This window comes from Crocuta crocuta, unplaced genomic scaffold, assembly GCF_008692635.1.
Source record: "Crocuta crocuta isolate KB4526 unplaced genomic scaffold, BGI_CrCroc_1.0 scaffold56, whole genome shotgun sequence".
NCBI classification, from domain to species: Eukaryota; Metazoa; Chordata; class Mammalia; order Carnivora; family Hyaenidae; genus Crocuta; species Crocuta crocuta.
Window position 1 is genome coordinate 6,565,835 of NW_027531334.1, and position 288,358 is coordinate 6,854,192.

At 37.1% G+C, this 288,358-nt stretch overlaps 3 protein-coding genes and 1 pseudogene across 4 annotated transcripts in view; 2 read left to right on the plus strand and 2 right to left on the minus strand.

Moving 5' to 3' along the window:
* Positions 1-42,622: 42,622 nt before the first annotated feature.
* Positions 42,623-48,835, minus strand: LOC144238122 (proteasome subunit beta type-3 pseudogene; annotated as a pseudogene).
* Positions 48,836-55,981: 7,146 nt separating this feature from the next.
* Positions 55,982-145,171, minus strand: DZIP3 (DAZ interacting zinc finger protein 3). Of its 2 annotated transcripts, XM_077771796.1 has the most exons (32): positions 145,077-145,171; positions 131,739-131,838; positions 129,708-129,780; positions 127,867-128,022; positions 122,945-123,061; positions 120,324-120,404; positions 119,864-119,988; positions 116,879-116,993; positions 111,480-111,599; positions 110,738-110,839; positions 108,894-108,986; positions 108,098-108,150; positions 99,669-99,745; positions 97,360-97,977; positions 95,266-95,298; positions 94,242-94,408; positions 93,408-93,452; positions 88,931-88,956; positions 86,561-86,726; positions 85,108-85,203; positions 84,825-84,952; positions 76,604-76,672; positions 73,775-73,871; positions 72,220-72,323; positions 70,647-70,734; positions 69,129-69,230; positions 65,028-65,153; positions 62,747-62,889; positions 61,350-61,470; positions 60,745-60,888; positions 60,557-60,658; positions 55,982-58,849 (listed from the first exon to the last, which is right to left on the minus strand). In XM_077771796.1, exons 2-32 carry the CDS (start codon positions 131,768-131,770, stop codon positions 58,739-58,741), a joined length of 3,630 nt encoding a protein of 1,209 aa, XP_077627922.1. In that variant the 5' UTR covers positions 131,771-131,838; positions 145,077-145,171; the 3' UTR covers positions 55,982-58,738. The 2 variants fall into 2 exon arrangements, with proteins under 2 accessions (XP_077627922.1, XP_077627923.1); XM_077771797.1 differs by lacking the exon at positions 97,360-97,977.
* A 352-nt stretch (positions 145,172-145,523) lies between these two features.
* Positions 145,524-180,402, plus strand: CIP2A (cellular inhibitor of PP2A). The gene is made up of 21 exons (XM_077771799.1): positions 145,524-145,684; positions 152,273-152,420; positions 154,094-154,206; positions 155,046-155,140; positions 155,651-155,747; positions 156,643-156,765; positions 156,913-157,058; positions 161,208-161,283; positions 162,432-162,650; positions 164,159-164,318; positions 165,846-165,987; positions 167,103-167,202; positions 168,960-169,078; positions 171,690-171,885; positions 172,438-172,512; positions 172,609-172,719; positions 175,014-175,210; positions 177,845-177,958; positions 178,202-178,284; positions 178,970-179,109; positions 180,116-180,402. Exons 1-21 carry the CDS (start codon positions 145,583-145,585, stop codon positions 180,284-180,286), a joined length of 2,727 nt encoding a protein of 908 aa, XP_077627925.1. The 5' UTR covers positions 145,524-145,582; the 3' UTR covers positions 180,287-180,402.
* A 44,000-nt stretch (positions 180,403-224,402) lies between these two features.
* Positions 224,403-288,358, plus strand: part of MYH15 (myosin heavy chain 15) — a 150,184-nt gene continuing 86,228 nt past the window's right edge. Inside the window, exons 1-21 of the mRNA XM_077771823.1 lie at positions 224,403-224,490; positions 228,666-228,772; positions 231,543-231,686; positions 233,389-233,545; positions 234,189-234,216; positions 235,525-235,618; positions 237,602-237,694; positions 240,301-240,364; positions 240,455-240,550; positions 249,501-249,604; positions 250,867-251,005; positions 261,117-261,235; positions 266,272-266,421; positions 267,034-267,204; positions 274,324-274,500; positions 275,572-275,704; positions 278,723-278,790; positions 279,582-279,669; positions 282,491-282,608; positions 283,514-283,637; positions 287,302-287,438. Of these exons, the coding sequence (XP_077627949.1) occupies positions 224,403-224,490; positions 228,666-228,772; positions 231,543-231,686; positions 233,389-233,545; positions 234,189-234,216; positions 235,525-235,618; positions 237,602-237,694; positions 240,301-240,364; positions 240,455-240,550; positions 249,501-249,604; positions 250,867-251,005; positions 261,117-261,235; positions 266,272-266,421; positions 267,034-267,204; positions 274,324-274,500; positions 275,572-275,704; positions 278,723-278,790; positions 279,582-279,669; positions 282,491-282,608; positions 283,514-283,637; positions 287,302-287,438 (2,399 nt within the window). The remainder of the gene's footprint in view (positions 224,491-228,665; positions 228,773-231,542; positions 231,687-233,388; positions 233,546-234,188; positions 234,217-235,524; positions 235,619-237,601; positions 237,695-240,300; positions 240,365-240,454; positions 240,551-249,500; positions 249,605-250,866; positions 251,006-261,116; positions 261,236-266,271; positions 266,422-267,033; positions 267,205-274,323; positions 274,501-275,571; positions 275,705-278,722; positions 278,791-279,581; positions 279,670-282,490; positions 282,609-283,513; positions 283,638-287,301; positions 287,439-288,358) is intronic.

The window sequence follows — 288,358 nt, forward strand, 5'->3', positions numbered from 1 at the left end:
AATAATTATTTATAAACTCTGAGAAAGAGTTTGCTTCCTAGATGAAAAACGGAGACTCAAAACTGTCCCTGACAATTTTGTTGCTTTGGATTTGGGTGTGAGAAGATGAGGTCTGAAGCTGTGACCATGAAGTTAGTCAACCATCTTGTGATCTTTGAGGATAAACCACAAGGATAGTGATGAAGAAGCAGGGAAAGAATCTGAAGCTGCCAGAACAGATTATCTGAACAAAGTATAGAATCACTGAAACCTCATGTCTTCATAAATAAATAATCAATGTTTGTATTCATTCATTTTTGCATTTGTTGACTTCTGTGTGATCAGCAGTGGGATTCGTTGGTGGCTAAAATAGGCAAAAATTACTGCATTCATGGAGGTTCCATTCCAATACTAAGCTTTGTTAGTGTCCCACAGACAGAATTAGTCAAGGATAACGTAATAGTATCTGAGCAGATGACAACTAGAGTCCTAAGACCAAATCTTTCTGTCTCTTCCAGTTGAAGGAATGAACAAAAGGTGTGTAATGAGAGATGTCAGCAAACTTGGCAATTCCTGCAAACCAGAGGCCAGGCTTATGGGACTGCCAGAAACAGTGGGGTGGGGGGAAGAGAGAGATGGAAAGACTTCCCCGGCAGAGAATCAGAGAAGAGGCAGCTCGTCCCTCTCTTGACACAATGGAGATTGTTTCGGTCTCTTTCTGAAAGCTTGACCCTTTTTGGTTGCCTTAGATCCCAAGTACAGCCTGTGTTTGTTGGTGGAGGGGAGGGAATACCCTCGTCACATGCTGCCATGTTGAAAAGCATCCCTGCACTCCCAACCTTGGCAGCCCTTTCTTTTTTTTTTTTTTTTTAATTTTTTTTAAATGTTTTTTTTTTATTTTTATTTATCTCTAGGAGAGAGAGAGAGAGACAGCGTGAGCAGGGGAGGGTCAGAGAGAGAGGGAGTCACAGACTGAAACAGGCTCCAGGCTCTGAGCTGGCTGTCAGCACAGAGCCCGACGCGGGGCCCGAACCCACGAACCGCGAGATCATGACCTAAGCGAAAGCCCGATGCTTAACCGACTAAGCCACCCAGGCGACCCTTGGCAGCCCTTTCTTAAACCTGGCTGTGTAAGCCTGATGCGGAGCTCTCTTCCCTGACATCTCCGCCTCTCCCTAGTCTGGCTGCGGTCCAGCCGTCCTTTCCCACGTCTCCCCACTGGACCCCAAATTGTTTTCATCTTCTCTCCATTTTTTTTTTCTCATGGCAGGACACTGTCTTCCATCAGGATGAAGACCTCTGTTCATCTCCTTCTCTTCCCCCCTTCCAACTCATGAGCTTAGGTGACGCTCTCAGTGCTGCTGACCCTTCAGCAGATGAAAAGGTAAGAATAGCTCTGGGTGAGCTGGCTGACTAATAATGGAGGTGGGGGCAGTTATATCCCAAATTCTCAATCCTACTATTTGACTCTGTTCCATTTCCTAACCCATCTCCAGATGGCAACCTCTAACTGGAAGATTTACACCCAAACCCCCTGCCTTCGATGTGCCTAATGGGCTCTTAGAGCTTTTAGTGACTCAATGATGAAGTCTACATCTAACATTCTTGAGCACTTAGCATGTGCTAGGCACTGCTATGCATTCTGTTATTATTTTATAAACTTCTCACTATAACTTTATGAGGAAATACTGTTATTTCCATTATACAGAAGAGAAAACTGAGGCGTATACAAGTTCTGTAATTTATCCAGCAGTACACAACTATAAGCAGAAGGGTGATGTGGGATTGGGGGTTGGGGGCTGGCCGGAGTGCGTCCTGTCCTACCTTTTTGTCTCTCCTATATAATGTAAGCCCTCAGACTGCATGAAACAGCTCTTCTGTAGCAGTGTCACTAATGAAAAAAATCTGTCCTGCCTCTCATGTAAGTAATTATATGAAGACGGCAATGCTTGCTAATCCCATGCCTTTCCTCACGCACCTGTGCTCAGACCGCCAACACATTACTGTACCAGCAGATTGTCTCCAAACTCAAGATTATAATGTCATTGGGTTGGGTCATAACTCCAATATCCATCATTTCCATCCCTCCCTCCCAAGGGGTTACTTAGAGACCTGAGATTTCTTTCCACTCCTTTCCCTCTTCCTTAACCGTCCCCCTCCAGCCTTTCCTTTCGCCCAGTACTCTGCCATATCACCTCCTTCCTCTTTCGTGTCTTCCATTTCCTCCTCCCAATCTAATCCCATGATGTTTCTGCCCCACCCGAAGGGAGGAGGGAAAGGATAATTGGGGAGGGCTTGCTCCTGTGCCTATGCCTGTGGCTCCTGGGATGTCCAAGGGGCTCCTGGGATGTACAATCCTGTAGGATGTACACTGCCCATTGCTGCTTCCTCATCGGTGTAAAGGAGGTGAGGTCTGAGTCTGGATACCATGAAGGCAATAAAACCATGACCCCAACCAGGAAACCTCCACCCCTCTTCTTCAAGCCATGACTTCTCAAGTCCCCTTTACCTGTGATATCCCTGCTTCACCAATAGTAAAGATAGTCCCTTCATCTCTTTGTGTCTTTGGTGTTACTAGCCCCTGCTGAGGTGCTGGGAGAGGGCAGAGAGCATGTAATGGGTTGGAGGAAAGATGTTGTAGCTATCAACCACAGCCTGTGACCAGCTACACAGGCAGAGACATTAGAAGTTATGTTTTACATTAATTAATTATTTCTTCCTTTTTTCTCCCCATTAAGTTTTATGGAGAGCACTGGGTGGCAGCTAATGTTTTGGGTTTTAGTTTTCATTGGGGAAAAGAATATATAGCTAGGCTCCTTCCACACTGTCTTCTACCAAAGCCAGAATTATTGTCAGAGGGTTATTTCTATGTTGTTCTCTCTCCTGACCTGCTCCTTTTCCTGCCTTTCGTTGGACTCTCCTCAGTTACTCAGCTTGGGTGTACATCTATCTTCTGCTACAATTCTGACAGATATAATCACCGCTAATAAGTCTGTCCCTCCTCCATCCCTTTATACCTAAGGGAGTATAAGGCATTTAGAACCTTCATAGAACTTACATACTCTAGATAATCATATATTTTAGCCCTGACTGCTCTCTGTTGATGAGAGCTCAGGCTGATGGCTTCATTTATATTGCATTGCCACAAACTAAGCCCAGGCTCTTAGTTTTTTGAGGAACATTAGCACATACTGACATACCACTATTTACGAAGTGCTACGACAGGACTTTTACACACAGTATATCATTTAAAGTCACAAGAATGGCAGATACACTGTACTCATTGCTCAGGCCAAATATGTTGGAGTCATCCCTGCTACCTCTTTTTTCCTTATCTGACACATGGTGGTACTCAACAAAGGTTTTGAATGGATCAATACACACTTCTGTGATAAAGGCGTTATCTACATTTTGCAGTAGCAATTGAGGCTGAAGGCCATTGAGAAAACTGCCCAAAGTGACACGGCTGGGAAGTCAGAGTTGAGAGACTGTAACCCTGTTCTGTGTCATTCTGAAGCTGCATTTCCCTTACACCAGGCTGTGCCCCAACGTGAACCTCCACATTTGCCTCTGCTCTTTCTCATCCTGCCCTACCTGCTGCAACCCACTGTGCCCATCTGGGTAAGGTTCTTTCCTGAAATCATCTCTTTTCAAATCACTCAAAAAATTTCACTGTTTCCCTACCCCTTCCATTGCCTGTATACCAAGCTTACCATCCTGAGCTTTGCTTCATTGTCTTCCACAAGCAACTTTTGTATCAGTTGAAAATTATACAGCAGCTCTGTATAAAAACTGAGGAATTGTTACAAACTGAAGGATACTAAGGTGGCATGACAAATATAGTATGGGATTCTAGACTGGACCCTGAGAAAGCAGGATATTAACAAAGAAACAAAACTGGAAAAATCTGAGGAAAAATCATCTGTAGTTTATTTAATAGTATTACGTTGATGTTTATTTCTTAGTTTTCCTAAATCTGATTATACAAGATGTTAATATTTGAAAAACCTGAGTGAAGAGTGGAGAACTTTATTATTTTTGTAGCTTTTCTGTAACTCCAAACTATTTCAAAATAGAAGTTTTAAAAACTTTTTTTAATGTTTATTTATTTTGAGAGAGAGTGAGAGAGTGAGCCTGCAACTGAGGAAGGGGCAGAAAGAGAAGGAGAGAGAATCTCAAACAGGCTCTATGCTGTCAGTGCAGAGCCCAAGACAGGGTTTGATCCCACAACCCTGGAATCATGACCTGAGCCAAAATCAAGAGTTGGATGCTCAATTGACTGGGCCAGCTAGGGGCCCCTACATCTACTAACATCCATAGCAGTCTATTTTCAGTCTGTCTGCTTCAGGAAGAAGCAAAGTATCTGTGAAATATCAGGCATCAAAATTTCATTTTAGGTGGACAGAAGGGAGAAGTCCAGAATACACACTTAAGTCAGGTAGTCATCTTCTTTCTCATGCTGGGATATCAGTCAGACCACTTACAAATGAGTTACTTTCTTATCTGGACAGAGTACAAATACATTCAACTATACTGATGTCATAGTCAAACTAAAGAATACAATGCCAAATTTTCGATATGCTTATACAAACATTGATCTTGGCCCTGAATATACTACCAGAGCTAATCATGTAACTAAATCAAAGAAAGGTATATAAAGAGTTGATTGTTTTGCTTTTTCAACCCAGTGAGAGGGGGATGGTCTTTTAAGGTAGAAACAGTCCCTATAAAATTTTAAATGTAAGGAGTGGTCAGCAGGATGGTGGAATAGGGAGTTTCAGCCCTCATTTCTCCACAGAGACACCATTTTGACAATGATATACACACCACAATACCTTCATGAGAAGTCTAAAATCTAGTTAAGAAGTTGAAGTACTCAAGATGAGTGTAGAACCTTTGGTAGCTGCGTTGAAACACCTAAGAAGAGAAATTTCACTCTGGGCACATCAGCCCCTCTCCCAAGCCAGTACAGCATCAACACCAAGATGGTCTTAGACTACAATCTCTCCCTGCAGGGCAGGGAGGGAAGTGTGCATGCAATGTCTTGACCTTTCAGCATGCTGCCCGAAGGGCTGGTTTCTGTCTCGCCTCACCCAGAGCACTGATGAAACCAGCGGCTAAGACCAAAGGAAAAGAGAAGGATGGTTTCTGTGCCCAGCACTGCTCTACAAGCTTGGGGAGAAAAAAATAAACCAAAATAACTTGAGATTTCTCTATAGGAAAAAAGAAAGAGGAGTGGAGTGTGGCTCCAATGTCCTAAATCTTGATATGGCAGTCAGACACCAAAGGGAGCAAGAAATTATGGGCTCCTGAAAAGAAACCAAGAAATCCTTGAAATTAGGAATTTATATGCATAAGTCCAGAGAAGACAAATTCATAGAAAAGGTTTGAGAAACACGCAGAATCTCTATCAGCGCTTATTGGTGAAGGAAGTTCTTCTGACCCTATCAAACCCTGTCCATAAAAACTGGGAGAGGTGGCTGTTTCTTCCAATGCACAGGCACCAGCACAAACTACAAAGAACATGAAGACTCAGAAACATGACCTCAAAGGAACAAAATAAATCTGCAGCAACAGATTCTAAATAAATGGAGATCTGTGAATAGCCTGACAAAGAATTCAAAGTGATCATCTTAAAGAATATCAGTGAATCAAAGGCTCAAGCTTTCCTCATTGTTATGAATAATGCAAGCAACTGTGAGTCAGGCCATGCCTGGATATTTCTGCCAAATATCTCCCAAATAGTTGTTCCTAATCAAGGCTGGAGTCTGGCTGGTAGTAGCAAGGCGTGTACAAATTATTATACAAATTCCCAGGATGGAGGAAGAAATAAACTGAATTTTAAAAGATAATGAGTTGAATAGGAATCTCAGGGGGGAATCCAGCTGTCAAATAGCACAGTTCTTCAGCTGTGAGTTAGGTAATATGTATGTGTGTTGGGGGGGGGGGCGGTATTCTGACCAAAACCTCTCTCTTTTTATAATCTAAAATACCAAAGGCATTAGAGCACATCTAAGGTGGATGGGATCTCTTCGCAAGGATCTTCCCCTTACCTTTACAGGATTTCAGAGGGACCTCCTGTACCCTAGTCTCCAGTAAGTCTGATTTTTTGGTAGGGTAGATCTCTATGATCACCTAAAACCTCATCAGCTTATGTTAAAAGGGAACAACTGAAGGATGGCCATGTGATGACAGGACAGTCTGGAACCAGCAGAATTGGAAAGTTTCACCCTGCCTTGTTTCTCTTCACTGATCCCCAAAATTAGGCTGTTGAGCACCAAGGGCTGCACTATGGTTTTGAGTGCCTTCTAAATAAATTTATGATTTGGGTTCCAAAAAATTGCCAAGTATTCTTGACTTAGATAAATGCAGACTGTTAAAGTGTATGGTGGATTAGGCCTGATTAGAATGATGATGAACCATTTCCCAGATCTACAATTGATCGGATTTATCAGGCCCAATGTATACTGCACCTAGCATATCCACTGACAGACTTTTTAAAGACCGATATCACTCTTCACCATGTCCATTAGCCCTTCTAGCACAGAGGAGGAGTGACTGATGTACAGAGCTGGGATGGTACCATCTTCTGGACACAGCAAAGGAAAACACACCTGAACATATGAGCTTGAAAGGTCTCCTGGGCTCAAATATGTTTAAAACATATTCTTGTGTTTGGAAATGTCTATACTTACTGGATATTGACCTAATGTCTTAAAGTTCTCTGACTAATCAGAAATTACGTGGGCTAAATTGCCATGATAATTGAAAAACTGAAACAAAATTTAAGAAAACACCTGCCATCTGATGGCCTCAATGCTTATCTTTAAGGGTATGAAAGCATTAATATAATGTTCTTTTGGTGATTGGGGGTAATAAATGCCACAGAGAATAAAATAGTACCAACCCCATCAGTAAGGGTGTTTAGATAGAATAATAGTGTTTTGGTCTCTTTCTCTGTTATGAACTTGTTTGTGACAGGTGAATTTTTGACTGGATTCCAGCCTAATCACTTCAGAATAATGGTTGGATATGAGGTAACTGAACAGTAAGAAGTAATAAGTAATAAGCTCCCAGATATTGAGCAGCTGAAATCACCACCTGGTTGTAAATCATAACCATGACTACCCCTTCAGATGAAAATGGGCTCTGGTGCAAAAATTTGTTCACCTCACCTAAAAATGTCTGAGGTCAATAAAAACATTACCACTGTGAAACTGAACATTAAGCCTCCATCCTTTGGGTAATTCTGAGTTCAGTGACCAGACCATGGTTTAGATGTGAGAAACCAAAATGACCATAAAACGTGATTAGAAACATCTGGCAATAATGAAGAGTGTCAGTGAGCAAAAAGCACTGGGCTTGAGGAATGCCTTGGTAAAATGTCCTGTAGTACACTGGTTTCGATAGATGCTCTTTGCTTCAGATTTTGTTATAAATGCTTTATCATATGATTTAATTCTTTGTGATGCGATAGGTCTTTGGCTTCAAGCCTTGTTAAAATAATTTTACAGCTGTATCATAGTTGAGGTTTTCCTGCAGAATGACCAAGGGATCAATTTCCATCAGCTACTGAAATGAAAAATAAGCAAAATTATAAGCTAGAGATAGTTGGACAATTACAGACTTGAAGGAAAGATATGAAAGACAAACAAAATGAACTGTAATCATATGCTCAAGACAAGGGATGCTCTGTGCTTCCTGGTTAGATATGCCAAGCTCTTATGTAGGTAAAATTTGAACAGGCTAAACGATAGAATCTGTCTAGCAATATAGGCTCCACATAGGTTCACATTTATGTCAAAGCAGAAGACAGGGAACTGCCCGTGGCATATATGTAAGTCAAATGATATCCATGGTATGGATCCCAGAAGATGACCTTACTCAACCTGGAGAATTAGCTTAGCTTGATAACTCAGACCATAGGGAGACTAATGTTGTTCTTGCCCTGAATTATAGAGGTCTTGAAGTGGTTGTGCAAGCTATATGGAAAGATGGGGCTGGCTTGAGTAGGAATTTCTGCAAATATTAGGAATGAACTCAGGAGAAAAAGGAACTACTCTGTCTGAAGGTGAACTTTAGAGCCAGTGTTCCTCTTTTGGCTATTCAGGAGTGACTTCCACCATCACATTAGACTGAAGTTCCCTCTAAAAGGCCAGCCCAAGTGATGTACCTCTTTACCAATACCTGGTCAGTGACATTGTTCGTTTCTTTCTTTCTTTCTTTCTTTCTTTCTTTCTTTCTTTCTCTCTCTCTCTCTCTCTCTCTCTCTCTGTCTCTCTCTTTCTTTCTTTTGACATTGCACTTTCTTCCCATTATTTTTCTTCTTCCAGCTGTCTCCTGAGCACTCAACCTGCTATAACATGGTTGCAAGGCTTTCCAATCCCTATTCTTCCAAGAGTATCCATGTCCCCAATCCCAAGGCATCTTCTTATTTTTCTCTTCATTTCCTGTTCTGTTCCAGGATATAAAAGATAAAGCTCTTTCTTCTGGTAGTCATTTTCATCTTCCTTGAGCTGGTGGCCCTCGAAGGGGCCCAGAACATCTCAGGAATGGCTGTGGGTGAGAGTATAGATACAATAAATGATTCCCATATCAAGTGACCTGGGATCTCCCACCCATATTCAGCTCCCTAGACTCCACGACATATGAACGTCCAGATTCCAGACACCAAGTCTAGCACAGATTGTTCTCACTCTTCATGGAATTCATGACCGAGATGTCCCTAGAATAACTTTGGACACAGTGACTTCTTGCAGGGACTCAAGTAGGTGAGATCTCTGAAAAATTGTCTTGACACCAGCTCAGGAACCTACCCCAATTCCCAAGCACCTATTTCCCCTCCCCACCACCTCATTGCACCAGACAAGTACATCTGAGTCACAATCCCCAACATGTCTTCCCTCATCCTTATTTCCTTGGAGGGTGATGCTGATAGAGCTCTAGTTTCTATCCTTTTCTTCTTCTTCTTCTGTATATTAAGGTCTCTTTTGTCTCTTCTTTCAAAGACATTTTGCCACCTGTTTATCTGCAAGTCTATCTCTTCTGTTCTCTGGCTTCTTGCCCTCTTCTTAGATGGTACTTTAAAAAATTAATATTTATTTTTGAGAGAGAGAGAGAGAGAACATAAGCAGGGGAGGGGCAGAGAGAGGGGGAGATGCAGAATCCAAAGCAGGCTCCAGACTCTGAGCTGTCAGCACAGAGCCTGATGCAGGGCTCAAACCCGTGAACTGTGAGATCATGACCTAAGCCAAAGTCAGATACTTAACCAACTGAGCCACCCAGGTGCCTCTTACATGATACTTTTTGAACTCCCAAAGGTAGAGATAGGAAAGCCACAAGGTGAAAAATGGTTGGCAGGATTGAGGTAGGGTAAGCAGAGTTAAGAATTTCTCTCTTCCCAAATTTAAGGGCTCTATTGTCTGTCCCATATTCCATGAGGGGTAACCTCATCATTGGTTTTACTTGTGGCTATGGCCATTTCTCCTGGAATGTCCTATGGGAAAGCATCTGCACTACCAGTGTGCCATTAGACTAGACCACTGCCTGTTGCTGCCACCGATTCTAGAAGAAGACAGCTAAGGTATTGCTCTTGTGATGCTTAAATAAATCTCAGCTCCAAGCAGGAAACCATAAGTAACCTAAGGTATATCTTCTCAGCCCAAATTCCCTCTGCCTGTGACATTGGTGCCCAGCTAATACATATGGTCTCCACATTTTTCTGCCTCTATGCCTTTCCTTGCTCTAGGAAATGGTAATTAAGAACTAAAATAATTACTTCTTTTAATTTTCTCAATGTTTTCCCTTTCTCCCTCATTTCAAGCTGTTGTCCGAGTTTTGTTAATCCTTGCTTCAAGGCCTTTGGCTAGACAGAAATATGGAGTGCCAAGTACATGATTCTTCTAGTACCCATTAAAGAACCTGTGGCTCTTCCCATGTGAACCAGTCAAGGTGTTATTGAGTGCACAGGAAAAGAAGGACATTTTCTCATACTAAGGACAAGGAGAATACACTTCCTGGGTCTAGCTATTGGAAAGAGGCCCAAGGTCATTCCTAGTAGTAGGAATGTCCTTACTTCCCCTTCCTTATTCCACCTGGATGAAGTCAAGCCACCTGGATGAGGTCAAAACACCTCAAAAAATAAAGACCTAATATTTATCAGGGAGATTAGCATCCAGAGCGCTTAGTACCCTAAACATGAAACAGCAGAATTGGTGTCCACAATGGGATCATAAAATAAGGACAACTCTGGTCTCTGGTAAATGACTGATGATCAAAGGGGATTTCAGTATTTGTTGGCTTTAGATGCTTACTCCATTATGAAGTGTGTAGCCCCAGTAAAGAGCAAATGAATTTGCTACAAGCCTGGAAGAATGAGGGATGAGTCAAAATTAAGTTGACTTAGAGAACATAAAGAAAGGAACTTCTTGCATATCCCAGTTTGTGATCATGGAGGATGCTCCCAGCCACATCTCCTGGATCCCAAGTGTTCTCAATTCAACTCAAGAGAATTATGCTCTGGGAGCCAAGAAAGAAACCCCATCATCCCAGCCCTCTCTTTATTCCAAAAGCCTTTACTGAACCTGGTTCTGAGCACTATCTAGGTTTCAGGGACACACAGAGGAATATGAACCAGCAGTTCCCCTGAATATGGTGAGGTTCAGGGTGCCAGGGTTAGTTTGGTCACAGCTCACACCCTTCTTTGTTTGCTGCTGGTCACATCTGCTGCCTCACCCTCACCCGACACAAGTAGGATGTTTCTCTTGTTCATGCAGAGACCTGGCCACAACCTGGCACATATTCTTCAGGGTAAGCCATTAGTTCAGGCAGACCTTTGGAAGGCTCACCTTCTCACATAATGAGGATTTGAAAGTGCTAAGCAAGTCGTAGGAAATCAGCTCTCCCAGCGCCAGTGATCAGAGTCCTTCCCATCTGAGGAGGAACAAAAGCAATGAGATGATACGGAAAGAGGATTGGTAGGATTTTACATCTTAGACAAGGAAAAGGTTGACCCAAAAGAGAGATTATTTCCTCAACTTCACTTTTTCCTTTGTGGGGAATAATTGAAAGTTCAACTCAAAAAGCTATTGTGAATTTTTAAAATATCTGTTGATTAAAACATTTTTCAACAAACACTTATTTAGTGTCTGTGGCAAGTATTTTTGACAAGTATTAGGTATACAACAATGACGAAGATACAGCTATTGCCCCTGGGTATTCATGGAGTAGTCAGGGTGATAAAAATATAATTTCAAAATAATGCAGTAAGTGCGGGATGGAAAGGCTGCCCCAGATACGAGAGAAGCGCTGATTTAACCACCTGAAACATGCTGAGCAGGTGAGAAACCATTGAGGTTGGATGACTGGTAGAACCTCTCACATAGTAAGTTCTCCACTAGCACCAGCTCTTACTGTTGACTCGTCAGTTAGGCGGGCTTATGGGCACATGGGCCCAGGTCTCATGTGATAAGTGAAGGTGACTTTCATGCTTCTACTTTCAGTGCCTCTATTATTCTTTTCAAACATACTTGTGAAAGATTTTTCATTTATTAGTGAAAACCTAAACAGTCTGTATGACTCCGGTTTCAAAGGAAATGAGAGCTTTTTCCTCTTCTTGGACATTTTGTGGTTTTGCTTTGTTTTGTTTTGTTTTTGTTTTGTTGTGTTGTGTTTTGCGATGGACCTGTACACAGGCAAGCCAGAGAGAAGAACCACTATTTGCCTTGGTTACCTGGACCTAACCATATTCCTTTCTATTTTCTCTCATGTGTCTCTGTTCAGAATCATTACCAAAATGTCCTCTATAGCTAATGAGGATTAAAAAGAAAACACCTAAATGTTAAGAAAAGCATGAGCTTGAGATAGTTGTATAATCTCTCTATGCCTGTTTCCTCATGCATGAAATGGGGATAGTAATAATATGTAGCTGATAAGGATGTTGAAAGATTGAATAGATAGCATATATAAAGCATTACATAAATATTAGCTTTGTTTATGCGATTAAAGTATTTGTAAACTGGCTTTTCCAAAGTACCAATTCAGAGCCTAGTGCATAGTGAGTGCTCTAGAGTATTATTTGTCTTGCCAAATGTACCACTTCAATAACATTACTATCTGCCATTGACATTAATCCCTTTCTTGTCTATACCAAATCATCGCTTTTTCCACTGTAATGAGTCTGGCAGAATAAGGCCTTCATCAAAAGCAAAGTGATCAAGCAAGGAGATGAGGAACTGTGCCAGGGATCCATCCATTTATCATTCTAGAAAAGATAAAGAAGACAGTTCTGAAGCATTAACTTATGAGCCTAGAATTCTAAATTACTTCACCTATAAATCTAAGTGCCCCATGAGTGAGACTTACACCTGAGCTGAGAGCTGAAGAATAATGATGTTATTTATCTGCCAGGGCCTCACGGATAGTAGAGGTCTCAGAATTAACACTGATAATCAAGACTGCTGAAGAAGTGCTGACCACTCCAAATAAGCCCAGGCATTTTATCTGGCAATAGCCTCTGTCGAATACTTCAGATAATTCTAATTGTTGTATAATTCTCAGGAAACAAGAGTGCCATCAACAGGAAATTCTCTGGTCATAGTTTGTTTTGCTGGCTTTGGGTGGTTTTAAAGGGAATGATATTTCTTTTTCTTCCCAATGAAAAGCAATTTGTAATTAGTAGGATTAAAAAAAGCTTTTCATTAATGGTTTTAGTCGTCTTTTTCTTCCTCCTTCAAGAATTTAACAACCTGTGGTGGTTTAAATGTAGTCTTTACATTTTAGAAGAAAATTGGAATTGATCATTGGTATTGTTTATAGCAAAAAATATATATATATATATATATTTTAATTTTAGATTAAGCTGTCTGGTTAGTAAATGGAAAAGAATGAGGGATTTAAAAACAGTACTTGCTGTCTAAGGACAAATACCATAAACTTTAATGATGTTCTTAACAATTGTTTTTAGATCACCAAATGAAGCCAAGACGAAATTGAGCACAGTCCAAATCACCTAGTGACTATTAAAGAAATGCCCCAGCAGAAGGAGAAAAGCTGTTTCCTTTGAATTCAAGATAAAGTAACAACATATAACAAATAATTTCCTGATGTTTTGATTAAAAAGTGTTTAATACAGTCAATGAAGGCATACCATTTCTGAGACAAGATAACTGGAAAGGTGCCTTGATTTTTGATACTCTAAAAAGCAAGTTGCTGGGAGATTTGTGAGGGGTTTCAGTCTGGAAAAGATAGAACTGTAACAGGACTGCTGACATAGACATGGCTTCCCCTAAGCAAGTGGTAATTGAACGTCACTTGTCTTGGCCACCCCATGTTAGGCACAGCGATGCAAGGATATTTCTGCAAGTGCTGAAAATTGACCTTGAGAGCTATCATCAACCCAAGGGCAGTAATTAAAATGGAAAATTGAGAACAAGTTCAGAAGCAAAAGGCATCATTTCGGTCCAGATCTGAGGTAACGTAAGTCACAGGAAACAATGTTACACACAAGAAGAAAGAAAAAGGCACAAGAGCTAGTCCTGGGTCTGCCATTAATTCATTTTTGGCTTTAAACAAGTTACTGAAACTCCCTGGACTTCTAGTCCATATCGTCAAGGGGTAAAATGTGGGGCTGAAGCTTGGGCTCACCATAGGAGAGCACCTGCTGGGTGCCAGGCAACCCTCTTTCGATGGAAGACTTCCCTAGATGACTGTATCGGTCTTAGAATCCAAAGAAAATGGGAGTTTCTGGAGATGATGAAGAAAGATTCTCTCTCCTGTCTAGATTTTCACTGATTGGTGGAGAGGAAAAACTTTTAACAGTTAAGCACATAAAAGGCACATAATAAATGTTGAAGTGAACCGTTTGTTGTGGTTCATGCTAGTCCATTCACCATGATTCCTTATCATTGAGGGACATACAAGGATGCTGCATTTATTTCCTATAAAGTGGAAAAATACCTGCCTTGACAATTGCTTTCAGCCTCACTGGTAATTAAATGCAAATTAAAGTAAGATAACATTTTCATTTATCAGACTGGCAGCGATGAAAAGAATAGTGTTATCCAGTGTTCATATGAATATGTAAGGGAAAGGGCACTTTCACATACTGCTGTTGGGAGTGGAACTGATTCTGTTCTTTCCAGAATGACAATTGGACAATACAAGTTTCAAAAGTCCTTCAAAAAGAGTGTATTTTCTAGCAATTTCTCCTGAGGAAACAAGAGCCCCTAAATATATAGAAGATTGTTCCTGCCACACTATTTAAAATTGTGAAAGTTGGAGACACCCACCTCTGATCCTGGGTGAGTAACTGGCCATGTCCGGCTAGTCTTCTTGCAGATTGGCAACGCTGGGCCTCAAGCCCGCCAGCATTGGAACTGGAATTACAGCATTGGCTCTCCCAGATCTCCAGTTTACCAGCAGCAGCTTCTGGGGACTGTCAGCCTCTGTAATCGTTCCACATTGGAATACTGCAGTGGTGGCTGGGGAGGGATCTTCATGGGGCATCACGGGCATCCATGGTGACTGCAGAAGTTTGCAGGCTTCAAGAGAGAAGTAGAGCAGCCAGTTCTGCAACCTCAGGACAAAAAACACACTCCAAGCGTGGTGGATGAGGAAGGAAGAAGCTCTACTTCTGAAGTAAGCGCATCATCCTTGAATTTCAGTCCACACTTGGCCAGCTTGCTTTTAAAACAGAAGCAACACCCTCATGCTGTGAGTGGTCAAACCCTAAGAAGCAGGTTTCTGTTATATGCAACTTATCTTATATGTTAATAGGATGTATATGTTAATNTGCATCATCCTTGAATTTCAGTCCACCCTTGGCCAGCTTGCTTTTAAAACAGAAGCAACACCTCATGCTGTGAGTGGTCAAACCCTAAGAAGCAGGTTTCTGTTATATGCAACTTATCTTATATGTTAATAGGATGTATATGTTAATGCACCATCTTACATGTAAGTTCTTATAACTAAAATCTATGTCCAGCTTGTTTATTATGTTCTATTGGGGGGTGTTGTCAAATACAGTAACAACGACACTCTTAAAATTATTGCACCATGCACTAAGTTTTGTTATCGGATAGGGCCAGTGCCTCTTTATTACCTCACTTTTTAAAAACTATCTGATCTATATTCAAAAATTTATTTTTCTTTATTTTTAATTTTTTAATGTTTGTTTATTTTTAAGAGAGCGAGAGAGAGACAGAGCACAAGCCAAGAAGGGGCAGACAGAGAGGGAGACACAGAATCCTAAGCAGGCTCCAGTCTCCAAGCCATCAGTACAGAGCCCCATGGGGAGCCTGAGCCCATGAACTGTGAGATCATGACAGAGGCTCAACCGACTGAGCCACCCAGGGGTCCCTATATTCAAAGATTTATTCTTCCTGATGAACCCTGGACTTTTCAAGTTGGCCCAACCCATTTTATCTTTTGGATGGAACTATATTAAACCTATAGAGTAATTTGGGGAGAATTCATGCCTTGACAACATTTCATCTTTTCATTCTTGAGCATGGTATACCTTTCTGTTTTTTCCAAGCCTCTATATCTCTGAATGAAGGTTTGTAGCATTCTTCACATATATATTTCTGAACAATTCTTTTTATGGTTACTGCTAAATATTTTATGTTTTATTGCTATTATAAATAGAATTTATTTTCTATTATATTGTATAACTGGTTATCGCTAATGGAAAAATCATTGATTATCAAATATTCTCTTGTATGTATTTGACTGCTCACTTATCCTACGGGTTTTCAGTTGATACTTTTATGTTTCCTAGATATATAATTGTATTATCTGTAAGTAATGATGATCTCACCTTCTTTTTAATAGACCACTTCTCTCTGTTTATATATTTTATTGCATCGAGCAGAAAAAATGTTGAATAACAAGGGAAATAGTCATGTTTATTTTGCTCTTGATTTTATAAGACATCTATTGTGTCCCCATATATACACTGTACTGTTTTAAGATAAATATTCTTTTTTATGCTAACAAATATTCTCCTATTCCTGGTTTTTAAAGTTTATAAAAATTTGAAAAAATAAAATAATGAGAACTATAAACCTAAATGCCCTAAATTAGTCAAGTAAATTTAAAACATGCATAAAATGGAATATCATACACCCATTAAAAATAAAGAGAAACATTAAATTGTTTATAAACTAATCTGGGTCTGTGGGTGATAAAATTTGTGGTGAGAGTAGATTTATTTTTTTCCTTTACCCATTTTTGAAATTTCTCCAGTGATGACTGATCAATCATTGACTTAACCACCTGAAAAATGTTGAGAGAATCAGAAACAGTTGAGATAAGGTTACTGGTAAAGCCTCTCAAATAGCAGGCTCTCCATTAGCAATAGCTCTTACTATTTTCTCATCAATTAGATGGACTTATGGGCACATGAGCCCAGGCCTCATGTGATGAGTGAAAAAGGAGATTCATCCTTCCACTTTCAGTGCCTCTATTACTTTTAAAACATTTTTCAAAATATTTGTAACAGATTTTCTATGTATTAATGATAGCTTAAATGAATGGCCTGTATGATTCTGGTTGTAAAGGAAATTAGTGCCTTTGCCTCTTCTTGGACTTCTTTTTTTCTTTGCAGTGGGGTTATAGGCAAGCAAATGAGAAGAACCACGATTTGTCTTGGTGACCCAGAACTAACCATTCTCCTTTGTGTTTTTTCTCACGTCTCTGCTCAGAATCACTACCAAAACATACTCTATAGCCAATGAGAGAATTAAATAGCAAACACCTAAATGTTATGAAAAAACATGGTATTTGAAAGTTATTTCCCCTAGTTTCAGAATTTTAATTAAGAAATACTGTGAAACCACAAGTTTCTATATGATGTGTGAATCACATTCTAGAACTGCAGGATCTTTTGATAAAATATTGACTTGTGCTACTTAACAAGGCCAATATGTCATAGGACATGGTCACCCTGCCTTTAGTTCACTTTATTGAATGATATAAAGACAAACCATTTCTGTAGCCATTAAGAATTACAAAGAAGAGTTGACTCTGTCCCTCGATTATTTGTGTTTTCAAAGCACTAGATTCCTCCCTCCCTCATTGACCCTTCCTTTCCTTTCATTCTATTACCTCCTTTTCTTTGTCCTCACTCCTTTCTAGCATCTTCCTAACCTGCGCTGCACTTAGCCTGCTGCTTTCTCTGAGACTCACGTGGACAGGCCATTGACGCAGTCAATCTTACCTGTGAATCTTCACATTGGAAGCAATCTTGGTCCTTCTCTGTAGAGTCTAAAAACTGTCTATTATTGATATTTTTCTTCTGCATAAGAAAAACATGGTAATCATTAAAAAAAAAGTACAGTCAAGCAAAAAAAAAAAAAGAAAAAAGAAAATGAAAGCATCTGTACTCTACCATCCAGAAAACCACTGTTATATTTAGAATGTACATTTCCAGTGTGTTGCTATGCATATAAAACAATTCTTTTACAAAAACTAGATCATAATCTCACACAATTTCCTAACCTATTACCTTTTCACGTAATCATTATACAAAATTTTCCACAGTATCCACAATTCTCTTTTTTCCCATTTCAGTATAACAAATGTTGCTTTAGAGCTACAGTAACAACTCTGTTACCCTACACAAACCAGAGGAGAACCAGACAAACAATAGCTCTGTTTGCAGACACAAAACAAATACAAGTCAGGTGTTAGGAACTGGGTGGACAAGGTGTTGTAAAAGTAAATGCCCAGGTGATTAAACCTTGACCAAAGGCTAGGAAAGGGCTCCCAAGGGAGTGGCTCTACCTTCTACTGAGAATGTAGGTATTTGGGTGCATATATGCTCACAGATATGTTATCTACTTCTATCTGATGCTTTCTCCCCTAGTTAGGTCTACCAGGTGTTGTATATTTTAACATTATGTTTCATAACTCCTATTAGCCATCTGTGTGTAGATAGGCTTGTTTCTTTGCCCTTGCCAATCAAGGGGGTATTTGCTATCAAACAGGTAGCTAGTCTACTAGACCTGTGATTTTAAAAAAGTATATATAGAGAAAATAGTAACTGACTATGTCTCCAGTCTGGCCCCAACCTCAGAACTGCCTGTTGAATGTACTGTGGGCACATTGTCTGGGTTCAAATTCCAGGCAAGAGGCCTTGGGAAAAGTTTCTCTCCTTCTCTAAGCTTCTTTACTCATCTGTAAAATGGGGGTAATTATTCCACTTCACAAATATATCATGGGGATCAGATTAGAAAATTTATGTTATTATCTGGCTTAAAGTTAGCATTTTTATTTATATTAGTAATAGTAGCTGTATTAATTCATCTATTTGGCTGACAATGGCAGGAGGAGAGACGAATGGAAGCCTAGTGTCTCATACAACAGGATATTCCCAAATGACTGGTGGTTTCCTGTCACAGAAATGGTTTCCGGATTGCTCCTAGCATCTCTAGAATGGGATTCCTCACCAAGACCGTCTAGAGAGGTCATAGGGTCACCCTCCTGCCATGCTCCAGACCAACTTACTGCCTGAAGAGTTTTCCTTCTTTCTTGTCTACTTTGCATTGTTTCTTCAGATTATTGTCCTACTCTCCATACAACTGGAACTCACTCCCTTTAAGAAGTACTCTGAGTAGGAATATTTGGGATAAAAGCACCTTGACACCAAGGAAGCCCCAGAATCTCTTCCATAAGCCAGTGCTTGTGCTCTCAGCTATGTATCCTATTTGGTCCCTCCTTCTTTTGCCAGCAGAATCTGGACCCATGATCCCTCTTCTCCATTTCTCCCGTGTTTTGTGAGTTATCTTATTTACATTATATATATATATTCTCTGACTAAATTTGGAGATCAGATGCTGTCATTTTTTTTCTGTCCAGTAAATATCCACCTTTAGGTTTACATTGAGAGAGAAAGAATGGAATGAGGAAAGCAGATACTTGAAATATGCAATTCAGGATAACATTCAGGACATCAAATTATGCAGGAATTGCCCATTTAAATATTAAGGTCAACAAATTTCTTACTTCTCCAAAAGGGAAAGAATATATTTATAATCATAATTATTGCAGTAAATGTTTCTCTGCTTTGATATGGGGACTTGGGAAAGCAGAGGAGTAGTTTACTGCTTTGTCACCATTTTTGAGGGTAGGAGTTAAAAAATTTTTTTTAATGTTTTATTTATTTCTGAGAGAGAGAAAGAGAGAAACAGCGTGAGCAGGGGAGGGCCAGAGAGAGAGGGAGACATAGAATGGAAAAGCAGAGGAGTAGCTTACTGCTTTGTCACTATTTTGGGGGTAGGATTTAAAAAAATTTTTTTAAATGTTTTATTTTTGAGAGAAAGAGAGAGACCGTGAGCAAGGGAGGGTCAGAGAGAGAGGGAGACACAGAATCTGAAACAGGCTCCAGGCTCTGAGCTGGCTGTCAGCACAGAGCCCAATGCAGGGCTCGAACTCACGAACCATGAGATCATGACCTGAACCAAAGTCGGACGCTTAACCGACTGAGTCACCCAGGCGCCCCAATGGTAGGATCTTAATTATGGGTCTCAGAGCCTTAATGTCCTCATCTAAAAATGGATCAAAAGTACCTGCCAACATCACAGAAATGTCCTGACGCTCACACAGTGTTTCTGAAGGGACTTAACAAATACTGAAAGTTTTATAGATTTAATTATTAGTTATTTTTAAGGAGTTTGCTCTTTCATAGGTAAAATATTTTAAGAAGTCCATGGAGAAGATGTTGTAAGTTACCTTCCAACAAGTTTTGCTGGTGTTTAAGAAATAAAATATATTCCTTTCAAATTCATTTCATGTATTCCTGTTGCCAATTATTTCAGGAAGTTTTAAATTTGGTTTCAATATTATTTCATACAGACAGCTAAGAATATTTAACAGATTTGATTTCATCCGTCAATTAAAGAGAATTTTTGTGCATTTCATATTTTAATTCTTTCACGCTATAGCATTAGCACTTCTGATATGGTTTCTCTACAGGCTGGGCACAGGAAGCAGATGGCAGGTACAGTTGCTGAGAGCGGACGTCTGGTCAGAGCAAAGCGGGTATTGCAGTGATAAGATTCGCTTCTGCTGACCTGCAGGTGTCTCTCCTGCTTTGTGACAACCTTGCAGGAGAGGAGCAGAAGGGGCATGGCTTTTGAGTCACACTGACCTGGCTTCAAATTTTTGATAGGTCTTTTCATTCTAGTTTCTATTTTTTTTTTTTTTTAATCTTTAAGCTGTAGATAATAAGTCCTACCTTGCAGCATGTTTCAGGACTAAATAAGATGAAGACTATTAAGTAACAAACCTGAAACTTAGAGATTAAAAAGAATGCTTCCTTTCTTCTTCCTCCACCTCCAAGCTGATGTTCTCATACCTCCTGCTGAGCCCCCAGCCACTCTGTTCCAACAAAGTGAGGGTCATGTTAGCATCAAGCTCAGTTGCTGCACGTCTCCCATTTGGAAGGATTCTGCTGTACAAGACTATTTCCTAGGTGGGTGCTAACTGGCTGGTCATATGGAATACAAGTGAATTCAAATCTGTGTCTTGATGAATGCCTGCTCATTGAATATGCACCTATTTATCATAAGATAGCAATGACAATTTTTCTCAGAAACAAATGTTTCTGAGTTACATATATGTGGCTGATGCATGAAGTGGGTTTTATAAATCACTATGTCACCACCACCAAAAAATGCCCTCTAGCCATATTAAAAAGAGCCCATGACAAGGGGCCTATCAAATTGAATGGAAAGGCCATAAAACCATCAGTTCATTTGACATAAAACTGATATATTATGTGATAATGCTTCAAGTAGAACCCGGGACCCCATTCATCACACAGGCTGCTCGTTGGCTAGGTTCTGAGCTGTGTGTTAATGAAACCTTCGCGCTTGGCCCACACTGCAGATTGCAGGGCCCAATCAGCACCGGGGACCTACACACCAGAAAATGTTCCCGTGGAAAATATGTTGTTCACTAATGAGCTTTCCTGGGAGAAAGTTGTATTAGGACAGAGGTCCTGCAGATCCATGGGGATAATGTCTTCACGTGTAAAGGGTGAGAGTAGATCCGTGGCTCTCTGTAAGAGAAGTGCATTAAGACTCATCTGGCTGATCTATAAAAGTGCAGGGCCTGGGCANGCCCTTTACCATATTAAAAAGAGCCCATGACAAGGGGCCTATCAAATTGAATGGAAAGGCCATAAAACCATCAGTTCATTTGACATAAAACTGATATATTATGTGATAATGCTTCAAGTAGAACCCGGGACCCCATTCATCACACAGGCTGCTCGTTGGCTAGGTTCTGAGCTGTGTGTTAATGAAACCTTCGCGCTTGGCCCACACTGCAGATTGCAGGGCCCAATCAGCACCGGGGACCTACACACCAGAAAATGTTCCCGTGGAAAATATGTTGTTCACTAATGAGCTTTCCTGGGAGAAAGTTGTATTAGGACAGAGGTCCTGCAGATCCATGGGGATAATGTCTTCACGTGTAAAGGGTGAGAGTAGATCCGTGGCTCTCTGTAAGAGAAGTGCATTAAGACTCATCTGGCTGATCTATAAAAGTGCAGGGCCTGGGCATCCCCAGCTTTAAAAAGATCTCTAGGTGATTCTGATGCTCACCCTGGGTTTAGCCTTTTTACTCAAAGTGTCATCCCACTACTAACAGCATCAGCATTTGCTAGGAGCTTATTAGAAATGCAGAATCTTAGACTTATGACATTAGAATCCGAATTTTAACAAATTGCCCGCAACTCAATGCACATTAAAATTTTAGCAGCATTGGGGCACCTGAGTGGCTCAGTCCTTTAAGTGACCAACTCCTGATTTTGGCTCAGGTCATGATCTCACAGTCAAGATGTCACTATTGCAAGATAGAGCCCCGCATCAGGCTCTGCACTGAATATGTATTCTGCTTGGGATTTTCTCTTTTCCTCTCTCGGCCCTCCCCCACTTGTGTGCACCCTCTCTCTCTCTGCCCCTTCCCCATCCGTGTGCACCATTTTTTTCTCTCTCTCTCCCTCTCTCTCTCTGAAAATAAATAAACATTTAAAATTTGAGCAGCATTAGAGAAGCCTAGGCCCCATATTAACATCTCTTGGGAAGCTTTTAAAATCCCAGTGCAGGGCACCTGGGTGGTTCGGTCAGTTAAGTGGCTCAGTGGGGCTCAGGTCATGATCTCACCATTTGTGAGTTTGAGCCCTGCATCGGGCTCTGTGCTGACNCTCTGCCCCCCCCTCAAAAATAAATAAACATAAAAAAAATTAATATCCCAGTGCTAGGAGCACCTGAGTGGCTCAGTCCTTTAAGCATCTGACTTTGGCTCAGGTCATGATCACCCTGCTCAGCCGAGCTCGTGAGTTTGGGTCCTGCATTGGGCCCCTGTGCTGACAGTTCACAGCCTGGAGCCTGCTTTGGATTCTGTGTCTCCCTCTCTTTCTGCCTCTCCCCTACTCATAATTTCTTTCTCTCTCTCAAAAATAAATAAACATTTAAAAAATGGTAATAAAAATCCCAGTGCTCAGCTGTGCCACCGACTCTCATCAGAGCCCTAGGGGTGGAATCCAGGCATCAGGCTTTAATCTCCCCAGGTGATTCTAATGTGTAGACATGCTTGAGAACTACTAGCTTAGAACCTCATTTATGGTTTACACCTGAGGCGTAAGCTGGTCCTGAATGCATGACGTCAATGATGGAAATGCGCAGAATCACTGATTTAAGGAAGCAGCTCCAAGCAACAGCAGAAAGGAAAGAAGCATTCTTTATTGAGTTCCTCGTTCAGCCAGGTATTGTTTCATTCTTTTTTATATACCTTCAAGACAACACTGCCAGGTAGGAATTGTTAAATGTTTTTAAAATGAGAAAATCGTGGCTCAGAGAGGTAAAATGATTTGCCCAAGGTTGTGTAGCTAGTGGACACTGCATCCCACAGCAAAAGTCATTCTGTGTTGCATTACCCTCTCCTCTTTTGGTTCCATTGCTCCTCTCCTACTGTGCCTCTGAGGATATATTAGCTTCTTTTTTAATGGGAGCAAAATTTCAGAAGTGATAAGGTAGAAATAAGGTGACTGCCCTTTCCAGGGTCATTCTACAAGTATCATCAGAACGGAATGTAGAGAAATATCCAAACTCAAAGCTATCTGGGATAGGATCAATAGAAGGCTCCTGAAGGAGCAAAGATTTGCTCACCTGAATGGTGGTGCCAGGTGGGATCTTACTTTAGTGTCTTTACTCCGATTGACAAATGCAGTCTCCTTAGAATGTAATGCCCATACTTCTAAGTGAAATTTAGTGCTCACTTGAAAAAACAAAAACACAGCCTGATATAATTGACAATCAGCTGTACATACTTAAAGCCTACAATTTGCTAAGTATTGATATATTTGTATATTTATGAAACTATCACCACTATCACAGTAATGAACTTATCTGCCACCCACAAAATATTTCTTTGTGTTTCATTGTAATAACTCCTTCCTGTCCCTCCCCACTTCCAGGTAACCAGTGATCTGCTGTCAGTATGGATAAGTTTGCCTTTTCTAGAATTTTGTGCAAATGGAATCATATAAGGTATACGCCTTTGTTAGTCTGGCTTCTTTCAATAATTATTTTGAGATTCATCCAAATTGTTGCATGTATCTAATGTTTGTTCTTTTCGTCATTTACCCATTTACGTGGTGAGAGGTTGTGATACAGGAAGAAATATATATTTATTTGGGTTTTGTCCCTGGTTCCTGACACAGAGATCGTAGAACCCTTGAAATTCTCTGAGGGATGCCTGTCTTTGGGATGTTAATGAGATGACTCTTGGCTAAAAGGACCTTAAATAGAAGCTGGTCAACAGAGAGACCAAGGTGTTTTGGAACATTCAGCCCCGTTCCACTCCTGTCTCCAGGGAACGGAGAAGGACTAGAGATTGAACTAATTGCCAATCCCCAAATCAATCATGCCTGTGTAAGAGAACCTCCATAAAACCTCCTAAATTATAAAGTTCAGAAAGCTTCCAAGTTGGTGAGGACCTCTAGATCTTTGAAGGTTATACACTCAGAGAAGACATGGAAGCGTCATGTCCCTTCCCCCCATACCTTGCCCTAGTCATCTCTTCCATCTAGCTGTTTTTGAGTTGTATGGTTTATAAAAACTGATAATAGTAAAGTGCTTTTCCCAGTTCTGTGAGCAATTCTAGCTAATTATCAACCCTGAGGCAATGGAGATGAGAACCCCTTTAGTCCAGTCAGTCAGATATACTAACAGGGACTTGTGATTGGAATCTGAAGTTTGTAAAGTCTTCGGAGCCTAAGCCCTAACCTGTGCGGTCTGTGCTAACTCTAGATAGATAGTTTCAGAATTGAACCAAGTTGTAGGACACCCAGTTGGTGTGCAGAGAGTCAGCAAATTCATTGTTGGTTTGAAACAACATTATTGGTGTCAAAGTGTGGTGAGTAAAGAGCTCAGACAGGTGTGTTTGTATTACCTCTAAGCTGGAAAACCCAAACAAATCTTCTATGAACATAGAATTATTATGTTCATTATAGGATCCCTCCCTCCCCCTCTCCCTCCCCCTCCCACAAATAAAAAAATGTATATATTTTTTCTTCCAGTCTATGGCTTACCTTTTTATTCTCTTAATATCATCTTTCAAAGAGCAGTTCTTTTTTTCCATTGAAGTCCAATTAATTGCTCCTTTTGTGGATTGTGCTTTTGACATTGTATCTAAGAACACTCTGCCTAACCCAGGGGCACAAAAATATTCTTTTATATTTTCTTCTCAGATTTTTATAGTTTTATATTTTCGTTTGAGCCCTATGATCCAGGCATAAGCTATGGATTAAAGTTTATTTTTAATATGGATATTTGTTTCAATACCATTTGTTGAAAACATCCTTTGTCTACTGAATTGATCTTGTCAAAAAATGATTGTCCTACATGTATGGGTTTATTTCTGTACTCTGTTATTTTCCCACTGAAATATTTTCCCACTGAAATATTTTTCTATCTTGACTGATGCGTCTCTGTCTTGACTACTGTAGCTTTAAAATTAGTGTAGAAATAGGTAGTGGAAGTTCTCCAGATTTGTTCTTCTTTTTCAATGTTTGGAAATTCAGTTAAGATTGTGTTGAATTTATAGATCAATTTGGAAAAAAATGGTATCTCACCAATATGGAGTGTTCCAATCCATGAAGATGGATTCATATTTTTAGGTCGTCTTAAGTTCTTTCAGCAGTGTCTGTAGTTTTTAGTGTAAAGGTCTTGCACATCTTTTGTCAGATTTACTCCTAAGTATTTATTTTGATTTTATCATAAAGATACTGCTTTTTAAATTTGGCTTGTAATTGTTCATTGCTATTGCATAGAAATATAATGGATTTTTGTTTACATTCTGCAAACTTGTTAAACTCATAGATTTTTGTATTTGTAGATTCCTGCATATTTTCTATAAAGAAAATGTCAGGGTGCCTGGGTGGCTCAGTTCAATAAGCATCCAACTGATGGTCAGGTCATGATCTCACAGTTTGTGGGTTTGAGGCCCGTGTTGAGCTCTGTGCTGACAGCTCAGAGCCTGGAGCCTGCTTCCAATTCTGTTTTCCCCTCTCTCTGCCCCTTCACTCCTTATGCTCTTTCTCTCTCTCAAAAATAAAATAAAACAAAAAAATTGGAAAATGTCATCTGTATATAAAGAAAATTTTACTTCTACTTTTCCAAATTGAATGTCTTTCTTTTTTCATGCCTTATTTCACTGCTAGAACATCCAACACTATATTGAATAGACATGACTGCAGATATCTTTACCTTTCCCCTGAGCATAGTCATTCAAACTAATTGTCAGCTATAGTTTTATTAGCAGATGGTCTTTATCAAATTGATTATGTTTCTTTCTATTCCTAGTTGAGTGTTTTTATAAGGAATGGATGTTGGCTTTTGTCAAACAGTTTTTGTGCATTAAGATTATAATATGACTTTTCTTCTTGTCTGTTATTAGGATGAATTACATGTAAAACTCACCAGCCGTGAGATCATGACCTCAGCTGAAGTCAGATGCTCAACTGACTGAGACACCCAGGTGCTCTTCCATACAAATTTTAGTACATATTTGTTCTAGATCTGTGAAAAATACTATTGCTATTTTGCTATAGAATTCATTGAATCTGCAGATTGCTTTTAGAAGTATGGACATTTTAACAATATTAATTCTTCCAGTCTATGAACATGGATTATTTTTCCATTTGTTTGTGTCCTCTTCACTTTCTTTCATCAATGTTTTACAATTTTCAGAGCATAGGTCCTTCACCTCCTTCATTAAGTTTATCCTAAGTATTTTATTCTTTTAGGTGTAATTATAAAGTAGGATTTTTAAAAACTTCTCTTTCTGTTACTTTATTATTGGTGTGTAGAAACAAAACACATTACTGTATTAATTTTGTATCCTGCAAATTTACTGAATTATTTCTAAATTTTTTTTGGTAGAGTCTCTAGGCTTTTTAAAAAATATATAGTATCAGGCTATCTGCAAATAGTAACCGTGTTACATATTCCTTATCAATTTAGATGCCTTTTTTTCTTGTCTGATTGCTGTCACTCAGACTTCTAGTACCATGTTAAATAAAAGTAATGAGAGTGGACCTCCTTGTCTTTTCCCTTATCTTAGAGGAAAAGCTGTTTTTCACCACTGAGTATGATGTTAGCTGCGGGTTTGTCATACATGGTATTTGTTTTGTTGGTGTATGTTACCTCTAAAACGATTATATTTTTATTAAAGGATGTTAAATTTTATCGAATGCTTTTTCTGAATATTTTGAAGTGATTGATTTTTACCCTTCATTTTGTTAATGTGGTATATCACCTTACTTGAGTCACACATAGTGAACTATCCTTTAATCCCTAGAATAAATCCCATTTGATTGTGGTGAATGTTCCTTTTAACGTATTGTTGAATTCAGTTTGCTAATATCTTGTGCAGAATTTTTGCATCTATGTTCAACAGGGATATTGGCCTGCAGGTTTTTTGGGGGGTTCTGGTTGTTTTTGGTAGTCTCTTTGTCTGTTTTTGTAATCAGCATAATGCTGGTCTTGTAGAATGTATTTGGAGGCTTTCTTTCCTTTTCTGTTTTTGGACAGTTTGAGAAAAATATGTATTAACTTTTCTTTAATTCACCTATGAATCCAGCTGGTCCTAGACTTTTGTTTGTTGCTTTTTTGATTCCTGATTAAATTTTGTTACTAGTAATCAGTCTGTTCAGATTTTCTATTTCTGTATGAGTCCGTTTGGGAAGATTGTATGTTTCTAGGACTTTATCCATTTCTTTTAGGTTGTCTAATTTGTTGGTATATATTTTTTCATGTTAATCTCTTATAATCCTTTGTATTTCTATAGTATTGGTGGTTTCTACTCGATTCATTTCTGATTTTAATATTTGAACCCCCCCATTTTCTCTCTCTCTCTCTCTCTCTGTTCATCAGTTTTCTTTTATCTTTTCAAATAAACAGCTCCTGGTTTCACTAATCTTTCTACTGTTAGTCTATATCTTATTTATTTATATTCTGATCTATATTATTTCCTTTCTTCTATTAACTCAGGGTTTTGTGCTTCTTAGTTTTTTAAGTTTACTTATTTAGTTTGAGAGAGACTGAGACAGAGTGGGTTAGGGAGGGGCAGAGAAAGAGAGGGAGACAGAAAATCCCAAGCAGACTGCACTGTCAGCACAGAGTCCAATGCGGGCTCAAACACAAAACTGAGAGATCATGACCTGAGCTGAATTCAAGAGTTGGATACGTAAACAACTGAGCCACCCAGGAGTCCATGTTCTTCTTTCTCTAGTTCCTTTGGGTATAACATTAGAGCCTTCATTTGAGATTTTTCTTATTTCTTGAGGTAGGCAAGTATCACTATAAATTTCCTTATTAGAACTGCTTTTGTTGCATCACAAAGATTTTTGGCCATTGTGCTTCTATATTCGTCTGTTCAACTCTCAGTTTGTCAGTTCAACCCTCAGTTCTTCTTCAGAACGACCTCCTCTATAAATAAGTGTAAATTTGGTGTCTATGGAGAAGATAAGCTCTGAGTCTTCCTATGTTGTCATTGGAACTACTGCCCATTGTTATTAAAATATGATATAAATATGGTAGAGTACATACATCTTAAATGTAAGTTCAAGATACATAGAACATAAACTCTAGATTCTTTCCTCCTATCCATTCCTGCACTTGCCCTTTCCATCAAGTGTTAGTTTATCTTATCTTTTTGAATTTTCTATAAAGGGAATCTGTCGGAAGCTGCGCCGGCTCCGACAGGTCCAGGGGTCCCTGAAGGATGGACGGNTTTAACCTCACCAGGAGTTTTCTCCACTAGTGGGCTCAGAATGGCTCCCAACAGGAATCATACAGTATGTATTCACTTTTATCCATATTATTCATTAAAATTATGTCTACATTATTTATCCATATTGTTGTCAGGAAAAATAGTCCTTACTTTCCCCCTTCTTTATAGTACTCTATTATAAGAATATACAACAATTTACCCATTCTCTTGTTAATAAGGTTATTTCCAGTTCAGAGCTATTATGGATATTGCTGTTGAACTTTCATGTACATGTATTTTGGTGTACATACGTACACATTTATGTTGTGTAGATTACTAGAATAAACATGATGAATTGTAGAGCAAGTCTATTCTTAGCTTACGGAGATCTTGCAAATCAGTTTTCTAAAGAGGTTAGGTCAATTTATATTCCTATAAGCAAACTCAATGAGAGGTTCATTTGTTTCACATTCTTGTCAAAATCTGGTAATTTAGGTTTTTGCTTGCTTATTTTCATTTTAGCCATTCTCTGTGTGTAGTGGTATCTCTTTGTAGTTCTATTATTTTAGCTTTCTGAAAATTAATGATGTTGACTGTTTTTTATATGCTTTTGGTTATTTGAATATCCTCACTTATTAGGTATGTTTTTCTCTTTTGTTTATATAAAAGTTTACTTCTTATTTATAGAAGTTCTTTATATAATATGAATAGGAGTCCTTGTCTTATACTTGTATTTCAAATAACTTATCCCTGATTGTGGCTTCCCTTTTTTTTCTCTTAATAGGCCTTGTAAAAAAGGTTTTCTTGAGGTATAATTTACATGCCATTAAATCCGTCCACTGTAAGTTTATGGTTTGAAATATTTAGTGAATTTGTTCAGACAACCACGACTACAACCTAGTTTTAGATTTCCAGAGCCAAAAATTGGAGGGGTAAAATTTAGCGTAGTCTATACTTTGTTTTGTAGAGAGGATTCACTCCACAAGGAGAATTCATTTCATTGTAGCCAGATGTCCCACAAGTCAAGGTTTTTATAATAAGCATAAAATCTTAATTGTAATGAAATCTAGTTTATTAATCCATTCCTACCTGGCTATAACTTCTTGTGTCTTAAGAGAAAATTCCACTTGTACTTCTTATCTTCACCCTGAGAAGTTGATAGTGCTCCTGGAGATAAACCTCACAAAACTCATGGGCTTGGGGGGAGGGCTCTCTCTTATGCTGAGGCCCCAGTTAGTGTTCATTTCTCAAGCTAGTTCACACAATCTTCAACAATTAGCCATTTTCCCTGTTAGTGATTTACTCTTGCTGGTTCCAGTAGTGTCGTCTTCCAATAGGCTCTGATTCTATTTTCCTGTTTCCTGTTTTTAGAAAAGTTTGCCGGTGACTTCAATTCTCGGATGGATTTAAGAAGTGTCCTTGATTTTTGGTTTATTCAGATTTTCCTTGTTATCAGGCTGGGAGTGATGATTTCCAGGCTCTTTACATGTTGGCCCAGAAACTGGAAGTCCTTATGTTTACTTTTGATATCTCTAGCTCAATATTATGATCAGAGAATATACATTATTACAACTCTTTGAAAGTTGTTGACAGTTGCTTTGTGGGACATGGTATGGTCTGCTTTGATCACCCTTTCATGTGTAACTGAAGAGAAAATGTATTCTGCAGTTGTTGGAAGTAGTAGTAATATACAGGTCAATAAGGTCTGTTCTGTCACTTATTGAGACAAGTATAGAAAATATCCTAAAAGGATTATGGATTTATCTATTTCTAATTGTACTTATGTTAGTTTAACAAAGGCTTTGTTATTAGATATACCCAAATTGAGGATTATAATATTTCCCTTGAAATGAGCCTTTTTATCATGGTATCTTATCTCTAACCCTAGTAATATTTCTTAAGGTCTATTTTACATTAATGCAGTTATGCCAAGCATATTTAAGTTAGTGTTTGCATATGATTTTTAAATATATTTTTAATTTCTACATTTTTGTGTTCTTACATTTAAGGTGATTCCTTTCAAAATAGAAAATGGTGGTGGTTTTCATTTCATTTGTCTTATGTTTATAATCGGAGTTTGCAATACTGAAAATACGGAATTTTCAGTTAGAAAATTAAGGTTCCTGCTAGCTAATGTAACTACTAATATATTTGCCATTCAAATCTACGATACTTCTATGTCATTTATATTTGTCATTTTTGCTTTGTTCCTCTTTTCTTCTTCTTTTTTTTTAAATGTTAATTTATTTTTGTGAGGGAGTGATAGAGAAAGAACAAGACAGATTCCAAGCAGGCTCCTCACTACCAGCATGGTGTTTAACACAGGGCTCAATCCCACAAACATTGAGATCATAACCTAAGCTGAAATCAGGCTTTGGATGCTTAACCAACTAGGTCACCCAGGCACCCTACACATTTTCTTATCTATATAGAAGATTTATATTATATATAAGCTGACACAAAATTTTCCACTTTTTTATATCTCTGTATTTTATGTTTTTTCTTTTTCATTTTCTTTTTTTAGAATAGTTTATTGTCAAGTCGGCTTCCATAGAACACCCAGAGCTCATCCCCACAAGTGCTCTCCTCCATGCCCATCACCCCCCCTTCCCCTCTCCCCGACCCCCACCAGCCTTCATTTTGTTCTCTGCATTCAAGAGTCTTTCATGGTTTGCCTCCCTCCCTCTCCCCAACTATTTTTCCCCTTCTCCTCCCCCATGGTCCTCCGTTAAGTTCCTCCTAATCCACCTATATGTGAAAACATATGGTATCTGTCCTTCTCTGCCTGAATTATTTCATTCAGCATAACACCCTCAAGTTTCATCCACGTTGGTACACATGGCTAGATTTCATTCTTATTGCCATCTAGTATTCATTGTATAGATAAACCACATCTTCTTGATCCATTTGTCAGTTGGTGGACAAATTCCTAGCAGTGCTATTGCTGGGCCATAGGAGAGTTCTATTGTTAATTGTTTGAGGAACTTCCACTCTGGTTTCCAGAGGGGCTGCACCAGTTTACATTCCCACCAACAGTGTAGGAGGGTGCTCGTTTCTCCACGTCCTCGCCAGCATCTATAGTCTCCTGATTTGTTCATTTAGCCACTCTGACCAGCATAAGGTAGTATCTCAGTGTGGTTTTGACTTGTATTTCCCTGATGATGAGGAGCACCTGGATGTCAGGCTCTGCACTGAGTGTGGAGCTTGCATAAGATATTCTCTCCCCGCCCTCCCCCCACTCTCCCCTACTCACGCTCTTTCTCTCTCTAAAATTAAAAAAAAAAAACAAAAACCTCTCTCTTTAGTAAATGAGAGTCTGTAGGCAATAAATTCAGTTTACATTAGTCTCAGAGATAATGATTCATCCTGAGTTTTAAAGGATATGTTAACTGGAAATGGAATTCTGAGTTGGCAGTACTATCTTTGAGCATTAAACACATTAGTGCTTTATCTTCTGACTTCCAGTGTTTCTATATAAAATTAGCTCTCGGTTTTATTGTAGCTTTTAAACATCTCATAATACTTTAAGATGTCTTATTTTTCCAGCAGTTTTTCTATGATGTACCTGAATGTGGCAGCAGCAATTTCTTCTTTTTCCCTTCCCTCTCCTTTTCCCTCCTTCCTCCTTCTTTATTGTCTAAATGTTGCTTGGGGTTTCAATAACTTCTTCAAATTATGACTTGTGTGTCATAGTTTGTGTCATTTTACACACACACTTTGTGTCAGTTTAGAAAATTCTTAGTTACAATCTCTTTATATAACATTTATAACATTCTCATTCTTTTATCCTTCTGCAAATCCAATTACATATATGTTAGATGTTTTCACGTTTATACTTTTTTGCATTTTCTGTTTTTTGCTTTCTAAGCTTCAGCCTAGATATTTTGTACTGTTGTATCTTCCTATTTACCAATCTTCTCCTTTGCTATTCTATTAAACCCTTTAATAGTATATTACACTTAATTTTTAGTTTTGAAATTTTAATTAAATTCTTCTTTTAATCTGTCTCCCTGAATATATTGGTCTTAATTATTTAAAAGTTTTGTCTTATAATGAAGTCTGGGATACCTGTGATTCTGTTTCTGTTGTCTGTTTTTTCTCTAGTTTTCCAGTCCTTTAGTTCTGTTTATTAGCATGCTTGGTAATTCTTGTGTGTGTATGGAATGGCATTTAATTTGTATAAAAAAATTAAGGAGACTCCAAATTATGGTTATCTTCTTCTAGAGATTTCATCTTCTAGAAGACCGAACATAAGCAGATTGCTTTGATCCAATCAAGTCTGACCTATTTCTGGTTTGTCCTTACCCTGTGTTCTTATGGTTCTCAAGGGAATGCCTGTATTAATTGTGAGCCCTGAACTTCAATTTTGAGATATTGTGGTTTATCATATAAATTATATACTTGGTATTTTTCCTTATTCCTAGCACAGAGCCCTTAAGACCCTTAGAATTTCTTAAATGATAAGAATAAGTGTCTTTTTACTCATAACGAGCCTCTTTCAACTACACGTTGCTTTATGTTAATGAGAAAAATTTTTCCCTGTGTGAGAGAGAGAGAGAGCACGAGCGAGCGAGCAAGCACATGAGCAGGGGAGGGTCAGAGAGAGGGAGACACAGAATCTGAAACAGGCTCCAGGCTCTGAGCTAGCTGTCAGCACAGAGCCCGATGCAGGGCTTGAACCCACAAGCCGCAAGATCATGACCTGAGCCGAAGTTGGACTGGTAACCTACTGAGCCACCCAGGCGCCCCAGTTTTGGAAAACCCCTAAAGATAATAAGGACTAGTTGCCAGGGGAACCAATCATTTGATTAGAAAGTTGGACCATTCAGGGAGTGAGAAGGGTTAGAGTTTAAAATTGGTCATTAATGACTAATTTAATCAATCATGTCTATGTACTGAAGCTTCCATGAGAGTCCCTGAACTACAAAGTTCACAGAGCTCCTCAGTTGATGAGCACATGGAAGATCTGGGAGGGTAACTCACCTAGAGACGGCCTGGAAGTTCTGTCCTCCTTTCCACTACCTTGCCCTGTGCATCTTTTCCATCAAGCTGTTCCTGAGTGTTATCATTTTATAATAAACCAGCAACCTAGTAAGGTTGCTTACTCAAAACTCAAAAATGCTTTCTTGAGTTTTGTGAGTTATTTAGGCATAGTATCAAACCCCAGGGTAATGGAAACCTCTGATTTATACCTGGCTAGTTGAAGCTCAGGTGACAAACTGGACCTGTGATTGGCACTTTAAGTGGGAAAGCAGACTTGTGGAACCGAGCCCTTAACATGTAAGATCTGATGCTATCTCCAGGTAGCTAGTATCAGAATTAAAATTGTAGGACACCAAATGTGTGTCCACCAGGAAGTGGGGAAAATTGCTTGGTTTGTGTACGGGAAGGGAACACTCCCCGACAAATTTGGGTGGCTAGAGTATTCTGTGGACAGAAAAAAAAAAAGAGGTGTTTCCCCCCTTATTTTTAAAGAAAGGCAGATTGTGACCTGCAGCATCTCATTTGAATGTGTCTGGAGTCTTGGAAGCTTGACTGCCCTATATTCTCCTATAAATTGACCTCGAGAGCTTGTTTGGAGATTCTAGCAGGGGAGCGCAGCTACTCGTACACCTTTGATCAAAGAAAAGGTCCTCCTCTATCAGAGAAGGCCATCCTCTTTGACCAAGTGTACAGCTGCTGGGAGGTGGGGGAGGAAGGGCACACCTGCCTAGCTGACCAGATCAGCCAAATTAACCCTGGTGATCAATAGGGTAACAGATTTGCAGCCACATTGCCCTCATATCTAGGAGGTGTTTTTGCTTTATATATTTTCTCTAGAACCTTGGCAATTCCTAAATCTTCACTTAGCATTAAGCTTCAGCAACTCATTTCTTTTTGATTTCTGGATTCTTGTCTGACACATGTGCAGTTAAGGAATTGGCCATTGCTTCAAGGGGGTGGAAATGCAGTAAGTTCAGTCTCCCCTATCTACAGTTTTGTCTCTTAGACACTGGTATGGTATCTTAGGTTCTGGTTGTCATTAGCCATGAATTCCGCTTTGTTGTTTGTGTTCCTTATCTAATACTTTCTTGAGCAGTATGGAGTTAGTTACTTCTCAGTATCTATGCCTACAAATTCCTCCAGGAAAAACTACAGCTTTGCTTTCTCTCTCGAATCATGGTTCCTCGACTCCTGGCTATCCTCATTATTCTCCAATGCTTTTAATTAGATGTTTTGAAAACATTTTTTAACCAGATTTTATGGCTTTTCTCAACTAAAGTGTTAGTGATCCCAACTTCTCCAGCAAAACCAGATGTAGAAGATTTAAAATGCATTTTTATTTCATTTTAATGAAATTTCTAATTTTATAAACCCTAAATTCTAAACATATGAAAAATGTCAGTCCTACTTCTCTAAGGATTTTTTTGTCTGGTACATTGAGTACTTTAAGTTGTGGTTATTTATTAGTTCTAAGCCCTACTATTAACCACCAGGTAGTTATAACATTTTAAAATAATTATTTCTAAGAAAAAATACTTTGAATTTATATTCTGCCAAATATCGACATATGGTCATGCTTTAGAAATGAGGTACGAGTTTTAGGAGTCAATTTCTTTTTCTAAAATAAAAGTAACAAAGAACTTTGGCAAGATGCATAAATAAAATTTATTAAATATAAAGAAAAATCCAAACCTTGCTTATATCCTATTACTTAAGAAGGAAAAAGAAGGCTTTCTTATGTCCAAAAGATACTAAAATTGATGAATTTACTAAAATTCTACTCTGGAAACCAATATGGCACCATATGCTAACTAATTAGAATTTTTAAAAAATTTGAAAAGGTACCAAAGAAAGGGAAATGAGAAAATAAAAACCTGTATACGACAAAGAGAAAATCCCATTATTATAATATTAGACTGAATACATTTAGATCTGGGAAACCTCAATTTCTTGCTAATACCCATTTACCTTAAGAAAATTGAAAAAATATTTTTCCCAAATCAAAGACTAAAATTGGAGGTCTAAGGATAATTCTCTAGGGCATAAGAATTATAAATCTGGATGTATTTGTTTCATCCTTGTGTTTACACAATAACAAAGATTGTTCTTACTATGAAAAATGACAAAAATAACGTGCACATAGATCAGGACTAGAAAAAATTAGTTCAGTGACAGATTTACAAGAGCAAGTAATTGAGAGTGATCATTAACGGTTTTATTATTATGTTTATACACTGATATTTTACATTAAATATAGATTTAAAGACAGATTATATATACATAAAAGTTGGAATAAAAAATATGCTAGGGGCTGGAACTATGGTGGTATTTTTTCTCTTTTAAATTTTACTGTATTCAGCATGCATTACTTTCTTAATAAAAATACTATTGGGGTGCTTGGGTGGCTCAGTTGGTTAAGCATCTGACTCTTGATTTAGGCTCTGGTCATGATCTCCTGGTTTATGGGGTTGAGCCCCATGTTGGACACTGCTGGCAGTATGTAGCCTGCTTGGAATTCTTTCCTCTCTCTCTCTTCCCCTCTGCTGTTAGCATTCTCTCTCTCTCAGATTTAAATAAACATTTAAAAATACTATTAAAATAGTTTAGTTTTTAGTAAAATTCTGTGAAAGCTGTAATATGTTGGTGTTTAACCTCACTCTGTGGTGGCTGCCCGTTACCATCCTAATCAGCCTTTGATGAATCTTAACCATTCAGAACACTAAGTGAGAAGACCCTGTCTGCTTCTTATCTCAAAGGAAGAAATGGAGATACTTGCTCACCTATACAGACCAGAGATGATCTCTGGCATAGACTGAGCAGCACTGATTTTTGACAATTAATGATGAGCAGTCAGGTTTGTAATTTCTTCAGTGGTTTTTTGGCAGTTTTGTGGGATTTTATCTACTTAGGCCTGGTGGGAAAGAGAAGATTGGCAGATACCTAGTTGTCAAGCAGTAATTGGGGAGAAATCTGAGTAAACTGCCAAAATATGGTTCTGAAAAAAAAGTTTTAATCAAAGATGCAAAAGCAGAGTGCATACCACACACCTAAAACACTTCCTGAAGTGCCAGGTCCTGGTCAGTGTATGACACCTTTTTAATATAGTGCTATTGTAGGTGCAGGACACAAAACAAGCTATTAAAACACACAAAAGACAGAAAATGAGCCAAAATGATGAAATGAAAGAATTCTCCTTAAAAGAAATTCAGGAAGAAATGACAGCCAGAGGATTGCTCAAAACAGATACAAACAATATATCTGAGTAAGAATTTAGAATAATAGTCCTAAGACTAATAGCTGGGCTCAAAAAAGCATAGACAGAAAAGAATCTATTGCTACAGAGATCAAGGACCTAAGAAATAGTCATGATGAATTAAGAAATAATGTAAATGAGATGGAAAATAAACTAGATGGGTGACAGCAAGAATGGAGAAGCAGAGGAAATAGGTGAAATAGAAGATAAAATTATAGAAAATGATGAAGCTGAGAAAAGGAGAGAAAGTAAATTACTAGACCATGAGAGGGGAATTAGAGACCTAAGTGATTCAATGAAATAAAATAATATCTGTATTCTAGGAGTTCCAGAAGAAGAGAGAAAGGGAAGCAGGTTTATTTGAACAAATTATAGCTGAGAACTTCCCTAATCTGGGGAAGGACACAGACATCCAAGTCCAAGAGGCACAGAGAACTCTCTTCAAAATAAAAAAAAACACAGGTCAACACCATGACCTTCCACAGTAGAACTGACAAAATACAAAGAAAAAGTGAGCATTCTGAAAGCAGCTAGAGGCAAATATGCCTTAGCCTACAAGGCTAGACGCATAAGGGTAGTTACAGACCTGTCCACTAAAACTTGGCAGGCCAGAAGGCAGTAGCAGGAAATACTCAATGTGCTGAATAGGAAAAATATGCAGCCAAAAATCCTTTATTCAGCAAGGCTGTCATTCAGAATAGAAAGAGAGATAAAGGCCTTCCTAGATAAACAAAAACTAAAGGAGCTCATGACCACAAAACTAGCCCTGTAGGAGTTCCTAAGGGGGACTCTGTGAGTGGAAAGCAGGGGACTACAAACGTCCAGAGATATCACCACAAGCACAAAACCTACACATAACAATGACAGTAAGTCCATAATGTTTCAGTAATCACTCTGAATGTAAATAGACTAAATGTCCTAGTCAAAAGACATAGGGTATCAGAATGGATTAAAAATATATATATAAACAAGATCCATCTATATGCTGCCTACAAGACACTCATTTTAGTCCTGAGGACACCTGCAGATTGTGAGGGGATGGAGAATCATCTGTCATGTTACTGGATGTCAAAAGAAACCTGGAGTAGCCATACTTGTATCAGACAAACTAGATTTTAAACTAAAGACTGTAACAAGAGATGAAGAAGGGCATTATAATTAAGGGGTCTATCCATCAAGAAGAGCTAACAATTATAAATGTTTATGCCCCCAATGTGAAACACCCAAATATATAAATCAATTCATCACAAACATAAATAAATGTATAGACAATAATACAGTAATTGTAGGGGACTTTAATACTCCACTTACAGCAATGGACAAATCATCCAGGCAGAAAACCAATAAGGAAACAACATCTCTGAATGACACATTGGGCCAGATGGACTTAACAGATATATTCAGAACATTTCATACAAAAGCAGCAGAATTCACATTATTCTCAAGTGCATATGGAACATTCTAAAAAATAGATCACATTCTGGGTCACAAAACAGCCCTTAATAAAATATAAAAGGATTGCTATCATACCATGTATATTTTTAGATCACAGCGTTAGGAAATTTGAAATCAACCACAAGAAAAAATCTGGAAAGCCTCCAAATACATAGAGATTAAAGAACATCTTACTAAAGAATGAATGGGTCAACCATGAAATTAAAGAAGGAATTAAAAAATCTATGGAAGCAAAAAAAAAAAAAAAAAAAAATCTATGGAAGCAAATGAAAATGAAAACATGACGGTCCAAACACTTTGGGATGCAGCAAAGGCAGTCCTAAGAAGAAAACACATTGCCATCCAGGCCTGTCTCAAGAAGCAAGAAACATCCCAAATACAGAACCTATCCTCACACCTAAAAAAAAAAATTAGAAACCCAGCAGCAAAGCAAGCCCAAAGCCAGCAGAAGAAGAGAAACAAAAAAGATTAGAGCAGAAATAAGCAATATAGGATCCAAAAAAAAAAAAAAACCAAACAAAAAAAAAACCCACAGTAATATAGATCATTGAATCTAAAAGCTGGTTTTTTGAAAGAATAAACAATTGATAAACTCCTAGCCAGACTTCTCAAAAAGAAAAGAGAACCCAAATAGATAAAAGCACAAATTAAAGAGGAGAGATCACAACCAACACCCAGAAATACAAATGATTATTAGATAATACTATAAAAAATTATATGCCAACAAACTGGACAATCTGGAAAAAATAGACAAATCCATAGACACCCACACACTACCACAATTCAGAATTGAAGAAAAAAAATTTGAATAGACCCAGAACCAGTGAAGAAAATGAATCAGTTATCAAAAATCTCCCAACAAATAAGAGCCCTGGGTCAGATGGCTTCACAAGGGAATTCTACTAGACATTTAAAGCAGAGTGAACACCTATTCTTCTCAAGGTATTCCAAAAAACAAAAATGGAAGGAAAGCTTTCAGACTCGTTCTATGAAGCCAGCATTACCACAATTCCCAAACCAAAGACCCCAAGTAAAAGGAGAATTACAGGCCATATCTCTGATGAACATGGATGCAAAAATTCTCAATAAAATTCTAGCAAATTAAATTCACCAGCATATTAAAATAATCATTCACTATGATCAAGTGGGATTCATTTCTGGACTGCGGGGCTGATACAGTATTCACAAATAAGTGTGATACATCACATTAATAGAAGAAAGGATAAGAACCATATGATCTTGTCAATAGATGCAGAAAAAGCATTTGATAAAATACAGCATCTTTTCTTTATAAAATCCTTTAAGAAAGAACAACATACCTTAACATCATAAAAGCCATAAATAAAAGGCCAATAGCTAATATCATCAAGACCAGAACATGATATGGATGTCCACTCTCACCACTGTTTAACACAGTGTTGGAAATCCTAGCCTCAGCAATCAGACAACAAAATAAAATAAAAGCATCCAAATGGGCAAAGAAGAAATCAAACTTTCACTTTTCGCAGATGACATGATACTCTGCGTGGAAAACTTGAAAGACTCCACCCAAAAACTGCTAGAACTAACGCATGAATTCAGCAAAGTCACAGGATATAAAATCAATGTACAGAAATCATTTGCATTTCTATACATCAATAATGAAGCAACAGAAAGATATCAAGGAATTGATCCTATTTACAATTGCACCAAGAGCCACAAAATACCTAGGAATAAACCTAGCCCACAAGGTAAAAGATATGTACACTGAAACCTATAGCAAACTTATGAAACAAATTGAAAAGACACAAAGAAATGGAAGAACATTCCATGCTCATGGATTAGAAGAATAAATATCGTTAAAATGTCGATACTACCAAACACAATCTACAATATTCAATGCAATTCCAATCAAACAGCACCAGAATTCTTCAGAGAGCTAGAGCAAACAATCCTAAAATTTGTATGGAACCACAAATGACCCTGAACAGTCAAAGTAATGTTGAAAAAGAAAACCAAAACTGGAGACCTCAAAGTCCCAGACTTCAACCTGTATAACAAAGCTATAATCATCAAGACAGTATGGTACTGGCACAAAAACCAATAAAATAGATGAATGGAATAGAATAGAGAACCCAGAAATGGTCCCACAAAAGTATGGCCAACTAATCTTTGACGAAGCAGGAAAGAATATCCAATGGAAAAAACATAGTCTCTTTAGCAGCTGGTGCTGTGAGAACTGGACAGCAACATGAAAAGAATGAAGCTGGACCACTTTCTCACACCATACACAAAAATAAACTCAAAATGGATGAAAGACCTACATGTGAGACAGATAACCATTAAAATACTAAAGGAGAAAACAGGTAACACCGTCTTTGACCTTAGCTACAGCAACTTCTTACTTGACATGTCTCTGAAGGTAAGGGAAATAAAAGCAAAAATGAACTACTAGGACCTCATCAAGATAAAAAGCTTTTGCACAGCAAAGGAAATAATCAATAAAGCTAAAGGGCAACCAACAGAATGGGAGAAGACATTTTCAAATGACATATCAGATAAAGGGTTAGTATTCAACATCTGTAAAGACCTTACAAAACTCAACATCCAAAAAACATATAATCCAGTGAAGAAATGGGCAGAAGAAATGAATAGGCACTTTTCCAAAGATCTCCAGATGGCTAACAGACACATGAAAATATGCTCAACATCGTTTATCATCAGGGAAATATAAATCAAAACCACACTGAGATACCATCTCACACTGGTCAGAGTGGCTAAAATTAACAACTCCGGAAACAACAGATGCTGGTGAGGATGTGGAGAAAGGGGAACTCTTTTACACTGTTGGTGGGAATGCAAACTGGTGCAGCCATTCTGGAAAACAGTGTGGAAGTGCTTCAAAATAGAATTAGCTTATGACCCAGCAATAGCACAACTAGGAACTTCTCCAAACGTTACAGGAGTGATGATTCACAGGGGCACATGTACTCCAGTGTTTATAGTAGTGCTATCAACAATAGCTAAATTACAGGATTATGGAAAGAGCCCAAATGTCCATCAACATGAATGGATAAAAATGTGGTATGTATATATTACCCACACACAACGGAATAGTACTCTGTGACGATAAAGAATGAAATCATACCATTTGCAGCAACGTGGATAGAACTGGAGGGCATTATGCTAAGTCAGTCAGAGAAAGATAGATATCATATGTTTTAATTCGTATGTGGAATTCGAGAAACTTAGCAGAAAAGCATAGGGGAAGGGAAGGAAAAATAAATTTCAGAGAGGGAAGCAAACCATAAGAGACTCATAAATACAGAAAACAAACTGAGGGTTGATGGGGGTGGGGGTCTGGGAGGTAGGGAAAATGAATGATGGGCATTGAGGAGGGCACTTGGGATGAGTACTAGGTTTTTATATAAGTGATGAATCAAGAGAATCTACTCCTGAAGTCAAGATGACAACACTGTAGTTTAGCTAGCTGGACAATAAATTATTTTTAAAAAAGGAAAAAAGTTTTCATCAACCTTAATAAATTATCCCTTGGCTTCATTTTCACTTTCGTCATAATTTTCAGTCTTTCTTTTTTGTTCACGGAAATCCTGAAAAATAAGCCAATCATTTTGAACACCTCATCAACACCTTTGTCTTATCGCTTGTAAAATTTTATTTCTAGGGATCTAACCAAGTCCTCTTTAACAAGTTTTATTCTGCGTACTCAGGGATAATTGAAAGACTCAGGAGAAGGCTCACTGGCTACAAATTGACTAGGGATTATTACAATACTGTCAAGCCCAGTCATCTACAGTATCAGTGATACTATAAGTACTCCAGGTTTTACTGAAATTTCCAGGTAGGGTATAGAAAGTCACCTATAAACCATGATTGAAAGACGCTCTAGGCTGCACTTGTTTTTTAAGCCATTGTCTTTCCCTAGAATGGCTATTCTGTCCTATTATATAAGTTTCATTTGATTCACAAGGCCCGTTTACTCAATGAATATTTGCTGAATACCTACATTATGGCAGATAACGTTTTAGGCAATAGACAAATAATAAACAAGATAACATGAAGATTTCTGTTGTCATGAATCTTATATATGAAAAAAATAATAAGCAAACAACGGAATTTTAGGTGAAAAGGAGAAAATGGTATCTGTGGTAGAGAAGAGGTCTGTTTTCATCACAGGAGTCAAAGAAAGCTATTCTGAGGTCACATTTGAGCAGAGAACTGAAAGAGGAGTGAAGCATGTAGTCTAAAGAAAGAATGTTCCATGTGTAGAGTACCTCAGGTAAGTCCTAATATGATTGAAAATCAGCAAGAGCTAATTCAACATTTACAGTGAGAAACTCTGATTCACCCATCTCACAATGACCAAATTCTTATAATAGCACTTGTCTGTGTCATTCATTTGGCACCAAATGTATGTTGCATTATAATACTAGCTATCTTTGAGAACTTGAGATGCTTGCTCTCCACTTTAGATTCAGCTACTTTCTCCCAGGAACCTTGTCCTGTGCCTCTTGATACACTCAAAACCAAAAATAGTACTCTCATACAATATTCATTAAACACTCATGATGACCATAATCTGATGTAATGACCTGCAGTATTGTCATGCCCTCAAAGAGCTTATCAACTCTTGACTTATAGAGTTGGGCTGAGAGCAGTGAGAGGAACTGGTTATCTGGAAAAAAAAAAAAAAAAAAGTACCCAATAAACGTATGTTGGTTTTGAACTTTTGTTTAGGTTTATTTTGTAATGATTTGATAATTTTATAAATGTGTTCACAATTAAAACAGTACACTTAATTGGAATTACAGTTAAAGTGAATCACCGTTAGTTGCTGAAACATGGTTTTTGTGACAGCCATTTAGCATTAAAATGGTTTTTCTGGGACTAAAACAATACAAACTTCATAACTATGGCTTATAATTAGCCTTGCTTTTTGTCATATAACAAAGACAGAAATCAAGGCCTATGATGCTAGTTTCTTACACCACTGCTATTTTATCTAAGCTGAGATAACACATTGACAGATTATTCATAATGCAAAAGTGTGTAACTGCAATATTGGAATCCTAATAGTGGTTGTAAAATTTCATGGTTTAAGAAAATGATACAACCCCATAGATACATGTTATAAAGAAGAATATGAGGTTTGAAATTAAAAGGTGAAGCATTTGTATACTGCCTTTTAAAAGTGCTAATCATACACCATCAACTTTGAAATAAAAATACTATAATTTTGGCTTTGTTCTGAGTTAGAAAAGTAACTCCCTACGATAATACTATTCTAAAGTTGTTTTACTTCTGCACGTATCCATAGAAACAACCTGGTGATTTGCAAGTTGTGTGTGTGTGTGTGTGTGTGTGTGTGTTGATTGATCTACAATATTGTATTAGTTTCAGGTATACAACATAATGATTCAATATTTATATACATTAAGAAATGGTCACCACAGTATGTCTAGTTATCCATTTTCCACATCTTTACCAACACTGGTTATTATCAAAAGGACAAGAAACAACAATTTTGACAGGTATGAGCTGATATCTCATGGTGACTTGCATTTCCCTGATGGTTAGTGATGTGGAAGATTTTTCATGTGCCAGTTGGCCATCTACATGTCTTTGGGAAAATGTCTATTCAGCTCTTTTGCCCATTTTTAATTGGATTTTTTATATTGAGTTTTAGGAGTTCTTTCTATTTTTTGGATGTTAACCCCTTATCAATTATAGCATTTCCAAGTATCTTCTCTCACCCATTTGGGAGAAGGTTGCCCTTTCATTTTGCTCATGATGGTTTCCTTCACTGTAAAATCTTTTTAGTTTGATGTAGTTCTATTTGTTTATTGTTATTGCTTTTGTTGTCCTTGCCTGAAGTGACAGATCCAAAAATATTAAGACCAATGTGAAACCTACTATTTATGTTCTAGGAGTTTTGTGATTTCAGATCTTATATTTTAGTCTTTAATCTATTTTGAGTTTATATATATATGATATAAGAAAGTGGTCCAGTTTTCCCAGCATCATTTATTGAAGAGACTGTCTTTTCCCTCATTGTATGTTTTTGACTCCATTATTATAGATTAATTGATGATATAAACATGAGTTCATTTCTGGGCTTTGTATTCTGTTCCATTAATCTATGTATTGGTTTTTGTGCCAGTACCAAATTGTTTTGAAATCCAGGAACAAGACACTTTGAGCTTTGTTTTTCTTTCTCAACATTTCTTTGGCTACTGTAGGTCTTTTATGGTTCTATACAAATTTTAGGATTATTTGCCCTAGTTCTGTGAAAAATGCCATTGGGGTTTTGATAGAGATTGCACTGAATTTGTAGATTGAGTTAGGTAATGTGGACATTTTAACCATATTCTTTTAATCCATGAGCACAGTATACCTTACCATTCATTTGTGTCATCTTCAACTTCTTTCATCAATGCATTACAGTTTGAGTCTAGATCTTTCACCTTCTTGGTTAAATTTGTCCCTAGGCATTTTATTCCTTTTGATGTGATTTTTTAATGGGCTGTTTTCTTAAATTCTCTTTCTGATGATAGCTTATTATTAGTGTGTAGAAATGCAACAGATTTCTGTATATTAATTTTATATCCTGTACCTATACTGAATTCACATAATAGTTCTAATTTTTGGTTTTGTTTTGGTGTAATCCTTAGGAGTATTTTTTTTATGTATAGTAACCTGTTATCTGCTAATAGTGACTTTTTCCTTTCCAATTTGGATGCGTTTTATTATTTTTTTGTTGGCTCACTGCTGTGACTAGGACTTCCAATATTATGTTGAATAAAATAGGTGAGCGTGAACATCCTTGTCTTGTTTTTGACCTTAGGGGGAAAGCTTTCAACTCTTCACCACTAAGTGTGATAGCTGTGAGTTTGTCATATATAGACTTTATTATGTTCAGGAATATTCCCTCTATATCCACTTTGTGGAGAATTTTATCATGAATGGATGTTGTACTTTGCCAAATGCTTTTTCTAATTTTATTTAGATGATTGTAGGATTGTTATTCTTCATTTTGTTAAAATGGTGTGTGTACCACATTCATTGATTTGCAGATATTGAACCTGGCTTGCATCCCTGGAATAAATCACACTCGACATGGAGTATGATCCTTTTAATGTATTGTTGAGTTCCATTTGCTAATATTTTGTGGCCAAATTTTGCATCTATGTTAATCAGGGATATTAGCCCACAATCGTTTTTTTGTATGGTCTTTGGTTTAGATACTGGCTTCACAGAATGAGCTTGGAAGCATTCCTTCCTCTTCAAATTTTTTGGAATAGTTTGAGGATAGGTGTTGGCTCTTTAAATGTTTGGTAGTATTTACCTGTGTAGCTGTCTGGTCCTGGACTTTTGTTTTGGAGTTTTTTGATTAGATTAAATTTTGTTACTAGTAATCCTGTTACTAGAAATCATTCTGTTCAAAATTTTTATTTCTTCCTGATTAGTCTTGGTAGATTTTATGTTTTTAGGAATCTACCCATTTCTCCTAGTTTGTCCAATTTGTTAGCATATAATTGTTTATAGTAGTTTTTAAATGATCTTTTGTATTTCTGTGGTATTAGTTGTAACTTCTCTTTCATTTCTAACTTTATTTGTTCCCCCCCTTTCTTTTGACTCTGGCTAAATGTTTATCAATTTGTTTATCTTTTCAAAGGACCAGTTCTTAGTTTCTTTAAACTTTTCTATTTTTAAAACCTGTTATTTATTTCTGCTTCGACTTTTATTTCCTTCCTTCTAACTTTGGTCTTTGTTCTTTTTCTAGTTCCTTTAGATGTAAGATTAGATTGTTTATTTGAAATTTTTGTTTGTTTGTTAGTTAAGGTGGGCTTCTATCATTATAATCTTAGAATTGTGTTTGCTGTGTTCCATAGACTTTGGAGTATTGTTTTCAATTTTATTCGTCTCATGGTATGTTTTTATTTCCTTTGATTTCTTCACTGACCCAATGATTGTTTAGTAGAGTGTTGTTTAGTCTCTGTTTTTTTTTGTTTGTTTGTTTTGTTTTGTTTTTGTTTTTCAGTTTTCTTGGAGTTGATTTTTAGTTTTATACTGTTGTAGTCAGAAAAGGTGTTATGATTTTAATCTTAAATTTTTGAGACTTGTTTTTGTGGCATAATATGTGATTTATCCTGACAATTTGTTGTTTAAAAAGGTAGTTTGATGTTATAAAGAGAAAACACTGATTCTGATCTCAGGAATCTAGATTAGAATCATGGCTCTACTGCTTAATAGTTGTACAAACTTGGGTAAACCACTTCCTCAGTATTCTTATCTCCTAAGTGGAAATGGCATCTTTCCTACATACCTTCAAAACTTTCAGTTTCTTTGATCATTGTCAGTTTTCAACCTTGTTAGGCAGTATTAAAAATTATATTAAAGTTCATGTAGTTCAAATGGATCAATCAAGTGTTATGGGGTGTAATATTTTATGTAATAAAATTATTTTTAACATTCTACTGCTATGTGAAATTGGAAGTAAAACTAATGGTCATATTTTCTTCTCAACTTCATCTTTAAGAGAGTTTTTAAAATTTTCTATTGAAATATAATTGACATGTGACATTAGTTTCAGGCATACAATGTAATAATTTGATATCTGCATATAATATGAAATCACAGTAAGTCTAGTTAATATCTGTCACCATTCATAGTTAACGTTTTTTTTTTTCTTGTGGAGAACTTTCAAGTTCTTTAAAAAACATTTTTTAAAATGTTTTATTTATTTCTGAGAGAGGGAGAGAGACAGCATGAGCAGGGGAGGGTCCGAGAGAGAGGGAAATACAGAATCTGAAACAGGCTCCAGGCTCTGAGCTGCCTGTCAGCACAGAGCCCAGTGTGGGGCTCGAGCCCACAAACCATGAGATCATGACCTGAGCTGAAGTCGGATGTTTAACCAACTGAGCCACCCAGGTGCCCCAAGAACTTTCAAGTTCTATTCTCTTAGCAACTAACAAATATAGAATGCAGTTTACTAACTATAGTTGTCATGCTGTATATTACATCTCCATGACTTATATTGTAATGAAATTTGTACCTTTTGACTGCCTTCACCCATTTTGACACTCCTCCCCTGCCATATACACATGCAACTACCAGTCTGTTCTCTGTACCTATGAGCTTATTTTTTTAAGATTCCACATAAAAGAGAGATCATATGGTATTTGCCTTTTTGTAATAGCATTATGCCTTCAAGGTCCATTCATTTAGTCACAAGTGCCAAGATTTCATTCTTTTTTTTATAGTTGATTAACATTTCTGTGTGTGTGTGTGTGTGTGTGTGTGTGTGTGTGTGTGTGTCCCTTCATTCATTCATTGGCGGACACTTAGGTTGTTTCCATGTCTTGGCTATTGTAAATAATGATTCAGTGAACATGAGTAGCATATATCTTTTCAAATCGGTGTTTTCATTTTTTAAGACAAATACACATGAGTGGAATTGCTGGATCATACGGTAGTTCTACTCTGAATTCTTTGAAGAAATCCCACACTGTTTTCCAGTGGTTGCACCAATTTGCATTTGTACCAGCAGTGCACAAGGGTTCTCTTTTCTCAACATGAATACCTGCACTTGTTATTTCTTGTCTTTTTGATACCAGCCATTCTTATATGTATGAAGTATCTCTCTGTGGATTTGCATTTCCCTGATGTTTAGTGATGTTGAGCATAACTTCATGTACCTGTTGGCTATCTGTATGTCTTGTTTGGAAAAATGTCTATTCAGATCCTCTGCCCATTTTTTAATTCAAATTTTTTTGTAGTTGTTGTAGAATTTATGTTTTGAATAGTTCTTTATCAGATATGTGATTTGCAAATATTTTCTCCCATTCAGTTCATTGCCTTTCCATTTTGTTGTACAGTAGCTTTTTTTTTTTTTTTTTTAAAGCTACTTTAGCTTCCTTGGTTGTGCAGTTGCTTTTTAGTTTGACGTAGTCCCACTCGTTTTTATTTTGTCTCCTTTGCTTTCGGTGTCAAATCAAAAACTCACTGACAAAACTGATGTCACTGAGATTACTGCCTTTACTTTCTTAGAGTTTTATGCTTTTAGATCTTCAAGTCTTTAATCATTTTGAGTAAATTTTTGTGTGTGATGTAAGAGGTGTTTTTGTGTGTGTGTGAAAGAAAACTTTTTTAAAGTGGGCTCTGGGAACTGAGGATAAGTCCCTTTCAGTGTCCTAGTGGTGATTTTGTCCTTTTCAGTGATGTGACCAATGACTCCCATGTCTGACACTGCATTCTGGTCCATAGCTTTCAGCATAGCTTGTAATGTGGATTCAAACAGGTGCTCTAGATTCATGTTTGTCTCCCAAAGGGACTCCTATATCCCATACATTTGTTTATTGCATGTGCTGCTGACCACAAAGTTGTCAGTCACCATCGGGTAGCTGATGAGATCTAGAGGGCACTGAAGGGCCTAAAGATCTTTGGGACCAATTGGGCAATTACTGGCTCAGTGTAGTACTAGCCAAACTACTTCTCAGAAAGGAGGTTGCCTACTATGTTCATGAGGGTTTCAGGCTTGATCTGCCAGCCATACTTTACTCATATAGGTTCATCCAGAACTTGAGGTGCAAGGCAGTAGACTGGACATTCATGGTGAGTCCAGCCAATCTGATATACAGCCAGTCAGCCATGGGAAAGATGTTCTGGAAATCTGTGGTCACCACCTGGACTAATAATTGTATTATTAGGAAATAATCCAATAATTATTATTAGGAAATTGTATTTCCTCTCTTTGCTTTATTTTTTATTGAGGTGTAATTAACATAAAATGTTTTATTAGTTTCAGGTGTATAACACTGGTTTAAGAATTCTATACATTACTCAATACTTACCATGATCATTATAGTCACTATCTGTCACCATACAATGTTATTACAATATTATTGGTTATATTCCCAATGCTCTACTTTTCATCTCCATGACTTATGTATTTTATAACTGGAAATTTGTACCTCTTGATCTCCTTTATTTCACCCAACCCCTCCTCTCTGGCAGCCACCAGTTCTGTGTATGTAAGAGTCCTGATTGTTTGTTCATTTGTTTTGTTTCTTAGGTTCTACATATAAGTAAAATCATATGGTATTTGTCTTTTTCTGTCTGACTTGTTTCACTAAATGTAATACCCTCTAGGTCCATCTATGCTGTCACAAATGACAAGGTCTCACCTTTTCTTTTAATTTTTTAAAAAATCATTTATTATGGAGAGACAGAAATAGCATGGGCATGGGAAGGGCAGAGAGAGGGAGACACAGAATCTGAAGCAGGCTCCAGGCTCCCAGCTGTCAGCACAGAGCCTGATGTGGGGATCGAACCCATGAACCGTGAAATCATGGCCTGAGCTGAAGTCAGACGCTTTTTTTGGGCTCCATACAAGCTTTAGTGTAAGTTTAGTTCCGTGAAAAGTGCTCTTGGTGTTTTAATAAAGATTGTACTGAATTTGCAGATAGCTTTGGGCATTGCGGACATATTAACAATATTAATTCTTCTTAAATACATTGGCATGGAATATATTTCCATTTGTTTGTGTCATCTACAAAATTTCCATCAGTATTTTATGGTTTTCAGAGTATGGATTTTTCACCTCCTTGATTACATTTATTCCTCGGTATTTTATACTTTGTGGTGCAACTGTAAATGGTTTTTTTTCCTTAATTTCTTTTTCTGCGACTTTGTTATTAGTGTATAGAAATGCAACATATTATTTTGTATTCTCCAAATTTACTGAATACTTTTATTATTTCTAATAGTTTTTAAGTGGAATCTTTAGGTTTTTATATAGAGCATATCATGTCATTTACAAATAGTGACAATTTTACTTTTTTCTTTTTAAGAAAAAGCATTTTATTTTTATTTTTCTTCTCTGATTGCCACAGCTAGGATTTCTAGTGCTATGTTGAATAAAAGTGGTGAGAGTGGATAGACATCCTTTTCTTGCTCCTGCTCTTGGAGGAAAAGCTTTCAGTTTTTCACCTTTGGGTATGATATTAGCTGTAAGTTTTTCATATATGACCTTTATTATGTGGAGCTATGTTCCCTTTAAATTGACTGTTGAGAAACCATCATGAATGAATGTATTTTGTCAAATGCTTTTTCTGTATCTATTGAGATGATCATATAGTTTTTTAATCTTTTGTTAATGTGATATATCACATCAATTGATTTGTGAATACTAAACCATCCCTGGAATAAATCCTACTTGATTGTGGTGAATGATTTAAAAATGTATTGCTGAATTCAGTTGATAAGTGTTGAGGATTTTTGCATCTATGTTCATCAGAGATATTGATATTGGTCTGGTTTTCTAAGTTCATTTATTTATTTTGAGAGAGAACGAGAGCGAGAGAGAGAGAGAATGAACATTAGTAGGGGAGGGAAAGAGAATGAGGGAGAGAGAGAATTCGGGTCAACACAGAGTCAGATGTGGGGCTCAATCTCATGAACCCATGAGATCATGACCTGAGCCAAAAGCAAGAGTTGGACACTTAACTGAGCCACTTAGGCGCCCCAGCCTGTAGGGGGTTGTCTGTTTGTTTAATAATGCCTTTGTCTGGTTTTGGTATTAGGATAGTTGGCTTTGTAGAATAAAGTTGGAAATTTTCCTTCCTCTTAATTTTTGGAATAGCTTGAGAAAAATAGGTATTAATTCTTCTTTAAATGTTTGGCAGAATTCACCAGTGAATGAAACTATCTCATCCAGGACTTTGTTGGGAGTTTTTTGAGTACTGTTCAATTATGTAACATGTAATCAGTCTGTTAAAATTTTCTGTTTCTTCCTGATTTAGTTTTGGAAGAGTCTATACTTCTAAGAACTTATCCTTTTTTTTTTTCTTTGTAGGTTGACAAATTTGTTGACATAAATTTTATAATATTCTCATATAATTCCTTGTATTTCTGTGGTGTAGGTTATTTTCTCTTTTTTGCTTATGATTTTGAGTCCTCTTTTTAAATTTTTTCATGTTTATTTTTGACTTTTAAAGTTTATTTTCAGAGAGAGAGAGAGAGAGAGAGAGAATGGGAAAGGGGCAGAGATAGAGGAGTGAGAATCCCAAGCAGGCTCCACACTTTCAGCAAGGAGTCTGATACAGGGCTCTAACTCATGAACTGTGACATCATGACCTGAGATGAAGTCAGATGCTTAACCAACTGAGCCACCCAGGTGCCCCAAATGTTTGTTTTTGAGAGAGAGAGTGCGCATGTGAGAGCAGAGGAGGGGCAGAGAGAGAGGAAGACACAAATCTGAGCAAGCTCAGGCTCTGAGCTGTTAGCATATAGCCTGGCGTGGGTCTGGATTCACAAACCACAAGATATGACCTGAGCTGAAGTCAGATGTTTAATGGACTAAGTCATTCACGTGCCCTACGTCCTCTTTTTTCCTTGATGAGTTTGGATGAAGGTTTATCAATTTAGTTTATCTTTTCAAAGAACCAGCTCCTGGCTTCATTGATCTTATCTATCTATATATATATATTTTAGACTCTATTTCATTTATTTCAACTCTTAATTTTCCTTCCTTGTAATAGCTTTGGTCTTTGTTAGTTCTTCTTTTCCGAACGCTTTAGGTGTAAGATTAGGTGTTTGAGATTTTTTTTTTTTTTATAGGTAGGCCCATATCATGATAAGCTTTCCTCTTAGAATTGCTTTTGCTGCATCTCCAAGATTTCAGGCCATTCTGTTATTTTTTTGTAAATTTCCTTTCTTATTCATGGTTAACTCATTCATTGTTTAGTAGCTTGTTTAGCCTCCATGTCTTTGTTTTCCAGGGTTTCTTGTAATTGATTTCTAGTTTCATACCATTGTGGATGGAAAAGTTGCTTAATATGACTGCAATATTCCTAAATTTACTGAGGCTTTTTTGTGGTCTTACATGTAATCTATCCTGGAGAATGTTCCATACACACTTGGAAAGAATGTGTATTCACTGTATTTGGATGGAATATTCTGAATATATCTGTTCTATCTGGTCTAATGTGCCATTCAAAGACACTTTCCTTGTTAATTTTCTGTCTGAATGATCTATTAATGTAAATGGGTTGTTAAAGTCCTCTACTACTACTGTATTACTATCAATTTCTCCTTTTATGTCTGTTAATATTTGCCTTATGTATTTAGGTGCTCTTATGTAAGATACATGGATATTTATAACCATTATATCCTATTATATTGATCCCTTATTATATAGTGGGGTTTTTTTTTTTTGTCTCTTATTACAGTCTTTGTTTTAAAGTATATTTTTTCTAAGGATTGTTGCCCTGACTTTCTTCTTTATTTTTCCCTTCAATTTGCATGGTATATTTTTCTAGCCCTTCACTTTCAGCCTGTCGGTCTTTAGGTCTTAACTGAGTCTTTTCTAGGCAGCATAAACACATTTAATTTTTTAAATCTAGTCAGTCCCCCTAGGTCTTTTGATTACAGCATTTAGTCCATTTACATTTAAAGTAGTTATTAATAGGTATGCACATATTGCCATTTTGTTATTTGTTTCCTGGTTGTTTTTGTAGTTCTTCTAGGTTTCCTTCTTTTTCTATTGCTCTCCCTTGTGGTTTGATGGATTTCTTTAGTGTTATGCTTTGATGCATTTCTATTTTTTGTGTATCTATTATAGGTTTTTGACTTGGGTTACCATCAGATTCATTATAACATCTTTTGTGTACAGCAGTCTATGTTAAGTTGATGGTTGCTTAAGTTTGAACACATTCTAATGGCATGAATTTTTAGTCCCTCCTCCATGTTTTATGTATTTGTTGTTATGTTTTATAACTTTTTATTTTGTGTATCATATCCCTCAACTGTGTGTGTGTGTGTGTAACTGACTTTACTACTTTTGTTTTAATTCCATACTAGCTTTATAAGTGATTAAACTACCTTTACTACATGTTTGCTTTTAGTCATGAATTTTTTTCCTTTCATAATTTTTTTTTTTAGTCCTTATTATGGCCTTTCTTTTCTACTCAAAGAATTCACTTTAACATTTCTTATAAGGCTAGTTTAGTGATGATCAACTCATTTGTGTGACTAGGAAACTCTTTATCTCTCCTTTTATTCTGAATGATAACCTTGCTGGGTAAAGTATTCTTAGTTGCAGGGAATTTTTTCCTTTAGGTATTTTGAATATATCATGCCACTCTATTCTGGCCTGCAAAGCTTCTGCTGAGAAATAAGCTAATTGCTTTATGGGTTTTCCCTTGTATGTAACTATTTTCTCTTCTGCTTTAAAAATTCCCTGTTTATGATTGCTTTTTGCCATTTTGATTATTTTGTGTCTTGGTGTGGACCTCCTTGGGTTCATCTTGTTAGGGACGCTCTATGATTCCTGGATCTGAATAGCTGTTTCTTTCCCCAGATTTGGTAAATTTTCAGCATTTCTTCAAATAAGTTTTCTGCGCCCTGCTCTTTCTTCTTCTGGGATCCCTATAACACAAAGATTATTATGCTTAATGATGTTGCAGAGTTCCCCTTAACGTATTCCCATTTTAAAATATTTTTCCCTTTTTGCTGTTAGCTTCGTTGCTTTCAATTATCCTGTCCTTCAGATTGCTGATTCATTCCTTTGCATCTTCTAATCTGCTGTTATTTCCTCTAGTGCATTTTTATTATTGAATTCTTCATCTGTTACTTTTTTGTTTTCTACTTGAAGTTCTTGTTGAGTTAGTCCATTCTTTCCTCAAGTCCAGACTCTATGACCATTACTTTGAATTCTTTACCAGGAATATTGCTTATCTCAGTTTTTAGTTTTTTCCTTGTATAGTCTTATTCTTTCAGTTGGTACATGTTCCTCTATCTCATTTGCTTAACTTTGTTTGTTTCTATGTATTAGGAAAGTCAGCCACATCTCCTTGTCATGAAAGTAGTGGCCTTGTGTAGAAGAGGTTCTGTGCTGGCCTGTAAAACAATCATCCCTAGTCACCAGAACTGAGAGCTGCAGTGGTGTCTCTTCTGTGGGCTACTTGTGCCCTGTTGTTGTGGCTAAGTCACTTGTGTTTATCTCAGCCTACTGTAATGACCCACTGCCTGCTGGGTTTGGTCCCTCTGTTGATAAGAGGACTGTCAAGGCCATTGTGGTGGGCAATGCTGGCAGTCAGGGTAACTGTCTGCAATTAAACTCTCTGCCAGTTGCAGGCACACCAAAAGGTAAGGCTTGCTTCCTGCAAGGCCAACTGAAAGGCTTTCATTGGTAGCCTGCAATCAGATTAAGCATCCACAGTTACCCTCTTTGCCACAGCTGCAAGTGCAAAAGCAGCTGAGCTTGCTCCCTGTGCAGCCAGCTAAGAGGATCAGTTGGTACACTTGCACGCACACTGGTATGTGGGCATATCCCCCTTCTCCTCATTGCAGAAGACACTTTGTGGAGTGGTGCTGGTCCTGGCTTGTGGGACTTGCAGGGTGCAGGATGCCTCCTGAGGAGCGTGGGTCTGTGGGGCAACCCAGGGGCAAGGCATGCAGTGCTAGCAAAATCGGTGGAGAGTGTTAACATGGGCTCACACAAGTATCTGGTTTTCCTGTCTGGAGAAGAGAAATGGTGCCTGCAGGTTCTTCCCATCACTACACCATCAAGCCCCCAGAGAAGTCTCCTGAAGATCTTTGCCCTTTCAGTGCACATTGTGAAATTAATAAATAAATCCCCTTTACGTATATCCCAGGCTTCTGTGCTGTCTTGAGTGAGTTATTAAGCTGGCTCTTTAAGGGCAGGGACTCAGTTTCTTATTGCCCTCCTTTTCTCCCAGAGTTAAGGTGGCTGATTTTTAAAGTTATGTTTTTAAAGCCCTGTGATTTTAAATGCTCCTGAAGTTAAACATCACTGGTTTGCAAGGCAACATGTTAAGGGGACTGGTCTTCCCAGCGTGGGCCCCCTGTGCCTGGAGTGCCTGGTATGAGGTCTCATCCTTTTTGCTTCTCCATACTTGAGGTATCCCTCCCATTTGTGGTTGTCTCATAGGGGTTTTGGTTTCCAACCAGTTTTCTAGCCCTCATACCTTTTTTGATGTGACCTCCTCTCTACAATGGACTGTGGAAGGTCTCTTCTGTCAGTCAGTCTTCAGGTCGTTTTCAGAGTTTGCTGTATAGGTGTAGTTTTTACGTTGGTGGCCTGTGGAATGACGTGAGCTCAGGTTCCTCCTACTCTGCCATCTTCTCTGAACTTTCTCTCTTCCATTCATTCAATAAGGGTAGTTGAAGATTTAAAGAAAATTTTTTAAAAAATTTAAAGAATTTTATCGAGGAGCAAATTCAAACAGGTTAATGACTAGTGGAAGGTTTGCTATTTTAGAACATGAACTCTATCAGGCAAGTAGTCTTCCCCCATTTTACGTAAGTTTTGGATGAGATAAGTAATTTGTTCATGATTATACAATATGCCAAAGATGAGAGTTCGATAATTCAAACATAGATCTGCCTGAGAAAGCCACTTTCTACTAATCCAATAGCAAACAAATTTTAGCATGCTTTAGGATATCTAAATATTGTGCTCATTCCAAATACAGATTCCCAGATGGCCTCTTGGAATATGTATCTTTTATAAACTCACTAGGTAAATGTGATGTGATCCAGGATCTATACTTAACTAGAGTCCATTGCCTGTGAAAATTGCCTACTCAAGAAAATCAGAAATCATGTATCTTTAAATTAGTATTTGTTATTTTTATCTGGCTATACACCAGCTATTCCTTAGCTACTATAGTCCTAGAAGTCTTACTCAAGACGCTGTATGATAAAGTATCCCAGGAACATTTTATAAGTATAGAGGATTCTTGCTAAATTTGAATCTGGTAAAAATAATAAGCCTACCTTCCCTGACTTAACCATAAGATATAATTCATCATCATGATTGAGGCACTAATAATTATGTCAAAACAATAGGCATTAATTACTTGGAACCATCCTGAGCAAACCAAGATATCTGAAGGAAAAGTTAAACTAAGTTTTTCTCCCCATGTCCTACCACTATTATATATTTTTATATTCTCAATACCATGTTCCTATTCCAAAAACAAAAAATCAGTAGGTTTACCATGTTTCATTTTATTTATTTGTACAAAGTTAATCCAAAATGGAGATCTACCTGTGAAGTACTAAAAGAGAACACTAAGGGACAGAAGATCTGCATTCAAATCAAAATGCCACTTTGTAGATATGACCTTTGATAAATTATTTCTTTTACTTGGGCCTCAGTTTTATCATCTGTAAAGTAAGGAACACCCACTAAACATTCACTTTAGAGTTATTAGTGGACCAAATGAGGTAACAAGCAGTTTGAAAGTATCTCAAAATAGCTGGAAAATGTTATGCCTGTGAAGAAAATAAATTTGAAGAGAAACATTACAAGACATATCTTCTGACCGCAGCTGTAATGATATTACTAGATGTTTACAGATAGCTTTGATGTAAATGTTGATACTTCTGTCATTGTATTTCTGGGAAAGATGGGATTCTAGATCTCCCAGGAGCCACAGGATTGGCAGTGAGTACTGTTTAAGACAGAATGTTCCCGACCGTTGTCTTTTATCAAAAAGAAAAAAAATACCATTACCTTTAGCATCTGCAGAAGTGGACATAACTTTCAAAAGTACAATCCTACTACATTCTCACTGCATATCAGCTACTGTGTCGTGTTCTCTGGCCCTATCCTTAGATCCAAGAATGGTCAGGTCAGCACCAATAAAATCTTGCAGCCTAATTTTGTGAAGAATGCCTGTCACCAAGTGCCAGGACTTTCAAGAATTAGAACTGGCCCAGGGACTAATTAACCATATGATGTTAGGCAAGATGTACTTATAAAATGAGGTGATAGTCTAGAGGATAATTTCATGTATCTTTAAATTAGTATTTGTTATTTTTATCTGGCTATACACCAGCTATTCCTTAGCTACTATAGTCCTAGAAGTCTTACTCAAGACGCTGTATGATAAAGTATCCCAGGAACATTTTATAAGTATAGAGGATTCTTGCTAAATTTGAATCTGGTAAAAATAACAAGCTTACCTTCCCTAACTTAACCATAAGATATAATTCATCATCATGATTGGGGCACTAACAATTATGTCAAAACTATAAGCTCTGACATTCTATAAGTCTCAATGACTGCCTTCTTGGGTATTATCCTATTCTTTGTCATAACAGGAAAGAAAACTATAACCACAGTTAAGCAGATATAGATGTTTTAAGTAGATTTAAAATACTTTCAGGATACATTTAAACTGATAACAGATAAAATCTTTTCCACACAGAAGTGAAATTGTAGGTGTAAACAAACTAAGAAACAGTTGTTTTACAAGATAATCTGCCATATGACCATGACCTCAAGGTGTTAGACAATTATTGAAGGCCTTATAATTTCTGAATTTTTCAATTTTGAGAGATTCTTTGCATTTTAAGTGTCAGAAGACTGCCTTAATTTTTAGATATTTTCCTTCCACATTTCCCAGTCTATTATAATCACAGAAGAAAACATTTAGCATACAATTAGAGAAATAGCAGATTATTAAATAGAGATTTAAAGTAACTCCAAGATACAAAAACAGCTGAGTCAAAACACTTATTCACAGTCTCAATTTCATTAATTTATGGAATCTATTTAAACATGACCCAAGTAACATCTTACATGGTAACTGAATTCTTTAGATTTGTTTAACTAGAGTCATTTTTAAACACAGCATTTACACAATACTGTTTTCAAAATAGGGATTTTACCTCTAGGAATGAAAGTTCTTAGTGACAAGCCTAAGATAGCAGCTTAGCCCAGTGGATGTCAACTTTTGTCATAAGAAGCAACTACATATAAACAGTCCCCCATACCCTGCAGCAAGACAAAGTGAAATTAAGAAACTTTTAAGGCAGAAAAAAAAATCCTACATTGTAAGGTCCAAGTGAACATAAGATCTCAATTATTTAACTCAGCAAGTGACTTAATTTACACATTACCTCCTTTCCTATTTCCTGATTTCTGACTCTGGGAATATTTATACTTTATCTAAATGTGCAAGGCATTGAGAACACAGAGGAGGATCAGACATGGTTCCAGTGGTGGGCTGGGAAATGTTTAACAAACCCATTCTTGGGAAAAGAAGACTTATAATATTTATGAATCTCTATGTGTAAATACTCCCACTGTGTCAGATTTCAAGGTACTAATGATTTGGTAACTAGCTCAAAAAATTCCTGAAGATTCAACAGTCATCTCTTACAAACTATTATTAGCTAAGCTCCAATACATTATGGATGGTCCCCAGCCTCAAGTAGCTTATAATCTCTCTGTGGGTACATAGTTAGAGGTTAGACAAGAATAGGGAAGATAGGGATAAAATTTAGATAATTCAGTTATAGAATTTGTAAGAAGTTTTAAAAGTCAAAAGGAACAATACAATCTATGGAATTTTTATACTTGTTTGCTATTCCACTTTTTCTCTTTAATTTATTTCAGGAAATTAAAATGAAGCATATTTGCAGTAAAGGATAAGTGGAGTAAGAAGGGAAAAGGCAAAAAAAAGCATCCTATGATTTATGTTAACAGTGATGTTTACATCAGAAGAAAATGCTTACTAAGGGCAAATATAATGTAACTTAAAATTCAAGCCCTTTCAGTTTAGTTCTGAGTCCTGAAGATTTGTCCTGTCCTCTTTGGCTGCAGCTTTGATGACATTAGCTAGCTTCTTTTGTACAATACTAAAGAATACACTTCTTCACACCACTCACACTATCAGCTCACAGTAAAAGGCAAAACTAAATTCTGCAATATGATAACTGAACTTTTTTTTGCACAGTCACCTCCTTGGATCAGATCTTGGGTAAGTGCCGGCCGGGGTGACCAGGAAATTCTTCTGGTAACAAAACATGAAGTCTGCAGGTTGGGCATGTCCCCTGTTGCATCAGCCACGGTCTAATGCACTAAGGAGCAAAAATATTCACGTCAGACTCTCAGAGTTAGCCTAATATATAATCAGTTACCAGCCAGCATGTCTTCTGGTAGATCTTAAAACCTTTTCTAGTAGATTGCTAAGCCAATTGCTGGAATAATGGTACCTTGTCTGTGATTCGCTGAGCTATATAGCTGGTGATTTTAGAATAAACTGGCTGAAACGTGTTCTGCTAAGATCCTTTCCCCAAGACCAATTTTCCGGATGAGTAGCACTTCTTCCTAACAAAGAGGCTGAGGAAAACTGCTACATCTTTTTCCTCTAGTTTATTATATATTCTCACTTATAATCCAGAAAAAAACACAAAAGTGACTAACACCTTGTACCAAGTGCTAATGGGTGTTTTGAACTTAAACTCCCTAGATGATGGATACACTATTCAGATGGCTCTTTGGTGACAAGAGAAGTATTCTTTGGCAATGAACTATCTGTTAAGTGATTTGCTTGAGTACTAACTCTCCAAAAACAAATTTTACCTGTATAAACAATGAGAGTCAGATGAGGTGAGAGAAGATTAAGAATAGGCACTATAGGGGCACCTAGGTGACTCAGTTGGTCAAGCATCCGACTTCATCTCAGGTCATGATCTCACAGCTTGTGAGTTTGAGCCCCACATCAGGCACTGTGCCGACAGCTCAGAGCCTGGAGCCTGCTTCGGATTCTGTGTGTCTCTTTCTCTGCTCTTCCCCTACTCATACTCTCTCTCTCAAAAATAAATAAAAACTTAAATTTTTTTTTTAAAGAATAGACATCATATATTAGGCTCACTAACTGTAACTCTAAAAAGTAATCTCAGTGGGTCACCTGCTTTCTCTTCTATGGGCAACGGCAAAGTATATTAAGTTTCATTTGTTTTCTGAATGGACAGGACTTTAATACTTCAAATGACTAAGTATCTTTCCTGGTATTTTGGGATTAGTCATTCTGTTTCTATATCTTCATATCTGAGTAGATACAAACTATAATTCTGTGCTAGGTGTCACTATCTTTGAAACAGTGTTTTACATATATGGCTTGAATGAGCCGGCTATGTTCACTTCCCTGAGGCTTTATGTACAATTATCTTTTCCTGGGTCAGATTACAGCTTTGCACCAGAATACTTGGATATAAATTGTATGTCAATAGCATGTGCACAGCAACACCACCAGAAATTAATCTATACAAATGCCAAGAATCAACAAAAGATATGTCAGTCTTATATTTTTCTAATATCAAAACTGAAACTTGAGCATCTAAAGAGCAAATACAAGGCCCAGACAGACTGTTACCGTAAGTCTTTTGCTTTCTAATGGAAGGGGTCATCAGTAAATGGGGACAAAGGACACTATACATTATTTATAGCAAATTGAGATGAAGTGACGCTGCTTCTATGTCAATCTACATTCCCTCTAGTTCTATTTGAAACTACTCTATATTATTTCAATCTCATCATTGTCTCCTCTTTTCCTGTAAAGTGTATGGAGATCTGAGACAGCACAGTGCAAACTGGGGCTAGGTATGGGAAAAATGGGTGTAAATGTTTCTGTGTGATTCTCCAAAGCCGAGAGTCCTTTCTTGTGGGACTCGTGACACAGCTATAGCTGATGATACATGTATATGATTTCAAGTAAGGCAGTATGAATCTTGCTTAGTTGAATAAATGGCAAAATGTTTAAGAAGGTAAGTTTAAAGGGTTACCTGAGAGTGGAATTTGTGGGCACAAGGCAAAACTGAGAGGTTTTCTGGAGAGAGATTCTCATGACAAATCACACAAGGCTCCTCTTCATCCTCCTCTTCATCCTAAGGAAAATACACAAAAGGCTCAATTCAGCTCCTTTCTTTCTCCCAAATTTAAATGTATTTAGAATTAACAGTCTCATTCTCACCAAATTATTGGCTCCTTCCCATGTGGCAGGCCCTTGGGAACTGAGGGGCCTCCAGGCTGGTTTTGGGGGCTGGGAAGCATTAGACTGTGGAGGAGTGAGGCTGGGTGAAACACAGTTACCGTTTGGCACAGATTTTCCTTGACTCTGAAAGTAAGAATATTATACTTTTTTTTTTTTCCAGAAGTGTTTTAAAACAGGAAGAACTGATATGGTAGCATAGAAAATAGGGTACAGTGAGAATTAGAAAAAGGATAAAGGTTGATTAGATTCGTAAGAAATCTTGAAACAAAATGTTAGCAATATTACTTGTATACTCAGAGCCAGGTTAAACAACTCTATATGCCCTTTTAATTAAAACAAGTCTTTATAAAAATTAGAACAGTGTCTTCCTTTAGAGTCAAAGTAACCTAGAATCAGTTTCAGGAGGTTCAGTTTTATTCTAGAATGATCAGGCAGTATTTTAAAAAGACTTCCTATACCATTTGTAAAGTTGAAGTTCAATTGTTAATCGATGTTTAAGATGATTACAGGATATTGATAACAGACATGAAGATAATTAAGACCGCTAACTACCTGATACAGAGTTTGTTTTGTTTTGCTTTTACCTGTGATCTCTTGGGGTCAATAAATTGGGAAATCTTGTATACAATTTCATCAAATGTCAGTCCAGATAGGGATTTCCCATGAATGTCCTTCAATTTCCGTAAGAAATCCGTAAGCTCCTTCCTGGAAGAGGTCAAATAAAGAGCAGTGGTGATTTTCCTACTGCCTTGAGGGCATGCCCTCTATACAAGTTACAAAATCCTATTCTGTGACTGGTATGTAGAATAGAGATGTAGCCCTACAGATTTCTGATCTAAAGTCTACCCACATTCATCTTAAACCAATATGAAAACCCTTGAAGTTTAATATTTCTTTCCAAAAAGAAATTTTACCTGTTTTTGAGAACTTACTGTATGAAAATAGAGTTATCTACTTACTTATGTACTTACTGAGCTCTTTATATCATGTTTCTAACTGTTCTTACTCAGGACTAAAATATTACTTTTAACTTTGTTACTGTAGGTCTCTCTTCTGTGTTGACAGTTTAATCTTTGTTTTGTTTCTGAGTTTTACAAAATTAAAACTGAACAGAGAAGCTAAAAGACACATTAAAATAATGTACATAATTAATCAATACGTTCCTTTTAAAACCCACAGTCCACTGACCCAAAGTCTGTATACATTTTTTGGTAGGATAGAGTAGGAGGAAATATTTTCCTTCCCAAATGAAGTGTCAGGTCATCAGCCTTGTAAAACTACCTTGGATTTACTATTCATTTCACACATACTATATGTACATATAACTGTATTATAGTTCTATTTTCATTATCTGTTCACTATATTTATAAAACGATAATCTAATCCTGAAGCATAACAATATGTTCATTAAATCAAAGTGTTAGCCTTCAAATAAAAATACTGGTTAAAAACTAGAATTATTTCCTTAAATACAAAGGGATAAAAAAACTTCATTTCCAGAGAAGAAAAATATCTTCCTGCTAAAGTCAGAACTGTGAAAAGCACAGCAAAATAATTATTTCTTGCACTTAGCTGTGCTCCCTAACAAAAACTAAGAGCCCTAAATAAAATTAAGGAAAGTAAAACCTAATGTCTGAGCTTATATATATAACATACAATCAAAATTCACTTATGAAAGAGGTTATTAAGATAATTATTACAGTTGGTGGCATTAAAATTGGATAGGTTTATGACTAGTTACACTTTTTAGTAAATGAACAAACCTAAATTTAAAAATCTTTTCTCTCATAACTTGAGACTAATAAACTTAGTGGAGAGGTTTAGCATTTATATTGAACACTATCCCTTTAAATTTCATTTTCCTTACCAAGGCCCTGGAAAGGAAATATATTGGTGAGTATGTTTGTTTCATTCCCCTAATTATGGCTGTGGCAACTGTAGAGTATGATCTGTACTCACAACTAAATAAAAATTAAAGTACCTGGTTTGTTGTGGAAAAGCAGTTTTCAGCCTGTCTATAATCCTCTCCCAATTCATCATGGGGGGATCACTTCCCAGACCTGCACTGGGAGGAGGCATAGCCTCTCCCACAGGCGCCGGTACAGTCCAGGCTATGCCAGTCATCTGTAAGGAGCACAGAGTTATAACCCATCAGCTTCAGTTATTAGGAAGTAACATTCCATGACAACATGGTATTTCCATACGTCATAAAATGGGTAGAATGAAGAGGAAGAATGCTGACCTATACATTTCCTTTTTAGAGTTTTTTTTTTTAAATTTAACTAGCACAGTAATACTACTTCTTGTTTTTAATTACTCTTATTTTAAAAAGGGAACATGCGAGTCTTCTTAACTGCAGAAATTACAGAAATAGAGTGTTTACTGCTGTATTTTTAAAACAGTAAAAAACTAGAAACAACTAGTGTGCTAAGAGGAGAATGGGTGAATTAGAGTATATTTAATCAGGTCCTTAGAAAAATAGATTTCTGAGTATAACACATGCCCATGAAAGGCTTTTTTTTTTGTTTTTTGTTTTTTTTGTTTTGAGAGAGAGAAAAAGAACATGTACAAGTGAGCAGAGGAGAGGGAGGGAGAGAGAATCCTAAGCAGGTTCCATGGCCAGCTCAGAGCCTGATGAAGGACTTGATTTCACAGTTGTGAGATGATGACCCACGCCGAAATCAAGAGTCGGACACTCAACCAACTAAGCCACCCAAGTGCCCCATATGTTTCAGTTTGTAAAAATTCTGTGGTGTAGTATTTATGGTAGGGCTTGTTTTTATATTAAATTTAAAAAAGTGCATATGCATAGAAAAGGTCTCAAGTTACAAATAATCTGTAAACACTGATTATTTCCTAGGATTTATTTGCAGAATAATTTTGCTTTCTACTTTGTATATTTCTGTTATTTGCTTTTTTAATGATTTTTCAAATTATAAAAGTAGTTTATACTATAGTTGAACTTTCAAAGAAATAAAGATGAGACTACTAATAGAATGTCTGCCCCATGTCTCATGAATGTAAAAGGTGGTGGGCAAGTTGTAGTGACAGCTCTGAGCCATGAAACCGTTAGTTCTGTCATATTTTATGAGTTTCTTCTTAGAAGCTTTAAGATTCTAACATCAGAAGTGATTTTTTTTTGATTATAACTTTAACTATAAATATAACTTCTCTTAAGGCTTTACAGGTTATTTTCAAATATAAGATTACTCATGAAAGATTAGCAATTACTACCAGCTACTGAAGTAACTCATACAAAGCCTACTTAGACAAAACTGCCCAGAAATCTGGGTTTGCCTTAGTATCAAGTTTTCCCCAGGAATCAGAAAACAATCTTATGAGGTTGAGGTACTTTAAGGTTTTCAATAAAGGTGTGTGTGTGTACACACAAAACTATCTTTAATATAATGGTGGGGGAGCAAACCACATGAACAACACTGTGATATCCTGGGGACTAAAGAGATGTGGTACTCAGTTACATGTTAAGGCCTATGTACATATTTGTTTGCAGAGTCAGCCTCTACAAAAATAAGAGTCCATCTGACTATGTATTTCAACGGGACACTATTTATAGGTACAAAAAACTGACAAGAATGTGCTTATGGAAAAGTCAAAATTAGAGAATTTTCCTTAATTATATTTAACATTAATCTTCTGGGAGATTTTTTTTTTCATTAAAAGACATTTACCTTTCTCAAGATTACAACTAATAATCCTGGTCATTTAAATTTTCTCTATTGCCTCTTCAGGTTTGGATAGGACTTATCTGGCTAGTTGTAGCTAGGGTAATTCATCACTTTACAGTATAATATATTCCAAGGTGATGCTATTTATATTGTGTTTGTGGGTTACTATACATATGTCTGTGCATGTTTGTGTAAATAAAGTTCTTCTTTAGCTTTGTGGCATAACTTTGTTGTGACTTGGCTTCTTTGCTTTCTAATCTACCCATCAAATATGCTAAATATAAATTATCTACTAAAAATATTAATCTACCCTATATTGTTGCCTATTACAGAAGCAAAACTATGAAATCCTATAAGGACTGTCTACTATAAAAAGGTACTTATCTTTGTATCCGAAAGCTAAACTAATAGCAGCTAACAAAATAATATATGCAATGCTCTTAACACAGCACTTCAAATGGAACTATTCATTCACCTGTCATTCAGTTACCCTCCCCTCCACTACTACCACCATCACCACCTATCAAATAAACAGAGCACATTCATTCAGGAAGTCTTCTGTGGNGGGATCGGTACCAGTGGGGCTCTAGGTTGGCCAGGCGCAGAGATGACTCCAGGGCAAACAGCAGGCATCTGAGGAACAGTGAGTATAGGTCTGAAGAAAGATTCTTTCACAAGGGGTCTTCCTAAGAATTGCTGCATCTAAAATAGAAAGGTTAAACAAAAACCCCACATATTTATATATTATATAGGCAATGATCTAAATTCATAGAGCAATGTTTGGGGGAAAACAACAATTTGAAATCCAGATACAAAGCACTAGCATTAGAATCGGTGTTGTCATAACAGTTAAGTGTATGAATATTTGGAAAAGCAAAGGGTAGTGAATATACAAAAGAAGAGAGAAAGAAGAGAAGTCGGTTCTAGTCTCACTTTCTTTTTATCTGGCTGGGTAACCATGGATGCCAAGTTAGTAATCTATAAAGCAGAGGGTTATTAGGTTAAGTGATGTTTAAAGTTCCCTCCCAAATATAATACATATAAAATATAGGACTATGCAAAGAGACTCCTCAATGAGTACTGTCCACATTGGTGAACAATACTGATACTCAGAAATTCTACTAAAGAACCAAAGTTGCCTATAGAAAATATTACTTTCCTTGGTTATGTATTGGAGAGAACTTGTACCACATGATGGATTTTGACTTTATGTTTAGCTCCAATGAGAGTAGAAAGCTATAGTGGAGTGGCCCTGGGGCATAAATCCCCTTACAATGACTTGTAGACATGCTTATAGGTGTTACTGCACCTTCTAGGGGGTTGTGGAAAGCTAGCCCTTCTAAGCATCTAGCAATGGGATGGATACCTTACCGACTAGACTATAGAAGAGGACAGATTAAATTTCTACCATGTGCCAGGTCTAGCACTGTTATTAACAGAAATTCAACTATCTTTTGAATTAAAAAAAAAAAAACCATCAACATAGCTCTTAAGTAATGATCCTAAAACCAATAGGTGACAGATAGATAGGTTAATAGAAAACATTAAAATGAATACATGAGGTTGACACTGGATTCTTATTTAATAGCACTAAAGCAAAGGGGCACCTGGGTGGCTCAGTCAGTTAACTGTGACTTCGGCTCAGGTCATGATCTCTCAGTTTGTGGGTTTGAGCCCCATGCTGGGCTCTGTGCTGACAGCCCAGAGCCTGGAGCCTGCTTCAGATTCTGTGTCTCTCCCTCTCTCTGCCCCTCTCATACTCATGCTCTGTCTCTCAATAATAAATAAAACGATAGGGGTGCCTGGGTGGTTCAGTTGGTTGAGTGTCCGACTTTGGCTTAGATCATGATCTCATGGTTTGTGAGCTCAAGCCCCTTGTCGGGATCTGTGCTGGCAGCTCAGAGCCTGGAGCCTGCTTCAGATTCTGTCTCCCTCTCTCTTTGCCCCTTCCCCACTTGCCCTCTCTGTCTCTCTCTCAAAAATAAACATTAAAAAAAAAATAAAACATTAAAAACATTTTAATAGCATTAAAGGAAAAATACTGTATATATCATTGTCTATAAAGTACTCTTGCTAAAAATATTGAACCTGATTCTAAGTAACCCTCTAGATATAACCAACAGTTTATAGGAAATAGAACATGTACAATGACATCACAGGATGCAATCAATTAAATCAATAATGTGGGAAATTGGACTTTTTGAACAAATGACATGAATGAAGGAGACGGGGTAAGGTAGCTGTTAGAGACTTAAATAACGATGAGCCAAATGCAAAGTTTAAACTTTATTTTGATTGTTTTTAAAAATAAGTTTTGAGAGTAATTATAATCAAATTGGAAATATTGCAAACTAGATAACAAAAAGACATTTTTACGGCTATTGGGAAATATACATTTTAACTGGATTTTAGATATTAAAATTTTTAATTTTCTTAGGTTAAAAAAATGGTGTTATCATTATATCCAATAAAAATAATATCCTCATCTTTTAGCATGAGGTATACATGGATGAGATTATATGATACGTACTTTAAAATACTGCAGTAGGAAGAAGAGGATGACATGAAATAAGATTAACAAAATGTTGGCTCTCTTAGTTCACAGAGGTTCATTATACTATTTTATTCTTATGTATGTTTCAATTTTCATAATGTAAAGGTTTTAAAGAATGAATGGATGGTGGGTATGAGTCAGTATTCCTGCTCTCTTTGCAGACAACTATTATCTAACACTTCTTGGGAGGATTAGATAGCCAAGGCACAAAAATCAAGATATAATAAAACATATAAAAAATACTGGGTTAAACTGGGAAGAGTACCCATTATTTCAGATTTCTCGGGTTAGACTATACATTTAAAGGCTATTGACTATTCTTTAGAATACTAGGATCTCAGAGATAGATGGACTTTCTTTTTATGTATGTTTTAAGTTTTTATTTAAATTCTACTTAACATATAGTGTGATATTAGTTTCAGGAATAGAATCTAGTGATTCATTATTTACATACACACCACAGATGTATTTTAGTAACCAGACCATCTAGTATAATTTCCCGCTTTATACATGGAAAAAACAGAAGTCCAGCATAGCTGATTCTTCCAAGAACAACACAGTTATTCACAGTGTTAGGAATTAAACCCACATCTCTAGTTTGTTTCCACTGAATGATACCACCTCAACTTATGGCAAAGAGCAACATTACACTTCTAGCATTTGCACTCTCAAACTGCTCCACTAATGTTTAGTGGTTGCTGATGCTTGCACTTGAACACAACTGTTAGCACAGCAGTGATGCTGGTTAGGAAACACAAAAGATACACATGTACATCTCAGATGTTAGCAGAAGGATGCACAGAGCTTAACTTTAGTTAAGTTTTGCCCTTAACTAAACTTGGGTAAGCCCCATCAGACATAAGAAAGCCTCCAAAGAGACGAAGATCGAGAGGTCAAAGTTTAAGTACATATGTCAGCTATGCAGTTATCACTGGTATCAGACTGATACCAGTCTGATCTGGTTTCAAGAAACTTCAAACAACTCTGTACCTGGCTTCAGAGTCTCTATACCATTTTATATTTAGAGTCATCAGAGTTTAACTACAACCTATAGGCAGTAGTTTGAATATGGGCAGAAAGCACAGAGTTTCTAGAAATCTAGAAGCACATGTGTTACTTCCTGTAGAACTAGAGGGACTCTTTGGATTTCTCCATCATTTACATAATATATTCATTATCATGGTAGTTGACTATGATGAAGTTCCAAGCCTAGAATAATGTTCATAATACAGTGCTCCTATAAAAACTGAACTGATTAAAAATATAAAAGGCAATACTGCATTCTGAAGACCATGGTGTATACAATACAATGCTTTTAGCTGTGGATTCTGCTTTTGAAACACAGTGTAACTCCACACAAATCACATAATTTTCAAGTTCTCTGATACACTCAACTATTTACAGAAATAACATTTCAAAGTTCTACTGCAAGCAGAAGTGCTGGGGGTGAAAGTGATTTGCCACTAAATTTCTCATATCTTCTCCTTTTCCTATTCCCAGATGTGTTCTGATAATAAAAATTATCACCTAATGGTTCTTTCCTGAAAGATCTTTTGGAAAGCTGTGTGAATTTATTGGGTTAAGGTACTATGTTTCCCAGAAGGATAACATAAATAGTGCAACAGAGAGATAGCTGATTGAGACTCACTGATTCCCAGCAATAAGCAGGAAAGGGGCATATATGGAAGCTTTTAAAGGTACAATGATGATAAAACTTAAGGACAAAAATGTCTAAAGTAGAAGTGGAGGGGTGAAGTCTAGCCTGCTAGGGTAACTATACTGAGATGTTTCAGTCTTCTAGGGGTAACCTGAGAGCACTGGGAATTCTGCCCATCCATTAGTTTTCTCTTACATTACAGGTGATATTGACAGGTTGAATGAGAATACATTACCTCTTTAGATACCAAATATATCACTAAAATCCAGTGACCCAACTATGTACTGACCTTGACTAAGTCAGTCAACTAGCTATATCATCTGGAGATAATGGAGCAGGAATGTGCATAAATACAAACAATATGCACAACATGTGCCTATTTTAATTTGAACACACATTAAACAGATAGCTCTTACCATTTCATCAAGATGAAGATGGCAATTCTTCAAAATGTCATATTTCTTACCAGTATCTCAGGATTAGGTGGTGGTGGAGGAAGTTGGATTGGAGGCAGGGTACTCAAAGCAAACCCTTGCTTCACCTTGTTAATTTGTTCATTATACTGTGTCTAGTAGAACAAGACAAACGATGTTTTAGAACAAAATAAACTTCAAAGAAATAGCATATGGGAACACTTGATGCAGCTTTGAATAATAAAACACACAATAGCGATTCTCAACCAATTATGTCAGAAAGAACATAAAGACAATTTTTGACATAAAGTAACTCTATAACACACTATCCCCAAATGTACTGGCAAGATACAAAGACATATAATTACAGATCCTGTGATAATTCTTCAGTATTTCCAAAATTTTCAGCCTCCAAATGGGAATCACTGATATAAAGTGAATAGCGTCTAAAGATTTAAGAAGCTGTAAATAATACTGGGTTGATAAATATGGGAAAACAGCATTTGTAATGAAGAGTTGAGCTACTTGCAAATGTTCACTTTAAAAACTGGAGAGGAAATTTTATGGCATACTCATTAAATATCCACATTTTGTTTATCTCAAAGTTATACCTCTAGCTTTCTCTAGTTTTATCATCTTGGATTTTGCCAAAACTAGGACTCCAATCCCTGAAGCTTAACTACATGCTTTCAAAAGTTTTTAGCATTGTCCACATTTTACTTCACAGTATTATTTTGTAGACAACCCACAGAGACTGGAAAAGAAATAAAACATTAGAAACTTCACACAGAAGACCCGTGCTTGAAAGAAGACAAGGATGCAAGCTGTTCTTGTTAGGCCAGTGAGTAAACCCAACAGAAATGCTAAGCATCACGGAAGACTGCTTAAGAAGAGTCTGGGAGAGAAACAGTCAAGACCACTACGGGAAAAGCTGGACAAGTAGGTATTGCTCTGAGGCAGTTGTCATGATTAAATGTCATTGTTTTGCTAGCAGTGTTGTGAAATCACAAAATAATGAACATTATATATTTACCTGAAGTTATAAAAAATATTCTAAGGCCAAATGAAGAAATTATTAAATATTCAGTGAGTTACCTCCTTAGAATACCTTAAGCATAGTCCTAATTCTATTAAACTAATAATGAATAATTATTTTGCATCATGGAATAATGCCATAAAATCTAAGACTGAAAACGAAGACAGGTCTGTTTGATCTTTCTTTCAATTACATATACACAGAATTAGACCCAGTTAATACAATTATTTTTGACTGGAGCAGAATCAGCTTCAGAATTATAGGAAAACTAGGCATGAAGCACAATTTTTGAGTTTATCCTTTATTGTACAAAGGACTTGAAAGACCTGAAAAACCCACATGCAAAAGTCTACGATTTTGTCTACAACCAACTACATGGAAGTATCAATATCAAACCTTAAAAAGGCATAAATTGTAATATCTGAAAAAAAAGTTCTTCCTTAAATTTCTCCAGTAATTGTTAATGTTAGATGTTTTCTTTATGTGTATACCTCCTACAACATTCAATTTACTCTGCAGATACTTCAGCACTTACCCTGAGGAATGCAATCTTGTTTCTAACATCTGTTACAATGGCATTCCAACTCTCTACTGCAGCCTTTAATTGAAGTGATTCCAGGTTGCTGATGTAGGGAAGGAGACACAAGAGGAAGTTCTTTCTTTTTATATACAACATAGGTCTCTAAAAATTTCCATTATATTCTTTAGCATGTATGTAAATAACATAAAAGAGCAAAAAAATTACCTCATCACCAATAATTACCTCAAATGAGCATAAAGTTGTATGGAAGGGTTTGTTATTAAAAATAAAACAAAGATGGGGAATATATTTCTTTTTTCAAGAGCAAATACAATGTCTGCTTCCAGAACACCAAGTGTTTTTCTATTTGGCAATATCTTTTAGAACATATGAAACCTTTACACAGGAATCCCTCCAGTGAAGGGGGCCAGAGAAGGCTGAACAGGGAAATGCCCTAGCCATCCAATGTGGGAGCATCCTCCAAGTGGCTGACTACTCTTGGAAGCAGGTTTTCGACTATCTTCACAGTGGCCCCGACATCAGAGGGCCACAGGTGGCCTATGAGCTCTTCTGCAAATTACTAAAAGATATCCTTATGGGAGGGCAAATCAAAAGGAAGTACCCCTTCTGGGAGGATGAATTAGACTGCTGCCTCAATGCAGTACATAAATTGCACAAACAGCAGCTCTGCCAAACATACCCACCAAGTGACTTAAGCAGGAACAGCTTTGAGGTGTGTAAGGTCTGCCATCTCTAGAAGAGAGATTTCATGAGGCCTTTCAAAAGGCTCTATTATAACCTCCCCACCCCAGGATCACCCAGCACACCAGCTTTAAAAGAGCAGAACAAGTTATCACTGAGATTATCTTATACAAAGAGGCTTGATAATATTTTAGTTTATAGAGTACCTCTTCTCCCTGTAGCAAGCAAAGATAGACTGATCACTTACAACAGGGCTTCCCGGACCTGAATGCACATCAGTATATCCTGGGATTCGTGCTAAACATCAGAGATTCTGATTCTTTAGAATTGAAGAATAAGGATGCCTTGGTCCCAGAAATTCTAATTTAATTAATTCTTCAAGCATGAAGGTATACTCCATAAAATTATAAATTTAAGGATAGTCTCATGCAACCTGCCCCAAATTTGAAAATCACTTATTATCACACAACAAGAAATTGGCCTTAACATATGATTTCAGGTGTTAATACTCATCTTTCCCTCAATGTATTCCAAAGGTATTTAAAATCAAGCATTAGAAGAGAAATTTATTAGAAAAAGGTTTCCACTTAGAACCCACCCTGTTTTGTAAATATATGGTCTTCATGCATGTTTCTGAGACTTTTCATCTACTTCAGAGGAAGGGAAAAATCTGTCTGCAGCTATGATTGTGCTCAGTAGATTTCTAAGTGCTTCGGGAGAAGCAACCAAGCAAAAGCATCAAAGGGACTAAATGACTTTTGAGGTTAAAAAAAAAGTTTGTTCACTCCAAAGACTTTTACATGTAAAACACAGATTGTGTTCAACCTGAAGGTCTCTTGTTAGTATCTCTGAGATAAAGATGCATTAAGGAAGAGAAAAATGTTACCTTGCCGCCATGTGAGTCACCCTGGCAAGCTGACTGAGGCATTCCTTTTCAGTCTGCTCTAGGTGGAGCAAACCAAAATCTCTACGACACTGTAAGAAATACACCTACAGATTTTTGAGAGAAAAAGAAGTTCAAGGTGTCCTTGCAAATGAACACATTCTTTTCACCTTCAAGTAAAGGTGAAACTATTTTCAATCTCTTCTAGCACCTGAGCCTCTTGACCGTCCATAATACATTAGAAAAACTGTGATTAATTCTGCAACTCTAACTTTTTTACTCAATGGTTACTGAGTTGGTAACCATTCCAGAACATTAGTTTTTCAAGCTTGAACATACCCTCAGAACATATCATCTCAGAAACTTCAAAAAAAAATGGTGCCTTGGTCCCAGAGATATAATTTAATTGATACCAGACACAGCCTGAGTACTAAGATTTATAAAAGCTCTCAGGTAACTCTAATGTGCAGCAAAGTTTAAAAACACTCAAGAAGTCCTGCTAGTTTCTTTTTTTTGTTTTCTTCTAACTGAGGAAGGGATAAGAAAATAATCAGACCACACAGGAAGACCATGGAGTCCAAATGGACTTTGGAAAGTCAATAGGTCCAGTGTCTCCCCCATAGCCGGAATTCCTTCTACCATGACTGTTGCATGGTTACTTGGTCTGTTTTCTCTCACTAATCACTCAATATTCACTGAAAGTAGATTACATTCTTGGACAGCATTAAGGGTTTCTAAAATTAATCACGGAAGAAGAACGAAACTTTCTGAGTAAAAGTAGTGAGAAAATATACAAACTTGAGCTCTTAAAGTAATCTGAGAATTTGGTTTTTCAGTTATAGCTAGCATTTTAGTTTCCAGATATGCTTGGTTCAGGCATCACTCCTGATTGTTGACCTCCAGATTCCCAATTATTCTACTAAGGAATAGAGTTTACCTATGACAGAGGTAGGAAGGTATATAATCCTTTTAATGTTAGTGAACTCTCTAAAAATTTGAATCTTATTGTATATCAAGTTTGGATATCTGTAAGTAAAAATTACATCTATAAAGATAATCACATATTTTTTGGAAGAGACCTTAGTTGTGGTGTTCTAAGTTAACTTGGAAGAAACTGAGTGACATTCTGGGGGTCTAAAAGGTAAGTTTGTTTTTGAAATTGCAGTGTATGATGTGTAAGTGGATTGGAAGATCTACATAGGAAGTAATAAAGAAAGGAGATATTATCTCTGACAGCAATAAAATGTTATTCTTAGAAATTTGGCTTAGAGACCTGGCTTCATGAGAATTTTCCTGTATTTCCTATACATACTGAAGCAGATCAATTTCCTGAAGTGATTTGGAGGGAAAACAACATAAGATCATCAACAATGAAGTAATCTTGTATAAAATTCCAATGAGTCAAAAGAACACAAAAGTTGGAGTTATGTTTTCTGGCTGGTCTTAAGATGACTTATTTCTGTTTATTCAGAAAAAACTTTTTAAAAATTCTTTAGTATACTAGTATGCAAGCAAATCTTCCCTCCCCAATCCCATCTCTCTCTTTTTTTTTTTTTACCTCAGCTGTTAAAGCTCTGCTAGTTTCTGCATTCAGTTTGTTTAAGTATGTTTTTATTGTGCTTTCCAGATTATGCTTCTCCATTTCCCACTGAGATCTGAAATATATGACCATTAAAGAATTAACAACACTGTAGCAAGGGCAGACTTTTCCACCTTATTCAGTAGGAAGAAAGATATGAAGCTATTCAAGGAGTAAGAAATAATTTATTGTAAAAATTTACAACATATAAAAGCAAGAGAAGACATTATTTAACTCTTACTGTTATCCCTTTCTATTAGGAGTACAGAAGTCTTAAAGTTGTCAATATAGGGACTAGGATTTAAAAGTTGGCTCCAAGAGGCACCTGGGTGGCTCAGTTGGTAAAGCATCCGACTTTGGCTCAAGTAATAGTCTTGTGGTTCAGGGGTTCAAGCCCTGTGCCAGGCTCTGCACTGACTACTTGGAGCCCAGAGCCTGTTACCGAGTCTGTGTCTCCCTCTCTCTCTCTCTGCCATTCCCCTGCTCACACACTGTCTCTCTTTCTCCTTTTCAAAAGTATATAAGCATCAAAATTTTTTTTTAATAATAAAAAAAAAATAAGGCTCTGAAATAAAGTTGTCCAAGGATGAATCTGAGTTTCGAAACTTAACTAATATGAAACCAGGGCAAGTTACTTTTCTCTACTTCAATTTCTATTTGTGTGAAAATGGAGAATACTGTAGTAATTACCTCAAAGACCTGTTGTGAAAATTAATTCAGATTATATACATAAAAAGATTTTATGTTTAGTACACATTAAGTAGTAAATAAATGTAAGCTATTATTATTTATAAATTTCACATAAAGTTTCTATGACCTTTTTGTATCCCCAAACAGCAACTACAAAGGTTTTTATTATCCCTGCCATCACTGCACTAAATTTAAATCACTGCATTAAAATATTGCACTGGCTGTCTCAGTGCTCACATTCAACACCTTAGATTGAAAACAAATCCTACAGCTTGAGAGGGAGAGAGGGAGACGATAAGGACATTATTTATGAAGGACATTGTGGAGAAAGGCTACCTCTAAGGTTTCTCTTTTTCCCATCCCGTTTCAGATTCCTACACCTGAGCCCCCAACTCTAGAGCATACAATGTAAATTATTACTTTAATGGAAAAATAATATTGTAATAGGGTCGTTTCCAAAGCCTAGTCTCATAGCTTCATTATTAGAAACATTTGGATGCTTGCATACTTAACAAACATTAATGAGATGCTTGATAAAACAATATACCATATTGTTAATACCACTAAGGCTAGAGTGTTTTCAAGGAAAAATAATATTCAAGGACATATATTAATTCAACCAAGGGGAATTATTATGCCACTGAATATTGTACAAAATTGCCTATAAGAACAAGAGAGAAAATAGATTGGAAAATAAATTAGACTCCATCAAAATTAAAAAATTTTATGATTAAAGGACATCGTCAAGAATAAAAGACAACTCACAGAATGGGAGAAAACATTTGCAAATCATGTATCTGATTAAGGACTTGTATCCAGAACATGCATAGAACTCTGAAAACTCAACAGAAGACAACCCAATTTAAAAGATGGCCTAAGGATTTGAATAGATATTTCTCCAAGTAGCCAACAGACACATGAGAAGTGTTCAACATATTTAATCATTAAGAAAATGCAAATAAAAAAACACAATGATCTACTACTTCACATCCACTACAATGAATAAAATAAAGACAGATAATCTAACAAGTATCTGTGAGATGTGAAGAAAGCAGAACCAACATGCATTGCTGGTGAGATTGTAAAATGTGCAGTCACTTGGAAAATAGTTTGGTAGTTTCTCAAAAAGTTAAACAGAGTTTACTGTATGTCTCAGCAATTCTACTCTTATGTATACACCCAAGAGAACTGAAAACCTTACCTTCATACAAAAATTCGCTTACAAATGTTCATAATAGCATTATTCATAATAGTGAAAAAATGGAAGCAAATGTCCATCAGCTGATGAAAAGGTCAACAAATTTTGGTATATCCCTACAATAGAATATTATTTACCCATAAAAAGGAATGAGTACTGATAACATGCTACAATATGGGTGAACCTAGATAATTTTATATTAAAGAAGTTAATCATAAGAGGGTATTTATTATATAATTACATCTATATGAAGTGTTCAAAATAAGGCAAATCCAGAGAGACAAATAATTGATTAATGACTGCCAGAAGCTAGGGGAAGGGAGAAGGAGGAATGACTTCTAATGGATCCAGAATTTCTTTAGGGTGATAAAAATGTTTGGAAATCAGACAGAGGTGATAGTTCTGTGAACTATCCTAAAAGATAGATACCTCTGTGAACATCCTAAAAGTCAATGAATTGTATAATTTAACACAGTGAGTTTTATGCTATTTTTATTAGATCTCAAAAAAGTTATCAAAAAGTTACCTATAGGCAAAAATTTGTCAATGAGAATTAAACTCAGCCAGTTTCATAAATCAGTCACACCTAGCACTATTGATTAGAACAAAGAGATGAAGAACACATAAGCTCTAGACCCCGGTTAGTTTATTGGGGGACTGTAACTTTGGTCACCTAATCTCCCTCAGCAGTTTTCTAGGGCCAGAACTAAGGCAAACATATCTCCCAATTTGCCTAGAGCATTTCTAATTTATAAGTATTGTCCTAGTGTAATTAGTAATAATGCTCAATTTCATGCTCAAAAGTGCTCCAGTTTGGATCATAAATTATATGACTACCCTGGCCAGAACATACTGAGTGGAATATCTAAGAGTTTCAGAGATGCACATATCCTCAACCAAATCAACAGCCAAGTTTGTACCTTTTCATGGAAAGTTGCTCCTTAAGATTCTTGATTTCATTATCTTTAGCATGGCTCTGACGCTGCAATCTAAGAAAAAATGAAAGCCATAAATATTAGAAATTATTTGTCATTAATACAGTCAGAACAGCTCTACCTGTAGCTGAAGAGGGACTAAATATGAGCATTTTGAACCACAAATATTGGGCTTGAAAATGATTACACTCCTATAACTAGGCTTTCTGCAATTTATCTTTTCTTTTGGTGTCTGATATACTGACTTCCCAAAGAAAATACTAAGTTCTAACCCCATCAATTAGAAGCTAAAGAGAACTTGTACCCCCACTTCAAAGACTCAGCAATATGTTTTTAGCTCTTTGTACTTTAGTTTACCCACTACAAAACACAGACGGTATGTTTTAATTTTCTAGGCTTATGATAGGATTGGTAATTTTAACTTCATTACAAAGTTATATGTCAAGTCATATGAATTCATACAAACTATTAAAGGGTTAAGGTCTGAAAGAAATCAGATTATTAAATATAGAAGTAAAAAGGCTATGTGCAAATAAGAATTTTATTAAAATAGTAAATTATAATGGGGGAGTCACCGACATCACCTAATTATGGGAAGACTGGGTAAAAATAAATCAGAAAACATAACCTGCAGTTAGCTTAAAAAATTAATATCCAAGAAGCTACTAAGAGAAGTACAAAGTAATACTTTTTGGTTGATATGTGTTCGCAAACCATTCCTGATATTCCTTCCTTGTGCTGCTGTAGTTTTCCTCACAACTAAGTTTTTACACAAACCATTGATTTGCTACAATATGAAAACATTTACAGCAAAAGCACATTTCTTTTTAAGCCTCTGTAATGTTCAGACACTTAGGATACATAAGAATTTTGGTTAATATAAATTATTAGAATGACTGCCGTAAAACAATGACTTTTTAATTATTTTTTAAAATATATTTTTAATGTTTATTTTTGAGAGAGAAAGAGACAGAGCATGAACAGGGGAGGAGTAGGGGGAGAGGGAGACACAGAATTTAAAGGAGGCTCCGGGTTCTGAGCTGTCAGTACAGATCCAGACACAGGGCTCAAACTCCTAGACCATGAGATCATGACCTGAGTGGAAGTCAGATGCCTAACCGAGTGAGCCACCCAGGTGCCCTAAAACAATGACTTTAAATGTTGGTTGCATTGCTTAGTATTAAATTTCAGAGATTATCCACTCACCTTTACTCCAAGGTTCTTAGAAGCTACAGACTTATAATCAATGTCCTACTGAACTGAAAATGCAAAGAAACCAGATCTGTTTCTATACAAAAGAGATCATGTTCTCAAGTAAAAAAGATAAGCTTTGTTACAATGGTATGCAGGAGAATGCAGAGAGTTGAAAAAGGGGTAATAAGATTTTTAAAATTGACATCCTCCTTTCCTTTATATGTTTCCATTTCATCAACATTTTACCTAGCTATAGTTTAGAGTGGGCAATAAAGAGTTGACAGAGCTTGGTGGGGAATTCAGAAGATCTGGATTCTTAAATAATAGAAGATAAGGTAGGCATAGTTTGTCACCCAGCTTGGATAGGAAACAGCTATTGATGATCAAGCAGTCATAACTTTTTAGTTCTATTTTTCTCATGAATAATATGAAAGCAGGATTAGATGTTCTTTTCTGAAAGATCTCAAGTTACTCTGGCTATCATGCTTATTATATGGGTTTTACTGACAGCCATTACTTAACATTTATTAAGTGCTTATTGTAATTTGTGCAAAATATGTTGCTATCATATAAATCTTCTTTGCTGATTCTGTAATTATCAACATTTACCAAACATTTAGTGTAGGACTGGCATTGAATTAGGCCAAACAAAAAAGACTTTTTTGCTTTCTAACAAGCATCATATTCTGAAGTAATAGAAATCAACATTTTACAATTTAAAAATACTAATATATTTATCATATACTTTCGGGATATGTTCAAGTAAAACAAAGGCTCACCAGTTATATGAGAACATACACTGTGCTTGCTCATGTTTCTTCTAAATGCCCTGTGTCTTCTCCCATCTCATTCTACATAGTTGAGGTTCAATACTGTCTTCAGTGAAGTTCTTTCTTATCACAACAATCCAAAGTACTTGTTTTACTCTACAAAATCCCTATTATAGCTCCACTTGACAGTTATTTATATGTACAGTGGACCCCTGAACATAGGGGTTAGGGAGGTTGACACCTATCCCTGACAAATGCAGTTGAAAATCTGTGTATATAACTTGACCCCCCAACAACTTTACTAATAGCTTACTACTGACCAGAAGCCTTATTGATAACAGTTAATTAATACATGTACTGTATGTGTATTATATACTGTACTCTTACAATAAAGTAAGAAAAGTTACAGAAAAGTTACTGTTACAATAAAGACAATGTTACTAAGAAGGTCATAGAAAAGACAAAATACATTTACAGTAATGCACTATATATTTATCAAAAAATTTTGCATATAAGCAGACCCACATAGTTCAAACCCACGTTTAAGCATCAACTGTACTTTAAAAAAAAAAAAAGTTGAACTTTTTGAGATAATCATAGATTCATATACAGGTGCAAGAAATACTATAGACAGATGCCATGTGTGCTCTACTCATGTTCCTCCAATGTTAATATCTTGAAGAACTATAGTATAGTAACCAGGATGTTGATAGTGATGTAATTAAGACACTGAACAGTTTTATCACAATATCTCATTTTGCTCCCATTCCCTCCTTATAATCTTGGATCACTAATATTTTGCATTTTTATCATTTTTTCATTTCAAAATTTTTGAGGGGCGCCTGGGTAGGTCAGTCAGTTGAGCATCTGACTTCAGCTCAGGTCATGATCTCATGGCTCATGAGTTCAGGCCCCATGTCAGGGTCTGTGCTGACAGCTCAGAGCGTGAAGCCTGCTTCAGATTCTGTGTCTCCTCTCTTTCTGCCCTTCCCTGACTCGTGCTTGCTCTCTCAAAAAAATAAACATTTAAAAGCTTTTTTGAAAATTTGAAAATCTGTCATTTCAAGAATGATATAGGAATGGAATCAAACAGTAACATAAGCTTTGGGGATTCACTTCTTCCACTGAGCAGAATTCTGTCTACAGAGTCTGTAGTGTTACCATGGATTCATTCCTGGTGGTGCTAACATGTGTCTTCTTTCTTTGTCAGTTTTGGTAGAGGTTTGTCAATTTTATTGATATTTTCAAAGAAATAGCTTTCTAATTCATGAATTTTTATTGTTTTTCTGTCTGCCATTTCATTACTTCTAATATTTATTAATTTCATCTGCTTGTTTTGGGTTTTCTGCTTTCCTTTTTTTAGATTCTTGAGGAGGGAGCTAAGATTAGATTAGAAAAAAGGAAAAGTCTCAATGTGTTAGTCAGTTAGTGCTATAAATCTTCTCAGAACTGCATTAGCTGTGTCCCACAAAGTCTGATATATTGCATTTTGATGTTAATTCAGTTCAACATATTTTTATTTCCCTTAAGAACTCTTTTTTGACCCATGGATTAATTAGAAGTGTTTTTTGTAGTTTCCAACAGATTTTCCTGTCATCTTTCTGTTACTAATTACTAGTTTGACTCCATTTTGATCTGAGTGCATGCTTTGCATGATTTCAACTCTCTTAAATTTTTTGAGGTTTTATGGGCCAGCATATGTTCTATTATGGTATATTTTCCTATGGCCACTTGCAAGCATATATATTCTATATATGCTGTTGTCTGGTGAAGTGTCCTATAAATATTGATTAGATCCTTTTGGTTGATTGGATTATAGAAGTTCTTTATCTTTGCTGATTTTTCTATCTGGTTGTTCTATAAATTGCTAAGAATAGGATGTTGAAATCAACAACTCTAATAGCAGGTTTTTCTTTCTCCTTACAGTTCTATCAATTTTTGCTTCATGTACTTTGAGGCTCTGTTGTTTGGCATATACACTTTTAGGTTGTTGTATCTTCCTGGTAGATGGATCCTTTCATCGTTATGTAATGTCCCTGTTTGTCCCCAATAGTTTCTCTGCTCTGAAGTCCATTTTTATGTTGTTAATATAGCCATTCATGCCTTTTTTGTTTTGTATATATTTTACCATCCTTTTCTTCTCAATGTATGTTGCTGCAACTTAAGTTTTTAGTAAACAACATATTGTTGGATTACAGTTTTGTTTTTAAAATCTACTCTACCAGTGTCTTTTAAGTATTTAGATCATATATATGTAAGGTAATCAGTGATATTAGGGCTTAAGTCTGCCATTATTTTGTTTGTTTCCTATTTCTTTTTTCTTACTTTCTTGTGGATTATTGTAACATTTTTTAAGGATTCCATCTTGACTTATTTATAGTGCATTTTAATACATTTATCTCTTAGCTTTCTTTAGTGGTTGCACTAGGTATTACGATATGTATATGTAGTCTACTGGTATTGATATTTTCCTTCTTTTCATATAGATCTCTTTAGCCTCTAAAGTTTTAAAATATAATTGTTGTGTTTCCTCAACATAAACTTCACATAAGATGGTATTATAATGTTTGATTCAAGCATCAAATATGATTTAAAATATTAATGAGAATAGAATGGACTCTTATTATTTACCCCTCTCTTTACTCATTCAGATGTTCTTTCCTTTTTAAAACAATTTTTAAATGTTTTATGTATTTTTGAGAGAGAGAGATAAACAGCATGAGCAGGGGAGGGCCAGAGAGAGAGGGAGACACAGAATCCAAAAGACAGGCTCTAGGCTCTGAGCTAGCTGTGAGCACAGAGCCCGACGCGGGGCTCAAACCCATGAACCGTGAGATCATGACCCGAGCTGAAGTCGGACGCTTAAGTGACTAAGCCACCCAGGCGCCCCTTTCCTTTCTGAAGTTCTAAGTTTCTATTATCATTTCCTTCATGATTATAGACCTTCCTTTAGCTATTCTTTAATCGTAGGTTTAGTAGCAACAGATTTTTATAGTTTTTCTTTGAGACTTGTCTTTATTTCCCTTCAATCCTAAAGGATATTTTTGCTGGGTATAGGATTCAAGATACTTGTTTTCTTTTAGTTTTGTTTTTTTTTTCTTCCAGTACTTAAATAATGTGCCACTTCCTTTTGGCCTCCATGGTTTCAGATGAGAAACTGATGTCATTTGAAATAATGTTCCCCTGTGTGTTTTCTCTGGTTGCTTTCAAGATTTTTGTCTTTAGTTTTTTGCAATTTAGTTATGATATGTCTTGGCATGAATTTCTTTGGGTTTATAATACTTTGGGCTCACTCAATTTCTTGAATTTGTAAATTTATGTGTTTCACCTCAGATGAAATTTTAATACTTTAAAGCTTTGAATNCACTCTTCTCTCTTTTGGAGAGTCTGATAAAAACTTCAATTCTTTTATTATTGTCCCACAGGTTGCTGAGACTCTGTCCTTTTTTATCTTTTCCCTAGTTTACTTCCTCTGCTGTTCAGATTAGGTAAAGTCTTCTGTATTTTCTCAGATTCACCAGCTCAATCCTCTGTCATCTTTATGTGATTATATCCAGCAAGATTTTATTTCAGTTATTATATTTTTTAGTTTCGTAATTTCCATCCTTTATTATATTTTTTTTTGCTAGGACTTTCTAGGCTCTCATCTGTTTAAAGAGAATTCAATTTTCCTGTTGAAGCATTGTTATGATGGTTGCTTTGAAATCTTTGTCAGGGAATTCTCAAATCTCAATTTTCTTAATGTTATCATTTGTTGACTGTATTTTCTTTTTCATGTTCTAACTGTCCTCATTCTTGGTATAATGAGGGTTTTCTATTTTGCCTAGATATTATGGATATTCTGAGACTCTGGGTTCTAGTTAATTTTTTTTTTAGCAGGAAGATCCCCTATTGCTGTGTATTGAGAGCTGAGTGGGTGTGTATGTTTAGCTTCCCACCCGGCCCTGCTAACAACATCCCACCAAAATTGGATACTGACACACTGCCTCGATGCAGATGAGTGATGTGGAAGTTCAGTGCCCCCCAGGCCATGACATTTCCCATGAAAGTGGGGCACCAACTTACTCTGTTCTTTGCCTCATTAGCATACAAGATCAGCTTCCTGCGGGGCCCTGACACCAGGGAAGGAGAAAGCAGATGGCTGACTCCTATTGCTTTGTGGTTACAGGGTGGAGAGCAGGCCCTCCCCTCTGGCACCAACTGGAGAGAGGGGAGAAAATAGAGTGCCAACTAGCCCCGAGGGTGGAAACTCAGCTCCCCATGAGGAGAGTAGAAGGGAAACCTATATTGAGTAGTCCCACCTCAGATTACCTTAAGTTTCATTGAGGCTGGGTAGAGGTAAAGGCTTAGACTGCTACTGGATCACACCGGCCCTATCCTGGCAGAGGAAATGTAACACTTCTGCTTCTGCCCCATGGGGAACAGGAGACTAGCTGCAGATACTACTCCAGCAAGGAAATCTGGCTTGTGCTATCTGCTACTGTCAGAACACATCACCTGGTTCCCAGGGGTGGTGTGGGACCAGACTAGAGTAGGCTGGATAGTGCCAAAAAGGTTTTATGTTGTTTTATCTTCCTTTTCCTGATCCTTTGGCTAGAGCAACTGGTTTTTCTTGGACCTCCCCAACCCTCCACCTCTGCCTACTGGCTGTTCTAGGTTGGTGATTTCTGCAGCACACTGTCTAAGATATATAGGAGGAAATAAAGAAAATTCATGCCATATCATTCCTCAAGTACCAAAGCCTCTAGACAGTCTGCTTTCTTCTGCCTTTTAGAGTCTTCCTATGCTTGTTTGTTGTATTATGTCTTGGGTAGTTTAGTAGTAAAAAGGATGACTGGCAAGGAATAGAGCTACTTCTTGGCAGAACTAGAAGTCCCTCTGTTATAGGTAATTTTAAGCCCTTCACATTAATCTATACTCTCCATTAGCTCTCAATGTCTGACATGTGTTGGTATCTTCTACATGTGCCTTACCTAATTCTTCTCACACAGTGGGCCCTTGATAAATGTTTGGTGAATGTTCAACACTGAATGCTCATTGTATGAAGACATATGCATCCCCTAAAATGGTCAAGCATACAAGGGTACCTGGGTCAGCTATCAGGCTTTAGGAAGAATATCTTCAGATGGTAAAGGAGAGAGGAAGCTCATCTGCGTGCATGGCATTACTTCTCTGATCTCTGATATTATATAACATATATCTGGATTGGTCATTGCCTTCTAAGCTAAAAGACAAAGTTTTGAACCCTGAAGTGTGGATTCTTAAGTAACTGTAGCCAATTTAGATTTTTTCAAGCCATCTTAGGTCTTCACCTCCTTGAACTTGAAGGATCTAACTCTAGCAGGGATAAGTTACAAAGTGTTTGTAACTGATACTATGTTGCCAACACTATGGCATCCAGTTCTTCCTAAAAATTCCTTCAAGGATGGATGATATAATATGTGGGAGAAAATTTAAGACTTAAATCTCTGCCAAATATTTCTCCAATTTCATAATTAGTACTGTAGACTCCTTACTCTAAGATATTCTCTAGAACTTGTCTACTAGCAGTCTAGCAACTAATGGATTTCAAATCAGACTTCATGGACAAATGGTATCTGTTGCATTACGACATATTACAATGTGTTACAAATCATGTTAGTATTTCAACTGATACTGGTTGGAGACACTGATTAGTATAAAAGGAGTAAAGCAAGGTTGCTCAGTTTCTCCTATTAAGTTATAATTTTTAGTTTTAGGTATTTAATATTAGGATTGTTAAGGGAAATGAGATTGTTGGGAGGGAGCAGTCTTCAGGAATTTGATTCATTTTCAATCTTTTGGTCTTGGAACACAAAAACTGAGAGACCAATATAAAAAAAGCATTTAAGTGATTTCATGGTGTCTTTGAGGAATGTATTCATCATATGCTATAAAGAAACAGCAAATCATTGGTCATATTTTTACAAATTAGAATCATGACCTGAAAGTTAATTATCTTTCTCATGTAATTCTATTATAATTGCACTTGTTCAGCCAATACATGTAAAGCTTGATATACAGAGTGAGCAGTTGCTTATTTTTCAATCCAGCTGGCTAGACAAATATATAGTCGGTTTTTAAGCAAGTACAGGCCTGTAGTCAACTGTTCCTAATGTGTAGTCACAATGACACCTAGTGGCCACATGGGTATTATCTTCTAAAGACCGCGTTCATTATGAAGCAAATCCAGAATTACCTGTGAACAACAGACTTGCACTTACTTGGAAACCTTATTGACTCCAAAAGCCACTTGTTGGTTAAGAGATGCAATGATTTTATCTTTCTTCTTAATCTGTATTTGGTTTTCTTGCCACCGAAAAGTCACTGTTTTCAACTGTCTTTTGAAATCCTGATTAATGAAAAATATAATTTCATAGTTAATTCTGTTCAAATTACCAGAAATTGAAAGAAAAATAGGTTCCTTAAAAAGAAAAGAAACTACCATTCACCTGAACAACTGAACTAACTCTGACTTGCTTCAGATATAATGGCACAAATACTTACTTCACACTGATAGTGCAATTTATAAAGCTGCTGTTGCCGAGCAAGCTTCTCCTTCTCAGTTTCTCCATATTCTGTGGTTACTTTGCTGGTTGAGCCCTAATGAGCAAACAGAATACACGTGCCTTATTTGCCTCTAAAAAGAGCACTAAGACTTTAAAGGAGATTTAAAGTTGCCATCTAATTCCTACTTGTGCTCTGTATCTCAATACAAACATCACTTCTCTGATTAGTTCAGATAAACCCACCTCTCCCCAGTTACAGCATTCACTAAACAGTACCACAGTTATCTGTCTACTGCTGCTACTACTGGGTAACATTACCTGTATGCTTACCACATTTTTAAGCTTTTTTGGGAGGGGTAATGTTTTTATTGTCGTAAAGACCATATGAGGTAGGCACTTATTATTCCCATTTTAGAGATGATAAAACTAAGTGAAGTACCTCATCCAAGGTTATACAGAAAGTGGAGAAGCCTGAATCCCAACTCTCAACTGCCCAAACACTTAATTAGTACTCAGTCTACCTTAGTTTAATATTCGACTTATCAACCAGATTATAAACACTGTGATCACAGGGACCATGTCTTAGCACAGGTCTGATAAAAAGCAGGTGCTAAATGGTTTTTGAATATATGAGGGCATAAACATTTTCCAAAATGCGTGTGACATTTTTATTCTATTTTGGATACTGAATAAAAATCAAAGGCCTCATATTTAAACTTTAAACAATGTATCAGTTCAGTTAAAATATATTCTAATATTATATTTGCAATGGAAAAAGGAGATATGACAATTATATGAATGTTGTACTATCAGCCAGGGAATCATTTTTACTAACCATACCCTTAGACAATCAATATTCCTAACATACTATGAAACAGGTTATAAAATTACCTTAGTATAGAATTCTCACTTAAATCAAGTGATTAAAAAATCTGTCCTATGCTTTGTCTAATTTAGTGTTCTGCTGAGCACTCAGATCATGTTCACATGGACCTTCGCATACACAAACATCATTCCCAGCAGTGACTGCTACAAGGAAAGGAACCAGAGGGGGAAAATCTGTTGTACAGTAATGTTTTGTAGACATTTCATGTCTATAACCAGATTAATGTTTTAAAAATGAAAGTCCCCCCCCCTTCTTTTACAAAACTATTTTCTCATGAAAATTAATCCAAGGTCTTTGGTTTTTTGTTTTTTTTTTGTTTGTTTTTTTGCAAGGAAAGCATTTCTAATCAACACTGCCCAACAATTAAAGCCAGGAAATGGTTTCAGGGCCAAAGTGAAAGTTTTCAGCTTCTAAGGATCTTTTTCCCTCTAACTATGCCTCTGACCCACCCTTCTTGTTTTTTATTGCCCCTTACAAGCACAGCACAAAACACTAGGCTAACAGAGGTTAACGATGGTTTCTGGAAGAAGGGAGGTAGGTCTGTATCCTCTCCAATCAAGCTTACCTGTTCTATCATGTCCAGAATATGCAATTCATCCAGGCTATAGAACTTGTCTTCTGTTGCAGAATCCTCTTGAATATCACTTGCATCATCTTTCATAAATCTACTGACTGGGTGTAGATTTGCTTGCTCTTTCTTCAACTGCTCTTCCTTTCCCACCATATTTGGGCTATAGTGGTGACATAATCAATGTAATCTTTTATAATGGTATATAGTGTTTCTTACCTAAGCCATTGTTTCCCAAATTAATATTGTATTAATCTCATGAGATAGGAGATTGATGGCCAAGGTTAGACAGCGCTTATACACAAGAGTGTATTTCTCTTGATGATTCATAATGAATTTATTTAGCATACATAAGACAGCACTCTCAAGGTACCTATTCTGTTCATTCTAGTGTTTTCAAGAATTGTGAGACCATGGAGTTCATTTGTCAAATTATTAACATCAGTTACTTTGGGAAACAATACTTTGGGAAATAGTGACAAGCATTTCCGCATCTGCTATACTATTTTATCATCATAGCATTCTTGAAAAGTAGGTTGGTTTAATCAATTTCATTGCTTAGGTCCAGTGTACATTTAAATAGTGGGCTGCAAATATCAACATAAAGTAGATTTTAAAATGGAGATTCTATGGTAACAAGACTTAAAAAAACTGTAGGGGTAACAGGAAACTAGTTAACTAGGAACCACTAAAAAAATGAAAATACTGTAAGTGCAATGGCAACTAACTCGTTTTTATACCCAGTTAGTAGCTATAAATCTCCTTCCTAATTTCATTAAATAGCAACAAGAAATAGTACTTTTATTTATAACATGATATAAATGACGTGATTAGTGACTAGAAAGAAAATAGGTAACTCTAAGATGCATTATTACTTCTTTTAGGTCACAGAAACCTAGAAAAAAATGTCATCTAATGTTTGTAGAGTAACTTGCAAAAAACTATAAAACACTGAGGTATTCCAAATGACTGAGGTATTCCAGAATGACTCAAATATTTTGGAAAGTTCAATGAAATCAAATGCTTGTGTAGACCACTAGTTCCCAACCCCAATTTTCCAAATTATCTGAAGAACTTTTTAAAATTGTATTTTTCCAGCTACCCTGACAACTGTAAATATATACATGAATCTGTATTTTTGAAAAGTTCTAGAAGATTATTCTGAAATGTTTAAAGTTTAATAATAGCATTGCAATAATACAGGAAAATGTATCAGTAAGAGATGCAAACTGAAGCATGTAGAGGTAAAATTACATGATATTTGGGACTGAAAACACTTCAGCAAAGAACAAAATGTTAAAGGAAAAAGTGAAGCAAACGTGGAAAAACAGTGTAACTGTTGAATCAGGATGATAGGTATATATATTAATGTAGATACATTATTCTCTTTACTTTTGTGTATATGTGAAAATTCTCGTATCATAACAAAGCTCCCTGGGTGATCTGATGATCTTCCAGTTTGTGTCTACGCTATAGGTAAAATAAGCAAAATGATTGATAGCACTGTTTGATTTGTTAGTAAGTTGTTTTTATGGCTTCTAGACATGGCTTGAAAAAAGTAAAAAACCAAAAACAATAAAAAAAATTATTGCTCTAGTGGCTCAACTTGTTGACAGAGAAAATGAAAACCTATCCTTGGATGATGAACTATTAGCAAGTAGCTCACATCCATTATCAATGAGAAAATATCAACTACAAGTGATGACTTTCAAGTTAAAATATGTTCTTGCTACCAATTTAAAGATATCTTAATAATTTATGTCCTCACAGTGAGTTCTCTAAAGTTAGCAACTTTCAATTAAACTTTCTGGTGGGTATAATGAATCTCTTCATTACTATCTCCCCGACTTCCACCCACTAATCCTCTGTCATCAGTCACAGAGTTGTATGCCACAATGATCTTTAGACATTAAAAGGTTTCCCATAAAGATTCAGAGTTCGCGGTTAACAACTGGAATTAAAAACCACCACTGCCACCACCACCTGTGTGTTTATTAAACAAACCAAAACAAAACAAACTCTTTTGTAAAAGAGGCCAGTAGGACAAAGAATAATCTGATTTTTAAGGTTAAGTCTTACTTAAATTTAGATTTGGCTAACCACAATCCAGACTATATTTTAGAAGATTTTATGCTGGATCCAAATTAGTCTTTAACTCTTGAACAGCCTTATAGAAAAATGGTGAGAGATTCTATTCTCCCAAATTAAATGATAATTCAACTTTTTGTTACTCTTAAGTGACAAGTTATTAAGAAAAGGAACTGTACTCTCTTCTTCCAGAACACTTCCCGAGGCCAGGCTGTGTCACACTGGTAAAGCACACTTTGAAAATACTCAGAAAAATTTAAATATTAAATAAATACTTACACCTGTTCTTCTTTTGATTCCTTATTCTGAAAAACAGCATCAAGAATTAGTAATCTATATCAACTAGGCCAGTATAGTACAGTGAGGTGACTGCAATTAGGTCAGTGTGTCTCAGTCTTTTTTGACCACAACCAAATTCAGAAATATATTTCACATCATGATGTAAATGCACTTATATAGAGATCTTATTAAATTTCAGTTTTATACTTATGTATAAGTCACTAAATAAACTTTACCCATATTATAGATGTTATAGACTGCAAGTTTATGCTTTTCCCAAATTCATATGCAGAAATCCTAACCCCCAATGTGATGGTAAATAGCAGTAGGGCCACTGGAAAGTAATTAGGTTTAGATGATGCTATGAAGTCTTCATGATAGAATTAGCGGCCTTATCAGAAGAGACCAGTGAGCTAGGTCTCTTGCTCTTCTGTGTGCTCTCGCTACCATGTGATGACACAGCAACAAGTTAGCCATCTGAAAACTGAGAAGAGGGCCCTCACCAGACACCAAATCTGTTAGCACCTTCATCTTGGAGTTCCCAGCCTCCAAAAGTGTGAAAACTGTTTGTTGTTCAAACTACCCAGTCTATGGTAGTTTGTTATAGCAGCCTGAACTAAGACAATATATAATTAACTCTGAAACTTTTTTTACTCTAATTCTATTTATTTTATAAAATGGTAGTTGTGACCCACTACATTGATTTTGTCATCTACCAATGAGTCAGAAAAAACTTAAAAATCATTGAGTCAGATATTGAAAGTAAATATTGGGGTTGAGTTCGTACCTACTGGTAATCTTGGGACAGGGTATGTGTAATTCTCCTTTATGGAATACTGTACTAACTATAAGAGTTCTTGAAAATCTACATACAAGGTGAAAGCAGGCTGATATATTAAGAAATATTATAGAAAATGAAGTGTCAGGGAGATGACAATTAGAAGGAAATGTTATAAAAAAACCTAAATTTTGTTTATTAAAGTAAAACTATAAAAGCAACATAGTACATAAAGGTAGTATCAAGGACACTCAACACATATTAATTGTATTAATCACTCTTATACATTACCCTTCTATTGAGTATTAACTACTTTTATATAAATTACAGTATTAACTTCTACCACCACCTCTTGTCTACAAGAAACTTCAGGATCTCCCTCCCCATAGATTCCATGATGTATTTACAAATTTGTTCTGCTTTATTGTCTGTAAACTAAGAGAATTTTGCATTTCAGCATCTGATCAATGTCCTGTGTCAATTAGATTCCACAATTTAGAACTACCAACTCCTACCTTGGTTCCAGTATACCTGAATAACTGAACTGAAAGACATTTATTTGGTTGTTCATAATGAACATCTAGTGTAACTGCATAGTTTCTGAAACTTTTTAGCTCTTCCCATGACAACTTTTTGTCAACACAAGAATCAGCCTGTTTTACATGAACCTCAGCAACTTCCCTGCTGTAGAGAGCACATCCAATTTGAAGGGCTAGATTTATTTTCTGCCATGTTTCCTTCCTTCCCCAAGGCTTCATCACAAAGCCTTCTGTTCTTCTGCCATCTGCTTTACCTCCTTTTTCTATTCTTAACCCTCAATTCCCCTGGGTGGGAAGTAGGAGTGGGAAGGAGGATCTATTTAACTCCCAAAAGAGTTATTTATAATTTGGATATATTAGAAGCTAAATACTAAATTCCTAACTGAAAAAAAGTAACTATTAAGTCACTATATATGCTAGTTAGAAGTTACCTGCACTGTCTCCTCTATTTGCTAGACAAATATTTCTTTTTCATCATATTCTTCCAGGGTCCCTGATAGATCTTTTTAAGACTTCAACTAATGTTAGGTAGAGATATTACAAAACAAATAATTAACAGAGGACACGTTTCATTCATAGAAACTTTGTTGTTATTCTGTATAACATAAGGTAATTTATGTATGGTAGAATTTTTCATGAGGAAAACTCCTCATTAGAGAATGTGATGTACTCAGCTTTTTACAGCTGGCTCCTTACCACTATAACTAGACAATTCTTTGTACCAATGATAATGTATATTACTAGGACTACTGTATGTGAACTTCTCATATGCAAACATTTCAGCATTTTTAGGTCCCATACTTTAAAATTTAGATAATAGATAGCTCTCTTCTAATGTCCAAATCTTATATTCATAAAAATATCTTATTTTCAAAGTATCTCAACTTCTTCTAATAAAATAAATTAGAAAAAAACTTAGGTCAGGGTACCTGGATGGCTTAGCAGGTTAAGCGTCTGACTTTGGCTCAGGTCATGATTTCACAGTTTGTGAGTTCAAGCCCCATGTTGGGCTCTGTGGTGACAGCTCAGAGCCTGGAGCCTGCTTCCGATTCTGTGCCCCTCTCTCTCTCTGCCCCTCCTCTACTCACATTCTGTCTCTTTCTCTCAAAAATAGACATTAAAAATTCTTTTCTTAAACTTAGGTTGTTATAAACAATAATAANTTCTGTCTCTTTCTCTCAAAAATAAACATTAAAAATTCTTTTCTTAAACTTAGGTTGTTATAAACAATAATAAAAGCTTCCTGACATTCAATGAGATACTTTTACTATTATTAGCATATGAATTTTTGAGCTGTATTTACATTTATTTTCCATTGTGTTTATTACCTGTTTAATTTCAACTTAACATAAAAGTTGGGTTTTCCATTTAACTAAAATTGAAAATCTGAATAACCATATTTTAATTTGTTGTAAGAGACAAACTATATACCTTTGGAAACAAGAGTTATGGTCTGACAGCTGCAGATTTAGTTGGCCAGCTTTATGTAGTCTCAGACCTGGGATTTACTAATGTTTTGGTAAGAATTAAAAAGTATCAAATTAATAGATCAGTGTGTGTTTTATTATACAAGAGCTGCCTAGAAGTAAGTCTTCTTATTCATGTCTTTTAAAAACATACTTTAATTTTCAGAATAACTTTTGAGTGAATAAATTATAATAAATTATGATAAATATGAAAATTATATTGATATTTTATGATCAAAGCATAATCTTTATTCTGTTTTTCACCTAAGTGTTTTGTAAATTTGCCTTCATTATGCTAAATTTCATTTATGACTAAAATTTATGTATACCTCCAAAATTAAATAACATTGGCTTACCAGATTGTATAGTTGGTCAAATATTCTCATTGCATTAGTTTATAATATAATCTACAGATTATACTTAGATTTTAAATATATGGTTCAGGCCAGAAAAACATTTTTTCTTCTTTTTTACCATAAAGCTTGCATAGCATAGTGGTTAGCTACATACTTGATTTAAAGGAAAAGAACCAACCAATCAAGAAAAAACTCTTGAGTCCAAATCCATAGGAATCTACAAACATCAAGAGTGAATTAAAACTTAAAGTATGAACTTTGGGTGATTATGATGTGTCAGTGTAGGTCCATCAATTGTAATAAATGTACCACTCTGATGGGGGAAGTTGATAATGTGGGAGGTTATTCACGTAGGGATGTCAGAGATATATGGAAAATCTCTACCTTCCCCTCAATTTTGCTTTGAACAACAAAAATTGCTCTAGAAACATAGCCTTAGTTAAAAAATAAAAACAAAAAAAGACTCAAATTTCCTTTGTAATTTCCCAAGCAATTAAGAGACTTTCTGCTAAAACTCTGCTATAGATCATAACAGTAAATTGTTCATTTGTAATTGGCAAAACGCAAAGAAAAAGCATGAATTAAGCTTCTTGCATTTGTACAATTTTTGCACATTATTGCCCTATTGGCAGAATTTTGGACATAAGGAAGAAAATCAAGATTTCTTAAGGTTGTAAAAAAATACTTCTGAATATATCACTGGAAATATGATGAAAGGCTTTTTATAAAATGCTGAGTAGGCATTTTTAAAATGAGAATGGAATGCAGAAATTTCCAAGTAACTCAGTTTCTTACTTGTATGTTTAAATGTATAATTATCATTTAGGGAAGTGAAGTAGGACACAATGGGAGTTTAAATCATTCAGGGTCTCCCATATATAGGCTCCTCTATAACCACATATTCACTAAACTATTGACATTTTTTTAAGTTTGTTTATATATTCATATTTATATTTATGTTCATATTTACTTATTTATATTTATCTATCTATTGATCTATCTAATTTATTTATTTATTTATTTAAAGAGACTGCACACGCTGGGGAAAAATAGAGAAAGAGGGAGAGAGAGAATCCCAAGTAGGCTCCGCGCTGTCAGTGCAGAGCCTGATGTGGGGTTGAACCCACGAACCATGAGATCATGACCTGAGCCAAAATCAAGAGTCAGACGCTTAACTGATTGAACCACCCAGACACCACTAAGCTATTGATATTTATAAGTCATTTATGCTATATGCCTACTTGAACTAATTTTAAGTTCTAACAGTGAATCCATGTATTAAACCTATGTGTTCATAATCAGACATCTCTCTATAATAATGCTAATACAGTCACTTACCTTTTTATTCTTAGTCTTTTTCTTTTTCTTTGGTTTACTCTTAGCCTGACAAGAAATAAGGTAATTAACATGCAATGCAAATCACACAGTAAGTTATTTTGCAAAATATTATTTCCTCTAACCACTGAAATATTTCATCTTTTAATATTATATGTCACATTTTCTTTCTAGATTCTATAGAAAATTATTTTCACTTTCACTCTTATTTTAAATAATCTTAGTCTTTTGCTCTTGAGAGATCATTGATCTCTAAAGGAATAGCATAATATCAATGAGGAGGCTACAGAAAAAAGCTCACAGATCCTCACTTGCATATGTGCATGCATGAGCAACAAAGGAGGAAGGGAGGGACCTACAAAAAATCAACATATTCAGTTCCATAAGAGAAAAAATTAAGCCCAGGAGTAATTTAGTGACCTTATAAAACTAACGTTAAAGAAACAGAGAGATTCCATCCTGCATGACTTTAATTCTACCCCGTGTAAATGGCATTGAAATATCATGGTTTCCTCTTTCTTCTTCTTTCCCCAATATTTTCTCCTACTTTATATTAACTTCCCACTTCCATTGTCATCACTCAGGATGAAGAAACATTCTGAAATCTAGCATAGTAACTGACACATAACAAGTGTTCAGTAAATGCTGGCAAAATAAAAGGTTAAGGCAGGGAAGATTTTGGAAGTACTAGAGAAAGAACTATTCCAATTCAAATTCTGTGTGAACGCTGATAAATGTAAACTAAGATTGTCTGGAATGCTGTAAATACAGCACATGTAACAAAGTACACGCCCTGATTTAAGTTCTTCTAATTTAAATATTAATGAGAGCTTATACTTCCTGGAGATCTTTAGTAGATTCTGTTGAAGATTCACTGGGTATGGATGCTCCGTCTTTATTCATTTCTGCTAACTGTATTTCAGGGTTTGATTTCACATTTATATTGTACTCCATAAGAGGTGGACTTAGTTCTTCCTCATTCTGTAACTCTTCTATTTCAATACCTAAATGTTAAAAAAAAAAAAAAAAAAAAAAAAAAACCANAGCCTCTTATCACTATTATAAAGATATTTTTACCCCCCTAAAACACTATCCCAGGAACAGAAAGAAATCTTATTTTCTTCATTTACTAGGTGAAAATAAAATGCCCATTTATCAGTGACCAAAAAGGTACTGATACTAGCTTAGAACCAATCAGTACAAACCCAAATGCTAAGATACTTTATTGTTATGTTAAGTTGACTCTAAATATTAGATATTCTAGAACTTAAGTTGACCCTAAATACTAAGTTTTTTGAGGATTCTGACATTGATCCAATTAATACTGCAACTAGTAAAATTTTAGGATAATGAAATAGTTTTTAACTTAAATATTTTTATTAATTTTACTTCAAACAAAACCCATGGTGTTGTTTTCTAAAGTATAATTTTAACTGCAGGATATGAATTGCTTTTAAAAAACAACAGCACAAAAACGGAAATTAAAAAAATTAGCAACTCACCACATGGCAAAAAGTACATAGTCTAACAGTGGAGAGTTAAATAGATAAAGCTACATAAGCCAAAAAATAGCATATTCACGTGAGCAGGTAGAGCAAGCAGTAGGCATTTTTGCTTGTTGAAGTGTCCAGTGTGCCAAAAGTTAATCAACTATACTCGGGTAAATTGTGGTGACGTGCATTAAGACCAAAGAGTAAAAAGGCTCATACTACATTCAGCTGACCAGTAGTAGTTTGACCACATGATTTTCCAAGCTTATAACAAATAATAGTTTAGCTGACCAAGTAAAATATCTAAAAGTATCCCTTAGCTATCCCAAGTTGAAAGGTCACTGAGGCATTTTGTTTTTCAACATACTTACGTTGACTGCCCGTTATGGACTGTAGAGCAATTCCTATGATACATAAAGAAAAAATTTAGATGTACAATTGCAAATATAACCAACAAATATCTGACTGGGACTAAGAAAAGTCCGAACATTTTTACATTGCACCAATTACTTTCATAACTGTAAATACAACCAGGTTCACTCATGAATCCAGTTTAAACAAGGCATAATCTTTAAATTGTAACATAAAGGTTATAAACTCATGTTTAGAGAAAGAAAACAAAACTTTAATAGTTCATAATAGATAATGCCTAGAATATAAGCACTTTAAAACAAGCAGCAAATTCTTACAATTTAAACTTTTAAGGTCACAAAGTAATAATAGTCAATTATGAAACAAACGTCCATTGAAAGTCTGAGCATTTTTTTAGCAATATGAATTATCCTGATCAGCCCTCCCTCTCGTCCATTAATATTTATTAAGTACCTACAATGCATAAGGCTGTATTAAGCTCTAGATATTGAATGGTGAAGAAATAAGAACCTTAACAGTGATTCAGTGAGAACAATGGATATTAATCAAACAAATGAAAACAGGAACTGTGATAATTACTAGGAAAGAAAAGATGCTAGGGAAGCCTCTATTAAATTAGGGACTGAAGCTTTTGGGTCTACCTAAGTGAGAATTGCTTGAAATGCTTTGAATTTATTTAGTGTTTAAATATTTCCCAAATATTACCTTTATTCTCATTTGTTATTAAGAATCATAATGAAGTGAGGAGCCTAGGTGGCTCAGTCAGTTAAGCCTCTCTGACTCTTGATTTTGGCTCAGGTCATGATCACATGATTGTGAGATCAAGCCCTGAACTGGGCTCTGCACTGGGCATGGGGCCTGCTTGAGATTCTACCTCTCTCCCTTCCTCTTCCTCCCCCCCCCGCCACTCCCCTGCTCATGCTCTCTCAATAAACAAATAAATGAATAAACCATAAATAAATAAATATCTTCTTAAAGTAAGTGTTAAAAAAAGCCTTTTTTAACTCAAGGGTTCTTGCATGACTTTCTTATATCATCAAAGTCAGCATTCTCTTCTCTTATACTCAAAGAAGGCTCTGAAGGGTTAAGCAGGAAAACACAATGGTATCCCAGGACCTTAGTAAAAGGACTGTTATTGGGGCCTAGCAATGATCAATGATAGTAGTTCAACAATTATGAGAACCTGGTAAGTTGTATCTTTACAAAGCATCAGTGTGGTCATCAGTTGCTCCCTAGGTAGTATGACTAATAACTTGGGACCAGGAAAAGTCACCTGGAATAGCCAAGTAAAGGTTTCAGTGATGCTGACATGCCTTGAACTCCACTCCCCATGATGACAACTGGGAAGCCACCCAGGAATGTGGGAGAGGAGGTCTGAAGTCTTTCCCATATGAAGAGACAATATCTGAGAATGGCTACTGCTGACCTCAGACATTACCTGATTTTTAAAATTACCATGGGCATGGCCAATGGATAGCTGCCAAACTTTTAAATTAATTGTCATGGTTCTGCTGGAAAGGAGGAGAACACATATAACCATGTTATCTAAAAGGCCATACTTGAAACATATAGTACCTGTATTTCATGGTTTTAAGCATCCTTAATTTTATAGTAGTGATAAAACTCCTTTAGTTAAAAATCTTCAACAATTCCTTTCTGAAAACAAAAACTCCTCAACATGGCAGGAGAGATCATCTTGAATGTATTCTCTTTGTTACCTCTCTCCTACTATGATTTCAGTAAGGCCAAACTTTTTAGTTCCCTGCATTACAATATATTTTTATGTTTCTATACCTTTGTTCTTGTTTCCTTCTGAAATGTCCTTCTCCATCTTCTTCACTGGGCTAACTTTTACAGGTCATTTAAGAATTCCTTAAATATTACACTCTCCAGAAAGCTTTTTTGGACTCTCAGGGTAGGATCTCCCATGGTATTCTGGAACATCTCTAGTACTATAATTTTTAGTAGTTTCTTGATGAGTCTATCCTCCCAAGAATGTGAGCTCACTGAATCTCCTGCCCTTAGCACTGTGTCTGGCACATGGCAGACACTTAGTGAAGGCTTACCAGCTGAAGTAAGTAATTATTTTGTACCTTGTTGATAGCAGGATAACATCCTCTGGATGATTTCTGGTACTGGTATACCTAGATAGATGGACAGTTGATGGTAATCAAGGGAGATATTCTCAATGGGATTCTCTTTCACCTTGTCAATATCTTCTTGCTTCATCCCAAGGCGCAGAAGAATATCTGAAACTTTTTTCCAAATTGAATTGAACTGTGACTCAGTGAGACCATTCATCAAAATCTCACTAAGGAGGATATCCCTGTATTTGCACAGCCTCAAGATGTCAGCAGACTTAGAGAGATCAGAAGATGGTGGTTCCATATTCCAGCCTTTTTTGGGTGCAGGGAATACATTCAAATGTTTTATAAGAGCTAATAGGAGATATAAGTCAAACTGTTTGGACTGTGGTAGCTCCTTGTTTGGGGGATAAAGCAGATGCCATGCTCCACCCAAAGGGTGATTGGTCCAAAGATGGTTGTAGTAGGGTTCCAGCACACTCTTGTGTATGAGAAGCTCTTTTTTCAAAAGAAGGGGTGGCATAGCCTCATCAAATATTTGCCGGACAGTATCAGTACCAGAAATGATAATTATATGAAGCAGATGATAGAAATAATTATAATCAAGTTTGAAGATAGGCATTTCATCTGAAAATGAATTTTGAGAAGTCAAAACATTCCACATTAATGCTTTTTTTCTATGTGGTCTCTCTTACTACATCCTAAGCTCCTGCAGGACAGGGACGATTCCAAAAGAATGAAACACAGAACACAGTATAGTGCTTTGCCACAGCCAGTACTCAATAAGCATGCTGCTGTCTCGCTGTCAAAAAATCCCAACAAAAACAGTATGTTCCCAAGCAAAAGTAATCACAAAGACTAATCACCACAGAAGCCTTTCAACCATCCAGGGTTTTGTTCAAGTAAATGAGCTTTTGCAACCAAATGGCATAAAACTTAGGCCTTTGGAAATTCTGAAGACTTATAAAAATGTTAACTGTCAGTGTTTAATTATACTTTATTTAAGCAATTATATTTTATCTTTATCAGCACTGCCCAGTAGAACTTTCTGTGATAAAAATGTTTTAGATGTGTACTATCTACTAGCCACTGAACACTGGAAATGCTGTTTTGACAAATGAACTGAATTTGAAATCATATCCAAGTTTTATTAATTTAAATAGCTGCATATGGCTAGTGGCAACCATATCAGACAATAGAGAACTATATAAAAAAACATTAAGTGATCTAATGCCTTGCTATCCCAAGTGCAGTCCACAGACCAGCAGTGGCATCCCCATGGGGGCCTGCTAGAAAGACAGATTCTTAGCAACCACCTCCCGCCCTCACCCAGAGCTACTGAATTCGCACCTACATTTTAACAAAATCAACAGATGATTTAAATATATATTAAAGTTTGAGACACACTGGCCTGATGACATATTAATGATTTATCTCAATCAAATAATATACTAAAAATAAATTAATGATTAAGTAGATATTTCATCAATGAAGTGGAATAAGGCATGAGAATGAACTATTTGAGATTTTTCTGGTTGAATAGCACTTCCAAAGGAGGAAACTAGACTGTAGTGAATCTAAAAGTAGTAAGAACTTGATATATGATGGTATATTTTTTGTATGAATATTAAAATATGTACGTATCATAAATGGTAGCTTTATTATTTTATCATTCATGATTCTGCTTCCTTCATGACTCTGCTTCAAGAAATTTAAAAACTAATATTCTTGTTTGATATACTTGACATATACTGTGGAGGCAAGCAAGGTTACAAAGCAAGTGACCCAAGGAGCTTTCTCTGGGTGGCCACATAAGAAGCTGGCTAGGATCACGGACACTCATTTCCCCTAGCAAGAACTGACATCAAACTATTCTTCCACGCGACTCGGAGCCCTAAAAGTCTCCAAGTGGCATTGCTGACCAGCTGACATTCATAAACAGCTGGCATTTAAGTTTAGACTACCTGGCCTTGAGTCCCAAATTGTCATGCCTTCCATTTCGCTCTATTAACAGGGAATGCAGTAAGAGAGGAGGGTTTGGTAGGGAAAACCTGCTGGAGTCTAATCGCACTGTGTAGTCAGCAGCGATATACCAGACTTGACAAACCTCTCTAGAATGCCAAGGTAATGTAAGACCCATACACCTGCTGATCTTTCTGTCCATGAATTTCAGCCTATGACAAGTGATACTTACTTAGTGTAAACCCAAGCCCAGTGAATGACAAACATAAACACATGGTTGTCAATGGTATGATACTGCACAAAGCAAGTCAAACTTTAATACGCTTTTCAAGAGACATATAAGAATAAAACAGTACCTTTTGCACTAAATTTTAAACTGATCTTCGGTCTTATATCAGTATCATTAATTTTCAGAGACATCAACTTTTTATAACTGCAAGTAGAAAAAAATAAGTTACAGTTAATACCAAAGTTAGTCAAGATTTCTGATATCCGCATGGCTAAATAAGTGAATAGTGTCCTCTCCTCCTTCTCCTGGAAAAATTTAAAAGCAAAGGAGAAAAGGGAATGAACAAACAAAACCCACCAACAATAAGCCCGTACTGTCATTTTCGTTGGAATTACCAAATAGAATTGTTAGATCTCGTACAGAAAAAATAAAAGAAAGAAAGGCTGTGTGACAGCAGAAATACTGTAAAAAAACAGCCAATCTATAACTCCTCCCAGACCCTTCTCCAACATAAGATCTTCTTATCAGCCACTAATCCAAGAAAACTCATTTAATGACTAGTGATTTTTTAAAAGGACAACAAATTAATTAGCATAATAGAAATAACTTTAAAAAATGAGGGTTAAAAGTAGCAAAATTTATTAAGTAGACTGAACACTATGTAAATGCTGCCATAAAACAGATGCAAAACTTGAGACCTGGCACTGAGATGAACTCTCCCACAGAAAACAAAACAAAAATGGGACAATACCACCAGAATGTTTTAAGTTTAACAAGGACAGAGCTTTAGGTGTCAGTGGTTGTTAGGTGTTTTATCTCCAGCATCAAAACACTGCCAACCATACACTACACTGGAAACATCTTAAACTAACAATATGAAGTACTGGCAAAGATAATGAGTAAGAGAAAGATATTCTATACTGCTGGTGGGAGTGTAACTAGATAAAACCACTGTGGGAAACAATTCAGCAAAACCTAGACAAGTTGAAGGTATGGACAGATGGCCTACTGACTCTACTCCTAGGGATATATTCTGGAATACTTTCTATACATTTACATCTGGAGAACATCCAGGCATGTTCATCATAGCACTGTTGTTATGGTTATAATTCAGAAATAACTGATATTTCTACCAGTGTAATTAACATAGTATAACCATACAATAACATTATAATAGCATTATAGTAATGAAATGGAAAAACTCTGAGAATTCATTATACAAATAATGTATAGTTAAGTATAAAAAACTAAAGTGTTTAAATGTATATAAAGTTCAGAACAGAAAAATTAAACTATATTAATAAGTAACAATATATTATCAAATTTATATCCAGAAGTAAAGCATGACAACAAATGCACTAAAAGGTGGAATGATATGGAAACATTATTGTAAGGTTCATACAATACTTATACTATACATACAACAGTATAGTGCGGAAAATGAACTTTGACAAGTTAAAAACGTATATGTAAGTCTTAGAGCAATCATGAGAGAGAGACAGAGACAGTGAAAGACAGAAAGAACAAACAAATCAAGGAAAGACAACACAAGAAACAGATGGGAAAAATTGAAAACAACCAGGAAGAAGGTAGATTTAAATCCAGCCATATCAGTAACTACAGCAAATTTATATGGAACATCCCCATTTAATAGACAGGCATTGTCAGGTTGGATATAAAGAAGGAAGGCCTATGCTGTCTATAAGCAACTCTCTTTAAATACAGTCATATGTAGGTTGAGGTAAAAGATGCAGAAAGATATACCATACAAATATTAATCTAAAGAAGATACAAAATGACTAATAGGTACATGAAAAGGTGCTAATGTTACTAATCATCCAGAAAATGCAAATCAAAACTACAATGAGAGATCATCTCACACCTGTTGGAGTGGCTATTACTGAAAACACAAGAAATAAGTAATGGCCAGGATATGGAGAAAAAGGAACCCTGTGCACTGCTGATGAGAATGCAAAGTGATATAGCCACTAGGGGAAACAGTATGGCAGTTCCTCAAAAAATTAAAAATAGGGGCACCTGAGTGGCTCAGACGGTTGAACATCTAACTTCGGCTCAGGTCATGATGTCTTTCGTGAGTGTCAGCCCCGTATCGGGCCCTGTACTGACCACTCAGAGCCTGGAACCTGCTTGGGATTCTCTCCCTCTGTCTGCCCCTCCTCCACTTGAGCATTTTCTCTCTCTCTCTCTCTCTCTCTCTCAAAAATAAACATTAAAATGGGTGCCTGGGTGGTTCAGTCAGTTAAGCATCCAACTTGGCTCAGGTCATGATCTCAGTGTTTGTGGGTTCAAGCACCGTGTCAGGCTCTGTGCCTGACAGTTCAGTGTCTAGAGCCTGCACCAGATTCTGTGTCTCCCTCTCTCTGCCCCTCCTCTGCCTGCATTTTGTCTCTCTTTCTCTCAAAAAATACGTATTAAAATAAATAAATATATATTTTTTTAAAAACTTAAAAAAATTAAAAATATAATTAAGCCAGCAATCCTCTTTGGGGTATATATTATATATCCAAAGGAAACAAAATCTCTATCTTGAAGAGATAGCTACATATCCATGTTCACTGCGGTATTATTTACAATAGCCAGGACATGAAAACAAATAAATGTCTATCAATGGATAGATAAATGGATCAACAAAATATGATTTTTATACACACACATGCATTAGAATACTATTTAGCCATAAAAAGGAAATCCTGCCATTTGTGACCACATGGATGAACATGGAGAGCATTATACTAAGTGAAGTAAGCCAGACAGAGAAAGACAAGTACTGTATGATCCCATATATATAGGAGCTAAAAACCCCAAACACACAAAAACAGAAAGTAGAATGGTGGCTGCCAAGGATGAGGGTGTGGGGAAAATGATTAAGGGGGTCAAATGGTACAAACTGGGATCCAATTCCAATGTACAGCATGGTGACTACAGTGAACAATATTGTTTGTATATTCAAAAGTTGCTAAGAAAGATCTTCAAAGATCTCATCACACATACTCAAAAAAAATGTTAACACATCCATCATCTCACACAGTGATTCCCACCTCATTGTGGGAATCATTTCACAATATATAAATATCAAATCATCACTTTCTATACCTTAAGCTTACACAATGTTCTATGTAAGCTAGGAAGAAAATAGCAGCAATATAGAAAAAAAATAAATAGATCATGACCAACTATTCTTTATCACAGGAAATAAGGTTGATTCAGCATCTGAAAATAATGTATTCAGCATATTAACAGGTTAAAGAATAAGAGGAAAACCATATGATCATCTCAATGCATACAGAGAAGCATTAATTCAATACTCACTCATGATAAAAAGAAATTCAGAAAACCAGGAAAACAAAAGAATTTATTCAACCTGAAAAGGGGCAACTATAATCTATAGCTAGCAACACACTAAATGGAGAAAACCTGAAGTCTTCTCCCTAAGATCTAGAAAAGACAATAATGTCTTTTTAACATTGTACCAAAGGACTGAGCCAGTGCAGTAAGAAAAATAAACAAAAAGTATATAAATTGGAAAAAAGAAATAAAGCTGTTTTTAGACACAGACAATATGATCATCTACTGAAAACCTCAAAGAAGCTACAAAATGATATTAGAATTATTAAATACCAAGTCACAGGATATATGTTCAATATATTCAAATTGATTTCATATAATACAAATAAGTAGAAATTAAAATTTCAAAAGTACTATTTGCAACAGCATAAAAAACAAAATACATCTGGATAATTGGACAAAATATTTACAAGTCCATACAGAGAAAACTACAAACATTCCTTTGAGACATTGAAGAAGTTATAGTTAAATGTAATTATACTCCATGTTCATGGATAGTAAGCCTCAATACTATTAAGATGCAAATCAGCTACAAACTGAGCTATAGATTCAGCATAATCCCAATCATAATCCCAGAAAAAGTTTGGGCACATTTTTAAGATGTTTCTTAGATTCATTATTGAACAGCAAAGGATCTAGAACAGAAAAAACTAGATTTGAAAATTAAGAATAAAGTTGAGATCACACCACCTAACTTTAAAAGATAATAAAAAGCTATAGTAATGAAGATAGCATGGTATTGGTAAATGGACAGATACACAAATAAATGGAATACAAAAATGAGTTCAGAAAAACAATACATATAGTCTACAGATTTTAGACAGATATAGATGGGACAGAGTGAACCTTGACCCTTATGTCACACCACATGCAAAAATTAACTTGAAAATGATTATAAATCAGTGGCTCAGTCGGATGCGTTCAACTCTTGATTTCAGACCAGAGTTTGTATGTTGGGCTCCTAGCTGACAGCATAGAGCTTCTCTCTCTTCTCTTTCTGCCCCTTCCAGACTCTCAAAATTAATTAATTAATTAATTTTAAAAAGAGAAATGGATTATAAATCTAAGTGTAAAACCTAAAACTAAAAAACTGTTAGGAAAAATATAGGAGAAAATTTTTGAGATTTGGGGTCGAAAAAATTTTCTTAAAACATGAAAAGCATTAGCAAAAAAGAAATGTTAAGACTTCACTGAAATTAAGAATTTCTGCATTTTGAAAGATACTTCTTAGAAAATAAAAAGGCAAGCCATGGCCTGGGATAAAATATTTTAAAAATACATATTAAAGAATTTGTATCTGGAATATACAAAGGAATTTTACAACTCAAAGTAAGACAAACAGTCCAATGTAAAAATGGGTCTAAAATTAGAATACACAATTCATCAAAAGATATATAGGTGAAATAACACATGTATAAACATGTGGAAAGATACTCAACTTCATTAGTCATTAGGCAAATGCAAATTAAAACCACAGTATACTATTACACACCTGCAGAGAAACTAGAACTCTCCTCCACTATTGGCACAAATGTAAAATGTATACCTATGTTGAAGACCATTCAGCAGTTTCTTATAACATTAAACATACACCATAAGACTCATCACTCTTGCTTCTAGGAATTTATGCAAGAGAAAGGAAAGCATAAGTCTATACAAAAAGTGTGTAAGTGAATATTTACAGCAGCTTTAATCATAATAGCCCAAGCCAGAAACAACTCAATGTCATCAACTACTGAATGAATAAATAAGCTGTGGTACATTTATACAATGGAAGACTACTTAGCAATAAACAAAAATAAACCAGTTTTGGGGTGTGAAAGTGGCTCAGTTAAGCGTCCGACTGCAGCTCAGATCATGATCTCATGGTTCGTGGGTTTGAGCCCTGCGTCAGGCTGTGTGCTTGACAGCTCAGAGTCTGGAGCCTGCTTCAGATTCTGTGTTTCCCTCTCTTTCTGCCCCTCCCTGGCTCGTTTTCTCATTCTCTCTCTCAAAAAAGAATGAACATTTAAAAATTTTTTTAATTAAAAAAACCCTAGTGATACATGCAATAACATGGATGACTCTCAAAAGCATTATGCTAAGTGAAAAAGTTCAGATACAAAAGGTTTCCCTATTAAAGGAGAGTCAGTAAAAAGCAATACTATGAGGACAGAAAGCACATGAATGGTTACCAGTGTCTCGAGGTTAGGTGAGGGGAATGACTACAAAAGAGATTTGGGGGAACTTTTTGTAAAGATCAAAATATTCTGTATGTTGATCATGGTAGTGATTACCCAAATGTATACAAAGAAACTCATTTAAATGTGTATTTCTAAAGAGTTGATTTTACTGTATATAAACTACACCTTGAAAAACTTGACTTAAAAAAAAACTTCAGTGTTTAGAAATGCATTTATAATTGGCACTTTCATAAAAAAGAGCAAGGGAATGATTACTGTGAAGGTCAGGATGAGTTACCTAGGGAGAAGATGAGGAGTCGGGGAGAGGGGCGCACTGAGTGCCTCTGGAGTACAGGCAAAGTCCCATTTTGGGTAGGGCTATAAGAGTGTTTGCTTTATAGTATTTCTTAAACTCTGAATTTATATTTTGTGAGCTTTTCCTTATACTTTAATTACAATAAAGCATTTTAAAGTTTAAAAAATAGCCATTCTGTTATTCATTTGTATAATTCCATAAAGTAGCTCTTCCAATTTTGATATTGTGATCGAGTTACCAAAGGATTCTCCCACAGAAAACTAAAAAAGCCTGGGCAAATTACAGAAAGTACCTCCCTATGGCACTAGAGAGTAGAAGGAAAAGACCAACTCTGCTGAGCTGGTACGTGCTCAGAGAAGAGGTAAGGGCTGGGTGGAATGTTAGTAAATTCACCAAGCCTAGAGCTTTTAACCTGGCACTAAATATAGCCTGGAGGAAAACAAAAGTCTGCTAAGCTGTAGGAACAGAAAATTGAAGCCAGGGGACCATAGCTATTGAAGAGAGTGGGGGGATCCCAGAAGAGAAAGAGATCCCCAGTTATTTCTACCCACATCTCTGACTGCTGAACCACATGTCTGGAACAGACTCAAAGCAGTTCCGGTGAAGGCCAAAGAACTGAATTGAGACTGGAACTACTACCTGCCTCCCCCAAAAAGAGTTCACAGTTCATATACAAGTTAATTGTTAAGACAAAGTAACATACCTATTGCAGAATAATGGAATTCAGAACTTCTACCTGTCATGTATTCATTGGGTACCAGCTATGTCAGGTGCCCATATGCCATTATGCTACGCATTAGGAATATTCTAGTAAGCAAGATAAAGTTTTTGCCTTCAAATGGCAGACAAGAAAGTATAATAAAATTTAGTACACCTGACCTTTGAATTGAACATGGGTTTAAACTTCTACATGGATCTTTTTGATACAGTGCAGTACTGTAAATGTATTTTCTCTTTCTTATGATTTTCTTAATAACATTTTCTTTTCTCTAGCTTAGAAATTTCAATATACTGCTCTGTAACTTTAAGTCCAGTCAATTCAGCATATAATACACATACAAAATATGTGTTAATTGTCTGTGTAAGCTATCAGTAGGTCTTCCAGTAAAAAACAGGCTATTAGTAGCCTGTTAAGTTTTTTGGGAGTCAAAAGTTATATGTAAATTTTTGGCTGGTGGGGGGTGTCGGCACCCCTAACCCCCATGCTGTTCAAGGGTCAATAGTAAATTTTTTGATAGAAGTAAAGGGAACACGTGATAGAAACACCTAATCTAATGTAAGTCTTTACAAAATTTTTAATCAGGCAAAGCCAAAGGAGTAGACTATTTCAAGCAAGCCCTAGAGGTAAAATAGATGGTATATTCAAGAACTAAAAGAGGCTCAGTATACATGGTATATATATTTTAAGAAAAAAATGACAAGAGAGGACACTAGTGAGTGTAGCAGGGAAAAAGGGGTCTGAAAAGCAAACCTAAGAAGTCTGAACTAAATTAAGAGCAATGAGAAGCCTCTGAAAGATTTTTAAACAGAGAAGTGATATGGTTCACTTACCATTTTTTAAGTGTTCTTGGTGGCTATGTAAACAATTGGCTGAAGAAAGGTAAGTCTTGGGACAAAAAGACCATTTCAGAATTCCAAGTGAGAGGTAATGACTTCATTTAGTTTAGTGCAAACGTAGGGGCAGAAGTAAGGAGGCATTTACATTTTTAAGAAGGTGTATTGACTGGGCTTAAAAAAAGTTACAGAGCAGTCCTGGGAAGGAAGATTCCAAGTCCAATTGTGGACATGCTGAACTATAGTTATTTCTGGAAATAAAAGTGGAGCTTTCTGGGGGTGCCTGGCTGGCTCAGTCAATTAAGCCTCTGACTCTTGATTTTGGTTCTGATCATGATCTCGCAGTCTGTGAGTTTGAGTCCTGCATCAGGCTTTGCACTGGCAGTGTGGAGCCTGCTTGGGATTCTCTCTCAAAATAAACTTTAAAAACTTAAAAAAAATAAATAAATAAAAGTGGAGCTATTTAGTATGCTGGTGGATAGATCTAGATTTTAGGAGTGAAACCTATGCCAGAGATAAACACTTGGGTTTCATTAGCTTATAAAGGAAAACTGATGCTTACATATTAATGCCATATTCCTGGTAGTCTGAAAAATGGTAGACATTTACACTTTCAACAGAAGAAAACAGACTCAATGAATTAGGAGAACTTTTTATATTGAAATTTCTAATTTCAATACCTATAATGCTCTATACCTCTATGAGTTCCCAGTTTACACTAGATCTTCCTGTGCAATACAGTTTTCTCATCCAAGAAATAAGATGATTCTAATTGTTCAGGTAAGCTTGAAGGACTGGATGAGTTTTGAAAGCTAGGAGAAAGTTTTACATCAATAACAATTTAAATGACTTTAAGAAAAATATGTTTTGTTTTCAGGAAAGGATTATTTTCATATTTAGGGGAAGCATCCACATAAATAACCCTTACTTCCTTTAGAATTTAATTGCCTGCAGTGTAGGGAGAGAGGAGGAGACACACGTCAATCAAATAAAATTTTTGCATAGAATACTCCTTTAAACTTAATAGAGCTCCTAAATAAATAAATAAACAAACACACAAACTTAATGGAGCTCCAACAAGTGACAGAAATAGAAAAAAAGCAGCAGCTGAAAAATACATACATGCTCAGGAAAAATGATAGTTTATATCAAGCTTACCTTGCTCCTAAATTTTCAATGGTTATATATTCATCCTTTCTCACAACTTCAAACTGCAAGTGATGGAAAAAAAATAGCCCTAAAGTAGTTCAATTTTCAAAATTCTTTAATGCTACTTCTTAGCCTTACTATATGAAAGAAGACAATGAGAAGCTAAACAGATTTTAAAACAAGTCAAACAGAAGTAACAAGGTGAGCCATAAACAATCCTAATCAAACAACAAACTACAGTGGATCTTAAAAAGCAGTCCTACTTTATAGCAGTATAGAATTTAAAACACACAAAAATACATATGTAAAAAAAGAAATAATACATATTTATCACTTTGGTCTACTTACTTTTAAACTGAAAATTTGACGAGATACTTCACTAATTAGAAAAAATTAAGTATATACAATTTGAGTACATTGTACATTGTAATAGGAACAATATCTGATGTTCTACATATATTTTCATGGAAAATGCTTACAAACTGAAAGAAGTTCAGAAAGTCTAAAATTGTTTTAATCTTAGATGCACAGAATTAGATAATCATCCTGGGTTTATTACAACACTTTCCCCATTGGTACAGCCATTGCCTGCTTTGTTTCTCTCCTTCCCTCCCCCTGTATGTGCATCTTTAAAAAAAAAAAGGTTTTTTAATTCTTAAGGACCACATAAATAAAGGCCAGAGAGCTTAGTCATCATCAAAGAGGAAAAAGTATGACTAGAATACTATTATGATTCCCAAATCTGTTTGGTAAAATCTATCATTTCAATGAAGGAAAGCAAGAAAAGTAAGAGAAAGATACTTACCAAAATTTTAACAATTCCAGGTACATCACATTGTAGCATCCTTACCATGTCACCTGTACATCCTTCCTTCAAACATTTCCTCCCACTAAAACTCTAAAGTTATCAATAGAAAAAACAATTAATAGAAGAAAAACAAACAATAAAAATAGAAAAAAATCACTAATGTACAAAATTGATTAAAGTTAAGTGCAGATGTTGCTAGATGGTAAAATAAAAGATGTGAATAAACACTTGAGAGTTAGCTGTTTAAAGATGGTCCTGGGGCACCTGGGTGGCTTAGTAGGTTGGGCATCTGGCTCTTGGTTTCTGCTCAGGTCATGATCTCACGGTTCATGGGTTTCAGCCCCACATCAGCCTCCACACTGACTGTGTGGGGCCTGCTTGGCATTCTCTCTCCCCCTCTGCCCCTCTCACTCTCTCTTCCTCACTCTCTCTCTCAAATTAATAAATAAAAACTTAAAAAAAATAAAATAGTCCAATTTGTATATTAATGGATTTCCTATTTAAAATGCATGATCACACTTTTCTCTCTCATCATTTCTACTTCAAAATCTTCAAGAAGCTATATTATAGCCTAAAATGTACTTGCTGCCCCACAGGGAAAGCAACTTCAAGTAAACTGCACTGATTAAGCAAGTATAAAAAGGAATACTGAATTTTTATCAGATATATGAAGATTCTGAGGAAAGGAATAAGAATGTTGAGTCCTTTCTTTGGCTCTGATCTTGCTACTTCCCCTGGTTAAGTTATGTAGTGTTCTTTTACTTCTCTTTCTAAAGTTGAGCTATACTGAATGCCCTCAAAGAAGGTGAAAATTATGCACATGTTGCTTAAAAAAAAGGCATAATGCTTCATACAATGATGTTTAGTGTACAATGTAAGTTCAGCTTTTATCTGTTAATCCTCACAACAATCTTAAGAGGTAGGTATTACTATCCTCACTTTAAATGGTTTAGAAAACTGAGTCTTAGAGTGGTTAAATCACCAGCCTAATGTAAAAAAAAAAAAAAAGTAGGTGGCTCAATCTGCACTTGAACCCAGATCACTCAACACCATATACAATAGTCTTTCTACTATACCATAATTCCTATATAAGGGGTTTTCTGCTGTGTGCAAAACATAAACACTCTAGAACCAAACAGTACAGACCCAACTTATGGCCATTAGCTCACTAAAGAGTAATCAATATGGAATTGGGCTTTGGAATTCCACTTTCATAAGAATTCCGTTATATTACCTTAGGTAAATAGAAATCATTACAAATAGGGGTGCTCAGTTGGTTGAGCATGTGACTCTTCATTTCGGCTCAAGTCATGGGAACAAGCCTGCATCAGGGTCCGTGCTGGTATGAAGCCTGCTTAAGATTTTCTCTCTCTCCCTCTGTCCCCTTCCCCCATGTGCACTCTCTATAAACAAATAATTGCAAATATATGATGGAAGACTATTACATTTATTATTGTCCCCTACTCCTTAAAATAGAAACTGTCCTTAAAATTATATGTATCCTTTCCATTTTTTTTGTTTAACAAATATATTCTTTGACTTTATGTTCTTTATATGAATATATCCAACAATATTTCTATTTTTAGGAATATAAACTTCTAAAAGGGAGGGAACAAATTGATAGAAATCACTAAACAAAGGAACTAGCAGAGTATCCCCAACAAAGATGTGTTTAATAAATGGTGATGATGAACAAACAACACTGAGGAGAAAAGCATCAGAGACAATAGGCAAAGAAAAATAGAGGGAAAGGAAAAGGAGAGATGGATATGAACAGAAAGAAATGAAGAGAAACAGATAAAGGAAGAAATGCTGTGAAGTTCTGAAGGAAAAACAAATACCTGATCATTTTCACCTGGATATTTTAAATTCTTGAACTTTTTCCAACAAATTTTATGGAAATAAACACAGCAACTTTTGCTGCACATTAACTGAAAAAATCCCTGGAGAAGATAAAAGTAACCTGTTTACATGAAAACAGTAATTCATACACATATAGAAAATACTACCATAAGTCTCATTCATTCATTCATTCATTTATACATGAATACCTTAAGTCATTTTCAAAACTATGCTATAACTAGATGAGCTTTACATGGCATTCAAAAATTGATCAACAGCTCACTGGTCGTCAAAGAACTTTATAGGTCATTTTGTATAGGTACATTTTTCCATCACTAAGACAGTGTATTAGGACAGAAGGAAAAGGCAATCAATTTGAACAAGTCAATGTAATCTTTTCCATATACCGTATACAACAAAATATCAGAAATTTGATGTGTGGTCTTTTCAGAGGAACACTCTCTCTGCCCCTCTTCTACTCCATTTTTACATTTCTCTTTTCCTTCAGCCTCAATTTCATACCATTTTCTCCTGCATCTCTGCTAATAATCACCAGACCTGATTTGTTCTCTTACTAAGAATCTAAGTTCTCAGAGATATTCAACTTCTTAACTGCATGCATTAATACTGTAATTAAACTAAGGACTCTCTTTAAATAATATTTTGAGGCATAATAAAAATAATTTTTATCTAAGAATTTTATAATCATATTAATTTAAAATCAGTTAATAATTATATTACCTTGTAATTGGTGTTCTTTAAAATGTCAGCTTCACAAGATCGCTCACAATCTAGATAACTGCAAATCGTCTCCTTCATTATATTACTTTCAGTTGTCTTGATAAAATCATTAAGAAGATCCTAGATTAAAAGTTTTTTTTAATTTTATGAACTATTAGTAACAAGACTGCAACACTTCCAATATTTTACTTTATATGTCCATTTTATTATCTCCCTTTTTGAAGGCATCATGTTTTCTTAAAAAACAGTATAGAACATATTTCCCTCATTCAAAGTAAACAATACATGAGGAGGCCCTAAATTAAAAAATACTGGGCTTCTTACTGAACATAAACATGGAAAAAGGAAAAAGTCTGTATTTGAGTCTGTACCTCTATTCACCATCCTAACTCCCAGCATAACACCTGGCATGTTCCTGTTAAAAATTACTTGCTCTGATATACATACAGAGACAACAAATTACTGGGAGCCCAGGAGGCTCTGCAGAATTAAATTGATGGCTGATTTTGAAGAATAAAGATGCTCTGACCAAATTAACTAAAACATTTTAGTATCAAGAAAAGAGAGAAATAAATGAGAGGCATTTAAGGACCTGTCAGTAGGAGGGTAGTATATCCTGTCAGCATAGCCAATAGCTAAATGGAAACGCTAAAAACAACAACAAAAAAAGGACTCACAGAATGCATGTAACTACTAAAGTTTCACAGATCTCAAACTTAATACTTCAGTATTGATCTACTGATATTCCCATCAAATATATGCTGCACATACATATAGGCATATATACATATGGATATACACAGCTAGTTATAGGAGTGTGTATCTCTGTGTTCTCCATGTTCTCTACTCCAGCCCCTTGCCTTCTTTAGAACACTAACTACAATTTGTAACTATTTATTATTACTTTTTCCCCTTTTTAATCCTTTTCTTCTTTATTCTTTATTCCTGATCTTTTGCCTCCCATCTTTGGCATTCATTCAACATATTTACTGAGTGCCTGTTTTAAGCCAGCTTGTTATGGAAGTTATGTATGTTAATGATACAGTAAACTCAGCAGGCTAAGACTTAGCCCTCATAGGACTCACATCAATGTCATCTACCACTATCTATTCAGCTTCAAGCCAGAAATCTTGAAGCCATCCACTGCATAATAGATTCCATCACCTTTTGCATGTAATATTTCAACAAGTAACTATTGAGTCTTCTTACAAAATATACTGCAAGTCTTTCCACTTCTATCTCCATTGCTACCACTCTTTCTTACCTAGATTATTAACTGTAACAGCTGCCTAACTGGCCCCTTCCTCCCCACCTACTCTGCTCCAAGGTACTCTACACAGAAGCAAAAGATGTCAGTTCCTTGCCTAAAACTCTTCAATGGCTTCCCACTGTACCTAAAATAAAGCCTGGAGCCCTTACCAAGGGCTGACTGCAAGGTTCTGCAGAACCTGCTGCTGAACCCAGTATATCTAGCCATCTCTTCAAATTCATCTCTAGCCTTGCTTATTATAAAATTCACATAGTTTTACTTTTTCAATTCCTCAGACTTGCTTGCCAAGGCCTAAGAGCTTTCCCACACTATATTCCATTTACCTAGAATTGTTCTTCCCCCAGTCTTTACAGAACTAGTTCTATTCTCAATCTTCTGGTTCCAACTTGAATATCACCTCCCAGAGAGGCCACATATACATATGCATATGTAGACAGATAGATATAGATACGTACAGGTATACAAGTGTATATGTGCATGTTCTCCATTTTCTCATTTTATTATAAGTTTCTTGTATCATTCCACTGCTTAAAAGTCTTCAGAGGTTTCACATTAACCTCAAGATACAGTCTGAACCTCATACTTGGCTTATTAAGGCCTTCCATGATGTGGCTGATATTACCTCTGATATATTGTGCATTTATGAAACAAGAACAGATGGTCGTTTAAAAGACAAAAGAATATAATATACAACAACAACAAAAACTCTTGGTAGATACTAGCTAAAATAATCACTGGTTTCAGTAGAAGGATAGGAACAAGGGTAATGTTAAAAATAACAAGCATTTGAGGGGCGCCTGGGTGGCTTAGTGGGTTAAGCGTCCGACTTTCGCTTAGGTCATGATCTCGCAGTTCGTGGGTTCGAGCCCTGCGTCGGGCTCTGTGCTGACTGCCAGCTCAGAGCCTGGAGACTGTTTCAGAGTCTGTATCTCCCTCTCTCTCTGACCCTCCCCTGCTCACGCTGTGTCTCTCTCTCTCCTAGAAATAAATAAAAATATTAAAAAAATAAAAATGAAAAATAACAAGCATTTGAAAGGACACCACCCCGGCTAGGGTGCCAGCATCTCTAGGGGTGCTATATTCCCCCACCAGGATGAGCTAATCTAAGGGACTATATGAGGATAGGAACAACTGGGGCAGGGAAAGCCACTGGTGGAACTCACCCAGGATAAAAGGGTACAAGTCAGCCCTCTAAATGCCCTGAAAAGAAACTTATCATACTGTCTGGGAAGCAAGACTTTTGGTGGGCTGCCAGGCATCACCCTTAACAGATTAAGAACATGCTGGCCTACAGCCAAAACAGGGTGATTGGAGCATTCCGCTCTACCAGATACTAAACTTTTATTGGATTTTAAGGAAGTACAGGGAAGGAGGACTGGTGGAAAGTCCAAAGCAGCTGGAATGGTGGCTGGGTGGCCAAGAAACTCATGGCAGCAACTATTTTTGGAAGCAGTATGTAAAATAATTTAACATTATAATAACGAATATGATAGCACTAGTGTACACTGGCTGAATATCAGCCCTATGCAGAAAGCTAAAGCTGAGGAAAATATCCTAGAAATTAGCACAAAAAAATAAAATGTAAAAAATTAAGAAAAAAATAATATCAGAGATTCAGTTCAGGATAAGTATCTGAATAATAAACATTTCAGAAAGAAAAATGGAAGTGAAGAAATTATCAAATAAGTAAATTTTTAGAACATACCGGAACATTTTCAAAACATAAGCTCAGAACACTAGAGAACACAGAATGCCCTAAAAACTCCAAAAACAGGTCACAAGCAAAAGATCGAGAATCAGACCATTAGATTTCTCAAAAGTACTACTAGAAGCAAAGAGATAACAGAAACACACTGAAGATATAAAGGAAAATAATTTGTACCCTACAATTCTATGCCAGGCAAGATACAAATAAAGTGTACAAAAAAGAAATTATCTCAAAGACATGAAAGATCTCAAAAAATTTACTTCCCGATCAAGTGCCCTTTTCTTGGAAGCTCCACCGAAACATGGGAGTAAACCGAAATAGAAAGCTTGAGATTAAAAAAAAATGGAGAATTCTACGTAGAAGTGAAGAATATTCCAAGGAATAAAAGAAAAACCTAAGGCAAATTTAATAGAAACGTATGACTATTAGTAGGATGGAGAAAGAGAAGTATATGTGTTAAGGGGAGGTATAAGAAAGCTAATAAAACCTCCTCATCTGCCATAGTGGGAAGTCAAAGATAGTATCTACCATGGAGAAATATTTAAAAAGCACTACATCTTTTTAAAAATATATAGGAAAATACCAAAGAAAAATGCCTAGAGAGTTGGAAGAAGGTTTTTCTAGTTAGGAACTACAATTAAAGCTGATGGACCACAGACTGCTAATGTTTAAGTCTTCTAATATTTGACAAACTGTATACATGTATTATTTTGCATGAAATAAAAAAATTCACTGAAAAAAGTTTGGATAATAATGAAAAATATTTTAAAAGGAGGAGGAAAAAGAGAAAACTAAGACCAAGTAGGACCTGCTTTAGGCAAACAGTGAAGTTCAATGTTAAAAAGAATACATAAGGGGCACCTGGGTGGCTCAGTCAGTTGAGCATCCAACTTCAGCTTAGGTCATGATCTCACGGATCATGGGTTCAAGCCCCACATCGGGCTCTGTGCTGACAGCCAGCTCAGATCCTGGAGCCTGCTTCAGATTCTGTGTCTCCCTCTCTCTCTGACCCTCCTGTGCTCACACACTCTTTCTCTCTCAGAAATAAATAAAACATTAAAAGAAATTTAAAAAATACACAAAATCATTATTAAGTCTAGGTTTAAAGTCATGTGATTGTCCTGATAAATGCCAAAAACTGCTTATTCTATTGATTACTGAGAGAGCTACATTAAAATAGTACTGAGAGTGAAGAGTTTTCTATCTCTCCTTCTAGTTATATCAGTTTTTGTCCCATACATTTTGAAGCTCTATTATTAGATATATACAATTTGACCTATTATAGCTTACTAGAAATTTGAATTTTGTATTTTTACAAAACATCTGCTTTGAGGAATGTATCTGGCTTTAACATCAGCCCAAACATAAGGATCCTAAAGGTTTAAAGTAAAAGTCTGGAAAGAGATATGTCATTCAAACACTAACCAAGAGAAACTCAATGTAGCTATTTTCATATTAAACAAATTAAAAAGTGACTTTAATATGGCTTAAGAAATGGATAAAAGTTACCCCAAAAGTAAAGGATGCCAAGAAGTGTGGGAAAATGGAAACTCTCACACATTGCCTTAAAAATACAAACTGGTACAAACTTTCTAAGAGGATATATGAAGATAAATATCAACAGGTTCACAAGTGATTGACTTACTTCACAATTCCACCTTTAGACATGTGTTCTATGGGAATTATTTGGGAAATGCACAAATATCACTTTACCTAAATAGTGAAAAACTGGAATGTTTAGGATAAACTGAATATTCAACAGCAGGAAACTAGTTTTGCAAATTAAAGCACGGTTTTATGATAAACCATGAAAACAAATCATACTGTAGAAAAATCTACTGGGAAACTCAGAGTACATATTTCTGAACTATATATCAATGTATATAACATCATACCAATTTACTAAAAATAAAGGGTACAAGTGTTTATACATGTGTGTCTGGAAAACATAAATCAAAATACTAATATAAGTTTCTCCTTTTGAAGGAATATGGATAAATTTTATCTTTCAGCACTTATACATTTTTCAAATTTTCTGAAATAAGTTTAAGTTTTCCTACTACTTTTAAAATTTAAATCAACAACAAAATAATAGTAAATATAATTAGAAAAAAAGTTAATTAACTACCACATTTAGCCCTAGCCCTGTGTGAAGTACTAGACCTGTACAGCTTTTACTCCTCTTGTTTTTAATAACAAATCTTGTTAATTGTTAACACAGCTACCTCACTTCTCTTTATGTGTTGAATCATACTCACATTCTTCACAAAGTAATGGGATCAATGTTGTTTCTTATACAAAAAGCTAATTTCCAATAAAAGAATGTGCTTGCTATAGAATATGACAAAGTTAGCACAGACCACACTTCATCAAAGAGGATTCTGATTAGTCACAGATGAAACGTTGTTTTTGATTTCTTACTTTAAAAGTTGTAGGTAAATCTTCATCTTCTGTAGGATCTACGTCAAACCAATGGTCATTTGTATCTCCTATTTCTTGTAAGCTTTTATGAAATTCTAGCAGTCCTCCATTATATCTGTAAGGCATTTTAAAACAAGGTTAGTTTGAATGGGACTCTGTAACTTGATAGTTTACTAATAAGACAATGAGCAACTCGTTTTTATTTTATTTATTACTTTTGTGGCAAGTAGGGTGATGATAACCTCTGGCATGCTATAGAAATACAAATACTAGGACTCTCACCTGTGGTAGATTGGGATGAAATACAGGTGGAAGGGGAGGCAATAGATTATGTAGTAGCTCAAGCTTGAACAGTATGGGGGCCTTGGTAATTAAAGGGATTGTAGAGTTGGTTGGCTTTTGTCTACTGTCTTGGAAGCCTTGAAGAAAGAGAATGACAGTCACAGGTCAGCCAACTATTGACTCAGGGCACACTGTGAAAGACAGAGGACTCTATGGCAGCATTTAAATAGACTCTCATCTCCTGCAGCCATAAAGATAATCTGTGCTGAAAATCTGGCCAGATTTAGTCACAAGGTCAAACAAACTGCAAAAGAGACCAAATGTACCTCCTTGACAGGACTATTACCAACTCAGGACACTCTGTGAAAGCTAAAAGGCCTCTATGGTAACATTTAAAAAAAACCTTACCAACTCTAATAAGAGCAAACTGTGCGGAAAATGAGGCCCAGTATTTAATCATAAGGTTAGAACAACAGCAAAGACTAAAAACACTGCCTCAGCAGGACTATTATGCTAAAATTAGGGCTCTGATTGGGAACAAGTAGACCCTGAGGTATGAAAGGGAGACATTTAAGTAAAACCCTTAAATTGCCTTGAGCCCGGCTGACAAGGAGTATCAGAATCCCTTTACTGACCAAGAAAAAGTAAGATCTGAGGATCATATCTCAAAAGATGATGCCTTTCTTTCTCAAGATCCTCTCCTATCTGTGCTCATTACCCATAGACCAATAACTCTAGGGTCAGGTATAAACAGAGCCCAAATAAGAAAACAGAGTTCCTGCCCAGAAAGAAAAGGCTTATTCACCCTAAAAATTGCAGAACTTGACTAGTATGTACTGGCAGAAACATATGTGGGAGTGGATCTTAAGAGTGCTGACCCAATAGACAAATATAGAACTGGATAGGGAAGTGTATGTTGATATAGGATGACTCTTCCACAATTCAAGATTTACTTTCCTAGCCAGGACACCTGAGACACCATGCTGCTAAGAAGGTTACTTGAAGCTTGGATCCAAAAATGACCTATAGTAATTGAGGTGGAGAAGCAGGAAATCGGGGGGCAGAGTATTAAAGAAAGCTCAGGGAGGTAAGGATATTATAATGGACTTACTACGTAAGACCAGAGAAGCCACCACTAGACATAGTTCCCTGGAAAGGCCCAGAGGACACCCTACCTATTAAAGCAGTGTTTTCAAGCAGCTCAGTGGTGACTGTTTTCTATAGGCCAGGGATGAAGGTCAATGGTGCCATCATGTGACTGGGCTTTCTTGTATCTGTGATCATGGAAAACAGATTCTCTCCAATGTTCATCAGTAAAGAGACTAAAGAATAGTTGACACATCTGGGGGAAGGACAGCAATACATATTTTTTGTCTTGTCTCACACCTATGAGAATTCTCTCTACAATATAGACTAAAGAGATTTTGATCATCCTGAAATTCTACAAACCACCACACTGGTTCACAACGTTGACGACATCATGCTAGTAAATGGGAAGCAGGAAGTCTTCTGGGTACCCCAGTGAAAAACAAGCATGCCAGAGGATAGACGATAAGCCTAAAAAGAATCAAGTACTACCAGAGAGATGACTCTTCTAGGAATCCCATGGTTGCACACAGCAGTAATCCTGCATAAGGATTTAAACAACTGTCTAATTCATCTTTCAAATCTCAGTCAAACATTATTTCCTCAAAAAGACTTGATTCCCAGAACGAGACTGGGGGGCTAATAAAAACTTTAATTATTCACTGTATTGTCCTTCAGAGCTCTTTATTATATTTCAAAATTGATTAGTCATATAACTGATTATTTGATTAAGGTATATAATATTCATTATAATGTCAGTTACATGAAGATAGGAACTGTTTTGCACACCATTGTATCCCCAACATTAGCACAGTCTCTAGAATATGATACATTCTTAGCAAAAAAATTAATAAATTATGCTACAAATGGCTAAGGATACAAATAAGGAAACAAATAATCCATACTGGTTCCCCTGTACAGTTTCACTAAACATATAACCCCCAATGTTCCCCCAAACACAGCATCTGGACCCTTTCAATGCTTTAAAAGCTTGTTTATACCTTAAACACCTATTTAACTGGTGACAGTATTAATTATTTCAATCAGCATTTATTTATTAAGTCAAGCATTTTTGCGTTCTGAGCACTTTTTAAAGTATATTTATTTATTTTGAGAGAGACAGAGAGAGAGAATCCCAAGCAGGCTCCAACACAGTGCTTGATCTCACGAACTGTGAGATGATAACCTGATCTGAAATTAAAAAATCTAACGCTTAACTGACTGAGCCACCCAGATGCCCCCTAAGTACTTAATCAACTTCGGTTGGCACTATTATTACTTCCATTTTATAGATAAAAAGGATAAGGCTAAGCAACATTGCATTTCTTAGAGTCATTGACTAGATATACAACAGAAAATGGATTTAAACCCAGGTCTGTCAGACTCCAAAGCCTCTGTTCCTAATGTCTTTGCTACACTGCCTTTTATTGCCATGATCTGTTATGTTTGGTATTTAATACTCTCAACTACATTAAAGAAATTATTATCTACAGGAACAGGTGAAGAAGACCCAGAAGAACACAAATGTCGTCATACCTGGTATACTGCAAAAACTTTATCCATGTCACAATGCTAAAAGTTGAAAGGCAAGACCTACCCATTTATTAAAACCCTTACCTCTTCTGGGCACATCGAAGCAAACCACGTCCAAAATAAACTAAAGACATAAAGTTTTCACAAATTTCATTTTCTTGAATCACCATCTTCATCACTAGAAATTTATTTTCCGCTTCTGTATAATCCTGTAGTAACATAAAACTAGGTTTGGCTGATGTATAAAGCATTTTTTTCTTTTACAAGAATTATTTTCCAAACTGGAGAAATTAGGGCAGCTTTAATACTGGTCCAGTAATGCAGTCATTTATTCACATCTCTAATTCTAGCATCTCTGTGTGTGATCACATAGATAATATACTCAGTGATTAAAATACTTATTTACAAAAGAACTTAAGATCTTCTTTAGCCAACGTTTCAAAATGCACATTTAGAGAATTTCTAAAATCAACATTTTAATTCGTTAAAATCTAGTTACTGTATGTGAAAACACTTACAATGGGCAATAACACATGCTACATACCTCTTTCTTTCCTCTTTCAGTAAGTGCTACACCATACAAAAATAGTAATGTCAGATAATAACCAATATTAATCTGATGTGCCTAAAAAGAAAAAAAAATTTAATTGGCTCTTTAGCTGAAGCTACTTTCCAGCATAGTAAGCTTAATTAAATATCCTAGGCTACTTAGTAATTTTTAAAAAAGTAAAAATTATTATATCATCAATCATCTAATAAGAGAAACAGCAAATACATTTTAGATGTATTTGACAATTCAATCCTGAAGAAGAAAGAGGATAGCTGATGATCTCAAGATAAAACATCAGAGTGTGATTAAAGAAAATGAAAGCCATCAGGATTATAGTCTCCTTCCCTCTCCAGCCCCCACATGCTACAAATAGCTAAGGATCTCCATACAGATGTAGCAGGGAGTACAACTACATTCTGAGTTCCTGGAGTCCTTCAGCAGAGTGCTCTTAGAAACAACACAACACCCACTGTACCAATGTCAACTTCCTGGTTTTGATAATATACACTGTTATGTAACATGTAAATATTGGAGAAAACTGAATGAAGCCTATGCACAAACCTTTCTGCACTTCTGTATTGTACAGCTATATTTTTGCAACTTCTGTGAATCTAAAATTACCTCAAATAAAAAGTTTAAACATTGTCCATGGTGAATGATATTGTATATTCTGTTCATAAGCTCTCTACTGACTTAAGATCATAACCCAGTCTTTTGTCACATTAACTTTTTACAAGACTGTCCCATAAACAAGATTTTTTGCAGGTACATAGGAATGATAAGCATCTGCAGGATAGAAGTCTTTTTCTTTACTGATATAACTGTACTCTCTTACTTAGCATACTTCTCATGGCCAAGAGTACACATTTATGAAGTAACTGGCTGGTGTCGGAAGTTTGGCTTCAAACTGATCTCAGTGCAAATAGACATGCGTATTTGCTCTCAATGGATCAAGTCAGTCTGTGTTTACAAACTGGTTTCCATCTTAAAATTTTCATCTCTGCAGAGGAGGTAAAATGCAGTTCAGAGAATAGACTCTAAAGCCAAGACTAGATGGATTTGTATCCTGACTCTACTGCTGAATTAATAAGCAAGTTGTTTAGCCTCTTTACTTCACTTTCTAATCTATAGAATGGGAATAATGGTGGTGGGGAGGCCTAGTTATGAAGGCTAAATGAGCTAATCCTTACAAAAAGTGCTTAGAACAGTGTCTGTCATATAGCAAACACTAATTAAGTGTAAGGTATTATTTTATAACTTTAAAAAATTGGTTTCACAAATAAATACAACAGAGCCTTTGGCTCATACAAGTCTAAAAAGAACATTTTGAGAACAGGATAAGATGTGGAATTACAAATGTAATTACCATTATAAAGACAAGGTAAAGAACTCAGTAATTTATAGATGTAAGTGGTATGTTTCTGCTCTTCCCTTCCTACCATCCCCCATCCCCATTAGCAGGGATTATTCCAAGTACTGGAACTCAACAGATAATAGAGATATTATTGGCAACTGTCACCTGCCCTCACCCCACTGCCACCTCCTACAAAGCTGCCCTACCTATCCTTGGTGGCCTTAAGGAACCGGGAGAGCTATTTGGATACAGCAGTAGGCTGCTCTGATCATGACAATTCCAATTCTGCTCAACAGTGCTACCAGGAGAGGGATCTCTTTCATTTCTTAACATAAAACTCATCTTGGAAATAATGCCTAAGTACAGTAGGCTAAGCAATCCACATCTGTTAATGCTCATTTATTTCACTGCCTGACAACCTGGTCAGTGGGAGAAACAGCACATCTTCAGCATCCCAGAAGTTCTTGCTGAACGCTTGTTAATGCAAACTCCCTTTTGTTGCCTCTTTTGACTCCGTGTACAACTCACTTAGGGTGGTATATATCACCAGTTAGAACCCCTATCCCGAGAGTCCTAAATAAACACGATTTCTCCACATCTTTCTAATAAGGGATTTGGTGTCTTTGGGCACCTTGGTTGGTGCCTGGGCAGTCTTTTCTTGAAGATAACTCTAATCCATCATCTACATGTGTACAAAACTTAGTTCACTGATCCAAATTATTCAGAGAACTGATTTTCCCTTTCACTGTCCTATATACTATTGATGATGCCAGGTTTATTCTTCCTCAGATTTTCGATTTATTTCTAAAGTATCATTTGATACTGAACATACAAATATATCTTGTTAATTTTATCTTGCATGAGTACTCAATAACAGATGATAAAAGCTCCAATTTTTACAAATATAGAAATATCAGAAGAGGAGCTGATTAATAACTAGGAAGAAAGGAAGGAGTGGTTTCTCAAGTTTATAACTCTCTATTTCAATTGGGAAAGCCCAGTATTACTAGTTCAAGTTTCTCTTTATTGAAGATGAACAATTTTATGATAGGGAAGGGACTAGATTAGGCTCCTCAAGGACAGGCAGTCGTCAAAAAGTACAAGACACAGAAAGGAAATAAATGTATGCATACTTTTTCTCTAGAGATAAAAGGAAAACACAAGTTGGTCTACACCTTAAAACAAGCATGCATTGGCTACCCTCTCATTGAGAAATGTTGTCCAAATCCATTATTTCAAACTTTCAAAAGAAAACACTTACAGTATAATTAGTAGCCTGAACATTCCTAAGTGCTGCTTCCATTTGCGTTATCAAGAAACGTAAAGTTAAAACAGGAACAATTTCCTCCCCATTCTGGCTGTTAGCTGCAACTTCTCTCTGTGGAAAATAATTTGGTCCAAAATTTAAGTTAAAGCAAATATCTACACTTACTATTATACAAATAATACATGCTCATTGTAGAAAATCTGGAGAGGATTTAAAAAAAAAAAATCCATACCAGCCAGATACAACTGTTCTCTTGTTTGTTTTTAAGTAGTCTGACAAATCTTCTCTTTAACTATTTCCTCAAAACACTTAGAAAGCATTCCTAAGCCTGCCAAGGGGTTGGCCACATCCACTTCTGTTAGTAACCTCAGTTTATACTCATACCTTCTATTCTCTAAGCCTAGCTAAAATCTTCCTTCCAGCCCAGAGCCTGTGGTAAGCAGGAATGCTGGCATGAATACCAACACCTGGGCAAGGCATCTTAAGCTACGATCTGACTGGAATCAAGCTAATACAGGATTTATCTCACAGTTTGTTACTGTCATGCATGAAATGAAAATAGGACGGTGTGTCATCTTTGTATCCATTTCCCAAGGCCTTGTACCTACAAGTGCTTGGCTTAAGTTCCATGATCTGTTTAATGATATATTATCTGTGTGGAAAGTTTAACCTACACTTTCTTAACTTGGTTTCTAGTATAGGATACTGTTCCGTTTTTCTCCTAGATAACTAGAGACTTTATTTCGGTCTCTCCAGCACTCAATTTAATGAACCTCTTCTCCGTCATCACATACATTCCCTAGGTAAAGTAATCCACTTTCAGATTTTTAAATGGTGTCTACATACTGACAGTTTCCAAGTTTATATTTCAAGCTCAGAACTACCCCATTAATTCCAGACTCGTATATCCAATCAGTTACTCAATAGTATCTCTTGAATTTGAGTAGGCACATAAAACCTAACACTGAAGTTCCACTCCTTTAGAACTAAAAAAGCCGGACAAAATGTAAAAACCATTTTTTGAAAGCAACAGAAAGCTACCAAGGCATTGAAAATCTCTGGAGCCAAGATTCAGATATGAGACTGACTTTTGAAGCCACTTTTCTCCTTAAGGCAACTGCCATTTTCAGTTGTAGCTGAGGGGCTGAGATGCTAGGCGTAGATTTTAGCCAACTTACAAAGCTAGGGGAAAAAACAGAGGGTATGACCTATCAAGGATGAGGGACCCTGCTAAACACCTCATTCTTTGGTGGGGACCCTGAAAAAATAAATATACCCTTAGAGTAAGAGTGTCTGTTTTGGTTCCAGTTTGAATGCAAGTAGTTTATTTGGGAGGTGCAGAGAACAATGGTGGGGAATAGAGATGTGATAAGGGAAGGAAAAGTAAGCTTTAAATTAATGAGTGGGTTATTAAGATAGTTAGCCACAGTGGGCGGCTAGGGTTAATACAACAGGGAGACTATAAACAGTGAAAAATACAAGCTTCAGTATTATTCAACTCAAGGGGAGAGAAAACTGGGTTATTTGCAGAACTCCCAAGGCTCACTGATTGGTGATGGGGTGACGTGGGAATATTAATTCCTTGGGACTTCTGAACTGCCATGAGGAGTACACCCTTCTATAGTTNNAATCTTGAGGCATAGAGACATTCAAAACTGGAGACTGTCCATAGCATACTGAATTCAGAGTCCAAGGGGCCAAGAGTTATGTGCAGGACACTCACAGTATCTACTATAAAAAGGTAAACCATAAATAGACCCTTCTTCACAGAACAGAAGCTTGGAAACGTCTCAGTCCCTAGGTAAATGAAGTGATCTGCCATAAAAGCACAAAGAAGCATTACTAAGGGAAGGTTTTGTCCAGTTTTTCTAGTACTTCTCAATGCAAGGTTGCTCTAAATCAACTCAGGCAGCCACTGCAGGTAGCAGAATTCTCGATAATTCTTTAGATGACTGTGGAATTAGTTTTGATGTTTTCATGTTCATTCATGATTTGGGTTATTTTTGTCTTTTTCTTAAGATTTTTACCAGGGGGGTTATCATTTTTACTGATCTTAAAAAAAACAAGTTTTGGCTTTATTGACTTTCTCTTTTTTATTCTATTTCAATCAATTTAGATATCTTTATTACTTCCTTCTTTTGACTTTGTTTTTAATTTATTCTTCTTCCATTAATATCCTGAACTTTAGGTTTAGATGACTGATATTCAACCTTGCTTCGTCTTCTAATACATACATTTCAAATTATATATATTCCTTGAAACACAAATTTTACTTAAACACAAGTTTTGGTATACGTATTTTATTCAGTTCAAAAATTTGCCTAATTTCCATCGGGACTTCTGACCCATGGTTTACACTTAAGAAGAATGATTTTTTAATTATTCTGTATTGATTTCTAAGTGAATTGTACAGTAGTTAGAGAATATGCTCTATATTATATATTGTGATTCTCTGATGAGACTTGCTTTGTGACTAACACATGGTCAATTTTTGTAAATGCGCTTAAAACAGAATGTGTATTCTGCCACTGCCAGGTATTGTATTTCGTGTTTTGTCTGTGTGTGTGTCAATTAGATCAAGTCTGCTATTATTCTACCAATTTTGTGTCCATGTTCTATCAGTTATTAAGAGAGTCATGTTAAAATCTACTGGGATTGTTAATTTGTCCAGTTCCCATTATATCAATTTACTCATCTTCTCATACGTAACAGTTCTGTATGTATTGGATCTACTTCTGGAATTTATCTTCTATTTTCTAGACTTGTCCACTGAGTCAGAAGCAAGTAATATAATCTTGTACTTATGAAAGCTTCATATTAAGTTTTAGTATCTAAGTGGGCAAATTCTCAGCCCTTTTCCCCTACACTTTTCTAATTTTCTTGGCTATTTTTCCTTTTATTTAGAGTTAGCTTTCAGTAATAACAAAACCAAAAACAACATGCTTTTGTCATTTTTATTGGAATTATGTAAGATATGGACAGTCTTATCACACTGTGTCTTCCTACATGTATTGCTTTTCATTTGGCCTTCTTACCTTAGAGTTTTATAAATCTCTATTTAGTTTTAATATGGAGTATTGATTTCTAAACTTAATGTGAAAAAAAATCAGTCTGTAGGTACTTGCTAAAATGCAGATTCACAGACCTACCCCCAGAGATTTTGATTCTTTAGGACTTTAGTATGGGTTTCAGATGGTCTCATATAGGTGGTATAGGAAAAACTCTGGAGAAGTAGTTTCTGTCTTGTATATTTCTTAAGTGTTTTCCTAGCTATTTTACCTTTTTCTGTTGTTATCTGTATCTTCTAATTGGCCATTGTTTGCATATAGAAAGGCCACTGATTGTTGTTTCTGGGTGATTTCCAAAAGATAAGAGGGAAATAGTGGCATAGTTCTATCAGTTTCAAACGAGAATTCATACTGGAAAATTATCTCAGTTAAGGTTATAATAGTATGTAGTCCTCGGATATTTTTAGAGTTTGTTTGAATTGCCGGTCATAACAGAATTGATTTGTTTCATGGAAATAATTAATAATGTATTCTTCCACAGAAAAAACAACTGTGGAATTGTCCCAATTAAAAGCTACAAAGAAATGAGAAGAACATTTTCTTTAACTTTGAAAAACTCCATTCATTTAGGAGCTGATATCCATCTTATGCTGAAAGTTTCACAAATTACCTAAGAAAACTATTTCCAACATGGAAATCTACAGTGTATTTTCTATAGTACTTTACTCATAAATAAAAAAGTTTTGGATATTATTTATCTTACATTTTTGAAAAATTTGTTAACATCTTACAAATTAGGAAAACTGAAAGCAACTCCATGTACCAGGGTGACATGTTATGGATTATTGGTAAAATAAAAATAAACCCTAGACTTCACAGTCAGTGGCTACTGGCTAACCTACATTCCCACCATTATTCTTGAAATAACAGAGCACCAACTAACTTACTTCATTAATAAAAGTCTAAGTCAAGGCCTTTCACAAAAAGTAAGATGAAAATTTCAAAGCTTTGGCTATACTGTTGGGAGAAGGAAAGGAGGGAAAAAGAGTCACTGCAAAGTAATTAGAAATACATACATGATTTCTGCTCCTAGGTCCTGATAATTTCTGGTCTTTGACTCTGGGTCCTGACACAGAACTCCTAAGTACCTTGGAATTTCCTGGGTGATAGGAATATCTTTTGTTCTAATGAAGTGATACTCAGCAGGTTCCTGGATAGGGCTGGTCACCAGAAACACCAAGCCACGATTAGAAGCTTTAAGCTTTTAGCCCTATCCCCATTCCCAGAGGGAGGGGCTGGGCACTGAATTAACAATTATTCATTATGATATATAATGAAGCCCCCATAAAAATCCTGGAAGTATAGGGTTCAAAGAACTTCCAGCTTGGTGAACACATACACATGCCAGGGGAGTAGTGGCACATCCCAATTCCACAGAGGCAGAGGCTCCTGTACTTGGGACTCTTCCAGACTTTGCCCTATGTATCTCTTCATTTGGCTCTTCATCTAAATCCTTTATCATAGCATTTATTATATAATACTTTGGTAAACATGAAGTGTTTCCTGGAGCTCTGTGAGCTATACAACAAATTATGGAACCCAAGAGGGGTCATGGGAACTCCAATCTATAGCCAGTTGGTTAAAGTACTGGAGAAAGATTTGTGGGCCTGAGCCCTCAACTTGTGGGATCTGATACTAATTCTAGGTTGATAGTGTTAGAATTGAATTGACTTGTGGGATGTCAATTTAGTAAAGGAGAATTGGTGTGGGAATAAATCCACACATCTAGTGTCAAAAGTGCTGTGAGGGTAGTAGTAGTGTAAGAGTAAAGGCACATAGTATGTTTTCCCTGGAGAGTCATATACAAAGAGTTGTGCTTCTGCCCCAAAGAACAAATTATATTCTTACCTGCATAATTTGGAAGGAAAAATTTTCTTCTAAGAACTTCTTAATGTGAGGGACCACACCTTTTGGTAGAGTATTAACTGCATTCAATAACTTCTTCATCTCTGCTAGTAGGTTAACAGAGACAAGACTGGTAGGTGTGTCCTTTTCCTGTTTATCCTAGAAGACATTATTAATTAAAACTTTCCACAATTATACACGTTCATATAACTTTAATATTAAGACCAAATTATTAAAGAAATAAGGTGCCTTTACACACTATATGTAGATCACTGTGACAGAACTATACCCAGGAAAGTGACTAGGAATCAATAAAGTCCACAGTAGGACTATCTACCTACCCTTCTGGGTTTGAGTCTTAAATTAGGATTCCTACATTCCCATCAATGCCCAACAAATAACATACATTTTATTCTATTTCATTTTGTGAAAATTACATCTGAAAACATAGGAAAATGTTTGCTACATCTCAGTGAAGGGTATATAAGTATTCATTGTATTATTCTTACAACTTTTCTGTACATTTCATGTTTTTCAAAAAGTTCAAAAAAAAAAAACTAACACTTTCACAATGTAACCAGATAAACCCTAAAAATAATAACCACTGTCAGTATTGCACACATTACAAACTAAAGGTCAATTCTGCAGTCAAAACTCACCACAAAATCATCTAATATTAATTACCAAATTGATACACAAGCAAGATTATGGCATGAATAAAAATTTTTTAATAGGACATACTATAAGCTTCAGGCTTATTCAATATTTTTCTTATTATAAAATGACTTAAGTTAGCTGTTATAAATTATATAAATTCCATCTTTTAAGTCAGATATCAAAATATTTGATGCTCAAATCATTTTTTGCAGAATTAATTTACCCTTTAAACCAAATCCAGGCCAAAGTTTTCACTTCGTTTGATTTCTGTATTTCCAGGTCTGTAGTTAGAAATAGATTTTCTGGATCTAATCTCTCCAGTTCAAGTATACATTCCCATGTATACTTGTATTTTGCACATATTGTATTTTTTCTGCAACATTTTTGATAGCGATAACCTCATGCAGGTGAATAATATGGTTATTTTATGTTTCTGTATTTTCTCTTCCTATACTATTTGGTAATCTTATAAACTTTATTAACACTGCACATCAATCATCATATAAAACTAACTGTATGGTTAAAATTGCACTAAATAGAACCAAACAGATCTTCACCCAAACTTCATTAAATATAAGCACATGTAATACTCATATTTGTGGATCGATGTGTGTGTGTATATACATACACACACACACACACACACACATATATATACACACACACATATATATATACATATTTTAAGCTACCACAAACTATATGGTCATCATCAATATAAGCCTTATGTTAATGTACACTTCAGTTATTCTCTTTCATTTTGAACTGGAAGTTCTAACTGTAAAGATAAAAACAGGAAAGAATTAATTTCAAAACAACTTGGAAATGTCTTACTAAATAAAATTCTGTGTGTGTGTGTTTTCTTTGCATGTGTATAGTTTTCATTTTGTTTGGATTTTGCTTTTAAAAGACAAATAAGGGATTCTTAAATCGACTGTTGGGATGTTCTGGGAAAGTCAATTCAATCACCTACTAATTTTAACTTCTAGTCAGAATTCGTGCTTATAACAACTTTGAGTGTAAGTATCAATTATCAGAGAAATTTCAATATGACCATACTTTTACTTATGAAGGAAGGCAAGTAGACTTACCCCACATTTTTAATAGTTTAACTGACTAGATTTAGAACTATTGTCATACCTAATTACTCATTACTAATCAACAATGAAAATTAAATATTCTCTTACCAGTTGATCAGTTGATTTTTCTAACTTATTCTTGATGTCTTCCTTAATCTGCCCCTCCACAGGAGGATCCCTACTTTAAATGAAAAAGAAAGGTGTATTCAGGATATCTCCTTACAAAGAACACAACTAAACTGTAGTAAAGAATCTAACAAGTGAATTTGTCTGAAAGTTCAAAAGTATAAACAATGTGTAGCAAAGACTGGTAATAGTGGTAGTTGTCATATCTTTTAGGAACTCAAGTTGAAAAAAAACTATGTTCTGCTCTTACTAGATAGTGTTAAACAGAACTGAAGGATGATGTAAAAAACTTTTCTTGAATAGACACACAATAATGGGGAAATTTTAACTTTATAGCACTGCTTCAGTATAAAGAAAAAAGGATCTTAAGAAGGCTGTTTTGTGTTTGTACATGTGCAAGCATTTATGAAGATAATTAAAGTTTGGAAAGGATCTATCTTATGTAGATCATTTTATTTTTTGTTTCAGGTTCCTGGTCTTATACTCTTCTAGTTTTCCAAAATGATTTTTTAAATTGAGAGAGAATATCATATTTAAAAATTAACTATTTTTGTAAAAGGAATAACTTGACAAGTTTTGCTTCTGGCATTGGTTTGAAATGTAGACATATATAGTGTTACATACAGAACTGAAAAAATTATCTATTGCTTTTGCCTACATACAGAACCATGACACTGGGCCCATAAGAACTACAACATAGGATCATATATTATCTTCTTAATTCTATACACTAGCAGAGATAAAACTGAGGTGAGAAATATATCAATTAATTTACTCAGCCTTGTACTTTATAAAAATTATCCTAATTTACTTCACATTTATGTATTCATTTAATATACAGTTATCTATCATCCATTATGTGCCTATAGATTGTCAGGGGAAATTGGGATAAACAGTACAGTATTGTCCACATAATGACAGTTTCAACAAAAGACAATTTATATACACAAACAATACTTCACAAGATGGTTCTCAGTGCTTTTTAAAATGTAATTGCAAAGAAAAACCTCTTACCTGTCTTTTCATCCACTTCTAAGCCCCACTCCAAAAAGGAACATAAGGAATTTTCTTGTGTGGTCAATGAATGAGAAATAGTGCACCAGTACTCTGAGGTCTCTCAATGTTTGTAGACCACAGAAAGTTCTCAAATGCACACCCTACTTGCTAACTCTATTGCATGATCACTCACACAAGCCAAGAGTTCTCAGTCCCAGATGCTTATTAAAATCACCTGTGAAGCTTCTTAACACTCTGGATGTCCAAACCCTACTTCAGAGCTTCTTAATCAAAAGTGTAGTATGTGAGCTGCTATATTCTCGTTTCCCTAACAAATTTTGATACATAAGCTTAACTAATCCTCACTCCCTCCCCAATATTAAAATGACTCTATTAAAGGTTACTAATGAAATCCTACTTGTTACTATAACAGCTTTGTCTTAATTCTTTATTCTATCTGGCCTTTCTGCATTATTTAACATTGCCCATCATACCCCCCCCAACCTTCCGTGAAAACTTCTGCCTTCTTTGTGGCTATTGGTTCTCCTCCTGGCCCTCCACTTCTCAGTTTGTACCACTGGCTACTCTTCTTCCTCTCATTCATCTTATTCATTTATTATTTTAATAATACTTAATACGGAACTATATACATTAACGGAATCAAACCATGATCTTGGTATACTGGAATAGGAAGGTACATCAACAGTCACTACGGCAGTCACTTTACTGTAAGATGGGTAAATTGATGTCCAGAGAGGTTAAGTAACTTGTTTTAAGTTACACACCTAGAATGTAGCAAAGCTAGAACTAGATTTTAGCCAGAGTGTGGTACTTAAGAGAAATTTTCTGAAATTCAATTTCCCCCAGTCTACATCCTCTACTAATCAAAGTTGCTAAATTGTCTTGAAGCATAAAGGTATCTCATCCACACTAGCTTCCCAAAGTTACATGGAAAGGATAAATGTTGTGTCTTCAAATGCAACAAACATGGTTGGTTTTTGTCAACCTATGTTTTACCTCATAAAAAATTCTTCTGGTAGAGAATCCATGCTGCACAATGTTGTTTTGCAAAAGTCTTATTCCAATGTTTACAGACTTTTACTACTGATGTTTAAAGCTGCAAGAAAAGGAATATTTTTAGTGGTCAGGTAGAAGGATTACATTCTTTTCCCCCACTATAAAAATATACATGATAAAGAAAATTTTGAAATAGTTGTCAAAGAAAATGAAATTATATAGTTTCACCATCCAAAGATAAGTCACTACTTACATTTTAATATTTTACTTTTTCCAAGCATACATATATTTTACTAATTTGTAATTATACTGGATAAATGATGTCCTACATTATGGTTTTCACCACTGAACACTATATCAAAAGCATCTTTGTTATACTCATATGTATTCTCAGTGGTTACACAAGAATTGGCTGACTGGGGTTTCTTAGACCATTACCTTACAGATGAATATTTAGATTGTTTCCTATTTTATCATTATAGTTTTATGACCAACTCTACTGGCCATAAGCCTTTTCTACATTTATGATTATTCACTTATAATAAATTCTCATAAGTAGAATTTCTCAGTCAAAAGACAAGTGTCTTAAGCCTCGGTGCATACTGCTAAATTAGTTTATGCTAATTTATTTTCCATAGAGTTCCATGAGTTTCTGTTTAATGCAATCTTCATTAACAGCAATTGTTTTGTTTTCTTTTATTCTAAAGGTAACATTAAGCCACTTTCCCCCCATATCATGATTCTATATCTTCATAAAATAGAAAGGTGAATGTATACTCTCTGGTTCAAATATCAATTAATGTTGTGGATGTTACTTGAAAGAAAAAAAAAACTGTGACAACTCAAATGAAAACAAAAAGAATAGAGTATCTGTTCGTACATCTATTTATTTATTTATTTATTTATTTTTACAAATAGTTTATTGTCAAATTAGTTTCCACATAACACTCAGTGCTCATCCCCACAAGTGTCCTCCTCCATGCCCATCCCCCTCCCCCCCACATCCATCAGTCCTCAGTTTTTGTCAGCATTCAAGAGTCTCTCATGGTTTGCCTCTCTCCCTTTCCCCCACCATTTCCGCCCTTCTTCTCCCCCTTGTTCCTCCGTCAAGTTCCTCCTAATCCTCCTATACGTGCAAACATATGATATTTGTCCTTCTCTGCCTGACTTATTTCGCTCAGCATAACACCGTCGAGGTCCATCCATGTTGCTACACATGGCCAGATTTCATTGTTTCTCATTGCCACGTACATCTATTTATATAGCTCTCTACTCAATTATCCCAAGAGCAACTCTTCTAAAATTAGTCACATTTACACCCTGAAGTTTATAGCAGTACTACCCATAATAACCAAATTATGGAAGCAGCCCAAGTGTCCATTGATACATGAATGGATAAAGAAGAGGTGGTATTTGTATAGAATGGAATATTATTTAGTCACAAAAGAGAATGAAATCTTACCATTTGCAACAATATGGATGGAGCTGGAGAATATTATGGCAAGAGAAAGGCAAATTATCACATGATTTCATTCAAATGTAGAATTTAAGAAATAAATGAGCAAAGGAAAAAAAAAAAAAGAGAGACAAACCAAGAAACAGACTCTTAATTATAGAGACCTGATGGTTACCAGAGTGGAGGTGGGTGGGAGGATGGGTTCAGTAGGTAATGGGGATTAAGGAGGGCACTTGTGATGAGCACCAGGTGATACATGGAATTGCTGAATCACTATATTGTACACTCAAAATTAATATAACACTATATTAACTGGAATTAAAAACAAAAAAAACTCTACTTATACCTTAATGGAAAAAGATGTTACTTGAAAGAAGGCATATACACAGTTTAGTTTCAATAAGTTGAACACAGGACTATTCCCATATGTTTACAAATACCTGTATTTTCATGAAAGATTTACTTAAAAGGTATATGTACAGTATAGTTTCAATGAGTTATGGATATGACTATTCCCATAAGCTTCTATACAGAAGTTTACAAATATCTATATCTAAAAAAAATAATAAAATTAGTCATATTTGGTTTTTTTAGAGTTCAAGTCTCCAGACTCCATTGTTCTCTGCTGGACGGATTTCCCTTTCTAATTCCTCTGTAAGTTCCAGGAAGTATTAGAGCAAACATATGTAAAACTATTCATCAGTGCTTTGGGGCAAATAAATAAATGCTGAGGCAAAAGAAAATAAAGTGACAACAACAGCATAAAGAAAACAGACCTAGAGTGCCTTGCTGCCAAGCATAAGACTAGATGAAGTTTCTCATTTGTTGCCTCTGAAGCACTTACTTATCCTAGTCACTGGGGAGCCAGCTTCTCCAATAGCATGTGTAATATACAGCCAGAAGTTAGATTGGTAGAGCTTTTAAAAACCCATTATTAAAATGCAGTTCAGCATAGGTAATTCCCAAATAAAGAAAACATGTCCCACAAGATCATTTACAAGTCACCTATTAATTCAGATTGTATTTACCCAAAGACACACGGTTTTACATAATACCGACTCTCCCTAAAAGCCAGAAAAAGCCAACCAAACACATAGAAAAGAAGTAATGGCTAAACCTGAACCCTCATAAGCCTTGAGGTCTGAGTATCCTGTCATTAGTGAGCTTAACAGGGAAGGGGGCAATTTGGTGCCTGGCTAAAAGAAGTCCTGGGGGATCATCTGCAAAACTAATATTCCTAACTATGATACTGCCTGTACCTATTTTCTATATTTGACTCACACCAGCTCTAAGTTACACAGGTAAGTCTTGAGAGACAAGGGTAATTCTCCCAACAATCCAACGGATACTTCCTAAGCAAAACACAAATGCAAACATTTATACCCACACCCACCCCCACGCGCGCGCGCACACGTACACACACACACACACACACACACACACACTTCCATCTAAATTTCTTCATTTACTAACAAGTTTTGGCAAGGATGTGGAGAAAAAGGAACGCTCAGGGGCGCCTGGGTGGCTTAGTCGGTTAAGCGTCCGACTTTCGCTTGGGTCATGATCTTGCGGTTCGTGGGTTCGAGCCACGCGTCGGGCTCTGGGCTGACTGCCAGCTCAGAGCCTGGAGCCCGTTTCAGAGTCTGTGACCCCCTCTCTCTCTGACCCTCCCCTGCTCACACTGTCTCTCTCTCTCTCCTAGAAATAAATAAAACATTAAAAAAATTAAAAAAAAAAAAAAAAGGAACGCTCATACACTGCTGGTGGGAATGTAAATTGGCAAAGCCACTAGTGGAAAACAGTATGGAGATTCCTCAAAAAATTAAAATTAGAAATACCATATGACCCAAGAATTCTACTACTAAGTATTTACTCAAAGAATTTGAAAACACCAATTTGAAAAGATCTATGCACCCCTGCTAAATGTATCATTATTTACAATAGCCAAGATATGGAAGCAACCCAAGTGTCCGCCAATAGATGAATGGATAAAGATGTGGTATATATACATATGCACATACAATGAAATATTAGTCAATAGTTAAAAAGGACAAGATCTCCCATTTGTCACAACATGGGTGGATCTAGGGGGTATTATGCTAAATGAAATGTCATTATTTCCTTCAAACAAATGAATAAACAAACAAAAAGCAGAATCAGACCTATAAATACTGAGAACTGATAGTTGCCAGAGAGAAGGGGATAAGGGGCATGGGCAAAATGCATGAAGAGGAGTAGGAGATATAGGCTTCCAGTAATGGAATAAGTCACAGGAATAAAAGACAGAGCATAGAAATAGTCAATGATACTATAATATCATATCATGACAAATGGTAGCTACACTTGTGATGAGCATCCTGTAACCTATAGAGATGATGAATCACTATGTTGCACACCTGAAACTAACCTAACATTAAATGTCAACTATACTTTTCTAAGAAAGGTTAAAAAATAAATGTCCTCATTTAAAAGAGGGCTTTCTAACACCTTAGTTTCTTGCCCATCTCTAACAAAAATGTCTTTATAACTCACCTATGCAGAACCCAGTTCTCCTAGATATTTATAGTTTTAATCTTATTTTTAAAAACTCAATAAGCAGAATGTCTTTTTAAATTTATATTCTCTGTTCAATACCAATGAAAGATCTAACCTAATGTTAATGATGAAAAGGCTGTTATTCTTTCACACTAGATCAAATCTGTTTTATCTCTTTAATAAAGCTGTATAAAAAAGGCCATGGCTTTGAAAATTCTAGGACTGTGATCAAACTGTTTTTCTTTTATGGTTTATAGAACCTCCCTATTTTAATAAAGTTAGGCATTATCTCACAGGGTATACAACAACACACCTTTTCTAGACAAAGCAATCCCCTTATTTCCAGAATTCAAAAGCCCAGACACAGATACCTCCCCCTCTGATAAGTTCTCCTTCGGTCAGTTGTTTGCAAAGACCACAAAGCTGAAAAGGGAAGAAAATCCTCTGGCAACAAGGTAGAGAAGATGGAAGGCCTTTGCTAAGCTATTATTCAGTGTTCAGCATGAAAAAGAAAAGGATAGAGTATTAATTAATAAATCAGAAGATATTTGGATCCTGAATTAAGAGCTAAGAAAAGCTAATGGCTTTTTCAGTCTGCTTAGAGATACAACCTGAGATGAATCTCTGTGGTGAAAGGTTTTCCAGGAGAGTATCATCAACCCCGTCGTTTCCCAGGAGCTAAGCAGATCTTGTGTGGCAAACCTTTCTGCAACAGCAGCAGCCGCAGTGACGCTGGCACTTTACAGCCTCTGTTGGGAAGGAAGGAGCAAGTGCCTAGCAACCGAAAGGAAGCAGCTGGCCTGAAACGTTAACACACTGCTTCTAAAATAATCCAGAGGTTCCTATCATTCTAGAAGGGGCTGAAGGAAACCTTTAAAGTCAGGGTTAACATGGGAGAAAGGATGAATCTGGTTTCCCCTGGTGTATTCATCTAGGTTTCCCTGTAAGCAGGAAACTAAAAATTCACTCTGCCTTCCTGGAACTGAGGGACTGCTCACCCACAGGAACATATTCAGGTGCTGGCTGGTTGATCAGAGGGCAAGTTAAAGGACAGTATCAATTTACAGCACATCTTTATCCATCAACCAAAATTATTTTATCCACAGGCTGTTTTACTGGTTGAAAGACAAAGTCCTGCCATCCTTATCTTTATTCATCCTTATCCTTATCCAACAATAAAATGCCTTTCTTACTGCTTGCTCTCTCTGTGCTCCCAGCTCCCTCTTTCTCGCTTATCTACTGAAATTATAGCAAACTTTTTTTAACCATAAAAGGATTCCTCCACCCTCCACTTTAAAAACTGTGCTTATTCACATCAAAGCAAGCACACTTTTTGCTTTTTTTTTTTTATAGTTTATTTTTGAGACGGAGAGAGACAGCACATGAGTGGGGAAGGGTCAGAGAGAGAGACACACACACACAGAATCTGAAACAGGCTCCAGGCTCCGAGCCAGCTGTCAGCACAGAGCCCTGTGTGGGGCTCAAATCCACAAACCTTGCATGACTTGAGCCGAAGTCGGACGCTTAACCGACTGAGCCACCCAGGCGCCCCTGCTTCTAATTGTTTAATCATTCATTCAAATATTTACCTTGCAGCACTGGTCATCTCAACAATACAAAAACACACTGTTTTTTAAATCCACTCAAGTGCTCATCTTAAGTCATAGAGGCTCTAACTAGCCAACAAGTTCACATTTCAATGTGTGGGTAGATGATGTCCCATGAATTTGCTACCCTTGTCAGTTCTGGCCTTTACAGATCACAAAATGCCAAATGGAAAAAGGGAGTTATCAAGTGTGCAAAAACACTAAAATTCAATTTACTTTTCACAATGCTATTAGCTTGAAAATAAAATAACATACTAGGTATTTTTCAGGAGAGAAATTCAGTTGTGAGAACTTCTCTTATGCCCACTAAATCTGGGTTCCTCAATCTTGACACTATGGACATTTTTGGCTGGATGAATCTTTGTTATGGGAAGATGTACTCTGCATTTTTAGGATGTTTTGGAGCACCACTGGCTTCTACCTTGTAGGTGCCAAAAGCAACTCTCTCCCACCTCTCAGGTCTATTGTGAAAATCAAAAGTGCTTCCAAACACGGCCAAATGTCCCCTGGGGCACAAAACGCCCCAGTTGAGAACCACCTAACTAAATGATTTAAAATGAAAAGTTTAGGGGCACCTGGGTAGCTCAGTTGGTTAAGTGTCTGACTCTTGATTTTGGCTCAGGCCATGATCTCAGGTTTAAGACAGAGCCCTGCATCTGGCTCTGCACTGACCGTGTGGGGCCTGCTTGGGATTCTAGGTCTCCCTTTCTCTCTGCCCCTCTCCCGCCCTCAAAAAAACAAAAACCAAAACAAAACAAATAAAAAAGAAAAGATTAAATAAACACAGATTGTTCTGAGGAAGAACAGTTAAGACTATCCTGGTATTATGTAATGTTTACAATCATTTGTCTACAAGAAAGAAAAATGACATAAAGTACCTCATTTAGATTTTATCAATGTCAAAAGTTGAGAGATTGCATAGCATTGGTAATTAAAGAGCACAGAAACACTGGAATTACAGAACTGCTTTGATGCACATTAGCTATGCAACCTTGCTCGAAGCTAATTAACATCTGTGCTTCAGTTTCCTCATCTGGAAAATAAGGATAAAGATGGTACCTGCTTCACAGGGTTGTCAAGATTAAATGTTTAAAACATGTAATAGAACAGGACCCAGCACATAGTAAGCACTATGTGTTACTATCATTCCACCATTATTATCAACAAATTTTGTTTACATTTATAGCAAAATCAGTTATTTCTTCCAGTTCTCTACCTTGAGGGAGAATTGCTACCATACGGAAAGGAATGGTAATAATGAGCTTAAGAGCTGGGACAAAAAAAACCCCACATTTTTCAAATATATCCCATGTGGCACAAATGCAGCTTAGTTTGCACATTTGGCATATTGTGTTTTTCACATCAGTACATATGACACACGTCATATTGCTTAAACAGTGTGATATGCCATTGTATAAATGTATCATCTCACCAGACAACTATTGATAAACACTTCCTCTCTGGTTCCCCCCCTTTTTTTTCTTTTGCTATTATTAACAATGCTGCAACAAACAACCTTGAACATGCAACTTGGTAAAACTTTGATAGCTATTTTAAAAAGCTAGATTTATAGGGTGCCTGGGTGGCTCAGTATGTTGAGCGTTCAACTACTGATTTCAGCTCAGGTCACGATCCCAAGGTCATGGGATAAAGCCCTATGTCTAGCTCCAGACTAAGTGTGGAGCCTGCTTGTGATTCTCTCCCTCTCTCTCTGCCCCTCTCCCCCACTCAGATTCTCTCTCTCTGCCCCTCTCCTCCACTCCCACACACACTCTCTCTCAAAACAACAAAAGAGGCTGGTTTAAAACATCAGCACTGAACTTCAGAAGTATTTCAGAAGTTCATGGGTCTGTTAGCAAGTAAACTCTGGTACTGCTTGTTAACACTTCTAGATTTTACCAAAAGAATTCCAAAAAATTCCTTAAAGTTGAGATGTGAGATGTTTTGGTCCTTATGAGTAGTAATTACTTCAAGGCTTAAAAGATTATGAAGAGGATGCTTTCTAGGAATAAGTCAAGACCTTAGTAATGGGAGTTGCCTTATAACCAGAATTTTACATATTGATCTGATTATGTGTCCTAGGCAAGCAGCAATGGCCATTCTTGGTGGCTTTTAGAGTAAAGTAGGGGCTCTGTGGCTCTAGCACTCTGAAAGTCTTTATTACTCAAGTGTGAGCTCTAGGTAGACAAGAATGGCTAGGACCATCAGGTTACACTTGAACAGGCTGTACCATTATTTTGTTACTGTGTTAAAGGTGAACAAACTAGGGGCACCTGGGTGGCTCAGTCGGTTAAGCGCTGACTTCAGCTCAGGTCATGATCTCGCAGTTTGTGAGTCTGAGCCCTCCATAGGGCTCTGTGCTGACAGCTCAGAGCCTGGAGCCTGCTTCTGATTCTGTGTCTCCCTCTCTCTCTCTGCCCCTCCCCTGCACACGCTGGCTGTCTCCCTCTCTCAAAAATAAACAAACATTTTAAAAATATTTTTAAAAAAGAATGAACAAAATTACTATTTGGTTTTCTAATTTTCGATTAATTTCTTCAATTTTTTATTTGACTTCCTGGCAAGGCCACAAAGTGAACATACCTAGCTAGACACAGGTAGCCAAAACATTATTTTACCCCAAAGGAAAAACAATTTGTTTAGGCAAACTCCAGGATTCATGTATGATGGTTGGAAAATCTCTGCAAGTTACTGTAAACTAAGAGTCTTTATTTTACCCCAAAGGAAATACAATTTGTTTAGGCAAACACCAGGACTCATATATGATGGTTGGAAAATCTCTGCAAGTTATTGTAAGCTAAGAGTCTTCCTGCCCTAAAAGATCAGGGCATTCACTGTCATATGTCAGCTCTTGCCATCTTGAAAAAATCATTATAGCACTGTCTGGCAGCTTACATCAGAAAGGAAGAACCTTGAATTGTACATCCAGCACCTTCCTTATAAATCTGCCAAAATAGGAAGCATTCTTGTCAAAATTAGCATCTTATCTAGATGAGAGTAGGTTTGTTTGTTTGTAGTAGGTTTTTAATTCTCCTCAGATCTATCCAGTCAGTTACTTTAGGACTTACACAGCAAACCTAAAGAATATATATTAATTTACTTTTAATATTTGGAATGTACCTATAAGGAATATGCACAGGTTAGGATTTACCTGGAAAAAAATTCCAGATATTAAAATACCCAACAGTTTCCTTTTATTTCCAGGTAACAGTGCCAGAAATTACACTGTTTAGAAACGCAGCTAGAAACCCTTGGAAGGAGTATGTTACCACTAAGCAAATTTTCCAAAGTGGAATATTTTCAGCAATGTTGTCATTGCTGTTGTTAGACAATAATGAAAGGAAACAAGACAGAATGGTGAGACATGACACATGTAGAGACAATAATCAAGCAGGGAGTAGAGGACATCATATGCAGTTGACTCTCTCACCACCAATGACAAGGCCTACAATACCCAAATCCAAACTGATCCACCAAGGTAAGAAGACTCATTATCTCAGAAAGACATATATTTGTAAGAAGGGTTTAGCTGAAAAGGTAGGTCAAGCTTTTGGTTATGAAGAATTTTCTTGCATAAAATTAACTGGGTGTAATTAACATTGGTTTCATCAAAAATAAGATTAATTTTCATCAGCTCCTATGTGTCTGGCTCTGGGCTGAGTATCTATGTACAGTGAATACACACACTTGATCTTCACACAACTCTGAAATAAACATTATTGTAATCCATTTTTAAAAGTGTTCTCCTAGTAACACTTATTCTGATTTGTCTAACAGAATCTAAACTCTTTAAGAATATTCATATTTAAATTTTTTTTTTACTTGATTGGTTAAATTAATTTAACTGGGTTTTTAAGTGAAATACAGAAACACCTGGGTGGCTCAGCTGGTTATGTGTCCGACTCTTGATTTTGGCTCAGATTATGATCTCATAGTTGTGAGATCCAAGCCCCACATCTGGCTCCTCACTAAGTGTGGAGCCTGCCTGAGATTCTAGATACCTCTCCTATCTTTGTCTCTCAAAATAAATAAATACATTTAAAAAATTAAAGCGAAACACAGATGCTCACTTTAGCTACTGTCTTTTTAAAATCTGTGGGCATAAATATCCTTTATAAAAAATATATATGTAAATCTACTGAAGCCTTCAACTTTAAAAAACTATAAAAAGAATAAAGGTAAAACATGTATATGGATGGAATTAATAAACCTAAATGTCAAATTAGTGATTCTGAAAAAAAAAGAAAAAGAATAAGGTTGGTTCTTGAAAAGTTGAATGAAGTAGAGTTTAACCTAGAAAGTTCAGTAAGGAAAAATATAGGTAGCATTTAAATGAAAAAGGAAATTTAAAACTATAATGAAGAGATTAAGAAAATTACTAGAATACTGATGCAACTCTGTATCAAAATTTCTTTAAATCTAAAGAAATAGTTGCTATATTAGATTTTTATTTCCAGATTTAAGAAGGTAGAAAAAAATGATCAGATATATAACCATATTACCACCTCAAATATTTTCAAAAGATTACCACTAAATCAGCTATTTAATAGGCCAGTAGTATACAATCTACAAGGATCATCTGACTACGATGTGAGTCTCATTCTGTAGCACAGAAAAAAGATTAGAAAACATCCCATTCATTTTTCAAAAGTAACATATAACCCAAATTCCAAAAGAAAAAGGAAAAAATTAATGGAAAAATTTCAAATATAAAATTCGGAATAAAATATTTGCATTATAGCAAATACAAGGTTTGTTATTATTATCTGTATGCCCTTGGGCAAATTATGTCACTTCTCCTTAGTTTTTACCTATAAAATAGAGATCATAATAGTACCTAAAGCATGAAGTTGTTATAAAGAATAATTATTAAGTATAAAATTCTTAGAATAGTGCTTGGCTTCTGACATGCTCAATAAGTGTTAGCTACTATTATCCCAAGAACAAAAAAGCAACACAATACATTGCCTTATGTTTAAGTGGAAAAATGAGATCTATAAACATAGATATTTGATAATTTTTTTAAGTAGACACTTTGGCAAATCTTTAAATACAACACGTATAAAGGGAAATCGAAACATTTGAAAGGCTATTACAAGTCAATAGCACAAATTATACTAAGTGTTAAAATACTGGTCATTCTCAGTCAATTAAATCATAAGACAAAGATGTTCAGTATCACCCTGATTATTCCATTTTTTTGCACTAATGAAATAAAGACAACAAATACTGGACAGGATGAAATGATTATTTGCAGATGGTATATAGCAAGAAAGTCTAAGAGAGTAAGCAAAATTCTATAAAAATTAATAAGAGATTTTAGTCAGGGTCTGGATAAAAGATGTATCAAAAATCAGCATCTTTTTATAGTAGCAATAACAAAATTTTAAAGGAGAAAAAGAGAACTCCCTCACATTAACAAAAATTATATAATGCCCTGGAATAAATTAATACAAGACTGTAAGATAAATTATATAAAATTTTACTGAACATGAAATACAACCTGAATACTATTAACTACCTCAGCAGTATCTGTAACTTCTCAATGACCCCAATTAGACACTTGAGAGTCCCTTCTAGTTTCATCCTTCTCTTCATGTCTGAAATAAGTCATTAAATCCTATCTATTTCACCTATTTATTTCTCCAATTTTTCACCTCTTTGTTATCTGCACTTCAATTACCCTGGTAATCTTTGGGAAAGACTCCAACAAATTAAATATTCTCCTTATTTCTACTCTTACTGTTCTCAAAATCATAGACTGCCCAGTTGCCAGAGTAATCAATCTAAAACACAAACCTAAATAGAACAGGCCTCAGTTTAAAATCAGAGATCATCACTGAATACAGTTATCACGAACAATAAAATCTTCAGTCATCTGGACCCAGTTTCATCACCATCATCTCCTCCTCCTCCCCATTGTTTGGTGCCTAAAATAAGACTCTGTTTCTCATATTAGGATGTGCAAGTATCTCTGCAGGCTTCTCATGGTTACCATCATGGTATATCCTACTAAACTTCCAACATCAATTTTTGAAAAAGATTTTTTGAGAAAGACATTTATATTAAAATGAATATTTTACAGAAGAGAACACAAAATTCGTATAATTACTTATGTTAAAATGCAAGATTGTAAAGAAAGATGGCATTTACAAATAGCAGCTTTGACCTCTTCTCTTGGCTGAGAATGGTATGAAGATGATGCACTTGTCATTATTAGTGAAAAGTCTAACACTAACCAAAAGGTTATCACTGCCTGTGTTAATGAACTAAGATGTAACTAACACCTGCTGAGAAAGTAATTATGCCAGGCAACTGTTCTAAACTCTTGTAAGTTGATTAACTCACTTTATAATGGTTTGCACCACCTGGCATGACCTCATCTTTACTGCTACTCTCACCCTCGCTCTCTACTCCATCCACAGTGGCATCCTTGCTGTTCCTGACACACATCACAGTCCCACTTCAGGACTCTTCTCTTGCTTTTCTATTTACTTTTCCCCCTAGAGAGCTGGGCTCTCTCTTTCAACCTTGAAGCACTTTCTCAGATAGTACTTTCTCTACCTTGACCTCCCAATTCCCTTCTTCTCAACCACCATTATTCTCCAAGAATAATTCTGCTAATTTTTTCCCCATCTCACTTCTCTTATAAACCGTTTATTTCCTATCAGACTGTAATTTCCATAAGGTAGGTTTTATTCACTAAATCTCTAGTGCTTAGACAAGCACCTGGTACACTGTAAGCTCTCAATGATTTACTGAATTATTTACTGAACTTGTTAAACAGATACTACTGTTAGCTGGATTTTATCTAAGAAAGTGAAGCAGAGAGAATCTGCCTTATGGTCACATAGTAAAAGGTGGAACCAGAGTTTGTAAACATACAGCCCGGCTTCACTTGTCAACATAACTGCATCGTGCCTCTAACTTACATGAATTCCATACATACTATTTAGTATGTTTTCCCAATTAGACAGTTGCTTCCCAGCAGGGGATACTTCATCCTCTTTGTTCTCGAGACCTCTAGCCCATGTTATACAATCACTAACTGTTCAAAGAATGAATGAATGTATATATACATTAATTATCCAATTATTTTTTACCTGTCTCTATTGGCTAGATTAATGTAAGCTTTCAGATTTAATTAAAAACTTCTAATATAGAAAGAAATCCTTTTTTAAAATGCAGTAATGTAAAAAAATACTTTTTTGAATTGATAAAACATGATTAATGACGAATGATTTAATTAAAATGACATGCGCCTTGCTCTTCCAATTGTCTCCAAACGGGTTTTTAAAGCTTAATTCAACATTAGCATACTTCAAGCAAAAAAGCTCCAGAAATCAGCAACTCATTTCATTATACACACATGCACGATATTATATCTTACAAAAAACGCAAAACGACAGTGCCATTTTCATAGAAGACACCGAGACTTAGAAAGCAATTGATCATGCCAGATAAAAATAGACACCTTCACTTACAAAAACTGACGCTACTGAGAACACTCTCCGCAGCAATACCTGGCCCAGAAGTCACCAGGAGCTAGCTTTCTGAAATAACTTTGACTACTACCTTAACGGCATGACTACTTTGCCAAAGAATCCCCAAAACCATAGGCTTACTCTGAGAAACGAACATTTCTGGGTAGAATGGGTGGACGCAGGAAAAATATTTAAAGAGGTCCCTCCCAGGCCCCCTCAAAATCTAGAGGCCAAGATTCTCCTCAGAGCTCCTCACCGTGTCTAGACTTAGGGAGAAGCGACCATTTCTCAGGCAGAGGTTCATGCACAAAGAAAAACCGGCCACCTATTACGAAAGCCGAAGAAGCAAAGGAAAACTAAGAGCTCTGACAGACGCCGACCCCTTTGCGCCTAACCGCCCCTTTACAAGTGGAGCCGCAATCGCATATCTCGCGAGATTTATCGTCTCCACGGGATCTCGGAGTTGAAAGCTCGCGGCTTCTCATCTAAGGACGGTGGGTTGGGGGAGTGGGAAAGGAGTTCTGGAAGGACAACTCCCAACCCCCAAAGAGAACCCACAGACCCGCTCGACCCTTCCCGCGTCTCCTTTCTCTTCATTGACAACGGTTCCCCCGGGTACCTAGGGACTTCCGGAACTCTACCGGAACCGGAAGCATCGGGACTTCGGGGGTGGGGCTGAAAAGTCAAAAAAAGCGCCGCGAAAGTTGGAGGCCGGAGCCGGCCGGGTGGTAGTGGCCGCAGGTAGGGTTGTGGCGAGTGTCAATGGACTCCACCGCCTGCTTGAAGTCTTTGCTCCTGACCATCAGTCAGTATAAAGCCGTTAAATCGGAGGCGAATGCCACCCAGCTTTTGCGGCACTTGGAGGTGAGGGACTCACGGATGGGAGACTCAGTAGGCTTCTCTGTAGAAACCCTTAGTTCACGGTGTGGCCGGGGTGTAGTGGCAGCAGATCTGCCCTTCGCTACCTTAGTTGTCTTTTTGTATCAGTAAGGAAAGCGAGTGGCAGCTTTGACTTCCCACTCATTTTACCCCGCCCGAGTCCATCGGCGTTCGGCTGGCTGCAGCTAGAGGGAAGAGAGACATACTCAAAGTCTTAGGAAGAGGGAGGATGGGACGAAACGTTGGGGGATTTAGGCTCTTTGGGGGATTGGTAGAGGAGAAAGTTCAGAGCTGTATCTTTCTTCTCCTCAGCCGCTTTGGTTTTTCCATCGCAACAGAACTCTTACAGAATACACAGCAATTCTCAAGGGTGAAGGTGATGGTTAAAACTTGTTTTATTCCTTGTCCCTTCGGCAGTTTACAATCTGAACCAGTTGCTTACTACTTCTCTTGTAACTCATGTTGAACTCGAATTTGAAAAATGTATACATTTCAAAACTTTTCTTGGGATAAAAAGCAATTTCCGAGTAATCATAATTTTTTTAACAAAATATATTGTTCACAGTTTTTCAAACCTAAATTGATAAAAGGCTTTCACTTTTTCTATTAGTTGCCACCAATTTGTGGCTAGATCACTTATTGACAGCTTTTTGCATTCCTGTTTGTTTTTAGGCTTTTAATCTGTCATTTCTTGGACGTTCACGAAATTACAACTAACAATAATCTCAGTTAAAAAAGCCAAAGCTTATTTTAATTCTCTCAGTCACAGCTTCTGTTAACATAGAACTGAACATAATTTTAAAATAAATTCTATTAGCTATATTAACTCTATGAGATAAAGGCTAAATTACAAAGATTAGTAAATTACTACTGGAGAGAAAAGACTATTGTGAATAGCACAGCAACATCAATCTGGATGATACTGTTGTGATACTGGAATGCATTAAATGTGCCTTTGTTTCCTCCAGCTTCACTGATGTTCCTTCTTAGGAGTTCAGGTGCCCATCTCCTAAGTACATTTTCTTTTTTCACTCATTACCTCAACAAATCCCTGCAAAATTAATAGTGTTAGCTGTTAAATGCTAAGGCTTTGAGCCTCAATTAGAATAGAACAGTGTGCTAGTGGGCTGTAGAAACCACAGAGTAAGCAGTGTTAAGAAGTAGGAATACATCATTTTAAATAGTAATCAGAAACATATGCTTTGAATATGAGAGCCATGTTATAGTGAATTGAGAGACTAAAAGAAATTTGAGGCTTAGAAACTGCTTGATACTGCATTCCTGAACTTTTAAGAGGTTTACTGAAAACTCTTCTGCCATTTAAAGAGATAACCTGATTATGAGAAATAATGTGCACTAATCTTAAATGAAGAGCTTGAGTTTTTATCATACGCGTATAGGCGAGTAGGTACCACCTGTTTCATGATACAGAACATTTCCAGTCCCCTATAAGGTTTTTTGGTGGTCCCTTCTCGGAGGTTCAGATAAGTGGACTCCTACAATATGTACTTTTGTGTCTGGCGTCTTCTACTCTACAAATCTGTGATATCTAGTCATGTTGCGCCTGTGCCAGTGCTTCATTCTTTTTTATTGCTGTATAGAATTCCACTGCATAAGTGGACCACAATTTACTTACATTCTGGTGATGGGCAATTGGGTTATTTCCAGTTCTGGGTGGAATTCAGAGTAAGTATGTTATAAACACTTTCATATTTTTTTGAGATATGTGCACTCATTGAGATACCTAGGGGTAGAATTGTTAGGTCTTTTAGTGGGTCTTTGTTCAGTTTTCGTTGACACTGCCAAGCCATTTTCCACAGGTTACACCATTTTTACCCACCCACCAGCAATATGTGAAATTTGCTATCACTCATCCACATAGATCCTGGGTGTTTTCACATGTTTAAATTTTAACCATTTTGGTGGATGATATTAATGGTGAATATCTTTGTGCATACTTCGTGAAAGCAACATCTGAGGATACAAAGAAATGGCTATCATGTGAAAGGAGATGATTAATTCTATTTTGCTGCACTTCTGCTATATTTTTTTCTTTGTAGCCCCATGCAGGATCTGAAGTTTGAATTTCTTTATGATTGGCAGAGCTGGGCTGATCTCACTCTCGGTGGTTTTTTATAGCACTGATGTTACATAATGATTATGAGCATGGATTCAGGAACAGTGAATTTTAGTTATGCTGCTGTCTTGGTGTATGCTTCAGTTTACTCATCTGCAAAACAGCACCTAACAGAGTTCTTATGAAGATGAAAAGAATTAACATACATACATAGAACAATGCTTAGGCCAAAATAGGTGCTAAAATATTAGTTATTACTAAAATCTATTTGCATTAAAACATCCAAGTAAGGAAGAAAATTTGTAAAGTGTTTTTTTACTTTTTACCTTGTAATAAATATTATTTGTGGAGTACTTATGTTGTTGAAATACAGGTCCTGAGGGAAATTGTTTGTTTTTGTTTTGTTTTTTATTTATTTTTGGGAGTCAGAGAGAGACAGCGCTAGCAGAGAAGGGTCAGAAACAGAGGGAGACACAGAATCCGGAGACAGGCTACAGGCTCTGAGCTAGCTGTCAGCACAGAGCCCTACATGGGACTTGAACCCACGAACAATGAGATCATGACCTGAGCCGAAGTCCGACGCTTAACTGACTGAACCACCCAGGCACCCCAGGAAATTGTTTTTAAAGCAGAAAATGTCTTAATCTTCTAAAGGGCTAGCTTTATAAGTAGGCAAAAGGGCAATCAGAAGATTCCTTACCCCCAAATATCTATCAAAAGACCTGTTTTTTGTCTTTTTAGATTTACATTAATGTTTTTCTGTTTTTTTTTTGTTTTTTGGGTTTTTTTACTTTATTTTTTTAAGTATTGAGATTTTATTTATTTTTTTATTTTAACCATTATCTATTTATTTATAATTTGGGGATTTTTTATCAATTTTTAAAATTTACATCCAAGTTAGTTAGCATATAGTGCAACAATGTTTTCAAGAGTAGATTCCTTAACACCGCTTACTCATTTAGCCCATCCCCCCTCCCACAATCCCTCCAGTAACCCTCTGGAGGGTTTATATTCATCTTCCCTTATATTCATCTGTTTTGTATCTTTAAGTCCTCATATTTGTCTTTCTCTGACTAATTTCGCTTAGCATGATACTCTCTAGTTCTATCCACATAGTTGCAAATGGTAAGATTTCATTCTTTTTGATTGCTGAGTAATACTCCATTGTATATATATATATACCACATCTTCTTTATCCATTCATCCATCGATGGACATTTGAGCTCTTTCCACACTTTGGCTATTGTTGCTAGTGCTGCTATAAAATGGAGTGCATGTGTCCCTTTGAAACAGCACACCTGTATCCCTTGGATAAACACCTAGTAGGGCAATTGCTGGATCATTCTATATTTAAATTTTTTGAGGACTTTCCATACTGCTTTCCAGAGAGGCCATACCAGTTTGCATTCCCATCAGCTGTGCAAAAAAGATCCTCTTTCTCCGCATACTTGCCAGTATCTGTTGTTGCCTGAGTTATTGGTTTTAGCCATTCTGACGGGTGTGAGGTGGTATCTCATTGTGGTTTTGATTTGTATTTCCCTGATGATCAGTGATGTTGACCATTGTTTCGTGTCTGTTAGTCATCTGGATGTCCTCTTTGGAGCAGTGTCTTTTCATGTCTAGCCCATTTCTCCACTGAATTTTTTGTTTTTTGGGTGTTAAGTTTGATAAGTTCTTTATAGATTTTTAGATACCAACCCTTTATCTGATATGTCGTTTGCAAATACCTTCTCCTAGTATCAATTGATTTTTAGTTTTGCTGATTGTTTTCTTCACTCTGTAGAAGCTTTTTATCTTGATGAGGTCCCAATAGTTCATTTTTGCTTTTGTTTCCCTTGCCTCTGGATATGTGTTGAGTAAGAAGTTGCTGTGGCCATTATCAGAGAGGTTTTTGCCTGCTTTCTCCTGGAGGATTTTGTTGGCTTCCTGTCTTACGTTTAGGTCTTTCATCCATTTTGAGTTTATTTTTTTGTATGGTGTAAGAAAATGATCCAGGTTCATTTTTGTACATGTCACTGTCCGGTTTTTCCAGCACCACTTGCTGAAGAGTCTGTCTTTATTCCATTGAATGTTCTTTCCTGCTTTGTCAAAGATGAGTTGACCATACNTCTCCTAGTATCAATTGATTTTTAGTTTTGCTGATTGTTTTCTTCACTCTGTAGAAGCTTTTTATCTTGATGAGGTCCCAATAGTTCATTTTTGCTTTTGTTTCCCTTGCCTCTGGATATGTGTTGAGTAAGAAGTTGCTGTGGCCATTATCAGAGAGGTTTTTGCCTGCTTTCTCCTGGAGGATTTTGTTGGCTTCCTGTCTTACGTTTAGGTCTTTCATCCATTTTGAGTTTATTTTTTTGTATGGTGTAAGAAAATGATCCAGGTTCATTTTTGTACATGTCACTGTCCGGTTTTTCCAGCACCACTTGCTGAAGAGTCTGTCTTTATTCCATTGAATGTTCTTTCCTGCTTTGTCAAAGATGAGTTGACCATACGTTTGTGGGTCCATTTTTGGGTTGTCTATTCTGTTCCATTGATCTGTCTGTTCTTGTGCCAATATCAAACTGCTGTGATGATTACAGCTTTGTAAGACAGCTCGAAGTCTGGGATTGTGATGCCTCCTGCTTTGGTTTTCTTTTTCAAGATTGCTTTGGCTATTCAGGGTCTTTTCTGGTTCCATACAAATTTTAGGATTGTTTGTTCTAGCTCTGTGAAGAATCCTGGTGTTATTTTGATAGGGATTGCATTGAATATGCAGATTGCTCCAGGTAGTATTGACATTTTTACAATATTCTTCCTATCCAGGAGCATGGAATATTTTTCCATTTTTTTTGTGTGTGTCTTCTTCAGTTTCCTTCATCAGCTTTCTATAGTTTTCAGTGTATAGATTTTTCACCTCTTTGATTATGCTTATTCCTAGGTATTCTATGGTTTTTGGTGCAATTGTAAATGGGATCAATTGCTTGATTTCTCTTTCTGTTGCTTCATTGTTGGTGTAGAGGAATGCAACTGATTTCTGTGCATTGATTTTATATCCTGCCACTTTACTGAATTCGTGGATCAGTTTTATTTTCTTTAATGTTAAAATACATGCTCTTCGGGGACACCTGGGTGGCTTAGTCAGTTAAGCATCCAACCTCATTTCAGGTCATGATCTCACGAGTTCATGCGGGGGTTTGAGTCCTGCATTGGGCTCTGCACTGACTGGGGAACCTGCTTGGGATTCTCTCTCCCCCTCTCTCTCTCTGTCCCTCTCCCACTTATGTGCCGTCTCTCCCTCAAAACAAATAAACAGCAAAAAAAAAAAAAAAAAAAAAAAAAAAAAAAAAAAAAAAAAACTCTTGGGAATAAATATTCTGAATCTTTCTTACCAGCAAAGCTTTAGAAGAAAAACTGACATCTGGGTGAGGAAATAAAAGAGATACAGAAAGGAAAGATTAGAGGAATGCTAAAACAGCCTGCTTAGACCTTTAAAAAAACAGATTTTATCTAATTCTAAGGTAACTTTTTCCATCTTTCTAGAGAAGGTATTTATCTTTATAGAAAAGATAAGCTTTCAATAACATTCAAAAAGCATTTTGAAAACACATGGCTGACAACTCCTTCAATCTCAGCTTCACCTTTTCATGGGGGAAAGGAGAGGGTGGTTTATAGAGTTTTAAGAGGGGAGTAAAAAAGTTGAATAACCAAAAATAAGATTTGTCTGTGCCTGACCTGACTACTTAAAATAATTTTTTTAAAAAAAGGTTTTTTTTTTGAGAGAGAGGGAGCAAGTGAGTGAGCAAGTGGGGAAGGGGCAGAGAGAGAGAGAGGGGGACACAGGATCTGAAGCAGGCTCCCGGCGCTGAGCTATTAGCACAGAGCCTGATGCGGGGCTTAAACTCATGAACCATGAGATCATGACCTGAGCCAAAGTCAGATGCTTAACTGAGCCACCAGGATGCCACTAAAATAATTTATTTAACTTCCTTTTTTATTATCTCTAATTTCTGGGCTCACCAACTGTCTTTGAAGGAAACAAAAGGAGTGATCACATAGTTAATCCCATAGGTAAGCCTATGGATTTAGGTAGTTTTCACTTTGCATTGCCTCCCTCAAAAATAGGTGGAGTGTATACACTGGAACTTATTTACTCAATAAATATATCGGTAGTACAGTGTTGATTTAAACCCTATGCCTTAATAGAGTGTTCTGCATAGTAAGGATAAATACTGCTAGGTTGTCAAAGTTTGCCAGCTTGTGAAATAAAATTATAATTTCCACCTGGTTGGTGGAACAGGGTTAGCTTCAGGCAGGAATGGATTAAAACTCAAATCCAAATGATTATATTAGCTAGTGAGAAAGGATAGGTACTTTTCTAGGCAGGGGAAACAGCACTTAGGACTTTTCTAAATTGGGAAAAAGCAGGTCAGTGGCACTTTGGAAGAGCTGAGTTCTTGTTTCAAATGGAGAAGAGGTGCAAATTGCCAAATCTTAACTAACACATTTTAATGACTATTTTGTAGGTAATTTCTGGGCAGAAGCTCACACGGTTGTTTACCCCAAATCAAATATTACCAAGTGAATGCTTGAGTTGCCTTGTGGAGCTACTTGAAGACCCAAGCATCAGTGCACCACTGGTGTTAAGTATCATCAGCTTGCTGTCTCAACTAGGTACTGTAGCTTCTTTTATTCAGTTTTTAGAAGAGGTTGAATTTAATATTTTTTAAACGGTAGATTTAGTTATAGTATCTTTTGGAGAATGATTCTCATTCAAAAGATTTCTTCATTGCAAGACCCTTCAGAACTTTTTTTGCATTATGGATCCCTTGTGAAGAGAATATTCCATTCTTAAAATGATTGGAACAAAGGATCTGAAGCATATCAAAGGTTCAGTGGTCTATAGAAAAGAATGTCCTTGGAAAATGCTGGCCTACTTTTGAATTAAACACACACACACATGCACATAATGCCTTGCCTAAATACAGCGCTCAGAAAATCATAGCTACTGATAAAAAAAAAATCATTCTTTTTTGAAAGACTTCACTGAACTCAGAGCTAAGGGGAAAATGCAGGTGTTGTTTTTTCTACTTTTTTCTGTCTTTAGTTTTTAAATTTTCATTTAATGGATACTTTTTTTCTTAATGTGTGCTTAAGAGTGGAGGGGAGATAATTCTGAATGTGATTATAAAATTAATCCATGTTTTTTATTTAAAAAAAAATCCCAGTGATCCAAAAATAGCATAGACCAACATGTCCAGTAGAACCTTCTGTGATGATAAAAATATTCTCTAGGTATATTGTTCATTATACTAGCCATTTAGCCACAAAGGGCTATTGAGCATTTGTAGTGTGAGTAGTACACTAAAGAACTAAATCTTTAATTTCAGTTAACCTAAATTTAAATAGCTGCTCTGACCCAGTGTCTTTCAAGTTAGCACAGGTACAGAGTAAAACACAATCAGTCTTTATTCGTCATCACCAACCCTCCTCATCATTTCCACTTTGGTGGATAACATTCTTAACCGTTTGATAGGTGTCTTTCTAGATTTTTTCTGTGCTATAACAAATAGTTTTGTTTTTTACAAAATGGCATTGCAGAACATCAATTTTTTTTTTCACTTACATATCTTAACCATCTTTCCACGTTGGTATCTAACAACTGCCTTGTACCATACTGTGGAGTACTATAATTTATTCAGTTGTGTGCCTAATGGTAGGTACTCATGTATGCTCTTTTTTTCAAGTTTTTGCTATCAGAATCGGTAGTGCAGTGAACATTTTATGGATTTTTGCTCAAATATTAGTATTCTGTTGAATTAATTTTCAGACTTTTCAGGTCATTTTCAATTTGATAGTCATTACTAAGTTACTTTCTAGGAAAGCTATGCTAATTCGATATACACCAACCTTTTGTGTGATAATGGCAGTCATTTTCAACATCTAAATATATTAGAAATTTTTAAAGTGATAGTAATTTTATTTTATTTTCTAGGTTTTATTTTTTAGTTAATACAGCAGTTTTAAATTACAGAAAAATTGAGATGATAATCTTTTAACTACAAAACTTCTGCAAATGTGTAAAGCAAGTTTTTTCCCTTAAATTAATTTAGTCCACATAGAAAAATCATTTGTTTATTGACAGAAAAGGAAAAGCTTATACTACCTTCCCTTTTCCAGCTCATACTATTTCTTTGATTAAACTTATAAACTGGAAAGTAATTATAAGTAAAATAGCGATATCATACTCAACAAGTAACTAATATGAAATGAACTTAATATTATTTCTCTGTTTTCGTGAAAACCGTGTATAAAAATATTTGATGCCATTTCATCTTAACTTACAGCTATAGATAATGAAACCAGAGACTGTCTTCAGAACACATACAACCTGAACAGCGTGCTGGCAGGAATGGTCTGTCGGGGCAGCACTTGCCATGGTGATTCAGTGTTTCTGCAGGTGTGCCCACCCATACAATACTTTTCACCTAATTCTTCTTTTTCCTTCCTTATTTGCTGATCAAAATTGACAGTAACTATTGTAAATTGCTAGCTTATAGTGTTTATGCTGGCATAATACTGCATGAACAGGCCCCACTCTCCCCATTAATATATTTAAGAGCTGGTTGATCATACATGTACTACTAATTTAAAAGTTTCTAGAGGAGAGAAGCTTATCCACATCTAGCATTATTTTGAAGAGAAACAAATCTACATTATAATTGCTTTGACAGACTTATAAACACAGATGTCAACATTTTGAGATGTAAACTACTCGTACTAAAATTGCAAATTGAGTTAGCATCTAGTCTCAGTCTGTTGAAACATTCAACAAAAAATTGAAGCTATAGATTTAGTTTTAAATAGCATAGACTCGAAGTTCTCATATAGATAATGTTTTATTGAACCTAAAGTGCCATCAGTTGCAAGAAAGGAAAACATTACCAATTACACTGAAATGCAGTTTTAAAAGTGGTAAAAATGTAAAAATATTTATCTTAGAATTGATGGAATATGTATATTTTTCAGACTGCATATGTGTTTAAGGTGGTTAAGTGAACCAGGTTGATGACAAGATGCTCAGGTTGAAATAGATTGTGTGGAAATGTATGGAATCAGGAGACGAACCCTAAAATTCTTAGGAGTCTCACTACTTTGTATTTAAAAATAAAAAAGAACCATTTAAGAAATTAAAAGTTCTTGCATTAAACTCTGCTTCCTAAAATGGTGTCATGCTCAGAATATGCTTAGGAGTCCATATGCAATGTTTTTATGTTTATTACTTTTTTTTATTCTCAGTGCATTCAACTTCTACAAAGGTTAACATATAACGTCAAAATTTTCCATTCTGGTGCCAATATAGATGAGTTAATTACATTCCTGATAGATCACATGTGAGTATATAACCAAACATGTAACCAAATAACATGTTGATTTATTTTCAAACTAAAATGTGTAATAGTTCAATTTTTCTTAGATAATTTTTACCAGCTTTTTAAGTTGAGTGAGACTCTGATTCTTGTTTACTTCTTTTAGATGGTTTCAGGGATCAGATAGTATAAAGGCAGCTTTAATCTTCATAACAAAAATTTATGAAATGAATTGATTTGTACAGAAAACTATCAACACTGAAAATTGTATGCTTATATGTAATCTTGATAGGAGAATATACTGATGACATAGCACATGGTCATTCTGTTATTTCCATATTTCTCTACTACAAATAAATAAGATCATTTAGTTTCAAAACACAAAATAAATGCCCATACTATTCAAAGCTTGGCTGTGTTCATGTTAATTGTTTTTGCATATAAAAAGGAGTTTAAATGTAAATTACTGTAAATTAGAGTAATTTAGAATGAACTTAATGCTTTTATCTTTTATTATTTTCCTTAAAACAACAGTCAGTCTCCTGAAGATGAGTTAACAATGCCTTGTCTAGGATTATTGGCAAATCTTTGTCGACACAATCTTTCTGTTCAAACATACATAAAGACTTTGGTAAGACATTTTGGGTAAAATGATTCTTTCTTGTTTGTGGTGGGTTCTATACTTAAATAAAATTGTATCCATTGTTTCATTAAAAAAATTAACAAGAATTCTCATGCCTCATCCAGCTGACTCATTAAAGTTAAGGAATGATCAGATTGACACATAATTAACTTGAGGTATCCCACCCTTTGCACATGTTGTATTTAAGATAAGTATTAATAAAACTGTTGAGTACTAAAAGTTTTCCTTCTCCTTAGCAACCCACTATTTCTTGTATTAAGTAATAAAAAAAATGCTAAATTATTTTGTGCTAATAGAAAGGACACACATCACTGGCAATCCCATTTACCTCAGTCTTCTATTTGCACAAAATCAGTGGCAACTCCGCTAGAAAGATCCATGAATAAATGACTGGCAGTAATCACCAGCTCGTGTGATAACTGAAGGCGCACAAATGAGGTTAACAGAACCACTGTTAGAAATATGTTAATCAAGAAGGTTCTTTGATTCTTTAAGGTAGTTGTGAACAGTTTCCCTGGTGTGCGGTATTCAGTATTACCTGTTTACTATTGTTAATTTAAATTACACAGTATCTCATTTGTTCATGTACTGGAGGTGCTTTGGACATGGAAGGTTATCTTGAGCCATGGAAGTGTTTGGGAAAGGTAAACATTTCCTCGTAGTCCCATATCTAAACATGGGACTCCGCTTTCCACTGACATTGTACCTGTTTTTATTACTATAAGCAATGTGGAAAATGTGCTATCTCACTTTTTGAGTGATTTCTTAAGTTTGATAATGATGTTTAAGAAAAGAATACCTACTCTGTTCAAGATATATTTTTTAAACCAAAATATAAAACTAATAATTCTTTAATATATTTTTGAATTTTTTTCTTTCTCAGAATAATGTGAAATCTTTTTATCGAACTCTTATAAGTTTCCTGGCCCATAGTAGTTTAACTGTGGTTGTGTTTGCACTTTCAATATTATCCAGTTTGACATTAAATGAAGAGGTTGGGGAAAAGGTAAATATAATTTTATTATTATTTATGAAATAGTTCTGAAGTTTGTATTCTCTGATATTTTAAGTCATTGGGACTCTTTGTTAAGCTTTAGAATGGTGTCAACTTAAATTTTTTTATATAATATAGTTTTCCTAATTTGTTTTTAAGCTGTTCCATGCTCGAAACATTCATCAGACTTTTCAGCTAATATTTAATATTCTCATAAACGGTGATGGCACACTTACTAGGAAGTATTCAGTTGATCTATTAATAGATCTCCTTAAGAATCCCAAAATTGCTGATTATCTTACCAGGTATGGCTTTCTGACATATTTTAAGACTTATTGGTATTTCTTTTTTTTCTTTTCAACCAACATATGTTTGTGATTGATAAAACTGCCTTTTTAGATTTAGTGAACTTGGATTCTTCTAATGAACAAGGGACTAAATTGAAATGTTTTGATGTGCTTTATTCCCATTCGTTTTGCTTTTTGGGCCTGAAATGTAAAAGTGTAAGAACAGGGCAGGTGCTGTGTGTGTTTCTTAGGTGAATAAGGTTGTCTCATTCTCTAAAACATACACCTCTTGGGATGCCTGGGTGGCTCAGTTGGTTAAGCATCTGACTTCGGCTCAGGTCATGATGTCACAGTTTGTGGATTCGAGCCTTGCATTGGGCTCTGTGCTGACAGCTAGCTCAGAGCTTGGAGCCTGCTTCAGATTTTGTATCTTCTTCTCTCTCTGACCCTCCCCTTCTCACTCTGTGTGTGTCTCTCTCTCTCTCTCCCTCTCTCAGAAATAAAACATTAAAACATTTTTAAAAAATAGAATGTACACATCTTGATCTTTACCAACACCAGTTTTAAATCTTGAACATTACAATTCTTTGAAAGACAATGTCATCATAACATTCATGTCAGCATATTTGTCCGTTTTTTCTTTTATGCATAAAAATGTATAACATTTTCTTTATTGTGTGCCTCTGTTGTGTCTTTTTTTAAAAAAATTTTTTTGAATGTTTTATTTATTTTTGAGAGAGAGAGCGTGAGCAGGGGAGGATCAGAGAGAGAGGGAGACACAGAATCTGAAGACAGACTCCAGGCTCCAAGCTGTCAGCACAGAGCCTGACGCGGGGCTCAGACCCATGAACTGTGAGATCATGACCTGAGCCCAAGTCCGACACTCAACTGACTGAGCCACCACCCAGGTGCCCGTTATTTATTTATTTTTGAGAGAGAGAAGAGAGTGAGAGCATGTGCATGTACACAAGCCAGGTGAGTCAGAGAGAGAGAGTCTCAAGCAGGTTCCACGCTATCAGTGCAGAGTCCAGAGCAGGCTGGATCACATGACTGTGAGATCACAACCTGAGCCAAAATCCAGAGTCAGTTGCTTAACTAACTGAGCCACCCAGGCACCCTGGCCTTTTAATATTTTAAGTTAAATTTTCCCAATGCCTTAGCTTCTTTGTGGCCATGTATCTAGAAGTTGTAGGAATTGCTTCAAAGAGTTTTCAATTAGTCCTTCACAAATGAGAAAACATCACAGCCCCTCCTATGATGAAGTGTTGGGGGAGGAGAGGTTGTTAGCAGAGGCAGGGATTTGAAAACACAGTCTCTAATCTGAGGAACGTAGAATCCAGAAATTGTACAAGACATAGTCCCTAGTTTTAAGGAACATAGAATCTAGAAGTTAAAAAACAAAAGCTGGGTCGCCTGGGTGACTCAGTTGGTTAAGTGTTCAACTTTGGCTCAGGTCATGATCTCATGGTTCATGAGTTCAAGCCCCGCGTCTGGCTGAGGGAGCTTATTTTGGCTTCTGTGTCTCCTTCTCTCTCTGCCTCTCCTCCACTCTCACTCTGTCTCTTTCTCTCTCAAAAATAAATAAAAATGTTTAAATTTAAAAAAAAAAAGCTAATCACTAGGGCAAGGTTGACTACTATCCATGTGGTTAACTGATGTTTTTCAGAACCAAGAAGCATTCATATTAGCATTTCATTTTTTTTTTTTAAGTATAGCTGGATAAGAAAATGTTCGTCCAGAGTGCCCTTCCATATCTTTCCTTTCTTTATCTGTTCTAAGAGTTCTCCTTGTATACCCATTCTGACCATCACATAGTGCTTATTTAACAACTTAAGTAAACAGAAGGAAGGTTTCTGCAGAAAGTAATCTGATTTAGCATTGGTAAGTGATTGCTTAATCTCTTCTTCTATAAATCTCTCAGTTCCATTATCTACTTTCTGTCTAGTCTAGAACCCCAGAATCACCTCTGGAAAAAGGAACTCATATTTAATTGTGTTATCTTGTTCACTTACCTTACCATTTAGCAAAATATTCCTGAATCTCTTCCAAAGTCTAATTTAATGGCTGGGTTCCTAATCAAAACCTGAGGAAATCACACTTCATGAGTTTGTATCCTGTATATTCACTATATCTGGACAGGACTTCTCATATTTATTCCCAGCTTTCTTTTACATTTCTTAAAATGGACCTTTTTTTTTTTTTAATGTTTGTTTATTTTTGAGAGACAGAGTTAGAGAGGGGAAGGGGACAGAGAGTGAGACACAGAATCCAAAGCAGGCTCCAGGTTCTGAGCTATGAGCACGAAGCCTCACACGGGGCTCTAACTCACAAACTATGAAATCATGACCTAAGCAGAAGTCAGATGCTTAACTGACTGAGCCACCCAGGTGCCCCATCTTCATACTTTTCACTCAGAAGATGACCTTATCTTTGTTTCACAGAAAAACAGCAACAACAACCTGAATCCTATCTGATTGGAATTATTTCAAAGTTTTACTCCTGGACCAAATTGCTTGTGTTTATACCAGTTCTTATTTAGTGTCATTCTATTTCACTCATAAATACACCTCATTATCCTGTGCATTAAATCTCATTCTGTCCTCTTTTTCAACAGTATCTTTTGTCTCTTCAGTGTGTCCCATTCCATTGCCTCCCTTTACTAATATTCAACTTTCCTTCAACCATATGTCCCCTTTAAAATCTGTGATCTTGGGGGCACCTGGGTGGCTCAGTCAGGTAAACCTCCAACTTTGGCTCGGGTCATGATCTCGCAGTTCGTGAATTCAAGCCCCGCGTCCAGCTCTGCGCTGAAATCTCAGAGCCTGGAGCCTGCTTTAGATTCTGTACCTCCCTCTCTCTCTACCTCTTCCCTGAACTTGCTCACGCTTTCTCTCCCTCTCTCTCCCCCTCTCTCTCTCAAAAATAAATAAACATTAAAAAAATGTTAACGTCTGTGATCTCCCATTGCATTCAAGGCAAATATCCAAATCCTCAGAATAGCCATCAAAAATATGGTCTTTGGCAACCTCTTATTCCTGTTTCTTTACTTTTTCTTAGGTACTTTTGTCTAAGCATTTCAAATGATAAATAGAATCCCCAACTTGCTAGAAATGCCTTTTGTGTATCCATGTGCTATTCCCTCTGAAGTACTTCTGCTGGAAGGCTGGAATACTTTCCACTGTACATATCTAATTCCTGTTTGTTTTTTGAGACTCAAGTCTGGGAAACCTCAGTTGATCTGACCTAACACCAAGGATGGTTTGATACTCATCTTCCCAGCATCCTATACATTTCTCCATTATAATGTTGCATTTTACCTTACATAATACTATGTTCCATCTGCCTTTATTCTTTTGAATATTTAAACTTTTGAAAACTGTAATGTGCAGAAAAATCTCAAGTGTGCAGCTCTAAAGTTTTACAAACTGAACACAGTCATAGAACCTTTGTGAAGGACTAATTGAACTGTTTGCAGCAGTTGTAAACCATTGCTATCTGACAGAGCATGGTTCTCCCAAATATTGGATGCACATTCACATAGCATATGTGGGTGGTACGTCTAGTATCTCTTAGAGTTCTCTAACACAAGGCCCTGTACCTTACCTCTGTATCTGCAGAGCCTGATATAATGCCTGGCAGTTTTATGCACCTTATAAATAAATAGCTGCCTAATTTCTTAGAATATTCCTGTTCTTTGAATTTATTTTTAAGTAGGCTTCACAGCGAGCACGAGCCCAGCACAAGGCTTGAACTCATAGCCCTGAAATCAAGAGTCAGATGTTTAACCAAATGAGCCACCTAAGTCCCCTATGTTCTTTGAATTTTTACAAACTGAACACAGCTATTGAAGTTGAGATGCTGAAATGCTGAAATGATTTATTTATTGCACATGAATCTTTTTTTTCTGTTCAATAAATAACAGTAATTTATTTATTGAACATGAATTTTTTTTTTTTACTGTTCAGTAAATAACAGCCAATTTATGTGTATCGTACTGGTGGAATATGTTTCAAGTTTTAAGTATAAATTTTGCAAAGATTGTTCTGTATTAAAAGCTCAAAATAAATAGATGCAAGAAATCAGTTATATTTTATATTTGTCTTGCATATATATCATTTTTATCAGTTTCATATGTAAACATTGATGTATATTTTTATTTAAACTTAGGTATGAGCACTTTTCTTCATGTCTCAATCAAGTATTAGGTCTTCTTAATGGAAAGGATCCTGATTCTTCTTCAAAGGTGTGTAAAAACATGACTTTTTGTTTTAAACTATTGAAAACTGTAATGTACAGAAAAATCTTAAGTGCGTAGCTCTGAAGTTTTACAAACTGAACAGTCGTATAACCATTATCTAGGTCAGAAAATAAGAGCATTACCAATACCTTAGAACCCTCCAGTCTTCATTCGCTGGTACCATCCCCTTGGAAAATTGTTTCACAGTGCCTAATGAATATACATTCACCCTGTGACACCGTGATTCCACTCTTAAACTGCATAGCCGAGAGAGATATCCATCCATAAGCTCATCAAAAAACATGTACAAAACAATACAATAAATAGTATCATTTTTAAAACTGCATATTCTATTTTCTTTTTTTTTTTAATGTTTATTTTGTGAAGGCGCATGTGCATGAGCCAGGGAGGGGCAGAGAGCAGGAGAGAGAGAATCCTAAGGAGGCTTCATGCTGTCAGTGCAGATCTTGACATGGGGCTTCATCTCACAAACAGATCACCACCTGAACCGAAATCAAGAGACACTTAACTGATTGAGCCACCCAGGTGCTCCCGTCTTCTGATTTTTTAAAATGTCAGATGCTTAGGGGATTAATCTAACAAAACACATGCAAGGTCTCTACTCTGAAATTACTGGAAATCCTGGAAAAAGTGAATAAAGTTGGAGGATTTCTAATACTACCAGATATTAAGACTTAATGTAAAGCTGCAAAACTTCAAACAGTGGAATACTGTCATAAGGATGGACTGGAACACACTACAGTGTCAAACCAAACCATAGCATATGGTCTCCTGATTGATACAGTGATGTCTTAAAAGTGTGGTCATTTCAGGGTGCTCAGGTGCTCGGTCAGTTGTGTCTGATTCTAGATTTTGGTTCAGGTAATGAACCAGTGTGGAACCTGCTTAGGATTCTCTCTAGTCTCCCTCTGCCCCTTCCCTGCTTATGCACATGTCCCCATGCTTTAATAAAATCACCTCTTTGCACCAAAGACAAAAAGAAAGAATACTAAGAAAAATTAGAAGCTGTCTTTAATTTTTGTTTTAGAATATTTTCTTTAAAACTTTGTGTCATTTTCAGCTTCATCATTTGGTTGCTTTGTGCAGTACAGCCCAATGAACTTGACATTTAACGAAGACTTTATATTGCACAGGTTTTAGAATTACTTCTTGCCTTCTGTTCAGTGACTCAGCTACGCCACGTGCTCACTCAGATGATATTTGAGCAGTCTCCATCTGGCAACACCATTCTGGGAAGCCGTTCTAAATGTTTAGAACCTACTGTGGCTCTACTTCGCTGGTCAAGCCAACCTCTGGAAGGATCAGAAAACTGTTCTATTTTAGCATTGGAGTTGTTCAAGGAAATATTTGAGGTAATGTAATGATAGCCAAATTGCCTCTTCAGTTTTATGATTTTCAATGAATAGTTTACTTTCAAAGATGTTCACAGTAAACTTCAAATTGTTTATACACTTTAGGAAAACTTTTCAATTAACAAACTACCATTCACCTACTATATTTCCTTTTTTGGGGGCAAAGTCAGGAACATTAGTGTTTTCTTTCTTTGCACTGAATAGCTTATATGTACTCCTTTCTGTGTAGTAAGTAAAGGTAGTAGCTGAGACTTGTATGGTTTTTTGTTGTGTGACTATATTTCTTGCAGTAGTCACATTCCGCTTCTCTGTCTCCATAGATACTATCAGCCGTCTTTATTATCCTTTGAGTGGATTAATATAGGAACATTGGATTCAGTCACTCAGATGGAGTGGAACATGCCAAACAATGTGAGGCACTTAGGATACAGACAAAAATTCTTTCCATAGAGGCTGTTACATTCTGGTAGTTTCTACTATTTAGGTCATCTAGCATTCTTTACTGGTTTCCCTGTTTTTATACCCATTCTGCCTACCACAGTATCTTCCTGGAGTGTTTCCCCTCATGACTGGATCCTAGGTGCAAACAAAAACGTATATGAGTGATTAAATATATTTTATAAAGATTATGCACAAATTTTTCTCTCAGTTTTATGTTGGTCATGACTATTAGTTTTAGCAGTTAAAAAAACCTTTCAAGGAGCACCTGAGTGGCTCATTCCATTAAGCGTCCGTCTTTGGCTCAGGTCATGATCTCACGGTTCATGGGTTCGAGCCCTGCGTTGGGGTATGTGCTGACAGCTTTCTCAGAGCCTGGAGCCCGTTTCAGATTCTGTATCTCCCTCTCTCTCTGACCCTCCCCTGCTCATGCTGTCTCTCTCTCTCTCTCTTTCTCTGTCTCTGTCAGAAATAAATTAAAAAAAAAAACCTTTCAAGACCCTTGATGGGAATTGTGATTGTAAAGTATTAACACCAGTCATTATTTAATTATGTAACTTCACTTGGCACATTCAGGATACTTGTTTTCAAATCACAGATACAGTCCAATTAAAAGTCTTGTTTGCAGTTGAAGGGCACCTGGGTGGCTCAGTCAGTTAAGCATCCAACTTCAGCTCAGGTCATGATCTAATGGTTTGTGGGTTCAAGCCACTTGTTGGGCTTTATGCTAACAGCTCAAAGCCTGGAGCCTGCTTTGGATTCTCTCTCTCCCTCTGTCCCTTCCCCACTCCTTCTCTCTCTCAAGAATAAACATTAAAAAAAAATTCTTTTTTTAAGTCTTGTTTGCATTTGAATAACCCCAAACCTTATTGTTCCAGTTAAGAAAAAAGTCAACATAGCCATCAAAACCGGATAAAAGGGTAGATTTTAAATAGGAGACCAGGTCAACCAACTATTGAAGTAATTATAAGAACTTTGATGAGAGTGTTGCAGCTCAGTGATGACTAGTTCTGTGTTCTTTATTCCATCTTTATTTTGATTTTAATCATCGATGGTGGTTAATTCTCCAGGATGTTGTAGATACTGCTAACTGTTCTTCAGCTGACCGATTCGTGACTCTTCTGCTGCCTACAGTCCTTGATCAACTTCAGTTCACAGAACAAAACCTAAATGAAGCTCTTTTAAGAAAAAAGTGTGAAAGGATGGTCAAGGCCACTGAAGTTTTGTTAAATATCCTTTACTGTTAAAACATGGAAACTAACAGCTCACTATTTTCTAGAATCACATTTACTGGATTTTTGTCTTTATTTGTAATTTTGTCACTTCTCACATCTATTCAGAATTATTGAAGTTTAAAACTATAGAACTAATCCTCAAAAGGAGTGTGAAAAAAATTGTCCAGACTTTTTTTCCTTATTTTTCTTTGTAAAGCTTTCAAACTAAGTAATGTTTTTAGAATACTTTTTAAACTTGATTAGGACATTTTTATCATAATTTGAGATTAGGAGATACAGTAATAGAACCTCTCTTTTACTCTAGTGCTAATTGCTGTCCCTGGTGATTTGTGGTATGACCTTTGTAGCAGTGAATGGTAGAGTCATTAGTATTTTAGCTTGTATTATAATTTTTACCTAAAATTAATATCTCTAGAAATGTTTTAATAAAGATGACATCACACTTGTTATAAAAAAAAAAAAAACAGCAAATGTTTTTCCCCTCCNCTCGAGGGCCTTCTCAGAGCTGTGTGTGAGTGAGTGGTCACCACACAGCATTGTACCCAGAGTCTGTCCCAGACATTGCACCTGGCACTGTTAGGTCAGAATTAAAGTTGTTTTATCAAGGTTTGGTTTTTCACACACACACACACACACACACACACACACACACACAGAAAAGACAAATGTCAAGACAAATTCATTCATTTCTAAAAAAGAAAACCTTGAGTTCAGTGAATGTCACTAACTTTTGTATTGAGTGTGTTTTTCTTAGGTCTTTCCTTGTGCTGTTTTCTTTTCCTAAGTCCATATGAAGCCGAAGTTCCATTTTTAACATATTTCATTAATACTTTATTATCAGTAAGAAGCTATTATATCTCAACCAGATCTTCTATATTATCCCTGGTCAAGTTTTTTTATATCTCATAGCAACAAGAATTTGCTCAACTTTGTCCTGCCCTAGAGCAAATTCCACATCTGTTTACTCTCTTCTCTAAGCTGCTGCTGCTTAATTTTCCTTTACAGCAGTAATTCCTAGCCCTGGCTGTATGTTAGAATTATCTGGAGAATGTTTTAAAGATACACCTGAANGTTGAAAACCACTACTGCAGAGACACCTGATTATTTTGTTTGATCTTAGAGCTGTAAAATATGCAGACCTCAAAATTGAGGTTTTCTGAGTCAAAGCTGACCCCTTTTTAATGATAGATATTCATATTAACTTATCGTTTACAAATTAGGAAAAAATAACTTCCCTTGGTTCAGCAAATATTGAACCTTTGGTGATAACCTGCTAACAAAATAGTAACATCCGACAGAGTAACAGACTTTTGGTCTTCATCTCATCTCTTCCCACTTAACAGTCACTTAAATGCTCTGAGTTCTAGTTTCCTAATCTGCCACTGAGCTAATGTAACAATAATTGTATGGAAGTGCAGTGACAAGATAATTTGTATGAAATCCTTCTAAATACTATAAAGTACTATACAAATATAAGGGGTTTGTTGAGAATTTTTTGTTTGTATGCCTTAACAAAACTTACCTCTGTGTGGAGATGATACTCTAAAAATGCATGTTGCAAAAAGTCTGACTACTGTCAAATGTACCACTCTGATAGAACAACAATTTACATATGGCAAGATTGATCTAGGGTTTGGAACAAAGGTAGCAGATTCTGAATTGTGGTGAGTATATGAGATCCAAATGGCACAACTAAAGTTTTTTTATAATTTTAAAAACATTCATTAAGTTCATAGTTTACATGCTTCTGAAGAAAGGATAATTTTAACATGTGATTTGTTTTTCGTTGTTCATTTTGTGTTCTAATTTATTGTTATTATCTAAGGGTCTTTTATTCTCCTATTTGGGAGGGTTTTTTTGACATTGCCTCAGTAGTAATCTTCATTTCATTTTAGCCAAAAAGCACGAAAAGAGAGTCATTTGTTTATTATGAGGAAATCAGTTACTACTGAAGTTTTCATACTAACAAAGATTGTTCTTTTCGCTGGCATCTCAGGACTTTCGGCTAAAGGTGGATTTTCACTGATAGTGATGAGATGAGTTAATTTTATCCCCCTCCTCCCACATGAATTAAAGTCCATTAACAGATCGTCAGTGAGGACCTGCTAAAAGCCACACACAGATTTGTTTCAGTTTCCATTAATGTCACAATTGCCAATAATTTGTGATCCTCAAAAACAAGGATTACCCTTTTTTACTTATTTATACTCCTTTGTGGTACAAGGCTGAAAACATGGTTTAGTATATTGGTAAATATTAGGTATTCTACATCCCTTAAGGTTGTCCTTTATTGTTGATATTCCAGTGACAAAGCTAAGAATTAAATAGGTCATGTTTCCAGTGCTGCTAGTAATTTGGAGCAGAAATTTGAAGCACGCTGGTATTTGAGATGAGAAAAACAAGCACTATCTAAACTTAGACTATTAATGCCAATTTGTTTTTTGGGACTTGGGATATAAGGATGTTGGTCTCTATTGTATTTTTACTTCCCCAGAGAAACAATACTTTTGTACACCTACATGGTTCAGTCGCTTATTTTATTTCAGCCCAAGTTATGATCTTGCAGTTCATGAGTTCAAGCCTATGTCAGGCTCAGCACGCAGAGCCTCCTTGGGATTCTTTCTCTCTCTCAAGTCAAATAAATAAAATACTTCATCTTCCTAAGGTTTAGAAACAAAAGTGTTAGTTTTTCAGAATTTTCTTAGAATTATGACAAATAAAGTTCTAAGCAGTTTTTTAGTTATCTAATTTAAATATCACTTATCACTTGTTTTTAAAGTAAACTTGCTGCTGATGTAGTTTTGAAAACTCTTGATTTGATGAACAAGCTTAAACCGCTGGTTCCTGGCATGGAAGTAAGCTTCTACAAAATCCTGCAGGTGAGTTTAAACTCTTCAAATATTGAAGTTTATTCATACATAAATGGTTCCTCATGTGTGATTTTGTTTTAATATTCTTAATCTTTAGAAAATGTTTCTCTTTGAATTGGCCATTAGAAGACAATTGTTAGTTGTCTTAAGTAGCTATAATATTGTCAGTATATGGTGATTTTACATAGATTTGCAGGAATTGAACATAAATGCTCCTGATTCTAATCTACAGGCTGTTCATGATAGTAGTGCTTCCTCAGCCTTTTTCCTTTCTTTTTTTTAAAAAAAAATTTTTTTTTTTTAATGTTTTATTTCTAGGAGAGAGAGAGAGACAGCGTGAGCAGGGGAGGGTCAGAGAGAGAGGGAGTCACAGATTGAAACAGGCTCCAGGCTCTGAGCCGGCAGTCAGCACAGAGCCCGACGCGGGGCTCGAACCCACGAACCGCGAGATCATGACCTAAGTGAAAGTCGGATGCTTAACCGACTAAGCCACCCAGGCACCCCAGCCTTTTTCCTTTCTTGTGTCCTACTTCAGGTTTCTTTGTTTATTTCTACTAGTATTGCAGTGAAGGGGGTAGGGAGGGGTAGTATTTGTTTTGAAGTTTTTGGTTTGGGTTTAGGTTGATGAGGTAGGATATTAAAAGGGTAAGGGACACATATGGAAGGAAAAGACTTGATTGTGAGTGATAATAGGATGAGAGAGGGTGTGCAGAAAATAGCTAACTCACAAATTTTGATGATAGTAGTAGCTGAATAAGAGCTCTGTTTACCTCGATAGCTACAAAACCAGACTGACTTGTGTGAGTTAAGTTACTATAATGATTTAACAAAGATGGCTCTGGTGCCTGTATAGCTGGGGTAGAAGCTAAAACTGAAACCTTACGCAGGTGTCCCTTGTACACTCTGGAAGCATAATGCTTAAGAGATGGAGTTCCGATGTTGACCGTTTATTAGTCAGTGCAGACTTGAGCAAGTTATTTCACTTCTCTGAACTCTAATTTCCTTAACTACAGAATGAAAATAATGATCCCTCTCCATGGGAGCAGTTAATGGAGGGTTACCATGAGGGTTATGGAGATAACCCAGCTCTTAACGTGGTTCTGTGACATTCAATTATATTTGAGTACTCACAAGACACTCAACATAGCAAAATGTGGATAATTATAAAGGATTCCTGTTTTAGTATTTTTCTCTGTTAACAACTTAAAAGTTGAATCAATCAGGATTTTATGTCCTTAGGAGATGTTTTTCAGAATAAATTATTTGGGGTTACAGTATTAATGAAAAATATTTACTGACATGAAAGACTTATGCTTTAAGTATAATTATTTCAGTTACTAAATTAGAATTTTTTTTAGTTAATTTGAATTTTATTCTTACTTTTGACCTTAATTGGAAATGATTAGCTATTTTTTCTTATAGCCAGATTTTTTTTAAGGGTAGCTAGAAAAACAAAACAAGAATTCAAAACATCAGTCAGTTGTGGATGGTATTTCAAATTCATCCAAATAGTGAAGATATGATTTTCATAGGCACAACAAAACCATTCAAAAGTTTTGCCAGATTTTTTTAAAGCTACTGTTCATATTGACCGTGTAGATAACTATAACAAGGTAAAGGCTAATAGATTTGTTCAAACATCAGGTGGAAACCATTCAGAATTTGCCTAGAATTATTTTATGATTTAGCTCTATTTACTCACCTTGTTCTAAAAAACCTGACATTATTCTTTCTGCCTCTTGTTTTCTGGTTTCTGATTTACTTAGGATCCACGCCTGATTACTCCCTTGGCTTTTGCGTTAACATCAGATAATAGAGAACAAGTACAGTCTGGACTGGGAATATTGTTGGAAGCTGCTCCGCTACCAGATTTTCCTGCTTTAGTGTGAGTTGTCGTCATCTGCGGTATATCCCTCATGGCTCTGGGGTATCCTGCTGTGTTTCCTTAGTAGTCCTCAATACATATAGATCAGAAAATCTGTGAATTAAAGGCATTGTAACAGCAGTAATTTTTCAAGTGATTAAAAGAAAACTTGATTCCAGTAACTGAAAAGACCAGGTATATACTGGGGGGGACGGGGAGGGAGGGGGAAGCTAGCTTCAGGTGGTTAAATGTTATCCAGGCACTATGCCTCTGTCTCTCAGCTGTTCTGTTAACATAGTAGTAGCTTCTGAACCATGCTTTACAGCCTATCAGTTTAGTTACAAGCTAGACCAAGCTTTCCCTTTGTCAGCTATACTCAAAAAAAAAAAAAAGTGGAAAAGACATTTAAGTTAGATATGAGGAAAAACTTCCTCAGCTTAAGGGATGTAGGGAACCACAGGACTGCTAGAGGATATGAGGAGAATCTGCTCTCAAGGATTAAACACTTAATAAAGAACATAGCTTTTAGGACTAAAAAACAACCAACAAAAACAAAACAGAAAAGGAGACAAAGAACTTTCCTTTCCCAGTTGTTTAGATGATACTTTTAAGCATCTCATTGACCAGATCTGGGTCATTTACAGATACCAGGAGCTCAGCTATAAGAACTATGTGGACTGAAAGTTAGGTTGGGTGCGGTGGGAGTGTTCCTAAAGAAAAATTCTGTGCTTTTTTCAGAAAATGGAATAGATAGTGGCCTGGCAGAATTGTCCACTATACTCATTAATTTCAGACATTAAGAGAATATTTGCTATTATGTTTGAAAAAAATTAAGATTTTGGGGCTCTCTCTAACCAAATGTCCAGTTGGGTTCTATTTTAATTTAAAAAAATGTAGGTGGCTTGGGACGCCTTGGTGGGTCAGTCAGTTAAGCCTCTGACTTTTGTTCTCAGCTCAGGTTGTGATCTCCTGGTAAATGAGTTCAAGCCCCACGTCTGCACTGTCAGTGCAGAGCCTGCTTAGGATTCTCTCTCTTTCCCTCTTTCTGCCTCTCCCCTCCTCACTCACTTTCTCTCTCTGAAAAATAAATAAACTTAAAAAAATATTTAAATGGCTTATATAAATGAATTTGCAAAAGTGGTTTGAATAAACTGAAGCAAGTTGCTAAGTAGGTAAGACATTCCTGCATGCCAGGAGTCTGAAAACTCTAGCCAGCGGGCAGGCTGTAAATAAAGTCCTGTTGGAACAAGAGCATACCCATTCATTTTCACACTGTCTGTATTTTCTGTGTCTACATTCGTGCTACAGCATCAGGATTGGGTAGTTGTAACTACTAAGCTTAAGATACTTCCTGCTTTGTCTTAAAAAAAAAAGTTTGTTAACCTCTGCTGTTTCTTTTAACTGACTTAGCAAACTCATTTTTTAGAATTAATAATTTAAATAATCATAAATTAAGAGACTTAAGAACTATAGAGAACAAGACCACATAATCAAAATTGTCTTCATTTTATAGTAAATATTTTTAAACAAATAAAGGGATGAATAGAGAACTTCTGCAGTTACAGATAGAAGTGGTTTGTGAAGCTACTTCAGTTTGTGGTGGCTTGGTTGCTCCCGCTGTGGTAATCTGACACAGGAAAGGCCCTGCGTTTCAGAATGGGAAACTGCAGCTTTCCTGCAAGTGGGGGTCTCATCCTCTGTTTCTGTATGTGGAATCTTCCTACCATTTCTTTCTACCTTGGCTGCCCCATTCTTATGGGTGTTGTAGAAGTTTCTCTTTTGACGTGATCTCAGGTGTTCCTTTATTTCATTTATGTCTATTTTTGCCTTTGTTTACATCATCTTAGTTTAATAAGGTGAATTCATATGCTAGGTGGGTGGGTACATAAGTAGGTTTTTTGGTGTATGTTTGTTTTATTTAGACATTTAATAAACATCTGGTGAGGGCCAGCAATGTGCCGGCCCTCTAAAAGGCATTTTTAATACTGCAGTAAATTAGACCAGGAACCTCTGTCATATGGTTTACATTCTAGTTGGAATACAAGTTTAAAAAATTAAGTTTCACAATATGTACCTCACTGTGGGTGGAGGGGCCTTTCTGAGGAAGTGAATTTGAACTGAGACCTGATGATAAGAAGGAACCAACTTTGCAGATCTGATAAAGGAACAGCTCATACAAAGGCCCTGAGGCAGGAACAAGATACGGTAAATACAAGGGACAAAATGGAAGTCAGTTGGTAAGAACATACTGACTGAGAAAGGGCAAGACTGAAGGACACAGGTAAAGGACAGGTGATGTTGTCCACAGTTAGAAGGATGTTCTTACTAATAGCAATAACACTGTATTTAATTTTTACAAATAATCCACACTCAAAGACCAGTTCTGGTGCCTCTAAACCTGAGGTGGAGCTGTCATTATAAAGGGTTGTAAGTAGAAAAGAGTTTCCTCTGGCAAATTTTTAGGATATTTCCCAAAATTTGGCTTCATCATAAACTCCAAGATTATTTCAAAAATACGTGAAGGCTTATATTCCCAAAAAGATCCATTCTAGAGATTCCCTAATTCTATACTAACTTTGCCTTTTGCTCTATTTTTTGTAATCATTTCTTTTTCTTTTTGATTCCAATTTAGACTTGGAGAAAGCATAGCAGCAAACAATGCCTATAGACAACAGGAAACAGAACACATGCCCAGGAGAATGCCCTTGCAGTCATTAAATCACAGTGTTCCAACATCAGTAAAATGTTTAACTCCTCCACTTTTGAAAGCGAGAGTTCCTGGATTGAACATTGAGGAATTAATAGAGAAACTACAGGCTGGGATGGTGGTGAGTGGCAAACAGCCATTATAAATGGGATTCTGCCTGGTACATACCAACTAAATATCAGCCCTGATTATAACATTTATTTAAACAACTTTAGATACAAATTTGAGCAATGAAATATTATCTTTTAATATAAAAAAAATTTTAGAAAGTTTGGAAAGAAAGAAAAACATTAGCCATAAAATCCCAACATTTTAGCACAGCAATCATTTCCCCCTAGTCTTCCCCAACTCTNCTAGAAAGTTTGGAAAGAAAGAAAAACAGCCATAAAATCTCAACATTTTAGCACAGCAATCATTTCCCCCTAGTCTTCCCCAACTCTTCTTTCCGCCCCCACCCCCATTTAAGAAATATATCCCAGAACCATATCAAATCCTACCCAGATACTCTTTGTAATAACCAGGTTAGTGAAATGTTTGTGAACCACCTGATAAGACATTCATTATTATTACTTTGTTACCCATTGAGTTTTAATGATTTAGTTTCGGACTAGGTATTTATTTTTTTATTGTGTTGAATGTGAAAGTTTTCTGATTTTTGACTGTTAAAACTTAGGTAAAGGATCAGATTAATGATGTGAGAATATCTGACATAATGGATATATATGAGATGAAACTGTCCACATTAGCTGTGAGTACAAGCTCGTTTTAACTCTATGTAACAGTTAAGCTTTATTAAAGGTGTTTTCTGGTAAGTGACAAAGATTGATGGTATGTTTTCTTATAGTCCAAAGAAAGCAGGCTACAAGATCTTTTGGAAGCCAAAGCTCTAGCCCTGGCCCAGGCTGATCGGCTGATTGCTCAGTATCGCTGCCAAAGAACTCAAGCTGAGACTGAGGTGTGAACAGTGTAAAGACCTCGCTGATAAGTGGAAAAATAAGTAGTACATGTATAAAGCTATAGCTATATTTTCGTTACTCTGTTTGAAGTAAACTGTTCTCAGCATCTAACAGGACTATTCCCTCCATCTTGTTTAATTTTGGTCACAATGTCATCTTCAGATTTTCTTTCTAACCTGATGGATATCCTTTAATTTATGAGCTTTTTCTCTACTCAACCCTTAAGTACTGGGTTTTCCCAGCATTATGTTCTAAGCCCTTTGCTCTTATTAGGTGGTCCATGGTTCCAGTCATTTCTAGAATGTTAATGCCACCAGTTTTGTGCAGAGCCAAGATCCTTTTCTCTAAGTACTAAATGCTTCCTGTATAGCTCTGTAAAAAATAGCAATTACTTCCCATTCACTTTAACCAATCCTGAACTCCTCAGCCTTTTTAAAAATTTATTCTTTTTTGTATGCTGTTCTTAGGGGTTTTCCAGACAAGAAACCTGGAAGTCACACAGTTTATTTTCTACAGTGAGTCCTTCACCAAATCTAGTTGATTCTGCCTTCTAAGTGTTACTTTTTTCTGCCTTGTCTCTGTTGCCACTATATGCTACAGGTCAAATCCTTCATTTTTTATATGAAATCATAGCAGAGCCTCTAGTTAATCTTCTTGCCTTCAGTCAGGAGCCCTCTTCTCAACTACCTTCCACATGCATCCCAAGTCAGCTCTCTTGTATTTTGTTCCACCCTCCCTTCTTCCCCCACAGTGAGCCCTGAGGCTGTAATCTGATTTTATTGCTTCTGTGTTAAATACTCTGCAGTGGTTTACCATTTTACTCAGAAGATCGTTTAAATTCCTTAGTTTGGCACGCAGGATTCTCACTACTCACTACTCACTTTGCAATTCTGTGCATTCTCTGCAGTCAACTATATTGAATTACTTTGCAGTTTCTTATGCAGTTGTGTTATTTCGCAATCACTTGACATACTCTTAGGTCTCCCTGTCCTTGCTCTGCCATGTCTAGAACACTTTTCCTCTTTCTCTGCCAAACTCCTCATAATCCTTCAGATTTTAGTTTACCTCCATTTCTTAGGAAGCTTTCTCTGGTCCTCTCCTTCCCACACATGTGAAAATTGTATAACCCCACCTCCACCCTTGATGTCAGAGACTGTTTCTGTATCTCCAGGCTCCAGCAAGCACCATAGTCCGGTGTTCAGAAAGTTCAGCTTTGTGACGTGTGCATATATGTACGTAATGTGTACATTAGGAGTGAGAACTTACTGCACTAGTATGAAATTTCCTAACATGAAAATGGAATTTCATCAGTTTTATATCATTTATAATGAATTATAATAAAGTCATTTGACTTTTGAGAGAAAGATTAAAATCAGTGACACATAGAATACCTTTAGAGTCTTGAGTACAGATATTTTTAAAAATATGAATAAATATAACCATGTGCTTTCCTTTTGACATAGATTCATTTATCTTGACTAATGGTATGTTGAATTTATCATAAATTCCAACAAAAAAAATTAGTGATATTAAAATCTTTTTGTCCCTTCCCTTCCCATAGCATATTCTTATATTCTGTATCTGTTGAACAGGTCTTGAATTTTATTGGAGAATTTAATGTTTTACTCATTTTACTGGGAAGGCTTCTTATAAAAATAATAATGGGGTATTAAATGTTTTATAGACTGTCATAAAAATAGAGAAGGGCTTAAGGTTTTATCTGGCATTTCAAAATAAGAGTATTTTTCAGGCTAACAAGTGGTGGGGAGAGTTCACTTCTCATTCTAGTTTTCTGTTTCTTTAATGTTTCATGTCACAAATACTTTCCTATTAAATTTAGATTGTATTCCCTGATTGTGCTCATTTTTAAGTGTTTTCTTATATATCTGTGATACAGTTAAGATCTTATTCTTAATTTCTGAAATTGAAAAAACTGATTTATGTAAACTTTATGGTTTGGTGTTGATGGCTAGCCCTAAGGACTACACTTACCCTTTTAACTGAGTATTGTATGTAGAGCCACCTTCATATAATTGTTAATAATTGCGTTCATTTCCATGAATCTGGTCATACCAAGATTGTTCTGACCAGAACAATCTATTAAGTAAAAAACTGTAACAGTGTCATATTTATTACAACTAGTTAAATAATAAATATGTGTGACTAATAAAACTTTATATAATCTAATAAATGCTAGCCTCTTAGATATTTGGTAAACCTTTTAAATTGTAGAAACTGAGCCTATTCTATACATGGTAGAAAAGTCTCTGTTCTGTTTTGTTTTTGTTTTTAGGCACGGACACTTGCTGGTATGTTGAGAGAAGTTGAGAGAAAAAATGAAGAGCTGGGTGTGTTGCTGAAGGCACAGCAGGTTGAATCAGAAAGAGCCCAGAGTGATATTGAGCATCTCTTCCAACATAATAAAAAGTTAGAGTCTGTGGCTGAAGAACATGAAATACTCACAAAATCCTACATGGAACTCGTTCAGAGGTAAATGAATAAAGTAAAATTTTCAGTGTTAAATTAGAATCTAGAATGAACACACAGCATTTTTTTTTCCTGTGTCCCTTAAATCCTTTTGTAAGCATTCCTGTGTTCGGATAATTCCGTAAGTTAAGTAGTTGGCAGGAAACTTACATCACAGGTAAATTAAGTATTGCTTATTCAAACTGAGGTCCAAGTCAGAAACAAAATGGGTCTCTTTTTTTCCCACTTGACTCTACTTCTTTCATGTATTCATGCAGTCATTAGTCATCTGGGATATTAGCACCATAAGCACATGTTGAGTCTGCTTTGTTCACTGACAAATCCCTAGGGCCTGAAACAGTACTTAGTTACCACAGTTTGTAATAAGTTAAATCATTTTAGGGCCATTTCTACAGATCAAATGTGTTGAATATTAACAATTGTATAGTATTCAGCCTAATAGCATGGAAACTCGGGTGTTCGTGTTTAAATCATCGCTTAATCTGTTGTCAGTATTTCTCCTTAATGTCATTGAATATGGTTTACTTATATGTGTGACTATATCTGTGCAATGAATTCTTATAGGTGAATCGTTGGTTAAAGGGTATGTATCTTCAAATTTTTGATGGATTGCCAAGTTTCCATCCACAAAGGCTACAATAACTTATCTGCCCACTAACAAAACATGAGATTGTGTTTTCCTCTTTTGTTGAAAATTTTTTTTAATTTTTTTAATGTTTTATTTATTATTTCTAGGAGAGAGAGAGAGAGACAGCGTGAGCAGGGGAGGGTCAGAGAGAGAGGGAGTCACAGACTCTGAAACAGGCTCCAGGCTCTGAGCTGGCAGTCAGCACAGAGCCCGACGCAGGGCTCGAACCCACAAACCGCGAGATAATGACCTAAGCGAAAGTCGGACACTTAACTGACTAAGCCACCCAGGCGCCCCTTTTGTTGAAATTTTTTATCTTTTAGGTCAGTTTTAAAACTTCTGAAATGTAAGGAAGACTGGGACAATTATGTGTTTTCTACTAAACATAATAAACATTTAAACACTCTGGTTAGCTTCTTCTTTGTTTTAATTTATATTTTAAGATTGGTTAAGATTTGAAAAAAATGTTTTGTCTATGCTACTAATATAGAGATACAGAAAATTTTAACTCTGCAAGGTCCGGGTCCATGTGCTCATTTGCCCATCAGTAGAAATGAAGAATGGGAAATGTATAGCATCTAGAAAATTTGTGATGCTAAAATATCCCAAATGGGATATTTTTTCCCAACAACTTTCTCCTAAGTCTGACTGTTTGAGGCAACCCTGACAGACTGGACTATTGTTGTTAAGTCAGGATGTGAGAAAAAGTAAGCAGTGGTGCCCAAGAAATATGTGGTTTCCAGGACCTGCTCATGTTCCAGATAGTGAGTAAGGGGCCAAGGGGTAAAACTCCTGCCTTAAAGGGCAGACCAGTAACAGATAATGAACCTGGCTGGGTAATGACCATTTATAATGGTAGCGACTACCTAAAGGCATTCAAATTCAGAATTTTGTATATTTCTTAAGTTTATTTATTTATTTTGAGAGAGAGAGAGTGTGCGAGCAGGGGATGGGCAGAGAGAGGGAAAGAGAAAATCCCAACCAGGCTCTGTGCTGTGAGTACAGAGCCCGAAGCAAGGCTCCAACTCAAGAACTATGAGACCATGATCTGAGCCAAAACCAAGAGTCGGACACTTAACCGACTGAGCCACCCAGGTTTCCCCAAATTCAGAATTTTAAAAACTGTGTGGGACATAAAACACCCCTGGCCAGGTTTGCTAGTGCCACTAGTTTGTACTTAGTGACATGAAAAGGACATATTATGCTTAAGATACTTGGGTGTGAAAGTATCACTTCAGAAAGTATTTCTGTGTTTCTTTGAAAGTATTATAAGCAGGACTATTAGATGCAGAGATCTAAAGAGACCAGAGAAGTTTAGTGTCCTCAACCAGTTTCTTTTTTTTTCTTTTTTTAAATTTTTTAAAATGTTTTATTTATTTCTGAGAGAGAGAGACAGCGTGAGAAGGGGAGGGTCAGAGAGAGAGGGAGGCGCATAATCTGAAACAGGCTCTAGGCTCTGAGCTGGCAGTCAGCACAGAGCCCAATGCGGGGCTCGAACCCACGAACGGTGAGATCATGACCTGAGCCAAAGTCGGACGCTCAACCGACTGAGACACCCCAGTGCCCCTTAGTTTAACATTTTTAATTAAACCTATATTATGCCCAAGAGGCTATTGATGGCAGACTTAAGTTTTATTTTTTAATAGACGTCCTCCTTTTACAGAAGTTTTCAAAAAATGTCTGGACCTAATATAAAGATAACTATATAGCAAATTATGTAAGGCAATGTTATCTGTAAAATAAAGCTCTATATCCATAAATATGATGTAAATGCCTGCACATTTTCTTTTCATAGTAAATATTACCTCCTACATCAGCCAAAACATATCTTTAATATCTTTTCGATTTTTTCTAGCTTTCTTTGTGTCCTTGTCCTGCTTGTTCATAACATTCCTCTTTTTAACTTCAGTGTATGAAATTTGATTTAAAGAAATAATAAAAGGACACACATTGTTTTCTTCATCGTATGTTTGTCTCCATAAAAATATCAGCTCATCTTGTCCTTTCAGGAATGAAACCACCGAAAAGAAGAATAAAGATTTACAGATCACATGTGATTCTCTGAATAAACAAATTGAGACAGTGAAAAAGTTGAACGAGTCATTCAAGCAGCAAAATGAAAAGTAAAATCTCTAGTTCTTAATTCTAATTACTTTGGATTTTTCAAAGACAATGATTCCCTTTATCTAAAACATTTTTTACAAATAAATTAATAGAATTATAATGTATTTTAGATATAAAATATATATTTGGCAAAATATAAAGGTGATTATTGTTCTTATTAACTTTCTCTTAAAATACTTTTTGGAGAGAAAAAGAAATGAAATATTTCCTTGATGTTTTCTTGTATATTTTTATAACTTCAGAACTATTGCCCAATTAATAGAGAAAGAAGAACAGAGAAAAGAAGTACAGAATCAGCTAGTAGACAGAGAATGTAAGCTAGCAAGTAAGTAGCTTCTTAATAAATTGTATTTTAACATACCTTGTGTTGGCTGAATGTTATTTTGCTTTTTCATTATTTTCTACTTCTCTTATTGTTTTAAACCTTAAATCACATTTTAAACAGTTCCCCTCTTCTTGCCATAAAATTTAACAGAGCAGTTTAATTAGACTGATTAAATAGAAAAAGCAATATATTATTTTAGAATCTGGGCATTAAGGAAATGATTCTTTTTAAAATGACTTTTAAAAGAACATAACAGCAGGTGGCAGTACTAGGTAACTTTTAGTTCCCAGCTTCTCAGTAGTAGCTCTGAAATTGACAAAAACACTTTTGTTCTAACTCACTTTCTTTAGAATATAATGTTTCATACTTTTCTCCATCTCTCTTCTAACACTTAAGCTATGAGGTTTGTCTTTCCCTTCATTACTGTATATATAGTAGGAACAAAGGAAAATGGGGAAAAACATGAAGATTTGGCATTTTCTGTCAAATACTGGCATAGGGGAAGAGTTTTACAGTGTTTTTTATTCATCAAATACTGTAAAACTTTTGTTTCCAGCAAGATATTTCTTCATCTTCCTAGTTGTTGTTTTTTTTGCTCCAATTATGTAGTGTCTAATAAACTTTTTCAGAGTAACATCAGTATAGGACTTCTGAGCATAGAGCTGACTGTTTGTTTGTTTTTAAGATATGCAACAAAAAACAAAAGTACAAGAAGAAAATATTAAACTCTTGCAAAAAGAAAGGGAAGATAAGGAAGAAACCATTGATATCCTTAGAAAGGAATTAAACAGAACAGAACAGATAAGAAAAGAATTGAGCATTAAGGTAAGAATCTCTTGAGTTCTTATTTATAGTAAGTAAATAAGTCTGATTTTGTTGAAAAAGGTGAATTTGGGTAAAGTTCTACTTAGTAATTTTATTTAGAAGATATGACAGTCTCAAAATTGACAATTGTGTTATAAAGACACTCACAATGTGAAAACCTCTGTTTTCTAAAATCACCAAAACTATATTGTGTGCCAACACTTACTGCTTTTAAGTAGGCAAAGAATACAGAAAGAATACATCCTAGTTCTGGATGCCACATACATCCACGTATATGGTTGTATACGGCTACANTTATATTTAGTAATAATAATAAAAATTAAGTAGCCCATATTCAGAACTTTATCATTTGCAAAGGACCCTTTGAAACATTTGTCTTAATCCTCCTCTCTATCACATATATTAATATATAAGTCTCAAATATTTTCAACCTACAAATGAAACTGAGTCTTGAGTTGCTTGCTCAAGGTCAGTCACAAAGCTAAGCAGAACAATAGACTTCTGCAGTATTCTCAGTCTGAGTCTAGTGTTCATTCCACGTTGTCCTGGTTGTTTATGTGAATAGCACTTTCTGGCCCCTCTGCTACCCGGAAGTTGAGAACAGAGTAGGATTGAAAGACCCTTTGAACAACTACAGCGCACAAATGACAGAAGAGGCATAAAATTTAATGCCACATTTACTGATTTCCTGGCTCTCCTTTAATGTGGTTATCTTAATACTGATTCTAAATTGTAATGTGTAGTATTTTCTGCAAAATTTTAGCTGCTAATATTGACTTAAAAAGATACATTGAACATGTATTTGTATTATTGTTTAATAATTACTTAAACTTACTGTATAATTTAACTAAATGTAGTAATATAACTAAAATGGAATACATATTTATAATGTATCTTTTCACATAGTTGTTTTACAAATGAAAATTAGAACATCTTAAAATACTTTGAAAGGAAGACATGCTAAGTTGTTTTCCTTAATTCTTCCCTTCTCCCCCCAATTCTTTAGGCTTCCTCGCTAGAGGTTCAGAAGGCCCAATTAGAAGGTCGTTTGGAAGAGAAGGAGTCGCTGGTGAAACTTCAGCAAGAGGAATTGAACAAACACTCTCATATGATCGCAATGATCCACAGTTTAAGTGGTGGGAAAATAAGTCCGGAAACTGTGAATCTCAGCATATAAATATTATGTACTTACCTTCCTGGGGAAGCCTGGTAGGGAAGGTAATTTATGACTCCGGAACAGTAGCAGATTATTGTCTAATTATTAATTTAGTAAAGAACCTGACCTGATAAATATTTTTTTTTTGGTCTTCAAAGTTTTACTTTCTGTTTCTGGCTTTTATTGCTTAAAGCTTTCTTTGGTTCTTATATTAGAATATTCTTCTTGACCTCCGTTATTGTTTTTCTAAGGTTTTTCCATTTTCCTTCTGATTTTTAATTTATTCTCATTTGTGATTAGATTTTAAATCAAACTTTCTTGACTTAATCCTAAAGATTAATACATTGAAAATATAATTATTAGTATAAAAAGAGAAGGCATGGTATTGCCAGGGAAATTTTTTTCTAAATAGCACAAAAGAAAATTCATTGAATTTAAAATAATTTTTTTGCTGCATTTAAAATACAGCAAGGTACGGCACCTGGGTGACTCAGTCAGTTGAGTGACTGATTGTGGCTAAGGCCATGATCTCGTGGTTCATGAGTTTGAGCCCCACATCCATCTCACTGCCATCACCCTGTCAGCACAGAGCCTGCTTCAGATCCTCTGTCTTCTTCTCTGTGCCTCTTCCCTACTTGCGCTCTCCCAAGAAATAAATAAATATTAGAAAAAAAAACTGAAGATAAAATATAGTTAAGATATATGGCATGAGTTCTAAATTTGAAAAAAATATAATGAATAGTTACAGAAATAATGTATTAAATTAGAAAATATCTGATGTGTTCAATGAATACATTGTCACATAAAAAACACTATAATTTGTAGAATTATGAAATAGCCTTAATTTTTAGTCTTTTTTAAATGTACCATGTTGGTCTGCCCATATCATTTCCAAACAGTTATGAATTTCTTTTGATTTATATAAGGATAACTTGGATTCCACCCTTGCTGCATATTCAGAAATCTGTTATTTGTTGTTGATTCTAATGTCAATTGCATTTAATATATTGCCTTTCCTTTAAATAGTTTTTAATTTGGCCATTTAATTTTAAGGCATAAGTTAAATATCCTTATAGATGGATTTCTTTAATACAAGGGAATTTTTGAGTATTATTCATTTGAATCAAATGTTCTAAGAGATGTTTAAGAAAACTTTATAGGAACTCCTGGGTGGCTCAGTCGGTTAAACGTCCGACTTCAGCTCAGGTCATGATCTCACGGTTTGTGGGTTCGAGCCCCATGTCGGGCTCTGTTCGGACAGCTAGCTCAGAGCCTGGAGCCTGTTTCAGATTCTATATCTCCCTCTCTCTCTGACCCTCCCCTGCTCACTCACTCTCACTCTCGCTTGCTCTCTCTCTTTCTCAGAAATAAATTTAAAAAACATTAAAAATTTTAAAAAAAGAAAAGTTTTTATATCAATATTGTTTGATTTTACTGCTACATTTTACAACCATTAATTTTGCTTGATTTTTCTTCCTTATTTATATCTTCCTGTGACTTAAGTAAACTTAGATCTACTTCTGTTTTTCAACAGTAGTATACGTGAATTTATCTTTAGAAATTAAATATATTTTCATAATTTGCTAATTACATTAAGTGTCAAACTATAGTGGTTTAACGTACTTGAATACATTTTGTATAGTTATGCAGATTTCAAAANTTGTTTGATTTTACTGCTACATTTTAGAACCATTAATTTTGCTTGATTTTTCTTCCTTATTTATATCTTCCTGTGACTTAAGTAAACTTAGATCTACTTCTGTTTTTCAACAGTAGTATACGTGAATTTATCTTTAGAAATTAAATATATTTTCATAATTTGCTAATTACATTAAGTGTCAAACTATAGTGGTTTAACGTACTTGAATACATTTTGTATAGTTATGCAGATTTCAAAAAGAGCATTATACGCAGCAGCACATTTTAGGTTGCTACTTGTTCTATAAGGGGTACATTCTATTTCTTTTGAGAAATTGCTTGCATTTTCAATTTTACTTGAAAAAGTGTTTAAATGGATAAATGTGACTGAAGAACAAAAGGCTCCATAAAATAGAAAAACAAATTCTATAGAATAAATAAATAAGCCAACCAGAACCTGTAGGGAAAATCAAACTATACTTTAGACACCTAAATTAAGGCACTGGAGCCTAGCCCAGTACTGCCCAATTAAACTTTTTATAATGATGTAAGTGTTCTATACACTGTCCAGTATCATAGCCTTTAGCCACATATGATTGTTTTTTAATTTTTTTAAATGTTTTTATTTATTTTTGAGAGAGAGAGACAGAGCACAAGTGGGGGAGAGGTAAAGAGAGACGGAGACACAGATTCCGAAGCAGGCTCCAGGTTCTGAGCTGTCAGCACAGATCCCGACGCAGGGCTCCCTCATGAACCATGAGATCATGATCTGAGCTAAAGTCAGATGCTTAATTGACTGAGCCACCCAAGTGCCCCTGCCACATGTGATTTTTGAGTACTTAAAATAGAGGTAGTGCAACTGAAGAATTAAAATTTTAATTGCCATCCTGCTGGAGGGTTCAGGTCTCGTCCATTCTTCCGAGTATGCATTTACTTAAGCCACTCTCAATTTGCCAATTCATAGAGATTTGTATAAGCAGAGGTTCCATGTATTTTTTTTTTTAAATGTTTATTTATTTTTGAGACAGAGACAGAGTATGAACAAGGGAGGGTCAGAGAGAGAGGGAGACACAGAATCTGAAACAGGCTCCAGGCTCTGAGCTGTCAGCACAGAACCCAATGTGGGGCTCGAACCCATGAACCGTGAGATCATGACCTGAGCCGAAGTCGGACGCTTAACAGACTGAGCCACCCAGGCGCCTCTAGCAACCTTTTTTTAACACAACAGTTTTAACGTGTTATTCCTGATCTTTCTCTAAAGAGAAAAAATTTTACTTCATCTTTAAAGGTGAGTACTAATCAACATCCACTTCATTTCTTCAGTTTATCCTAATCTTTCTGTCTCTTGTAGCATCTTTGATATTGTTGCTATTATTTTTCTTAACCTTAGTATGTTGAGTACTTTTTTCTTTTTAGGTCTGTATCTCAGATTAAAATAACCTGGTTTATGTATGTTTTCCTTTTTTAAAAAATTTTAAGCAAGGTTGAACCACCACCATAGGCAGAGTCTTACAAATGAGTTCTGTGTATATATGACCACTTCCTAGTAGAGAAAATGAAACTAAGAAAATGGATCATTATATTAGAATTACTCAAATTCTCTTTGAAAGATTTCCTATGAAGAGTTTGTCCAAATGTACATTACACGGTTCTTTTTGTCATTTACATTTGCCACTTGAACAGATATGAACTTCAATTAAAATTTGTCCGATTAAAGTTTATACTAAACTGCCTAATGTCAGGGCAAAATCAAATTCTCATTAAAACTTAATACTGTGGAAAAAAAAAAATGCTGTGTTTTGGGGGTGGATTGTCAGATTAGTGTCCTTTTAGTTGTATTTATTTGTTATAAAGACTAGTTATTTATGTTAAGGATGTAATGAGATGGTCTTAAGACTGTTAGTTAAATGAAAATGCTTGACTTTAAACTTCTACCTGAGACTCTTTCACATATGTTAAAGTACCTCTAATCAAGGTATATTCTCTAAAACTCACCTTATTTTAATTTCTTCTTTTCAAATAGATAGGAATTGTGTTTACAGCCTTGCTTCTGATTTGCCTACTGATGGACAAAACACATGCCCTGTTTGTGACTTAATTACTTTGTAGGAGTCAGCAAACATTTTATATAAAGGGCCAGATAGCATTTTAGGCTTTTGAGACATATGGTTTCTCTCACAACTACTCAGTTCTGTGACTGTAGCAAGAAAGCAACCATAGACGGCAGGTAAATAAATAGGCATGGCTGTATTCTAATAAAACTTTATTTACAAAACAGCCGGAATTTTGCTGTTGGGTGTTATATTTTACTGATTAAGTGACCTTTTTGTCATTGAGAAATGTGTCTCTTGATAAAATGTGTCTTGAGGTCCAAGGTCTATTTTATTTGATACGAATATAGCCACTCCAGCCTTTTATTGTTTTCTGTTGCCCTGGTATGTTTTCTATCCATTTACTTTTAACCTGTGTCATTCTATATAAAACTTGACTGTAGACAGTATATACTTGGGTCTTGCTTTTTTTTAATCTATCTTGACAATTAAGTCCTTAACTTTCTGTCTGCTTGAAGTTATTAATATTGTACTACTTAGTATAAAACTGTAGAAAACCTGCACCTGTGTTGGTCCTCTTATCCTCTCTTCATCTTTTATGCTATACCTGACATATATCTATATCATTAATGCCCAAAACACTGTTATAATTTTTGCACTAACCGGTTATATGGCAATATATCTGGCTCTCAACATCGTAATAATTTTACCTATTTACATACAAGTAGCATCTTCATTATAACATTATTTTACTCTTTTGAAATAATAAGTAACTTATAGGGGGATACTGCAAGTACCCTGTTTCTTATACCTTTCACCCACAAATCTCAGCATCTACTGATAATTCTTGGCTTGAATCCATTGTTACTTTGATGGTTGCCACTTTTTTTAAAACTTATTTTACTTTTTAACAGAAGAAAATAGAACATTTGGGTAATATTATATACTGGGAAAAGCAATCAAAATTACATCATCTATTATATCACTGACGAAACTAAAATATAGTACTTATAGGTTTGCACTTAACAGAGTATGTACTTTTTGTGTTCTCAGAAGCCAAGAATTTGAGATTTGCTATGAAAATAAATAATAGATATGTTAGGCATGTGGAATATTTTTTTAACCACAGGGTCCTTTGGATATTATTTTCCTTCCCAAACCCCCTAATCTGAGAATTGTTCACTTGCCCTGGTTCTCTCTGTAATCACCAGTTAATATGCAATGCATATTACCCATTATGATAAGTAAGTTTTGGATTAAGAAACAAATTGTATGTTTTCAGCTTTCACTTTAACATTCAAGATAAGTAATTTTTAAAAATGAGCAAATGAAAATATGACCTATGCCTTTAAAAGGCAAATGGTTAATTTTTTATAAGGTACATAATGAACCTGATAAGCACTTGAAATTGTATGCTTCTGTAATCCATACATTGAGAAGAAACAAAAATCATGGATTTCTTTGAATCTGCAAATCACTTTGAAATCTTAAAAAATCTTGCTCTGTTCAGCACTTTGTAGCTTATTGACTTTCTTCCTCTCGTGCAAAGACTGAGGCTTGTTTTGTTTATGCCTTTGTGCATCTAACCATTTGAAAATACCCTGAGAAAACTTAATTATTGCCAGGAATGAGAGGTACCATACTTCTCAGAAACCAGCTTTTCTTCATGTTAAAATAGCCCATTGTAAAGGTTATTAGATGTGAGGCAAAATAACCTTCCTCTCAAGTAAATGCACATTTTTAGTTAATTCCCCAAGGACCCAGTTGTTTATATGCTCTTGGTATCTTAAAAAAAAAAAAAAAAAGATGGATAATCCTTAGAATATACAGCAAAGGGCTTTTTATGTAAGGTCTAACCAGTGCTGCATATAAAGTGACATTTTCAAAGTCAATAGAGTAGGTTGGGTTACAGTTTCATTATGTTATTAAAAACTAATTTTCCACTAAGTAGCTGAGCATTTGGCAGGGATTTAGTAGTGAACATGATTCCTCTCCATTACATTATCTACACTATTCCAAGAATTATATTTCATCTCACTAATCTCAAAGAGTCAAAAGATACAATGTATTAGAGTGGCCTTATGTTTTTCTTAAACTTCAAATAAAAAGGCTTATGATTAGCCCTAGGAAAAGACAACACTGTTCATGTTCAATTAGGCAGGGTTTCATTTACCCACAAATAAAGACTAGTATCAACTACAACAAACTAATGTGTGTAAAACCCACAGTCAATCAGAGCATGTTAGAGCTGAAAGGATTCTTAAAGAACAGTAAACCCAGGCCCTTTGTGTTACAAAAAGATTTAAATTTTATATTACATTTTCAGAAAAGAAGCCCAAAGATTCAAACACAAACTGATGCATGATCAAAAAATAAGCATGTATTGGGGCACCTGGGTGGCTCAGTCGGTTACACATCTGGCTTCCGCCCAGGTCATGATCTCACGTTTCATGAGTTCAAGCCACATGTCGGGCTCTCTGCTATCAGCACAGAGTACATCAGATCCTCTCTTCTGCCCACCCCTTTCCCATCCACTCTCTCAAAAATAATGTTTTTAAATAAATAAACATGTATTATAGACAATTGCACTTCTAGGAATTTATCTTTAAGTATATGCAACAAGATTTAGAATCTGCATTATGACACTTTATTATAGCACAAAATTGGAAACAACTCATGTATACAGTGTAAAATACAGTCAATAAAATAACAGCCTTTTGAAAAAAATAATAAAATATGCAGGCATGTGGAAAGAGATCCTTGATGTGTTATGTGGAAAAAGCATGAAACCAAACTTGCAAGCAATGATTCATATATCTGCATTTCTTTAAGATATGTTGGTATGTATAAATACGTGATACATAAATATAAATGGTAAACTGGTTGCCTTTCCATAGTGAAATTGTTTGATTTTGTTGTTTACTTACATTCTAAAATTTTTAACTAAATGTTACATTAAAAATTTCAAAACCATGTTTTAAAACCTGAGTTTTATAATCATATCTAAATTTCATTTCTGGCTTTACCTAATCTGCAAAATGAAAATAATACATACTTTATGGATTTGATTTTAGTTATTTATTTAGAAATACAAAATACAGCTGATGACTTTTAGTAGTTTCTTAGTACTTACCTCCCTTTTGGGAGGGGAATAGGATATAAACCTTTATTTCCTTTGTTCTCTGCTGCTTATTTCTCATCAAACCTGTGGCCAATTGTAGAAACTAAAATTAACAGTAAAGATTCTGCATTTTCAAGAGTTATGCAGGGTGGCAAGGTTAGGACCGGGAGTTAAATAAATCTTCTAAGTATTCTTGTCTGTACTTAGGGTCACTTCTTGACCGAAGCTAGTCTAGGTTGCTGTCTCACCTAATTTATTTCTATGAAGTAGCTATTCTAAGCAGCATTAAGTAAACATTTTTCTCTTTGAAAGAGACATTTTCCATGCTTTAAATCTGCTTTCTCTGGGTGTCACAGACTTCTCCAACTGATGCATATATCTACAAAATTCATTATGAAGTTGTACATTGTTATTTTTTTAATTTCCTGGAAGAGATTGAGGAAAGGGCATGGTTGAGAAAAGTTTGCCAAATTTTAATAACAAAACGATATGTCTAAGACTTGAAACTTGTTATCTTCCTAGCTCTTGACAGATTTATGGACACTAAGAGCATACAGGCTTTAAAAAGATACTTAGCTACTTAAGTCACCATATATTTGTAAGAGCATCAGTCAGTTTCCACTTACTATAAATTAGAGTTTTCCTATTCCATCTTAATATTTCTCTTTAGAAATGTCATTTTTATATTAGCCTCTTAAAAAGTCCAAAAATATTAGGGCCATGTATCCCAAAGTAAAGATTTATGCAGTATGTTTACAGAAATAAAATAGAACCCATTAGTTGTAGTATCAAGAATAATATTGGAAACTTGTATGGGATCAAGAGGAGAAATAACAGTAATAGACATTTGAGACTGGCTGTGTAAAAACACTGAAGAAAATGAGCAAGGTCACCTTGAAACATGTAGTCAGAGTTGTATTTCATGCACATACCCTTGAGATGACTAACTGAAGCTATGACTTGAATTGCCGCTCCCTTTGAAATACTAATCTAAATAAGAGACGAGTTATTAATGATGAGGATTGATCCAAGTAGTAAAATGTCTCATCCAGTGATGATTACAATATTAATCAAATGTATTTATGTCCATTTTGCATCTGTCCCATTCTGTAGGCAATAGTATCACCTTAATTTTAACAACTATAAATGGAATTCTCTACTTGGGAATGGGGTAGTGGTAAGGAACAGATTATATAAGCACATGGTTAGAAGTTCAAAATTTAAGAAGAGATACATGGACTTCCAGTTTCTACTCCGCTAGGCAGAGTACTTGGAAATTGTTTCTCCCACACTCCCAACAAGGAAAAGGCTGAACAAACTGAAAATGTCTTCATTTAGATTCGTCAGCGAATTGAGGTCACAGGACTAATTACCACCTCAAAAACTGGACAGACAGGTGAATACAGAGAATATAGATCAACTTACCTGAAGCACAAGCATAGTAGGAACACTTAAATGGTAACTTTAAAGAATTGCTACAGACTTGTGTGAACTACTAGAGAGTTTATCAGTCCCTAAGAGCACTCATATTTTCAGTGTCCTGAGTTTTACCTCTGGGAGCCTCACCAGGTTCTAGTGAAGATCAGACAAAACTCCTCTCATGTTTGGCCAAGGGGAGAGAGAAAGTAATCCTTTTGAAATTAGCAGAGAGCATTCTCCACAACATAGCAAAGCCTTATCCAACAAAGAAAACTCTGGAGCCTTATCGGACTTGGAGGATGGAAAACTACCCAACTCCAGTCCATTGAAACCTTCAAGTCTCAACTAAGGGAGAAGATTTCTGACAAGTATCTGTGAAGGTTACAGCCCTGAGGCACAGGCCTACTAAATGAAAGTGAACATCACTACTGAGCCTATGAATATGGGAAGGATAATAAGTATTATAAACATTTCTATGCCCACAAATTTGATAACTCAGATGAAATGAACCAATTTCTTGAAAGGTACGAGCTACTAATCAGGAGAAATGGATAATCTGGATAGGACTATATTAAAGAAAGTAAATAATTAGCCTTCCAAAACAGAAAGCATCAGTCAGTTTTATTGATAAATTCCACCAGACGTTTAAGAAAAATGATACAAATACTCTATAATCTCTTCTAGAAAACAGATGCAGAGTGATCACTTGTTGTCATTCTGAGGCCATCGTTACCTTAACACCAAACCCAGACATTACTGGAAAGGAAAGCTACAGACCAGTATCTCATGAACATAGATAGAAAAATCATCAACAAAAATTTGCAAGTTGAATCCAACAATGTACAAAAAGAACTATAACCCATACCCATGTGTGCTCTAGTAGATAAACTGTGTTACATCCAAACATGGAATATTCAGCAGTAAAAAGAAATGAGCTATCAACCCATGAAAAAACATAGAGGACATTTAAATGCATATTGCTAAACGCAAGAAGCCAGTCTGAAAAGTCTGCACCATATGATTCCAATTATATGACATTCTGGAAAAGTAAAAACTATCACACAATAGTAAAAATAGTGCTTACTGGGGGCAAGTGGGGATTAGGGATAGCAAGGAAGATGAATAAATAGGTAGAGGATAGACATTTTTTAGGGCAGTGAAACTATTGTGTATGATATTGTAATTGTGGGTACGTGACATTCATTTGTCAAAATCCATGGAACTCTAACGTAAAGAGTGAACCTTGATGTAAACTATGCACTATGGTTAATATATCACATTGATGCATTAATGGCCAGGAAGTGGGGTGAGTATATGGAACTCTTATCCGCTTAATATCTAAATCTGAAACTATAAAAAGTTTTTTTTAATGTTAAAAAGAAAAAAAAAGATACATGGTGATATTATTCTTTTACCTGTCTCCTGGCCATCTAGTTTCCTTCCACAGAATCATTGACCTGTTGCCAGTTTCTTTATGTAGCTGTAAAGAGATGTGCAAGACATACAAATATGTATATGCATGTATATTTGTTTGGTGGGCTACACAAATGAAAGTATTCCATACATTATACCTTCCCTTTCTCATCATGTGATACCTAGGAAAATGTTTTAGGGTTCTCATTATGGTGTTAAATTTTTCATGGCTGCCACACATGTAGAAAGGACTTATTTCTGTTTCCTTTTTTCTTAACTATTTAATCCCTTTCCATTTTTTTCTTTTGGGCTATCCACCGTTTTTTCTTATGGGATTGCAGGTAGTCTTTAGTAAGTAAAATTTCCAGTTATGATAAAAGCTGCAAGTTTTTTTCCCGCTTATTTGTCTGACTTTTGACTTCATGGTGTATAGATCTTCCTCCACTTAAGAAAAGGTTATGTCCCAGTAAATTCGTTGTAAACTGAAAATATCCAAGTTGAAAATGCATTTAATACACCTAACCGACCATACTTGATAGCTTAGCCTAGCCTACCTTAAATGTGCTCAAAACACTTATGTTAGCCTATAATTGGGCAAAACCATCTAACACAAAGCCTGTTTTATAATTGAGTGTCGAACACCTCACCATACAGAATGTGAAAAACAGAATGAATGTATGTGTATGGCTGGTCTACCCTTGTGATCCTATGGCTGCCTAGGCGCTGTGGCTCACTGCTGCCTCCCTGCATCGTGAGAGCATCGTACCTCACATCTGGGTAAAGATCAAAATTCAAACTTTGAAGAATTAGTTTTACTGAGTGTATATCTCTTTTGCACCGTCATAAAGTCTAAAAATAGCTAAGTGGAGCCTTTGTAAGTTGGGGACCATCTGTATTTTTTTTTGTATGAGAATTTTTTTTTCAAGTTTTTTATCTTCCATAAAATTTGTTATTGTATCTTGATAATGTTTTAACATTTCACAGAACTCATTTCTCCTTGTTTTTTATTTGCGACTTTTCCTGAATGTGCTTGTTCATTAGTTTTTTTATATTAATTTCAGATCATCTTATCTAGTTAAAAAAATGGTTGACACTTTCATTTGATTAATATTAGATTTATAGATTACTTTAGAGAGAATTGACATTTCTATCTTATTAAATCATCTTTTCTAAAACATAATACACCTCTCCATAGGCTTAAGTTTTTTATGATCTTCAGTAATATTTTATTTGTATATAGTTTTTATATATTGTTAAATTTTTACTTTTGTCAACTTTTTATCTACTATTTTTTCTGATATATATATATCTCTCTCTGGAAGATATTGATTTCTATAAAGCAGTTTTATACTTTGTACACAAACCGCTACTGAATATACTTAAGAGAATCACCTAACAGCTACTATAAATTATAACAAGCCATTTATTTATATGATCTATAAGTAAGAAAAATTTTATATCTTCATTTCCAAGTTTCAAATCATACATTTCTTTCTCTTAATCAGGTCAATTTAAAAATATATAGTGATAAAGAATTTCTTCATTCATTCCTGGCTTTAATAGAAATGCTTCTAGTATATTCCTGTTAAGCATGATGATAATTTTTGGTTTAAGATATATATGTTTTAATGTGTTACTTAGCATTTCTATTTTATTCAGAATTTATCAAAACTGGAAATGGATTATATCAAAGTTGATATGAAATTTGTCATATTTTTGCCATCTATGAAAGATAATGTGATTTCTTTCCTCTTTTTACATATTAATATATATCATTCAATATAAGCTATTTTATACTGCAGTAATCAATAACCTTAAATTCTCAGTAGCTTAGAACAACATGCTTTATTTCTTGCTCATGCTGCACATCAGAGAAGCTGTGTGCCTTCCTTACCCCCAGACCCAGGCTCATAGAGCAGCCATCATCTGGAGCATTGAGAGTTGCTATAGTGGAGGAAAATGGAGCATGGCAAGTCAGATACTGACTTTAAACCTTCCTCACATTACTTTGGTTCTTACTTTATTGACCAGTGCAAATTACATGACAACATGGAACTGCAGGAAGAGAGGATAGAGACACCCTACCATGTGCCCTGAAAAAGAAATAGGATCAGTCAATTAGCATACTCCTTAATTTTGGTGATCCTTAAATTCCTGAAAAAAACAGAACTTCGTCATAGATTTTAAATGGGTCCATGGGTTCTGTTAGGTACCATTTTTTGTTTTGAATTTTTGCAATAACAATCATAACTGAGATGGTTTTCAGTTTGTGTGTGTCAGGGTTTGGTATCATTATTCTAACTTAAAAAGATTAAGAATATATAGGGTGCCTGGCTGGCTCTGTCAGTAGAGCATGCAGCCTCGATCTCAGGGTCACAAGTTTGAGCCCCATGTTTGGTGTAGAGATTATTTTTTTTAAACAATAAGAATATTTGGGGCACCTGGGTGTCTCAGTTCATTAAATGTCCAACTGCAGCTCAGCTCATGATCTCACAGTTTGTGGATTTGAGCACTGTGTCGGGCTCTGTGCTGGCAGCTCAGAGCCTAGAGCCTGCTTTGGATTCTGTGTCTCCCTCTCTATCTGCCCCTTCCCTGCTCACACTCTGTATCTCGCTCAAAAATAAACATTTTTAAAACAGAATATTTTACTTATTTGCTTATGTTCCTCTATAATTTAAGCAGGAGTTTCATGTTCCTTAAAGGTTTAATAAAATTGACCTGTGAAACCATGTAGGCATGGTGCTTTTTTGGGGGAGGGTAAAGAGTTAATGTCATGATGGCTTTCTATATTTCTTCTGTTAATTGGTTTGTTCAGAATTTTTTTCTCTCTATTCTGAGTTCTAACAATTTATTTCCATTAAAAATATCATTTATTTTAATTCAAGGTCTTCAATTGCTTTGCATACATCTGAACAAAGAAGTATTCTGATATGCTTTTAACTTCCTCTGTATCTGTAATTGTCATCCAATTACCTTTTCCTATTGTATGTATTTAATCTTTCACTGCTTTAGATCAACCAGAAGTTTATTAATCTGTTTCAAAGAACCAGCTTGGATGTGTTTATTATTTTTATCATTTTCTTTTTATTAATATACAATTTTATTAAAACTTTTTAATTGTGAAAAATATACACAGGTAGAAGAGTACACAAAACATTACATGCTATTCATGATATATAACAAAGCAAAACACCAGTGAATGACTACCCAAGTTGAAAGTCTACCTCATGCGCCTTCTCAATCTCTGTCTTCCCTACTCCTCAACAGAAACTACTGTAGGGCTAACAACACAGTTGTTTTACTTGGTTTTCAACTTTATATAAAAAGAGTCATCGAGTATGTATTCATTTGTATCTTTCTTCTTTCATTCAACATTGTGTGATTTAAATTTTTTTTCATTTCTAAATTTGTTCCTATGATATTTAAACAGTTGATTTTTGTGTATTAACCTGTATCCGGCCAACTTGCTAAGATTACTTACAATTTATTCATCTACTCTTTTGAATTTTTATAGATACTTCCAATTGTCAAGAAAAAATTACAGTTTTCTTTCTTTCCAATCTTGATACTTTTCATTTCTCTTTATCATTTTATTGTACTTTGGTCAACTTATTTATTTTCATTTATTTATTTTTTAAGTACACTCTACCCCAAATGTGGGGCTTGAACTCAGGACTCAGAGATCAAGAGTCACATTTTTACCAACTTAGCCAACCAGACTCAAAATATATTACTCTCAATATATTTATTTTTAAGACCTCTAACAAAATGTTGCTTTGAAAGGACATTTCAATGTCTTCTCCAATCTTGAAGGGTATGAAGTTAACATTTCATCATTAAGTATAATTGATGTAACTTGTTACTAGATTATGAGATTCAAGAAGTTTCTATTTTTAGTTCAAAGGAATTTAAATTTTTTATTAAATGTTTTCTCTGCAAGGGATATAAGTAGGATGGGCATCTCTATTCCCATTGATCCAACAGAATTTGAGCTTCATATTCCTGCAATCTTAGGCTCTGCTGGATTTAAGTGTTTGGTTCCCAGAGTAAAATTCTTTCACCAAGGGATTCAGCAAATGCTCTGTTAAACTGGAAGTTGAGACTGGCAACTGGCCACTCTGAGCTTCTAATGCCAATGAACCAAGAGGAAAAGATGGGGATAACTATACTAGCTCAGTTGATGATTCTGTACCATACACAATGAAGGCATGGACAAGAATGTTTGGAACACAGGAGAGCCTCTGTGGTGCCTCTTAGTACTTCTATATCTCTGATGAAAATCAATGGAAAATTACAGTAACCGTTCATGACTCAGGAATAACCATTTGCATCACCTCAGCAAGCAACAGACAGCTGAAGTGTTTATGAAGGTCAAAGGGATATGGAATGGATAGTGTAAGAAGGAAGTTAGAAATACTAGCAATCACTACATGTCCAGTATCAAAAACAAAGACTGTAGTAGTTCTGAGTATTTCATCCTAACTTGAAATAAACATGTATATTCTTTTCTTTCCATCTCAGTTCTTTTTCTTTGCTTTTCTCCCATCTTCCATTCCTCTGTTTTTAACATAAGATGTGTTAATAGTGGTTAACCTTATAGCCTAGTATTTAAATTACAACACGTCCATGGGAAAGTGTGATTCAGCCCAAAGAAGAATGAACATCACCCATGACTAAGGAAACATGTGGAACTGTGTCCTCTGGCAGAGGAAGAGTATGTTTTGGTTGTACAAGGATGGAGTAGAGGCATGGTTTTCCTATTGTCTTTATTTGGAAGTTAGGTATGGCTGGGCTATATTTCCCAGAATCCTTTTTTGAGGCTTAAAATGAGTCAGTCAAAAGAGAAACTGCCTAAGATTTAGAAAGCAAAGACAAAGCAGCTGTCATTACTTTTTGAAGGTTTCATTGGTTAGGCGTAGTGAAAGAAAACTGCAGAGAAACCAGGGGATTCCAAATTAACTGGACTTTCTCATTCTCTGAAGGCTCTTCTTCCCACCTGTGACTCCTACCCCCACAGCAGCCCAGGCTCACCTCCAGAGATGGAGGCAGCAGCTTTCTTTAGACATCCCTGCCTTTCCTTCACAGTCTCCCCCTGGCACCTGCCCATATTCTCTTTCAAGCTCCCAACTTGCTTCAGTGCTTCCAGAGGTTGGCTGGTAGTTTGTGTCTGATCCTTCAGTTTCCCCTTTGGGAAGGATCCTCTTCTTGCACAACTGTTCCACGTATTCCTACAATAAATCCCGTATTCCATGATACTCAGTGGTTCTCTCTCCAAGGGAATTCTGACTCTCACACTCATATTCCTTTCTACTTCCAAAAGGTATTATTTCTGATCCCTCCAACATTTTCATTTTATTTTATTAGAATTTATTCATGTATTGGTAGTGGGTTGCAAAGAAAGGTCTTGTAATTTCATTCTCTTTGTTAGAGGTTCGGAGGAGTTGTTATGTATCCTCACTTTTCTCTGGGTTATATTTAATTAAAACAAAAACACCAAGCAGGAGTCAAAGTACAGATTTAGTTTAATAATGGAAAAGCTGAATTTCAGAAATTCACAAGTCAGCCTCTCTCCTCTTCCAATTAAAAATTACCCATTCAAAATGACTCCACATGCTTCCGTTACGTGATCCACGCCCCTTACTGGTTATGGCTATTCTGGGGACAGAGGAAAGTACTCAGAGGAATGGCTGAAAGGTAATAGTGACCTTATTCATCAAATGTGATGACTTAAAAGCTGAAAGATTTTAGTTACGTCATAAAGAAAGCATGGTTTCATCTACTCAAGAGAAGAGAGATGTGATTAGCAGCCACTAGACAAATAAAGAGCTATACGAGAAGGTCATGCTTAAAGTATAAAGCAAAGAAAAATGTGGCATACTTTGAACAATTGATGGAAAACTTTAAAAGATAATTATTTTGACTGATGCAGAGCACAGTATCCTTTCATCAACATATTTTATACGATGTCAAATTTTATTTCTTTCTATGGCTCCACTTTACTACTTAGGTCTAAAAGGAGTAGCATTTGGATAATGAAAGTATTAACACTGCTTATTTGTATTCAGATTTTTAGAATCTCAAAACTCCTGAGATATCTGAATTATGTTTTTATACTATAAAGCAAATTTCATAAGTTGCTAAGTTTCTTAAACCGATCTATCAAGCGATGGATCCATACCGTGTTATTAAAATATTGTTAACCAGCAAAAATCTAAAAACATGAATAGCTAAAAGTGGTTACCTGTGAGGTAATTGAAATGGGAATGGCCTAATAACTTTTTTCATTGCATTTAATACCATTATATGATATTTATTTTTATAATAACCCCCCAAAATAATTATGCATTCAGTCATCAGAAAGCATTAAATCTTTCTCCACTCTGAGGAGGGCTGACCAGTGTGTTTACAACAAGGGAGAACTGAGGAGGCGAATGTACTTCACTTACAGACAAACAGTTCCAAGAGAAAGAAAGATAGACCTACACTGTCTATGTTTTTAAACAGTAACCTGCCTCCAGAATGGTGTCGTGAATGTCAGGCTCTCCCACATTTCAACAAGCAGTTGAAAGTCACTCCTCTCTCACTGAGGGACCTCACAAGCATACATTCTTTTTTTTTTTTAATGTTTTATTTATTTCTGAGAGAGAGAGAGAGAGACAGCTTGAACAGGGGAGGGTCAGAGAGAGAGGGAGACACAGAATCCGAAACACGCTCCAGGCTGGCTGTCAGCACAAAGCCCGACATGGGGCTCGAACCCATGAACCGTGAGATCATGACCTGAGCCAAAGTCAGACGCTTAACCGACTGAGCCACGCAGGCACCCCAAGCATACATTCTAATATGGTCTCTTCTTTGGGTGTAAGGAAAGACCCCACATTGGAAACTGGGGGACCTAGAACTCAAGGTTCTGGTATACTGTACTTGGCCTTGTGTCACTACAGCTTAAGAGATCCTTTTCATAAACACTTCAGTTGTGACTACCTGGACTGACATCTTCTATGTATAGTCTTATAGACTGACCCATCATCCATGTCAACACCTCTTTACCTATATGAGTTCTTTCTTAAAGAACAATAAACTCTACAGTGTGAGAAAACAAAATTCCATACTTGCCTTCCCATCATTTCTTGATGGTAGGGGATTGTCCTGAGCCATGGTTCTAGCTAATGAGCCATAGAAATCTGCTCAGTGGAGTGTTGTGCTTGAAAAGTTTCTGTTTTTCTAATAAAAGGGGATAGACACAGGTATCATCAACCCTTTCCTTTCTTCTTCCTATCTTGCACATATGTCTTTTAGTGCTATTTGTTGAAGCAACAAAAATGTCAAAGGAAATGTAATTATGGATATAAATAATCCTTACCAACTATTCTGAATTAGGAGGGGAAGGGTCTTGGTTACCAGATACTTACACTGGACTTGGATGCATTTTGCCTATCTTATTAATTATAAGGCTATCTAATAAGTTTGAATTGTTAATCTTTTTCTCATATGCTTACTTATTTACAAAAAAAAACAAAACAGGAAAAAAACTAATATCTTTTTACTAGATTCTCACATTGTAAGTGCCTTAGGCAGTGGTTCTCAAATTTGAGTGTCCATCAAAATCACCAGCAAAGCTGTTAAAATACAGATTGCTAGGACCCATAAGACTCGTAACAAGTTTCTGTTTCAGAAGGTGAAATGGGTCTAAGAATTTGTGTTTCTGACATGTTCTCAGATGATGCTAATGATACTGATCTGGGAACCACACTTTGAAATTTACTGTTTTATAATATCAATGCTGTGGCTCTTTCATACCTATTTTGAGAAAATAGATCCCAGTTGATGTTAGATGCTATCAGGAGCCATACTCTGTCAAATTTTGATAAAGTAAGAATACTGAAGTGACTCAAATGTCAGAAGCACATCATCAAAAGTTGCCTTATCAAAAAGAAAATAGTGACATGCTTGGATGGTCAGTCAGTAGAGCATGGAACTTTTGATCTCAGGGTTGTGAATTTGAATCCTATTCTGGGTGTTAAGATTACTTAAAAATAAAATATTTTAAAAAGAAAAAATAGTAGCATTTACTTCTCACCTTGGTTAACGATCTTTTGTACCAATGCCTATAAATTTTACAAGCAATTTGTAAGAAGATAATAATCAGTTTTTCTTACCACATGACTTTTTAATAAAAAATAAGGGAAAATTAAACCGGTGTCCAGTTTAATCATAATTGAATATCTCACTTTTTTTAGCTGATGGAAGACCAAATGATTTTAATTTAGCTTTGGTAGTTTCTATCGGGCATCTTTCTCAGGATAAACCTACTGAAAGATAATGTATTATCAAATAGACTCATGTAATTTTCTATTTGCAAGTTAAATGAATTAATATGGTTGACATTGTGTTTTATCATCATATGCAATTGGAGTTTTCTGATGTGTGCTTTCCTGATTACTATCATTCAGCCTTCTTAAGAATCTAGGCATCTCATTAGTATTCTGTTACTGAGCTGGGTAATCATGTGTGCAGCAGCTGGAGAGAGATCATATATTTCACAGAATTCTTTGAATTACTGACAAAAAATGCTCTGGTAGTGACCCGTGATTAGAAAGCAGGAATATTGCTAAAATATCTTCACATTTACAAGCTTATCTTTTTAGAGTAAGTTGAATTTTTTTGTTTTTGTTTTTTGGTTTCTTCTGTTTTTATCCTCATAGTAAAGATCTACTTGGCTCTCTACCTAGTTTCTCTCTTTACCACCAAATCTAAGAATGGAAGGTCTTTATCTGTAGACTCATCCCCACACAACAGTCTAAGGTCAGTCCTACCTTTGATCAGGAGTCATTTTATTTTATTTATTTATTTTTTTAATATTTTTATTTATTTCTAGGAGAGAGAGAGAGAGACAGCGTGAGCAGTGGAGGGTCAGAGAGAGAGGGAGTCACAGACTCTGAAATAGGCTCCAGGCTCTGAGCTGGCAGTCAGCACAGAGCCCGACGCGGGGCTCGAACCCACGAACCGCGAGATCATGACCTAAGCGAAAGTCGGATGCTTAAATTACTAAGCCACCCAGGCGCCCCGATCAGGAGTCATTTTAAAAACCCTACAGGTGGAGGCAAGATGGTGGTTTTATGTTAGATCTATGATGATCCAGCTTTAATAGGGTGTCCAGATTCCACTAGCTTGGCTTTTGTCTTTTAACTAAGCCCTACCTTAACACACAAGTCCTAATAAACGGATTCCTAACCTGCCACATGTGTGTTCTGGTTTCCTGTATAAAATCCTAATTCCTCCGTAACTTGTCTAGTCCCCAGGTTTTCAAGAAATATAACCTGACTGTCTCCTAATACATGACTCCCTGTCCTGTGCTGTGAAGGTTCAAGTGCATCTGCCGTCTGAGTTATGGTCATAAACAATACCTGTGTAGAATTTTACCTTTGACAAACCACCCTCTTATCTTTTTATATATTCTCTTCTTTGATCATCAAAAATGATCAGGTGAGTATGGTGGTATTACCTCAGTTTGATTTTAATTTAACTACAGACAATCTAAAGCTCAGAATGGTTAAATAAACTGCCCAGGGTCCCTGAGCTAATAAATAGTCAACAGTGATACAAGGTCAGATCCTCTGAACACGAATTCAGTATTATTTTTCCCTCTGTGCTTGACCTCTTTGAAATCCTGGCACTTCTGCCTGAACTTCTTTCTGCTGCTTGACATTGGGACCTTCTCTAGGTCAGTTTGATCTCCAAACCAAATGTAGTCTTGCCCATTTCACCTATCCTGCTCAAAACTCATAAGAAGGATCAATCAATCAATCTCTCTAAAAGGTTTTATTTATTTGCTCTATCTGAATGAAATTAAGGTATAGTCACAAAAGATACATAACTTGTTAGTAGGAAGATGTCATCCAAAATATCAGTTTATATCATAAGCAAGGTTCTCTTCTTGTTGGCCACTCTCACTCCTGAAATTGCTTATTCTAAGGTGAGGGAGGAGCTCCCTATCAATTCTGAGAGTTATTTTTCAATTTTCACTCTTTACTTCCGCGACTTCCCAAACTCCTACTTGGTGATACAGTTCCTTTTATTTCTTTGGCCGATATCCCAAGTCCACATCCTTTGGGAAGGAGTGAAGAAAACGTTGAAAGAAACGATGTGGGGACTGGGAAGCCAATATCTAAATACAAAAACTGGCACCAGCTGGCTAATTTAAGGAAGTTGCCTCATCTCTCTGCAGGATGAGAATGGCCAGGGGCACTGGCATCTGGAGAGCAGATTGGCTCTTATCCTGAAGCACTTCGGGCCCTGGAACAAGTCCCACCTCACCTTCTTTTCAATAAAATGGAGATAGTATGTTCCTTACATTCCTCCCAACTGAGACTCACTTAAAAGTTTTTGTAAATAACACGCCCTACAATTGAGACTATTAATAGATTATTAATATAGTATTACTTTGTTTTTAACTATTTGACATTTTCCAAGTGTTTTTGCATCTTCTTTTCCCTTAGAAACTTGATATTTAGAGAGGGTTAGTACTTATCCCAAGTGTGCAAAATTAGAGAATGGAGCCAAATTGCCTGTATTCTTATCTTCACTCTTTCCATACACACATGTTTACTAGTACCTTGACCCTGGATTGTTCTGTTCATTCCCTCCTTTGTTTTTAAAAGCAATAGCTAGAGACCGCTTAAAAAATACTTGTTATGGGTCTGTATTCTCCTACTGAATGTGTCTAGTTATACATACTACATGGTACTTTAAGATACCAAAATCTACCTGGGTAGGACAAGCATCTTGTTCTTGATAGTTGCTCAAAAGAATTAGAGGTGGAAAAAAAAAAAAAGAATTGGAGAATAAAAAAAGCCTGGATGCCTAGTGCTCATTGCCCCCTGCCCCCCCGCTGAATACAATAGCTACCAGCCCCCTGTGGCTACTGAACATTGAACTGTGTCCAAATTCAGATGTGTTACAAGGACAAAATACACACCAGATATATGTGTGGATAATATTAAAACAAATAAAATTTCTCACTAATAATTTTTGGATTGATTGCCTGTATAGAATATATTTGTTTAAATAAGATGTATTACCTGTTTATTTTATTGATAAATTAATTTTACCTGTTTCTCTTCACCTTTTTCATTTTTTTAATTTTTTNACTATTAAAATACTTTCACCCACTATTATTATGAATTATTCTGTTTTTCATCTCTAAAAAGAAGACCCAGTCTCCATGAAATTTCAAATGTAATATCTCTTTTTACATTGTTCTAGGACGCCTAGTGGAGCTCTAAGAATTTGTAGAAATGGGCTTGACTGTTCATCCTGCAGACTCATAAAATTATCCTAAGTGACAGATGAACTAATCCTTCCCGTCAAATAGACAGACTACCAGGTACACCAGGTATTCTTGGTAACCAACTGTAAATTAAAAAATAAAAAAAAAATTCTTGCCTCTATTTCCACTGCCCTTCTTTCAGGCTGAAATCACACTTCCCTGTTGTATTATTATAGTTACCTGAAATCTTTACTTCTCATGTCCCAATCAATTCCATCCTGAATCACATTATCCATTCAATCTTCCAAAAATATCACAATTTTCATATCAAATTTTGCTGAGAAATCTTCAGTGGCTTCCAATAGCCTAGAGCAATAATTCTCAAACCAAACTTCACTGGACCACATGATTTTGCTCATCTTGGAGTTAACATTTCTTGAACCAGAATAGCTATTCCATGTTATGTTTATCTGGCTTTCTTCTGGTTTCTTGAACATATGAAATGCAGTTATAACAATTGTTGTAGTGTTTCTATCTACTAATTCTATCCTTTCTATGTCCATTCTAGATCAGTTTTGATTGATTGATGTTTCTCATTTTAAGCAGTATTTTCCTGTTTCTTTGAATGCTTGGTAATTTTTAATTGGATGCCAGACATTGTGAAGTTTAGCTTGTTGGGTCCTGGAAATATTTGTATTCCTATAAGTAATTTTTTAATGTTTGTTTGTTTGTTTGTTTGTTTATTGAGAGAGAGAGAACATGTGTGTCAGCAGGGGAGGAGCTCAGAGAGAGAGAGAGGGAGAGATAGAATCCCAAGCAGGCTCTGTGCAGTCAGCATAGAGCCCAATACCAGACTCAGTCTCACAAACTGTGAAATCTTGACCTGAGCTGAAATCAAGATTCAGATGCTTCACCCATTGAGCCACCCAAACACCCCATCCTATAAAAGAATTTTACCTCACCATAGAGGTAAAACTCCTATGAATACCCTTCCTGGTTTCCCATGAGGGATGAAGTTTTCAAATCTGGCTTGGGGAAATAGGAACTATTTCTGGTGAACTCTGAGAATTTTTCCTCTAATCTTTTGTGTGATTCTCTCCTCATAGACATGTACTGATCACTACTCAGCGGGATTTGTGGAGATCCTCTGTAGATCTCCAGATCTCCTCTCTGAACAGCCCTCTCCTTTCCAGTACTCTGTTCTACAAACTTTAAGCATCTTGGCCCAACTCAGACTCCCGGCTTCGTATTGTAAATTCAAGGAGGTTGCTAGGAACGATCTGAAAACCTACCCTGGACTGGAAGTTCCCTAAGCAGTAATCTGGGTCAGCTATGGGATTTGCCTTGTCTGTTTCCAGTCTCTAAAGGATCATTGCCCTTCTTTGTTTATTGACGGATGACTAGAAACCCATTGTATCGTGGATTCTGTGAATTTATTTGGTTGCTGTATGTAAGAGGGTAAGTCTACTCCCTGTTTCTCAATCTTGGTGGAAGCAGAAATTTCAGTCAAGAGACATATATTATAGTTTGTTTTAAAAATGTATTTGGCCCGGGGTGCCTGGGTGGCTCAGTCAGTTAAGTGTCCAACTCTTGATTTCAGTTCAGGTCATGATCTCCGGGTTCATGAGTTCAAGCCTTGAATTGTGCTCTGAGCTGACAGCGTGGAGCCTGCTTAGGATTCTTGGTCTCCCTCTCTCTCTTTGCCTCTCTCTCGCTTGCTCTCTGTCTCTCTCAGAAAGAAAGAAAGAAAGAAAGAAAGAAAGAAAGAAAGAAAGAGAGAGAGAGAGAGAGAGAGAAAGAGAGAAAGAAAAAAGAAAGGAAGGATGGAAGGAACTTTAAAAAATGTATTTTGCCCATAAGTGAATATTTTTAAAAATCTATAATAAAATCTAGCCAGCTAACCAAATCCTTCCACAATCTACACTCAGTCTAAGTTTCAAATTTATTGTCCTATTGTAGACAGCATGACTAAACTCAGCTTGAATATTGCCACCTCTTTAGGAACAAGTTTCCCAGGCTGTCAATGTGACATTATCTTCCTGGCTGGTGTCTTCTTATTTGGTCTGATTAGTGTAATTATGTTCACCTCACCTTATCAATAGTATCATATGCTCTGTTAAGATAGAAACTATGTCTGATATTTTTATATTTTTCCCAAAAGCACAGCGCAAAGATTGGGCAGTGAGGGANTTGGTGTCTTCTTATTTGATCATCTCTTCCAGTCTTTTCTACTTGGTCTGATTAGTGTAATTATGTTCACCTCACCTTATCAATAATATCATATGCTCTGTTAAGATAGAAACTATGTCTGATATTTTTATATTTTTCCCAAAAGCACAGCGCAAAGATTGGGCAGTGAGGGAACACTCAACCTGTGTTTATAATTTGTCTATCAGAATGCAGAATAGCCTGACTGTAGGAACCTGGAATTTTATTCCTGCTAGTCTTAAGCAGCAGCACACAAAATTACTGTATGACAGAATAAAAATAGGCCATGAGGTAATTTCTGAGTAATCATGATATGACATTATAAATGTAGTCAGCCTAGTTTTAAAAACTCCAGACAGATGGTAAAACATTCCACGTGATTTTATTCTATGTGTTCTGTGTCCAATTCAATGACTCACAACTTTTCACTTCCCTTTTCTCAATATCAAGGGTCATGGTGCTGAAATTTTCCACTATACCAGGTCTTTTCTCTAGACCTGGTAGGACCGAGTATGTAATGTCACCTTCTCTATATTCACTGACACCAAAGTGGGAATTTAGTGCTTTTTAATTGAATTGAGATATATGTTCATACTCCTAAATTGTATCATTGCTNAGAGAGAGAGGGAGACACAGACTCTGAAATAGGCTCCAGGCTCTGAGCTGGCTGTCAGCACAGAGCCCGACGCGGGTCTCGAACCCACGAACCGCGAGATCATGACCCAAGCGAAAGTCGGACGCTTAACCGACTAAGCCACCCAGGCGCCCCGGGTCATTGCTTTTTAAGGGCAAAATTCCTTACCAAATTGTTTGAAACCCACGGCAATGACTGAGTACAGAAAGACACAGCCATTATTTCTGATTTTAGTGTGTCCATGAGCTCAACCTATTTCACTAAGAAGACTATTGTAAGGAGTTTAAGATCTAAGGAAATTAATTATACTTTATATACTGTCTATTAGTCTTGCCGGGATATGGCCATTCTCAATTAGTGAGAAACTGAATAAATTCTACTCATATATGCCCCAATATAATTACAGTTCTTTTGTGATGATAATGATTGTTGCCATTTTTTAAACACCTTCTCTTTTCCAAGTTTGTTCCGAACTTTATAGATGTTTTATTGTTGTTCTGATGATTTTATAGATAGCATTCTATTTAAAATAAAAATGTTATGATGTAGGCATAATATGGATGAGAAGGCTAAGGTATAGAGAGAATAAAGATCATTGTTCTCACTGTTACTTGGTTAGAACAGAGTCAGAAGTCAGGCAGCCCGACTTCAAAGCCTACCGCTTACCCTCTCTGTTTTTCTGATAAGCCAAGATAAAATTTTATCTATGGTGACATATTTGTCAAATCCCAAGTTATCCGAACTAGTGTAGATATTTAGAAGTTCTAAGACATGGTCAACATGAAATAGGAGTCATGGTAATGCATTCCAGGCACTACCAAGAGGTGGGATGGGTAATGATTTTTTTAAAAACATTAAAGGTGATCTAGAATAACATACATTTTCTTATAAAACATAGACTCTACAGCTGCGACTCCTTTGATGTGAAAGGTGGTGAAGCATGTTTCCAGGTAAACCTATGTGGGCAAGGTGTCCTTGAGGAGAAGGCTTGGCCTCTCCTAGAGTATGGAAAAGTACTAAGTGTGACAGTATATAAGCTACCCGAGAAAGAGCAATCAGGGCTGGTCTTTTTTTAAATTTTATTTTGAGAGACAGAGACAGAGAGAGAGCAAGGGAGGGGCAGAGAGAGAGGGAGGCACAGAATCTGAAGCAGGTTCCAGGCTCTGAGCTGTCAGCACAGAGCCCGATGCAGGGCTGGAACCCACGGACTATGAGATCATGACCTGAGCCAAAGTTGGACACTTAACCGACTGAGCCACCCAGGTGCTCCAGGGCTGGTCTGTAGGGCTGGCTAGGAGGTAGAATAAAGTAGACTCTACTGGTTTAATAGGAGCTCCCCACTCGTTATTGTTTAATATACTAGTTCTCAAAGTGAGATCCCCAAACCAGAAGCTTCAGTGTCGATTGGGAGTTTGTTAAAACTGCAAATTCTCAAGTCTCGTCCCAAACATACTGAATGAGAAACTCTGAGGGTGGCACACAGCAATCTGTGTCTTAACAAACCCTCTAGATCATTCCCAATAGACACTAAATTTTTTTTAATGTTTATTTATTTTTGAGAGAGAGAGTGGGGGAGGGGCAGAGAGCCTGGAGGACAAAGGATCTGAAGTCCATTCTGTGCTGACAGCAAAGAGCCTGATGCGGGGGTCAAAGTCACAAACTCTGAGATCATGACCTGAGCTGAAGTCAGATGCTTAATTGATTGAGCCATTCAGGAGTCCCTGAACACTAAATTTTAAGAACCACTGCTAGCAGGATACTTTCTGAACTCCACAATTAGAAATAAGAGTATTAAGAGTATTAAAATGTGGGAAGATCATTGAGAGCTCTTCAAGATGAATTAGTTACAGATAAAAATGTAGAAGAATTTTAACCCACTGCATTTGATCTATTTTCAGTCTTTTTGACCAAGACAAGTGCACCAGATAAGTCTAGTCCTCACTTCTTTTCCTCCTACATGACTAAGGTTCATAAAATCAAGGTTTAGGGCTGTGGCATAAATCAAATGGGCTGCAGTTATGACTTGATGTCAGTTAAATGCTTCCACTTGGGAAAACGTATATGACTACAGGTAATATGTATTAATGTGTGGATAAAACTGTTGTAACTTAAATTTTTTAAATAAAAATTACGGGAAAAAATGAACATTACAACTGTTATTGTTCTGTTTCAGATAATTTGGTGTTTTTTAATTATTAACGTTTATTTTATTTTATTTTTTTTTAAATGTTNTGGGAAAAAATAAGCATTACAACTGTTATTGTTCTATTTCAGATAATTTGGTGTTTTTTAATTATTAACGTTTATTTTATTTNACGAACCGCGAGATCATGACCTAAGCGAAAGTCGGACGCTTAACCGACTAAGCCACCCAGGCGCCCCACGTTTATTTTATTTTTGAGAGAGATAGAGAAAGGGGAGAGGCAGAGAGAGAGGAAAACACAGAATCTGAAGCAGGCTCCAGGCTCCACACTGACAGCAAAGAGCCCAGTGCTGGACTCGAACTCATGAACTGCGAGATCATGACCTGAGCCGAAGTTGGGCGCTTAACAGACTAAACCATCCAGGCGTCCCTCAAATAATTTGTAATGAGTCTCAACACAGGGCTTAGAAGTTCTGCTCTAGAATGTGAGCTCCTCGCGGGCAGGGACTTGCCTTATTCACTGGTGTTCATGTCAAGACTGGCACAGTCTGGTGCCCAGCTACCCAACAAACAGATCATGAGCTGGACTGACTGCAAACGAGTAAAAAGACCAGAGAGAATTCACCTCATAAATAAGAGAACAGAGGTAGGAAAAGGAACTCTTATCATTCCTTGTTTAGTGAGGACTTCTCGAAGCTCTGTGTGGATGTATATGCCTCACAGCTGCACAATCAGGTAGCTCTGATTTCCATGTTTCATAATTTTAACATGCTTGTTGGTAGCATGAATTGATTAATAAAGTGCTGCATGGAGAGTTTATTTATCGAAGCATCAGAACTGCCTAAGAGTCTAAGTTTATTGGCCCATTTCATGCACTTGAGTTCAGTTTCAGTCATGAAGAAAAAAGTCATGCTGCTGAATGACAGACCTGGAAGATTTTAGAGAGAATGAAATTGTAAATGACAGCCCAGGACTTCTTTTTTAAGAAGTGAATAATTGACTTCATCAAAGAATAAAATCAAAGAACACATGTCTGCCTATCACATGCCCCTAATTCTAATTCCTGACCATTTCTCTAATAGTAAAAATATTTTATTTCAAAATTAGAAACCCTGCTTGCTCAGAAAGTCTGCATTATCCAAAAGACAGCAAGCATCGATGAAATACAGTTTGAAATTTCTCTCTTAGATTCAAAAGGTAGCTCACTAACAGACCCACATTATAAACCATGGCATCCGCTTTGCCTCCGTCTTTACATTTTAAAGATAAAATGTATTACACTCTCTTGCAATGTGTAATCTTATTAAAAATCGGCTAGACATGACAGCATCTAAACAGAGGTTACTTCTGTGACTCTACCCACTCATTAAAAAACACCCAGCAGCATTAACCCTTCTCGCTGAAAAAACGTGTTGTTACTTTTCCCCCAGTGGATTCTTTCTCTCATCCTTTTACGAGGTTCACAAAGGATGTTTTAAAATTGTTGAGAGTATTGGGCAATTGTTGAACCTGAGCAACAGATAAGGAGGGGAAAAAAGTCTCTTCTTGATGCGGTGATGCAGGGTCACATCTGATTGTTAGCAATTTTCCAAATAAGTAGGCATCATCGGCTAGGAACATCTGTGACCACCTGGCTAGAAAAGAAAATGATGATTTTTTGTAAATATATTAGAAGTTCATTCATTGATTTATTCATTTATTATTTATTTAGAGCAGTATAAAGTCTTCATAAAAGGTATGTTTCCCCTATATTGTTAATTTCAAAGTATCTCAGCTGATTATTGTTTTGAAGCTCTCCTGTGGTAAGTTTCTCCCCATCTTCCAAAGTATGAGAACCCCTGATTTTTTAGCTGAGCACAAAGCCCCTTGGAATGAAGACTGTTTCATAGTCTTCACTTACATCCAGGGAAATGTAAGCATCCTTTGCAACTATGTGTAATTAAATTCTTATTAACGGCTATAAATGGAAGTGGTGGACAATTTCCGGGACATTCTGTAAAAGGCATGGCCCATTTATTTTCCTTCTTTCTTTTGGACTGGAAATGGACAAAATGAATGGATCTCTAACAGGATTTTGAGTCATGACTTGACCTGGGGAACAGAAGGCTTGCACAGTAAACAGACTATCAAGAAAGAAGAAACCTGATCTTTATACTGGGGTACACATACAAGCCCTGGATTAACTCTTTCCAGACTCAGTGACAGAAATAAATGTCTATCTTATTTAAGTTGTCATTATTTTGGAGTTTTCTGTTCCTATTTGTCTATTTGCAAAGGGCAATTTTGTTATTGTTGTTGTTCCCCTTGGCAACTAATACTAGGACTGCCAAGAAATACTGACTAAATATAACCATTTATAATCCTCCAAAGCTAGACCAAAAAAAAGTTAGTTATAAAAAGAAGATAGTTATATCTAACTATGTCAAACTATAAGACAAATGTTACTATATACAAATTCAGGAGACAAATGATATGGTAAATCAGATTAATAAGACAGGTGGCAAAGGATTAGGATACAAAAATGTGCAATGAACAATTGCAAATTGAAAAGGAAAGCAAATACCCCCACAGGAAAACAAGCAAAATAAACAAGCAGAATAAACAACTCAGAAAAGAATCAATTCAAATAACTGATAAGCATTTGAAAAGATGCTTGAATTCTGTAATAGAGAAATGAAATTAACATTAAAATGAGATATTACTTTATGCCTATTGGCTTGTCAAAAATTAAAAAGAATGACTGCCAATTACTATCAGTAACCAAAAAAAGAGTACTTTCATACATGGCTAGTGTAATTAAGTGTTACTACATTTTGAATGCATTTTCTCTGACTTGACATTCCTACCCTTGGGAACTTTCCCAAAGAAATAAAACTATAAATAATGACACATGTACAACAATGCTGATTACAACATTTTTCATAATAGTAAAAAAACCCCAAAAACCTAGAAACTTCAATAGGGGAATTGCTGAAGAAACTGTGCTATATCTACCCCATGGACTATCATACAGCCATTAAAGTGATGAATTAGGGTTCTGTCAGCTGGTTTGGCAGCTTTTCAATGAATATTATTGAGTGAGAAAAGGAAGACATAATGACCTATATATAATTTACCTCATTTTGTTAAACAACCAATAGCAGTGTGGGATGAGTTTGCATCTCTATATGAGCATATAAACGTGGAGGAAAATGTCAAAGAATGAATCTTAAATTGTTAACCTGGGTCATGTGCGAGCTGAGCAAAAGCAAAAGAAATGATATGAGTGGAAGGGTAAAAAAATGTATGATCTTATGTGGTTTAAGACAAGAAGACAAAGGCAAACCAAAAAAATAAGTGTCTGGTATGCTTGACTTATTTATATGTTAAAATAATTATATATGTGGATATATATATGTATAGGTATGTATTATATATCTATATGTGTGTATATATATCTACATACATAGATCTATTGAATTATGACTCTAAATTATACCCAGACATACTGACCAGAATCCTATTTTAAGATAATTTTTATTACAAAAAATGCATGTTTATTATAGGAAAATTAGAAAATACAGTGACGAAAAATAATTTTTTGCGGAATCCATAATCCCTCTACTCATAAATAGCCACTTTAGGACTACTTTTAAAGACATGTAACTTTTAAATATACCATGATACTCTTTTATAATTCATTTTCATTTAAACACCACAAATTTATTTAATAATGAATTTTTCTAATAAGTTTATGATCCTGTTTTCTAACAAACATGAAGCCATCACCTCACATCCACATAGCAAGTCCTTTGACAAATGTGCTCATTCTCAGACCACACATGGATTTGGGAAGAGAAGAAGCTGGGCAGCCTGGAAGAGAGAGTATTTGAGATTTTGGGTTTTTTCTTTCTTTAAATTTTTTTTTTTTTACTGTTTATTTATTATTGAGAGAGACAGAGACAGAGACAGAGAGAGAGAAAGAGAGACAGTGTGAGTTGGGGAGGGGCAGAGAGAGAAAGGGAGACACAGAATCTGAAGCAGGCTTCAGGTTCTGAGCTGTCAGCACAGAGCCCAACACAGGGATTGAACCCACAAACTGTGAGATCATGACCTGAACTGAAGTCAGACACTTAACCAACTGAGCCACCCAGATACCCCTGTTTTTTCCTTCTTTTAAATCTGTGGCAAGGGGCTCCTGGGTGGCTCAGTCGGTTGAGCATCCGGCTTTGGCTCAGGTCATAATCTCACGGTTTGTGGGTTTGAGCCCAGCGTCGGGCTCTGTGCTGACAGCTCAGAGCCTGGAGCCTGTCTTCGGATTCTGTGTCTCCCTCCCTCTCTGACCCTCTCGTGCTATCTCTCTCTCTCTCTCAAAAATAAATAAAAACATCAAAAACATTTTTTTTTAAATAAAATAAATCTGTGGCAAACCCATATGGAAAACTTCCTCTTTCCCTGCTTCTACAAGCCAACATACTCTAACATATTTCATGATATTGAAACTTCTGTCTAGGTTAAGAACGGAAAAGGATAATTAGTTAGCAACATCACGTGACTTATTTAGCCTTCAAATGGTTCAGTAACATCTGTGTAATCAATGCTGAAAAACATTTGGTTTTTAGCAATTATTATAATAAGACTTGAGATTTGACTTTCTGTTCTGCATATTAGAGTTCTCTGCTAACTACCGTTAGTAGAACAACTTATGGTCATCAATATACAACAAATTTTCTCTATGTTGGGAACAGTTACTTCAATTTTATCGTCCAAGCAATTATCTATATGATTTGATCATTTGAATGTAAAAGTTGTTGACAGAATTTTGCTCTCCCAAGCTGTATTATTTTAAGGCATGACTGGGTGCCTGGGTGGCTCAGTTGGTTAAGCGTCCAACTTCGGCTCAGGTCATGATCTCGCAGTTCATGAGTTCGAGCTCTGCTTTGGGCTCTTTGCTGTCATTGTGGAGCCTGGAGCCTGCTTCAGATTCTGTGTCTCCCTCTCTCTCTGCATCAAAAAAGAAAAAAAGACATGACTTACTTTGCATTAAGGCCCTTGTTTTGATCCCATTCTCTATTCAACCCAGAGAATAAATAACTCTGCCTCATACTCCTGGGGTTAGAGTAATAATATCATAGGCCAAGTTTGAATCTCCAAGGCTGCCATGCCTATTCACCTTGTAGATTTGAGAACTATCAAATGTCAACCAAACCATATAAGCAACTCTCTGGTCCTATCCTTTCTTGGGATTTTTTTTTTTAATAGAGCCAAAACATCCCCCTACTCCCCCACACACCTCTTGCTCTCAACCACTTGCCCTAAGAGTCTACTGGAACATGCCTCAATCCTGACCATTCAAAATGGAAACAGGTTTATTGCTTTAACAGCTGCCTCTATTTAATACAAATTAGACCCCTCTGAAGACCCAATCTGGTTAGTTTCCTCTACACTTGAATATTTTGAATCCTCAGAGCTCTTTGAAATGTAAGTTAAACTGTTTTGTCTGCTTTATCTAGATTGATTCTTTTTTAAACGTCCAAACACAACGGCATACCCTTTTTCTCAAGCCCTAAGCACACAGGAAAAATGACTTTCAGCCTCCCAAAGGCCAAATGGGCAGCTTTACTGTCCATTTCCTACAAACTGAAAGCCAGCCAGGGTGTTATTTCTCTTGCTTCATCTCACATTGCCTAGTATTCTGCGAGGTTACTGCTGACTGTCAGTTTACTCATTCTAATTAAATCTCATTCCTGTAAGAAGAAACAAGGATCATCTCAATTAGGCTGCCATACTGGCTCATTTTAGCATAACTGATTAGTTATAATTATGCACTACTTACTTCAGTATTTACTACTAGCCCACTTCTGTCCATAACACTGCTGTAATAAGCTTCAGTATAGGTATCTTTCTATATTCTCTTTTTCCCCAGTGGGAAATTATGAATTAATTGGTTTGGGGGAAGAGTTATGCAGAGCTGGCCCATCAGTACTGAGAACTGATTGCATGAGCTGTTTCCTATAACTCAAAAGAGTTCCACTTTTTTATATCACTTCCCAAGTTATTTTAAATGTAGTTCAGAAAGTCCCTTGCTCCAGGGAGACATTTGCAGGTTTTGAAAAAGGCTTTCAAGTCCTGGAAAAGTGATTCAAAGCCAAAGGCATTGTCTGGCTGTTTCCCCTTTTATAGCAGTTGGTTAGCTATTTGCTTCACCTAGAGACTGCAGCAAAAGAAACTTTCCTGGCTGTTGGAAGAAACAAATAGTAATGTATTTCCTTATAGAGAAAGGAAAATTTTTTAAATTATACTTTTTGAGGGAGGATATTAAAGAATATTATCAGAATTATGGGCTAATAATCATAAATCATAATGGTTTCAAGAATAGATTTTGAACCCCAGAATTCTAGGCTCAAATCTTGTCTCCAAAAATTGCTAGCTTATCATCTCTGCTTCTATTTATTTCCTCATTTGTAAAATGGGAATAATAAGAGTCCTACCTTATAGGGTCATTATGAAGCTTAAGTGAATTCATATATGCAAACTGCTTAGAACAGTGCTTGGAACATAGTAAATCATTAATATGTGCTCTTTTAAGTAGTCTTAGAATGGCCTAAGTAGTAGACAACTGTTATTAACTGTTTTCTTGGCACTGTGGAGAATGATAAAACCCTTAACCTAATTGTTCAAAATCACTAGGTGAGATAGCCCTAGAGCCCAAGACTCCAAAACTGATGCCGCCAGAGGGAGTGTTGGCTCCTTCTCTTATTAATCTTGTCTAATCCTATTATGCAGCAAGCATTTAGAGAATGAGCCAAATTAGTCAGTGGATTTGGGTTGTAGAAATGCAATAGTTTTCTGGCATCTTACACCCTTGCCTCAAAGACATTTTGGGTGCCAAATCCAGGTTCATGAGTTCAACTTCTCAAAAACCAACAGACAAGCTTAGAAACAGTGGCAAAATTAACTGAGGTTGTCACCGTTGACCTTGACAAAAGTGTATAAAGTCCTGTCCAGCACTGGTCTACTCATTTCTCTTTCCAAGGTAGGTTTGACTCTCTCCTTTTCCACCAGCACATTGAATGACAGGTAAAAAGATGATTTGCTATTTGTACTGATATTTTCCCCTCGGGTGTTATCCATTGTATGAAAGGAAATAGTTTAAGAAAAAAAAAACCAATGCATTTGTAGAATGGAATCGTTCTGGGATAAGAATTTGAACTACAATTTATTTTATTTTCATTATAGCCTCTTGGAGAATGTATGTCCATTACTACATTTATCATACTAAAAATGATTTGTTGATGAGTCTTGTCTTCTACTAGAGTTAAATCTTGAGAGAAGAAGCTATGTATTATTCTGGCATTCCAAGTATTTTGCCAGTTTTTGGCACTAAGTATTCAAAAGTATTTGTTGAATTTAATTGAGCTAGAATATGTAATACTTCACTTTTATCTTAGGTAAGTGTATCTTTGAAGATCACAAGAAGATGTTGATTATAATTGTACTTATTTAAAACTCAGAATTATCCTGAGTTAAGGTCATATCAAACAGAAAAATACAAAAACAATGAGAACAATATGAATAATACCTTGGATTTATATTAAACATCACCTTTCAGAATCACTAAGTGAATTTCATGCATATCATTTGTGCTGAATAATAGCATCAGCAATTCTAAAGTAGATGCTAAACTATAGTGCAGCTCATGGGTCACTGATCCTAAGGAATACTTTACTAGATCATAATAATGTTCCTTTTTATCTAACGTTTACTTTCTGACTGTGGTGTTTATCAGTATTTTATAGGAGAGTATCTTTGCCTTCGACTCTGAAGGACAAAGATACAACCCCGAATCTGAATTTTCTTTAATTTTCTTCATAGATATATTATGAGTATTTTTTTCTAAATTCTATTCAGAATTGTTCATACTTTCAGCCTGGCTCTACTGGTGAACTTGGGCCAGTCACTTATTTGTTGGTCCTTTTTATGCTTACCTATAAGTTATGGAGCACTGTGATCGTTGATATTAGTGAACTTTAAGTTCTAAAATTTCAAGGATTAAAAAATCTTGGGATAATGCAATTCAAATTCCTTAACCAACACAGTGGACACTTGAACAATACAAGGGTTAAGGGCATCAGCCCCCCTCCCCCTCAACATATACACACAAATCCATGTATAACTTTCAACTCCCCCCAAACTTAATTACTGGTAACATACTTTGACTAGAAGCATTACTGATAGCATAAATAGTAAATTAACACATATTTTATATGTTATATGTGTTATATGCTGTATTCTTACAAAAAATAATCTAGAGAAAATAAAATGTTACTAAGAAAACCATAAGGAAGAGAAAATACATTTATATTTACTGTATTTATTGAAAAGCATACAAGGATAATTGGACCCACACAGTTCAAACACATATTGTTCAAGAGTCAACTGTACTTTTATTTCACATTCAACATAAAGAAAGAGGTGATGATGCTTTCTTAGCCAGAGATATTTTATCTTTAAGGAAATGTTGCATTTGGGTTTGATTCCTTTCTAACCAAGGACATGACCCCTCCTAAGCTGGAGCTCAGCCGGGAGGCAGTGAAGCATCATGCTTAGAAGCATGAACCCAGGAGTCAGACTGATGTGTCTAATTTGTTAGTTCACTTCGTGAGTGTTTAAGTTCCTACTCTGTGCAAAGGACTCGAGTTCACCCTGAATGTAGCAGACCTAATCCCTACCCTATGATTTCTTAGTTAGGAAGATAGGCAGTTAGACAAATAATAACTATATAGAAAGATTACCATGATACAAATAGCAAAGGCATCAAATTCTGCATCTAAGAGAGACACAGCCTAGAGAATACCTTCCTGTAAAATGTTGGTTAACAGAGACCCAAAGATGACTAGGAGCTACCCAGAGGGAAAGGGATGGGGCTGAATGTTCCAGGCAGAGGAGGTCACATCACGTGTGAACATCCAGAGGTCAGAGAGAGCTCTTAGCACAAAAGGGGGATGTGGTAGGGACATAGGGCAGGCCACAGGGTGAAAAGCTCTGCAGGCCCTGTTAATGTGTTGGACTTTATCTTAAGTAAAACATGAAAAGACTTTAAATAAGAGAGTAAAACGTGCGCTCCTGTATATACAACCTCACGCTGGATTGGCTGAAGTCAAAAGACCAATTAAAAAGAGTAAAGCAGTAAACCAAGACAGAAATGGTGGTGGCCTTGATCAGGGTGCTGGTCGGGGAATGGAAAGATGTGGATAGTACCGAGTGATCTTTAGACAAGGGATCAGCAGAACTTGGCAAATGATTGAATGCACGTGAAGGATGTCCTTAATGTATCGGGATTCCGAAGCAGAGATATCACTAGCTATTTCTGCAAGTCTCAATGTCTTTATACAACGTGGGTTATTATATATGTCCCTCATAAGGCTGCTGTGAGGTTAATGAGAGTTATTACATATGAAGCATTAACCCAGTGCCTGGTATACAATAAGCCCTCAGAAATGGTAACTATCATTTTGCTCTTATAAGATAGTATGGGTAGTGAATGTACAGGTTGCATTTCAGGGACATTTAAGATTCCTTCCTTTGAGTTACAAACTGTTATTTTTTTAAAGTTTTTAATGTTTATTTATTTTTGAGAGAGACAGAGTGCAAGTGGGGGGCAGGGTGCAGAGAGAGATGGAGACACAGAATCTGAAGCAGGGTCCAGGTTCTGAGCTGTCATCACAGAGCCCTATACAGGGCTCCAACTCCTGAACCGCGAGATCCTGACCTGAGCCGAAGTGGGACACTTAACCAACTGAGCCACCCCGGCACCCCTAAACTATTATTCTAAACATACAATTATAGATGAGAGAGAGGGTCATACCTCCATGACCTGTCCTGTACATAGCTCTATCCCAACATTTCTCATCTTTAACTGTAAGAGCTAAGACACATCTACGTGGCCCAGCCCTCATTAGAATGGGAACTTCTTGAGGTCTTATTTCTCTTTTAACCTACAGCATACTTAAAAATGAATGCATGACACAATAGAATTTTTTTTTTGTAGGTAAATAGCAGTTAGGTGAGTGCAGAGAACTAGAGTTTTGATCCAAGATTTGGATAAGGGAAGGACTAGCATAAGACAGTCCTGGACAGGATGAAAGGGAAGCTGGGAAAGGAAAATCCATGGATGGAGGGAGCTGAAGAGACATGTCTCTGATACTGTGTTGATTGGGAATGGACCTTTATTAGTTAATGAACATGGGGTGCAGAGGAGGTGGGAGAACAAAAAGAGAGAAATATCCCAGAACCAAGGAAACCATTAGAGACTGAAAAGTACCATTGGGATTTGTCTTTAAGAGATCAATGGAAAGAAGAGTTTCTGTGGAGTGATGGGAGGAAAATTCAAATAGCAGCGGGCCGTGGTTAGACCAGGAAGAGGGGAGCAGAGTCTGGGAATGTGAGCTCAATTGCCCAGATACCTGTAGTCATGATAATAATCACCCTTTGAAATGAGTGCTTCAAATAATCAATAATTTGTGCAACACTCTTGATTTGCAATTCAATTCAATGTTTTAACATTTCTCTTTCAAGGAGAGAAACCTGCACAAAGCCCCTGCTTTTATAGAAAGCTAACTTGCATATAAATAAATAAAATGCAAGTATTATAGCTGGTTAAGGGGTGGTAGATTTATGCATAAAGACTAAGCAATTAGCAATTTTCTACTGAATAAACCTGGCCAAGTTAAGGCACATAACACACTATCCCAGCAGCATGAATATTAGGGAGACATCGACATCATTTGTCTACACAGTAGTGCCCCTAATTAAGAGCATCTTGCAGCATTTCCCCAGATTTGTGGTGTTCATTGGGCCTTGTAGCTAAATGCATTCACTTATTGCCTTGAGACACATGTTCCAGCTTGTTGGGAATCATTTAAGGGCTTGGTAATTCTTCCTTCCTCTGTTGACATCTGGATAAATCCATTCTCATTTTCAGGCACTTTGTCTCCAATTTTAATAATGGAAGAGGCTTTGTCAGGAGAGCCTTAGTGTTTGTTTACTTAGAGGCATATTAATATTTCTTCTTATTACTCACATTATGGTTTCCCAGCAGTGGAAGCCTTTGAAAGTAAACATGCATAATAACCTAACCTGATGAAGAACTCAAGTGAATCTAATCAATTATGATGAAACCAACTTGAAAACTGTTGGGGTTGCTAACCGGAGACAAATTTAACTCTTTCAGCAGTGTACTTAATAGGCATCAATTGAGTTTCTGCTTACACTTATGGCACTAAAATGCCAAAGTGGTATGGATTTCAGAGGAGAATTTCTGTGTTTCTTCCCTTCAGAAATATCTAGCCCTGATTAAAAGGGAGAAGATTGCCAATGATAGAGTCAGTGTGGTCAGCAGTGGAGGACTGGGGTCAGTGTGATCTTCCAGGACAGAGTAGCACCTAAGTAAACAATACTTGTCTCACCTTTGCTACCCAGCCAAAGCTGCCACTTTTCAATTTTCCCTCTCTACTTCCTTGTGGTACTACTGGCTAGCATGTTTTTTCTCATCTCCAATCCACTAAGCAATTTAGAAAGCAAAGCTACCCTACCCTCCTGCATCTTTAGCATAGCATTCAAAGACTGCACAAATGCTTGTTGAATAGTAATAAAAGTAGTTAACATGGATTGAAACGTTAGCATGCACTGCGCTGTGCTGACTTTCATTTATATACGATATTCACATGCTCTTAGGAGACAAAATAAGAACCTGTATTAGGACGAAGAATCAGACATAATGTCTTAGTTAAAGACTTTCTGATGGGAAAAACAGAAATTCGGGATAATTTAAAGTTGGAGGAAAGGGAGAAATGGGAATTTATTAGAAGGTTATTGAAAGATCTATGAAAACAAAAGGCAGGAATTGAATCTAGGTCTCAAGAGGTACTGTTAACAGGAACGGTATTTGGAACACAAGCAATCTCTCTCTCTGCACTTGTTCCCTTATTGCTGCTCCTCTTCGTTCCTGTGATTCCCTCTCTATGGATATTTCTGCTGATTAGCGTGCATGTGGCACCACATGGTCACACCACAGTGCCAACCTCACCCCCCCCCCCAAGTTCATATCACTCCATTTGAGCAAAGAGCACAGACTGAGAATGCCACCTTGGGCCCAAATCTAATCTGTATTCCAGATAGGAAAGACACTGTGATTGTCCCTGATTGAATCAGATGCTCACACTTGGTCTAATCAGCTAGGCCAGGACACCAGTGTCACCTTACAGACATGGAAGCTTGTGGTTCATGCTTGTGGATGAAGGCAGGCGCTTCGCAGAGTAGAGTGTGGGCTCATCAGGCACTCGCAATTGTCTGCTAAAAATGGATAAGACTAGGGGCGCCTGGGTGGCTCAGTCCCTTAAGCCTCTGACTCTTGATTTCAGCTCAGGTCATGATCTCACTTTGGTGAGATCCAGCCCTGTGTGGGGTTCTGCACTGGGCATAGTGTCTGCTTAAGATTCTCTTTCTCCTTCTCCCTCTGCTTCTCTCCTGCTTGCACTCTCTTTCTCTTCCTCTCTAAAAATACATACATGCATACATACATACATACATACATTCATACATAAATAATTACAGAATCAATAGAAAATGTTGTGCCCGATTCGCGAGTCCCCAGAGATCACCAAGGAGTCTACACTGATGTAAGTACAAAAGGGTCTTTATTACAAGCTCAAGCAGGGCTTACCCGCCTACCAGTGTAGTGGCAGCAAGGTGAAGCCCCTAACAGTAGTGAGTAGGGTTTTATGGGGTAAGGGATGGGGGTGTTACAGTGCACACGTTGTACATTTAGTGATCAATTGGATGTGTGGATGAGAGAGAAGGAAAAATTGGAGAAATTGGAGCTGACTTCCAAGGTTTTACACTGGGGGATGACAAGGATCAGAGATGGGAACCCCCATCCCTCCCATCAGGAAACCCCCCTCCCCCAGGCAAAGGATGATGAGGAAGAGAAGGGGCCTGTGAAAGAACGGTGTGAGCACAAGGTCTCTCATGTTGAGAATAACATAACCCATTGAAGGTTTCAGCTGAGTGGGGAGCTGGGAGTCATGGCGGCACAAGCTCCCCTCTTCTCCTGGCTTCCACAGTCCCCTGGGGCTCCCTCATTGTGACCTCTGCTGTATGTCCAGCACCACCCACCTGGGGCATGTGAAGATTTTTCTTTACAAATTTCCCTGAAGTTTTGCCATAACACAAGATAGAAGACACCAGGTCCCAATCAGTTACCCTAAGGGGGCAAAGAGTGTGTTTATTCTGCCCATCATTGTACCCCCAAGACTAGCATGGACAGTTATAGATGGGTACTAAGTGTAGATTGAATGAGAATAAATAAACATTTTCAAAAAGCTGTTTATAAGATACCTGGGCAGAGAGAGGACTACAGAAAATACAACTAGCATAAAATAGCTACTTTCCAAATAAGAGTTTTATTCTTAAAATAATTAAATGCTGTAGACTTAAAAGCTGGGTGGCCAACTCCACCCAGCTTGCCTGGGACTCTTCTGGTGTGAGCACTAAAAGTCCCAAGTCCTGGGAAATGCTTCAGTCACTGGCCAACCAGAATGGTTGGTCACCCAGGCAAGTGTCATTTCTCACATGGCAGGCAGGCATTACCTTATTTCCTACCAAGTAGAAGCTACATTTTGACCAACTTGATTCTTTCTAGGCCAAAGTGAAAAGATCATAAACTCTCCCTTTCACTTAAGGCTTTCCCACTCCTTGTCTTTACCTCGTTAAAGTAAGTGACTGAGACACATTTAATTCTGGAAATTACACCACTTAATGTGAATGTGAGCATGGTGTTTACATAGCATTCAATTCCCAAAAAAGTAAACACCAGAACAGAATAGGAGGAATTATTTGGCTATAAAGCAAACTGAATGAAAACAAACATGAGTATCTCAAGGCTCTCTCTGGGTGCAGCTCTCTGATGGTAATAATCTCTGAGATTCCTGAGAATAATGAACACAGGCAATTAGGATTGTGTAGTCATTGAAAAGGTATACCATTAGTGCTGATTTATAAATGGTCAGTCCAATTTTTGGTTCTCTTATAAGTGGGGTGTCCATATGTCCCTATTTGCCTGGAGTAGTCTTAGATTATATCTGTTGGCCAAGTTTAATGATTAAAATTAATAATTTTATTCTTACTTTCTAAAATTTATGATTACTAATTACTACATGTCCTAGTATAAAAAAAATATATGCAGGTCTGGGTGATGGGTAATATGGTCACCATACTTACGAGCATAGCCATGTGGCTCCCAGAGCCCAATCTCTCCACAAGTGAATTGACAGACCAAGCTCTGGAACGTTCAAAGGGAGCCCACAGCAACGTGCAGACAACCCTCGTCCTGACCCCTTCCCTTCTCTCCAGCATCCCTTTTCTCTCTCTGCCTCTTACATATATTTACTAGCAGATAAAAGGTACAGCAGGTCTCAGTATCTTTTGACAAAAATGAACCCAAATGCCAGTCTCAAATTTAATTTCCTCTAGATAGATGTGGAGATTAACTTTTCTTTCTGAAAGAGATATCTTTAGTTCGACACTCATCTATGTTTCTGTATCGTGATTAAAATTACACCTTCTGTTTATTTTGCCGGCAAGGTTAATTTGATTACTTCTTTGGGGGTGTTTGGGCTCTTTTATTTTCTATTTTAAGATATTGGTATGACCGGGCTGTGATAAGTGTGTTATTCTATAAAATTCTGAAGCCATGTGTGCAACTTGAAACTAAATGGGCCCACGGGACAGTCGGGACATTGGGTTAACGGATACAGGAGGCCAAGAGGGAAGGAAGATTCTGTCTCTCCTTTGCTCAGGTGGGTCATGTCTTGATCTCAGTTTCCTGCCTCCACAGAGTTGCCAGGGCTTCTTGGCACATGCAGTTTTCTCCTATCCGGTACTGCTTTTGACACTTTCTATTCCTTGTATACCTTTAAATATGCTAAGTGGTCCAGACTAGGAAAGAGAGTTACACAGCTGCGTGCTCTGTCTTGATGTGATCTTTTATCCTTGGATGTTATAATAAGAACTACTTTTAAAAATCTGTTATGAAAATGCATGAATATGCCACAAATTAAAATAGACCAGAAAGCTAGGAAGTGAAAGGTAACTGTCTCCTTCCCCCACCCATATCCTGTTCCCACTCCTGTCTGTTCCTTAGGTGTCTTTTCCGGAAGTATGCATACACAACACACACACACACACACACACACACACACACACACCCCACACGTTTATGGAGATCTTCTATATCTGAAATATACTTCCTGAGCTCTTTTGTCTATGGAATGCAAGCCACCAGGAAGCCACACAGAGTGAGTGGGGAGGACTCAGTCCAATCCCCTCACAAATACAGAGCCGCAATTTGTCTCCCTGACTACGGCTTCTCCCTGTTCCAACCCTCCCTGAATGCCAGAGCCATTTTCCTAAAATACTGCTTCCCTCACATTCTCACCCTGTCTGCGATGTTTCCTGTCGTGTTTATTCCTAAATTTCTCTGCCTAGCTTTCTAAGCTTTCCTTTATTCTGCTCCCTTCTATCTATTCAAATGTTTATCATCATCATCATCATCATCATCATCATCATCATCGTCATCACATATCCTAAATCTGAATGCCTACCTGCAGAAAGTAAGTTTCATCTTTTTCTCCTGGCAGATTTCACCCTCGGTCCCATTTCTGGGCTTTTGTTCATTGCTTCCCTTGCATAGTTCTCTTCCTTCTACCTCAGGAAATGTCCCCACAAATTATGGCTAGTCCTTCCTCGTGTAGGGGAGGAAACTGAACCTAGAGGGAGTTAAGTGATTTCCCACAAGTCATATGCCTATTTTCTGGCAGACATAAAATGGACTCTTTAGCCTGGACCACGAATCTTAGTTTTAAACCACATTCCTTAGATCCCAGAGGTGCTATTGCTGGACACACCCAAACCATCAAAAAAAAAAAAAAAAAAAAAGAGTAGATTAAGTTCAGCAATGCATTGTTTTACTGGGTTTGTTCACTGTCACCCACGTGTGAAATAGGAAGTGATTGGTTTCTTCTGCAGGGTTTAGACCATGGTGCTGATCAGTCCTCAGGTGCAGCATCAGAGCTAAATAACCATGGCAAGTCCAGCTCTACCTTCTTGTCTGTAAAATGGGCAAATAACAGTTGCCATGTAATCTTGAGTGGAAAGGAAGAGCCTAAGACTCCTTTGTCCAATTAGAGAGAACGACCTCTTATTTTGGACCAGATTGCATTTCTTCTCTTTGTTATCAAATGTAAAGTGTGAAGATCAAAGATAAAATAAGTAAGGTGTTTGGTACAGAGTGAACACGCACTGAATTTAGCCCTGATACTTTGCCGAGCCGAGCCACCAGCCCCTCCAAGACTGGCGCTTGTCTCACCTGATCTGATGATCTCCACCACTCACACCCACTCATTGCCTTCAGCACACACCCTGCTTCCCACTTCCAACCTGGGCTTCCCAGCTGCTTCCCAAACGTCTGTTGGCCAGGAGTGTTGCAGGATTCTTTATCTCAAAACCCAGGCTTTGTTGTCTCATGGCTTCGAAGAATGAAGACATGGACACATAATGAGTAGCAGGCAAAAGTTTATTAGAGTATATAAGACCAGAAAAGAAGAATAGTAGGAAAGCTCTCTTTACAGAGAGGGGGCATTCTAAAGAGAATACGCATGACTATAAGGGTCCTTGTTTTATAAGGTTTTGGTTAGCCCTCCCCTTCCCCCTGTTCCCTCTCAGGTCCAACCCTTATTGGCCTGATAGCTCTGGGCGGTCCATTCCTGATTGGCTCATTTACATTGTATGAGGGGGTGGCTAAGGCCATACTTAGGTCTTTTGTCAAATTCCTGAGGGGAACCTGAAGGAGAGTAGATGGGGTCTGTTAAATTAAAAATTTTTTAATGTTTTATTTATTTTTGAGAGAGAGAGAGAAACAGAGTGTGAGCAGGGGAGGGGCAGAGAGACAGGGAGACACAGAATCAGAAGCAGGCTCCAGGCTCTGAGCGGTCGGCATAGAGCCAGACGCAGGGCTCGAACCCACAAACCGCGACATCATGACCACAGCCGAAGTTGTACACTTAACCGACTGAGCCACCCAGGCGCCCCTGGAATCTGTTACATTAAGAGGAATCTTACACCTAAGGGGGTTTGCTATGGTCAGACACTCCCAGCATTGTTCCAAAATAGGTGTTTTTCCCCACTGAGGGACCTCAGGTCCTATCCTTTCCCTCCCTGCCTACTGAATCCTATCTTTTCCTATCATACGTAGTTTTGTATCCCCTCTGCTCCCAGACACTCCTCTCTGTGGGATACTCACACTGACACTCCTGTACTCTCTAAAGCTGAACGTTAGTCAGAATGGCTTCTTTGTCACCATATTCTGGCTACAGTGTTCCCTCTACCTGGATGCACCTAGACACGTGGAAGCCCTTCCTCCACTCCTATCAAGGCACCTGCTATTCACAACTGGCTGTTTCTCAGTCTGGCCCATTCCACCACCTGCCACAGCCAGGACTTTGCGGTTCAGGGTTGCACTGTGACTCTCATGAGTCCCAGGCACTTTCGCCTCTGGGGGCATCTTCCTTCACAAAAAGTATTAAAATCGGGTTTTACAACTGCATTGGCATAAAGACTAATGAATATAATGCAGGATGGGTTAATGTTATATTTATGTTTTCATTCTGCTTTTAAAAAATTTTTAATGTTTATTTGTTTTTGAGAGAGCAAGACAGCGTGAGCAGGGGAGAGGCAAAGAGGGAGGGAGACACAGAATCTAAAGCAGGCTCCAAGCTCTGAGCTGGTAGCACAGCTTGAACTCATGAACCATGAGATCATGACCGGAACCGAAGTCGGACACTTAACCGACTGAGCCACCCAGGCGCTCCTTCATTCTGATTTTAAACAAAATTACTATTCAGCTATTTCTGTGGGCCCCTGAAAGTGTCATGGACTCTAGGCACTGTCTCCTGTGCCTAGTGGGTGAGTTGGCCTTGCTACAGTGAGATGCTCTTGAGTCCGGCTTTGTCATACACTTGAGACATGCAGAGATAGAGGAGGCAGGGAGGTAGCTAAAAAGAGTTAACCCTTCTTGGTCTGTCTATAGTGAACAGTGTCTTGGATTGATGCCTGATGTCCCATGTCCACCCATTTCTTTCTGCACCTATCTCCTACGGAGTGAATCCTTGCAGCTCTCTTTCAGGCCAAGTGGATCACTTGAAGAAGGATGGATCTGTCGGAGCTTGGAGAGGCTGCGGCCTTCCTCAGAAGAAGCCAGGCTGAGCTGCTTCTGCTACAGGCCAAGGCCTTTAATGGTAAGACTTGTGGTGGCTGCTGTCTTCACTTTATTTTACCGCTTCTGGGTGGCAGCTGAGATACTTGATTGGTTGAGAAGAGTCATCCGTCCTGCAATCTAAGTTATTTGCTTGGGATGCATTTGCCTCTATGGACCTTAGAATGGGCAAGGGAGTTGCTGAGTGGCCCGGGTAGGGATGAGTCTGCAAGGGAGAGGAGGATGGCTGGGAGGCAGAACAGGCCCAAGCCCTGCTTACTCGTTTTCTCTCTGTGACAGCACAGACACTCCCGGGAATGGGCCAGATAAAGCCTTTCTCAGAAACCCCTCAGCATGGGTGAAAACAGACAGGGGCCTGGGGCCTTGACCCTAGGTGGGGATGGTACACTCTAAGGAAGAAGGAAGGAAAAGCTTTGGGAAGTTATCCCTGCTCCTCCTCCAACTTTTCTAATTTTGGAACTTGGCCCTCTGGCGGCCTTCCAGGTCAGCAAGGTCACTCAACCAACACTCAATAAGAGATAATTGGGAGACTTGCTCACCCTGATGAAAAATCTCTTGGTGGTTACAGGCAAGGACGAAGGTTAATGAGGATTTACCCTCAAGATAAAGGCTGAGTTCTACATTAAAATCTCTAAATAAATGTCACATTTTGCCCTCCTTTTTTATGTGGCTGGGCTGCATGGCTGTCTTCTGAATTTCAGCTAATTAAAGATTTCAAGTCAGATTCACAGTGTGATCTAGCATCAAGCCACCTACATATCTTAATTCCAAAATTATTCAACAATGCAATATAAATGCTGACTGTTGTTCTAGTACTCAGAATTAGTCAACATTAGACTTTAATATGACCAATTACAATTCAAACCAGTTATGTAGGACATTATATTTCCATTATAGACCAGTCCTGGATCCATTCCCAGTTTCCAGTCATTGGATTTCATTACTATGATTGGATTTTAGAGTAGCTAATTATAATCCGTCAAATCAAATAGGTAACAGAACTATCCCTGAGGTCAGAACTGGTCATGCAGAAGCTTATCACAGGTAGTCAGATAATGACGGACAAGATCGTAGTGGTGCCAAGTGAGAAAATAAAAATTAGACCAAAGCATTAGAGATAATTGGATGATGCATTTAGTAGAATTAGCACTGTAAATAATTACTTAAAACATAGCAATAATTTTTAATTAATTTTTCTTGGCCAAATGGTTTTCCTCATAGAAATGCAGTAGCGGCAAAAAAGATGAGCATAAACAAAAGATTTTCATTCCCCTGAGTGAGTAGACAGTGGAGTTTGCTGTTTTGAACTCAGGCCAAACGGAAGCAGTGTGATCAGAGTATTTGGCAAGTAGTCTTGGTTTCAAATTTCTGGACTCCATCCTCTCCAGCTGTGTAATTAGAGCACATCACTTCACTTTACTAAGCCTTGGTTTCCTCATCTGTCAAATAGGATGATGATACTTGCCCTGCCTACCTTCCTCCACAGAGACCTACTNTGGAAGCAGTGTGATCAGAGTATTTGGCAAGTAGTCTTGGGTTTAAATTCCCTGGACTCCATCCTCTCCAGCTGTGTAATTAGAGCACATCACTTCACTTTACTAAGCCTTGGTTTCCTCATCTGTCAAATAGGATGATGATACTTGCCCTGCCTACCTTCCTCCACAGAGACCTCCTGTGACAATAAATGTGAAAACAAACAAAAGTACATTGTTATCTGACCTGAGAAGGAAAACTAGAATTTTTGGGTGTCAAAGAGAAGGTGTGCTTTTAGAGATAAACACAAACACCATTCCAAAGCTAAACGTAGATGATTTTTATGTTAGAACCCATAAACAATCGATCTGTTTAGAATGGCTACCAAACGAAATGTAGTATTTCCATAATCTTAATAGTATAGAAAAAAGACTGGAAAGAAATGCTTCAGATAGATAATAGTGACTATCCCTGAGTTCCATCATAGGTGATATTTTTTCAGTTTTATTTACTTTTTTTAGTAATCTCTATACCCAACGTGAGACTTGAACTCAGACCCAAGATCAAGACTTACATGCTCTTCCAACTGAGCCAGCCAGGTGCCACATGGGTGATTAAAAAAAATTTCTTTATGTTTCTCTACTTTTTCATTTTTCTCCTATAAACACACATTGCCTTTATATTAAAGAAAAGATATTTAATCGTCTAAAAATATGAAGTCATATAGGCAAACCTCCTGAGTTTACAGATGGGAAAACTTAGGCCCAAAGAGCTGAGGCCCAAGCTTTACACTCTGTTACTAACAAAACCAAGACTAAAATCCAGATGGCCTGATTCAAACCCATTGCTCTTTACATTTCCATGTCTGCAATTATTCATGAATGCAAAAAAACTTAAAACTTAAACATCGAGTTCTTTTACTTTATCTCTAAAGACATCCTTCTTAGGGACTGACCCTCAGGTAAGGGTTTCCAAAACTTCTCCCTCACCGTTTCCAGGAATGATAAGGGAAAGGGCTAATCATGAGGCAGGTGATGAACCTAATCTTGAGAGAAAAATTGGAGGAAAAAAGCGAAGCTGTAATGGAAGAGCTCTGATTTAGGAGGTGGGTGATCGATTTAATTTCTAGAGTCATTATTCTAATGACTGTCACTAATTAGCTATGTGACTACGGACAACACTCTTAATCTCTTTCCTCAGGTTTTTTTTCTAAAATTAAAAAAAAAAAGTGGAAATCTTGCCAGGTATATCCATGTTTCTTTCTAGTGATAACATTTGGTGTAAACTGCAGTGCATTTATTTACCTTAAACACACAATTTATGCAAAATAGGTGCTTTTTGAAAACTTGCCTCTTTTCACAGACCTAACACAAAGCAAAATCCGTTTCGTAAAAAAGAGACCAAAATAATAAATAGAATGCAAAGCCAGCATTTAAAATGCAAATGCCAACTGGAAGCAAATGCAAAATCAGTTTGATAGGAATACAATAATCTTCTTGCCCAGCAATTTTAGTAGTGAATTGGTTGTAATTAGGGAAACAGGGAAAGGAGCACAGCGAAGACTGGGACAGCAGGAAAGTAGTGTGCAACAAACTTCTTTGCAGAGACAGACGTGGTGGAAGGAAAGGCAAATGGTGCCCCACTTCACCTCACACTGTCAAGTCCTACTGTGCATCTCTGGGGAGGGTGTGTGGTGGGGGCTGCCTGTCCAGCACCAATGAGGCCTCCTGACTTTTGTTTCATGTGCTGGGGTGGTGATGGAGTTGGCAAGACCCTCCCATGCCATGGTTGTAATGGGGTTTTCCCTATCCACAAGTTCGGATTTTCCCTCTTCCAGCCAAATGCTCTCCTCTCCCCTCCCTCTTATTTACTTCAGGGACTGTGACTTGGGACTTCCATGAGCTTCTGGTAAGACTCACTTTTCCTTACAAGTAGGTTTCTTATTCATCTTCCCTGGCTATCTGTCTCAGGTGGGAGAGAGCCTGAGAAGCATCTAAGTGAGACCCAGAAAAGTCGTCTCAGGTGTTATAGGAGTGTTTCATTTCACCCGAAGCTCCTTATTGGTTAATCGCATTGTGGAGGGCTGCTTTGCCTCAGAGTGGGGTGTGGAAGTGAAGGGGCCAAGGAGAGAAAAACAATACATAGTGGGAAATAATATGTAGCTGTTATGCTGTATGGCAAAAATAACCCATATTCTCTCCCCTCGGCTCCCTACCTCCAATTCTACCATGTAATTTCAGAGCAGGCTTTTATCCCAATATTAAAAATAAGGTCTAAAGAAACCCTGAAAGACAGAAGTGACCACAAACCTAATTTTCACTTAATCGTAACCAGACCTTTCTGAGTGAAGTGTTTTGGACGGGAGCTGGGAAGGGTGAGGCGCCAGGACAACCACTCAGGACCTGGGACTGTGAGTGGGAGGTAAGTGTTAGGGCTCGGAAAAATGGCTTGTAAGGTGCTGGCTAGTAATTGTCTTGCAGCAAAATGCTCTGTGATGTTCCCAGCCTCTGCTTGCTCAAGTGTTTCTTGTTCCTACAGTCAGTGTGCTGGACCATCTACAGGATGAGCTTTGATGATTATATCTAACTCTGCAATTTCCTGTATTGGTGACTCCAAGTCACCAAGCAGAAATAGCAGAAATGAGATCCTATCTATCAGTACAAAAGCGCCCAATGTATATTTTGTACAAGTACTGTGGTTATACTCTTTTTTTTTCCTCTGTAGGGAAAAAGAAATGCTGGATTCGTGACGGCAGAAATGCATATGTTGAGGCCGAGGTTAAAGGGAGTGAAAATGATGGCAAAATAATTGTTAAGACATCAGATGGAAAGGTAAAGGGATCTTTCTTTCATCTCAGGGATAACTAAGTTCTCCATTTAATCAAACGATTAAATATAGCCTTTCTCTAACAGTTTAATTAAAAACCTAGTGTAGGAGGGGTACCTTGGTGGCTCAGTTGGTTGAGTGTCTCTTGATTTCGGCTCAGGTCATGACCCCAGGGTCCGCACTGAGTGTGGAGCCTGCTTGGGATTCTCTCTCTCTTTCTGCCCCTCCCCCACTTGTGCACTTGCTCTCTCTCTCACACAAAACAAAACAAACAAAACACCTGGCATAGGAGATGCCACTGATACCCGTTTGGAAACTTTGTACATCTTTGAGAATCTCCTCCACTTCCTATCTAAGATTCAATGACGAGCACTGAGTAAATCAGAGTAAAACAATTGCCAAGTGGTAAAGATCATGGACCCTAGAACTCACGTTCTCTGCTTCTTTCATCAATATTTCAAGTCTTCTTGTTTTCAAAAGGCGCCTCCTTGCAGTGAATAATGACCTGAAGAATTCCGAAACAAGGTTTGAATAGCACAGTGCCCGAGAAGCCAAGAGATGGGGGATGGTCAGTAATGCCAAATGTTTAAGAAGGCAGTTAAGGCCTTGGAAAAAGAGTTTCAGAATTAGGAGGTCACTTATGACCTTTGAAAGAGGTTAGTAAGGCAAGTGTTGGGCATAAGCTAGTCTGTAAGGTGCCATGGAGGGCATGTGAAGTAAATCTGTAATGGCTGCAGCCTCTTCTCCCTGTCACCAGGGCAGCAGGGTGACACTGAGCAGACAGTCCACTCTCAGGACCTTCACCTACATTACTGAACTCAGGTTACCTGCCATCCCCATGGTGGTGAGCTGGGCCCTATTTATTGTCTGACTCAGATGAACAATTCCTGGTAGATTTTATAGATGATTCCTTGCCCATATTAACAACTCCGATTCTGCTTCAACTCCATAACAGATATAACCCTTACCAAGAAAGTTCATCTTTTTTTACGTCCTTATCTTTGCATCTAGGCAATTTATTTTTTTTGAATTGTTTTTATTTTATTTTTTGAGAGAGAGAAACCGAGCGTGAATCAGGGAGGGGGAGAGAGAGAGTGGGACACAGAATCCAAAGCAACGCTGCAGGCTGTGTGTCAGCTGTCGGCACAGAGCCTGACATGGGGCTTGAACTCATGCACGGTGAGATCATGACCGGAGCCAAAGTCAGATGCTCAACCGACTGAGCCACCCAGGTGCCCCTACATCTGAGCAATTTATAATCTAAAGCATTGCCATTCGAGATGGCAAAAATTCTGGAGGCTACTTATAAATTACTATGTATGGTGTCTCAATAGGTCTTTTTGACAGTATCTGGCCATAAAAAAATCCCAGAATAGGTAGATTTTATATGACTAATGTAAATAAGGGAAGAACTTGGGCATTACCAGCAGGAACATATAAAGGTGGCCAAGAAAAAATTTGGAGTGTCCTAAATAAGGAAACAGAGGGGCCCGTTAGCCTTGGGACTCTCTCTTATTAAAAGAGAGAAAGTAGATCTGAATGTCTCTTTTCCATCGTTGTTTATGCCAACTTTTTTTTAAGCAACTTGATTGAGATATAATTTACATATCATTTAATTCACCTCTTTAAAGTGTGCAACTCAGCAGTTTTTAGTATATTTAAAGGCTATGCAATGATCACTGTAATCTAATTTTAGAATATTTTTATTATCCTCAAAAGAAATCTTGTGCCCATTAGCAGTCACCTCCCCTTTTGTCCCCTCTGATCTACATTATTTCTCTATAGATTTGCCTTTTCTGGCATTTCAGATAAATGGGATCATACAACACATGATCTTTTGCGTCTGGCTTCTTTCCCACTTACCATAATAGTTTTGGAGTTTGTTCTTATTGTAAGATGTATCAATACTTTATTCCCTCTTATAGTTGAATAATATTCCATAGCATGGGTGCACCACATTTTGTTCATTCATTCACCACGTGACAGACTCTGAGGTTGTTTACATGTTTTGGCTATTAGGAATAATGCCACCATGAACATACGTGTGCAAGTTTTTGTGTGGATATATTAATTTCTCTTGTATATATACCTACTAGAATTGCTGGGTCATATGGTACCTCCTATATTTGGCATTTTGAGGAACTGCCAAAATGTCTTCCAAAGTGTCAAGATAGTACAGGTTGTTTATATGATACAAGATTTTTTTAAAGGGAACTAAGGGAGTTGGGAAAGGTTTGAGGAAGCGGATAGGTCTTGAACAAAGTCTGAAAGAATTCATCTGCTTCCTCAGCCCTTCACTCCAAATTTCTTCTTCTAGATTTTCTAATCATTAAGAAAGGTGCCAAAATCCAATGCAATATGATGTGTGTGCTCTCAGAGGCAACCAGAGTCAGTGAGGATCCATAGGATTGCAGCTCTGCAAGATAGAATATTTTGATTCAACAAATTTTTTTTTAAATGTTTTATTTATTTCTGAGAGAGAGAGAGANATGAACCGCGAGATCATGACCTGAGCCGAAGTCGGATGCTTAACTGACTGAGTCACCCAGGCATCCCTCAACAAACTTTTTTAAACTTCATCTTTAGGCAAAGAGTGATCGTGGGCAGGAGAAACACCTGTTTCTTTCATTAGGATTGGTTAAACTTCTGGCCCCATCTTCTCATAGGCATCTTTTTTTTTTTTTTTTTGACTCTTTGAAGAATCTTTCCAATGCATGGCAAAATGAAGGAACATAAAATAGGAAAATACATATTCTATTTTTCTCTTCTCTGCAGAATCTGAGTGTCAAAGAGGACGAAGTTCAGCAAATGAACCCCCCACAGTGTGAAATGATTGAAGATGTGGCAATGCTGATTCATCTCAATGAAGCATCTGTGCTGCATACCCTGAAGAGGCGCTATGACCATTGGATGATCTATGTATGTATATATGCTTTACCGTGAAATATGTTGGCACTCATATTGGCAATGTCTCAGCCCTCTTTTGGATAAGAGCTTACTTTGAAATTAAGCACACTCACATGAGGATAGTTTTTTTTTTAATACTTTTATTTATTTTTGAGAGAGAGAGGGAGAGGGAGAGTACATGCGGGGAAAGGGCAGAGAGAGAGGGAGACAGAGGATCTGAAGCAGGCTCTGCACCAGCAGCGAAGAGTGGGACTCGAACTGAAGAACCAAGAGATCATGACGTGAGCCAAAGTCAGATGTTTAACTGACTGAGCCACTCAAGTGCCTCAAATGGGAATAATTCTTGAGGAATGCCCGCTGGAAAGGGATACTGTCTTAATATTTCCCCAATTTTATTTTGTCAACATTCATATTGCTTTCCCTAGGTTGTCAAGCTAAAGTAAAGGCATAAGGCTTGGAGCCTGATACACCAGTGTCCAAATGCTAGTTTTTTCACTTACTACTAGTTTTTAAGTTTCTTAACTTCTTGAGGTCACCTTATCTGTAAAGTGGGATAAGAGTGTTTGGCTCTCCAAGGTAGCCTGAAGGATTAAATAAGAGAATGTAAAACAGGCAGTGCAGTGCCTGTCACCTAGTTTGTGCTCAGTAAATGGAATGTTTTTGTTTTATTTTGTTTTGTTTTGTTTTGTTTGCCATCATTAAATTGGTGATGGTTGCTCAGATCCTTTGATTTACCCAGCACCTTTTCAACAGAAGCAGCACTGAGTAGATTGGGCCACAATGGTGGCATCTGGGATCCATTGTTCTAGAAGCCATGAAACATAGACAACTTGCTCCTTGGCACTTTTATTTACTACATGACTATATTAGTGTCCCTTGGAAACTGTAACAGAATTATTACAAACCAGTTGGCTTACAACAACAGAAGTTTATTCTGTCACAGTTCTAGAGGCCAGAAGTCTAAAATCAAACCACCAGGGTCATACTCTCTGGAGTCTTTAGGGGAGAATCATTCCTTACTCCTTCCAGCTTCTAGTGGCTGCTGGCATTCCTTGTGGCCATACCACTCCAATCTCTGTTTCTGTCTTCACATCACTCTTTTGTGTGTCCATATCTTCTCCTCTCCGTGTGTCTTATAAAGACACCAGCCATTGGATTTAAGGCTCATCCACTTTCATCTTGAGATCCCTAACTTAATTACACCTGCAAAGATCCTTTTTCCAAATAAGATTGCATTCACAGGTCCTGGGAATTAGGATCTGAAAGTGTCTTTGGGGGGGTGGGGAGGGTCGCAATCCAAACATTTTAGTGACTCAGTGACCCAAATGAACTATTCCCCCTCAGTGCCTTAAAAACCAAGTTCCAGATCTTATTGAAACACAAGCCACCTTCGGGCCTCAAATGCCTGAAGGCTGCTCAGCGCGATGATGGCGTCCTCTCTGTCTTCAAAAGGTGTTTGTGTCAGACATGTTAGTAGTTGGGAGATCTCCCTGGGGAGAGGTGACCCCAGGTCCTGCTGCTACTCTAACCTGATTCTGTCTCTTCCTGGAGACTTACAGAGATAGTCCCCTCTCTGTAAGAATTCAAAAGCTCTCCTCCTTTTAGTTCCTTTATGAGTAAATATTTCAGCAAATGTAATCTGGCAGTGAGAGAGCTGACAAACCTGGAAGTATTTCTAACCTGTTTTCTGAATTCTTCTCTGATTTTTGCTCAGACATATTCAGGTCTCTTCTGTGTGAGCATAAACCCTTACAAGTGGCTTCCAGTGTATCAGAAAGAAGTCGTGGCTGCCTACAAAGGGAAGAGGCGATCAGAAGCTCCCCCTCACATCTTCGCTGTTGCTGATAATGCCTTTCAGGATATGCTTCACAGTAAGTGGCTGCCCTACAAAATGAAAGGTAAAAATATCTGATCTACTTTTTCTCTGTGTCACTAAGAGGCACGTAGGCATTGTGAACAGAGCGTGGCCTTTACAGTTACCTAATCACTTGAAGCCTCCGTTTCTTTTGGATAAAATATGGGCAAAATAGAGCCTGCCTCCTAGGGTTCTGGAGGAGATTAGCTCACATGTCAAATTAAGTGAGATAATGCATTGAAAGTGCTCATCCCAGTGGCTGGCCCAGAGTAAGCCCCCTGTAGATGGCAGCTTTTATTATATAAAGCGCCTGCTAGCGTTTCTGGCACAAAGAAGTTTCTCTGTAGCTATTGTAACACCATGCTTCTTAAAAGGCTTAAAATGGCAAAAATGTCAACCATTAGTCAGTTATCATTTGTATTTGGAGCGAGAGAATAGGCCCGAGATTTGTATGTCCTTATGACTGGCATACATAGGGACAAGGGAAAAATCTATTTTACTCTGTATGTACTATTTAAATGGTATTTTTTTTTCAACTGAGAGAAAATCCTTTACCTTGTGTCTGACTTCAAACTGCAACCAAGGAAATTTTGAATAAGTTTGCCAATACGTAGAAGTTCTGGCAGAAGAACGTTCTGACATTTTCTTTTCTTTTGTAGCTCGAGAGAATCAGTCTATACTTCTGACGTAAGTGTTTGCCTTGCCTCTTCTTGCTAGCCAGCCTTTAGAGTTTCAATGGAAACAGACACCTACATTTCACTGGGAATAAAACATAAATTCACTGTCTTTGAATTGTTTGCACTTTAGATACAGAATACATTTTAGGCAAGAATAAGATACTCAGGAAATTGTCGTAACACTTTAGTCAGTGATTACTCTAAATTTGGTACTAGCTAGACTGCTTCCACCATTTCAGTAGATCTTTTAGAACTCCTAGTACACAAGCTGATTTTATTCATCTTCTTGTTGGAGAGCTCCCTATCCAAATAATCATTTTCAAAGGTCTTTGGATTGGCTAACTGGACAGAGAGATGGAAAGTCCAATGGATATGACCACAGAACATATAATCTGCTGTTATCTGGACAGTCAGATTGGGGCAGACCAAGGTATACTAAGTAGTAGAAACTAAGAGACGGCGAGACTTGGAGGGAAAAAAGAAGGAAAACACTTCAGTGATACCATATTGTACGTTAATTTTGATGAGAAGAGCATTGATTGGCCAGGTAAACTGCCAGCATGGTGGCTGAAGGGAGAGTCTAAGACTGAAGAGGCAGTGAAATGCTAAAGTTGTTTGTCTTCCTATGCAACGGTGCTGTCACCTTGTGTGTTGCATTCTCCATTGGCTTTAGTCATCCTAAGAAGAGTAACAGTCTCAGAATCTTCCAGCTAGAAGGGTAGTTAGTGTTCAGGCTTTTGCAGAGAAGATAGACTATTTCCTGGAGTTTCATACAGATAAAGGCAGACCTTGATCCTATGATGCTTTGGGTGATGAAGCTATCACCACTGTGTTTTCTTCCCACATCACAAAGTTAAACTGTTATCAAAGGCAAAAGGGAAGTCCAAAATCCAACTGCCTAGTGGAATGATTGGTAGGCCCTCTTCTTAGGGAGGGGGTTGGACCTAGCCATCTGATAGCCTCAATATGTAAAAATCCCTTGAACAGGTGGCAATGAGGAGACCAGTCTTTAATTAATAGAGGTGCTCTTCAGCTCTTTGTTAACAGGACCATGAGAAACAGGCTTCTGGTTGTTATAAAATCTTTAATCTTTCTGTACTGAGTTTTGATTTTTGTTGGTGTCGCTTTTCCAGCCTGAGATAGTCCTTCCCCTTTTCCCAATCAATTAAATGTCTACATCTCTTAAGTTTCCTCCTAAGTTCCATTTTTTCCATTAAATTTTCCCTTTTTGTCTGAGCCTATATGGTTAAAATTATTTAACTTTTACTACATTTGTATTCTGAACCAGTTAACTGTGTCATTGAATTTTCAATCGCAGAGGAGAATCTGGTGCTGGAAAGACTGTGAACACCAAACATATTATCCAGTATTTTGCCACCATAGCAACCATGGGTGGATCTAGGGAAAAGCCGGTAAGTGTTCATATATCTTGGCAAGAAAGGTGAAGAGGTCCTATCTACTGATCATGGAAGCTCTGCCTTGACTACATTTGGGGAGAAAAGAGGAGACCAGAACCACAGAACAATTAGAAAATTTTACAAAAGTCTGGGGCGCCTGGGTGGCTTAGTCGGTTGAGCATCCGACTTTCGCTTAGGTCATGATCTCACGGTTCGTGGGTTCGGGGCCCCGCGTCGGGCTCTGTGCTGACTGCCAGCTCAGAGCCTGGAGCCTGTTTCAGTCTGTGACTCCCTCTCTCTCTGACCCTCCCCTGCTCACACTGTCTCTCTCTCTCTCCTAGAAATAAATAAAACATTAAAAAAAAATTAAAAAAAAAATTTTACAAAAGTCTTTTTTTTCTCCCATCTTTGCCTCTTGAGAGGATCATTAAGTGCTTCAAACGTATAACCCCCAAATATGAAATTTTGTTTCAGACTTGCTGCAAGGGCTATGTAGTCTTTGTTGATTGGACCCTCTGAGAATTACCTTTAAGATCCAAGCCATCTTCCATAAAGGCTAGGGTCATCAGTGCCTTTCTTGAATGGCTACTTTTGATATTTCTGAATTCCTTTAGCTATCATGAAATGTCAAACTCCCACAGATAAATACCAGTAAAAGTCTCCTAAATCAGATTTCAAATGCCTGATGAACATACCCTCAACTTTAATCATTTTCCAGGTTCTATGTACCTTCCCTCTGTAGTCAATTATTTTTATCTTTGGTGCTTTTTATTTAGCTTACTTAGTTAAGCTTCATTAACAGGTTGATGGGTTTAATAATAATTAGAGACTAACTAGACCATGGGAATCTATATGCAAAATAAAATTAGATAATTCTGAGTGGGACTCAAAATCAATGAGTTATTGAGCTGTTAGAGCCTCTCATCTCTCTGTCTGGCATTGTTATTTTGCTTTTTCAATTCAATCCTGGATCCTTCCTGCTGTTTTGCAAAGTAAGAAATATATCAAAATAGCAAACTGGTCCAATTTTCAAACCACAAAGTTTCCTTACCAACCACCACATTCCTGAATTTGATTATTTAGGTATCATTGAACTTTATTCTTCACTAGATATTCCTTTTTTTGTGTGTGCATTTTAAGTTGTTTGGTGGGTGTTTGTTTGGTGGAGCCATTGAGCCTAATAATAATACATAAACATTACATAATACATAACACTTCTATGAAAATCTTTGCTTATATAGCCTTTTCCTTATTTAAAGGATAGTAGACCCATAATACTTAGAAGGGACATAGTATTTGTAAATTTATAAATTCCTAAATAGTATGTAATAGTTAGTTACATAGTTAGCATACATTGTTAACAGGACCATGAGGTTTTTATAAAATCTTTAATCTGTCTATACTGAGTTTTGATTTTTGTTTGTGCTATTTTTCCAGCCTGAGACAGTCCTTCCCCTTCTCCCAACCAATTAAATATCTACATCTCTTTATGTCACAAGGCACTCCTTGGCATGACTGCTAGATTACCTAAGAATAGTAACAAGGAAAAAAATAATTTAATAATGCCAAGAATCTTTTATGTTATCTTAGGATAAACTCCCAGGGGTGAGAATTAGATGGGAAGAGATGGAGATTAACAATGGGAAAAATATAAGGAATGAAACTTGTCTGGAAATAGAGTATGGCATTTATTCATTTTTTTGTGTTGATCTCTATGTCCTTTTCCCGCTTAGGCCAACGCCAACCAAAAAAGAAGCATTAAAAATAAATGAGCTCCCACATATATTCACAGGGGCATTGTATGTTAAGACAATGTCTCATTAATCTATTTTTCTGAGTTCCTGTTCCAAAGTAACATTGTATAACCAAATCTGGAAATGGCTTTTAGCTACTGGTTATCAAAGCAAGAATGGGGTCTGATCTAGGAATGGAGGGTTTACCACATTACAGAATTTGCTGAAAATTTTATCTGCTATATTTCTCATACCTGCATCTCAGGAGACTTTAGAAGATCAAATCAGTGAAGTGAATCCTATCTTGGAAGCATTTGGAAATGCCAAAACCTTGAGAAATGATAACTCCTCTCGTTTTGTAAGTAACATGATTAAGTCTTTTATCAGAATCTTTAATTTTTTAAAAAAATGGTAAAATTCATGTCTGAGCACATAGGTGTAAAAACATTTTCTAAAACACCAAAGAGGTCTTTGATTAAAGTTTATAATATTGTTAGAGTCCTCAAAAAAGAAAGAGATCAGTTTCATCATTAAGAAATTAAAACTACGTATAAATGTGTACCTGAGAAGCTTCTATTGTTTGGTCAATTTCAGGAAAAAAATATTTAATAGTTTTTTTANCTAAGCCACCCAGGCGCCCCAATAGTTTTAAATTCCTTTCCACTCCCAGTAGGAAAGCTCACCCAGTGAATCCCAAAAATGCTTTATATTGTATTACATCTTACAGATTTTGAAGTGTTTTCTCCTTCATAATTTCCTATACTCCTTATAACNCGAACCCACGAACCGCGAGATCATGACCCAAGCGAAAGTCGGATGCTTAACCGATTAAGCCACCCAGGCGCCCCTAGAATTTGGATTTCCAACCCTAGTTTCACAAATCCATTTTATGCCAAAAATGAGTGGCAGGGAGCCACTCTATAACTTACAAAGAAATTTACAGAAAGCTTCCAGTTTGAATCTTTGGCCACAATTAAATAACACCTCATGCTGATTTGGCTAGTTTCCATCCAGGGCCTCACACTGCCCTGCCTGTGCTTACATCTGCTTGTAATGTCTGGCTGCATAGCAGGTGCTAATATTGGTCCATAAAACAACTACTAGATTTGAGATTGATTGAAATATGAAATCATTTTCTGCTGAAATGTGAAAAAAAGCTGAAAAAAAGAGGGGAAAAAGGAAGGAAAGAGGGAAAGGAAAAAAAAGATAAAAGAACATAAGACAGGAAAAAATAAAAGGAAGGAAGGAAAAAACAACAGGTAGAGATAAAGATAAATGAGAAGAAAAGAAATCAATTGGAAAAGAACAAGAAGGCCTGGGTGGCTTAGTTGGTTAAGCCTCTGATTCTTGATTTTGTCTCAGGTTATGATCTCACTGTTGTGAGATCAAGCCCTGAATCTGGCTCTACACTGAAAGTGTGGAGCCTGCTTGGGATTCTCTCTCTCTCTCTCTCTCTGCTGGTGTTCTCTCTCTCTTTCTCAAAATAAACATTTAAGAAAAAAAAAGAAAGAAAAGGAAGAAGAATGAGAAAAAAGTTGGAAAGATAGAAAAGAAATAGAGAAGCAAAATATACAAAGATGGATGACTGGAAGGTAGAAGGAAAGAAAGGAAGGTTGACAAAAGAAAGAGAAAAAGGGGTCCAATAATCAAACTCAGGTTAAATGATTTCAATTAATACTGTGCATATATGTATAGTGTATATAAATGTATGTGTATAAATGCACATATATGTGTGTACTTGTGTGTGTATGTGTGTGTGGTTCTCACTGCCCTACATTTGTTAACTTAATGGCTCAATCCCAGTGCTTGTAGCCACTCTCCTCCCTTGCCCAGCTGCTATCCTGATCTGACTCCCTCTTTGAATAGATGGCCTCTACCAGCTGGCCTTCTGTGCAGAATCATCATCCCCATCCTGCAAGCTCTAGGTGCCCCTGATGCCTCCTTTTATTTCATTATCATTATTTTTAATATGTATTTATTTTTGGGAGATAGAGAGAGAGCACGAGTGGGAGAGGGGCAGAGAGAGGGAGACACAGAATCCAAAGCAGGTTCCAGGTTCCGAGCTATCAGCACAGAGCCCGACACAGGCTTGAACCCATGAACAGTGAGATCATGACCTGAGCCAAAGTGGGATGCTTAACTGACTGAGTCCCCAAGGTGCCCCCCACTGACTGCCTTTTAGCTCCATGTGACCTCTGACATGGGATCTGTCACCTCTGGATGGCCTTTCTGTCCCATTAGATCCTGTCCTATGGCTTTTCATGAGAAGAAAGGAAGGAGCCCCAACTATTATTTATGCCAAAGTAGTGTTTTTAAAACATAAATGTGATCACATTATTCTTCTGCTTAAAACCTCCCCGTATCTTCTGAACACACATAAAATTAAATCCTACTCCTTCCTCTGGCCCACATGGCTTACTGATATGGTACCTGGTGCCTGTCTACCTCTTAGACTCCCGTTTACTCACTGAACTAACTCCTGCACTTCTTGATTGAAGACTCATCAAATGTTTCTGTGTTAATGCCATTGCCTTGGTTGCTTACACCTAGAATCTAGAAGACTAGGGACCACACTTATTTTTCTAATGTGATATGTCCAGGACCTATCAGGTTTCCTGGATCGTAGTAGGCTTTCAACAAATGTTTGCTGAAAAATGAAAGAATTTGCTCCACAGAGAATAGTTTTCTCATTTTTAGATGAGAATACTGAGGCCCAGAGAGATTCAAGAACACGCACAAGAACACACAGCTAGAAGTCAGCAGGTCTGAGACTAGAATCTAGGACCACCGTTAGTCTCGGTGTCATCCTGGCTTGCTCCTAGCATTAACTGGTGCCATCTCAGACCCATGTTGCATTTTTCTTTTAACTTTTGGAGAAGTAGTCCCTTTGGGAGGAATGTGTGTAATAAAGCCATTGCAACTGTTTGAAATGTTTCGGTAGGAGACTGTTTTGTGTCCACCTAGGGCAAATTCATCAGGATGCACTTTTGTGCCAGAGGCAAACTGTCATCTGCAGACATCGATATTTGTAAGTAGCAACTGCACTATTTGATTACTTTTCTTCTGAGTTTTGCAAGAACACCTAAGTATGAATCTTTATCCTTTTCTTATCCTGCAGATTTGTTTGAAAAATCCCGAGTGATTTTCCAGCAGCCTGGTGAGAGGAACTACCACATGTTCTATCAAATTCTGTCTGGAAAAAAAGAACTTCACGGTGAGTGCATTATTCTGGAGCTGAGGGAAATTCTATAACAAGAGACAGAAGTCAGATTATGGACCCAGGAAAATATTGTTTAATAGGTCTCTTAGTCTCTTTAGAACTCAGTTTATTCATCCTATAAGGTAAATAATTATTAACCCAATTATAAAACCAATGTTCTGTACTTTTACATTGCTAGAGAATAAATGTTAGCATTTCCCCCCCAGTTTGATAGTGTTTGAAAGTGGGTAGGGTGCGCAGCAGGTATAAATGAATGTGGTGTGTGTGTGTGTGTGTGTGTGTGTGTGTGAGCGAGAGAGAGAGAATATGTGTGTAAAAATATTAAATATTGTAAGGCCTTCAATGATTAGAAGATTAGAACCACATGAATGGTATAGACAGGAGGCCAGAAGTGGGAGTCACCACCACGGTGTGTAGCAGACAATGGGAGTTTTATAAAGAAGGGAGGCTTTGGGCTGAAATATGAAGGATGGGAGGAGGATTTAACCAGAGCAATGACTGGAGGGTATTTCCTATAGGAGGAATGGTGCGTACAGTGGCAAGAAAAGGCAGGGCAAGATCAGGCAGCAGAGGGACCCTGTTGACTGGAGGAAAGGATCTGAGAGAGGAATCATGGAGATTATGTTCTGATGGTTTCTGAACTCAGGGAGTTGGGAGGGCGTGTGTATGTGCACGCATATGCGTTATAGGGGTGGGGTAATCGGAGGTCATGATTTGTTGAGGGCAGGGATGATGAAGCTCATGTGGTGAGCAAGAGGGATGGAAGGCAGCGATCCTAGAGGGAAGTGGCTATACCAGCCCTGCTGTGAGATGCCAAGGCATTGTTGAAGGCAGTGTCTGTGGGAATGGGAGAAAAGGAAATGGATTCGTAGAATAGACAGGTCTTAGCAGTGACTATAGGAATGAGGCAGGATGATGAGTCAAAAATCCTCCCAAGTTTCATAATTTGATGAGGATAAAGGTAGTGCCATGAACAGAAATGAAGTAACTTGTGTGGTAACAGCATGAACTTCATGTATTCATTCAACAAATATTTATTGTAGGACTGCTGTGTGTGCAGTAGGCACTGTTGCTTAAGCATGGAGGTTGGAGAATAAATAAGACAGGTTCCTGCCCTTGTGAGTTTATATTCTAGTGTGGAAGACAAGTAATAAATAAGCAAACAAAGAAATATATAATTTTAGAGAATGGTAGGTCTACAAAAAAAGTAGGGTGAGGGGAGAGTGGATTTGGACTTGGTGGGGGTAGGTGGTTATATTTTAGATAGAATGGTCAGGCAAGATCTCTCTGAGAAGGCAATGTTTTCACAGACCATAAATATGAATAAGCCAGCAAGTAGGTAAGGTGTCCAAGAATGAAGTTCCAGGAAGAAGGAACAGTGAATGCAAAGACCCTGAGGCAAGAATGCCCTTTGTTTATTCTTGAAATAGCAAAACAGCCACTGCAAGTGGTGGAGAGGAGAAGGTAATGCAGGGTGATGGGCAGGGCCAGATCAAGCAGCATCTTGCAGGCTTCGGCAGAGTTTATACTGAATTTTAGGTGCTATGGGAAGTCATTGGAAGGGGAGAATGACAAGCTGATTGGATTGCAAAGGTCTTGCATGTGAGGTAAACCACTGAGGATAATGATGCTCCCACAGGAGCAGATGTGGGATGAGATCGAAGATCCAGATGAGTGAATTAATGGAGAACAATCCCCCCAGTCTGTTATTCTAGGTTAAGTATACTGATCGTATACTTGGCTGTGTTTTGACCACATGGCCTTCAACTTCAAAGAGCTCTTACTGAATGGGGAAAGCTCTGCAAACTGGAAAATTTCATTTGGTGGTATGACAGCAGCGGTATTCTTCTCAATTTCCCTCTACCTAACCTGAAACAGATTAAAAAAAAAAATCTCCCTTTGATTAGCCCTACCAAATATAACATTCTTGGCCCAAATTCTATGCTGTGCAGGTACCTGATACAGAGGATCCAATGTGGGTACCAGCAGTGACTGATGGATTTGGAGGACCATCTCTGTTTACTAATAGAACCATCTGAGGGCTCTGGGCTGCTACGGAAAATGCATGCCTATCTTGAATTCATTGATCCTGTGGAATCTTTGGGGGCTGCAGAGATTGATTACTGTACAAAGACTGACATCTGGTGGTCCAAATTGGGCACTGTCGGTCCACTTGTTCTCAACACCACTGGTCATTCTTCGGGACATTATAAAATTTGAACTCTTCTTATTTGTGTCCGAGGAGATCTTCAGGTAGTTCTGAGGATTGATACAGGAGAACACATCTTCGCAACATAAGGATAATGTCCAAATTTCCTAAAATAAAAGCATTTCCTACAAAAGAACTGGGTATGGAAAATCAGTCAAGAGGCTGGCCACCCACTGAAGAAGCCTAGGAGATGGGGTGATGTGTTATCCCAGAATCATCCCCCAGTGAGTCTCTATATGGTCTGGAACATCCCTTTCTTCCCTGTCTTTCAGTTTAGGCTGACTCTTGTTCAAGCCATGGCTAAAAACTCACTTTCTCAGTCCCCTTATACGGCCCCTTGAAATTCTTTAAATCTTAATACCAACTGTATAGATTGGTCCTGCGTATACCCTTCCTATTTTTCTTCTCTTCTTCACTATTTTTTCTATTTATTTATCGTATCCATTCTTGCTATTCAACTAGTGTAGAAACTCTAGGGCGAGAGGTCAAAAACATGACCTTGTCTCGTGGAATCCTTGATATTTTGCCTACTGCCTTAAGTGCTTACTTTAGCCTGTGGCAGTAATGCATAGCCGTGGTTGCCAAGAGGTGTACCTGATCTGTCTACCAGTGGCCTGAATGCCACCTAGTGGACCACCTAGTCTGGAGCACATTAAGTTGTACTCCTTTTACCCATTAGGTCTCTCTCGGACTAGTCTCATATCTTTACTCTTTTTTTCTCCCCACTGGTTGTTAGGAGGAACAAGATGTGCATGTGTGGTGGTGCAGATTGTACCCTGTCTGACTCTAGAGAATGCTACTTAAGCTGGAGACTATGTGAGTGATTCTCTCTGGAGTTGGGCAGCGTATAGCCTCTTCAGATGTACATGGCAGTGTGAGAAATAGGTAATGATGGACTATGTGTCATAGAGAGACAAGCTACAGAACTTTTCAAGTTTGAGAGTTTGTTTGGTTGGTTTTTGTCCGATGGTTAGCTTGGCTCCTTTTAATAGTGAACTCAGCTAAATCTTGGAGAAATTCAGCCATGCAGAAAGTAAACTTTAATGTCAAGATAACATGTAAAATAGCCTTGAATGATAAAATACTCACCACTAAAGGGCTCTTTGCATCTCCTACTGAAGAGAGAGATCTAGAAATAAACCTGTATTGAGGTTGACACCCACACCTTTTGCAGTTGTGAAGCAATTGACTTTTTGCATTCTCTCATGCCCCTCGTCTGTGCTCTCCCCAGCCCTCCTGAAAAACTCCCCCATCTTCCACATGCCGACAGCCTGGTCATCAATCTTGTGTGTGGGCCTTTACTGGCCTAGATAGTCTTCTGGGCCCCAACAGTGCCTCACAAAAATGTATTCACTGTTTGCTTTTATCTCATTCTCTCAGGGCCATATCTCTTGGTAGAAATGAAATTAATTAAATAAAGCAATCTCTGTTAACATGATACTCCAAGGTAACTTCAAGCCTCACCCCAATTAAAATTCATTGCTCTTTGAAAACAAGTTTCAATAAGGCCCAGTGGGGAAGATGTTTTGAGCTAAAGGCCTTTCAGAGTTCCTCAAACAGTCATGCATTTAGTTTGTACATTTTTTAGAGCCACCACTTCATTTGGACTCTATCTGCTAAAGTGGATGGTTAAACCAATGCATCAGCCATATTTCTGGTTAGTGAGATAAAGGAAAAGCCCATTAAGTGTCCTTTATAACTTCCAGAAATGTATCTGGAAGCAAGACCCTCCTTCTGTCAACGACAGAGGAGGAAAGGAATTCCCATGATAGTTACAAACACAGGCTTGAGTAGCTGGGTGGCTCAGCTGGCTAAGCATCTGATTCTTGATTTCAGTGCAGGTCATAATCCCAGGGTCTCCTGTGCGACTGAGTGCCTATAGCAGGCTCTGTGCTGAGCATGGAATGCACTTAGGATTCTCTTTCTCTCTGCCCCTTCCCCAGATCTCTCTTGCCCTCAAATAAAATTAAAAAAAAAAAATACTATATTTTAAATTCAATTTACCATTAATTTTGTCCTGGGCAAGTCATGGGGCTTTCCAGGTTTCTATTTTTCTATATTCAATATAGAGAAAATAATGTCAAATATAGCACCTTTGGTCATTGTAACCAAAATGAAAATGATCAAAAATGACCTAATAAGTATGTGTGTAAAATGAAAAGTGTATGAATGGTTACCATTCAAAATAGTCTAAAAGGTAATTCATGGCAAAACAGTTTTAGAAGGTAGATTTTTTGTGTGTTTTGGTTTTGGTTTTTTGATTTTTTTTGGTATGAACTGAAACATCTAACTGAAGCATCCCCTCACCCTAAAAGCACACAGTATTTCCTGCACTGGTTAGGTGGGTGATTGCTGTAGCCTTCTAGAGGGAGACGACCATGCTGTTTTTGAATCCTTACCTCCTCCCATAGCATACGCCTATTCTAGAGAAAAAAGATTAAGTAAATACTTTGATTGGAAAGACATGGAAATGATGTCTGTATTTGGCTGTAAAGGAGGTGAAAGGACAAGATTTCAAGGCCCTTTGGCGTCTGGCCTGGCCATGGCCTTGGCATTCAGCAGCATAAGGAACCACAGAAGAGGCATAGCTTCAGGGCAGATGTGGTAACTATCCTAGATTCAGTTTTCGTAGTGTTGGGTTTGAGCTACTTATGTCCATCTGCCCTGAAATGTCTAGTAGGAAGTTGGAGCTCTAGGTCTGGAGCTCAGAAAACAGATTTGAGTAATCAGTAAAGCCATGAATGAGCCTTGCAAGAAGAATAGAGATTTTTTGACCTTTAGAGTCATGACAATATTTGACACCACTGATTATTCATTCCTCCTTGAAAATCTCTCCTCTTGCTTTCTAGTACATCACCCTTCCTTGTTTCTCTCCTAAATCTGAGTATTTCTCTCTGGGTCTCTCTCTCTCATCTGCCTATGACTTTAGAGTGTCCTGGGGCTCAGTCCTGGCATCTATGTCGTGGTGACCTCCTGTAGACTGACTGTTTTTTTTCTTTCAAGATTTTATTTAAATTCAAGTTAGTTAACATACAGTATAGTATTGATTTCAGGAGGAGAAGCCAGTGTTTCATCATTTACATATGACACCCAGTGCTCATCCCAACAAGTGCCCTCCTTAATGCCTTTCATCCATTTAACCCATTCTCTCACCCCCTCCCCTTCAGCAACCCTCAGTTTGTTCTCTATAGTTAAGAGTCTCTCATCGTTTGCCTCCCTCTCTGTTTTTATTTTATTTTTTATTTCCCTTCCTCTATGTTCATCTGTTTTATTTCTTAAATTCCACAAATGAGTGAAATTTTATGGTACTTGTTCTTTTCTGATTGACTTCTTTCATTTAGCGTAATACACTCTAGTTCCATCCATACCATTGCAAATGGCAGGATTTCATTCTTTTTGATGGCTAAATAATATTCCATTGTGTGTGTGCATGTGTGTGTATCATCAGATGATGGACATTCAGACTCTTTCTATAATTTGGCTATTGTTGATGGTGTTACTATAAACATTGGGGTGCATGTGCCCCTTCGAATCAGTATTTTTGTATCCTTTGGATAAATACCTACTAGTATAATTGCTGGATCACAGGGTAGCTCTGTTTTTAAGTTTTTGAGGAACCTCCATTCTGTTTTCCAGAGTGGCTGCACAATAGACTGACAGACAGTTTTAAAGATCGTTTCCATTGGGTGATTTCCACAGTTTGGAGGTCAGACTTATCTCCAGTATTTTAGACTCCTAGCTAACTGACTCTTATTTCTCTACTTGGTTTGGAGAAGGACCACATTATATGAAGGACATACGATGAAATTTACTTGTTACTGATTTTTTGTATTGTGCCACTGTTTTTTTGAGGATTTTTCAGTCTAAAATGACAGAATTATAGGTGGTTGTGGTTTATGCTGTATATATAGTAAAAACTATGGGTTTTACATGTTTGAGGGAAATCCCTACAGAAAAAAGAGAGACATGTAGAAGAACCCATAACAAGGTTAATGTGCATGCCTCAGGGCTTTTGAGATTTCAGCGTGTACACTTCTGCTTAGCTTACACAAATACAAAACAGTTTAAAAGAAAAAATATTTTCTGGAAATTTATAAGATGAAATCGTATGGTATGTACTCTTTCATTGTTGGGTTCTTTCATTCAGCATAATTATTTTGGGATTCTTCCGTGCTGGAAGCATGTATTCATAGTTCAAGCACAGACATCTCATATTTAATGTGCCTGAGACCTTTCCCGAACTCCACCCTCCCACCCGTGCGGCCACCACAGTCTTTCCCAGGGTTATTAAAGCCGGCTCCACCCTTCCACTTGGCGCACCACAAACCCTTGGAACTACTTTTGATCCTCTGTTTCTCCCCCTTTATTCTCACTTGTTCCATCTACTGTCAAAAGCCATCTCTGTGGGTACTGCCCTGATCAAATACCGTCACCTCTCTCTTGGATTAGTTAACCATCTCCTGTTTCACATGGAGCATAAATGCCCAAATCGTCCCTTTGGCCTGTGAGGAGAGATCATCTGTCCTCTTGATGCCTCTCTGACCTCAAACGTACTATTTCCCACTGCCTTCCCCCTTCCTTCATTTCCCCGTGCCTGACCCACCTTAACCACTCAAAATGCCAGGCAAACTTCCACCTCCGGGCCTTTGCATTTGCCCTTCTCTATCTGGAACATTCTCCCCCATTTATCTCCATGGTTCTCTCCCTCAACTCTTGCAGGTCTTTACTGAAATGTCACCTTATGGAGGGCTTCCCTGATCACTTTCTTGAAAACTGTAACTCTGTATCACCAATACATTTTTTTTTTAAGATTTTATTTTTAAGTAATCTCTATACCCAGCATGGGGCTTAAACTCACAAGCCAGAAAGGAAAAGTTACATGCTCCACCTGAGCCTGCCAGGTGCTCCCATATTGTCAATACTTTCATTCCCTTTCCCTGCTATTTTTCTCCATGGCACTTATTACCATCTTGCATTCCATATGTTTTTATGCATTTTACTTATTTTGAAAATTTCTGTCTTCTCCTGTTAAAATATAAGCTTCACGAGGGCAGGATTTTTTTTTAATTTTTTAGGCTTATTTATTTATGAGAGATAGAGACAGCATGAGTGGCGGGTGCAGAGAGAACCCAAAAGAAGGCTCCACGCTATGAGCTATCAGCACAGAGCCCAACACAGGGCTCGAACCCACGAACCATGAGATCATGACCTGAGCTGAAGTTGGATGCTTATCCAACTGAGCCACCCAGGCACCCCAGGACTTTTTTCTTTTCCTCACTGATGTGTCTCTAAAACTTACAATGCCTGGCACATTGTTTGAGCTCAGCAAATATTTGTTGACATAAATTGAGGCATGAGAAAGATTATAAAGAGATTCTTGGGAAATATTAACATTTAAGGGACATTTGAATCATTGTTCAAGTAAGGGTTTAAGGATTATATTTCTATTAAATATATAGTAAATACTATAAATATTGTACTTGCCTTCAACTTGATTTCTTTTATAAAATAGCTTCTTTGAAGTATTATTAACATAAACCTAAGTGTTGACATATGTATATATGCGTGAGACCATCAATGCAATCCAGGTAATCTATGTATTCATTCAAAAGCTTTCTCATGATCTTTTATAATTCCGCCCCCCCCCCCATGCTTTCTCATTCCTCTGAGTCTCCCCCTTCCCACCCAGTCCCTTGGCAACTACTAATATGCTTTCTGTCACTATAGATTAGATTGCATTGTCTCGAATTTTATAATTTGGAATCACACAGTATATACTCTTTTGTTGTCTGGCTCCTTTCACTCAGCATAATTATTTGAAGATTCTTCCATGCCATAGCATATGTTCATAGTTCATTCTTTTGTTTGCTGAGTAATAATGTGTTGTATCGATATCCAACTGTTTGTTAACTCTTGATGGACAGTTGGGTTGTTTCCAAATAGAGCTGTCATGAACATTCGCAAAGTGCAATTTGTTTCTGAGATTTGGGGTTCAGGATAGCAGCTTCATGTTGCTGAGTGACAAACACAAAAACCAGATCAGCTCAAAGAAACTTCATTGGAAGCAAATGTTAGGCATTAAGCAGTTAATGTGATTTGGCCAAGTCCGTCGCTGATGTTCTGCTGACAGCCTGCCTTGGTTTCCACCTGCATTATGTTTCTTGACTAAGTGAATCATGTCAGGAGTCATTGGCATATCAGAGGTGCAGTGCTGAACACAGAGGCTGATTTATGGATCCCTTGAAAGACAGACTCAGGCTTCTAATAAGGAGGACATGATATGACAGGATTACATTGCTAATGTTCCCTGGGTGCTTAACGCCAGGGTCTGCCTGCTTTCTAGCGTTTGAAATTCAGGCCCGTTACACTTAGAATTGTACAAAACATTTTTTGTCCTCCGCCCTCAACCATGTGTCTAGGCCAAATTCCAGTTTTCAAAGTTTTGCCAACTCACATTATCTGTTTTTCTCTTCACACCAATTCAAGCTGCTGCAATTGAATCTGCTTTAGGATTTGGTCTGCCTGGTCTTCTCCTGGGAGGCATTAACACATGACTGACAAGTTAGTAGAGGGCAAAATTTGATTGCAGAGGTTTGGCTGTAGAATATGGATTTTATTTTGGCTTGTTTACAAGAGTGCTATCAGCTGTAAGCATAAACTGTGAATATTGGTCAATTATCTTCTAAAGCCTTGTGTATTTCTCTAACTGTTTAACTGATGGTTTTCCCACTGCAGACATGCTCCTGGTGTCTGAAAACGCCTCTGACTTTCTCTTTTGCTCTCACGGAGTAGTTGCTGTGGGCACCAGGGATGATGCTGAAGAATTGCTGGCCACAGATGTAAGGCTTGTTAGTTATCAAAGCAAAGTCTGGTAATGACAATGAGAAATGAAAGCATTTCAGACCTTTCTTCTGAGGTGACTTTTCCTTTTTCTGGGGGTGGAGGGTGAAAGGAGCCCCTTCTGGGCTGTGTCTGTTTAAAATCAACTTATTGTAAAAGTGCACACTGTCAGTATCGTAACTTTGGAACATATGGAAACTCGGGTAGATGTTTAAACTCCGTGGCAACCACTGTTTTTATTTGGTATATATCTTGGTAGTCTTTGTTCTTTTTTTTTTTTTCCATTTGGGGTTGCTACTATGTAGTTGGCTACTATGTGGTGGGTAAGATTTTTTAAAAATAAAAGATCATAATCATACTGCATGTACTACTCAGTATAGAGAGTTTGCATTTGTGATTAATTTTATAAGCATTTTCAGTGTTATTACAAACTCTTCATAAACACTTAAATGAATACTTACTATTTTATCAGACATTTGTCCTGTACTGTTTTTAGCCATTCTCCTATTGTTAGACTCAAAGGGTTTTTTTTGTTTTGTTTTGTTTTTCTACTGTGGTAAATATCTTTGTAGGTAAATGCTTTTTCTGTATATTAGATTCACCTTATAGCTAGATTCCCAAAAGTGAAATTACTAGGTAAGGATTATGAATTTTTTATAGTCTCTTGGTACATATTCTAAATTAACCACTAGAAAGATTGTACTGATTTCTACCCTGTTGGAGTGTGTGAGGACACACATCTTACCACATGCAGTGGCTTCTGAAGATGTCTTCAGTGACATGTTTTTTTTTCTTTTCTGAAACACTTCCTTTTGCCAGTCTTTGGATAAGGTTGGGGGTGGGTAGAATGTATAGAAGCCCCCAAAATAAGCAGCCCATCAGATACAGTGTTCCTTTCTGCCATCACCGTAGAAGACAAAACCATTTACCTTATATAGCCAGTTAATGATCAATGGCTAGAAGGGAGGAGCAGGAAGAAGAGAGGAGCAGGGCTTCCAAGGAAAGTTCTAAAGCTCCTGGACATTAAACAAGCCTTCCTAATTCTCTTTTAAAGGGGTAAGCAGACTGCGGGTGACCAAGTGCCAACAGGCCCGATTTGCATTGCTTTGAACAGAGCTGTCACACCTCGGGCGGTGTCGATCTGTTTCATTCCCTCTGACAGCCCACAGAGTGTAGGGAGGTGTGACACACAGCAGGGGTGAGGTGCTTACTGCAGCCACCAGGCAAATGAAGATATAGCCATCTGTTTCTCTTTTTACAGCGGGCCATGGACATCTTGGGCTTCCTTCCTGATGAGAAGTATGGATCTTATAAACTCATTGGAGCCATCCTGCACTTGGGAAACATGAAATTCAAACAGAAACCCAGAGAAGAGCAAGTGGAAGCAGATGGCACAGAGAGTAAGAATTGCTTTCAGGCCATGGCATATATTCTGTTCAGATCCCTGACCCCAGCTCTGCTCCCTTTTCCTTGCAGTTACCTCGCCCCCTTGGTTTTTGAAAACATTGAAACTGATCAGCAATCTCCATCGATTGTGTCTTCTCAAAATTGTTCTCTCTACTGCCATTCTGATGTTTAATTCCAGTATCTCAGAATGAGAAGCATTCCTTAATTATTGACAATGCTAGTGAATTTGCTAAACTTGGGTACTATAAGACTAACCAGGAAAAAGCCATTCCGTCAGCACATAGCCTGCTGAGAAAAACGGAGAAAGGAACAAATTACTGGAAGATGTATTAAGTCACATAATGGAGGTGTGAACAAAGATCTTTAGAATTCCCAAAGTAGAGTTTCCATTGTGTTGAGAGCACAATGGCTGCATTTCCCTTTGTTTTTTATTCACATTAAAAAATCTATAGTCTTGGGGCACCTGGGTGGCTCAGTCAGATGAGTGTCTGACTTTGGCTCAGGTCAGGATCTTGCAGCTTGTGGGTTCAAGCCCTGCATCAGGCTCTATGCTGACAGTGCAGAGCCTGGAGTCTGCTTAAGATTCGGATTCTCTCTCTCTCTGTGCCCCTCCCCTGGTCGTGTTCTGTCTTTGTCTCTGTCTCAAAAATAAACATTTTTAATGTTTATTTAAACATTAGAGGTTTAAACTATAGAGGTTTTTTTAAAACCTCTATAGTCTTGCCTGCTTACCAAAAAAATTTGAGGCATTCTCCTTATGAAAAGTAGGAAGCAGGGCACCTGGGTGGCTCAGTCAGTTAAGTGTTCAACTCTTGATTTCAGCTCTGGTCATGATCTCACAGTGAGGTAGAGCACTGCGTGGGGCTCTGAGCTGACTGCACAGAGCCTGCTTGGGATTTTCTCTCTTCCTTTCTCTCTCTGCCCTTCCCCCACTCATTCACATACTTTTTCTCTCTCTCTCTCAAAATAAATGAATGAACTTTAAAAATAATAGGGAAGGAAGCATAGTTCTTATAATTATTTCATTTAATATTAAAATTCCTGGCTGCTAAAACAAAAAAGAGAAAACCCATTCATTCAAATCTTTCAACAAATAATTCCTTTTTTAAAAAAATTTTTTAATGTTTTTATTTATTTCTGAGAGAGAGAGACAGCGTGAACTGGGGAGAGTCAGAGAGAGGGAGACACAGAATCCGAAACAGCCTCTAAGCTCTGAGCTAGCTGTCAGCACAGAGCCCGACGTGGGGCTTGAACCCACGAACCATGAGATCATGACCTGAGCCGAAGTCGGATACTTAACCGACTGAACCACCCAGGTGCCCCTCAACAAATAATTTCTTAAAATTTTATATTTTCAATTGTGCTAAAATATCCATAACATAAAACTTACCATTTTAACCATTTGTAAGTGTATGGTTCACATTAAATGCATTCACATTGTTGCACAATCATCACCACTGTTCATCTCCAGAACTTTTTTGTCATCTGAAACTAAAATTCTGCACCTATTAATAACCCCCTATTACCCCGTTTTCCTAACCCCTATGAACCACTGATCTACTTTCTCTCTCTATGAATTTGCCTACTCTAGGTATCTAGGTAAGTAGAATCATACAATATTTGTCTTTCTAGGTCTATCTTATTTTACTTAGTACAGTGTCTTCAAGATTCATGTTATAGTATATGTCAAAGTTTCATTCCTTTTTAAGGCTAAATAATATTCCATTCTATGTGTGTTTCACATTTTGATGATCCATTTATCCATTTATGGACACTTGAGTTGCTTCTACCTTTCACTACTATGATTAATGCTACTGTGGACATTGGTGTTTAAATCTCCATTCAGGTCCCTGATTTCAAATCTTAACTATATATATATATATATATAATAGCTATTCTAATGGGTATCAGTAGAATCTTATTGGGGTTTTGGTTTACATTTCCTGATGATTAGGGATGGTATTTTTTCATGTGCCTATTACCCATTTGTATATCTTCTCTGGAGAAATATTAATTCAAGTTCTTTGCCCATTGTTTTTTAATTGTTAATAGTGAATAATTTTTGAGGCCAGTCTGTGCCAGGGTCTAGTTCGGTGCTGAGGATATACCTGTGCACATGAGACCATCCCTGTCCTGACTACCTAGTGTGGGAGATAGACCATCTACATAAATAGACAAACATGCATGAAGTTGAAATACATAAAGCAGAGTAGAAGAATAATGCATAATAGGGGTTAGAGGGTTCTTGTAGATAGTCAGAAAATCCTCTCAGGAAAGAGAACACTTGAGAGCACAGATGAGAATGAAGTGAAGGAATGAGACCTGAGGCTTGTGTAAACATCATGAAATAACATATTAAAATGTGCTTTTGCGACATCTTATTTTGTTGCTTTATTTTGTTGTTGCGTTTTTGTTTTTGCTTTTTACATGCTTGGAAACAGTTTTTTGTTTTTTGTTTTTTGTTTTTTTTTTTTTTGAAGAATTGTTCTCATTATGAGAGCTGGGCATACTTATTTATCATAAAATACATATAAGAAAATGATGGACATAATATCCTCCAATCTCCCCAGTGGTTCCTTCTCAGAGTTTTTGCTGGAGTGTCCTCAGCTTTCCCATTTCTAAATGCTATAGAGATGCTGGGCTTCATCCTTAAATCTTTTCTAATTTCTTAGGTAATCTCAAATTCAACGTGTATAGAATTAAACTCTTCATCTCGTCCTGCCCCTGCTACCAGCTCTTCATTTCTTAGTTTTAATAAATGTCAACTAGATTCTCTCAGTCGCCCTAACACTTACCATCACCCTGAACTCCTTTGTCTCTGCCTTGCCATATCTACCTTTAAAGATGTGTAAAACTCATAACCACTTACTCACCATGACCCTGTCTACTATTACCATCTACCCCGAGCCATCATTTCTTACCAGATTATTGAAATAGCTTCTTTATTGGTCTCCCTGTCTTCACTCTTGTCACAAGACTGATAGGTCTTCACGGAACAGCCAGTGGTAGCCCTTTCATAGTGTAAGTCCATTCATGCCTGCTCCTTGCTCTAGGCTCACTAATAGCTCCCATCTTACTTGAAATAAGCCCGAAGTTCTCTTCATAGCCCCATCGTCTGTGATCCCTCTAAATCTCTCTAACCCCATCTCCTACTGTGATATTGTGACTTTTTGATATTGTGATTTTTAATAAAAAATTATATTTGATCATTCTTCAAGTTTCTGGCACAGAGTCCTTAAAACCTTGGGAATTTTCTAAGTGATGAGAGCAATAAAAGTGCTTTTGTTATGTTGATGAGTTGACTTTCAGACTGTACCTAAGGATGGGAGCTGGTCACCATAGGAACTAACCAGGTAGTTAGAGAGATGGAGCTTTAAGTCCTACCTCAAGTAGGGGAGAGGAGAGGGACGGGCTAAGGATTTAGTTCCATCACCAATGGCCCATGATTTAATCAGTCATGTTCCTGAAATGAAGCCTCCATAAAACCCCCAAAAGGACAGGTTTAGAGAGCTTCCAGGTTGATGAACACATGGGCATTTGAGGAGGACAGTATTTGCTTAGGGCATTGAAGCTTTGCACTCTTTTTCTATGCCTTCCCCTGTGCCATCTATTCCATCTGGCTATTCCTGAGTGATTTCTCTTTATAATGAACTATCGATATAGTAGGTAAAATATTTCCTTGAATTCTGTGAACTCCTAGCAAATTAATTGAACCCGAGAAGTGGGTCATTGCAACAATGGTTCTATAGCCTGAGTGTGTAGCCCCCAAAACAACCTGGACTTGCTATTGGCATCTGAAGTGGGGGAGGGGGAGAGTAGTCTTATAGAACTGAACCCTTAACCCTTGGAATCTGATGCTATCTTCAAGTAAAACTCAGTTGAATTGTAGGACACCCAGCTGGTGCCACAGAGTTGCTTGGTGTGGAATCACCACCCCCCACCACCAACCCATGTCCTTGAAATAGGGTACAAAACTTCACCTACCATTTCCTCTTCTGTCATTCCCTTCACTCAGTCCTGCTGGTCTCTTAGCTCTTTTTAGAGCAGAGGAGCTCCTATTTCAGGACTTTTTCACTGACTTCTTCCATCTGGAGCTCTTTTTTCTTAGGTATATTCATGACTTACTCCCTCACTTTATTAAGGTGACTTCTTAAATGTTACCTTATCATTAAAGCCTTCCCTGACCACTTCTACTGCCTTCTGATCATTCTCTTTCCCCTTAACCTGAATATTCTTCTTCATGTCGTTCACACAGCTATTTTTTTATTGACCAGCAGGGACTTAAGTTGGTGCATTCAGTGTTGTGTTTCTAGGTTTTAAAACTGTGCCTGGTATACAATTATTTAAAAAAATCATGTTTACTCAGGGACAGTCACTGTTAAGGCCACAAGACACATCTATCCTATGTTTTTATAGTTGAATATGCACAGGGAACTTTTTAAAATAAAATCTGTATGTTCCTACTCTTCATGATGTTTCCTTCAGAGTTTTTCACTAAATTATATGTGAACATCTTTCATATTTTCTGCAATATCTTTTTAGATAGCTGCAAAGTGTCCCATATATGGATAATTAGTTTAAGTATTTCTTATTGAATATGTAATTCATTTCCAGATTTTTTACCATCATGAACAAAATTTTGGTGAACACCGTTACAAATTCAAAGATATATATGATTTTTTTAGAATAGACTTCTAAGAGTAAATTTTTTTCTCAGGCTGCCCTATGTTTTACCATTTGTATTCCTATCAGCAGCATTGATAGTAACTTTCTCACTGTGTTCACTAATGTTAACAGTTCTTTCTCTTACCAAATAGCCAGGTGTTGTTTTATATTTAAATATTAATAAAGTTAATTTTTGTATGTTCTTACCTATTTGCATCATTTCTTTTTTTGGATTTTTATTTCCATCCTTAACCCACTTTAAAATTGAGCATATTTTAGCGGGGAGGGGGAGGGGTTGTGGGTGGCTCAGTCACTTGGGCATCCAACTCTTGATTTCAGCTCAGGTTGTGATCTCCCAATTTGTGACATCGAGCCCCATGTCAGGCTCTGTGCTGACAGCATGGAGCCTACGTGGGATATTCTCTCTCTCTCTCTCTCTCTCTCTTTCTCTCTCTGCCTCCCCTCAACTCATGCTCCATCTCTCAAAATAAATAAACACTAAAAAAATGGAACATTTTTGTTTGGAACAAATGACTTTCTCATTGATTTCTTAGGGCTCTTAATCTATTAAGCTTTGGTGGTTTTTTCCCCCCCAATTAACTATGGAGGGAAGATTGAAGGAGCTGGACAGATAGAGAAGAGGGTGGAGAGAGAGAAGGCACCCAAACAGAAGGAGGAATTCTTGCCTTTGCCTCTTTCTTGAGTGCCAACCCCACATTTCTAACTTTGTATGGCATAATCTCCTGGTATCCTAAAGTGTGTGGCTAAAGCTCATTGTATTCTCTTCTCCTCCCATGTGATGTCTTCCTAATGACTTCTCTATTTGTATTCATGATGCTGGTCTTCTCTCTACTTCTTAGGTCGGAATCTCTTAGTCATGTTTTTCAGTCTTTTTTCCCTTTCTTACTATCAGTTTAGACCATCAGCACCTTGCACGTTGGCATCTTGCAGTAAATTCACTTTTTCTCCTCTACTCTCCCTGCTCTGGTCTGTCTTGCACACCTGCACAAAATTAATCATTGTGAAGCCTGACTCTATGCCATTGCTTTGCTAAAAGTCCCTTTAAGGTTTCTCCATTATTTAATGAATACCTTATAGTGAGTGGCATCGGATGTCTTCTGTGACCAGAAATCACCTGCTTTTCTGTTTATTGCTCATTCCCTGACTTTGTGGTCCAGTCTTTGACCACGCATGCTCTTTCCCTCTGCAATGCCTGTAGGTCATGCTGTTCTGTCTGAGATATTCTTGTTCTCCTGTATTTGCCTATTATTATTTTTAAAAAACTTTTTAATGTTTATTTATTTTTAAGAGAGAGACAGAGCACAAGCGGGTGAGGGGCAGAGAGAGGGAGATGCAGAATCCAAAGCAGGCTCCAGGCTCTGAGCTGTCGGCACAGAGCCCAATGCAGGGATCAAACTCACAGTGAGATCAGGACTTGAGCCAAAGTCAGATGCTTAACCAATTGAGCCACCCAGGTGCCCCTCCTGTGTTTGCCTTATAAACCCTTCTCATCTTCAAGGTTCAAATCAAATACTATTTCTTTTTTGAAATCTTCCTTGGTCAGACAATTCTAAGGGATTCCTTCTTCTTTCAAACTTTCATAATAATTGGTCTCTGATAAGTAGTTGTTTTACCGACTTGTTATTTTTTTTCTGTTTTATTTACTTTCATGGATTATCAGCTCCTTGATGCGTCCAGTTTTTTGTCTTGTTTATCTCTCTTGCTACAGCATCTAGCACTTAGGCCTTGCACATAGTAAGTGCTCAGTAAACTTTGTTCAATAAAAAGAGTGAAAAGTGAACAGCTCAGACATCACATTATAACCCTACTTGAAAGGCTAACAATTAAATGTCATTCTTCTAACCCCTCTTTACATTAGTCAGGATTGACAAACTGGATTTTGTTCCTTTCTTTATATATGGGACTGAACTGGGATGAAATTGTAAATTTGGAAAAGATTACCTTTTGTTTTTCTCTACCCCCTTACCTGTTTTCAGGTAATGCCAGACTTTATTCTACCTTCTTGACTTCAAAATGTACATACTAAACCTGGCTACTATTCTTCAGAGAATAGTTCTCAAACTTGGTGGCACATTGGACTCAGGGGGGAGCTTTGAAATTTCTGAAGCTCAGGCCTCACCCAGGCATTAGATTAGAAAACTAATCATGGGGGGCGCCTGGGTGGCTTAGTCGGTTAAGCGACCGACTTTCGCTTAGGTCATGATCTCGCGGTTCGTGGGTTCGAGCCCCGCGTCGGGCTCTGTGCTGACTGCCAGCTCAGAGCCTGGAGCCTGTTTCAGAGTCTGCGTCTCCCTCTCTCTCTGGCCCTCCCCTGCTCATGCTGTCTCTCTCTCTCTCCTAGAAATAAATAAAAATATTAAAAAAAAAGAAAAGAAAAGAAAACTAATCATGGGGATAAGTACAGGCATCATTGTCTGTTTTTACAACTTATCAGGTGACCCCAATGTGCAGCCAAGTTTGATGACCACTATAATGTGGATTGTGTTTTCAAATCTGCATGTATGTCAGAATCACCTGGGGAACATGATAAAAACAGGTCCAGACCCAACCGCCTTTAGCAAGCCCCGTCCTTTGTAGCTTTATGAGCTCTCCAGGGTATTTTGATACACGCCAATGTGTGAGAACACCGCTTTAGCTAAACATTGCCTCTCCCAGGTAAGATCAGACAGTCTAATTAAAAATCCATGGGTTTTTTCACAAGATGGTGGGAATTTCATAAAGCCGCTTTTCAGAACACATCAGGTTACATGATGAAAATGTTTCCAGACCTTGCTTTGTTCGTAATATCATTTCCTGACTGTCTGATGGGTATTTATTCATAGATTTAAACTATTTTCATCTTGGTTGTGAAAATTTTAGTGCAAATGAAGTAATTTATTTTTTAGCACAAGATGACAAGTACTGGTTTCTGTCTAAACAAAACAAAACACAAGGAAAACCTGGAGAATGTGTAATATACACCTGTCAGATAAAGGCAAGGTATACTACTTCTCGGTCTGCAGATACTTGACTGTCTCTGGGGTGGGTGGCAAATAATTCTGTAACGTTGGATGCTATTTCTGTCAGAACTTAAGGTGGGATATTGTACAGAGAATTTGGGTTTCCTTTGTTCATGGATAAAAATAGACTCAAAGGACTGTCCTTAACACTGGAAAAAGGAGATATGAGTTTGAGACTATTATTACCCGTATTGTCCGTCTGAATGCTTCCAAAGCTCAGAAAACGGAACTATCTTTTTTTGAAACAGATATTGTGCAATTGTTCATTTTTTTACATTGTCAGTATTCACCTCCACACAGGTTCATCAAGCACTTTACATTTCTCTTTCTTTTAAATATTTTCATTCTAGGTCATGTGCTCTTTAAAGTTTCCTCCAGTGTGAAAAGGCTAGGATTCTGATCCATTGGATTCTCAACTTGAAATAATCATGCTTTTGTCTCCAAACATGGCACTCTTAGCAGGGATATCTCAGCATAGGATGAGCACGTCTGCTCTACTTTTGATTTTTCCGTTTATTTCCCCAAATAGGCTTTGCGTTTTGAAAGGTTTCATAGCAACTGAGTACCTGGGCCATTATCTCTAACACAGAGTAGGTGTGTAGCCTGCAGAAATGTATGTATAAAATATATTGATCTTAGTTAACAAGAAAATAAACATTTCAAGCTTTTAAATCCTTTGTAAAATTTCAAAAGCCCACAAAAGGAAATGGGTATAGTTAATACAAGTGACATACAGGTCTCTAATTGTTTTTTCGCTTTTACTTTACTCCCTATTTGTGGTTATTGCTCAGGAAATTGTTTACTTTATAGAGCAGTAATGAGAGACTGCATTTTCTTCTACTGTAAGACATTATTTTATAAAGCTACTACATCAGATATACTAGCATATCTCAGAATTCATATAAAAAGGTAGGGTATAGCAGAGGTGTTAGATAAACAAAATATTCCTTTTGCTTGATAACTGAAGAAGTCTACAACTGGAATGTGCTTATAACTTTTTGCCTGTGGAGTTCTTTTCTATTGTCATTTTTAAGCACATGATGTGATACATGTTTATTTACTCTTTCTGATAACATTCATTCTTCCCCACTTTCCTTAGAAAATGGAAGCGCTGATTTAGAATAATGCAGCTGTGTGGATTGTAAGTGTTCTTGTTGGGCAGCAGAGGGCACTATGGAGCAAATAGACACTTCACAGGGAGAGAACGGTTTTTGATCAATTCAAGCGTCCTGGCTTATGTTGATTATTGACGGTTGTCTTGAATTATCAGATTACATGGCCCAAGTCCCTGTCCTTGTAGGATAAGTACTTTATCCTACAAGTACATATGTAGAAGGGGAAAATAGGCAAATAATAAAGATAAGATTTTTTCCATGTGTGTCAAGTATTTTATTTTAGAAGATGGCCAGATAGATTTCTTTTTACAACTGAGGTGTAATTCACAGACCATAAAATTCACTCTTTTGAAGTATACAGCTCAGTGAGTTTTAGCATATCCACAAGATTGTGTAACCATTACCACTATCTAATTCCAGAACATTCAATTACTTCAAAGAGTCCCATTCTATACCTGCAACTAATATTACACTGTATGTTAACTAACTGGAATTTAAATTAAAATGTGAGAAAAAAAAAACAGGAAAAGAATCCTGTACCCATTGGTACTTCCTCCCAATTCCCTTCTCCCCCTAGCAACCACAGGGGCTACTTTCTATTCTTTGGATTTGCCTGTTCTGGACAGTTCCTGTGATTGGAATCACACAATGTGTGGTCTTTTGTTTCTGGCTTCTTTCACTTAACATAACGTCTTCATGTTTGATCCATATCGAAACATGCTTCCATACTTCATTCTTTTTTTATAGCCGAAAAAGGGTTTTTACTGCCTTTGACCAGTATGAATAATATTGTTAGGAAGATTTGTGCGCGATTTTTTGTGTGAACATATGTTTTCACTTCTATCAGGTACATACCCACCAGTAGAATTTCTGGTTCCTAGATTAACTCTACTTGACTTTTCAGTTGCTGCCAATCTGTTTTCCATAGTGGTTCTACCATGGTACATTCTAACGATCAATGTATGAGGGTTCCCAGCTCACCACACCTTCACCAACTCTTGTTATTGTCTGTCATTTTGATTATAGCAAGTCCAGTGGGTGTGAAATGGCATTTCATTGTGGTTTGATTTTCGTTTCCAAGAAGTAAAGTCTTCTAAACATTTTGGATTCAAACATTTTATTTCAAAACTATAGTCTACTTGCTACATAGGTCTGAACATACCTTCCTTTTGTCCTCTGGCAAATTTGTTTTGGTATAATTGAATGAATTTAAGTAGTGTTTTCTCTTCCCTTCCCTCCTTCCTTCCTCCCCCCTTCCTCTCTCCCCCTTTCCCTGCTACCCCTCTTTCCTTTCTTCTGACCAGGTGCTGACAAGGCTGCTTTCCTCATGGGCATTAACACTTCTGAGTTGGTGAAGGGTTTGATCCATCCTAGAATCAAAGTCGGTAATGAATATGTCACCAGAGGTCAAAATGTAGAACAGGTAAGGTGTTATTTCCAGAGCATTATGACTCTATGATCTTGTAATAATTGTGTACATATTGTACTTGTTATTTTTCAGCTTCTGGTGTTGTCTGCATCAAGTGCTTCCATAAAAAAGCGAGTAAGAACTACTGTGATGTATTCATTCGGAATGTTTTCACTTGTGATGCATACCACTGTACACGCTCTTGCGTTAAGAATCTTTCCAGATTCTTAGTATACCGTTTGACAGTTTTCCTGTAGGTAACAAGTCTCTTTGCTGAAGTAGGCAAGCCCTTTGCTTGTGATCAACATCTTTGTTGTCCAGCTAAGGAGCTTTCAAAGCCATTAATTTCCAGTGTGAATAAAACTGGTGAATTGGCATCCCTCACCTATTTGGAATATTGACATTTTAGAGTAACAGGCATATTAGTTGAGAAAGAGTTTTAAAACATAGGCTGAAGTTAGTATTTGAAGGAGGGGTGTTGAGAGCAGAAATGAGAGAAGGAAGGTCATACAGGCTTTGTTGTGCATCCAGGAGAATCTTTTAATGATAGAATAACAAGTGCTCTCAGGACTGCTGATCCTGAGGCTTTGTCAGAATGCAGGAAGTGTCCCCAGGGCTGCCACGTAATGAGACCATCTAAGTATGCTAGTGCACTTTAAAATAATAATTTACATCCGTAACGCCTATTAGCCAGTATGTGATGCCATGCTGCAGTAACATCTATGCACTGAAATGTCGGTGACAGTAAAATTAACATTTCTTACACCACGTCCATTACACATTGGATGGCCTTCTTCCATATTGTGGTTAGGCCACTCAGGACACCTGGCCTCCAGAGTTGCTGCTCAGGGGAAAGATCATTTGTGGAGAAAGTGCACCCACCTTAACTGCCTGGGGCCAGAAGGGATAACACTTTTACTAACAGTCTGTTGGTTGGTAAAAATTAGTCAAATTACTACAGGTACGGTAGTACCTGGAAAGAGAGAATGGTACGATCACATATAGTATGTATAAGGCACTCCTAGGCATTGATTCCTTCTCTTCTTACAACAATACTCGGAGGTAAATAGAGCAGGAATACTTAGGTTTTCGCGGTTGGGGAAACTGAGGCTTAGGGAACATAAATAACACTGCAAAGGACGCACAGCTAATATCCAGGTGACATTTAGATTGTCTTTACATACATTTTAAATCTGAAGATGAGATAGACAGATGTACAAATTTGTGATAGAAGACAGTTGTTCTGATGACAATAAACTCTGTTTTTGGTGTCTTGAAGCACCTAATGTGACTATGTGATTTAAAACATTTCAGTAATTTCCTAGCTTAGTTTACTCTTTAAATCAATAATTCTACCTCTGTCTTAATACTATACTGAAATAATTAGTCTCCATTTTTGTTCCCCCTTCGTCACTGGAAGCTCCTCGAGACCATGGACTGTGGTGAATTCATTTTAGTACCTTTGGCATCTAGCACAGTGCCCTCCAAGCAGGAGGTGCTCCATACACATTAAGATAAACTAAATATTGAGCTGAACTTGAGCCATGATAAGCAGGACAAGTAGTTGAACTCTTTCTCATAGTGAAGTTAAGGGTGTTTGGCAGTTTCTTGCTTTTTAACACATTTACCACAACATGCATGCATGACATGCTATGATTATAGAACAGGGACTCGCTCTGTGTAAAACTAATGAGCCCAGAGGAGGACTGAAATCAAACCTTCTGCTCTTTAATACTGTGTTCTCAGGAACTGAGTTACCACCAGCCTTCACTATAATAGAACCAGTGAAGCAAGCTAATGTATTATTATCCAACATTAAAAGAAAAAAAATACTCCTTATCTTCTAATCTCTCTCTCTCTTTCTCTTTCTCTTGCTCCTGGAGAGAGTGTAGGAAAGCACCCTGTAAGGCTTTTCTTTTCTTAGGAATTTTACTGACTTTATAGAGACAATTGCCACTTCTAAGAATAGAGATGTATACGTTCTGTTGATGACAATTGCAAAAGATGGCAAAAATTCTTGCAGTGTTAACACTTACAAAATTTGGTTCCAGCTCTAATGCTGACTAACTCTGGGATCTTGGTCAAATGTCTTCACCTCAGTGAGCACCCAGCAAAGAGGCTGAATCCCTCGTGTCTCAGTGGAAGGGTGACCGGCATCTGAATGGGATGGTCCTTCAGATGTGAGCGTGGCCGGCACATCGTAGGGGGTTTGCATTCTGGCTTCCAGGTGCTGAATGCCAGTGGCACAATCATGATGATGCCTGGAAAATGCCCTCCCTATTTTCAAATACGTTCTTCCTTCAGTGGCAGGTATCATCCCGAATTGAGAGCCACTATGTATGATTATTAAGAACTAAGGTCCTTCAGGGGCGCCTGGGTGGCTTAGTCGGTTAAGCGTCCGACTTTCGCTTAGGTCATGATCTCGCGGTTCGTGGGTTCGAGCCCCGCGTCGGGCTCTGTGCTGACTGCCAGCTCGGAGCCTGGAGCCTGTTTCAATCTGTGACTCCCTCTCTCTCTGACCCTCCCCTGCTCACGCTGTCTCTCTCTCTCTCTCTCTCTCTCTCCTAGAAATAAATAAAACATAAAAAAAAAAAAAAAGAACTAAGGTCCTTCAGGTCTAGTATTTTATGATTCCATGAGAGTTTTAACTATGCCTGTTAGAAATAAGTTGTTCTAATTTTATTATTTAATTTATTTAAAAAACTTTTTTAACATTGATTTTTGAGAGAGACAGAGAGAGCACAAGTGAGGGAGGGGCAGAGAGAGGAGGAGACACAGAATCCAAAGCAGGTTCTAGGCTCTGAGCTGCCAGCACAGAGCCTGACATGGGGCTAGAACTCACAGACCGTGAGATCATGACCTGAGCCAAAGTCGGACGCTTAACCAAATGAGCCACCCAGGTGCCTCGGTTGTTTTAATCTTAAAAAGATTAATAATGATTTAAAAATCACAATAATCAGTAACTACTGATGATGTGCTAAGTGCTTTGTATGGATATCCCATTCAATTGAACAACAAGCCTGCAAAGTTGATCTTACTTATATTTCCATTTTTATAGTTAAAGATGATGAACCTTACAAAGATTAACTGTTCACCGTAATGTAGCTAGTAAATTCTGGAGTGAAGATGAGGAAGGGATAAAAGTGGAAAGGGAACAGGAGAGTGGGAACCAACATTTATCAGATAGCAAGTGCTAAATGTGTGCTATTTACATCCTCTGTCTCATCGAGTGTCTCCCAGTAACCCTGGCAGTTGCATATTTTAATATTAAAAAGTTAATATCGAATTAATAAAGATCACATTTTAATATTTAAAAAGGCAGGGATAAAAGTGCCATAAATATGGCTCTTTGACTCCATTTCTTTTTGGTGGTGGTTTTTGTTCTATCCTGTGCAACTGCTACCCAATGATCACAGTCTTCTGTGAGGTTATTTGAAAAAGAGCTAAGGGATGAGTTCATGTAGTCCCTGAAAAGTGGAAGTGTATATTCTGCTGTGTAATTCCTCCTTTATTGGGTAGAAAAGGATGAAAATGATTAATTATCGAGCAGTATGTTGGCTTATTGGTTTCATTCAGCAGACGCCATATTTTTTTCCCTGACTACATCGTCAGCCTGTCTTCCTGTTTCCTCACTACTCTCCATCGCTGGCCAGTTTCTCTTCCACTCTCACCTCCAGATACTTAGGGAATTAAAAAGGGGTGAGCAAGTTCGTCACATTCTTTTTAAAGTTTAAGTGACTTCTGTAGACAGAGAGTGATTTTCTCAGTGCTCCAGAGGATTAAAACCATTCTTGGTGCTTTATCTGTGCGTGTGTGCTCTCGAAGCCAATAACAAAAAACAGTGATGCCATCCAGCTTATGGATTACTGTGGAAATGACTCAAGATAACTGATCAGAGAGTGGATGACTCATAACTAAAACACCACCAGACACCAACGGGCACCTGCTGCATGCTGTCTCCTGGGTGGCTGAAGGATGGATGGGCTAGGCCTATTTTAAATGTTAAGTGCTTGGAGTCCATTCTGCTTCCAGGCTTGGAGAACATCCAGCTGAAATTCACTCCCACTTGGGGTCTGTCAGTAACCTGTTACTATAGCAGCACCTTTGCATCACAGAAGTAGGATCTGCATTTACACAACATCAGTCAGCACTGAGGTTGGAGCTCTTCCCAGTAGGTTATGTTAGAGCCTTTGCCACACACTCTAGGGAGGGGAAATGTAGCCTGACTTTTCCAGTAGGAGAACCTGAGTCAGATTGATGCGCTAAATTGCCTTCTCCCTACAGGGAGTTGAGAGCAACACTGGGAACTGATAGAATAAAGAATGTGGATGGGGCGCCTAGGTGGCTTAGTCGGTTAAGCGTCCGACTTTCGCTTAGGTCATGATCTCGCAGTTCGTGGGTTCAAGCCCCGCGTCGGGCTCTGTGCNGAACCTTCAGAGCATTATGCAGGGGAGGAGACTGCAGTCCAGAGAGAGTAGGTCACTTGCCAAAGGTGACAAATCTTAGCAGCAGCAGGATAAGGGCTAGGCATTCCAGACTCCTAACCTACTCTACCAGTGTTTTCCAAACTTGATGGTGCACCGGGATCATGGGAGGGTTGTGTTGGAGTGCCAGTTCAGACTCCTAGGTCTGAGACCCGATGCAGAGTTGCTGAGAGCGGGCATCTTTAACATGCTCCCAGGTGGTGTGAAGCTGTAGCTCCTAGGACCACACTTCAAATAGCAAGACTTTCTAATGCATTGCCACTCTACCCCCGGGAGAGTTGGACCTTTGATAATAGAAACATTTCTCTCACAGGAGTGTCTGGTAAGGAGGTACCAGGCTGGCTTGCCTCTGTTTCTTCCCCATTCCTCCCTTCCTTGCTTCCTTCTCCGTTTCTTCTCATTGTATTAAAAATCTTCTCCTGCATCATCTCAGCGGTACACTAGAACCCCAGAAATTCAATAAATAGATCCCAATTTTGCTAGAAGGTGGCTGCTGGTGATAGAAAATGCCCAGGATTAAAATGGACACTGCTGGAAGATGTGGAGTGTTTTCAATGTGATTTCCAGGTGACCTCTGCTGTTGGTACCCTGTCCAAGTCAATATATGAAAGGATGTTTAAGTGGCTGGTGGCACGTATCAACAGGGCGCTGGATGCCCGGCTGTCAAAGCAATTCTTCATTGGCATTCTTGACATCACCGGTTTTGAAATCCTTGATGTAAGTATATCTTGTTAGAATGAAGCCAATGTGTATTTATGAGGAGATTAGAAAATGTGCATTGAACGTCAGAAAATGGAGTCAAAGCATGATGAGATTTATTCCGTCAAAGCTTAAGAGCCACTCTGGTCGGAAAAGAGCTATTATTAATATAAATACATAACAATAGTTATTATAACTATAATAACTAATAGTATTAAAAATTCAGCCTTAAAGGTGCATAGAAATAAAGAGCCTTTTACAATTTTAAATTTTGATATCGTTGTGTGTTATCTTACTGTCATAATGTTTAGTTTGCAGATGTATTTCAAGGAGGTAAGGATTTAATTGAGGATTTGTTATTTACTGGGTCTATTTGCCATCATCTGATTGTGGTTATGATATTCTCTGTACATTTTTGCAAGTGGACCTCAATTTTATTTCATTTTTTTATTGAGATATATTAGACCATTTAAAAATGTATATGTTTAAGGTATACAACTTCGTGATCTGGCACACCTATGCACTGTGAAACAATCAAAGTCAAGTCGATTAACATAGCCATCACCTCGAACGGTTACCATTTGTTCAATTTCACTTTTTATCTCTTCTCACCTAATCACATCTTCGAAGTATAACAGTCTGGAGCAACTTTGCATTAATTTTACCAATGAAAAATTACAACAGCTCTTTAATCAGCACATGTTTGTTCTGGAGCAAGAGGAATACAGGAAAGAAGGCATTGGCTGGGTGTCCTTTGACTTCGGTCTGGATTTACAAGCCTGCATAGATCTCGTTGAGAAGGTAACACATGCTTCTCTCCTCATTTATTTTCATTTAAGGAGAATGGTCCCTGTTTGCCGTATCGATCCGTATCGGGACTCAGGCTCTGTCAGGGGATGGGAAGCAGGGCCGGAGAGCTCTGTGCAGTTTCTCTTAATGGGCTGTGTGTGCAGAACCCGTGGCAACCTAACTAAACCTTCATGTCAGTTACCCTCCTCCATCATCTCCCGCGCAGATTGTCGGGACGCATTTGCCACTTATGCATGGCCTCCACTGTTAATGCGTGAGCAAACTTGTCGAGATTAAAAATGGTCATGCTCTTGACTCGAAAAACACAGAGCTGAAAATATGAGCACTGTAGGGCCTGGCTGATTAATATAAGGTGAATGAGCAGACCCAGAGCAGCTTAACGAAATTTGGCAAATTAGCATGCAAACAAACAACTGTCATAAATCCTCAAGGCCACTACCTTGCAGGATGTAGTTTGTTCATTTAATTGGACAAGTACCAGTTAGTTTAAGTAATTTATGACAATACTTCATGGCTTATTAGTAAATTAGCTGCAGTGTATGGTTTCTGAATTCAGTGATGTTCTCGTACTCTGAAATCTTTCTATGTGCTCTGAAAAAGATTAACCAGGTTTGCCGGGGGAATTAAGTATGGAGTGTTCTGTGGCTTGGTTGGTGGCAGCATGCATGGTGGCAGGTCTTGCTTTAACCGTGGATTGCACTGAATTCTGGAGCCGGATCTAGGAAGGCCAAGGCCTACTGCTCTCAAAGTTCTGAACACTCTCTTTAGCTAAGCTATTGGCATCTGATTCTCAACGGCCCTGTCAGGAAGGAGGTAGAGTGAATGACCTCTCACTGTCTTCGTGGGCCTCAGGTTTTATCTATCAGTGTCCCATCAACCTTATTTATTACGCTTTAGATGAAACTCCACCTTCCTTGAAAATAGCCATTAATCCTAACAAGAATGCATGTCACATTGATTTTATTTATTTTATAACCAGTGAACTTCGTTGGTGGAGGACAGACTGATAAAAAAAATAATAATGATAATGACCTGACCTCTAAGCTGATTAAAAAATAATAATAATTATAATGGCCCAACCATGATGTGGTAAATGTTTGCTGGAATTATTAAAGCTGTAGTTTTCTGGTGAGAAATGAGACTAAAGAACTGGAACTCCTCAGAGCGACCTATTTAGGTAGCTTTTGCCAATTGTCACCTGTAATATCTACTTAACTCTGATTATGGTGAGATAACCATTTACGGGCAGGAAGATGGAACATAGACATTATTCAGATCCGGTTAAGTCTGTAAACATTACTGATTTTTTAGGTCATATGTAGCCCACTGTCTCATTTATGCCGGTTCAGTTATTCTAAATAACCCACTAGCAACATGGATGTAATTTCCTGTTGCATTTTCTTCTGATACGATAACATGAGGAAAAAACCCCTGACCAATGATAGAAGGAAAAGATAAGTCTTTGGCTTGCTATGAATGATTTCAAAGGGATTCAGGTCATGCAAATGAGGAATACCAAAACCTTTCTTGAAATTATTCTATATTTTGAAAAGACCCATTGAGCTGGTTCAGGCTACATGAGGAAAATTTGTTGTAAATATTAATGCTGTACCAAACTCATTCCTTGAAACAGAATGAATCGTGAGAAGTTTTCAAAATTCAAAAGAACTGAGATAAATCAATATATACAAACTGCCTTATAGCATGCATCTGTGTGTGCATAAAAAGAAGGGGGATTTTCATACTTAAAAGTTTCAAAGTTTTGTGTTTACCAAAAAGCTTGTCAAGCTAAAAGAAAATGTATTTCAACACCACCTTTAATTGTCAATTTGGTCGTCAAGCATACAGTGACCTCCTTCTATGTACAAATATGCAGCAAACAAATCTATTATAGGATTAGCTCACGCTTATTTCAATACCTGAAATAGTCTACTGTGTTTAGAACTCAAGCATCAATAATTTACATCTTACAGTCTTAACATATGACTACATATTATTTATGGTTTGCCTATATGCAATAGGCAATTGCAATAGGCCTATAGGCAATGCCTATTTGCCTATAATGGCATAGGTATTGGTAAAGAGATTATTTCTATTATTTTTAAGATAAATACTCCCCAAGTTACACATTTAAAATCTGTTGCCCCTAGATTGTAGTCACCTTGAGACACTACATCCATTTTCCAATAATTCAGCCCTTTTGCAAAAAGTTCCTCACAGGATTGGGATTTGTATACAGTTTTAGAATAATACCAGCTGTGTGTGAGAAAAAACTAGCTGCAGGACTGATCCTTGTACCTGTTTGTAAGTCCAAACTGTATTACCTAGCTTGATCATACTTTTGTTGTTGTTGTTTTGTCTTGTTGTTTTTTATAACCTTATTTGCCTAACTGGGCCTGAATAAATTTTTATTGTCTCTCTACAACGATTACAGTGACACAGTTTCTAAAATATTTTAAATCCTGGTAGCCTCTTGGCAATACATGTCGTTGCCTCCCAAGTGAGGTTCTTTGGGTATGTTGTCTGCTTTGTTTATTATGGAATGAATCGCATTAATATCTAGCTATCTCTTGTACACCCATGAGGATTTCCTTGAAACATGTGACTCCAAGCTTTCTGTCACAACTGTTTCTGCCTGGCTACTGCCCACAGCAAAGCAGTCCGGATCCCAGAGCTCAAATATGGGTGTCTTAGTGTTCACCTGTCAATCAGTTATGTAGCAGAAATTTGCGGGGACCTACATTTAGTCACCTTGGAACCTACTATACTAAGGGTTGTGAGAAATGCAAACCAGAGGCATCATCCTGTAACTGAAGGAACATGGGATATCGTTGGAAAGGCATCTTCCTAAGACCAAATGTTTTACTTATTTTTAATTAAGCACATAAATTTATTTAACGACTACTTGTTTTGATCACTTCCTTGTTACCTTTTGGTGAGAGAGGGATTCCTGCCCTGGTGTATAGAGATGACTGAACATAGGACACCTAACCCTGGACAGATGAATTTGATAATAGCTTACTGGTCACATACACTCAGAGCCTGAAAGGGGAGGACACTGCATGCCAGGCAGGGCCACATGGTGGCTGCACTGTTGACAGAGTGGATAAGAGGGGCCACGGGAGGCAGGCTTTATAGTAAGAATAGGGTGTGGTGACTATCATTTCTCAAGGGAGGATGTGATTGGCTTGCTTGAGTAATTCTGAGGGCTGCCAGGGATCTGAGACCCATCAGTCAAGGATAAGCGGGCACTGTGTCTGGTCCCATGATCAGGATGGTAACTTGGCTAGTAGACCTCACTCACGGAGCACAGTGGGGAGGGGAACTTGCGATTAGGTCATCTGAGGCTCTCCCAGGTTTCCCCAGATGTCGAGGCACACGTGATGTTGGGCCTTGATCTCAGGCCTAATACCATACTACTGTAGAGAAGACTTTGAATTAAGCACTGTGGAAAACTTAAGCAGTTGTTACAAGTAGCGCTTGCCCTTAGGAAGTATGCAGTCAAGCAGGAGATTTGTAAGTCTAATCAGTGTAAAAATATGTCTCTGTATAAATGCAGGAAAGGCACAAAGGCCAACAGAACTCCTAAGTGCTGGAGTCCCCTCTGCCTGTGGGAATCTTGGAGGGCCAGGCAGGAAAGGGTATGAAATCTCAGATGGATCTTAAGAAATGAGTATGATTTTAGCAGGTGAGGAGAGGAGGACAGTGAGCAGGTGAGGGACTAGCGAGGGAGAGGGGTAACCAAACAAAGGCCCATTCTGAAATTTTCGGTAGTCACACAGAAGGAAGTAGCTGGAACAAAAGAGAAAGAAGGGTCAGATTGTGTAGAGACTCGAAGTAATTTATACCTTATGTTTTGGCAGCAGGGAGCCAGAGAGGGCTTCTGCGCTGGGCAACAGAGCAGTCAGAGCCGCTCGAGTTTATTCTGTGGGTTTGTGTTTGGCGTCTGGAAGGGGGGGAAAGGCTAAGGGTAAGGCGGTTGGGGACAGCAGCCCAGGTGAGGAGTAAAGAGGTCCTGAATCAGGACAACGGCAATGCAAATAGCAAGAAAGTGACAGACCTAAAAGGAAGGCAGGACGGATTGATAATATTTAAAGAGGGAGAGGTTAGAGCACTAATGTTTGGAGTCAGGGCAACTGACTCAAACCATTTAGTGTGCAATATAGGACGTTTGATGCTACAGGGCAGAACTAATTACTTTTTTCCCTGACCTATTTGGAAATTAATCTACCGAAGGGCCTCATATTTATTAGAAGCTTCACATCTCCCGAGCACTGGAAAAATGTCGAAGACCCTTGCAAAACAGTGATTTTCCCCCCTCCTCAGTGGTTAGGTTGTTACATTTTGAGCTATGATATGTACTTGCTTAACATAAAGCTTCCATTCATCCAAATACGGAAGTTGGCTTTACTAGCTTTCAGCATAATGATGGTCCTCATGCATGGAAGGTGACTGCTGGAGATGGGAACTGTCCCTCCTTGTGAGGCATTCCCACAGCCATGTTGTTAACAGACTACCATTGCAGGAGATGCTTACATTTTTAAATGATTTAGTCCAGTTTTCACCGAGGGTTGACCACATGTATGGTCGGAAAATCTGTGGTGCAAGATGGACTCCAGGCCTCCAAACGCTCACACCAGTGAGTCATCTATTTAGTTTATCAGGTTCTCCCCACCCCTCCTCCTCCTCCTCCTTCACCTCCTCAATGTTACTTACTTTGCCAAGAACCCACAAGGTCAGTGGTGCCAGGAGCAAAATGGGTGTCGGTTTCTCTTAGAATATTTTGCTCTCACTTAGAACACTTCACGTAATTGCTCACTGCATCATTCCCCACCTAGATGTTTGGGAGGAAGGAAGATGTCCTAGAACTCTTCAGTACAAGAATTAGTAGTGAAATTGTTAATTACATTTCCTATAAAGTGCAGGTTTTAAGTTTGTGAAGACATCCACAAGATGTAGAAAAACATAGTCCATATATTACACTGGTAAATCAGGTGGATCAAGAATATGAATTTTAGGGGCGCCCGGGTGGCTTAGTCGGTTAAGCGTCCGACTTCCGCTTAGGTCATGATCTCGCGGTTCGTGGGTTCGAGCCCCGCGTCGGGCTCTGTGCTGACTGTCAGCTCGGAGCCTGGAGCCTGTTTCAGAGTCTGTGACTCCCTCTCTCTCTGACCCTCCCCTGCTCACGCTGTCTCTCTCTCTCTCTCTCTCCTAGAAATAAATAAAACATTTTAAAAAATTAAAAAAAAAGAATACGATTTTTAAATATCATAATATCATGATGCTCCACTACCTAGAAGCATTTGTACGGCTCAGTAGAGCAATTTAGAACAAATTCTAAACTACAAACACATTTTCCTTTAATATGTCACCCATCCAGGGCCTTATCTCGGAGTTGGTGTATTCTCTCCCCAAGACAACATTTAAGCATAAGCTACCCAGCTTTTTAGAAAGAAATTATGAAGGGAATTCAAGGAACTTTTAGGTGGGTTAGACCAGACCTTTAATGTCTCTTCTGAGAGTCTATGGTTCTTAGGTACAAAGTGTTGGTAGGAAACCATGCAATCTATGCCTGTTGGGCCAAGGGATCACATTCTGTCTCAGAATTCTTATGACATTTTCTGTATATCTTTGTTTTGTCTGCTTTCTTGTACTCATATGGATATTTTTTGTCTTCTTGGTTAGATGCCCTGGAGTCACAACCCATGTATAACACAAAACGTCTGGTACGCCTTGTAGAAGGCAAAAACATTTGTAGAGTAGACTAATGAATATACAAATACACAAAAAGATAAGCAAATATGAGAATCCTTGTTTTCCACACAAAACCTGTTTTTCCCCTATATGTATGTACCTTATATCGGTTAATGGCAGCATCCACTGCCCATTTTCTCAAGCCAAAAACGTGGTCATCTTTCTCTATTAAATCCCACATTCTGTCTACTAGCAGTAGACTCCGCTCTACTTTCCAGCCATGTCACATTTCAATGACTTCTGACCACCTCTAACACTATCACTAATCTAGACCAGGGGTCAGCAAACTGTCTGGAGGCCTATTTCTGTAAATAAAGTTTTAATAAAGCATTGTCATACCTATTTTATTCACATGTTGCCACTTGCCGCTTTCAGGGCTAACATGACTGAGTGGATGGCAGAAGTGTAACAGGAACCACGTGGCCCCCAAAGTCTAACACACTTATTACATGGCCCTTTAAAGAAAAAGTTTGCTGACAAGGGTCATCAGGTTTTCTACCACATCTTCTTTTTTTGTTGTTTTTGCTTTTGCAACCCAATGAAAACATAGAAACTCTTATTAGCTCACTGGGTCTCCAATATAGCCCATAGGAAGGATTTGGCCAACGGGCTCTACTTTGCCAACCTTGTTCTAAACAAATGATCTTTTTAAAGCAAACATCACATCACATGACTTCCTGTTAAAAATCTACAATGACCTCCCGTTATACTTAAAATCCAGTATCTTAGCACTGCCTGGACAGACCTTGGGATTCAATACTCCTTATCTCTCTGGCTTTATCTTGTACAGCCTGCCCCATCTCACTACCTTAGCTCTGTCCACCCTTGCCTCTGGCAGGACCTCAAACTTGCCAAGTGTGCTCCTGCCTCAGGGCCCTTGCATTCATCATTTGTCTGCCAAGAATACTTACATACAGATCTTTAGATCTGCTCTTTTTGTTTAGGTCAGAGGGTTTTACTTGACCATCCCACTAAACTAGCTCCCAGTCGGTCCCCTAGTCATTGTCTATTTCTTTTCTTTGCATGATTTCTTCAGAACACTAATGGGAAACTAAATTATTATTTGTTTACTTGACTGTTGTTTTCTACTCCATTAGAAAGTAATCACTCTGAGGACAGGCACTTTGTGTATGTGACTAATGGCTACGCTGCCAGCTTCTGCTGGTACCCAGCACCTAGGAGGTATTAATAATATTTGTTAAATGGATGATTGACTAATTATGTATAGTGAATATTCTTTCCCTTTGTCAAGTGATCAGGTTCCTGAAATAAGAATTTACAGGACCTCCCACCCCCATTGAAGATACTGTTTCCTGGGGTTTTCTTTCATCTGCTGTTCATATGTATCTCCAACAGCCAATGGGCATCTTTTCCATCCTTGAAGAAGAATGTATGTTTCCTCAGGCTACAGATGTGACTTTCAAGACCAAACTTTTTGATAACCATTTCGGGAAGTCGGTTCATTTCCAGAAACCCAAGCCTGATAATAAGCGATATGAAGCTCACTTTGAGCTTGTCCATTATGCAGGAGTGGTAAGTTACTTCTAGACCTTCAGCCCTGAGTTTTCCTGAGTCAGGTTCAAATGCATTCAGCCCAAATCCCTAGACAATATATAAGTAAAGTTTAGATGAAATGAAGAGGTGAACAAAAAAAGAATCTCAGTTCCAGAAAAAAAAAGTTGGTGAGCCTTTTAGCATTTAAGAAATGAAATACCCATACTATAATAGTATTCCATGTGCACAAAGGTTAGAAATTTCAAAATAGACTCTGTCATCCCAGCTCAAAGTAAGACAGCTTCAGAAAGTCATGGAGATCATCAAAGTCATGGGGTTTTTTTTTGTGTGTGTTTGTCCTTCCTTTTAACTTAACATTGTGTGAATGAGTGATTTCAACTGATCTTTTTACTGAAGTTTTTTTTTAATTTTTTTTATTCTCTCATAGAGAAATAGTCACTGTGAAGTAATGGCCTCCAAACTATGGCCAACAAAGGTTTTTAATGACTCTCACCGCCTCTCCTCATTTCCCCACTGATGTGTGTGTGTGTTGCCCCTTTTTTTCTGCTTCTGGTCAGTGATTCCAGATGGAACAGAAAGATAATTGATGAAGGATAAAATAATACTTCAGTCCAAAAGTGACCTGCCAACTGTACATAAATGTGCTTGTAATTGCCTTCTTTCATATCCTTGAATATTAATTATAATGATATTTATAGCAAAATATTATAATTGCTAATTTTTAAAAAATGTTCATGTGTGTCAGAGACAATTGGATTTTTTCATCTATTCTTGCCTATGGAGGAGAGCTGACGTGAATTGTCTCTACTGGAAATACGGTTTAATTCTTTCTCCTTCTTCCCTAGCTGTCTCTCTCCCTTCCCTCCCCTCCTCTTCCTTTCTTTCCACAACGTAAATGGTAAAGCCTGAGATTCTCTTAGGGTTGCACAATGGAACTCCTGCAGTATTATTCAGTACTGTTACCTCAAACTAATTTAAAGTTAAAGGACCCATACAATTTATGATTTTTTTAAAAAAGGAATGCACAGTTTGCTATGTTAATTTATGCACTCTCTTCTTTTGTTACCTGAACTGCATGCCTTTCCAAAGGTGCCTTATAACATTAGTGGCTGGCTTGAAAAGAACAAAGACCTTCTTAATGAAACAGTGGTGGCTGTATTTCAGAAGTCATCAAATAGACTCCTGGCAAACCTTTTTGAAAATCACATGAGTACTGAGAGTGGTGAGTTGAACAATCTTCTCTAATTTTTTAGCTTTAGAATGGAACCCATGGCTGCCTCAGCACTTCTAAAAATCCTTGCCTCTTTCCTGTGATATCTGTGTCTGCTCCCTGTGGTCTGAGTCATCCCCTCTTATTAGCCTTTCTGTCCTCAGGCTGGTGGTTCTTCAGGGAAATGGTGCTTTAAGATAGATGTATTTCAAGGAACCTGCCCTGCTCTGCTTTTATCTTCTACTCAACCCAGCTGCAAAGAGAGAGAGCAGCAAACCATATTTTGATAAATTATTTTGGGGAAATAACAAGCCTCTTTAATCTATAGTCCCCAAATATCTTGGATTTCTCCTTCACAGTGCTTTTGTATTAATTGTAATCTGGGGTTATTCTAAGCTTCATGAGGGCAGGAGTTAGGTCTGATTTAATTGTAGCCCCAAGTGTGTAGCAAATGCCTGTTTAGTAGACACTCCATAAATATTTATTGGCCATCAAATAACTAATCTTGTTTAGTACTTTGTAATTTACAAAACACTTTCACATACATTATCTTACTCAGTCCATGCCATGACCCTTTCAGATACAGACAGAGGGAAATGTCTTCTTCCTATCTTACAGGAACAAGCACAGAAGAGTTAAGGAGAATCCCCAGTATCACAAACCTACTGTCAAAAGATAAACTGAAGCATGTTAAAAATTTTGAGGATTTATTTGAGCACAAATTAATTCAAATGGGGTTGTGTCAAGCCTTCAGTGTTTAAGACTTTTCCACGAACAGCAGCTCAGGAAGATACATAGAGAAAACATAGAAGCAAAGTAAGGAAGTTATTGATTGGCTGTAGCTTAAAGCCTAGTTGACTGTGATTGGTTGTCCTTAACATTTTGATTTTGTAACCCTGGGACATTTACAAGCATAGATGATGGCTTGCTAATATAGGCCACTCGGGTTAAAGCCACATCGGTCTAATGGCCCCTTGTTTAGTTAATACTAGTAAATGCAAAGTCAGGGTAGGAAGCAGGACTTCTGCTTCCTGGCCCGGTGCCTACACCACTCTCACTGTCTTCCAGAAACCAAACAGAAATGTACAGGCTACGTGTATTTGGGACCTAATTCAGACAGACTTCTGCACCATGATACAAAGAATTTGGAGATACTGAGCCCACAGTGCTAACATCAGCCTCACAATTGGACTAATGCTAGCTACGGAGGGAAGCTCTCTGTGATTCATAGCAAAAGTCACAGGTTGGAAGGCCCTGAGCAGAACTTGGCTGTCACAAATGTTTTGTTTAGTCCACAGAGGTTTTAAAAAAAATCAGAAGTCACCACATACACATTTGGGTTTGCTTTTGCTTTCAACAAGTGGAAAACACGGGAAAAGAGAAAAACTGGCCAGCCTAGGTTCAGATACCCTTGTGGCAATGGGTGAGGTGTATCAGTTCTTCTTTAAGGGATGTGTGCTCTCATTTTCTAACCTTCTCACTGCCCTGCTATCTCACCCCCAGCTTCAAGTTAACTCCTGGCCCCATCAGGCTGATTTGGGACTCCTGACTGACACGGTCAAGAAATAGAGAATTTGACACTTCCTGGGTTCATCAGCACATGATGACATAATTCGGGAGCAGGCCTGAAATTCTGTTGGCCTGCCTTCAGAAGAGGTTGAGAAATGAAGGCTATTGTGTTTGGACCCTGATAATCTTCAGGCAGTGCATTTGCCTGATTCTAGTGGCTTTTAAAGTACCCCTGAGCAGTCAGTTACACAGTGACTCCTTAAGCTTACAGCTCCCAGACAGGTCATTCTCTGATCATAAGAGATCAGGCAGCTGTTCAGGGAGAGAATCAGAGAGAAATCATCTTCTAACTCTTCAGGGTGTGTGCTGTGTCCTTTGGAAGTAGAAAAGAAGAACTATCTAGAATGTCTTTTTTTTTTTTTTGGTAATTTTTCAAGAACCCCCTGAAAATACTGGCCTGGATGTTTCTTACTCATCCAAACATTAAATTACCCATATTTTCTTCTGGGGACTCCAAGTACTTTAATTCAGAGTTATAAAAAAAATTAATAATGGAAGGTAGTAGTATTCTTTTCTCGTAGGTGGAAAAACTAATGTACAAAGAAGTCAAGTGATTCATTTGGAGGGCCTAGGGCATGTCAATAGGACATTAGTGATTAAGCTTTAGGACATCTGCCCCAGCACAGGTACTACTCAGGCTCAGAGAATATTTTGTTCATGTTGACAGCTGGTCCATTTTTTCCAGATTGCCTCGGGATTTTGTGCTTGTTGTTGTTGTATGTCTTTGTGACTTAGCACCACACAAATGTTTGTAAAACAATTTGGCTTAGCATAGATTCTTTTGCTTCAAGAAAATGGAAATAGATGGTTTTTTATAAATTATAAAAGTGATGCATAAGTGTTGCCAAAAACACAGACTACATGGAAAAATAAAAAGAGAAACCTAAAAGTTACCTATAATTTCACATAGAGTGATAGCAGTTGTGAACATTTTGGTCTATGCTCTTCCCAGTATTTTTTATGTATATAGTCACTAATAATACAACTATACTGAAAACCATGTGTACATACTGAGGATCATAACATGCAAACTGTTTGTAACCTACTTTTTCTCTTCAAATAACTCCCAGAAATCTTTCCATGCCAGTTATATGAATCCACATTATCATTTTAAAAGGTCACAGTGTTTCATTGTATACATGCACATGCATATGCACGCACACGCGCTCTCATAATTTAATTAGTCAATCTGTTGATAGGCATTTGTTGATAATTTTATTTTCTGTTGAGTTTTTTTGCAGTGACTAAACAATGCTGCAGCAAGTATCTTCACACAGTTGCCTATTTCCTTAAGGACGAGCACTAGAAATAGACATTTGTGTTATGACAAATATTTTTAAAGCTTTTGGTAGATATTGCCATATTGCTTCTAGAACTTGACGAATTTATACTTTCATCAACAGGGTATGGTAATGTGACAAAAAAAAGAGCTTTTTAAATGCTTTCTTCTTCTTTTTTTAGCTCTACAGTTTGGGGAGAAGAAACGCAAGAAAGGAGTTTCATTCCAAACGGTTGCGTCTCTGCATAAAGTAATTTTTAATTGCATCTATTCATATATTAACTGGTTCACAATCTGCATATGCTATTATTTATTTGAAATTTCACATTCTTAGATGAGGACAAAGCATCTGAAGTTAGCCAAGTGGAAAAGTTGAAGTTTATCTTGATATAAATGGTTTCTCCTGGACACTGTTAGTGCCCCACCTAGGTCCCCTTTATCAGCCCTACACCCAGAATTGCCACTGGCAAATGGGAAGATAAGCTATGTCCTTACTCACCCCTGTAGACTCTGGCCCCTTTCTTACCTCAAGGTAGGGACCAGCTGTGGTGCAATGTGTGCTTTTGTGCTCAGAGCTCATGCAGGGATCACTTTCAGCTTTGAATCCATATCATTGCTTTTTCCTTCTCCTACCCTCCCCTACTTCTCAAAGAAATCCCTCACACTAGAATCCCCAACGCAGATTCTGCTTCCAGAGAATCTGACCTAAGAAAAAATTTGCATACAGGAAACTTGAGAAACCGTTTATGTGTTTAAGTCATTTGTTGCCCAGTCATAAATTATTGCTATCACATTCAAAATGGGTAGATCTGATTCATAACGGAACTTTATCTGTCAGTGTCAGATAAATATTGATTTGTCATAGGAAAGAGATAATGTATGGTTTGGTAAGCAGGGAAGAATGTTGAATTCATCATTTTATTATTGATATGCATCTTGGCTTTACGATTAAGTTGATGGACTTGGAGACCATTGTGAGGTAGATTGGTGGTATTAGTGATTTTCAAAGTGATTTCGTGTTTGTTATGGTCTCTATTTAAGGAAAACCTAAATAAATTGATGACTAAGCTGAAATCAACAGCACCTCGTTTTGTGAGATGCATAAATCCCAATGTGAACAAAATGCCAGGTAAGAACTAGACTTCTTTGTAATTCACACTGAGAAATACATTTGATTCAAGCTATGTTGAATGTCTTTTTTTTTTTTTAAATTACTGCTCCCTTTTATATAAGAGTAGATTTCTGATAGAAAAATGAAAGTAAGTTAAAAGTGAGGTCTTCAGAACTTCCTTAAGATTGCTTTTGAATTGAATTCAAGTGGACATACAGAAGGATTTCATAAAGCCAGCCCAACTGGGTAACATTAAAATGCTTGATATTAGCATTGCAATTCCTCCTTGAATTTCACACTAAAAGCTGGATGAGCTTCTATGCCACTGTCTATGAAGGCAAAGTATAATAAAAGGAATTAGATAATCATTGGAGGAATTAAGGTAGATATTTTGGCATAAAGGAAATTATTTGAACTGAATTATCTAAATTGACAGTAAAGACTGTTCCTAAATCCATTTCTAATTGTTAAGGACTCCCTCTAGTCTTCCTTGCCAATACTAGTATCTTCCCTCTCCCTAAGAGCACCCATCTCTTTAGCTATGTACTTCTGAGGGGTGGACAGGTTTGTTTGTTTTTCAATGTTTCTTCCCCCACCCCAGTTTTATTGAGCTATAATTGACATATAGCACTACAGTATACATTTAAGGTATACAGCATAATGATTTGCCTTACATATATTGTGAAATGACTACCAAGTTTACTTAACACCCGTCACTTCATATAGATATTTTTTCTCCTTGTGATAAAAATTCTTAGAATTAACTCTCTTAACTTTACTCTTTTGACACATAACTTTTCAAATATACCATAAAGCAGTGTTAATTGTACTCATCTTGTTGTACGTTACATCCCTAGTACTTATTCATCCTATAACTGGAAGTTTGTGCCTTATGACCACCTTCATCCAATTTCCCCTTCCTCACCCATCCTTGTTTCTGGTAACCATAAATCTAATCTCTTTTTCTATGAGTTTGGGTTTGTTTGCTTTTAGATTCCACATATAAGTGAGATAGTACAGTATTTATATTTCTCTGCCCAACTTATTTCACTTAGTGTAATGCCCTCAATGTCCATCCATGTTGTTGTATATGACAGGGCTTTCTCCCTTTTTATGGCTGAATAATACTCCATTGTGTATATATGTATATATATATGCACACACACACACACACACACACACACCACATCTTCTTTATCCATCCTTCCATCTCTGAACACTTAGGTTGTTTGCATATCTTGGCTATTATAGTGGATGCGTTTTGATGAAAGGATGGTGATAGGTGGGTGGTGGCGACTTATTTTTTAGGTATTTAATTGCCCAAAGTTTTTACAGATATTAACTACATGGATTGCTTTCCTTACGTAATGGGTTTGAAGATCCTCAGACTTCTTTTTGGAATTACAGGCTCCCATATAACTTGGTCAGAGGCTGTTAGATTTAAAGTTGTGTATATGATACACACTTATGTCTTCAGAGCACTAATAACCCTTGGAATATGCAGCCAGCCAGATGCTACTGATTCTAATTTCTGAGGTTCTGTAGTATCTTGTAATTAAGACCCCAATCTTGACAGCCTGTGACCTATTTTGGGAAAGTGTGATACTAAACAATGATGCTGCAGTTTGGGTTTTTGCAACACAAACACTTCATGTTCATTGACGCTGTATGTTTTTGCCTCATTGTTTCTTATCAGCTGGGTTTCTGAATGCATCTAGGGACACTGCTTCCATTTGGCAAGAAATCTAATTAGCTGCCTCTATTTTGGAGCAATTCTGTTACCTATTAGAGTTGTCTCCCATCGAGTCAGCTCTGATTTCAGCAGTTATTTTTTTTTTCTCAAGTCATAAGACAAAGTCATAAGAAAAACTTCATGATCTAATCAAGACAGTTTTTCCTATGTGCTTGAAGAGAATGAGCATGATTGACCTATTGGGGTCATAGAGGTCCACTTGTTCCCCTTCTTACAGATCATCTGTTTCCATCTATGAAAGGAATTGGTGTACAAGAAAATGGATATATGGCTTAGAGTTTATTTCTGTGACCTTGGACACAAACAGAGAATCCTCTGATTTCCGTTTTCCTTACAATACTGTAGTAGCCCTTTGTGTTAGGAGGAACACTACTTGCCTTCTTCCTGAGGACTTGCTGAAAACCAGACACGGTGGCTCCTTGGAAGGTGTATCTGAGGCCCCTCTCAGAGATTGCTACTGCAGCTCTCCTAGGGCTTCACCTGATAAACGTGGAGGTGACAGGAGGATGCTTATGCTACAGGATAAGACTGAGGTGCTCTCAAGGTCAAAAGGAGAGAATGGAGGCTGGGATGTGCTCAAGTCCTTCATAAATAGTAAACAACTTTGTGGCTGTGTTCGTCTTCTCTTTTCTTTGTACTCCTCCTTCTTTTTATCCCTTTTCCTTCCCACTTAGAGGGGTCAGTCAGCTTTTGTGTTCTTATACTCCTCTCTACCTGGTTTCTGGCCAGAGAGTGGATATAATAATACGAGCTATTTACAATTCTAGCAAAAATGTATATTTTTTTTTGCCTTCCGGGTGCATTTGCTTATAAAACTTGACGAACTGTGAGTTAAAGTGTTCATTCTGTGTTAAAGGAATTTCGAGTCAATCCTATTTGGAGACTCTTGCATGATAGGATGGGCACTGTGAGTGTGCTCAGGCTGGGAGTGAGTGAACGCCGATTACCTATTACATACAGAACATCAAACTCAAACTTTTTTTTTTTTAATCTCAAGATGCAGCAATTAGGACAAAATCTTGAGAAATAATGGTTTTGTTTTTTTTTTTTGTTTTACATAGACTGAGTGTGGCTCTTTTCCTCCAGGTGTATTGGATGCTTACTCCGTTCTGCAACAGCTGCGTTGTAACGGTGTCTTAGAAGGGACCAGGATGTTCTGTGAAGGTTTTCCGAACCAGCTGTTGTATGCTGATTTTAAACAAAGGTAAACAGACACATCCCAGGAACCAAGGGTCCTAAGGTATCCTGGTTTCTTCTCTTTCTGAGTGTTTAGGCATGCATTGTTTGTTTGGTTGATGTCCTCCAGACTACAGATCGATGTGTTTTGGTGGCGGTGAGATATATGACGACAGAGTTCCATTATTACTTCCCCTTAAATCCAACATCCATGTAGCTGTAATATCCTTAAATCTCTATTAACGGATAATAGACCCACATATAGAAGAAATATATAGAGAAGAAAGACATGGAGGCTGAATTGAATTTCTGAAATGTTGTATGCACCTAATCGTAGCTGTCTTCCAAGCAGGCTTTTGCTTTACTAGCAAGCCCGTGAAAGAAAAGAAGCCAGCAGGGTGTGTGGCAGGCAGCAGGAGAGGCATTTTTGCTTTCTATTTCCTGTATTTCAAAAGTGTAAAGTATAGGTCATCAAGCAAATTTGAGCAAAGTATGGTAGAGTAGAAAGAGTACCTGTCTCAGAATTAAGAGGCATATTTCTAGTTCTCCGCCAGCTTACCATTAGGGTGAAGAAATCTTGGAAGAGACATTTATTGTCTCTGCTTTTCAGTGTTCTTGTCTGTACAATAGAGATACTTAAGCGAGGCTCTTTCTCTCCCTTTGCTTTCCAATCTCTCCTTCCCTCCGTAATTGAACAAAGAATCAAATGATGTTGTCTCTAAAGTACTATAAAAAGTACACACTATTATACCAAAGTAAGGTATTATTGCTTGTACCCTCATTACTTTTGCCAGGAATTTTTTGAAAATTGAACATATTGATAGGAGAGGTACAAGTCTATACCTCCTTTACCTCACTTGTCCAAATTATTCTTTATTTGAATCATATGACCTCCCTGACCCCAGGATTTATTCCTTATCTATTTTAAATTAGGTACTGTATTCTGAACCCAAGGGCCTTTCCAAAGAGTAGATTTGTGAGCAGCAGAAAAGCAGCTGAAGAATTGCTTGGCTCATTGGAGATAGACCATATCCAGTATCGCTTTGGAATCACTAAGGTAACAGAAAACTAGGAAGAATACATTTGGAAAAGAGGGGGAGGAAAGAGTGTGTATCTTAAAATACCCATGAAAGTAGAATGATAAGGCATTCTACAGTTCTTGTGACCACAAATAACACAAATAGAGCTTGGTTGAAAGTGGAAACTTCAATGTTATTTGGGAGAACACTCAATGTTTCTTATACTTCAGTCTTAACTACATTTGCATTTTTATAATTATTCATCTAAGTAAGTTTGGGCCAAGATATAAAATATTGAATTAGCCTTACTGTGCTAGAAAATGTGCATCGACATCAGAGCTAGAAAAAGGTAAATCAACTTACTGGAATGAACTGCTTGTTTGTGTGTGAACTGGTTTAACCACAAGCACTCTTTTAGGGAATTAATTCTAGGAGACTATGCGAGTAATTTAAAATGTTAAAGTCCTGTGGTGGTTTAGTTGGCTAAGTGTCTGACTTGATTTTGGCTCAGGTCATGGTCTCAGGATCGTGAGATGGAGTCCCATGCTGGGCTCTGTGCTGAGTGTTGAGTCTGCTTAAGAATCTCCCTCTTCCGCTCTCTCTCTTCCCCTCCCCAACTCTCTCTCTCTCTCCCAAAATAAATAAAAATTTAAAAATGTTAAGATCAGCCTCACTATCCAAAAACATTAATCCACAGTTAAGTTCCTTAAATGTGGTTTGCTAAATTCTGCTTCCTCTTGGATGATTATGGTACAATCCACATATTATGAGAAACTTCTAATAGATTTGGTTTCATTTCATGGTCAACATCAGGTTGTTTCTAGTGATATCCATAGAAGGACCAAATTATTAGAAGGACAATTGGAAGGTCCAGGGTGAAGAGCTCAGAGAAGAAGAACTCTATTAGGATGTGAGTATAAAATGTTAGTTGACCCCCACCTTTTGAGTACTTAAAAATCTCTTTCTGGTGTTTATTGTTTCTGCTGATTTCCACTACTGGTCCCTTGCTTCCTTGTGTGCTTATTTATTTTTGCTGTATACTACTTATCTAGACTACGACTAGTATGAGTCAAAAGAGCCTCCTAAAGCACAAAATTTGAGAAGCACTCACTACTGAGTTTATGTAAGTACCAACTTATACAACCCTAAAAGTGAGTGCTTCCTTAAAATTGGGCCTGACACCTCACTCACCTCATCTTGGCATTACTAATAATAATTCTTGAAAAAGTTTATGTGGACTCTAATATGAAACACTTCCCATAGTGACTTTCTCTGGAGCAGAGATCAGCAAACTTTGGCCTAAGGTCCATCTCCATGATCTATTTTCTTATGTTAAAACGGTTTGAGCAATTCCTATCAAAATAACACCAGCATTCTTCAGAGAGCTAGAACAAACAATCCTAAACTTTGTGTAGAACCAGAAAAGACCCCGAGTAGCCAAAGCAATCTTGAAAAGGAAAACCAAAGCTGGAGGCATCACAATTCTAGACTTCAAGATATATTACAAAGCTGTAATCATCAAGACAGTATGGTACTGGCACAAAAACAGACACTCAGATCAGTGGAACAGAATAGACAACCCAGAAATGAACTCACAAATGTATGGACAACTCAGTTTTGATAAAGCAGGAAAGAATATCCAATGGGATAAAGACAGTCTCTTCAACAAATGGTGCCGGGGAAACTGGACAATGACACGCAGAAAAATGAACCTGGACCACTTTTTTACACCATACACAAAAATAAACTCAAAATGGATGAAAGACCTAAATGTAAGATAGAAAGCCATCAAAATTCTAGAGGAGAAAGCAGGGAAAAACTTCTTTGACCTCAGCCACAGCAACTTCTCACTTCACCATGTCTCTGGAGGCAAGGGAAACAAAAGCAAAAATGAACTATTGGGACCTCATCAAACTAAAAAGGTTCTGCACAGTGAAGAAAACAATCAGCAAAACTAAAAGGAAACCTCCAGAATGAGAGAAGAGATTTGCAAATGACATATCGGATAAAAGGTTAGCATCCAAAATCTATAAAGAACTTATCAAACTCATTACCTCCCCCATATAATCCAGTGAAGAAATGGGCAAAAGACATGAATACACACTTCTCCAAAGAAGACATCCTGGTGGCCAACAGACACATGAAAAAATGCTCAACATCACTCATCATCAGGGAAATACAAATCAAAACTATAATGAGATACCATCTCACACCTGTCAAAATGGCTAACATTAACATCTCGGGCAACAACACATGTTGGCGAGCAAGCAGAGATAAGAGGATCTCTTTTGCACTGGCAGTCGGAATGCAAACTGATGCAGTCACTCTGGAAAAGAGTATGGAGGTTCCTCAAAAAATTAAAAATAGAACTACCCTGTGACCCAGTAATTACACTACTAGGTATCTATCCAACAGATACAGATGTACTCTTTGGAAGGGGCACATGCACCCCAATGTTTGTAACAGTACTATTGACAATAGCCAAAGCATGTCCATCAACGGATGAATGCATAAAGAACACGTGTATATACACATATACATATATGTATACATGTCCATATATACACATACACACACACAATGCAGTATTACTCGGCAATCAAAAAGAATGAAATCTTGCCATCTGTGACTAAATGGATGAAACTAGAGGGTATTATGCTAAGCAAAATTAGTCAGAGAAAGACAAATATCATGTGACTTCACTCATATGAGGAATTTAAGATACAAACAGATGAATAGAAGGGAGGGGAAGCAAAAATAATATAAAAACAAGGAGGGGGATAAAACATAAGAGACTCTTAGATATAGAGAATAAGCAGAGGGTTGCTGGAGAGGTTGTGGGAGGGGGGATAGGATAAATGGGTAAGGGGTATTAAGGAATCTACTCCTGAAATCATAGTTCCACTGTGTGCTAACTAACTTGAATGTAAATTTAAAAATAAGTAAATTAATTAATTAATTAAAAATGATTTGACATTTTTAAATGGTTGTGTTTTAAAAAGAAGGGGGCAAAGGAAGCGGTGAGGGAAGAAGGGAGAATAAGAGGAGAAGGAGATGGAGAATATTCTGTAGATCTATGAAAATTCTATGTGATCTGTAAAGTCCAAAATATTTTCTATCTGGCCTTTTACAGAAAAGTTTGCAGACCCCTGCCTGGCACTTCAGACCACTGCCTGGCTGGGTCTAACCTAAAACTTAAACCAGGTTTCCTTGACAACCTACACATTATTAACAGAAAAGGAGAATAGTCTATGTTTATTTTTTTAAGTTCATTTATGTATTTTTGAGAGAGATAGCGTGAGCTGGGGCAGGACAGAGAGAGAAGGGAGAGAGAGAGAGAGAGAGAGAGAGAGAATCCCAAGCAGGCTCTGCACTGCAGAGCCTGATAGGTTCAAACCCACGAAGCTGTGAGATCATGACCCAAGCCGAAACCAAGAAAGAATTGGATGCTTAACCAACTGAGCCACCCAGGGACCCCAAGAATAGTATATATCCTTAAGGAACCAAAATAACCACAGGATTAAATAAAATATTTTTTGCAAACTTTGAATTTATAAAATCAAACTTTCTAGAATGTGCATTTTACCCATTGAGTAAAACGTGACAACTAATCAATGAATACATGAGTTTATACAGTCATTCATTAGACATTTAACGACTACCCGTTATGAGTGGAACTAATATCAAACCTATTTCTTTCAGGTATTTTTAAAAGCTGGTTTTCTGGAACAACTGGAAGCAATGAGAGATGAGAGACTTTCTAAAGTCTTCACATTGTTCCAAGCCAGAGTACGTGGCAAACTGATGCGAATCAAGTACCAGAGGATTCTGGAAGAGAGGTGTGATATCATTACTCTACACCCCCACTGCTACAGCAGTGGTGTACCTAAATCAGTGTGACTTTATTTCATTCTTATAATAGGTCAGGGTAAAGAACTGCAACCTCTGCTTGGGTGGAGACATCCTTCAAAAATTTTAAATCATGGAACACCAAACCGAGCACAAGGGCTTTTATTGCCTCATCCAACCAAGTATAAACATAATCTAGGTATCTTGTATTGTTTCCAGCCTTCCTTTTAGGGGGATTTTTTATAGTCAAGGAAGACTGGACCTCTGAAGACGGTGTGACTCACATTTCATAATAGAAGCAGACCTGGAAAGGTTTGCATGCCTTCCACAGTCAACTCTGGGGAAGTTGGCTGCAGAGTGAAGAGGTATCCTGACCCATTTACAATCTCCCATGGGTCAGAAATTGTGTCTGTTGGTGATATGTAATCCTAACCCTGTTACTTCATTTCAGGAATCCTCACTGGGGACATTTATCACATTTGGACACTAAGGTATTGTCTAATAGAATCATGGAAAACAAGCTTGTAAAATTTCCAAACAAAGGGACTGTGAAAAAGAGATTCTGCCATTGTTGCATTTATGTTTTCCATGGTGTAGTTTATCTTCTGAAGAGAGGTCCACAGGTCTTGGTATAACTTATTTCATTGACAGTCTATTAATTCCTTCTGTTTGTCCAAAGAAGAACAATATCATTACATGGTGATATCAAAGATATTAGGGAGACCTCTCCTCAGAGTCTTCTGTGACTCAAATAGTGCTCAGTATGGTATGGAGTTTGGGGATTAGAAGACATGGCTTCTAGGGCTAGTTATGTGAACAAGGGTAAAACTCTTAATTTCCATACAGTTTACTTCCTGCATCTGTAAAATGAGATCTTTACTATTCATTCCTTCTAAGTCATAGGATGGCT

Bases quoted from the DNA above. Each gene is read 5' to 3' on its own strand.
- DZIP3 (XM_077771796.1), bottom strand. From the start codon at position 131,770: ATGGATTCTCTACCAGAAGAATTTTTTATGAG. The intron at 111,600-116,878 runs GTAAGAAATCAA...CTTTTAATCTAG, and splicing joins ATTTACCTACAACTTTTAAA to GATCTTCTTAATGATTTTAT. The intron at 85,204-86,560 runs GTAAGCTTGATT...TTTGCTCATTAG, and splicing joins TTCTGGACATGATAGAACAG to GGCTCAACCAGCAAAGTAAC.
- CIP2A (XM_077771799.1), top strand. From the start codon at position 145,583: ATGGACTCCACCGCCTGCTTGAAGTCTTTGCTCCTGACCATCAGTCAG. The intron at 167,203-168,959 runs GTGAGTTTAAAC...TGATTTACTTAG, and splicing joins GCTTCTACAAAATCCTGCAG to GATCCACGCCTGATTACTCC. The intron at 171,886-172,437 runs GTGAGTGGCAAA...GTTAAAACTTAG, and splicing joins AACTACAGGCTGGGATGGTG to GTAAAGGATCAGATTAATGA.